General features: G+C 37.3%; 4 protein-coding genes across 6 annotated transcripts; 2 read left to right on the forward strand and 2 right to left on the reverse strand.

The window, feature by feature from the left end:
* The first annotated feature begins 427 nt into the window (after positions 1 to 427).
* On the forward strand, positions 428 to 3,861 carry LOC149084300 (uncharacterized). The gene has a single exon (XM_089234665.1). The coding sequence runs from the start codon at positions 3,440 to 3,442 to the stop codon at positions 3,854 to 3,856; it is 417 nt and encodes a 138-aa protein (XP_089090791.1). The 5' UTR covers positions 428 to 3,439; the 3' UTR covers positions 3,857 to 3,861.
* An 11,976-nt stretch (positions 3,862 to 15,837) lies between these two features.
* Positions 15,838 to 176,162, reverse strand: LOC149084301 (BOS complex subunit NOMO3). 3 transcript variants are annotated; one of them, XM_089234666.1, is made up of 7 exons: positions 175,940 to 176,162; positions 151,750 to 151,978; positions 105,205 to 105,771; positions 96,125 to 97,866; positions 64,079 to 64,334; positions 29,460 to 29,570; positions 15,838 to 22,881 (listed from the first exon to the last, which is right to left on the reverse strand). In XM_089234666.1, the coding sequence occupies exons 1-7, from the start codon at positions 176,095 to 176,097 to the stop codon at positions 22,432 to 22,434; spliced, it is 3,513 nt and encodes a 1,170-aa protein (XP_089090792.1). In that variant the 5' UTR covers positions 176,098 to 176,162; the 3' UTR covers positions 15,838 to 22,431. The 3 variants fall into 3 exon arrangements, with proteins under 3 accessions (XP_089090792.1, XP_089090793.1, XP_089090794.1); XM_089234667.1 differs by lacking the exon at positions 29,460 to 29,570; XM_089234668.1 differs by lacking the exons at positions 15,838 to 22,881; positions 29,460 to 29,570 and adding an exon at positions 62,795 to 63,020.
* Positions 176,163 to 221,863: 45,701 nt separating this feature from the next.
* Positions 221,864 to 247,423, forward strand: ATPsynG (ATP synthase, subunit G). The gene is made up of 3 exons (XM_089234669.1): positions 221,864 to 222,007; positions 228,948 to 229,108; positions 247,245 to 247,423. Exons 1-3 carry the CDS (start codon positions 221,956 to 221,958, stop codon positions 247,341 to 247,343), a joined length of 312 nt encoding a protein of 103 aa, XP_089090795.1. The 5' UTR covers positions 221,864 to 221,955; the 3' UTR covers positions 247,344 to 247,423.
* Positions 247,424 to 265,684: 18,261 nt separating this feature from the next.
* LOC149084303 (uncharacterized) lies at positions 265,685 to 266,578 on the reverse strand. The gene has a single exon (XM_089235300.1). The coding sequence runs from the start codon at positions 266,576 to 266,578 to the stop codon at positions 265,685 to 265,687; it is 894 nt and encodes a 297-aa protein (XP_089091426.1).
* Positions 266,579 to 269,665: the final 3,087 nt, after the last annotated feature.

Consider the following 269,665-nt stretch of genomic DNA (forward strand, 5'->3'; position numbering starts at 1 on the left):
ACATTGAATCGGTTTTGAAAACTGCGCCTTGTTGCCGTAGGACTGTGTTCTAATCTGTGATATTCCAGTACCAAAAAAAACACGTTGTTCAATGGAATACAGTACATTATTTCAATTTCTACACGCTAGCCTCTTTTCACTATCCAACAGTCGTACTGATCGCTTTAGACTTCGAAGCACGTTTTAAAGGCTATTTATAGGTATCATTCCGATTACAGCGTCATCTGTTAACAGTTTTTGTAACTAATTTTTCGAAATTTCTGTCCAACATTCTTACAGTTTTGCTAATAATCGTACCGTTTACCGCATAATTCTATTGATCTTTGTTGTAGAGATATTCAATTTTGAAATAAGGGCTTATTCGCTGATCACCCTGTGTTATTATAATCAATTTCTGTTAATTTCGATGTTATTTGAAGGCTATGAACTCAAAATTTATCTTTAATAAATTCATTGCGACCCACTCTCTAAGCCATATAATGATAAATCACATAAAGGCCCTTGGCCCGCTGACCAAATATGGCCCTGGGGGTCATCTGATGCGGCCTGTCCTCTTCAAACCTAATTTTGTAACATTGAACTAGCGGCACATTTACAGATCACTTAAGTGTCCCGTGGTACAATTCCAGAACATTTAAGCGGCCCGTGGCATATTTTCAGATCACTTAAATGACCCGGGACACAGTTTCAGAATACTTAAGCGATCCGTGACACATTTACAGATCCCTTGAGTGACATGTGACGTAGTTTTAGAGCACTTAAGTGGCCCCCAGTGCGGTTCTACATCGCTCAAGTGACCCACGGCACATTCTCAGATTATTTAAGTGATCCGCGGCATATAATTACGGATCACTTGAGTGATGCGTGGCACAGTTCCAGAGCACTTAAGCGGCCCGGACACGTTTCCAGATCACTTGGATCTGCGAAACATTTAGAGATCACTAAAGTGGCTCTGTAGGGCACTTATCAATGGGGGGGGGGATGTTACTTCAAGTGCCCACGAACTATCGAAAGGTTTTTCTCGTTTTTGGCGCACCGAGTAAAATGCCATTAAAAATATTTCATATTTTCATAAAGGGTGGTTGATGACGTAAGCATTATCCAAACTCCCCCTTCCCCCTTGTCATCAAAAGTCAACGATAGGTGACATAAGCGTGAATCGGAAACTCCCTTCCCCATTGATGATGACGTAGTACTTGAACACTTAAAAAATTTTAGATGGAGTTCGTACGGAGATAACCAATGCCATTCCGATACTCTCGTGTAGACTACTCGCGTAACAGTTTTCTTCTTTCAGTCTCTTCTCTGCACTTTTTCTTTTCCTACACGCCCACGCGCTTTTTGCACCCGGCGCGTCTGTAGTCATATCAGTGGGCCATGGCTCCCACAAGGGGTGGGCTGACAAGGCTCCAGCCCAGGAGGATTTAAATCCTTTTTTTGTTTTTTCACGCTATAAATTCATCATAAAGGGGGGCCCGTAAAAGAGCCCAGCCTAGGGGCCCCTGCTTCAGGATGTGGGGGCCATGCCGCTGCAGTACCCCGCCCCTAGAAAGAATGTTCTTGAAAGCGAACCGGCAACCGAATGCGACGGCCAGACCTAGTGTTTTTTTCCGTTTTTTCTGGGCCTCCTGTGGTTGCTCAGCAGGAATCGATGAAGGCTGCGCTGTCGTTGTCTCTTGCTTCCGCCGCTGTGGTGGTCGAGTGGTCATAGTGACGGACTCGCATCGCGGGGATCCGGGTTCGAGCCCCACAGTGGTGGTCGGCTGAAGTTGGTTTTCTGTGGTTCCCAACTTCGAGGAGCAAATGCGAGCCGATCTCCCCATTAAAAAGTCTCGCCACAGAGAGCAACAGTCCTACAAACAGTACAAATATTCAGTCACTACACATCACTCACTTCACTTCTGAGATATAGATGGCAGCACTGAAAAATCATACACAACACTAGATACGCACTCAGACTGTTAGGTACAATTACACTTCCGGCACAACTCACTAGGTAGTAAATTGCCTATGGCGATAGACCTGAGTTCGCCCTCAGACCCTGATAGACCTGACCGCTCGGTTTGAAAAAAAAAAATGTCTCTTGCTTCTGCAGGTTCGTCCTTTAGAAGAAAGGGAGGTTTGACCCGATCGATGGAAACGATAGGGAGCCATTCAAGTATTACGTAAGCAGATTTTCAGCTATTTTTGACTCCCCCCCCCCCCCTGTCAACAAAATTTCGTCAAAAGCTTAGAATATTTCATATCTTCTAAAAGGGGTAGTTGATGACGTAAGCAACCTTCAAATCCCCCTTCCCTCCCCCTTGTCATCAAAAGTCAGCAAATCCGAAACCCCCTCGATGCTGACGTAATACTTGAATGACCCCTAATGTCTTTACCATTTTCATGGATTTTGAAAGTCTTATCACTTCTGTCAACAACTGGAAACGGCCCATCGTATGGTGGTCGTAGTGGGGCTCGAACTTCGTCATGCCGGAGGAAAACGTGACGGCATGAACTGAGTTCTTAGTGAACGAAAACCTACGGCTTTCCTTAACATCTTGTTTGAGTTGGCGCTAAGCTTTTCATGGCATGTCGAAGTTCCTTCACGAACTCTGGAGTAGTTATGTCACACCTAGTGACATAAGTATTGGAAGACGAATTTTTGGTCCATACACACCATTTCACTCTACCTTAAAAGTACATCGCAATCCCAGTAAGACGGTTGGAAGCGTTTCGGTCCACCGCTCCGTCAAGTAAGCTTTAACGAGGACTTGAGTGTACGTACGATGCGAGTTCTCTATGAGACCATTGACTTGAGGATGGAAAGCGGTGCTGTATGTTTAATACCCAATAGCAAGGCGAGGGATCGGAAAAGGCGTGATTCAAATTGTCGTCCCTGATCGGTGATGATGGCAGCTGGGATGTCGAAACGAGATATCCAGGAGCGGTATAGTGCTTCTACCCACCTAGTGAATCTATCTATCATTGTCAAACAGTAAGTGCTATTGTTTGAAGTAGGCAGAGGTAATTGTGTAATAATCATCATCACCAGCAAAAGAATTCAGCGGTCACAGCCGTCCGGATGGAAAGGGGAACTGACAAGCAATGTATATGCTCTGTGTGTGTTTGTGATGTTTTTCTTGATTTAAATAAAGTGATAATACAACATGGTGGCAGGCCATAACAACAAAGTAGCAGCAGAGAAAAAAAATGTTCTGATACACATCAAGTAGATGAAAACCAGTACTTGCAAGGAACTTTCAATCTGAAACGTAAACATGGCTGATCCGGAGCACTTTCCTTTTGCCATTCCAGCAATACAGATGAACCAGCCAATTTTACATTTTCAACACCTGCAGACTGGTCAAGATGGATAACTCGCTTCCAGAGATTACGTATAGCTTCTGGGCTCTCCACCAAGACGGGAGAAGAGCAGGTAAACTCGCTGATTTATATTATGGGTGAACAAGCCGAGGACATTTATACTTCTTTCAAGTTGGCTGACACTGAAAGGGGAAACTATGAATTTGTTGTGAAGTTCAGTGATCATTTCATTGTTAAAAAGAATACAATTTTTGAACGAGCACAGTTCAACAAGCGTGTGCAGCAAGAAGAAGAATCAGTAAACAACTTCATTACTGCTTTATACAGCCTTGCTGAACATTGTGATTATGGAGAATTGCATGATCAACTCATACGTGATCGTATTGTTGTTGGTATTCGAGATAAACCTCTGAGTGAAAGGTTGCAACTTGATGCCGAACTTTCACTAACAAAAGCGGTAGAACAAGTTAGGCTTAGTGAATCAATCAAGCAGCAACAACATAAACTCAATGAAACGGAAACCGTTGTTCCTATACATGCAATGTCTTAGAAAATCTGATCACTTTCAATATCAAAAGTCTGGTGTGAAAAATAAACCAAAGAGCAAGAACTTTTCAGATTCCGAACATTCGGAGACATGCAAATGGTGTGGCAGACAGAAACATGAGAGAAGATTATGTCCAGCTAGAGATGCCAAATGTTTTAAATGTTCGAAATTGAGACATTCCGGAAATGTTTGTTTAGCAAAGAAACCAAACCAGCATTCAAAAATTTCGTTCTTGGGTCATATTCAAGACAACACAAACCAGGATTGGACAGTTTTTGTCAATATTATGAATAAGAAATTGATATTTCGACTAGATAGCGGAGCAGATCATACAGTAATACCTGCAACTTTGTATCACAAGATGTTTCACAAATTGAATTTGAAACCAGCTGATAGAACTCTCAACCGCGGAGTACGCCTTTTCTGATGCGTCACTGAAACCGTGAATTTCTAACGTATGTGGACAGATTTGCATCATATATCTTGGAATTTGAATGTCCTCCACTTGCTTGAAGTCTTCATAAAATACTGTCCATCGATTGTGAATGTTCTCTGGCAATTCCTCATCCCAAGACAGTTCAGCTTTCCACATTTCTTGTATTAGAATTTTGACATTGATTACAACAGGAGCCAGCCATCCAAGTGGGTCAAACACCTTGGAGATGTGTGATAGAACAGAGCGCTTGGTCCACTGTTGCATATTTACCGGTGGTGATTTTGAATTGAAAACAAATACATCATCCTTTGGCTTACATAAAATGCCCAAAGTTTTGATGTCCGTCTCTATTTCGAACGTAGTACTTGTCGCACGAAAGTCATCCGGTAGAGATACAAGAACGTTTTCTTCATCTGATGCCCACTTTTTTATGACGAATCCACCGTTTTAAAGAAGTTTAATGATTTCCCGCTGAATGTGAATAGCTTCCTCGACTGAATCTGCTCCAGTGAGCAAATCGTCTACATAAAAATCCTGCTTGACTATGGCAGAAGCTCTGGAAAACTCATCTTTTTCATCCTCGGCCAACTGTTGAAGGCACTTGGTAGCTAAGTAAGGTGCTGATGCAGTTCCGTACGTCACAGTCAGCAATTGATACTCCTTGAAGAGTATGTCTGGCGATTCTCTCCACAAGATTGTTTGGTACTTCGCGTCGTCCGGATGAATAAGTATCTGACGATACATTTTGACAATATCATTGCGACCTTGTGAGTTCGGAAGCGGAGAAGAAGTGTGGCAATATCGTCTTGCAATGTTGGTCCAACCATCAGCTTATCATTCAGTGACAACCCCCATGAGGATTTTGCTGAAACATCAAAAACCGTGTTGAACTGTGCCAACCCCCTTGAAGAAATATTTGTTTGGGGCAAATTGCATGTTATTTCGGGCAACACAAAAGCATTAATCAGTTCAGTCGATTCGTTGTCACATGAAGATATGTTGAAATGAACCAGTCCTCTTACCTTGCCAAGCTTGGTTGACGATTATCCAGAGAGATTCAAGTTGCAATTATGTCGTCGGAGACCTAGTGTTTGAACGCATGCCCCCCGGATGAAACTTGATTGGCTTCCGGAGTCGAGAAGTGCCCTGAATGTATGAGCTTCACCCATTTTGTCGAATCCTTTGACGATGGCCGTCGGCAAGATGACATAACTGGAAGTCGACGTCTTCCTTGTACGCGACAACTGTGACGAAAAGACTGAAGTCGTTTTGACAGTCGTTGCGGTATCGACATCCGCTTCATGCAGTAGTGTGTTGTGTGAACCGTTGCATTTTTTTGCAGTGTCCTGCAGAGCAACTCCGAACCATATGTGATGATCCCAAACAGTTGAAACAAAGTCGAAGCTTATCGACCGTTGCTTTTCTAGCTGAAACACTCTGGTCGAGGAATTTCGAACATCTGAAGATGGGGTGGTTTCCTTTGCAAACCACACATGTGCTAGAAACACCATGATTTATCCACACTGATTTTCGTGATTCGAATGAATTCGTCGGATGACCTGGCGTCTTCGACTTGGCTGAACCTGATGATTTGCTTGTGCTGACCGCTGCAAGAGCGCGAGCTCGATTGTCGATGAATTCCCGCCATTCACTGAAAGTGAAAAGTTTCTTATCCCCTTGCGAATGAAGAGATCACTGGCGTAAAGATTCCGGATCCAGTTTCTTGGACAGGAAGTAGATCAGGATACTGTCCCAATGTTGCACTGGTTGCTGGAGCGATTGCAGCGCTTCCAGGCACTGATTTGTGGTATCTAGAAGCCGACGTCGGCATGTTGCTGACTCATGTGCGATGTTTGGTTGCGAAAACAGCTTGTCCAGACTTGCCTGAACAATCTCAGTTTCGTTGTTGAACCGATCGTACAAAAGCGCCCATGCTTTGTCGTAATTGCTCCCTGCGAGCGGGATCGCGTGAATTACTTGAGCGGCGTTTCCCTTGACACATAGTTTCAAATATTGTAACTTTTGAATGTCACTTAAACTTTTATTTTGATCGATGGTCGTTGTGAACATATCGCGAAATGGCAACCAATCGTTAAGTTCGCCACTGAACGAAGGCAGTTCAATTTTCGGTAAGCGCACGGAACTAGCTTCTGAATTTACAGTACAATACCTGATTGTTTCGTCGATCCTGATGCCTGGGCCATGCTGAAGCGAAGATCGTCGATCCGACTCGCCAAATTCCATTTCGTGGGCTTCCAGATGTTCATCCGTTGACAAGATGACGATTTCATCATGCAAGACGTTGAGCTCTGTCCACAGTTCTTTGGCTTGATCTTGATAGATTCCCAACTGATGCCGTGGGAGATCATCGCTGCTGAGCTTCGGCCATATATGTTCAAGACAGGCAAAATATGTATCTGACCAAATTTATAGACATGGGGCAAAATTTTATTTAATACTCTATGATTATACACTACTACCACGTTGATATCAACAATATAATTATCACTTTTTGTGTTGAGGAATTCGTTAATTTATATGGAAAAATAAATTGACATTTTTTTAACATAATACAGTCGAGCCCAGCTATAATGCCATCACCCGCCCCAAAGAATGTTGACGTTATATCGGTTAATAGTTGGAATAGTGTTTCAGAGAGGCTTCATTACATTTGAAACACTCTCTTTGTCTTATTAGTGTTATATTCTATAAATATTTTAACACATTAAATTTTAAGAGAAAATTCATGAAATTTTAAAAACTGTACAATATTACTTATATATTTTTTAATATAAAACTTAAGAGAGACATATTTTACACTCATCTTTGAAATTATTTTAGTTCTACATTACATTATAATTAAGGCTTTCTGCTCTAGAAGGTATTGCATAGGGCGCCCCAATGTAGGGCAGCTACATATTGGCATTTTTCTTTTCTGTTACTACTCACCCATCCATCCATCTGGGGCAAAAAAAGAATGAATAAAACCTGAGAGAGAAGAAAAGAAATATCGAATGCCACAGCTTCTCCAAAGCTTAGATTTTAGGGGGGAAAATTGAAAAAATCTCTGGAGAATCAAAAAAATCTGTGACCTTCACTCAAATTTTGTGACTTACGGGACTTCGTGACTTTCCCATGTTGGTAGACACCCTGTACCTACTGAACATATATAGCACTGCCCATTGATTCTTTTCGAAAAATACAGTCATATTATTTACACTCAAACCTTCAATTTGTTTTCACATCGCGGTCATTTTTAATGTATATTTTATAGTTATTTTTTTTTAAATACGTACCATAAAAATATTTTTCCAGTAATGTATATCTAACATATTTCTGTGCTTCTTATCATTAGATACCCTGTGCAATTGCCCCTGACGCCTATGTACCTAGCTAGGAACACAGTTGCGAATTTCCGAGATCCTTTTACGGATGCGGCTTATATGCCAAAGTAACACGTATCCAATGTCTAACATAGGCAAGAATTTTGCCTCACGGCTCGAAACACCCATGGTATGCAGAATTTCTACAAAAATATATTTGTGGCTTTTTTTTATACAGTCGAATCGTGTTTTAACGAATACCGTTATAGCGAAAATCTCGTTTTAACGAACTTTTCTAATCCCCCCAAATGTTTACATTGGAACAATGCTAGGTAACCTGGAATTCCTTTATAACGAAATTTCGTTATAATAAAGTAATTCTTCCGGTCTCTTGGAGTTCGTTATAACAGGATTTGACTGTGTATTTATTTTTACAAATATGTTTTCAATTTTAGATATCCTTCAAGGAGGAGTGCTCCTCTCAGCGTACGTCACCTACAGGTCGAAAATACTTCCATCGCCCTGGGGGACATTGACGTCTTTATGCATGTACAAGGTATTGTCATGAGAAAATAGCCATGCTGATACTTCAGCAGACATCATGGCGTAGGTTCTGTGATGGTAAGGGATTCTCCACATTCAATGGACATGCATCTTCAGCAATTCTACATAGGAGACCGGTCGTACAAAAACACAGACACTAGAAATCATTTCATATTTCATTCTTTTTGATTAAATATCGAGGGGGGGGGCGGAGGCAGAACTAGTGTTTTTCAGCATGACAATGCTCCCATGCATGTGTCCAACATTGCAAAAACCTACTTCAAAACAAAAAATTACTCCACTGGACCGGCTACAGATGAGTAATTATCTCAGCCACATAGAGAGTGTGGAGCATAGTGGCTCATAAAGTCTAATCCAATGGGACACAGTTCTGCTCGGTAAACACCTTGAAACATGCCATAGAAACTGAATAGTATAATTTGGTTCCACAACTCCTACAAAGTTCTCTTTCTCTCAGTTCTTTTACATCCCTTGTTTGATGTCATTACAAATAATAGAAAAATTATCAACTATTAATTTAATCAACAAGTGGAGAGCAGAGCCATCTTAAGAGCACCATGGGCCCTGAGCCAAGTGACCTTTCTGATGCCCTACTAGGCAAATTTACATGTATGCTCCTCGAAAATTTCATCTTATTTTTGTGGGCCCTCTTCCCTTGAGGCTCCCGTGCTGTCTCCTGGGTTAGCCCGTGTGTTAAGACGGCACTGGTGGAGACACAATGTACTTATATTTCTTCCAGTAATTTTGTAGCTACTTTATTAATTATAAATTTTCATCAATTATGAAATTATTGTTTTCAATAATTCTGTAATTACTCCTTTCACTAAGGCGTTTTTCAGCATTTATGTAAATTCTGTAATTACGTATACCTTTCAGATGCCAAATTTTTCCTCTTGAAATATATGAAATCATAGGTCTCAGTAAGTGTTTTGGATCTGGGCAACACTCCCTATAAAAAAGAAAGTTGTGATGTCACAGAGTGGAGGTTGATCATAGGGAAGACCATTTTTCTTCCTTCATAATATCTTGCCTTTTAATCCTACTAAATCATTTTTTTTACCGATTTCTGAAGTTTATGAAATTACCTTGATATAAACAAACTATGAAATCGGCTGCTTGCACCGATTTTTTTAAAATTAAAAAAAGGTATTTGACTTACTACCTTAATCATGAAAAAAAAAAACTTTTGCAATATATCTTCTCCCTCTCTTATTCTGAATGGTTCAGAAAAATACTTTAAAAATAAATACAAAATAATTGTTTGCAAAGCCAGACAAAATATAAATCTGAATAAGATGAAATTTATAAACATCACTTTTTCTACAGCTATTATAGTTGAACTGATAACAAGAATAAAACAAGGAAGCAAAGAAAAAAAAAACAATGCACAACTTCAAATTACAAAAAATTTTCATATTTTACTCAAAAAAAAATTGATAAAATTGATAGAAAATTGCCACAGACAATTGGAGACAATTTTCAAAAAAATACTCGTAGTAAAACTTATAAAAATTCACATTTAATGTATGAAAGTTAATGTTTGGCAATATTTGTGTTGCTTGATCATCTCTTCATCATGCAATTTTCTCAATGTTGCGAATAAAGCACATTACAGGTTAACTACTAATAAATATGTGTATGCATGGGAACATATTGAGTGAAGAAAACACACAAAATTATACAAATATGTAGAATAGTTACATAGAGTTTTAATATACTTAATCAAATTGATTTGGTCTTTCACAAAAGCTACTGTTTTTGTTTGTCTTCAACATGAACTACCAATTCGTTCGAAATATCCTCACATACATCAAATAAATTATTAAGACTGTCACTATCAGATTATTTTACATTTAAAGCACATTTCAAAACACCTTTGAGATCATGTACATGAATCAAAAATAGGAATGTAAATTTACCTAGTTCTGTTAGTTTGAGATTTTTATGAAAGCATTTCATTAAGGTTTTCATATATGTATATATTTTTCATATTGATCATGCAATGCCATCAACTTTATAAAAATAAAAACAGACTAGATATAAGAGTGTATCAAAAAGTCCATGGTATTCTATTACAAGGCTGGACAAATCCCAGGCAACAGGTCGCCATGGCAACCAAAAAAAATGATATTAGCATCTAAATTCTTTTTTGTTTAGTTACTAAATTGCAGGTTGAGTGCAACACAAAATTTTGGAATTTATAGCAGTACTAGGGGGGCTCTGCTCCCCTGCCGCCTTTGACCGCCAACCCCCTCCCCCCCACTTCTCTTCACACCATATCTTGTTTATTTCGTCCCACTTCATCAGCGTGCTATGGAAAGGGACGTGTGAAAGCACCAGCTTACTGAAGAAGCGAATTTTAATAAAAATAATAATAAAGCAACAAAAAACAAATGAGATTCATCAAGTACCCCCAGAAAACTTCCCCATGGGGGTCCCCAGATTCAATTCGCTGAATTTTAGTGGGGCCCCCACACTGGATATATCTTGGAATACCGATGTGTTGCAAATTTTACAATGTTGAACAACAAAAATCAATGAGATATATCCTGGGGCACCGAATTAGAACCTGTCAACATTTCCATGGAGCCCTGACCTGGAAGCTTGTGGGAAGCCTGTGAGGGGCCACGAAAATTGTTCATTTTTATCAATTTTACAACGAATAAAATCCAGGGCCCCCACATGCAGTAGAGGGAACACAATACGCAGATTTTTAGTGGGGCCCCAGACTGGCTTTATCTCGGGCTTCCGCTGTTGCAAATTCTACAACAGAAAAGAATGAGATTCATTTAGGGCCCCCAAAATGAAATCTGTAAACATGGGGGCCCCGACTTGGAAGTTTGTTGGTCATACCCCAGTGCGAGTGCCATGAAAAATTTTCTTTTGTATTCGTTTTCACCAATGAATAAAATCCAGGGCCCTCAACCAATTACCTGGGACACCAATTCGCATACTTTTAGTGAGGCCCCAGACTGGCTTTATCTCGCTCTTCCGCTGTTACAAATTCTACACTGCTCAAAACAATTAGGGGAGCACATGGTTTTAACAAAATTATGCAAAGATGTATACCGATAAGTAACTTAAAATGAATCATCCATAATTTAAAGCCTAGCAGGAAACGGAAGAAGAGAACTTCATATGCAAATCAAAGTTCATGACGTCAAAAACCAGAAAAAGGAGATAAGGGCAGAAATCGGGATGTTGCAGAAACGTCTGTTTTACTGCCGTAACTGTGAAATTCGATTACGCAGTATTTTTTTTTCTGAGACAAGGTGACTTGAGGATGTCTCAACAACGTGATTTACCGGAATTCATGGCATGGCGTGTTATAGGCAGACTGGAATCCGGGCAAACACAACGTAGTGTCGCGGACGCTGTTGGGAGTCACCAGAAGTGTTGTTGCAAGGCTGTGGAACCGATTCCAAGAAACAGGAAATGTTAGACGTCGACCAGGGCAAGGTCGGCTACAGCAACTGATGACCGGTATGTACGGTTAACAGCCCGTCGAAACAGAACAGAGAATGTTACGCAGCTGCAAAGACGGTTGCTCTTGGCAACAGGACGAAGGGTGTCCAGCCAAACAGTACGTAATCGGCTTCATGAGGGAGGGCTCTATGCACGTAGGCCAATGGTCTGCATTCCGTTGACCCCACGCCACCGTGCGGCCCGAAGAAGATGAGCTGCTGAACATCGAGATTGGGAGCAACATGATTGGAGCCAAGTACTGTTTACAGACGAGTCCCGATTCAGTCTGGAGTGTGACACCCGATGTGTTCTGGTATGGAGGGACAGGGGCACTCGAAATAACCCCACATTCGTTCGTGAAAGGTCACAATACAGACGAGCTGGTTGGATGGTATGGGGTGAAATCAGCATAGGCGGACGTATGGACCTGCATATCATTTGGAATGGCACTTTGACGGCCCGAAGGTATGCAGACGAGATACTGCGACCTCATATCATCCCTTACGCTGGAGCCATTGGAGATTCCTTTGTTTTCCAGGATGATAATGCCCGACCGCAAAGAGCTCGTCTGGTGGAGAACATGCTTGAAGCTGAAACAATACAGCGTATGGAATGGCCAGCGTGCTCTCCTGACCTGAATCCAATCGAGCATGTCCATGCTCGGACGACGCATTGATGCGCGACCAAGGCCGCCTGTTACTGTCCGAGACTTGCAGATTGCACTTCTTGAGGAGTGGAACAGTATTCCCCAAAGTCTGATCGATAACCTCATCGCATCCATGGCAAACAGGTGTGCAGCAGTCTTAGCTGTTCGAGGAGACCACACGCCCTATTAAAACTCATGCATCATGTCTAAACAGTAATTTTTTTTATCGTTTACATGTAACCAAATTGTTGCCCTAAATCATCTTTTTATGTTTTTTCCATATTTTCAAAGAATTAAAGCTTAATTCTTTTTTCTGTATTGCGCATTGATACACGTGTACTATCCATTGTTTGCCAATACATGGCTGTCTCGCACGGTTTTCTTCACTTTTTTGCTTGCTCCCCTAATTGTTTTGAGCAGTGTACAACAGAAAAGAATGAGATTCATCTAGGGCCCCCAAAATGAAGCCAGTAAACATGGGGCCCCTGACGTGGAAGCTTGTCGGTCATCCCCCGGTGCGAGTGCCATGAAAAATTTTCATTTGTATTCGTTTCACCAACGAATAAAATCCAGGCCCACCCACGCAACTACCCGTGACCGAATTCACAAATTTTATGGGGCCCAAAAATAGAAAACTTTTTTTAGAAATAGAAACCCAGTTTATGAAAACTTTCAACTTATACGTGCAATCCCCCCCGGGTACCCAACCCTGTGTGTCGGGAGCACTGCTGTTGTATGTATATTATACATACCTCTCAGCATGGCCCCCCTCCCACAAGGGCAGGGCTGACAGGGGCCACAACGATTCTTATCACTTTTGATTTTTCACACTATAAATTAACCACAGAGGAGCCCCCTGAAAAGCTGGTTTGAGGGCTTGTCATCTAAATTCCAGCATAAGGGCTCTGATGTAGGATGTGGGAGCCTCTCGGTACATGCACATAACATCGTCCCGATGGGTCAAATGGATCCCGATATGTGCTACAGTTAAATGAATATTTGACCCAAAATCGTAACCGACTTCCGTAACACAAAAACGTAACAGATTTCCGTCACCCATTTCCATAACATAAAATCGTCACTAATTTTGGTTGCTTAGAAACAGGCACTTTTCGATTTTGTGATTTTATATTATGGAGTAGATATCTGCAAACATGAAAAAGGGTCACTATACTCAGAAAAAGTCAAAAGAAACATTATTTCGGACCTTTTTCTTCGGGTAAAATGTTTTTTAGCGCCTAAAAAATTGCTTGAGCGCCTAGACTCTTTTGTGATTTTTCCAGCCGTCCTATTATTTGATAGTATAAATTATTTTCTCATTCATTTGATAACAATTTGAAAACAGGTGATAGAGATTTTTCTCTGTGTAGATTCTCCTACATTTACCATGCATTTTCAAAGAATTGAGATCATTTATATTACTGACTTGAAATGAAAATGAAAACTTAATCAGTTTTGAATGACAAATCATTATGACAAAAGCACTCAATATTAAGTTAGTCATCAAATCATTAAATATAAAAATTTTTGTGGTGATAATATTAATAAAAAACCAGTTCTCAGTTATATTTCCATGTCTTTCAATTTCTGTTACACTGACAGCATATTCAAAGTCGAAAAATAGAACCTTTCCTTGTAGGTTACTCTCTTAGGGATTGAAGCTTTTAATTATATATAGCTGTAGAAATACTCTCCATCAAAAAATAAATAACACACTAGTAAAGAATAGTTGAGTCACCAGAAGAATCCTCAGGCAGTAGTATCTCATCTAGGTATGCAAGTGATTAATGTTGCAAAAAAATAAGGCAAATATTCCTGTTGTTGATTGCTGAAGATGCCATATGAAATCAAGTATATCATTGAAATACTGGAGTAAAAACAAAAAATCCTGTAAGAAAATATAGTAAAAAATATTACTCTCGCCCAGATTACATATTTTTATACATATACAACTTATACATCCACATATATATATATATATGTGGATGTATAAGTTGTAATATAAGTTGACGAAAGCCAAAAATAAAAAAAATTAATACAATATTCAATACTGTTGCTAAGTGTGTGACCTTTCTTTCTCTGCAACTTACCCAAATTTTATACACAATGTACTTCAGAATCAAAATGATTGTTTTGAAAAATTGATTAGTGAAACTTTGCTACAACGATACTCGATACAATGATAAATTTATCCACGATGATGTTCTTCAAGTCTTGTTTGGAAATGTTTATACTCTAGTGTTAAACTGATGCCTCTCAATATAATGATAATCCCTCTACAACTATATATTTTTTGTTCCACTGAGTATCGTTATATTGAGGTCTCACAGTATTTTAAAACAAATAATTCTTCTATGCCGCATGAGTTAATTTTTGCCCTGGATAGATTTAGGCAAAATTTATGCACAAATATACTGCATAATCCTGTAATAGCCTATTCCGCAAATTATATAAAATCCTGCAATTTCAACTACTTAAAACATAGATATAAATTCTTTTGTTTTATTCATTGTAAATAATGTCATAATTTACACTGTGGTAATGATAAAAATAAATCCGATAAAAATACTTACTTGAAAACTTTTGGCACTTATGTCCTTCCTTGATTACAGAAGCAAGCCTTTGATGATCAATTTTATTCTTCAGAAAATTAAAACAAGAGAAGCCTTTGTCTCTTGGCATCCATGAGACATGATTAATTAAAATTAAAAAGGAATATAACACAAAAATAAATTTTAAAACATCTTCTAACAAACTTAAAAAACATTAACACCAATGAATAAAAAACACGTGCGAAAATGGTTGATGGTTCACAGCTTCTTCCTTCAGCCTCCACCTGGCTATGTCACTAGTTGTGACATCCTTCCAGCAGTGTGAGACTTTACCTATAGGGGGCCGGACTTAACTGAGGGGGGGGGGAGGCAACTTCCCGGGCCGCAAAATTCAGGTGGGAACAAAGAACACATAAAATTATAAAATTTTAAAGTTGTGGGGGCGGTACAATAATGTTTGCTCCGGGTGGCAAAAATCCTAGTCACGGCCCTACATGGGGATGCTGCTCTGGGCCCCCAAATTTATTACAACCGGCCCTTTTAATGCACAACATTAGTATTGAATCTGGAAAGTATCCCACAGTTCTAAATACAAAAAAACAGATTTTAAGTGGTCAAGTGCGTAGCTATCTTAAATATCTATTCTTTCAAAATGTCAGCGGGGCCATGGAAAAAAGCTCCAGGGGGCACGTTAGGCTTGTGAGCAAATGCACCATCTGCAAACATCAGAAAGTAGTAATTTTCAGAATCTTTATTTAATAATCAATATATATATATATGTATATATATATTTCCGCAATTTCTCAATATATGTGCGAAGGGAAATTATTGGAAAGTTAGTTACAAGCAGGAATGGCAGGTTTTTGATGCATGGCATGCCACATCAAAAACTTCTGTCTATAACCTGAAATATTGTTTTTCAGTTGAAAAATTCTTGTTGAAAATACACACATTGATTGCATATTTCAACACTGTGTTGACAAAGAATAAATGCTTAATATGATTGTAAAATATATAATTTTCTGCTCTCCCCCCTACAAAATAATTTTAGACAATATGTGTAAAATTTATATTACAATACTTGTAAAATATACAAGTTAGAGAGTTACTCTAGAGCAGCGGTTCTCAACCGGCAGCTCGAGGAAAATAAAAAAATCAATAAAATTAAAAAAATAATAATTATAAATATTTTTAAATAGTAAAAATAAGTCAGTAACTTCGATGAATAATTAAAAAATTAGCCTATGGGGCTCCGTCATAGAATTTTTACTTAAAAGGGCTTCGCGAGACAAAAAAGGTTGAGAACCGCTGCTCTAGAGTAAAGCATAACATAAAAGCTGAAGGAAAAACACTATAGAATGATTTGATATTCTTCAATTCAAGATTCTTAACCTTCCAAAATTTCTTCAATTGCTTATATATGTGTATACATATAAACATCTGCTGAACTCTTTTCATAACAGATAGGTATATGTAAATATTACAAGAAAAAAAATCAAGACTTTACAAAAAATAATTTTTAAATCAGAAATTTCTCATTTATTTGCAGTAACAAATTCCAAATGAAAAATTTCACATTTGTTCACAAAAAAAAAAAACTCTCAAATAAATAAAACATAGTTCAAATCAAAAATTTTGCATTAAAACAGTGGCCATATTACTGGAAAGTGTTAAAGTACTTAGTTGAAAAAAAAAAAAATCAACATATATTGTAGTAATATCTCCACTTTTTCTCCTAATTTAAAATTATTTTTCAAATGCTTTTTATAGCATCTTTTTCCAAAATTCCAAAAAGTTACATATACAGTGAAGTACACTTATAACATAAGGATATAACAAACTGTAGATACAACATGCGGTTGTGTAATCCTTAAAATTTGGCTCATTCCCATCCATATATTTTTACCTCTGTCATAACATACTCTGTTTAATACACTGTGGATATAACAAACCAAAAGAATGGTCTTAACCAAGAAAATAATCCAGACATAACATACTGCAAAAAAACCCTAGAAAAATAGTCAGACGTTTAGTCAAAAACAGACTTTGTACAACATTTATTGTATGAGGGCGATACCTTGGTGTTTTCTCACAAAAAACCTAATTTTTTCAATGATTTTTCATTACTGGAATAGTTACTTTTCTCATCAACAGATGAGAAAAATAACTATTTCAGTACTGAATATTTCTATATAACTGTATATACTTTCTTTACCCCGTACAAAATATTACTATAAGTGCACTGAATACTTCTATAACTTCAGGGCTACCTGTCGATGATAAATGAAACTATTTTGGCGATAAAATTTTTCACATTTAATAAAATCCTGTCTTTCTGTGCAAAACTGTTTTCAAATTATTGAATTTTTACTTGTTTTTATTACTTTATGATCTTTTTATTGGTGGCGATGATAAAAGAACAATTGTTGTAAATCCACTCGCTCACTGTTGAAATGATTGGTGAAGTGTAAAACTATATAAAATTCATAAACATCAGTTGGGGTTTTTTTTTTCTGAATTTTTAAATTGTACACTGCTGTCAACTTCAAAGGAAAACTGTACGAATAACCTCAAAAAAAAAAAAAAAATTAACATTTCCAAAAATGTCTTGTGTTTCTAATAAATTTTCAGAACTTTTCGGGTATCAACCAAAAACTATATTCATACTATATTATTTATTACATTACTATGTATTTCAATTATGTACTCCATAGGCTTATTTTGTATACGACAATCTCAATAATGCATATATGCTGTTGCTAAGTAAGCCAATTTCAACGCCTCACTTATAACATGCACATTGGTTATTACACACACTTCTAAAATCATCTAGGGGCTATGTTATAATCGCACTCGACTGTATTTACATCTAATATAATGTCAGAGGGAAAAAAGTGATGCTCGTGGTTTCTCTTTCAAGTACACTCACAAGTACTGAGCAAAATTATGACTTTCCCACTTCAAAAGTGTAAATTACTTAGATTTCACTAAAAAGTTGTAAAAAAATCAAATTTTAACATTAATTCGTCAAAATTGGCAAATTTCGCATTTATCGAGGTTATTTCGTAAATACAAAATTTACGTATCTCTACAGATAGGTGTTTAAAAAGTTCTTTTACAGCAAAAATTTAATATTGATTTATGTTATTAATTATTCTGATATAATCACTGATACTTAAAACAATACCCTTATTGTGTGTAACATTAAAATATATCTAGCAATCAAAATACTCAATTGTAGGACTAAAATGTCCTTTAATTTGGCAGTGTTCTGATTGTATATGGTGCTGAAGAGGCTCCTATAACTTATTAGAAGCACAGGCACAGTAGCCCAGGTCGATAAGACACTCGCTTAAAGTACAGTAGACTCTCTGTAACTCGACACCCCAAAAGCATCGACAAACATGTCGACTTAAGCGGATGTCGAGTTAGCGGGGTTTCACTCTAAATTTTTGTCCGACCGTTTTTGCGTATGTAATTATATACATTCAAACAATTGTATTAGATAAAATGATAATTCTCATTAATTTTAATTTGGGGTTGTTTCAAAATAGAATCAAAACGTATAAAAAAATTTACCTCATGAAAAATAATCAAGTACATTTACTTGTTTTTCTTTCCGAAGAGAAAACAAAAATTCTTATACACTATTCAGTTAATACCACGATTGTTCGGCTTTTTCCTGACTGCATAGGAAGCAACGTATCACATCTAGAGGTTTTAGTGCATCATGGAGAGATGGTGCAGATACTTCTTCATCTGAACTTTTTGTGATTCTATTTCTTCAAAACAGGAAGTACTTGCTTTGGTTAATTGATTCTAGAATATCGTCATCTTCTAAAAGTCCTGAAGTTACACGATCAGAGTCAATACTTATAAATTCATCGTCGATATAATCACCGATAATGATATTTATACTTGCTCTGCACTTAATCTGGGTGGAAAATCTTCGGAGAAATAATCATTTTCCAAAGACTCAGAACAAAAATCAACATGACGGAAGCTCGAGTTCCATGCAGAATCAATCACTTCAACTGCATCTAAAACAGAAATTTTTACGTCCATTATAACATTCACAAATTTTTTGTCTCTAATTTTCTGTAAAATGTTTTCATACTTAGGATAATTCCTAATTTCCTTGATTGAGACTTTTTGCAAAATCTTTTGCTTTCTCTTGAGTAATTGATCCTGGTAGTGGGATTGAGTGATAGCGAGGGATTTGAACCACAAAAGAATTTCTTCCTCTACATCACTGAATACTGATTTCTTATGCGTTTTCTGCTTGGTTCATAAAAAGATTCAAATGCTGAAAAAAATTTCCCTCATTTTTAGCAAATGTTGAAATGGTGTTCCATGCAACTCCATATTCTTCAGCGAGTTCACTCTGAGTTTTTCCCAATTCTAGTTTTTTGAAAATTTCAACTTCGATTTTGAAGTTAAAGTATGAAATTCGCGTGGAGTCATTGCATTCACGGCCGTCGATACTCACAATGACAACCAAAATTCAGCATCTAACCAGGCTTTAGTTCTTTTACTCCTTTTCCAAGAAATCGTAAAACCGAGTTCCGCCAAAAACATTCCCAGCAACAGACAATATCAAAATTCACAATAGATACGATTTTTATCCCTATTCTTCAACATCCAATAAGATCACACCACACTTTAGGGATCATTCAAACTTTCTTTGGCTATGAAAAGAATGAAAGACCAGTCCTAAAGAAATGCCATTAAAATGATAGGCCAGCCAAGAGTCTTCAAACATTCATTCGTCACATGCATGGTCTCCCCCCTCCCCCACAGAGCAAAAAAGGGACCTATCATACAGAACAAAGGATTATCGAAATAACCAAGGACAATGTCAAAAAATTCTTAGAATGGTAATACACGTCAATTTTAAAAACCAGTCGTAGCAAAGGGACAAAAATCATAGTCGAGTTAAGCCAAACATGTGTCAAGTTAGAGAGTTTCCCCTTCATTGAAATTAGTATTGGGCCAACCAAGGGAATAATAGATGTCGAGTTATCCACGTGTCGAGTTACCAAGAGTCTACTGTACCAAAGGATGTTTAGGTGTGTCTTGAGTTCGCTACCTGGTTCATCCTCGTGAGAAACTTTCCTGACACGGGTACAATAGAAACAGTGACATGACCACAGAAAAAGATTGCTGCCACAGGGAGTCCCACCCTGAGGGGTTAGTGCACCAACCTTTCAATGATTATTTTTTTAAAAAGCTGTTCGGAATCGGCAAAAAATTTTAAGAACCTGTCTAATTAGCCCTTACATGCAGAAAATGACCGTGGTGTGACAAAAATGATCAATTATAAGAACAATAGCAAGAATGACTAAATTTCACTATGATATGGTTGTATTTACTAGCATTTATAATGCAATTTTCTTCCAATTGAAGCTGTATCTAAACATGCGAAACAATGCTTTGTGTGTATCAAATCCTGCCAGCTCTGCTTTGATTGCAAACACTCTCTTCAACTCTGGATTTATGGTTAAATCTGACTAAGCAACTTTAGGTGAGATTAAATGAATTTAATTAGTGTATTAACAGACACTGCGTGAGAATTTTTAATATGGAATAAAATTTTGGGCAGATAAGAAAATTTAAAACATCAAAATAGATGTTTTATATTCTGTAATTATACAGTAATTAAAAATACGAAACACTTTAATAAAAAAAAAACTTATGAAGATTAAACATGTCTATCAGGTTGAGAAAAAACTATGACATTTACAATAAGTTTTTGACTGTTTTAATACTGAGAGAGAGTTGGCTTCTTCTGTAAAAAACCTAACTGATTCCCTATATAACAAACATATTTTGAATAAACAGCTCTATATCACGTAGTAAATTGAGCACAGGTAATCAGCAGTTTATGTAAAATGGACCATAAAATTGTATATTATCTGTTATAGACTCTTTGTACGTCAAAAAATTTAAAATTGCAAGTTGTAATTAATATTTTGTTTTAATTATTGTAATAAATTAGTGTCTAAAAATAAAACTTAATATACAAAAAAAGTTTTCATCATATTATCAACCTATTGTGTTCAAAATATTATCCAAAAGCATTCATTCAGGTTTTTGATGCTTGTCTTTTAAAAAACAAACCCAACCTTGGTTACAAGTAATCAGATTTTTATACTTTAGTGAATTTACCAGGGATAAAAATATACCAAGAAAAACAGAATAGCACTTGAGAAGAAACGTAAATGACACAATTCATTCAGGTGAGTAATATAAAAGGAATTCTTTTTTCATTAAAAGTTACAGACCATGTTACTCAATCGAAATGCTTGGAGGTGTAATATTTTGTTGCTTGGCATCTGAACAACTGTAGCATGTTGTTAATGTACATACTAGAATAAAATAGCTAGCTGGAGGGGGGGGGGGTGTATCCTGGGATGTAACAATCACTGTTTTCAGCTCTTTTAGAATTTGTCCATTCTTTATTGTTATATGTGTGTCTGCCAAAGTATATTCTCATGTCATGTTGTTGAAGAAAGATGTCGCAATAGGTGACCACCGCTTACAAGGTGGCAAAAAATATGCATATCACTTTTAGTTTCAGCATACGTCCACTCATTCTTTTTATGGTCAATATTTGTAATACAATCACTGTTACTTGTACACTTGGTGGCATGTATGATGAATGTTATATGTGTTCCAAGACATTACAAGCTTTGTTGATGCGAATAAAGGCTTAGAAACACCATGAGTGACATTCTTTCACATTGTTATTTCACATTCAGAAACTCTCCTTATGATGTAACTTACATCATAAGGAAACTTACATCATAAGGACTGTGTTTCCTTTGACTTACAGTAAGTCAAAGGAAACATATTTAATTGGCTTCAAGGATCACAGATCGGTTTCACAAATTTCATTGGAGGAAATTCAAGCTACTAACCTAGTCATGCAGATTTCAATTTTGGAAAATTTTGTATGACATTTATATACATTGGATGAAATACAAAAAACAAAAGTATAAAGTAAAAAGTTATCTTGTCCCGTTTCTGAGCTATGGGACATTCTGAAAATGAAACCCTAAACAAATCCATTGTCATATTTGCATATGAAATGCTAAAAAAATGGGGATAAAGCAGTCTTTTATGTAAATTGCGAGTGTACTTCTGTAAGTTTTGACTGTTGAAATATTAAGTATAGTTTACAGAAAGAAAAAGATGGCCTTCACCAATAATCCTCTCTAAGCTGCGTATGACCAAAAGAGCTTTAGCAAGTACTGCTTTTGCTACACAATTGAGACTACTGTAAAGAGGTAAACATGCAAACACATTTTGGGAACCGAAGTAAACATTCCAAAAGACCCATGAACCAACCATTGTTGTATGGTTTTCAACAATTTCGAGCATTTGCTGAGCTTTAATGCACTTTTTAAAGTACCCTGCCATTCAAATTTACTTCTGTTTGTGTAACAAAAAACATACTTCAAGTGTCTTAATTAAGTTCATTTGATCATATATTAAAAACAATTTAATATAATTACATTTGGTACATCTATTTTACAAATGTATTGATGATAAAGATATAAATAACAAGGTTAATATGAATAATATGAAATTTAAAGTCTTTTTGGTTTTATCTTGCGTTTAACATTTACATTATCAGTATTGGTATAATCAGTAGAAGATGCAGTTTGATAACAGCCTGCAAAAGATGAAAAAACTTGACACAAATCTAAAGCAATTCTCAGAACAGCAATGCGGTTATAGATCAACAAAAAAACTAAAATAGATAAAGGTAAAGCTAAAATTGATGCTTGTGCTATTTCTTGATCAACAGACTTTCGATGTGGTTCAAAAACAAGTGTAACATGGTGAAATGATTTATTAGCAGTTAACATAACACCAGGCTCTTCATAATGATAGGAACTACTTGACAGTGAAGAATCCAGTCGTATTATATATTCTTTTTCATCAAGGGGTACTGATGGAAGGAAAAAAAATGCACCTCTGTTTAGGCCTATGCTATGAAGGACCATGTCTGGATTATCTGCATTATACAACATGACCTAAAAGTAAGAAGCAAAAACTGATTAAAGTGTTGGGATGCATCCATATCTGATTCACCCCAATATCAGTTTTAAAATACAACATGAATGTGACCTGTCTTTGGCAAAGAAGAGAAAGAGAAAAACTTAATTTGTCTTGGAAGGAAAAAAAAAATTAATGTCACATGTTTTTGGCGGAAGAAAAAATTCTCGGACGAAGCTGTTGGAACCAGGGTTGTCAAATTTGCTCCCTGGGTATATACCCATTCCCCCCCCCCCCCAGGACTAGGTTTTTTTGGGGGGAAATTGTTTGTTTTCGTTTGTATATTTCGAAGTACTTTTAAATGACTTTTTAGGAGCAAAAATATGATAAAAAATAATTTCTTGGAATCACAAACACACATTCATTTTTTTAATTAACGAAAAATTTCATTGCATAAATAGTTGTAGTTATTGTCGACAGATGACACTACAAAAATCTTTATAACTTTATTGTTATCTGTCGGCAAAGAATGCAACTCTATTATGACAAAAAAATTTTATTACTCAATGAAATCCTGTCTTTCTGTGCAAACATAGTTTTAAATTATACAACTAAGTATACTTTTCAAATTATTCAATTTTTAAGTTTTTTTTTGTTACTTTTTAATCACCTTATGGATTCAAAGAAATTCTAATTCAAAGAAAATTTCCATTTTGGGTAAATTTTTTGCACACATGTTGAAAAATGTACTGCCAGCTATCAATGATAATATGTAGTCAAGTACGCTAAGCAAATTTTTTGAACTGCATGTATAATTTTGGAAAAAATTTTTTTTTTGTTTGGTGAACTCAAAATTTCCACAAATGTCGTCTAGAATGGTGTCGCACCCGATCATCACATAGTGTTCAGCGATGAATCCCACTTCAGTCTTGGAGCAGATGACCATCAAACTGTCTGGATGGCCGGGGCCAGTGGTCCCAATCAGCCTTTGTTTTAAAGAGGTATACCCCTGGTGTGGGGTGCTATCTCTTACGACAGCAGGTCACCTCTAGTCGTCCTGCGTACAACTTTAACAGCTCAACGATATGTTGATGGCATCCTGCGGCCAGTTGCATTATCCTTTTTGGCACGTCATCCTGGAGCCATTTTCCAACAAGATAATGCCAGGCCCCATACAGCTCGCATATTTCTGGACTGCCTGTGCTGTTGATACTCTTGCTTGACCATCAAGGTCACCAGACCCTTAGGCAATCAAACTTGTATGGGACATGTTAGGGCACCCTAAAATATAGCAGATCTGGAGCAACAATTGATGAATGCCTACTACTAAACCAGACATGCACCTCATCCATATTCCTCTGCGGAACTTCTAATGAACTGTCACATGTTGGAATGTGTGTGTACATATAGTGAACCTTCCGTGAAGTTTGTTTCTGTAGTGCTGCCATCTGCAATGAATTTTTAAACTATGAGTTTTTTCTTAACTCATAGTGAGTGAAGTGTAATGAATGAATAATTGCACCGTTGTAGGGCTGTTGCTCTCTGCTTGCTCTCTTGCCTAGTGGTGCTGTAGTAAGATGTTCGTCTTCCACTATGAAGACTACCATCAAAGTCCATGGGTTTGAATCTGGGTATAGAACATTAGAATAGAGTTCTTTTCTTACCCAGCTTGGGGTGACCACCAATGGATGGATCCTTCATTTCCCACCGAACTCCTCTGGTTGGAAATTGCTGTATGGAAATATATGACCAAAGTTGGTGTGCGGTAAAGTAGTAGACTGTTCAGTTCGATGCACTGAACGAATGCATGCTCTGATGAATGCGTGGCAGAATGTATGGCAAGATGAGAGTAGGAATCTTTATCACTCCCTACATCAAGGTATACAAGCACGCATCGCCGCCTGGGAGGGGGGTTTACCAATTACTGATTTGAACATTCAACGTGGAACTGCTAGCCATTGATGGGTCTTACGGCTTTGAATTTATAATCATTTCATTCATTATCTGTATGAGCTTTACACATGTTTAATTTCAATAAAAACCGTCAATTTCTCCATGGTGCTTCATTGTTTATTTGCAACATAGTGTATATCGAGCAAGGCACTTCTCCTCGAGCACCAAAAATGTGAACTGAACTTGCAGTTTAGTTGAATCTCTTGCTACAAATTGTAAATAAATCTCCAGCAAAATGAACACCACATTTTGATTTAGAATATTTTTGCAATCAAACAGTAATAAAACCCACAGGATATATAACAGTTTTGAGAAATTAAAATTCAGATAACTTAGGGCATCAAACTTATGCCTAGAACTTCTCTAGCGGGGGGAGCATGCCTTCATTACGAACTGCCCCTGCATATATTATGTAGTGAAAAAACTCAGGAAAATACAGGATCCACTCTTGGGCTACCAGGCTGGTTGAAACTTATCTTCCTCATCTGATGAATTTATTGAATTTAAACTGAAGAATGTAAATAATATTCCTATTAACATTAATGAACCAAATATTTTTTGTAAATAGGGGGATACATTCTTGAGTGACTGGTACTATAATTTTAAATTTTTCAAAAAATGTCACTATTTTATCCTTTTTTCTGATCGTGATTCACATTACAGAAAAGGGAAGTAACTTTTTTTTAGTTACATAAACCTGAATATTTCTGTTCTTTTATAAGTAATTTATAGAAATTAATTGCTAAGGTTAACATTGTTAAGGTTAAGGCTAACATTGCGAACATAAACTTCATGGAAAAAAAAATTAGGTTTTTAATGTGATGTAATTATATAAGTCATTTTTTAGGAGTGACTAATTTTTTAGGTGTCATTTGTGAATTTTGAAATTGTTGAGTAAATACTCTCAGATACATTAATCTTTTCATGTATGTTTTAAGTAGGCAACATCATTAAAAACCATTGTATGCATATTCACAAAATAAATGTCAGTTTTTTTGTTAATTTTTTTTATCACGGATTAAAAAATGTTAATTACCAAAAAAAAAAAAATTTTTAATTTAAAATATAAAATAGTTACAAAGTACTTCTGATATTTTCTAAATTCATGTATTACCTAAGAAATAAATATAGGCTTAAATTGCCTTTTCATCAGAAATAAAAATTTATAAAATATCCTCACACATTATATTACATTTTAACTTGATCGCACATTTACATTGAAAGAAATCCGAGACTAAATATATTTTCTATGTATGCAAAGATGGAATACATGTACAAAAAATTTTTAAGTGAAAGTGGAATATTCATACATAACAAAAAATTAGACAGAAGAATAATGCATTTTTTTGTGCATTTAGTAGTCAAAGTGAAATTCATATAAGAGTTTGCCATTTAAAGACTTGACTAAAATCGCATTATTTAACTGATTTAAAATTACCAAAAAAAAGATATCCAGTGCTTCTCAAATATTTGTGATCTCTGAGTCCCTGAAATAGTCTAATGAAAAACCCTTTAAAGAACAAAAGAGGCACACATTTATATCACCAGCTCACCACAACATCCTGACGAAGGTTGCAACACCCCTAAAAGCTGTGATGCCCACTTCAAGGACCACTATCTTAGTCCATAAGGTTTATTATGATTAGAGCCTGGATAATATGCAAATGCATATGGCCTTTTTTAGCATCAATGCATATAAATGCATAAAATTAAAACATTTTCAGAATAAGTGCATATTTTTGAAGGTTTATTTAAGCTCACTCAATTTATTTTACAATTTTTCAAATAAATATTGTTCATAACATCAGTTTTTTGGTGTTATGGAATCAGATGGTGTGTAGTGAATTAATAAATATTTATGAAGTATTTTACGAATATTAACCATTTTATTATAAGGCTATTTCTAGAGATATCTCAAAGTGTTAAATTTTTTTAGAAATAGTGTCGAAATTTTTTTGCTACTGGTATTTTTGTTATTGAGCAACTGCAACAAACTGAAAATTAAAAAATACCAGAATAAAAAGTATGTAGAAGTTATTTTCATATGCATATATAAACTGAAGAGCCAACAAACTGGTACAGGCATGCGTATGCAAATAAAGAGGTATAGAACCAATCAGAGTACGGCGCTGCAGTCGGCAACGCCTATATAACACAACAAGTGTCTGGCATAGTTGTCAGATCGGTTACTGCTGCTACAATGGCAGGTTATCGAGATTTAAGTGAGTTTGAACGTGGTGTTATAGTCGGCGCACGAGAGATGGGACATAGCATCTCCGAGGTTGCGATGAAATTTGGATTTTCACGTGTGACCATTTGACGAGTGTACAGTGAATATCGGGAATTAATTAAATCTACGACTTCACTGCGGCCGGAAAAAGATCATGCAAGAACGGGACCAACGACAACTGACGAGAATCATTAAACATGACAGACGTGCAACCCTTCTGCAAATTGCTGCAGACTTCAATGCTGGGCCATCAAGTGTCAGCGTGCGAACCATTCAATGAAACATCATCGATATGGGCTTTCGGAGCCGAAGGCCCACTCGTGTACCCTTGATGACTGCACGACACAAAGCTTTAAGCCTTGCCTGGTCCCGACAACACAGACATTGGACTGTTGAAGACTGGAAACACGTTACCTGGTCTGACGAGTCTCGGTTCCAATTGCTTCGAGCTGATGGACGTGTACGGGTATGGAGACAACCTCATGAATCCATGGACCCTACATGTCAACAGGGGACTGTTCAAGCTGGTGGAGGCTCTGTGATGGTATGGCGCGTGTGCAGTTGGCGTGATATGGGACCCCTGATACGCCTAGATACAACTCTGACAGGTGACAGGTACGTAAGCATCCTGTCTGATCACCTGCACCCATTCATGTCCATTGTGCATTCCGACGGACTTGGACAATGTCAGCAGGACAATGCGACACCCCACACGTCCAGAATTGCTACAAAGTGGCTCCAGGAACACCCTTTTGACTTTAGACACTTCCGCTGGCCACCTAAATCCCCAGACATGAACATTATTGAACATATCTGGGATGCCTTGGAATGTGCTGTTCAGAAGAGATCTCCACCCCCTCTTACTCCTACGGATTTATGGACAGCCCTGCAGGATTCATGGTGTCAATTACCTCCAGCACTAGTCGAGTCCATGCCACGTCGTGTTGCGGCACTTCTGCGTGCTCGCGGGGCCCTACACGATATTAGGCAGGTGTACCAGTTTTTTTTGGCTCTTTAGTGTACATGTTTCGAATGAATATACAAACAAGAAGCAAGTATAATAGTTTGATATCTCTTGCCATTTTTTTCAGTTTTTAACAATATTAGTTGCAAAAGAAATTGCAATTTCATCGAATCATTACACATCTGTAAAGATTTTAATAAATTTACAGCAATTTCAAACGCATTGTCGGAATCGGGTGATGAATATGATTCTAGATAAAACATGACATCTTTCAGAATAGGCTTGGAACAGATTAGTTTGGCTTTTGAGAATTTTTTTTGGTTCAATTTTGTTACCATCAACGTATACACTATTGTAAATTTTCATATACCACAATGCACCCAGAAACAGAAGGACATTCATTATCTGTCCTCATATGGCGTGCAACCAGTTGTGATTCTTTCTTGAGAAGAATCTAATTCAACATTTTTTCTTGTTTGAAAAAATCAACTACATCATCCAAGTTGGTAATTGCATTGGAAAGTTCAAAATTCTTTTTTCTAGCAAACTTAGTTCAACAGCAAGATTAAAATTTTCTTGAGAAGACACCAACGAATAAGGCAAATACACAAAAAATAATAAAAGTCCTAATGCATTTCAACACCAATGGGTGCCGTCTTCAGAGGAAAAATTTAACCACTAGTCTCGCTGACCGAGTTTCTCACTTGGGTTGAATACCAAATCTTAACGCTCGGTTCGTGGTCAGGACGTTTGAAGTGAACAGACTATAGACACTTCCGCTGGCCGTCAAAATCCCCAGACATGAACATTATTGAACATATCTGGGATGCCTTGCAACGTGCTGTTCAAAAGAGATCTCCACCCCCCCCCTCTTACTCCTACAGATTTATGAACAGCCGTGCAGGATTCATGGTGTCAATTACCTCCAGCACTACTTCAGACATTAGTCGAGTCCATGCCACGTCGTGTTGCAGCACTTCTGCGGGCTCGCGGGGGCCCTACACGATATTAGGCAGGTGTACCAGTTTTTTTGGCTCTTCAGTGTATATATATGAAGGGACATTTTTCTTGTAAATGAATGCATATGTACTAAGAAATATGCATTTTAAAAACACATCTGCTTTTTTCTGTACATTTGATTTTTAATGCATATTTTCTCATTTTTTGTACATATTTTGGAATTTGTTATTTTTCAAGATTTCTCGTGCATATTCTGGGGTGTTTAATGCATATTTTGGCATTTTAAGTGCACATTTTAGCATTTTAAGTGCTTATTTTTGCATTTTTAAGTGCATATTTTTAGAGCATATTTTGCCACTTTTTTAGTGCATATAATCAGGGTTCTCATTATGATATATAGGCCAATGCACTATTATTTTATGATATAATTGATTTCATGACCTGGAGGTTGAGAAACATTGCCTTACAAAAGTTGAAGAATCCTGTTTTAGAAAAAAAGAAAAATGCACCTTAAGAGTCGGAAGATATTCTTGATTGACCACAACGCAGCCACTTATTTCAGCTTGACCAAAATGACGAAAAACAATTACATGGATATCCTTGATATCATCATCCATAATCTGGAATTAATGTTAAAATCAAGAAAATCAGTTATATATCATTCCCCTCATGCCAGAAGCACGAGTGTGTAACGTCACAAGTGTGTACTCTATGGTAAGTTATACTAAGTTATTTTCCCTAAAACTTTTTGTAACGTGTTTCAAGCAAAACTTAGATAGCAAAATAAGGTACCCAACCAGTTGATTAAAAAAAAGGATAATTTGCACATTCGTTTTTTTGGCAATAGGATGATATACATAAGCATATTATACAGGGTGCATAGCAGTTTCATTTTACTGGCAAACCACTGATCCTAGATATATACTTCCAATTAGAAAAAGTTTCCCAATAACATGTAGTACTTAGATATGTCATTCATGTTGCAAGGGGTTGCATAGTTGTTATAATAAAAAAACTTTTTATACAGTTCCCATGTGCCCCAAAATTCAAACCCAATTATAAAGTTGCTGCCCTGTATCTCCTGATGAAAATTTTAAAAATTCCACGTTTCTAAGAGTAATATTCCCAGAGTGATCCAAATTTGAAAAAAAGAGGAAATTTTAGAAAGAACAGAGTGTTAAATGCAGAAAGCCCGTTTGACCTGCTTGAATTTGAATATCTCTGTGAGTATTGCACTTGAAAACATGGAATTTTTTGTTGTTTGTGTGACAAGAGACAGGGCAACAGCTTTCTAATTGGGTTTTGGGACACACAGAGACTACATAAAAAGTTGATTTTTTTTTATTATAACAACTATACAACCTCTTGAAACATGAATGACATATTTCAGTACTACACATTTGGTAACTTTTTCTAATTGCAAGTATACCTCTAGGATCAACGGTTCGCCAGTAAAATGCCATACCCTGTTTGCTTTGCTATGCATCCTGTATATATCATGTACGAATAAAACCATTTTCAAAAATGATCAATGGCAGAGAAATCAAATACATCTTCATTTATGCTCTTCAAATGATAGACTTTTCACAATTGAGCAATAAAATCAAAGGCTGCATTCCAAACTCTATCGTACGACAAGCATTTCAAAATAATTCTTAATACCACGATATGGCATACTAAGACTTCCTTCAAAAATTTAAGATTTTTTTTTTAATAGGATGATATTTTCTTATGAATTACAGTTTTGTAGGCTACCAAACCTATATTTAATATGGCAGGCCAACTTAATAACTAGATAAGTGAAAACCAAAAACGTACTCAACAAAACTTGAGGTCCAGTATATACAGGATTCAAAGCATCCTAAAATATGGTGGCAGCAGCATTACATTCTATATTCATAATTGGAGGCAGAGAGGCCAGTTCCCTCACAAAGTTTATCAGAGCTCTAAGTACTTGTTACCATGTTGGGCAGTCTCTATGATTCCTCCCCCCCAAACACAAGCTTGCCAACTGCTACGGATTGGCACTAGTTTTTACACATGCCTGGCCGCACTCAACTATGGAAGGCACTCTCAATACTAAAAGATTTTTTTTCTTTTTAAATCACGTTAGAGTTTTTGCAGTATTTTTGTTTTACATTGTGTTGATTTTTACTGGCTAGCTATAAAGTAACAACAAATTTCTATTTGCATGTTCTTGAGTTTATGTCCAGTCCATAACTCACTGCATTGTAACATCATTGGGTAACATGTTTATTCTCAAATGAAATGAACTTGGTTACATATTTTCAATGAACAACAGCCTATTTTGAGGTATAGTAGAACATCAGTTTATGAGCATAATTCATTCTGTGAACATGCTTGTAATTCAAACCACTCATATTTTATTGAATCAAACTTCCCCATAAGAAATAATGTAAACTAGGATGATTTGTTCCACAATTATTCATTTACATAAAAATGATAAAAACAGTATGTAACAAAACAAAATAAAAAATGTCAGAGTAAACACACAAAAAGCAACAATTTTACAGATTTGCCTATTCTAAACAATGAGAGAGAAAAAGAGAGAGAACTGTTGTTTAGAACAGGGCGGGGTATGAAAAAATCATGTTTTTTTTCTTCAAAACAACAAATTTTTTTGATTTAAATCACATTTTATTTTTATTTTAATTAACTGACTACTTATTAATGAAAAAAATCTTGTTATCCATTGGGGATGCATATTTTCATATCACTTACCTGCTTTTTTCACTGAATTTCCCAAATTTAATTCAGCATTCATGAGCAAATGAAAAATTAACAATAAACTAACGAACTACAAGCAAAAGATATAAATACCAAAAATATGGGTTTATGCAACATGAGAGGTTGTTAAGCCCAAATTGGATAAATATAACTCTTCATGCCTTAGGGGTGTAAAGTGCTTTTATGCATAAGCCCCTTTCCCCCCATTTTAAAATGAATGGCTCTAGACCAGAGGTTCCCAACCATTTTCAGTCCGCGTACCTCCAGCTGGCTCAGTTCCTTTTTGCAAACCCCCAACCCTGAATCCTCCAGACTCTTCCCCCCCCCCCCAAATCTTTTTTCGCCCATTAAAGTTTTCTAGAAACTTCAGACAACCTTGACCGCTTCATTAAGAATGTTTCGCAAATTTGGAGGCAACGGTTTTGATGCTGGAATCTGTCTGTGAATATAACAGTGAGTCCATTTCATTTTAGGAGCGACTTCTGCCACGCATGCACAACGGCCTGAGTAGCAACCTTCCGTGGATTTTCCTCTATCTGTTGTGAGCCCGATACATTTTGACCATTGAATTCTTTTTTCAACGAAATAATGATTAATTACTTCAATTAAGTTGTTAACAGTAGTACAATCTCTTCAATGGGTGACAAAAAGATTTACTTGGAATTCTCTTTCAAGTACTTAGCAATTACAAGTAGCGCAGAATATTGTGCAACGTCTGTACTTTCATTGACTTGGATATAAAAAAAAATTTACAACCTTTGATCTCAATATCGCATCTGGCATGTCCTGTATTCTTCGAGACACCATATTATTTGACAGAGATATTAAACTCATTATAAGAACACTTTCCTCTGCAAACATGCATCTGACAGTAATTTCTTCACACAGAGTCTCGGTGTCTCCAAATTTCTTAAAAGCATTATAGGTGCTCCGACTTTGAGGGTCAAATTGTGTGGTGCCACACCCAGAATATCCAAACTGTCTGCTCTGTGTCTGTGACAGTGTCAACCGATTTGTAAGATGTGGAGTCTCCTGGAATAATTTTTAGGATTTTTTCGTTGATCTTGTTCACACTGTCATTTTTTGATGCCAGAATCGCTCTCCCACAAAGCCACTCATGGTTTCGGCGATTTTGTTCAATGTTTGGGAAGACTTTGTCTGCAAGTTCTTGAACTGAGTTTAACAACTGGCAAAATCCATTTGGGAACGTAATGAGTCCAGTGCTTGGGTTTCTACGGGAATTCTTTCATTGCCAAGTTTGATCAACTGACATGAAAATGATAGCAGCGCTGAGTTATTTTTCAGTTGAACTCGCATGTTAGTGGATAATTATAATTTTTTAACTTCGTACCAGAGTGTTGATGATTTGAGGCAAGCATTGAGTTCATCAGCTGGCGTTAAACATTTTTATTCCCAATTTTGTCGTCGTAGTTGTTGTGCTCTGTTGTTAGTGACGTCATACGTCCAGCTTATCCAGCGAATATTATTCAAACGCCTTTTAAGCATTTTTAGTTTGAAACTATACCTCTACGATGAGTGGTTGATGAGATGAAGGCCGCATTAGCACTAACAGGATACCCTGTATATAGGCTAGCAAAAATACCCAGTGCTCTTCCCAGGTTTTCTTCAATTACTGGGAGGATTGTAAAAGTTACAAACCGTTATAAATGAATAAACTGTTATAATAACAGAATTAAAAGTGTGACAAACCATTGTAAAGGCATATATACACGTCTGAAACGCATTGTTGGAAACCAAGGTAACCAAAGTAAACGTTCTGTAAGTTGAGGCCCCAAAACCATTGTTGCCTAACAATTTCTCATCCATTTTGGGCATTTGCCCAGTTTTGACGAACTTTTAAAGTAGCCTACGGTTCAATCCCGGTCCTGTTTGGTATATATGCAAAATCTGGTAATGATCGGTCTAAAACTGTAGATTTGTATAAAGAACAGACATACATACATACTTTCACATTCATATATAAGATACAATAATTTTTCACACACATCCTTGTATAAATACATTGAAGCCTCCATGAAGAAGTAAACCAATGTATGTAAACTGAATTTTCATTCAAAAAATATTTACATGTTTGCATTACTTTTTTATACATTTTATACAGGTACATCAGACTTTCATAACTGAAATATCAAGAGACAAAAATAACATCTCATAACAAAAAGAAAATAACTTTGTGGGATTCTTGAATTGAACAATGGTAATGAACACTTCAAGTGAAACAGAACAAAAGTTTTTGTTCTGTATCACTTGTTGTTTTTTTCCAAAAATAAGCCCTAGCTTGATTTTTCAAGATGCTCATAATATAAGCCCGACCCCAAAAATTGGCCTGTTAAAATCATCAGCCAGATGAGGGCATTCTGTAGGTCTGTTGCTATGCATGACAGGTTGTCTTGTATAAAGTCATATTAATATGCATGAATGAATGAACGCCAGGGGCTCTGCCACCCGACTTATCCCATCGCAGAGATATTTTCCAGCCCAGCTTCATGGCTGAGTCTGGAATGAAGTATGTGCACCTAGTGTTGTGTCTGATTTTTCAGTGCTGCCATCTATACTTCAAATTGTGAATGCAGTGTAATGATTGAATATTTGTAGCATTGTAGGCTTATTGCTCTCTGTGGCGAAACTTTTTAATGGGGAGATCAGCTCGTATTCGTGCCTCAAAGTTAGGAAACACAGAAAACTAACTTCAGCCAAACACCACTGTGGCGCCAGTGAGGTTTGAACCCAGATCCTGATATTAACATACAATAATGTTATTGACATTCGTATTTAATGATAATTCAAGTTATTCTGTAGTTTTAAGTTCCCAAAAATGGCTAATTTGGACAAGTGGGAAAACAACTCTAGAGTACTGAATCCTCAGAATAACTGCTATCTCCTCCTCTTAACCAGATTATTTTTTAATTATTACTGCTCTTTTAAAAGTATTTCAGAATTTAATTTAATGAAGCAGATATATTTTTCAACAGTGAGGAATTTAAGAAAAAGAGAAGCATGTGACTTTAGCTCCTGAAAGTTTGGGTTCGATTAAAAAAAAAATTATGGTTCTGGTTACATAGCTAAAGGTTTTATTTTTGACAGATTAGGACACTTTTGAATACCTTTTTCTGCAGGGTTTGAAAAATTTCAAAAAAAAAGTTCAGCACCATCCTGATTTCTCAGAAAAAATTTTCATTATCCAAATTAATTTATTTTACCACAATCTTCTTGCTACATACAACTGAAGGTTCAGATACAATTACTCAGAAGTAGATGTGTTTGTGTGTGAACAATTATTCCCTTATTGTATGGTCAATTTTATTGATCAATTCCATAATTTAACATGCACCAAAAATACATATTTAGACATAATATAAGATGTACACATAAAGGATGTATATACAATTTTTAAGTTACATATTTTGAGATTGTGGAAAAGGGAAATTCAATTTTCCTCCCATTTTGCCCAAAAAACCCACCCTGGCTGTAAGTGAACAATTATTTTGTTATTGTATGGCCAATTTTATCAATCAAATACATAGTTAGTTTAACATGCACCAAAAATGTATATTTAGACATAATGTATGATGTACGCATAAAGGATGTACATACGTTTAAATTACATACTTTGAAGTTGTGGAAAAAAAATTCAATTTTCCCCAAAAAACCCAGGATTTTTTCCCCAAATAAATATAGGTCTTCAGAAAAACCCACCCGGGCTGGGTTTTTTACAACCCTGCCAAGGGCAGGGGCTCCCAACCTTTTTCAGTTTGCATACCCCCAACTGCCTGGACTTCCTTTCTACGTAACCCCAATTCCAAATATTCCAGGCATTCCTGCCCCCAAATTAGTTTCACCCATTGCAGATTCAGAAAACTTTTCTAAAAAAGGTATATGTTGAATTTAAATTAAATGGTCTATTTTTTCATTATATAGTTTTTATTTTTGAAGTAACCAAACAAATACCACAAAGATTGGGAAAAAATTAATGTGATATTTGGAATTATTGAATTACAGTTTTGAAAAATTAGGCTCAAAAGAGGATTAATACAAACTCAAATCCAGAGCTGCGTTCAATTTACAATTTTATATTTATTTTTTATATAAGTATACAAAGAAAAAGCCTGTTCAACAAGCTCCGTGCTAACAAATGGCAACAAAAACATTATGGCTTTTTTAGAAAGTTCACTGTATTCGACCAAAAACTAACTAGGTTCACCATTCCAACATTGAAGGGAATCTTCAGAGTGGTATCTGATGTGAGCTCTAGCAATTTCTCCTTTTCTAGAATCGACAATGAAGCTGGTTCAAAATACTCTTCTTTGAAAGAATTAGATATCCACCAATCACCCATTTCAATAATAATTTTCAAATGAGGATTTTAATCCTTCCAAGTGACCAACTGTTAAATTTAGCTTGGCTTGTGACAAGAAATCATGAAGTGTCAAACACATCCAAAAAAAGTGCTACCTCATGCCTAAGTTTGAACAGCCACATCAGGACTTAATCTAGGACAACCACCTGACTTTCGGTGTGCAAAAGCAAAGCGTTGTGAAGGTTGTCCATGTCTTCACACAATTAAACAACCTGTAGTTGGTAGGATTCACCTTGCTAAAATTAACAACTTTGACTGTTTCGCAAATTTGGAGGACAGTTTTGATGCAGGGCTCTGTCTGTGAATATAGTAGAGTCCATTTCATTTTGGGGGCGACTTCTGCCACACGTGAAGGCCTGAGTATTAACCTTCCGTGGATTTTCCTACACCTATGGTGAGAACAAAGCATTTTGACCACTGAATTCTTTTTTCAATAAAATGATCAATTGCTTCAAATAAGCTTTTAACGGTCGTATGACCCCTTCAATAGATGACAAATAAAAATATTTCCCTCAAATTCTCTTTCAAGTACTTGACAATTACAAGAAACACAGAATATTGTGCGAAAAACGTCGGTACTTTTGTCGACTTGGATAGAAAAAAAATTCACAACCTTTGACGTGACTCATGACTGCTCTCAACATCGTCTGAGATGTCCCATATTCTTCGAGGCACTGTAATATTTGACAGAGGTCAGTATATGAGCACTTTTCTCTGTAAGCATGCATCTGACAGCATCATTGATGCACGGTGAAATTAAATTTTAACTTTTCATTTCACATGAGTAGTAGGTGCTTGGTAGAAAAGTTGATGAAAATCACAGGCATTTTTTTATATATTGTGAAACCTCACTACAACGATACTCGATAATACCATAAATCCACCTACAACGATATTTTTTTCAAGTCTTGTTTGGAAATGTCAATACTCTAATGTTGAACTGCTATGTCTCGATATAACGATTATCCCTCTGCAATGGTATTTATTTTTTGGTCCGCAGAGTATCATTATATCAAGGATTCACTGAATATGTTATATATATTACTGCCAAAGTCCGAAATTGGCCAGTTTACACAGCTCATATATATTAATTCCTATGATTTGGGATCATCTCCACCTTGGCGTATTGTTTTGTGATAATTATGATTAGCTACGGCAACTCTAACGATTAGCAGAATCTGAATATCGATTTATTTATTTATACAATATTGTTTGGCCGAGACCTACACAAGAGGATGTGGAATTATATATGGCAAAAGTGTCGATTGATGGTACGAGAAAATTCAGAAATCGTAGTGCAATCTACAATATTTGATGGTAGGTTGTTCCAGTCGATAATAGTTCTTGGGAAAAAGCTAAATTTGTGACAATCTGAAGAGGCAAAGATGGGCTGTAATTTTTTGGAATGATTGAGTCTAACAGAGAAATGTGAAGGTTGGATTAGAATATTGGATGTGTCAATATTAAAAACCCCATGGAGGAGTTTGTAAAGAAAAGTTAAACGAGAGATAAGTCGAAGAGAGGAGAGCGGTTGGATATTGAGTTGTCGCTTGAGTTCCGTTATAGAGACATGTGAAGACCAACAGTTGAAAATGAAACGAGTGGACTTATTTTGGATAGATTCTAATTTGTCCATGTTGGTTTGGGTGTGGGGGTCCCAGGCTTCACAGGCATAGGAGAGTATATGTTTGATAGCACAAGTGACGAACATGGCGAAAAACAGTTTTTGGAGACATTTATTAAAGATATAATCAACGTGAAGGTTCCAGCGGAGATCGGAACAGATTATAATGCCCAGGTATTTATATTGGGAAACCTCAGAGATCAAAGAGTAGTTTATAGAATAGGGGAATTCGTGACGGATTCTTTTACGGGTCACTTTCATAAAAACAGTGATTTATACGATATCTTTGAAGATTGATATCCAAGAATACCGATATCCCATACACTGGGATCTATGTATAGGGGCCAAAAAAATCCCGAAAATCGGATATTTGCCAGGTCAACTGGGCCGGCTGGAAACTGGCCGAAACATATATATTGATCAAAATTTCTGGGCAATCTTATTATGAAATCATGAAAAGAAAAGCTTACCAGCTAACATACATATGTGATTTTTTATAAAATTCTGAAATTATGTGGTGAGACACCACCTAAAAGTTTTTTTTTTATATTTTTTGAAAAAAATCACAAAATTAGGCTCAACTGAGCAGATGGTTGCAAAGTATCAGAAATACTTTTTTCTCACATTTGAAAGCAATAACAGTTATGTCAAATGCACCCCACCAAAGAAAAATAAAAAACTAAGTGACAGCTCGTACGGCCTACCTCAAAACCAAGATTTGCTTTATTTTAAAAGTCTTTTCGAAACATTGTGCTACATGTTTAATTTGTTTTCGAAAGCAAAATTTATTGTTTTTCCAACATCTTATTTTTTTTAAATTACACAAGAAATCTTTTCTTTCTGATTTTTGTGAAATTTGAAAGAAAAGAAATCATTCATATAGATGTTGGTTTGTCAAAAATAATATTCAAATTTAAGAATTTTTATTTTTCCCTTAAAGGAGTAAGAAAAGTTTGTGTTCCGGAGTAACAAAACATTCATCAGAACTATTTCCCTCATGCAAATGAACATGAATTATAGAACTAAAGTTACAGCCCACCAATATTATGTTGATAAATACCAGAGAATATATAGAAAAGAATATATTCTCAAAGTTTCATATTTTTGATTAGGCTTACTGAAGAAGGCAGGGTATATCATTGAGTGCATTCTAAGAACAGTCCACAACTGCTCGATGGTGGATGTGCAAAATAAGAAGGGAACCATGGTAAGGAATCCTGCTACTGTCGCTGCCTATAACGATAGTATGGGCGGTGTCGACAGAGCGAACCAGCACCTTTCATACTACCCTGCATATCATAAAAGACAAGAAATATAAGTAGCATGCAACATAGCAAAATTTAGAAGAAAATGCGATTTTCAAGTTGTACAACATCCTAAAACTACTTTAGTTGATAGGTTGCGTGATTTGAATAAAATGAAGGATTCAGGATTTTATGGATGGATGTATAGGGATCTGATGATAGGCCCTGATGAGATCTATGTGGGAAAAGATTTTACTACCTGCAATTCAGATGTAAAGTCCAGAACATTTGGAACACTGTACCGGTCCTTCACAGTCTGTGCATTTAAAGCTCGGTAATCACCAACTGGACGCCATTTGTCACTGTCCTTTTTTGGGACCAAGTGCAGAGGTGGTGCGTAGCAGCTGTTAGATGGTCGTAAATGTCCGAGGTCAAGCATCTGCGGAAATTCTTGCTTCACGATTTTTAATTGATCAGGAGCTAGACGTCTTGGTTTGGCCTGCACAGGTGGACCAACAGTCTCGATATGATGCACGACAGAGTGTTTCACAGGTTGTCCTGGTTGTGGTGGCTTGATGATGTCGGGAAACTTGTTGAGAAGGCTGTGGTAGATGGTGTCACCTTCGATGAGTTTGATTGAGTGAACTTCAGCAATGTGAAGATCACAGTCAGCATTGAGTTTTGTCGTCCTGTCCAATAAACATCGTCGTCGGAGATCCGGAACAAGATCAAAGTTGAACAGAAAGTCTGCCCCAATGATGCGTGTAGAAACATTTGCCAGTAGGAAAGTCCAAGTGAAATTACGACGGAGATTGAAATCTAATGTCACCCTCTTTTGACCATAAACACTAATGGATGAAGCATTAGCAGCAGAGAGCTTCATAGTGGCGTCACATCGTCGTTGTGATGCTGGAAGGATAGAAACATCGAATCCAGTGTCAATCAGGAATCGAATTTTGGAATTTCTGTCCATGGTAAAAAGGCGACGAGATGCCTGTGGCAAGGAGCATGTCGTGATTACTCCTCGGCACGGCGACACACACTTTTTGGCGTTGTTGCCGAATTTGTTGTGATACCAGCAGAAGTTTTCCGATCGTGGATGCGGACTACGCGTACGTGAGATACGTTGACGAGAGTTGCTACGCGAACACAGGACGTTTTTCAACTCGCGGCGTAACTGAGCCACTTCGTCCCGAAGTTGCGCGACGGAATCCGGCTGTGGCGGTTTCTCAACTGCGTCCACGTGCAGAGGGTTCACTTCGTGAATTTTGTCGGCGAGTTGAGCAGCTTTCTCGAGAACGAGTGGAGTGACAGCAGCGAGAATGGACTGTGTTGATGCCGGTAGGTGCTGGAGAAAAAGCTCCATCAGCAATTCGTCGGAGACGGCATGCGATTCCGCTCGTCGTCGCAATTCGCGGAGAATGTCGGATGGTTTCCGATCTCCCAATGACCCGCATGTTAAGAGCTTTCGAAGTTGAGTGGACGACGACTCGCTCGACCGTTCAATAAGTTCCGATTTCAGCCTTTCATACGGATCCGTGGCCGGCGGATTAACGAGAATGTCCCGGACCAGAGCCGCACTTTCCGGATGCAGATTCGCGACAACATAGTTGTACTTTGTGGCAGATTCGGGTATCGGTTTCGGAACAGCGAGTGCAAAAGTACTTTCACACATGATGAACCACAGCGCTGGATCATGGTGATTGAAAAGTGGTATCTGAACGGCACTTACTTTCGCCATGCTGAAAATCCAGGAAAAGTGATGTCAAGTTCCGGAAAGCGAAAGTTCACTCACGAGAAACGCCCGTAGATTGCCTCGTGCTGCAATGAAGAAACTGGAACTTGTTTGAAGTCCGCGGTCACCATTTTTAGTTGATAGGTTGCGTGATTTGAATAAAATGAAGGATTAGGGATAATTAATTAATTTCTTAAGATAATAATTTATTTACAATACGAAACATAAGACAAAAGAAAAATCTGTTGCTCGCTTGATGGTTCGATCGCTTCTCTCCGATTTTCCCGCGTGACAATAGGATGGCGTCGGTTTTACAAGTGCCGCCATCTGTGAGATAAAATACAAATCGAATCTCACCACACTACATAGACTGAATATTGTCAGGAAAAAATTAACTTCATATAAAGTAATCAAAATCCTGTAGAAAAATGCTGAAACAGTTAAATCTATATATATGAAATTTATTTCTGTGTGTGCGTGCGTTCTCTATATAAATCTACAATTTTTTATCTATCGACGCCAAATATTTTGCGTATATACCAAATGGGACCCGTCTTGAATTACTTTAAAAGTTTGTCAAATGCCTGAAATGGACAAAAATTACTGAGCCTCAACAATCACTTTCGGAATGTTTACATTGGTTGCCGTGGTTCTCAAACGATGCGTTTCAGACAAGCATATACCTTCAGAATGGTTTGCCGCTTTTTCACTCCTCCCAGAAATCCTGGGCAGCAACGAGTATTATAGCTAGTCCATAATAAGAAAGAAATTGAATTTCAGACAATCTAGTGACTGGATACTTGAAAAACATTGCTATGTAATCTTTAATACCCCATTACAATGTTGCTTTGCATTCATTGTGGAGCCAATAAATGCTCCTTTTCACCAATAAAATAAATGAGAGAAAATTATAGTATATATGCAGTGAAACCGCAATATAACAATACTCTGCGGAACAAGGAAAAATATCGCTGTAGAGGGTTCATCACTATATCGAGAAGCAGCAGTTTAACATTAGACATTTCCAAATGATTGAAAAAATATTGTTATCGAGGGATTTATTGTTGTATTGAGTGTCGTGTTAGCGAGGTTTCACTGAAATAAGAAAAATTAACTTTTCTAAACGTGTTCTGTGAGCAGGACAGGGAGAAAAGAAAATAGCCAATACTGTAACAAAAGAAAAGGTACTGACATTGAGTGTGTATTAGTAAAGAATAGAGAATCACTTAATGGGCATAGACAACTTTTCACTCTGATGGACCTCTCCAACCACGCCTACTTTGTTGTCCTGCATATTAGATGGGGGGATAGCACTACTTAGAGATAAGGAAGCTTCACCACTCCACAGAAGTGGAAGTAGAAAACTTCCACCACTCAATCCGTTAACAACCACCATAAGGTTCTTGACTTCATCAACAACAATAAAATTTCTAACATTTGCACATATGATTTTGAAAACTTCTTCACCAGCATACCACACAATAAACTCACTGACATATGTTTTCATCTTTCGAAAATACGAAGATTCCCTTAAATTTAATTTCACACACTGGAAAAAAACTTGTTAACTTCTGCATTATTGAAAACTTTCTTTACAACGGAATACATATCCACAAGCAGATTAAAGGAATTTCAATGGGGACCTGCCACTTGAGTGCCCTCGCCAACCTTTTTCTACACTTCTATGAACAAAAATCCAAACTGCAATACAACTTTGTTGGATTTCGTTACATTGATGATCTAATCATTTTCAACAAATGCAATTTTAACAGCATTTTTCCCAACACCTATCCTGAAGAGCTTTTTCTGAAGGAAACCACAAAAGAAGACATAATAATGTTCCTGGATATAAAAATATACAAAAACAACAATAAATGGGAAACAGGTGTTTATGACAAAAAAAAAAGACTTTGATTTTTCTGTTAACAGTTGAAGCCACTGGCATTCACACATCAACACCAAAATATTCAGAAACACTCATTTTGCAAATTTGTAGATTCGGACACATTTGTAATAATAAAAAGTAATTCAATACAGCATTCCTCAATCTTTTCAAAACTGCATCTGGCAACAGTATTCCAACTGTCTTTTTCAACGACATTTAAAGAAAAATCTTCAAAATAACAGTTTCCCCATTCTTGAGGTATGTCCAGTGTTTTTTTTTTTTGACATTTTTGGACCTTTTAATTTATTTCTGGCATTTTTCATAATCTTTGTAAAATATTCACTGTAATTATTATATTCCTGTAACTTTGAATATATTTTTCTCATGCTTCTTTGAGCTTATAATCTGAAGCTCTGTATATATTTTTTCAAATATTGTATTTTTAACATTTTTTTATTGTCTTTTTTTCGTCCAACATGTTTTTGAGAAGGCACGCATCAGGGAACAAGGGTTGGCATTTGTAATGCAATTAGGCATACCAACCCTTCAGAAATGTCTACACTTTTCGCACCATGCATGGGGGTTCTCTCTGATAACGACCCACTGCGTAGCATAGCAGCCAACTTTTGAAAATGAAAATTCAGGAGATTTTCGCGCAAACCCGTATTTTATGCTAAAACCACTTCCTAATAAATACAAAAGGGACTTTTCCAAATAAAATAGGGAGTTTCCACACATAAAAGTTAAAACATAGGGAATAAAATCCAAAATTTGAAGTTTTTGAGCAATACTCAAAAATTGAAGTTAAACAAAATAGGGATTTCACACACATGTGGAAGTTAAACCCTTGAGAATAAAACCCCTACGCAAAAAACAAGTGAAATTGGAGGCCAAAACTTTAAAATGGTGATCTAAAAAAATAAATAAATATTGTGTTCAATCAGAAACGATGCAAACAAACATTCTGCGAGAATGACCCCAAAAATCATCGGAAGATGAAGGAAAAAAAACGTCAATTTTTGAAGAACACTGACTTTTTATGACACTTGCTTGATGGTTTTTATTTTTTCATTTCACATGAGTGATGATGGCAGTCTTTCCATGACCGATGTTTGTCCGTAACACAACTTGTACAAAAAGGAGAAGTCAGCCCTTTTCTTGAATGTTTGATGAAAGGAAATTCATCGGGGAATAAGTATCTTTAAAATTGATTAAATATGTTTTTGCTTATCAGTATTCATGTTTTGTTGTATCGCACGTACGTAACTTCAACAAAAGAAATTTTGACCACATGCACGTCACTATAATCTTCAATTATTATCCAGGACTATTGGCCGCTAAGCTATTTCCCTGCACGATAAGACAAACAACTTTCTAGTTACTATCAGAGGGTTTGTAAAACTTCCTTAAAAAAGGAATTTCCCCATTTACAATGTGTGACGTCATTTCTAAAGGGGAAAAAAAACAGACAAAAGACTTCATGCCCCACAAGAAATTCCTTAGGGATGGTTTTCAGGTTTTCATTAGAGGGGATTTTTTTTTAAAATGAAGTGGGGAATTTTTAGGGGCAATTAGAGATTTTTTGTGATTTTCGTAAAAATTAGGGAGATTTAAGAACTTTTCAGGAGGTTGAGGGATGAAGCTAAAATTCGGGAGACTTGGCAGCTATGGCATAGGTTCTATTTCACTCTCATAAAATTAAATTTGTTTCTTTTTTCTTAAAATAAGTCTTTTTTGTATATATATATATATATACAGTGGAACTTCGGTTAATGAGCAGTTTGGTTAGCGAGCAATTTGCATAACGAGCAAAAATTTTGCACTTTATTTATTGTCACGTTTTCACAACTCAGCTGATGGTTTTTTGCTTTCGTGCACACACGTACTGTGGAATTGTAGGTAATATTCTCTCCTTCAGTGTGCGGTCAGCGTGCCTTCGTTGGAAAGATTGAGTGTGACTACTATAAGAAACTAGATGTTGTATTGTAATCGTGCGTATGTGAGCTTGTTTTTTTATATAAATTCTGCTTGGCCAGGAGTTGACCATAGACGAACTGATGGACCTCCATTGCATGCAACAGCAGGAGCTTATATTGAGGGCATCTTTTTCTGAGGCAGAGAGAAGTGAGAAGTCCCTCACTTTTCAAATGTGATTAGAGATGTGTAAAATATGGGAATCTGAGCAAAAAGAAGTAGAAAAGTAGCAATGAAATAGAAGCACAGTAAAGCAAGCAATAAATCTGTGCAACGACAATGAAATTCCAACGACTGAGAAATCCTAAAAAGGAGGCAAAAAGCAAGTGTCATTGAATATGTTCTTTTTAAAATCACACAAAAATAACAAGAATGCAAACAACAGCGAGTCTGTAAATCGTCCAACACGAGATAGTCCTCTTCTCGCTCATTGTTTAGAGTAAGTTAATTTGTATACATTATCATATCGCATGTTTGTTTATGGCATTATTACATTATATATGTTTTATTGTATTATATATATAATTATGACATGAATGTCGCTCTCCGCTTGTTAATACAAGATTCTCCCGGTAGAGGCAGAGATGAGTTTTTTTCCTTCCTTAAAAAATTAACATCTCAAATAATAAATATCTTCACAACATCCAGTCTTCTGTATATCTTGTATATATATAATTATTATTGCTTTATATTATTGATTAAATGCTGTTCTTATTAGTGATTTTTATGTGAATGAATAATTGTGGAACAAATTATTTGCATTTCATTATTTCCTATGGGGGAGTTTGATTCGAATAACAAGCAATTCGTATAACGAGCATGTTCATGGAATGAATTAAGCTTGTTAACCGAAGTTCCACTGTATATATATAGAGACACAACTAAATTTGAATTAACAAAAAAATTTAATGAAAATTTCTTACAGAAAATTTTTTTGTGAAAGAACTGGTCTGAGAACTAATGTAAATTCAGAATTGATGAATTAAAAATGAGAAAAATAATCAATAGAGATAAAATCCCAGCACTCACAAAAATTCAGAATAAATGAAAGAAATAATTTCAGACCTGATGAAAATTCAAAATAAACAGAATGAATGAATGAAATATTTCCATGATTGATGAAAATTCAGAATTTCACCGTCTCGGTGCCAATTTCCTTCTGCTATCATGATGTCCATCGTCGTATCGTTTCGAGTTCATCTTCAGCTGTGAGGTCTTGCCCTCAGGCGAGGACTTGTCCCGACTGGTCTTGTGCATGTCTGATAGGAGAGGTGCTACCTTGACGCCATCCTCGGTAACGCAGTGGCCTTCTTTGGCGATCGCTCTCTGGGTGTATTCGTTGGTCTTGTACTCAATGGGGGCGACCGTTTTCCTCATCACGTCCCCATTGACGTAGAGGCTGCGCTTTGTATAGACATCTGGTATCATAGATCTTCGATTGATGACTGTCACGTCGACAACTCCGCCGTGCTCTGACATAAACTGCGACACGGACTCGGGTGTCACTTTCTCGGACAGCATGTGGTGGACCAGGTTCATTTTAGCGTATCTGGTCTCCATGAACACTGGTATGGGCACGATCTGGCGCACTTTAGTACCTTCTCCGTTGACTTGGAGTTTGTTCAAGTTCCTGAGACAGTACCGGACGACCCTCCAGTCCTTCATCAGGGTCTTGACCTTCCTAAAGGATGAAACCAACCTAAGACTGATGTAGCCCTCCTTGTTCCTCCGAATTTGTTTAAGCAGGAATGTTTTTCATGATGTTGAAGTTGATGAATTAGCTCTCGACTTGGGCTATGATCCTCTCTTCAAGTTCTTCGTTGATTATGCTAAAATCGCTGTTGTTGCTGTCGTTGGACTTAGCCTTGTGTTCGCGCTTGTCACAGGAATCGGTAGATGAAGTACACACATCGTCCTTACAGTTTAGCTCATTGATCGGACTTAGAACTAGTACAGTTCCCAAGAGTGTGTCGTATGCCGTTGGACATATTAACATTTCATTTATCAAGTGACTCGACACTGCGCAAGTAATCAGCACGTACCTGTGGTTGCCGTCGCTGATCTTCATCATGCATATTTTCAGAGGGGCTATCTCGCTTTTGCCAAATGCGGACCTGATCCTTACTCTCCCCTCACCTCCACTGTCGTCGATCTCAACCAAATCCGATCTAATGACTGAGATCTGGGCCCCGGCAACCGACTACACCCCTTATTGTCTTCTGACCACATTTCAAGCTCACTGTCTGTGGTGTGTCAATGTTTGCACCTACACCAGCTGCCGGAACCGCGATACGTGCTGTTAGGACTGTGGTTTCTTCAATTGTGTCTTCCTCTTCTGTCTGGACAGAGTTCACCTGGGCCCGGATCAATGGCTCCTGCTGACCTTTTGCAGGACAAAACCTTGCCATATGGCCTTCTGACCCACATGCATAGCCGCAGTCACTTGCTCTCTCTCTGGTATTCTAACCCATCGTCGCCTTAGGTGGGAAGGACTCATCTTGAAGCCTCTCGTTTCCATTGGCTTTCCATCTCGGATTTTGATGAACCGGTCTTGGGGTTCTCGTTCTGGCACTAGGGAAGGGTGTCTTCAGCGTCCTCTTCACTTCATCGAACCTATCTAGTTTCCCCGATAGCTCACTTGGAGACACCATATCACTCCATTCGTCCAGATAGTGTTCTTTAAAATCTGCTGGGACGCGTCTTTTTCATTTGATCGGTGATGATTAAATCTCTTAGTTGCTCAAACGTCATGGCCCCCCAAAGCCACCGTCCATCCATCGAAATAATTCTTTAACTTGATTATAGTCCTGTACTTGCTCTTCCGGCTCGCGGGCAATTAACTTGTTTATCTCGTAGGGAGGAAGTCCCAAATGCTCAGCTGACCGATCTTCCCGTGCCATGACCACGCTACGAGCTTGCCGCTCAAACAGCACCAGGTACAGACTTATGTCTTCTTCCATCCTGAACTTTTGCATCATGTTCTGGAAATCCCGGCTGGGGCTTCTGCCGCGCCCAGCCTGATTATCCTCCTCTCTTCTGGCTCCTATCTCGATCCTCAGTCTTTCGAGTTCATGTTCCATCTCCTTTTCTCTACGCCGCTCCTCCATCTCTTCTCTCTCTCTCTCTCCTATTGCCTATGATTGTTTTCAGCATCTCTCTGCATGTCACTTCGTTGTACAGTTCACTTTCCTGTATGGTACTCACTAATTGCATTAAGTTGAACTCCGGTCGGACTTCTACCCCCAAGTTGGTGGCCATGGTCTCTAGATCTTCCTTGTTCCCTTTTGCCAAATATGCCATCTTTATTTATCGTCTTGATACCGCCGCACAATACTTGCTTCTTTTCCCTAGGCAGGATTGCCCCTCTCAGCACCGGTTGACTTCACAAAAAAAAACAGCGTGGGAGCTTGACGCTGCTGCTATCCTTCTATACGAACCTTTTATATCCTGTCGACTGCGGCAGTAAACTTTCCCCCGACTTCTTATCAGTCGTAGGTCCTCAGCTGTACCTCTACCACGATTTCAGGACGACATAACTGGGTTCTAGACTCCCAAAAGAAGAAAACAACACTTTATTCCATTTATTACCTAACACCTCCAACGAAACCGTCCTGTCTCTTCAGTACAAACTTTCACATTACTCTTTTTTTTCCGAATGTCTCCAATCGTTCTCTTTTCTTTCTCTCGCGACTCCTGTTTTCTCCCAGGCCTTCTTTCCACTCTTTTCTCCTGAACCTTACATCTACATTAAGACCTATACATCGGCTATGAAAAAGTAAAAATCTCCCAAAATCCTCCTCCGCTTACAATAATTGGAGGGTAATGAGTGATGCACATCATTGCTAATTTTCATATACAGTAAGTCTGATAAAATTAGTACAGCTTACAACAAGAATCTACCTCTGTATTAGTGTGATTATAGAGTGATTTGCAAGTGAATGTCAAATAGCTGATGTTGACGATACAAAAAACATTTGGTTATGCAGAGTTGAAAAAATTAAGGAACATTCCATGTACCGTCTCCAAAATTCTCAAAAATAACAGTTTTTCCTTCTCTTTTTAACAATTAAACATGATAACTCTCTTCACGGTACATGCTCCACATAAAAATTATTCCAAGGAACTTTTATTAAATAATGGACAAGGAAAATCCGAAACTTTTTAACCCTCTATTTATATTTTTAGGCTTTCCCCACTATACACATAAATCAGGACCAAGCCTCTCCATAGTGGTAATGCTTGTTTACATGGAGGAACCCCCCCCCCCCCCCACCCCCATTGATTATTGTCAATGGGGGTGATAATCTTTTGTTTAACAATAGCCTTTCAAGTTTGGGTCTGCTTGCTATGAATATATTCCTCACGAAATAATGAAAATTCTTCCATTTTTTGTAACAGACCGCTCTCATTGCTTTATCATCGCTATCACTGAATTTTATCAGTGATCGGCATCCCTCTTCTGCTTTCTTTATAGAAAATTAGCCATGAAAATATGAAAAAACTTGATAAATTATCTAATTTCTGATTTTTTTTTCAATTCAACAATTAAAATATTTTTGCTATAAGGGCCCCACCTGGAAATCTAACTTGTGGATATGCGGACAGGAAAACATTTATAATCGATGAGTATCAACAACAAGGTCGCTTAACTTCATTTTAAATTCATTCTTTGTACTCAATAAGGATAATAGAATTCTCCAAAAAAAACAAATACTTTTGAAAAATAAACAGACTTCTGTAGTTTTTCATGATTCACTGTAGTTCCGTATTTTATAGTAGAAATCCATAGAAATTACGGCCAATCTAGGGTTCATACAAAATTTCATAAATAAAAATTAAAGAGTTTTAAGGACTTTCAAGCAGTTTTTAAGGAGTCATGGCAAACTTCCCAACTTATAAGTTTTACAGCAAAAAAAAGGGCGGGGCACATATTTTTCAAATTTATATATTTTTAATTGCCCAAACAAATTTTCCCTCTTCTCAAAAATATAGAAGTAGAAGTGGTTCAGAAATTACAACTTCTGATTTGTTACCCAGCATCATAAGAATTCATAAAATAATCAACCCACATATACTTTTCTGTCATTATCAAAGTGTTCTAAAGCTTTCAAGTTTCGTTAAAATATATAACTCATAACATCATCACATAAATTATAAAAGTGATATTCATTTCCCCCCAATTATTCAAAATAAAAAAACCACAGCTGACAAAGATTTTTCTTACAAAATTATTTATATTTGCAGCAACTCTTTATTCACCTCTCGCTCAAAGTGGATCAACACATACACAAATTTTTTAAATTTTTAGTTTTTCAATTTTTCTTCTTGTTTTTCAGTTATACTTAGAAAGAAATTGTTGCAAAATGGGAGCAAATTTCAGGACATTCAACACGATGTTTGGAGATTTAGCACTCGTTATTTTGCAAAATTTACAAATTAACACTCATAATTCGGCGGACTAGCTCTTATTCATGAAATGAATTTTTTTTCCACAAAACATCAGGATTTGATGCAATTACGATTGACTATAGTAATTTCTCTGCTGCTTGCAGTTTTTTTGTTTTCTTTTTTTGAAAACGAAAACTGCGGTCGGTTGTTGAGAAACACTGGACTAGAATAAACCATCTTCAGCTGTACGATGTGATCAGGGTTTCACGATGAAAAGCCTGATGAGGGGCTGATAATTTGAATAAGAAGCTGCAGTTAACACAATCCGATTTTCGGGGACAAAATTGAGAGCGGGAACTTGCTGGGAAAATTCAATACGCATCTAAATTCAATTTCAATCCAAATTTTGTAGAGGACTGAAAATACTCTTTCAAATTTTGCATAGCATTTTTTTTTTCATAAGATAAAATACAGCTTAAAATATAAAAAATTTTAATATTAATAAATTTTTTTTAAATACCTCCTCTTAAAATTTTGGAGAAGAGTGAAATTACTCTTCAAAATTTTCTCGGATAATTCTAACTGCGACTATGGAAGATGTCAGGAAGGGATGGTGCTGAAGTACGAAGGAATAAAACACGCTCCCTGGGAAAAAATTGTTTCGTGGCACACGAAAACAAAACTTTTTTGTGTCCTTTTCCGAAAATCTGGGAATTTAATGCGTTGAGCGCTTATAGAGGAGAAATATAAGTATTTCTCTTTTTCTTCTAAGGCCGGGATTACACCATAAAAGTTTTTAAAAGAGCTTTTTTAAAATTTAAAAAATTCAACCAATAAGATCATCGGTTGCATTTGCACAAATGTAATCTATGAGCTTTATTGGTTGGATTTTTCAAGTTTTATAAAAGGGATTTTATCAAACTTTTATAGTGTAATCCCAGCCTAAGGTACATATAAGGCAGGTATAAAAGTATTTCGAGGAGTTTCCAAGTACACAAAAAAAAATATTGATGCAGAAAAATACGAATACACACTATAGGAGCAAGATGTTAATTTTGGCGCAGAGTTTCTACCACTGGTAGTTACATTTTCTGGCAGGAATGACAGAACTTAGCTAACTTCTTTATTTCAATTTCATTGTCAATTTTTCGACAGCACAACAATCTTTTTTTCCCGTTTTTCTCAGCATATCAGAAGCGGGTGTGGCTACTGTAGTCCGACCAATCAGATGCCGTTATCTCTTACATGTGCTGTTCGTCGGCAGAGCTTTTCCCACCCGCTACAGGGTGGCCTTGAAATCCCTATAGAGAAATCCCCCAACACGGCTTGTTTTCTCTTTCCTTCTTTTTTTCAGGGACTTTCTTTCAGCATCAATTACTACTCGTCATCAACCATTCATCAACCTTAGCAGGAAATATTCCAGGGTGGGGGAAAAGTAGACTTTTTTTTTAGAAACAGCTGGACAGATTTTAAGGGCCCTTAAAAAGGAAATGAAAATTAATGACTTTTTAAGGAGTTTTTAAGAACCGTAAGAACCCTGCAATACATAGTAGTTGGCAAGTTTGCACATAGAATATGTGATGATTTTATCTGACACTTTAGTCTCTCCCAGTGACCAAGAGAAAATTGAACCAGAACTTTTTAAAGTAATTTTCGAATGACAGAAAAAATCATGCTAATTTTTTTTTTTTCTTTCAGATTAGTGAAAAAGTTCAATGAGTACAGCCATGAAAATATAGTGATAGACAATAAAAAAAAATCACAGAAAGAAATTCAAAACTGATTTTTACAGTTGATAATTTTTTTTATTTAGCACATGCAAGAAACGAAACTAAACCTGTTTGGTTCACATTTGTCTTACCAAGACAGGGGGAGAACTATCTCTGCAGTCCTTAGTAACTACTAGTCTTAATGAACTACCGATTGGAGGACTGCAGCTAAGGACCGCGTCAACTACTAGTAGTTAAGAGGTACTATGAACTACCAGTCCTTAAGGTCACGTGACGTGAAACAGTAGTTAGAGGGAGAGAAAATTTTTGGTTTCGAGAGTAACAGATCGCCAACCAATCGGGATGCCGTTTGAAGCCTACAACTACTACTAATTATTTAACAATCGTTTTTCCGCAGAGGGTGGTGGCAGCGATTTCATGTTTACACCTGATTGTAAACAAACTTTTTTTCCGAGGGACTCGCCACACATTTTTGTCACCCGTGCTTTGCAATTTTTTTTACTCTAACATCGCCAGCTAGTTTAATTATTTTGTAAACGTATGAGACGTTGCATTTTTCATCTTGCGACTTTTTTTAGAATAAGATTCTGTATTTTTCTTGTCCGAGCTCATGGACCCCACTTTTGGATACTTGAAAAATCGAGTATCTGGGACCCCAGCTGCATATAAGCGGGTCGCATACTGATGAAATCAAAATTTGAAAAAAAGAAAATTCTTACACCAAAATGCAAAATTTTAAATTAAGGTTACCGGCACTAGTTGAGCCTATGGTCATAGTGTGCCTTTCCCTTTTTTTTTTTTGGGTGGGGGGCTTTTCTTGAAAGGGTTATTATGCGAAATAATTGTAGATTTTTGGGCCCCCTATTCGCCTCGGGGGCCCTACTTGAGGCCCCAGCTGAATACTATTTTAATATTGAATGCCACTTTTTTTTAAGACCAATTTCTTAAAAATGATTTTTTATTATCCATTTTTATTCCTTTTAAATTCATTGCAAATTATTTTCGGAGCAACTAAAATATTAAATTATTGATAATTTATAATTAAAAGAATTAACTGCCTTGCTGCGTATTATAGTTCTATATTTTAAACTATAGGTTTCTCCTCGGTATTAAAAAATATCAGAACACGATTTTCTATGAATGAGCACTTACCTGTTAATGGAAGTTTATACTTCAATATTTAAAATATATATACGTCAATATTAAAGATCTTTCATCAATTTATCTGTTTCATATTTAGCTTCCAACAAACAATTTCACCTGATAACTTTCATTTTGACAATATATTTCATTTGAGTTGATTAGAAGATGAATGATTGATTGAAATTGATTAATAGAAACATGAATTAAATAACAACTTGCACATATGATTTGTCATACAAAAACATTTTATTTCAAACATATGTTCATAGAGAGTTATCATAATCACAATTTATTGGTTGTACTTTTCTTAGAAATCGCATCTTTCAAGAATATAATTTTTTAAGATTCATAAATTTCCATCTGCATCTTCAAATGTTTATTTACCTGAAATTAAAAAGAGGAAGAAAAAAAACACTTTTATTATGCTTATCAATGTTTAAATGTACTGTATATTTTATTACAAATTATAACACAGTCTTTAGTTGTATAAGTAGAGATAATTCGTGCACAATAACACTTAGTCGACATTGAGTCGACTCGCCACCATTCTATCACAGTAGGATCCAAAATGTATAAACTGTGTTTTGCAAGGGAGGCCTGGCGTTCCACATAGATGCACATGTTCATGTCTAGATGTATTTACCTAGGGCTTGGCAAATCTTAAGAGCCAACATTGCAAAAAAAAAAATTCATACTGACACCTAAAATTTTCTATGCAGATCATAAAATATTTGGAGTTTATGTCTGAATCTTCCAACATGTGAAGATCATCACTAAGTGCTGAAAAAGTTGAATATAATTTTTTTTTACTTCGGATTATTTCTTCTAAAAATATGCTTGGCTGCCAAAAAATTTGGCCCACGCCTTTTTCAATTTTTCGAGCCATGTTTCTACCCTAAAATTTTGGTCAGACAGATGAAGTGCAAAAACCTATTGGCACGAAGCTTACTATATATTTTCACTCTACTCTTTCAGCTTTGCTCTAAAACACATCCTTAGCAACCTCTTGTGGATCCGGGAACCCCTATTTAAATTAACATAGAAATTTTGCAGTGTTGTATGGTCTCACTAGTTAAAAAGTATGATATTATTTGTTGTCAAGTATATTGTTTTAATATTTCCATTCACAAAATTTGCTAATCAGTGAATACGATAATAACATTTTCAAAGAATTAATATTGCTTTTCAGTTAGCAAAGTTTCTAAAGGTTTTTTTTAATGTCCTCCCTCTCATTTATATAGCGAAGACAAGTTTTTCAACAGTACATGTTTTTACTTGCACTGGTCAAATTTTGAGTGGTATAGGTAGCCATTAAGAAATCGTCTATCTTAATTTCCTCAATTCAATTATGTCAAAAACAGTTGTTCTTTCAATAGTATATGAAAAAATTATTATAAAGATAATTACTCATAGCAAGATATTTCTCGAGAGAAACCAATATGGTATGGACTAAAAACAATGCCACCTTTCCCCCTTGCTTATTTTGTTTTTGCACATATAAAATGTGTCGCTGAAATTACAATAATTTCAGAGGGAAGTATGTTTCTGTTGAGTTTTATATTGAGAAATATTCAAGTGATTGTACAGTTTAAAATTTTTATGAATTTTCTCAACTTAAAATTGAATGTGTATAAATAGGTTATTTTATTCATGGTGCAATATAAATAAGACACTGAAATACAACATTTCTTAATAAACATGTGAATTTATGTAATACAGCCTCTCCACAACGCTATTATGATTATGATCTGATACAACGTCAAAATTCTGTGGGTGGGATGGTGGTGTTAAATCGGGTTCGACTGTATTTGCTCCACTAGGGTTGTTGATACAAATGAAATCAGTGAAAATGATGATTGTTAAAATTTATGTCATTAAATCATGCATGGAAATATTTCATTTTACATGAAAATAATAATGGAAACTGTTGCTCAAAGTCAAATACAAAGAATTAAAATTACCTTTGTTTGCTCTGGGAGATTTGTTTGGTAACCTTGAAAACCTTCACATAACTTCGTAGCTACCTACAGCCAAGTTCCTGGGAAACAAAATTTTTCGGAGTTAGAAAAGTCTCACAAATGTATATACACTAATATATATATAATCTCTCAGCTGTTTACTAACAACATTGTTAAAAAATAAATGCTTGTTAAAAGTTTCACATCCATAACATCTCAAAATGTTATATTTTAAAGTTCTTAAATATTCGACATGGAAATTTGTTTTCTGTGTTTACCCATACACACAAAATCAAAAACAATTTTTGACAAAAAATTAAATTTGAACACACACAGCAAGGCCATAACCCAAATACTGAAGTAGTAATACGTTGAAGTAGTAATATATATATAATCTCTCAGCTGTTTACTAACAACATTGTTAAAAAATAAATGCTTGTTAAAAGTTTCACATCCATAACATCTCAAAATGTTATATTTTAAAGTTCTTAAATATTCGACATGGAAATTTGTTTTCTGTGTTTACCCATACACACAAAATCAAAAACAATTTTTGACAAAAAATTAAATTTGAACACACACAGCAAGGCCATAACCCAAATACTGAAGTAGTAATACGTTTCGAACACTAATCTGCTTCCTCTAGTTATAATGTATATACCTCAATAAAAAACTGTGCCTGAAATTCCAACTTTGTTTTTTAGTTCCATTGTACGAATTTCATTTTTCATATCAACAAAACAATATAATGATTCCTTATTAAATATTCCTCATCTCAGAGCGAGTTACAGAGTGCAATTTTTCAGGAAGTGGCACATGATTTTTTCTCAAAATTTAACTTCCACTAAGTATTACAACATAGCTGCCAACTTTTGAAAATGAAAATTCTGGAGATTTTCGCGCAAACCCGTATTTTATGCTAAAACCACTCCCTAATAAATACAATAGGGATTTTTCCAAATAAAATAGGGATTTTCCAAACATAAAAGTTAAAGCGTAGGGAATAAAATCCCTACTCAAAAACTGAAGTCAAATTAAAATAGGGATTTTACACACATGGAAGTTAAACCCTTGGGAATAAAATTCCTACGCAAAAAACAAGTGAAATTGGAGGCCAAAACTTCAATGATGTAAAAATAAATATTGTGTTCAATCAGAAACGCTGTGAACAAACATTCTGCGCGAATGACCCCAAAATCATCGGAAGATGAAGGAAAACACCGTCAATTTTTGAAGAACACTGACTTTTTGTGACACTTTCTTAATGTTTTTTTTTTTCACTTCACGACTGATGATGGCAGTCTTTCCATGACCGATGTTTATGTCCGTAACACAACTTGTACAAAAAGGAAAAGTCGGCCCTCTTCTGGAACGTTTGATGAAAGGAAATTCATCGGGGAATAAATATGTTTAAAATTGATTATATATGTTTTTGCTTATATAACATTATTCATGCTGTGTTATATCGCACGTACGTAACTTCAACAAAAGAAATTTTGACCATATGCGCGTCACTATAATCATCCCACAATGCACCGCAAACACGTTTGAAACGCGGGCATAACGACATGAGCGTAATAGACCCCCCAGGACTATTGGCTGCTAAGCCATTTCCCTGCACGATAAGACAAACAACTTTCTTGTTACCATCAGAGGGTTTGTAAAACTTCTTTAAAAAGGGAATTTCCCCATTTATGACGTGTGACATCATTTCGAAAGGGAAAAAAAAGAGGCTTCATGCCCCACAAGAAATTCCTTAGGGATTGTTTTCATAAGCGGGGATTTTTTTTAATGAAGTAGGAAATGTTTAGGGACAATTAGGGATTTTTGTGATTTTCGTAAAAATTCGGGAGATTTAAGAACTTTTCAGGAGGTTGAGGGATGAAGCTAAAATTCGGGAGACTTGGCAGCTATGTTACAATATTGTTCATTTGAACAGTTCAAAATATCAAATCTATATTTTAATCCTTTAGTGCACGAGTTTTACAAAAATTAATATTTAACATTAGTGCCAATTTTTACCATGCTTTATTTCAATATCACCATTACTCATCACAAAAAAATAATTAATTTTTTTGTCATTTAGGTGCTGTAATTTATTATCAATGAATTGTAGCTTATTAGTTACTTTGTGCATTGGAGGGAGGTTGATCTAAAACACAAATTTTCAATTTCCTTATTTATAGGCGATTATTCATAGCATAGTCATCCAAGCACAATTTTTATTGTGCCAACAATATTCAAATTATTTATTTACACATATGCTCAATTTATTTAGACATAATTTTTCATTGAAAAAAAATAATACGGCAAAAAACATAGAATGTAAAATTTCAATCTGATATTATCGTAATTGCAGAATTATGTTTCATTTGCCATGTAAATATTTTCAATACAATCCAAAGTATACATGGGCTATTTGATATTTTTCAGCATTACCAAGTGGGATCCACTGCCCTATTGATTGCGTGACATTGCCCATTTATATTTTTAAATAACGCATTTACCGAGCAAAAAAATATTAAGAATATTTCTAAACACTCTTCTTATATAGTTCGATAGCAATAAAATAATTCTTACCTCAGTAATGAACATGCTAGCACTTCGTCGTGGCTTCGATCGCCGATGTCAACATCTGGTTTTGCAGGATATAACGATGAATTACTTCAACTTTGATGACATCGAAGATATAATCTAAGTTATGTCTGTCATTATTATCGTAAAAAATTGTTTAATTCGAAAAAAAAACCAGCATATTTCATCACTAAATATCACAGCGAGAACTCGCGGCCAGAGACGAAATTTCCTCTTTTCCAAGATAGTCGCCGTGAACTACTTTTCTTGCTGCTTTAGGACTGGTGCTAGGCAGTCCTTAGCAGCGGTCCTAAGTAACTACTAAAAAAAGTCCTTAGCTTAGAGATAGTACCGAAAAGTCGAACTACTGGCCATCTAAGGACAAATCGGGGCTTAACTACTTTTTTTCGGCTAAGGACCGCAGAGATAGTTCACCCCCAGGATTGCTATGATGATTCCCAGAGGCAGGAAAACTTAGAACTTTCCTGGGATGATGTTTTTTCTTGAGCCATGATAAATCATACCCTGACGCAATTTCTGAGCACAGTTTTATCTCCAAGTAATGATGACTTAGATGAAGGTGAAACTTTTGAGCCGGGGCAATTTCACTTGAAGATGAAACTTCAGTCAAGGCGACTTGCAATTACAATCTCAAACAAACCCTTAATTTCTTTGTGGAATTTCCCCTAGAGGTCTTTTTTTATGGTGAGTAAACTTCCATGGAGGCACAAAATCATTTTCTATTCATGAATTCCTAACAGACATGCATAGAACAAAACACCCAGAGAACAAAAATGTGGCTGATGCCATTTTGCTCCATTCAGACTACATGCCTTCACACTTTGCATGTCCCTTTTCTGTTGACGCTGCTGTGTCATTGCCTATCATTGAACAATGCATAATGCCATGTTTCCCCAAAAATAAGACCTAGCTAAAATCATAAATCTGACGCGTTTAATATGTCGTTACAACACATTGTGGATGTATTGAACTATATAAAATGATAATGGTTTTATTATTATCAAATAAAAATAAAATATCATTGAAATTTATATTTAAAATAAATTATAATATAAACAAAAATTAAATTTTCATTAACATCCAAGCAGACCTTCTTGGACGAAAGGTGAATGCCTAACTAAACAGATAAATTTGAGACACTGACTTTTATCAAAGAAAATGAAGAAAATTACTACTAACAGCGTTTCTGATGATAGATTAAAAAAAAGCAGCATATAACTGGTATTACACCATAAAAGTTTTAGAAAAGTTCTTTTGTAAAACTTGAAAAAAAAAGCTTAATTTGAAGTTAATTAAATACAGCACCTTAGTGGCACTGGATCTTATAGGGCTCAAGCCACATGAGCCCCCCACCTCCCGAAACAACGTGACAAGGTTGCAGAGTCCCTTAATAATGCATGAATATTCAATACAATCCCAACCCGCACATGCCCTCGTGGGCCGTATCGAAGCCTCCTAGAAGTAGTATCTTGGTATACATGGACGTCTAAGCAACTCTAGACCCCATTCCTGTTTTCTTTGTTATCAGAGCTCCTATGGTATCTATGATGAAACATTGTTTCAGGCACAAGTCCCTGAGCTTGACCCACACACTATACAAAGGGGGGGATGGCAACACGCTGTCAATGTTTAGAAACAGACAGTTTCCGAGCTCCAAAAAAATACATATAAATTAAGTGTTTTATCAGTAGATTAAGCGAAAACAACAACACTGGAAGCTGCAGGACTGTGGGAACGGTAATTATGTTCAAATAATATAATAATATGATAACTAAAAAGTAATGAAAATAAATGAATAAAGTACAGTGACATAACTAGACAACAAAGAAATAAGGAATCAGAGTCGCAATCTATGAAAACAGGATAACAAACCAAGAACATTTGCAAAAGTTAGAATCAAGCCACAGTACAAATGATCACAGAGAACTTTCTCGAGATGCAGGACCAATGACCTCTGGAGGACATTAGTGAAACAAAAAAATTTATGAACTACCCCAATGAACCAAACTCAAAATTGACGTTTCTTACATTGAATATCCAAAGTATAAGAGCAAATTTTGACAGTCTGGTGGTATTTCTTAGAACTTTAAATGAATTAATAGATATCATATGCCTGAGTGAAATATGGATTGAAAGTGAAGAATTATTTAATTACTATATTGACAATCTTGAAGGAATAATAGATTACTATTGCTATATAAACAGTAGAACATACAATAGAGCCGGGGGAGTAATAATATATATACACTCATGTCCGTAAATTAAGGATAATGCCAGCTCCGGCAAATAAAGGTTCAGAAACAAAACAAACGTTACTTATTCATAAAGCCTATTTATTAAACAAAAAATAAAGAACAAAAACGATGGTGTATGTATGATACCATTCATAAAAACTACGATTTTTGCTCCCTGGAGCAATTGTAAAAAATATCTCCTTTTTTACATGTTGTTCCAGAATGATGTCCCGATAAATTTGGACTTTCATGGTTCCGGTTTGAACATGCAGATCTGTTCTGGAACCCAATATAATTCCACCCCAAACGAGCAATGCTGCACCACCGTAACGGTGTCGTTCAATGATGTTGTCTTGGTGGTAACGGGTACCTGGCGTTCTCCATATGAAAGTCCGACGTGAATCAGACTGCAAGCTAAACCTGGACTCGTCGGAAAACATCACACAAGCCCACTGTGACGATGTCCACATTGCATGTTCTCTACTCCAGGCTAATCGCTTCCGACAGTCAGTTGCTGTGAGCGGAACACATCTGACAGGCCTGCGAGCATATAGACCAATAACTCCCAAACGTCTGTACATGGTTTGCCTTGAAACTGTGGTACCTGTGGCTGCAGATAGCCGACGAGACAGGTCGCATGCTGTGCTCCGTCTGCTTCTTTTGGCAGTTACTGCCAAATACCGGTCTTCATTCGGCGTTGTAACTCGGGGGCGACCTGTACTGTAACTTCTACTGACATTTCCATTATCTTGGAATCATTAAAAGCCTAGAGATGACACTTTGGGCAATTCCAAGTTCCTCGGATACTTCCATCTGAGTAGGCCCACATTCCGGGCAGCCGATAATTCTACCAGGTAAAAAATTATCCACATGCGTCCTCTGTGTCATAACTATTCACTTAAGGGACTGAGCGCCTTACAGAACTCTTGTGAACAATTTTACTTCTTTGCCACCATTCCTTATATACCCCCCTCTTACACTCTTGTCATTGTGACGTACTATCGGCATCATCTGGTGGCTTCCTGAAATTTGCATATCATTCTTGCGGATGTGTGTGATAATTCTACAGGTGAAATTTCTACTTTAGATTTTGATTTCCGTGTGATTCTGAATTATCCTTAATTTATGGACATGAGTGTAAATAAAAATACCAAATCAATACAAAAGAAAAATGTTAAATTTTTAACTGCTGAAGAATTATGTATATACCTCCCTGATTATGACATTGATTTATTACTCTTATACCGTTCACACTCTTTTTCCATCTCACAATTTAATGATGAATTAAAACAAAATTTACAGAAATTGGAGCAAAATACTTTAATAGTGGGTGATATTAATATAAATTTACATGGAGATGATAACGAAACTTCTCAATATCTTAACATAATGGCAATAAATGGACTGGCCCCCCTTCACAAAAATATAACAAGAGAAACAAATAATAATAAAACATGCTTAGACCATGTATTCTATAGATCAAAAATAAATTCAATAGAAAAATTCACAGTGTATAAAACTCAGATAACAGATCGCTGTCCAGTATTAGGATACATAAACTTTATACAAAAGAAAATAGAAGAAAATGAAAAAAACAAACATATAAAAATAATAAATTATGATAAATTTGAAAAATTCATTGAAAATATAAATTTTGTTAGTGTCGTAGAAGAAATATGTATGCAAAATAAATACAAACGATTCGTGGATATCATACAATCAAACTCTAATCTATGGACGAAACAAGTCAAGATGAAACCCAAAAAAAGTAAAAAAAAACTGGATCACAAAAGAAATAATAAATAAAATAAATCATAAAGAAAAAAAAATACAAAAAGTACCCAAATATTATGTCATACGAGCAAGAGTACAAAGAATACAATAAGGAACTGAAAAAGTATATTAGAAAAATAAAACAGGAATATATCAGAGATACTTTTACGAAATGCGAGAATAACAAAAAAATGCAATGGAAATGTATAAATCAGAATATACTTAATAAAAGTGCAAAGCAAAATATACTCCCTATCTGTGATAACCATAACGTTTTAGCGAAGAAATTTAACAAAGACTTCGTTACAAGAAACTTGGAAGAAATAGAATTAAACACAGTCTGTAATTATGAAGATGACCAAACAATGACTAATTCTAACAATTCTATGTACTTCTTTGAAATTAACGATTATGACATTGATAAGATTATGTCAGAATTGAAGACTAACAAAGCAAGTGGATATGACCAAATAACCCCTAAGATGATGAAAATAATTGCAGATTATCACGTGGATGTAATAAAAAACCTAATTAACTCATCTATAACGGAAGGAGTATTTTATAGTGATTTAAAGTATGGCATAGTACACCCCATTTATAAATCAGGAGAGACAAATAACTTACTAAACTATAGACCCATATCAATTCTTCCAATATTTTCAAAAGTAATAGAAAAGTGCATAAAAAAACAGCTCGTAGATTTTCTTAATTATCAGCATTATTTAGCTCCTAACCAATATGGGTTTCAGAAAAGTAAGAATACAGAAATGGCCATCTTAGAGCTGTGCAATTATTTAAATACTGGGTTCAACTGCAATAAATTTTCTATAACGATATTTCTGGATTTAAAAAGAGCCTTTGACTATGTAGATTTAGAGATACTCACAGGAAAATTGTCATTGGCTGGTATGCGTGGAAACATATTGAGCTGGTTTAAATTGAGTACATTCATAGAAGTAAAAAAAAGTGTCCCCCAGGGATCTGTGCTTGGCCCGATATTGTTTCTCATTTACATAAATGATATATTCAAACTCAACATAAATGGTAAATTAATCTCATTCGCAGACGATACAGTACTGTATGTTGAAGACACTGAAATTACAAATTTAATAAAAAAAGTTGAAGAGGACCTATTCAAAATCAGTAACAGGCTCAAGAAAAATAAACTAAAGCTAAACATACAGAAAACTAAATACATATGCTTAAAAACAAGAAACATAAATAGTTTGGAAAATTTAAGTATAAAAATTTATGATCATTGTCCGTGTCAACATATATTACAATGTAACTGTCAAGAAATTGAAAGAGTACATGAATACAAATACCTAGGAATAATACAAGATGATTTGAAATGGAAATCACAGTGTGAAAAATTAATAAAAAAATTAAGAATATATGCACCAATTCTTTATAGACTAAGAGACACAATAGACAATAACTTTCTAAAAGATTTATTTTATGCTTGGATATATTCAATAGTGACATATGGAATCACTGCTTGGGGTGAGATACGAATGGTGCGTATGATGCTACGCATCACAGTCCTCTTTTTGGTAACCAACGCATTACAGTCCTCTTTTTGGTAACCAACGAAAATCAAAAAGACAGCACACTCTGGCTACGCAGCAGATGCGGACAGATGTCAAACAGATATACAAAAACTAGATAATATATATAACAAGATAAGATCCCAAATAACAAGCACCACAATAAACACCAACAAAACAGAATGCCATAAGCTAACTATAAGACAAAACTATGTTTATAGACTAATAAAATTTTCATTCTTAAACAATAATTGGTTAGAAATGAAACAAAATAGAATGTCATCTAGATTAAATAACATATATAAAGTGCCAAAAACAAATAAAACGTTATTTCAAAAGAGTTATAGATACACCGCTCCAAAAAAATTGAATCTATACCATACAATCAATCATACAAATAATTACATAAGATCTAATAACAAAATATTAATGTTTTCTATGAATACCAGTCTAGAATCTATATTACAACAATAATACAACCACATGATACAATCCATCTGTATGTAAAATTTCTTTATCATAGTTCATAGAAACTATGGACAATCCGTAGCAGCTGGCATCTCTTACAGTGTAATCTAGCCATAAGTAAACAACCGGTACAGTTCAATGCTGAGGACGAATATTTTCGGTGCGACAAACACATGCATACCCACTTCGTGTGGTCCAATAATCCAAACTTAACTTCTTGTTTATTTCAAACGATGACACCCAAAAAAAATGTTTTATGAAATTCTGCATTTGCACCTTTTTGTAGATTTTTGTGTACCATCATTTAAAAATGTTTTTAAAAAGATAGAGTTATTCTATCAAAAAATAAGCCTTAGCGTGATTTTTCAGGACACTCCTAATATAAACCTTATCCAAAAAATAAGCCCTAATGTATTTTTTGAAGCAAAAATTAATATAAGGCCGGGTCTTATTTTCGGGAAAACACTAATATCTGAGCTAAAATCTTAGACATATGATCTTGGTATTAAAATTTTGTGAAAGTAATAAGCATTGTATATGGTATTTTGATAGTGACATGACATGAAGATGTGTTTACCAAAGTATTTTATTTATTTTTAGTAATTATTTAGAAAACCACAGGAAATTAAATCTCATATAACCTCATTGTGATGAAATCATGAAATAAATAACTAAAGAAAATGAAAATTGTGAAAGAATTTTACCTTAACCAATATTTCATCAGGTGTAGCTTGCATAATATGCTGATTTACATCACTCTCATTTTTCAGGTGCACACTGTATTGACACTTGGGAAGTAATCCACGGATTCTAAAGACTCCTCCCTGTTCGCTAACAGATTCTTCTTGCTGCTGATGACATTTTTCACCAATACCTATAGCTTCTATGATAATTCCAACTTCTGATTCTCCAGTAATAGAACTGATAGTGCCAAAAACACTATAAGCAACACGCTTACCCCTAAAAGAAAAATTAGATCATGTATTACAGAAGAAACTACAAAAAAACTACAAAGTACACTACAAACATACTGAATATATATATATAGTAGACCCTCGATAGTCTGGTCATGTGCTAATCCAGCCTGTCCAGTAATCCGAATTTCCACGTGGGTTTTTCTTTGAGTACAGAAGAGGGAAAACTTACTGCATCAGAGATATCCCAGATGTGCTATAGCATGTCAAATACCCAGAATTTTCCTGAGAGAAAAAGGCTTTTGTTTGTATGAATAAAACACATAACAAAAACAACACAATACATAAACTACACACAAACTGAATACAAAGGTATGATCTCCCAAGGGACCTATATCCATCCAGGGCAGATTCTTACTTACATCCGGAAATTTTTGCTGCTACTCTTCCAGTTATCACTGGAGTATGCAAGAAGTGAGGAGGAAGCCTTAAGGCAAGATTAAAATGCTTTTAATGTGAAAATTGAGAAAACCCTTATTAATTTTTTATTGAATATTTTAATTTCTAAAATTTCAAATCTATAGCAATAGTGTATCATTGTCCTTACAGATCATTCGTTTTCAATGAAGAACGACTAAAATATTACACAGTAACTGAACTACTATTATAGTACTATTGTCATGACCCCGACAAGGCTGCAGCTCTGCAGTTTCTCATCATTTCTTGTTTTCTCACATTATATATTCACTATAAAGGGCGGTCCCCCTAGAAAATTCTGGTCCGGGAACGAACCAAAGATTCCATCCATTAGGAGAAGAGGTCTTTGACCTTTTTTTCTAGCCATGAGCACTACCTGTACACATCATCAAAAGAAGAGCACAGTTATGGCAAGTTTGACATACAAATGTATGAAAAATCGGAATTGATTTTAATCCTAAAACACAAAAATGTATACATTAAATTTCAAATCCACACAATGCCGATTTGGAGGATAGATGCATAGCCGCAACTGGGTGGAGGGGGGTAGAGCAGGCGGGTCTAGTCGTGACCTACATGAGTGGCAAGGCCAACTCATTCCCCATCAACATACCTCTGATGTCACCAACCTTGGGGCTAACAGGATCGGAAAGACCCCTAGTCAAAGCTGTATTAAGAAGAAACAGGTTCTTCTGCCATAATGTTAAGGAAACTTCATTACTCCGTACATTTTCCTTCTAGTTCTACGACTCAAAGCATGTTGACAAACATTTTTTTTCAAGAATTTCCAGTTTAAACATCAAATTAATAGTTGTTATATATGTTGTGAAATATTTGCGACCAACTTGTTCAGTAGTAAATTGTAGGGGAAACTACAAAAACGCCCCAAAGTAAAGGTGTTCGGTTTTCCGAAAGGAGAGCAACTAAAAGTCAAGTGGTTGAATGCTATAAAGAGGAAAGACTTTACTCCAAAAAAAAACTGCAAGGTGAGTTATGTGTATATTTTCTTCTTCATGTGAACAAAATTATTACACACGTTTTTTTTTCTTTTAAATTGTTTATGTATTTTATATTCTATCTCTATATTCTGATGTCCTAGTCGTTAGGGAGGATCTTTCTGGGACTGGTATATAGTAAATTCATAGTGTAAAAAAATTTACATAGGCCTATATAACACTGGCAATAGTAAAATATAATTATAATTTTGTATGCATTTACTTAATGTTATGATTATATTAGTTGACATAGGCATAAGCAGAATTTTCTGGGGGGGGGGGGGTGGTTCTAATTTTTTTTTTCTCAGAGGGGTTTTTCCCTACAACATAACACTATAATCTCTGCCCCCTTTGCGTATGCCAATGTTAGTTGATAATTATTGTTGTTTTAATAATTTACAATATATTTTCATTTTAAAAGTAGGTATGTGAGAAACATTTCAAAGAGGACGATATAATCAGTGAAGTGACAGAATATGATCCTAAATCAGGAAAGGAAATCACAGTAAAGCTTCAAGTGTCATGACCAAGAGCAGGAGCAATTCCCACAGTTTTTCCAGATTGTCCAAGCTATATGTCTTCCTACACACACAGTAGAGAAGCAAGAGTTTCAAAATTTCAATAAAGCTATAGAAGACTGCAGAAAAAAAAGAAAGGTTTGGGAAAGAACAATTTTTGAACACTTTAGATTAGGGGTCTTCAACGTTTTATGCTTGAGGGCCACATAAAGTATTTGTTGCATTCTGCGGGCCACTCATTAACGGTGTAGGGGGGTGTGCCCCCCGCCTCTCTGATACGGTGATCAAAGACGATCACAAACTAAATATATTTCAAAATATTTTAAAAAATTGTAACATTCAATTCAATTAATTTTAACAAATATTAATTTTGAATGATTTAAAAAACATTTCAAATTATAGTGTCAAAAAATGCCTTTTTTGCTATATTCATACATTTGTGTTACTTGAAAATGCTTTTGGTAGTTGGTAAATTTAAATTTTTCTCAGAGATTTCTTGTGCCTCCAATCAATCTCAGCGTATCTCCCCCCCCCCTTCAAAGGTTGATTCTACTTACGCTCAGATACGACAAATTGAAATGTGACGCGTACTACATATTGTATGATTCCATTATGTAGCATTTTCGTTTTAAAAAATTAAATTGAATTGGGGTAAGACCAATTATTTTTAGGTATTTTTTATATTTTATGAAACAGAATGAAAATGGATAATTTTTGTTTATACATGTATATGTTGAATTAATTACGTACCAAATAAAAAATGTCTTTGGTTACTTACATAATGAATGCGAGTGGATGTAATACCTAAATTAATGAGAAACTTGACATTGTTTTTGCTTGACTAAAGCTTCAATGTTAGGTAAAATTTGTGTTCTTGCTATTCGTAAAGTATCCTCTAAATGCCGATCAGTGAGACCTGTTCTAGATTTTATATTCTTCATTCGACTAAACAACTGTTCACATATGTAAGTGCTGCCAAATATAGAAGACATGAACAATGCATGTTTGTGTATTCCTGGATACTTTTCTTCGGACACATACTTAGAATAAAATCAATTAATGAAGGAATTTCAAAAAACTTGCATTTAACTGCAGAGTCACATTGCAAATCTGCAAATTCTAATTGTAGCTCTAGTGGAACACTTTCGATATCGGCTGAGAATGGTGAGGAAAACATTTTCATAGAAATTTTGTTCTCGCGGAAGTCAGAAAATCTGCTTCTGAATTCCATTCTCAGATTTGAAATGCACTGTACATAATCGTCCGGTTTCCAAATTGTAGATCTATTTACCAACTCCAACAATTTAGGAAAATGCAGACGTGCCAACTTTTGAAATCCAGAAATCCGGAGATTCTCCTGAGGGGGACCCCCGCCCCCCTCGGCACTCACAGACTCGATCAAAAAAAAAAAATTTATCAATTAAGAAAAAGTTACATCCCCCCCCCCCAAGGCAGGTTCTGCATTGCCCCTGAGCAGAATATAATTTCATGTCAGTCTTTCCGTGCAGAATAGAGAAATCCCATCTACATACCGTTCATAAAACAAAAGTGTTTCCTTTCGTGGATGCTATCAGTGATTCTATCTTGGGTATATGAACTCTTATAAGCTTTATATTTTAGCTTTATTATAGCTAAAAGTTTTATATTTTCTTTCTGAACATGTTTAATCGGAAGAAACAATTTAAAAAAACTCAAATTACAACGCTGTCGACGAAAAAACGTGTTTACCGCACGGCTGTTAATGGAATAGAATAACGATTATACAGGAATTTCGGCAACCAAGGTCACGGCCCTGATAAATGATTGCCGAAAACGAAGTCGCGTCTTTGCCAGTTGCTTAAATGCGGTCACAGAGACTTTTTTTAAGGCTCCTGGGTGTTTTCCCTAACGATGACGGTAATCATTGACGCCACGGCAGCGTGAAAGCTCGCGTAAAATCTAATTTTCTGAAAAAATTCGGAGAAATATTAACAAATCCGGAGAGCAGGAGGAAGGATGAAAAATCCAGAGTCTCCCGCCTAAATCGGGAGAGTTGGCAGGTCTGAAAATGTATGCAGTTTTTGTTTTGCAATTGACATTCCCAAAGGACTAATTTAGTTTCGAACACTTTCACATTGTCATAAAAATTATGGACAAGTAGATCTTTTCCCAATAAGTGGTAGTTTAGATCATTCAGATGACCAGTGATATCGACAAGAAATGCAAAATCTCTCCCCCACTTTTTATCTTGAAACTCCCCAATAAGTTTTCCTTTGCATTTCATGAATTCATCAACTTCCCCCTTCAAGGAAAACAGGCACTGAAGCATCATTCCCCGGCTCAACCAGCGTACTTCTGCATAATAAATAACGTCGCCATGCTCAGCTTCCAAATCCTCCAAGAATTTTTGAAACTGTCTATGGTTAAGTCCTTTGGATCGAATGAAGTTAAATGCTTTCACTACAACAGACATTACATGCTCAAAGTTGGAGAAAAACTTTTTGCACAAGTTTTCCTGGTGTATGATGCTGTAAGGCATATTGACGACTCCAAGAGAATCAGAAGTAGGATTACATTAAAGCGTATTTAATAATTTACAACGTGAGGATCGTTTTCGCGACCCGAGATAACATCGTGTCTCCGTCTCTGGCGTGCGTAGACAACTCATTAAAAAATAACATGCCATCGTGGAGTTGTACACTTCGTACAAGAAGGAAAAATTTATACTGAGTATGGAAGTACACTATGGTATGGCGATGCCATCTGGTGAGTGAAATATGAACTGAGGGCGCCGGCACACCACAGGTACTCCCCCCCCAATGTGTACTGGAGGTACAGAGAAATTAGGTTGATTACAATGTTTAGACTCAATCACAATATTTAAAATTAAATCTAACAGTTCGTCCTGAACGAGTCGTGACACCAGATTTTTTTTCATCGCAGTCCTTTTTGTTCTTCACAGTCATGTTCGGAAGATTTGATGCCGTTAGAGTTGATGGTTGGTTTTGCTCGGAGTTGGTTTCTGCAATGTCCAAGAAACATGGTTTAACTCTGTCCAGACTGACAGTTGATCTCTTGCCATTTACATCCAGAGTGATTAGTTTGTCAGTCCGAGACACAACTGGATACGGGCCATCATAAGGTGGAGTTAGTGGAGGTTTAACGCAGTCAACTCTGAGGAAGACATGCGTGCAGGTTGACAGTGCTGGATGTTTGAAACATGTAGTAGAACCTGTAGAGTGAGTTGAAGTTGGTACTGGCTGCAACTTGGCCATAGTGTGGCGCAGTTGTTCAACAAAGCTGCTGGGATCTTCAGCTTGGCACGGTGTCGACGAGCACAACAGTTGACCTGGTAGCCTAAGGGTGGTGCCATACACTAGTTCAGCACAAGTACTGCGAAGATCGGTTTTGTAGGCAGAGCGGAGACCTAGTAACACGATTGGTAGTGTTTCAGTCCAACGCTTGTTGGAGTGGCACATTAAAGACTGTTTTAGTGAACGGTGAAACCGTTCCACTAAGCCGTTGGATGCTGGATGGTATGGAGTTGTTCTAATGCGCCGGGCACCAAGGAGAGCTGTAAGTGCCCTGAAGAGGTTGGACTCGAACTGTCTGCCCTGGTCTGTGGTAATATTAGACGGGATGCCGAATCTTGAGACCCATCCTGAGACAAATGTTCGAGCAACTGTGTCAGCAGATATATCTTGAATAGGGTATGCTTCTGGCCATCTGGTATATCTGTCGACACACGTTAAGAGATATCTGTAACCGTCTGATGGTGGAAGTGGACCTACTAGGTCTATGTGCACATGATCGAATCTTGCTGAGGGCAGGTTAAACATCTGCGGTGAACTGCGAGTTTGTTTGTTCACTTTACATTTTTGGCATTGGGCACATGGCCTTGTCCATTCTGCAACATCTTTCAGCATAGAAGGCCAGATGAAACGCTCCTGGATTAGTCGTTTTGAAGCACGGATACCAGGATGAGACAGGTTGTGAAGGAATGTGAAGACTTGACGGCGCAGTTTATGTGGCACATACGGGCGAACACTTCCGGTGCTAGTGTCGCAGATAACATGAGTAGAAGGTGACAGTTCGAGTGATTTCCAGTGTAGCTGAGAGTCTGTCTTCTTCATCAGGTTTCGCAGCTCTTCATCTTCTGCCTGAGCTGTAGCAAGTTCTGTGTGGTTCGGGCATTGGAGATTAATTTCATTGATGCGGGACAGTGTGTCAGCGACTACATTGCTAGAGCCAGAAATGTGTCGGATGTCAGTACTGAACTGGCCAATGTAGTCCAGATGCCGAAGTTGGCGAGGAGAGCAGGAATTGGAATTCTTCTGAAAGGCGTATACCAGGGGACGGTGGTCTGTGAAGATTATGAAGTTGGTGCCTTCCAGGTAGTGGCGAAAATGTTGAACCGCTGAATATATACCCAGGAGCTCTCTGTCATAGGTAGAGTAGTTACATTCGGCAAGCTTCAGTTTGCGAGAAAAGAAGGCCAAGGGCTGTAAACCAGAATTTGTGTGTGACTGAAGAACAGCGCCTATAGCAACGTTAGATGCGTCGACTGTAACTGATAGCTTATGATCGGGAGAGTGATATGTTAGTGCAGCAGCATTGGCCAAATCTGATTTAGACTTCTCGAATGCTGCGACAGCAGAGTCTGTCCAAGGAATAGGTCGTTTGTCGTTCTTCTTGGAATCTTTGAGGAATTCATGTAGTGGTGCTTGAGTGTGTGCAGCTTGTGAGAGAAAACGTCTGTAGAAGTTGAGCATTGCCAGGAAACGTCGGAGTTCGTTGATTGTCTTTGGTTTTGGGAACTCTCTAATAACCTGAACCTTCTCTGGAAGGGGTTTCACTCCGGTCGAAGTAATAAGGCATCCTAGGAACTTCACTTCACTTCTTCCGAGTACACATTTTGATGGGTTGAGTTGAAGACCATGGTGTTTCAATCGAGAGAAGACTTGGTGTAGATGTTGAACGTGTTCTTCTTCACTGGTTGATGCTATCAGGAGATCGTCAAAGTATGGGACGCAGAAGTCGAGTCCAAAAAGGATTTGGTGCATGAATCGTTGGAAGCTTTGGCCAGCATTGCGGAGGCCAAACGGCATGCAAGTGTATTCAAACAGCCCAAAAGGAGTAGTGACTGCTGTTTTTGGGACGTCTTCTGGATTCACTGGGATTTGATGATACGCGCGGGTGAGATCCAGAGTAGAGAAGATCGTCTTGCCATGAAATGCTTGCGTGCAGTCTTGCAGATGTGGCACTGGGTAACGGTCAGGCACAGTAATAGAATTCAAGCGACGGTAGTCTCCACATGGACGCCATTCGCCGTTAGCTTTGCGAACCATATGCAGAGGACTTGCCCAAGGCGATTTTGATGGTCGAATTATTCCAGCTGACATCAGAAATTCAAATTCTTTTCGAGCTATCTTCAACAACTCAGGCGACAGGCACCTAGGTTTGCAAAAGACAGGTTGTCCTTTAGTTTCAATGTGGTGATATATTGTCGAAAGTTCTGCTTTGTTGGATAGTTGAGATGGATTGGTTATATCCGGATACTTCGCGAGAACTTCATGGAACCGAGAATCACCCAAAAGAAGACTGATGGTGGTTGACGACAATTGAGAGCTAGGTGGTTTGCCAGAGGAAGAAAGGTTAGTGTTACCATCAATGAGACGAGAGTTCTTGGCATCAACTAATAGGTTGAAGTGTTGCAGGAAGTCGATCCCGACGATAGGTTGTTGTACGTCTGCCACGATGAATGTCCATGTAAAGGGACGGCGTAGTTTCAGGTCGAGGGTAAGTCTTTTAGTGCCAAAAGTTGGAATTTTCGTGCCGTTCGCGGCAAATAGAAGCAAGTCCGCTGGCGTTTTGGCTTGAGGTACGAAGTTCTTCGGGAGCACAGAAATATCAGCACCCGTGTCTATAAGAAATTTTGGTTTTGAAGTCTGGTCGGCCAAAACAATTCTGTCGATATAGCGATCACTATTGTGGCCGTTTAGCGATCGCTGTTTCAGTTTTCCGGCTGAGCGCGGTACTCACATGGAAGGTTACATTTCCTGGCTCTTGAACCGAAGTTCGTATGGTAAAAACACATACCGTTCTCCGGCTCTTTGTACTGTCGATTTCTTGAGCTGCTCCTTCGGCGGAAGTGGGGGCTACGGTCGTAGCTGCGAGATGCATGGACGACAGCCGTTAGCTCGCTCACTTGCTTGGTTAGTTGTGCCACTTGCCTCGCCAGTTCCGATTGTTGTGGTGGCACCTGTATAGCAGTGACCTGCGCCGGAAGGACCAGGTCACAAATTTTGTCGGCGATGCCTCCCAACGCGGCGAGGACGCTTTGGGTAGTGCTCGGCAGTCTGGCGAGCCACAGTGATTTGAGTAGAGGTTCTCCCACACTACCTCCTGATAACGCACGCATACGTGTGAGAAGTTGTGATGGGCGTTCGTCACCGAGTTCCAGTCCTTGTAGCAGGGTGCGGATTCGCGAGGTTTCGCTTTGCGAGTGCAAGTCGATAAGTCGTTTTTTCAGAGCCTCGTACTTGTTCTCTGTTGGCGGGTTAAGGATGAGATCGCTGGCCGATGCGAGAACGTCCGACTCCACAACCGAAACAACGTGATGGAATTTAGTAGTGTCCGTGGTAATGTTTGCGAGTGCGAATATCGCCTCCACTTGGCTGAACCACAGAGTTGGATTCGCTTTCCAAAACGGAGGGGGTTTTACTGCTACGCGGGCGATTTGCGCCGCTGGTGCGGGAGAATTTTGGTCGTCAGTCTGAGGCATGGTCGAGAGGGAATATATATTATATGACGAAAATAATGCTGAATAAATACGGACGGCTTCGTTTCAAACGTTTAACTTGAGTGTTATGACATGAAGAGGAAAATTAAAGCTTACGGTTTTACGGATGCACCCGGATTGATATGAAGACAACGCTGTGGCACCGTAGCGGTCTGTCGGTATGATGTCGAAACTTGTCGCGTGTAGGAACACGGAAAAGGTCACCAGTTGTAAGGCATATTGACGACTCCAAGAGAATCAGAAGTAGGATTACATTAAAGCGTATTTAATAATTTACAACGTGAGGATCGTTTTCGCGACCCGAGATAACATCGTGTCTCCGTCTCTGGCGTGCGTAGACAACTCATTAAAAAATAACATGCCATCGTGGAGTTGTACACTTCGTACAAGAAGGAAAAATTTGTACTGAGTATGGAAGTACACTATGGTATGGCGACGCCATCTGGCGAGTGAAATATGAACTGAGGGCGCCGGCACACCACAATGCAATGGAAAGCCATCATATTCGTATTCCCACATTTTTCGGCATCTGATTTTATCAATGTGATTACCCCTGTCTTCTGACCGGTCATAGAGGGAGCACCATCTGTAGTTATGGCAGATATGTTGCCTAAGTCCAACTCACATTTGGCCAATGTTTCTGCCAAACTTGAATATAAGTCGAAACTTTGTGTGATATCCTTAAGTGCAATGATACTAGCTAACTCCTCAACAATTTTGAAGTTTTTGTCAATACCACGAATGAAAATTGATGCTTGTGCGTAATCTGTTGAATCCGTCGATTCATCCATAGCTACTGAGTAAAACAAAAATTCCTCACATTTGGATTTGAGGGTCTTGAATACATCTGCTGACAGATCCTCTATGCGTCTTGCACACTGTCACACCAGACAAACTGATGTTCGAAACAGCTTGAGCCTGTGATGGGCAAAGCACATCAACTGCAGACTGAAAACATTCTTTAATGAATTCTCCATCAATGAAGAGCTTCCCACATTTCGCAATTTTTTTCTGATATTATATAACTAACACAAACACAATTTTCATTTCTTCCAAAGAATAATGATTGCTGACAGTTCAGCTTCGATTTCAGTGCTTGGTATCGTAATGTCTCTTAATATTCTTTCATTGTGGCTACGCTCTCATTGCAAATTAGACAAACTGCTTTAGCCTTGTGTTCGATGAAAAAATAAAGGGATGACCACTTTTCTTGAAAAAAATCTCACTTTTTCTTCAACTTACCTTTTTTTGCTGTCACGATTCGTCATCATTAAAGACTAAAAGGCTTCTGATCAAAGGCTTCAAAGACCAAAAATAGAAGTAAACTAACTGTACCAATATTGTACAAATCACCTTCTTCCAACCAATCAAGATGCATACATCCATCTGGTCCTTTCGCAACCATGCACCCAAGAAATACAATACCATGGAAATTCCGTTCCTTATTTCTTTTTTCTTCCACTCAAGGAGGATGGGATGTACTCGAAGCTATTTATGGTGAAAAGTGTACGGTGGCCTTAACACCGTACACTTTTACTACTTTAACACTAGCTAAATACTGTACACTGATCAGCCTGTCCTTGTTATAAGTCGATATGAAGCTGGGTGACTTTTTTTTGTCGAAATCTTCGTTTTACCCTATTTTTGAATGATATTTCGTCAATCGATCAAAATGTTTCGGCGTGTTACCAAAATATCTACGGAACACGTGCTAATAGAGCTGAAAAAAGAAATTCTCCAACAAAAAACAGAAGGAAGAGACATGATCCTAGTATCCCTGGACATTCAGGGGGCATTCGTCGCCCTAAAACATCACTACATTGTGGAAAAACTCCATGAAATGCCACTTCCAACAAAGTTATTCAAAACAACTTGCAGCATTCTTAAAGACCAGAAAGTCGCAATTGACATGCCAAGCGGATTGATAACACACAAGATGACAAGAGGCTGTCCACAGGGATCGTGCTCAGGTCCCACTATGTGGAATGCTGTATTGGATGGCCTCTTGAAATTAGAATGGCCAGATAACACCAAAATCCAAGCCTTTGCTGATGACATCGCAGTAACAGCATTAGGGATGACAATACGCTCGACAAAAGAACTGGCCATCGAAGTCCTAGAAAAGATCAGTACCTGGCTGACGAATCATGGACTGATTCTGGCAGCTGACAAGTCTAAATTTATGTGGTTTTCACCTAAAAAGGGTTCGTTCTCCATCAAATTGAGTAACAATATAAAAATCAAAAAGGCAAATATCCTCAAATACTTAGGAATACATCTGGATCCAAAGCTTTCCTTTAAAGAACATACAATACAACAAATAGATAAGGCAAACAAACTACTACCGAAGCTTCTATCCAGCGCGGGCACGAAATGGGATATAAACAGCAAAATGCGCAGAACACTATATATCACAGTTATACAAAGAATAATAGCATATGCAGCACCAATATGGGGAACGAAGCTCACAAAGGAAATACAAGCGAAACTAGACTCAGGGCAGCGTGGATTTCTGTTGTATATAACAAAAGCATACTGCACAACTCCCACCAATGCTCTACAAACAATAACTGGACTCCTACCACTGAGCTTATGGATACAATATGAAGCCAAAACAGGACTCCTGACAAGATTGAGGAATGCCATAGACAATCTCCAACCAACGCAGATCCAAATAAATCAGAAAGGACTCTCCAATCACCCAGCAAATGACATCAAGAGCAACCAGATCTCTCTAAAACCGAATAACACACCAGCAGAAATAGAGATGTATACAGACGGCTCAAAAATGGATACAGGAACTGCGGCAGCATACATACTTACAAGAGGGAAAACCATATGCCACAAATGGTCAAAGAAATTAAATAATGAAGCATCAGTTTTCCAGGCAGAACTATATGCATTAGAAGAAGCAGTTAAAGAAGCAACAATGCATACAGGAACCAAAGTTAAAATACATACTGACTCAAGATCATCATTACAATCAATAGCAGATCCACTCTCAAGCCACAAATCAGCCAGGACAATCAGAGAAAAACTCGTCAAAACACCAAGAATGTGCCTGTCTTGGGTTAGGGCCCATGAGGGGAACTGGGGGAATGAGGAGGCAGATAAATTAGCTAAAACAACAACAAGTAACCAAGATATAGAACATCACCTCCCATTCCCTACATCCTGGGTCCTAGATAAATTCAGAAAGGAAATGATCATCAAATGGCAGAACCGCTGGGATACAGAAATTAAAACAGGAAGAAAAATTCACCAAGTACTTCCAAAAGTCAAACAAAAAGACCGAAATTGGACAAAGGGTATGATAATCTTCTTCTCATGGGCCCTTCCCATCATACCTAGAACGGTTCAAAATAATCAGCAGCGACAACTGTAAATGCGGCCACAAAGGTACTCCAACACACTACGCTACCAAATGCCACATGACAAAGAACTTCCATTTCGGTACGCCATCAGAAAATAACTTCGATACATGGAGGCAGAAACTTCTGGAACACCCAGGCAGAATGCTGAAGATTGACAAACTAATAAAAGAGCTGGAGGACAACCAGGAAAAATTCATCACAAGATCAAGACGCCAGAGACCAGTCGCCCGAATCCAGTCAACATCAGAGGAGGACTCAACCGACCCCGAGTGATTTGGGAAAAAAAAATGAAATGTTTAAAACCAAACATGTTGTCACTCACTCAATGTCATACATGTCATGCACCTGAGTGTGATATAGATCCTACACAGGTATATATGCTGTGAAAATTATATTGTGTAAATGAACATGGATGTTCATATCAAATGTAAATATTTTATATGGAAATAAAACTCCAGGGGATTTCTGGAGTCGGGTTGGGGGGTGTGGGTGGCCTTGGGTTTTGTTCGGGTCTGTGGGTCTCTCCAGGCACTGCCCGGGGAGGGGGCTGCAAGTTGCTCCGAGCAATAGCGGTAGGGGACCAGGCCTGACCGCTTGGAGCCTCAATCATAGGGATTGAGGGCTGGGCCCGGCGCATTTGGCCCTCCCCAGCGTGGTCCAACCTCTCGGGGTAAATCGCTTATATCCCTCTTGGGACAGAGCGTGGACCATGTCTGGACTGACAGTTGTTACCAAAATAGTGACGGCGGGCCACAGGTTGAAGACCCCAGATGATTTGAAATCAAAATCAAGTGTTATTGATAGTAAAGAGTGGAGCACAATAGTTAAAGAAAATAGTGTTATGTTTTCACCTGCTCCTGCGATTAGCTCATCAGTTATAATTGACAATGAGTTAAATGTTTCTGCATATATTAGAAATGTGCCAGTACCGAAAATTGCAGATATAAATTTACCAGAGAAAATTAGTAGCTGCCAAACATTGAGTGAAATTTTGATAGCCTTAATTGTTGTGTGTAACATTTCAAAGTCTGATACTGGCAATGATAATATCATTCTTATGAAAAATTTATTGGAATATTTTCTTTGAGAAAATATTCCAATAAATTTTTCATAAGAATGATATTATCATTGCCAGTATCAGACTTTTTTTATTTCTCAAAGAAAATATTAAAGATAAGTTCTTAATTTTTTTTTTAATGATCAGATACTTTTGAAATCGTTTAAAAAACCAATTTATTCCCCAGAAATATACTAATTATTCAGTACCTTGATTCACACCCTGTCACCTCATACATATAAATTCATTAGACAATCAAACAAGTAAATTTTTCCCAATTCATCCACTATTCAAAGGTTATGCTCAAACTCCAGCTTGAGTCCTCATTGTGAACAAAATGGTTGACTTTCTTAACTATCTAAAACAAAAAGTACCACATTTAAAACCACCTGATCTAAACGTAATCCTAATGACAGACAAAATTCATTTAAAATCATATTTGGACTATAAAGGAGGAAGAGTATTGTTGGCATGTCTCATGATTCATCAAAACTAGCATCCAGTGCTCAAGTGTTTATGATAGCCAGTGTTACTTCTTCCTATAAAGATGTTGTTCATGTGCAATTCCCTGTGAAAATAATTACTTTTGATAAATATTACATAATTTCATTAAAAAGCTAATTCTTAACTTAGAAAATATTGGATTTCTTGTGTTTTGTGTTATAACAGACAATAATGCCATTAACAGAAAATCTATGTCTCAGTTTGTAAATCCACCAAATTTTCAATGCATTTACCTACACCCTGTTGATCATGGAAGACCATTATTTTTTTTAATTGTTCCTGTTCGTCTTCTAAAAAGTATAAGAAATAATTGGAAAAAACCAAAAGAACCATCAAAAATGTATGTATTTTCCATCCTTTGATGGCATGACAGATATGCTCAAAATTTTCACACTGCATCGTTTAATTCTCTCATAAAATTGTAGGAGTGTGAAATGAACGGCTATAATTTAACATTAAAAGCTCTTTTCCCATCATGTCTTGAATGCCAAAATGTAAATTTAATACTGAAAATTTTCCATGAAAGTATCATTAATGCCCTTTTAGAAATTGGTGAAAAGAAAGAAATTCCACACTTAAAAGACACTGCGAACTATATAAACATTTAAAATGGTGGAAAATAATGAATGTCAAATTTAAATACATTGGAATTTGATTACATGATCAGCTCAAAACCCCATTAACTTATTCAGCTGATGATGAAAAGTTGATATTTTTGCATAACTTTTTGAATTGGTTGGAGGAATGGGAAAAGATGAAATTCACTACAGCATAGCTGCCAAGTCTCCCGAATTTTAGCTTCATCGCTCGACCTCCCGAAAAGTTCTTAAATCTCCCGAATTTTTACGAAAATCACAAAAATCCCTAATTGTCCCTAAACATTTCCTACTTCATTAAAAAAAATCCCCGCTTATGAAAACAATCCCTAAGGAATTTCTTGTGGGGCATGAAGCCTCTTTTTTTTCCCTTTCGAAATGATGTCACACGTCATAAATGGGGAAATTCCCTTTTTAAAGAAGTTTTACAAACCCTCTGATGGTAACAAGAAAGTTGTTTGTCTTATCGTGCAGGGAAATGGCTTAGCAGCCAATAGTCCTGGATAATAATTGAAGATTATAGTGACGCGCATATGGTCAAAATTTCTTTTGTTGAAGTTACGTACGTGCGGTATAACAAAGCATGAATACTGATCAGCAAAAACATATTTAATCAATTTTAAAGATACTTATTCCGATGAATTTCCTTTCATCAAACGTTCCAGAAGAGGGCCGACTTTATGTTACGGACATAAACATCGGTCATGGAAAGACTGACATCATCACTCATGTGAAATGAAAAAAAAACCATCAAGCAAGTGTCACAAAAAGTCAGTGTTCTTCAAAAATTGACGGTGTTTTTCTTCATCTTCCGATGATTTTGGGGTCATTCGCGCAGAATGTTTGTTCACAGCGTTTCTGATTGAACACAATATTTATTTTTACATCATTGAAGTTTTGGCCTCAAATTTCACTTGTTTATTGCGTAGGAATTTTATTCTCAAGGGTTTAACTTCCATGTGAGTAAAATCCCTATTTTAATTTGACTTCAGTTTTTGAGTAGGGATTTTATTCCCTACGCTTTAACTTTTATGTTTGGAAAATCCCTATTTTATTTGTAAAAATCCCTATTGTATTTATTAGGGAGTGGTTTTAGCATAAAATACGGGTTTGCGCGAAAATCTCCCGAATTTTCATTTTCAAAAGTTGGCAGCTATGCTACAGGCATGTTAACAAAAGAAACACACACTGCACTAAAAGTAACCACATATGCTATAATTGAAATAACATCATATTGTAAAAATGAGGTCAATATGGATTACATCCTTCCAGGAAAATTTCAGACTGACAATCTCAAGCTCAGATGTAGCTTATATCGACAAATGGCAGGAAGTCATTATCATATAACTATTCGTCAACTGTTCAAATCTGAAAACAAGCTGAGAATTCAAGAAAATATGAAACTAGGCATCATTTCAAAAAAATATACAATCCCTGTGAATGACATAATTTCAAATGATAATTTTGGAGACATAAATTTAATTGATGAAAGATCTGAAATAACCAATTTTGAAGTAAGTGAAAATGAAATTGAACAAGCAGCTGAATATTTGCCTGTTTTGGCGTACATAGCTGGATACAGTGTTCAATTTTGAAAAATAGTAAATGCAATTGCTGTAAAACTATATTAACAGTTGATAAAGAATTTGATTTTGAAGAAATTCATAGTTTAATTATGAAATTTGATCGTGGGAAACTTCTTTTTCCATCACCTGCAGTATTGAATGTGGTGTTATATAGTTATCTGATTATTAATAAATTACTTAGCACAGGAATGGGATTGCTGTTGACTCTTTTTGGAGCAGTAAATTTAGTGTTTCGAAGCAGCAATCTGTGAATTTGGAGCAGTGCACAGAATCATTATTACCTTTGTCAAGAATGAAAATTTTTTGAACCGAGATAATCAGATTATTAAATTTTGAACATTTTAACCAGTTATAGGGTTCTGGCATCAAAAATCAGTTTCATATGTTTGATAAAACTTGCATCCACTTGTAGGGACGTAAAAATTAGTCATAATCCAAGCTGGGCATAAAAATAAAAAGTTTACAGATCAAACAAATAAGCGTACATAAAAAAAACCATTACATTTTGTTGACTCAAGACTCTGTTTTCCTGCAATTTCTCTCTGCAGTGTTCAGCATAGTTTTTCACGATAACTGAATTTCTAACTCCCTTTCTTCTGCTTTTAGTCTTTGATTCTCATCTGGTCGTGGAACTATCTTATCAAACGTTTTTTGGTGCTGAAGTCTCCCTTGGTACTTTTGATATAAGCTGTAAACAGCTTTCAGAAGATTGGCATTGACATCAATATCTTTAGCATTTTGAGAATGCTATACATAAGATTTTATTTGCCTAATGCCATTGATACTTTCAATCGAAAGATTTGATCTATGTTGCAGGAAATGTTTGTTTACACTAAAGCCCCTCTCGGAGTCTGCATTTCCATGTGGGCAAGAGATAAGGCTTTGACAAGCACAAGCAAAATTTTGTACTTTGCACTTCCATCGAAGTTTTTCAGATCAAATATAGATCCCCAATACTTAATCTAACCTTTGATAACTCACATGCATATCTTCACACTGCAGAGAAATCCATTCATCCAAGAGAACAGGGATATCTGAAGGACAAACAACTTACAGTAGCTTTGAAAAAATGTACTTAATACATGATAATGAAGAGTTTCCCAATCAGAAAATGGGATGCAAACACTTCATTTTTTCCAGCATGGGGTTCTCAAAAGGTAAAACTTTGCTTGATGATCTAGCACCTAATAGAAATTTTTTCTTGAGAACATCCCCCAGCTCATCAAGATTGGATTCTATTTCAGCACCAACCAAATTTTTCCTCCAGTTCTCACTGCTTTCTATAGCTACATTCTGAAGCTCAACAATTCTAACATTCTGAATATGTTCAGATTTCAGGAAACGTGCCATAACTTTTCTAACAAGAGCTCCTAGCTCGTCGTACAAAATGTGTATGAGGGGCTCCTCTTTTTGAAATAATGTCAAAGCCATTGAAAAGTTCCGATGCTTCTTTCAGAAACAAAGCTTTCACAAAAACACTTTTATCTGAAAGGACTTCCTGGATTTGATGCTGTCGAGATGAGTCTGATCTGGACTCCTTACTTCTAAATCAATGCTGAATTCTGATCCATTAATTCTGGAATTTTCCTTCATTAATTCTAGAATTTTCCTTCATTAATTCTGGAATTATAACTTTCATTTGTTTTGGAACTGGAATTATAACTTTCATTTGTTTTGGAACTGGAATTATAACTTTCATTTGTTTTGGAACTGAAATTATATCTCTTGTTATTTTGGACCTGTTGATATATCCTTATTACTAATGATGTGTGTGAGTGTAAGTAATTATAACCAGAATATTCAATTGAAGACAGACACATATTTAATTGAGATTTAAACACTTAAAGTGAGAGACAACATCAGTTGCTGTTCAAACTTGAGCAGCCATGTTTTCTGTACTGTTGCCAAAATTCTGAAACTAAATGCTTGACTAATAATGAGTTGCCAGATACTAAAAACAGAAATAAATCTGAGAACACGTTTGGCTTTTGCCCAATCTTCTTTTGAAGGATTCTCTAGCTTGCGTGATAAAACTCCTACACTATATGCTAGGTCGGGTCTGGTGCCTACCATAAGATACATGATACAAACTGATCAGCGAATAAGCCCTTATTTCAAAATTAAATATCTCTACAACAAAGATCAATAGAATTATGCGGTAAACGGTATGTTTATTAGCGAAACTGTAAGAATGTTTACAGCGCTCTGTGCTGAAAACTCTTTCTCTGAAAGAAGTCTAAAACAAAAAAAAAAAAATAAAGTCAAGCAGTCTTTGCAATCAGAACATAATTTTTTAAAAATATTCACCGTTTGTAACAATGAGGTGGCGTAAACAAACAATGAAATTTGACATCACGTCTTGCAATGTCTCAACGGAAATGGAATCACATGCAACACCAATCAACGATTCAAGCTCATTCAGAGAAGCGGGATTGTTTCGATACACAGTGTCTTTGAATGCGCCCCACAGAAAGAAGTCACAAGGAGTCATATCGGGAGAATATGGAGGCCAATCTATTCCTGTGTCAGTAAATTTTGGATAATCTAACGCAATTACTCTATTCCCAAAGTATTCATGAAGAAAGCGAAAAACTTTATCTGTTCGATGTGGTCGAGCCCCATCTTGCATGAACCAGTTGATACCTGGTCGATCCTCCAACGCTAGATGTGTGCTGACAAATTGTTCCAAAATTGTAACGTAACGTTCAGTAGTAATCGTTTCTCGCACGAAGAAGGGGCAGATAATGCCTCTGGCGCATACCGCAGCCCATGCAGTAACTTTAGGCAAATGCAGTGGTTTCTCTTCACACAAATGAGGATTTTCGGAACCCCAAAATCTCCAGTTTTGTTTATTTACGAATCCATTCAAGTGAAAATGTGCTTCATCTGTGAACCAGATGCAGCCCACATCAAATCCTTCGTTGTCGATCATTGTGAGAATCTGATTCGCAAAGTCAACCCTTTTTCGAACAGCTTTCATGGGTATGGCCTGATGACTTTGGATTTTGTATGGAAACATCCGTAGGCTATTTCTCAATATTTTTTGCGTGCTCGTGTACTTCAAACCAGTCTCTGATGCAATTCTTCGGATGCTTTTCCTAGGATTTTGCTGAACAATTCCAGAAACTTTGGCTACATTTTCAGGAGTGACTACAGTTTGCCTAGGCCCAACATTTCCCTATCATCCACGCTGCCAGTCCGATCGAATTTGGCGAAGAGCATGCGAATGGTTTTCGCATCGGGTCCAACTGGAACATTGAATCGGTTTTGAAAACTGTGGCTTGTTGCCGTAGGACTGTGTTCTAATCTGTGATATTCCAGTACCAAATCAACACGTTGTTCAATAGAATACATTATTTAAATTTCTACAAGCTAGCCTCTTTTCACTATCCAACAGTCATACTCATCCCTTTAGACTTCGAAGCACGTTTTAAAGGCTATTTATAGGTATCATTCTGATTACAGTGCCATCTGTTAACAGTTTTTGTAACTAAATTTTCGAAATTTCTGTTCAACATTCTTACAGTACGCTAATAAACGTACCGTTTACCGCATAATTCTATTGATCTTTGTTGTAGAGATATTCAATTTTTAAATAAGGGCTTATTCGCTGATCACCCTGTAGCTCCGACTACTTCTCTGTAAGGAAATGATTCATCTGCTTGTGATTCAATACCATTTTCCTCTGACGGCACTTTCAAAATAGGTGTATGAACTGGTCTACAATTTTCCATACCAAATTTCTTCAACACTTTCTTTGCATATGCTTGTTGGCTAATTTTGATGCTTCCATTGGTAAACGTTTCAATTTCCAATCCTAAGAAGTATGTTGCTGGTTTACTGGCAACTTTCAATTTCATTTTCAACTGTTTAATGAAATCTTCAGCTTCTTGCTGATCAGTTGCTGTGACTAGGCCATCATCAACATATAAAGCTACAAGTAATTTTCTGTTGTTATGATCTCTGATGTATAAACAAGGATCAGCTTCACTTGCTTTGAATCCTAGTTTCAACAAAAAATCTCCAAAACACTTGTTCCAGCAGTGAGGAGCTTGCTCAAGACCATAAAGACTGTGCTTGAGTCTACACACATTACTTGTCCCATCATTATAACCTTCAGGTTGTTGCATATAGATAGTTTCTTCTAGATCACCACATATAAATGCTGTAGAGACATCAAATTGGGTCAAATGCAGTCTCTCACTTGCTGCAATACTGATTATCGAACATATTGTTCCTAACTTGGTTACTGGACTGAACGTTTGATTGTAATCAATACCATGATGTTGACTGAATCCTTTAATTACAAGTCTCGCTTTATACTTGTCAATACTACCATCTGGATTCTTCTTGATACGATACACTTACTTACAAGGTATAGCTTTCGATCCTTTAGGTAATGGCTGTAGAATCCATGTACAATTTTCTCTTAAGGAATTCATTTCAGATGAATTTCCATGGCTTTCTTCCAAAATGTACTGTCTGTACAACTGACTGCATCTTGATAAGTTTCTGGTTCATTTGCATCAGCCATGAAGACATCTGCCAACATAATGTAGTCTTCAAATCTTTCAGGCTTTTCCAACTCATTTCTGTTCCTGAGCTGTCTGATGTTTGTTTCAGCCTCTTCATCTTCATCTTCTGAGCTACAGCTATCTTTCTCTGATTCATCATCATGGGTATACTTTCTCTCATTTGAAAGTTCATTTTGATCATTTCTTTCAATTGGAAGTGTCACTGTATTTTCAATCTGTAAGGGCTTCTCTTGAAATACCACATCATGACAGCAAATTACTGTCTGCCTTTCTTTGATATAGATGCGATACCTTTCATCTCCATCATATCCAATAAGATAACCCTTTGCTGCTTTCTTATCCATCTTCTTCCTTCTTTGAGTTGGGATATGAGCATAACAGACTGACCCAATGATATGCATATGCCTTAGTCGAGGCTTCTTTTCACCCATAGCTCAAATGGACTTACATTGTGAACCGAAGATTTATAGGAAAGCCGGGAAGCTCATTTCTTTGTTGGAGTACTTGAGAGTTCTTGCCATCTCAACAAGAGTTCTGTTCTCTCGCTCGCTACTTCCATTCTGTTCAGGAGTATACGGTGCAGTCAATCTGTGAATAATTCCATTCTTCTTGAGAATACTTTGGACTGCATGATTGTCGAACTCTCCACCATTGTCACTCAATACTTGTTCAACTTTATGCCTCAAGTGTTTAGCATGAGCTAAAAAGTCTTCTAGTGCACTTGCAGCTTCTGATTTCTGCTTTAAGAAGAAAACATAGTGGAACTTGGTATACTGGTCCTTGAAAACAGCAAAGTATCGATACTTTCTACATGATACATCAAATGGTCCACATATATCTGTAGAGATAAGTTCTCCTGGTTTTGTGGCTTTCTCTCTAGTGCCGAACTTCAAATGATGAGCCTTGCCATAGATACAGGCTTCACATAACTGTTTATCAATGTTGACGTTGATATTGAGTTCTTTTTACATTAATGACTTCACATGCTGTTTATCTTGATGTCCCCATCTTTCATGGTAAAGCTGAAGAAGAGAATCATACTTGCTCACCATATTTACTTCGACTGGGGTTTCTGGTAGCAGCACTTTAATTTCAGTTCTGAAAAGACCACCACTGGTAAATCGTGATCCACTAAGGACTGCTTTGCCATTAATTTTCAGATAGCATTTTCCAGATGTGGATTCAAATACACTGTTCTGGTTTCTGTCTTATGTTGCTAATGCTGAAAACAGATTCTTGCTAATATCAGGAACGTACTAGACATCTTGTAAATTTTTAAATTGTTTTCTACCATTTACTATGGCCATTATTTTTATTGTACCTTTCCCTACGGCTGGTAGTACTTTTTCATTTGCCACAGTTATACCATGTAGATATTCGAATTTTTCAAAGTCTACGAAGAAATTACTACTCTTGGTAACATGTTTAGATGCACCATTATCTATAAACGAATCATCACAATTCACTTCTGCAGCAAAAACATCATCTATAGCCAAGAGAGCCATACTGACAGCAGCAGCAGTACCACCACCCTTACTCTGATATCTTGTGGAACGACTTGAACTGGGTTTTGGTGGTTTACCATCAGCAATCCATTTACGACAGTTCTTAACCCAATGTCCTTTCAGATGACAGTAATTACACATACTATATTTCTTACTTGAAGATGAGCTTTCTTCTCTTTTCTGATGATTCTAGGTATTCTGTTTGAAACTTGCAACTAGTGCTTCATGACCTAATTCACTTTCATTGATGTCTGTCCTTAATTCCCGCTCATGAGAACATAGCTGTGTCGTTAAATCATCAACACAGTTATTTTTTCTTCACTTAGTAGCAACCAACTTGATTTAAAGGCACGATAGCTTTGAGGAAGAGCATAGAGTATCTTGCATATCAGCAGCATATGTGGAAGCTTGGTTTCTTGTTTACTTTCTAAACCTTTGTTAAGCTTATTTCACAGATTCTTCAATTTGGATAAGTTTGCTGCCATATCCTCAGTTGATGACCACTTAAACTGGAAGAACTCTAAACAAATGTTGTACAGTTGATTTTCAGATGTGGCTTCAAATAGCTTGTGTAGCTTTAGCCATACATCCCTAGCACAGTCAAATCTCATTACTTTCCGTAATGTGTCCTCTGTCATTGAATTTGTTAGAACCGTCATAGCACAGTTATTTGCTTTATTATACTCCTTCAAGTCAATCTTGTATTGACTTACAATAGTTTCTGATGATTCATCCAATGGCTTCTCTGGCAGTTGCATTTCCCAATTCACTATAAGTTTCTATGGTGAGGCCTTAGATAATGCAAATTTTATCCTATATTTCCATAGTGTCCAGTCTCCTTTGCCACTCAATGGCTTGACTTGAATCTTGCCAGCTTCCATCCTTAGGAATTTCACTTGTAGGCTTCTTGACTGGAGTTAGGCTTAGGAACTCTTTGTTTACTCACACACACAGCAGAGTCAGCATGATAAGACCCCATAACCTCTTGTCATTTTGGACCTGTTGATATATCCTCATTACTAATGATGTGTGTGAGTGTAAGTAATTATAACCAGAATATTCAATTGAAGATAGACACACATTTAATTGAGATTTAAACACTTAAAGTGAGAGACAACATCCGTTGCAGTTCAAACTTGAGCAGCCATGTTTTCTGTACTGTTGCCAAAACTCGGAAACTAAATGCTTGACTAATAATGAGTTGCTAGATACTAAAAACAGAAATAAATAAATTGTTTTTGTCCATTAACATAATATTCCAACAATATCTTTCACTAAAACTAGAATTTTTCTTTCGTTAAAACTAGAATTTTTCTTTCTGGAATTCTTTCTTTCATCAATGCTGCATTATTTCTTTCATTAATTCTGGAATTATCACTATTATGATTTTGGAATTATCACTATTATGATTTTGGAATTATCACTTTTATGATTTTGGAATTATCACTTTCATCAATGTTGAAATTCTCTTTTATGGAATTCTTTTTTTATTAATTCTGGAATTATCTTTTATTAATTCTGGAATTATCTTTTATTAATTTTGGAATTATCACTTTCATTTATTTTGGCCTCTTTTTTTTGTTTGTTTATCAAATTTACTGATTTATTTTATTATCCTCGAGTGGCCGCGGAGCTCCAGGGAAGTGCACACGGAGCCCTATTGGTTCCACAGAGCACCGGCTGAGAACCGCTGCTCTATAGTTTGGTGTATATCTGAATATACTTGGCAAATATATAGTCAGAAAAAGAAAACATTATACCAATTTATTTTAACATATACGTAAGTACAATACTTTTCATCCAAAAACAGTGGATTCCGTGTTGGCCAGGGTTTAGCTGGATAAAAAAATTCCTTTCGCAAAAAAGCGAAAATGGATGGAAAAGCTTTAGCAAAATGCTGCAATGCTAATGTAATGATTGGACGTCTACTCATTGTGTACCTCCTGTATGAATTTTTGTGAAAGTGGTTGCTACTTTTTTCGCATTCTATGATTTTCTTTTGCATTTTGCGAAAAATGCGACCGTAGCTTAAACCCTGGTGTTGGCGCATTTTTTTGAGATTTTGCTGGTTTAGAAATTTCTAAAATTGCATCAAATTCATGTAATTGGAAGTAAAATTCTGGTTAACTATTAATCAACTTCGCTAAACAAGATTTTATCGATTGAAATATAACAGGGTAAAATAAAGGCAAACTGTATGTTTCACCCTCAAACTATTTTAACTAATTAAAATGCCCATTAAACTTAATTGAATTCCTGTGTTAATGCAAGGTTTAAATTGAAAATATGCAATCACAAATTTACATTCAGATTTGAAGATATATTCAATATGATTTTATGGAAGTGAGCCATTGAGGTTAATATTCCATCAAAAACACAACCTTAAAAAAAATCCAACAGCTAAAGAGAGAATTTTTCCCTCTCCTGCGACGCGATGCCCTATGAGTGGTGACATCATTTTCAATTGAGGGGGCCTTATTACTTTCGAAGGTCACGGTCTAGTGCCCTGGGCTCTAGACTAGAGGGGGCGATGAATTCATCCTTTATTATACTTATTTATCTTTTATATTACACGGGATGCCAAAATATGTGTTTGTCCCATTTGAGAAAGTATCTAGTTGTGGCACTAGATAGATGGTGCTACCTATGGAGCAAAAAACACTCCAAATGCTGGGCAAACACATGCTCAAGCACACTTAAGTTTCACCAACACAAATCTGACATAGCTTCCATATTCAGGTGTGAAAATATGTGGCAGTTAAATGCAAACAGATCAGAGTGGTGGGCCAGCAGAGAGGGAAAATAAAATCATTCTACCAGTAAATAGCTTTGCAACGATTTAAATGAATAGGGAATCAGAAGATAAGTGTCTAAGAGAGTGTGTACAGAGAGAGAGAGAATTTCATTTGCTTTAATTTTAATTAGGAGATATTATTGAAAGACCTAAGATTTTTTTTTAACGAAATGGAAAATCAATCAGAATTTATAGTTCAATTTATTGGTAAATATATAAATGTGTGCCTCTAACTTTAAATTACAGTGGATCCTGCTTATAATGTTTTTCAAAAAAACCATCATAAAAAAACATACGCAGGAAAACACTTTAAATGGGAAATCTTAATCAGAATTACTTGAAGTTGGGACCACGAAAATAAGTCATACCAAGTGGAAAAACATTCTAAATTTGAAAGTTATAAGATATACAGGATCGACTGTATACTTGGTTTAGATTTGTTATATGTGCTACATTTCATATGTTAAATTCTCAGTGTTAATGGGCTTCTTTGCAAGCCTATCCTACTAGTAGACAGTGAAAGTAAATGAACCTTTGGATAGAACATGTTTTTAAAAATGAATTATTTATTTCGATTCACTGAGATACCTCCTTCTCCTACCCATAAGTGGAGACAGACTTGGAAGTCTGGGGGGGGAGGCACGATGATGATGTGATGTCATTTCATATATACATTTCATCAGTCGACTTCACTTTGCCCCTCCCCCATATCTCCGCCCATGCTCTTGCCTAGAACATGGCCTGCCGCTCTGTGTTAATGAAGAGATATAAGCAGGTGATCAAAGACCTGGGACATGCTGGGAAAAATTCATAGATATACCAGTGAATTATGCGGGCATATTTTTTTCAAGATAATTTTTTTTGGGAGGGACCCAGTTTCACTCAAAAAACACCCAGATTTTTCGAATAACCTGGGTAAATTAGAGTACAGCGGCATCTCTAGACACCACTGCAACAAAGTGCACAGAAATGTTAACACCAGAAGAGCTGGACTATGTTATACCTAAAAGGGTCGCTGGCAGTCATTTTGATTCCTGCTTCTTTTTAGTGAAATATATTTAATCACACTAAATTTTTACAATAAAAAATAACAATCATCCCATATGGTTAATTTGCCGCTGTGGTGGTCGAGTGGTTATAGTGAGGGACTCGCGATGCGAGGATCCGGGTTCGAACCCCACAGTGGTGGTCGGCTGAAGTTGGTTTTCTGTGGTTCCCAACTTCAAGGCGCAAATGCGAGCAGATCTCCCCGTTAAAAAGTCTCGCCACAGAGAGCAACAGTCCTACAACGATACATCATTGAATCATAACACTTCACTCATAGTTAGAAAAACTAGTGGCAGATGGCAGCACTACACATAACAAGCATTACAGAGAAACAACAAAACTTCACGTCAGGTTTCACTACACGTACACGCACATTCCCGCATGCACCGATTCATTGGGGGGTTAAGCGGGGGGGTGGGTGGGTGGGCGGGGTGCATGTGTGGTGTAGTAGTAGGTAGGGCCTCCAAAAATGGCTCGGGGATCCATGATGTTCTTAAGTCACCCACCTCGTTGGGCAATTTGCCTGTTGTGCCGTTGTATTTGTATTAATTTTGAAGAAACTTGCGTTTTCTTAAGCATACAGGGTGTCCATAAAATGACATTCCAACTATTAATATGAAAAATTAGAGGGTAACTGTGGACAAGATTTATACCATGAGAAAAAAAAAAGATAGATAAACATTGCATTTACATCACACATTACATTGCTCCATTTTGATGATGTACATATTTTTATATGTATATCATTTATTCACTTTATTTAGTTGTTTGCACATGCTATGGATAACATATACTATTATGCCACAGTAAATTTGCACTATCGAGGAAAAACTGGGGCACTATTAAAATTTCATACTACAAATTAGCTTATAAAGAATATAAAATTTAGAAAAACACATCTTTGTCTTTCTTTCTCATCAGTATTATCTGATTCAGACCAGTCACTTCCGGAATCACTTTCTCTTTTGGGTAAATGTAGCAGAAAATCATGATTTTCCTTGTCAGAGTTTGCATCCTAAGTGCCTCAGATTTATTGTCCGAAATATCATTCTGAACTGATAAAATTAGACTATTATGTTCCATACATCTTTTTTCCTAAGAGCCATTTTTATACACTGTGAATGAACCTGTTTTCTAGGAAGCTTTCAAAGCAGATGGTGGCATGATCATGTCATGCATGTACGAAATGTCAAACCAAAACAAAAACTGAGCTTGCCAAGCAAATGATCAGAAAAAAAGTTTCCTCAACTTTGATGACAGAGGCTATACCTCAATAAGATATAGGGTTTTGATTGTGGATACCTACTCCAGGGGTGCAAGCGATCCTCATCCATTTTGGAGCAGCAAACTATCTGCAATATAAGGAGTAATTTTTCTGTGAAATGCCGAAAGTTTTGCCAAAAGCATTGGATGGACAGAGTTTTGACTCTTCAAACATACTTTTGTTAACACTGAACTCTCCTTCACTGTCTGCGTTACCATGTGCTAAAGATAAAAAAAAGCCTTCACCAAAACTGGCAAAATTTTGAACTTTGGGCTGCTTTCAAGGTTACAAAGTTTGAATATATGTCTACCCAATATGTATCTATTCTCTGAACCAATTTCACTTCTTGTAATTCCTTGCATTGTAGCGCAACCCATTCATCACCCATAACTGATAGTTCTGTTGGTGATACAATGTTAAGCACATCCCAGCAATACATGAAGGAGTAATGTACAATCCCAGCAATGCACGAGAGGGAGTGCAAAAAACAAGAGAGGGTGCAAACATTTCATTCTCTCCAACATGTTCTGGAAAGGTAGGACATTTATATAATAGGTATTTCACAGAAGTTATGTAAAATGAGCATGCTCCTAGTACAAATTCCTTCCTCTGACCATTGTTAAGAGCATGCCCGGAGATATGGTTGGGGGGGGGGGGGGGCGTTGCCCCCCGATGTCAAAGGTGGAGTCGACTGACTGATCTAATGTATATATGAATTGACGACATCATCGTGCCCCCCCCCCCAGACTTCCAAGTCTATCTCCGCCTATGTTTAGGAGGGGTGCCAAATGGAGTTAAAAGGGTGAAAAAAGCTTTGTCGACCAAAAAAACGTGGTCAGTAGCACCAAAAATAGGTTCTGCATGGGTGGAGATGTTTTCCTCGAGCCGGCCGTTTGCCAAATCCGGATTTTCGCGATGTGAAATTGTGACGATCGGCAACCGCCGACAATAACCACGCGACCGCATAGTGGCTAGAGGACAAAGCAATGGATATTTTAGCTGACGCGTTTACAGATCCTGTTTTTCCCCAACGATCTCCGAAGAATTTCGGTAATTTAAACGAGTAAACCAATGTCCCTTTTCGATTCTTCGCAAAGGCGCGGGGGCAATCTTGCGGGAAATAAAACGAATTCACGGCATAGATACGCTGTCTTTGAACGCAGGTTGGTAGCGGCGAAATTACCGTTATTTTCAGTACATAAGCCGCAGGAGAAAAAACGCTTTCCGAAATCGGAAAATTCGGCATATTCATTCAGGGACTTTGATAGACCGCGGATTGTACCAATAACGGTACAGGACGTTATTGGACTACTTTAAAGTAATATAACTACTTTCCAAGGTCACGAAATAGTGCGATTGTGGTAGATGGTGGAAAGTGAAAAAATTGAAGTTTTCTTCTTCCGTATCGTTTTCCTTGTCTCGGAAAGAACGCGTCCCGTGAACAAAATTTTCACGCTTCTTTTTTCCTAAATTCCGTGTATTTGACGCACACTACAGTGCATTAGCTGTACCTCCACGAACCACAAACAAGAATTGGCGTAAATGCGCAGGGATTCGGCACCTTGGCGAGAGAGTAATTCGACACCATGTAGCAAGAGAACGGTTTCGGTGCAGTTTGGCGCAACTTTTGCACCCCTAATACTGTTCCTGCCAATACTCTTTAGATTGCCCAGTAACGATGCAACCAATAGCATTATTTTATTAATTTCTTATTGGTATGTTACTGGTGAATATATGTTGTGTTGTGAGTGCCGTCAGGGACTGATAGGAAATAAACCTAAAAACAAAAGTAAACATCAATGCCCACCACAAGGAGAAAATATATACAATTTACATATAGTAGTCAAAATGTAAATGACTGCTTTTGGCCATTTTAGGTATAAACATGGATATCTTGGAATAAAACCTTTAATGTCTTCCAATTTTTGTACACAGAGATAATGAAAAGTTACCAAAAATGGAGCATGTATATCAAATATTGCCGAGATTATAATAGATATGACTGCTCCAGCAGTTCTAATGTTAACTGAGAGAAAGATATCTCAAATATTCTTTAAATAGGCTTTGCAAATACACTCTTAGTTTCTCAAAAATTAAATACAAAATGTGATAGGTGACCCAGAGACTCCCCTATAACCTTTGAAAAATGTCCAACCCATGAAGAAATTCACAAAAACCACACATCACCCCCTCATAGTTTGAATTTTGGTCTATAAAATGTTTAAAATTTGGTCAAAGTGGACACACTGATCTTGCTCTCAGCTGTATTATTTGAAAGAAAATAGAATATTGGATTATTCCATTCAAGAGGAGAATATGCTCTCGACTAGCATCTTTAATTTATACTCAAACATGTTTTTCAGCTATTATTTCAAAAATTAGATCCTTAAGCTGAAAATATTTATTGCTGTAGCTCTTCAAGGAGAATGTTCTCAGGATAGAAAGACTGAGAAAATTTAAATTTGCAGTTCACAATGTTAAACTTTTAAAGCAAGAAAATAAAAAACCAACATGAATGAACTGAACAACTTGCAAATTAATGTGAGTGATATAGAATTGGAATGTATGTCCATTGAATAATATATTTGTTCTGTATCTCCTTAGAAATAAGGGGATTATAAAAATATATTCCTTCCAAATCAATTCTGATTTCATTGTCTGCTCTGAAGTTATTTCTGAAAGTTTAAATCATTTGAAGATGATTTTACAACATTTAAAGGTTTCAAAAAATTTTCATTATGAAAACTTGAACAAGCCAACTAAAACCTCTCAGAAGTGAGAATATTCTCTAATTAAAAGTTGTCATTATAAAGTTGTCCCCAAAAATGTTAGTTTTTATAATTCAGGCAAATAAAAAATGAATTATACACAAAGTTTCTCTTGTGGACACAGGTAGGACAAAATATTCGGCCGTAAAAGACTGGGGGAGGGGGGGGGGGAGAACACATCTGAAGGGTGTCTGGTATTTCATAATATTATTTAATAAAGTATTTATTGTATTTCATAATATAAATGCAAATTTTTAAATTTCTTCCATTATTTGAAAGAAAAAAAAATATTCTCAATCATTCTCCAAATTTTATATCTCTTTTCACATCTCTAGGTGTGATATAATCCAACTGTGCATAGAAACACTCTAAACAGCTTTCTGCAGAGCCTCTGGTGCAAAAGGGGTTCCTGATTCCTACTCTAAATTTTTTTATTCCTACAAGTTAACCTGTAGAGAATGTTTCTTTATTTTCTCCTTCTTTCAGTGAAATGCAGTTTTTCTTTCCCTAGCAAAAATTCACCAAATATAGAGTTCTGAAACCAAGAATATATTTTTTTCAAATATATTCTTGGTTTCAGAACAGGTTTTCGAGACAGTATGCTAAATGGAGATGGGGGACATGTACAGAACCGCAACTAGGGGGGAGCTCGGGTCTTGTGCCCTGGGTGCTAGACCCGAGGGTGTGCGAATTTCATTCTGAAACCTCTCCTTCAACATTAGAAGGGGGCGTCAAAATCCATGCTTGCCCCGGTTGACCAAGCATCTAGTTGTGGCCCTGGACTTATATGTGGATATTCGTCATTACAGTAGGTAGTGATTTTCGGCTGAGGAACAAGTATTTGTGTTCTCATTCGTTCCTCATTCTAAAACAAGCGTCATGGTATTTCCCCCCTTTTAAACAAGAGGTTTTAAAATTAAACTAAATATCAGTATAATTAAATATTCATGCATAATATAGGGATCATTTATATATGTATGTAGGTATAACTGTGGCATCGGAGTCAGGGGTGCTATGATTTCATGAGCAACCATAGTAATTTGCAGCACTATGCCAAGCATATCCAAAAGTAATTTATAAATAGAATTTTCACACCAAAATGAAAGATGAGCACTTACAGGTCTAAAGCACTTCTGATGCCCAGCCCTCTCCACCTTGAAATCTGACTTTACACCATATATTTACTTGTTTTTATTGTTATTACCTATGTAGTTTGTACTTTTATTCTTGCTGTATTATAGTTGTTGGTATCAGTTTTAACAGAGTTTTTGCAAGAAATGAAATAATTTAGGAGTTATAATTAGGAGTGATAAACATGGAAATTTACAAACAACGTAACTTACGAAAAAATGAATAAAGATGAGTGTATATTTACATAGTTATTTAAATTGGTTTTACTTTACTGTGTCGCATATGTATCATATATTTTGAATGTGTTAACTATATTCACATTAACTATAACATCATTAGTCTTCTACAGTTAATATTTTGATAATACCTATAAAAATACTGAGTTTCATATTTTTCTAGGTATAGCCCCTCCCAATATTTTCAATAAATTCACGCATTTGTATATTGTACATGATATCATTTCTAATTTGATAATGCACTAGTCAGTTTTAAATCCTCTCTGCAAATTTTTTCTTATGCGCGACCCCCACAAGCAGAGACAAGCATAGAAAAAAAAGGAAAAGAAGATTTCGAGTGAAAAAACTCAACTTACTAGATCTTATCTACTTACACAAAAAATTATCAAGGTTAAATTCTTCTCAAAATGGCACAAATACTTGACAAGCAAAAAAATGGTGTTTGTATAAATCTTTCATAGAACTTACAACCTAATATTACATCAGTAACACTGGATGGGTTAATGAAATCTTTTTTAAATTTACTGCATAAAGCATGCAAAAAAAGCAGATTTTTTGATTTTGTGATTTATCCAAGTATGTACTTTTTTGGTAAAAGTTTAAGATATACAGTGCTACATGTTCAATGTGTTGCATTGCATTTTCCCAGTATGAAATTAAAATAATACCTGATCATTACTTTGGTAGCCATGCCTTCTATTACATCTATAATTTTAGTTGGCGGCTGAAACTGAAACTCTTTTAATACAGGTCTAATGAAATACTGTCCCGGACTAAGGCCACTGAATGTCACTTCACCATTCATCTTGGTCAAACTATTTTTTCTGTAATCTTTCCCTCCACTGAGCGATAGAAGCACTCCAGATAATGGTAATCCTTCAACAGAAGTAATTTCTATCATGATTTCTGCCAGTTTAAAAGCAGTGAAGTTAGTAGAAGATTCTTGCAACGTAAAATGATAACCCTCTTTTGAAGCAGTTACTACATAGGTACTCTTACTGCTGAGAGGACCAACTCGATAAATACCTTCATTGTTGGTAGAAACTTCTGCAATGTTTTTTTTGCTTTTTTTTTCAATAACTTGTATTTTGACATTTTCTAATGCAGGTGCAACAGAGCCAGTGATAAATAATCCCTTCCTCCCTATTATTTCAAAAGTACCATTGATACAATCATTCAGCATTTTCACATTTTCAACAGGAGGATAAAATAATAATTTTTTTGACGAAACAGTAATTTTCAAATCAGAGTCAGGATCAACAAATACTGAAAAAATATATTTGAAAAATTCTCCTTTTCTTCCTTCAGGTTTTTCAAGAATAATCTTTTCAAAAGTATTACTATCATGAATCACTACTTCTATATCCGATACATTTACTTCTGTTAGAATAGCACCAGTGAAAAGATGTTTTACAGCATTTATGTGCATTTCTTCAGGATTATTTGTATCAAACTTGAATGTTTCTGAACTATATAAATGACAACCTACAGGCATAAAATGGTAAATTCCTTCTTCTGGTAGACACAACACATTTCGGCCATTTTGCATTGTTAGTGAATGTATTTGCTCAGATGGATATTTAACTTTAAACGAGGAGGCATGTGAAATTATGAGTATTGCTTGAAATCCATTTTGCTTCAAATTCAAATCTAATACATCTCTGTCTATGATTTCAAACTTTCTACTTTTAGATTCAAAGCACCAAGACTCTTTCTCTATATTCAGGAGGTATTCTCCTGGCAAAAATCCAGTAACTTGAAACTTTCCTTTACTTGTAGTTTCAGTTTCAACCTGATTGCTATTGTCATTACTTTGTAAAGGCTTTATCTTCAATACCAAAGACATACAGTCTCCAATGCATAATACTTGTCCTTGTACCTTAGCTAGAAACTGCCTAAAAATAATATCTAAAATTGGATTACTATCCACATTCACAACTCTCTGTGGAGGTATAAATTTCAATCCATTAGTTCTTTCCTCTTCTGACAAAAATGGTTTTATAGTATATTTATCAGGATACAGAGCAAAGCAAAAGCTTCCATTGTCCCTAGCATGCACCTTATCAAAAACTTTGCCATCAAAACTTTTTAACGATATAACCATTTGTTCATTCTTGTGTCCAATGGGATGTTTCAACATATTCATCAGACCACATACAAATAATTTAGAAGGGAAAATATCTGGCAAGTATGGTGTATTTGGAGTGATTTTTCGAATGACAGAATCAAACAAAAAATTTGCAGCTTTAACGCTGATTTCATAAGTTCCTGTCCTCATACTCTCCAAATGATATATTCCTTTGGCATCAGTAACTGTTTGTAACTTCCCATTTACAAATATTTCTGCTTTGCTAATAGCTGTTCGATCCTTACCAGCTAATACATATCCACTAACACCAAAACCTTGAACCTGAAAGTAAACAATATTGATAAATATGCGCTAAAGATCAATTATTAAAAAAATTAAATTACTAAAAAAACCAATTATTTAGACAATTTATTTTAAAAAATAATAATCTTAATTCACGAACATTATATTAACAATATAAATCTGATCGAAAACTCTGATCGATAATAAAGTAATAATAATTAATAATGATAAATAATAATGATAAATCTGATTGAAGAAATAAAATTTTCTACATCACTATTTATATTTTTTTGTAGCCATGCTTTTGTTCAACTTTGACACTCATAATTTTTAGCCTGAAGATATAAAAAATATTTTGTTGCTCCTTGAGAAATGAATATCCATGCTTGAAGACAGTCGATAGTCATGTTTTGGTTGGTTCCGTTTGTGGTCAAGTTTGCAGGGAAAAGATGGTAGAGAGTGTATCCTGACACTGCAGAACATAGTTCCTGTATTGTTGTTGAGAATCACAGGGCTGCAACTAGAGTTAGGGGGGGGGGGGACAGGTGGGTTTGGTGCCCCTCATGCTGCACCCGGGGGGGAGCACCAAATTCACCCTTTAACTGCTCCTTCTACCAGGGTATGCCGATTTAAATCATCTTGATTAAGAACATGATTTAAATCTCTTGATATTTTTTTAAAAAATAAATTCAATGAAACAAACAAGGCTTTTGTGGCCAACGTGATGTTAAGTTTTTGTCTTTTTGCATTTCGTTCGTATGGGTGATAAACATTTTCAAGAAATAAATGAGCAAGATTTTCTCTATTGGCTGAAGTTGTTCCGAAGAGTTAGTGCATGGGTGCTAATCTCATGATCTTTAAGACTGGGAAATCAAGCACTGTTGATCTTCATCTTCTCCTCCTTTCTGTTGAAGCAGTTCTTGTGTGTTCTTTTGAATCTTGATTGCTTCATTAAGAATACGTGGGAAATATCTTATGTCCCAAACACCCAAGTGTTATTCAACAAAAAAAATAAGACTGGGCAGATACGGGGGGGGGGGGGGCATTGTCCCACCAGCATCAAAGGTGAAGTCAACTGAACTAATGTATATATATGCATATATGAATTAACATTATTATTATCGTGCTCCCCCAGTCTATCCCTGCCTATGAACATAAGATATTTTGCATGCATTTTTAGAGAAACAATTGAGCTACAACAGCACAAGAACTGTTTCAACAAAAAGGAAGAGAGGATGAAGATCAACAGTGCTTAGTTGCCCATCTTAAAAATTTAAAAATGATGAAATTGAAATCCAAGCATTATCCAGAGCCCTTAGGAACAACTTCGGCCAATGGGGAAAATCTGGCTCAATGGACCAATCTTGACGAAGCAGTGCAACTCAAAGTGACAACAAAGCAGGAGTCATTCATTTATTCACACTCATTCATGGATTCGCTCTGTAACCCCCTACGAGAATGGATGTGTTATGGGTGGTGCTGCCTAATGAGCTGTGTTTATGTTTCGGTGATCGATCAACAAGAGTTGAAACATAGCTTTCTCTCTCCTAGCGGATCAAGCGCATAAATAAGATTTGCTCGTTAGTACGTGTGTGTGCATTCGGAGGAGTGTGTGTATAGCGTGGGAAAGTCTCAAAACTAGGCCATTGTAGACCTGCATAAGTGGATAGGAGCTTGCTCTTCTTTGGATTTACTAAAAGATGCAGAGAAGAGTCAAGAGGGGTAAGTATATACTTCTGTAGTCGTTCTTTTGCTTTTTCCGTGTCGATTGTGTATACTGCGAATTTTCAACATAGTTGGTAAGAGTAAACCAGCGTATTGTTTTTCGCATAATGCTATTGCCATTAGAGATAAGATAGATATATGCCTAGTGTTATAGACAGATAAGATAGATATATACCTAGTGTTATAGACAAGATCAGAGATGCCATTGATGATAGTAATGTTCCTTTCATGGATACAATTGATTATGTTCTTAACGAACTGTCTCTTATTATGGATATATTTGAATCTCAAGAAAAGTTCCATACTTAGTTATCTAAGCCTAACAATCACAGTGCCACTGTTTATATATTTAGATCAATTATAAAGTTGGCTCAAAAATACAAAGATGAAACAGATGGTAATGCTGACAAGTTTACAAGCACTGAAATGTTATGTAATCTTAAATCTTTGTTCAATTTTGATTACAAAAAATGTGATATGTTCCTGAATAAGGAAAAAGAGGATAATTATGCAATTGAAACCAGACGTAGTGTAAGAAAAAGCAAAGATCAAAGGTTTATCTGAGATAATTAGTGAGAATGCCTCTATTGAAAAAGATATTCCACATTAGGTGGACATAGAGTTCTCACAATACTAACCCCACACATAATAGTTCAAAAAATATGTGGTAGATGGCAGCACTATAACAAGCATTACACAGAAATAAGCTTCACGATAGGTTTACAACACAGACATGACCATCCCAACATGCACCAATTTGTTAGAAATTCCACAGAGGAATATGAACGAGGTACATGCGTGGTTTAGTAGTATATGCACCAAAGTCTGCCCATTTGATTGCATCCGCAACCTCCCGTAAAACCTCAAAGATCGAACTTAGGTATTGTGGCTCCAGATTTCTGTAAAACCCACTCCAGGCTGAAACGGTTGATCCGCTTCAGCAAAATGACAGGCTCTGAGGTGTATGTATATATATCTTTTGTTTTGAAGGCTACTTTTATAGGCTTTGGCAACTCTTTGTCACTCAAGACCCTAAGTGCCTCACCATTCATAACTCGCCTATTAACTGTTGAAAAAAATTTAATTTTAAATGATTTCATGTGACTCAGTTATAAATGACTGTTTCGAGAGCTCAATTGTTTTACATTCAGTCGGCAACTTTGGGTTGCTGTTTGTTTATCTTCTTGAACAATGTTAGTTTTTTAAACATATTTTCACGTATTAAAACAAAGTAATTAAGGCTGTCTTTGATTCTAGCTAAATCCTCTGATATCTAACAGGTTATGGGTTACACAGACACGAAACCACTGTTCAGTTGGTAGTACAAATCTTTAGCGAAAACTGCTGAGATCAAGCATCGGCTTAGTTAGGCCTAATAGTGATATTGAAAAAAAATGTTGTCGTAAACATAGAAGACACCTTCTCACAGCGATGAATGGTAACAGAGCCGCACCACAGAGTATGGCCGATACTGCCTAGTACACTCCCATGTAATTTTGAAAATCACTGGGAATGAGTGAATTACGCTGAGTGTAAATTTACTCTACAGTATCACTTGGAAGACAGGGACTTGTACGAACTATGCACAACACATGTCAATGTAGACCTAATAGCTGATCAAAAAGCAATATTTGCCATTGTAAACAGAATTTCAAGTAATGTAATAAAGGGGATTCAAACTTGTGACACCACTAAAGGTATGTGCGATAGACTTTTTGAAATATATGAAGATATAACAATCCGAATAGATTCATATTTTTAAACCACGAAATGTTGTTGATGGAATTCGAAAATTGCCAGGACACGACTGATTACATCAAAAAGATGAGATCAATCGGGATTAAAATGCAAACAATTTTATCAAGTTACACAGACCAAGCAGTTGCAGCTAACATATTGACAAATTTACCAGCGTACTTCTGACCGTTGACCATGGCATTAGAAAATAGCATACAGAAATTAACGACAGATCTCCTTTGTAAAAAATTGTTGGTTGAATTTTCCAAGATAGAAAGCCATCAGTCACGTGCCTACCCTGCAAAAACGCCTAGGATGGAAGCTATGAAATTTCAAGGAAAGTGCAACATGTGTGGAAAGTTTGGACATAGAGATTTTGCAACTCAAAGCAATCAATTAAACCTAGTCAGTCCGCCTAACCAGAACATTGGGATTGAAAGAAGAATTCCAATCCAAGAGTGAAAGAAGCATGGGTGTTAACAACTCAGTCCGAAAAACACAGCAAAGATCCAAGGATCATTGATTCTGGAGCTAATAGGCATATGACCTGCCATAAAAGTCTTGTGGATTTTGTTGAAATGCAGCCATTCCGGATCAAAACTGGCGAGATGATGGTTTTTAGCGAATGTCAACGCAAGGTCACACTAAATATTGAAAGAAATAGCCAGATAGTGGAAGTCACTCTCACCAATGTTCTATATGTGCCAAACTTCCTATTAACTTGATTTCAGTAAAGTACCTTGCCGAGAAACGAGGGTGTATGAACAGTTCTTGATGCTAAAAATTTTATATTGGTTGATAAATTAACCAATAAAACTATGGCTACAGCTACTTCAACTACTACTTCAACAGGTGATAGCTTATACTACTTTTGATATTGCACATACTCGTGCTCTGATGCATGAAACAGGTCAATCTATCAACATTTGGTAACAAAAACTAGCTCATTTGAGTGAAGGTGAAATTCGAAGGTTAAAGTCAACGACTACAGGAGTCAATTTCATTAAAAGTAATGTTGAAAATTGCGCCCCCTGTATAAAAAGAGGAATGTCTCATCAACGATTCCCAAAGAATAAGGCGACAAGAGCAAAAGAAGTTTTAGAGCTTTTGCATACACACTTGCGTGGCCCGATGGAAGTTATGAAATACTTTACTCCATAGGTGGATTTCATGTATTTCATGACTGTGTAAATTATGACAAAGCAAGAATGAGTTTTGTTTTATTCCTGAAGTCGAAAGATAGTGTTTTCACCAAATTTGTAGACTTCAAGGCCTATATCGAAAGGCAAACTGGAAAAAATAAATAAAAAGAATTAGCAGTGATAGAGGTGGAGAATATGTCAATGCGCAGATGGCTGGATACTTGAGCCAAGAATGTATTTATCATGAGAAGACTATTGCATACACACCTAAAAATGAGCAAAATGGTGTTCAGAAAGATGCAATCGACCCTCATAGAAAGAGCCATGCTTTGTCATGCCAAGCTTGCAAGGTATTTATGAGCAGAGGCAACATCCACGTTGAACTACTGCAAGAACCACAGTTCTACAATGGCATTAAATGAAAAGACTCCATTTGGGCATGGACAGGAGAAAAACCTGACTTAAGCCACTTGAAAATATTTGGATGTCGTGCTTTCAGTCACATTCCTAAAAATAAACGTAAGAAGTGGAAAAAGCAAATGAAAAGATATTTGTCAGATATTCCATGGACAGCAAAAGGTACAGGCTATTGGATCCTGCAACACATAGAGGGAGCACTCACAGAGCCACAGATACTGTGTTCCAAGAAATAAATGGATGTGACGATGGGAATCTCACCTGAAGCTGGCCTGCAGTTCTATGATGAAGATTTGCTTTTTTTCTAATGTTACTCCAAAGAGAAACAGCTCTTCCTGTTAAAATGACCACTTTAGCTGCATCAGAAATCGATACAAAAAGAGAAATGACTGATGATTCAAAGGACACAGACAGAGTCAAATGGAAAGGGGCTATCAAAAAAGAACTAAATTCTCATTATAGAATTAAAACATGGGAAATAGTTCCTCTACCTCAAGGAGTAAAGCCTATCAAAACAAAATTGGTGTTCAAGATCAGGAAAACCCCAGATGAATCAATGGAATGCTTCAAAGCTAGACTGGTAGCGAAGGGTTGCTCCCAAAAGGTTGGTATAGATTACAAGGAGACGTTATCACCAGTCGTCTGATATGAAACCTTAAGAATTCTTATCGCCCTTGCAACATTGAACAATTGGTAAATTGACCATGTAGATGCTGTTGTTGCACTTTTGCAAGGTCATTTGGAAGAAGACCTCTACATGGAAATTCCTAAAGGCCATGAGGAAGCCTCCAAAGAAAGGGGATTATCATTACCATATGGAGATGCAGTTTGTCACCTCCTCAAGGGCATATATGGATCGAAACAGTCTGGTTACAACAAGCTAGACACTAACTTAGACACTGGTTTGACATGTGGTGCCAACTTTGACTGCTGTGTCTACTATAAAATTGATTCTCAAGGCACATTGCTTGTCACAGTATACGTAGACGATCTTATCTTCTCCTGTTCTCTTTACAACTAATGAATTGGATCAAAAAGATCTTCACGAAATTCGAAATGAAAGATCTTGGAAAATTGAAGCCTATTGCTTAGGAATTGAGATCAAAAAGGATGTAGCAGCTGGAATGACAACTCTTAATCAATCAGAATACATTGAAAATGTCTTGCAACAATTTGCCATGCATGATGCAAAGCCAATGTCAGGACCAATTGATTCGAATCAGAAGCTCTGTAAACCAAACATTGGTGATGTCACAATATCTTCCTTATATCAATCAGTTATCAGCAGCCTGCTCTATGCTACAAAGGGAACATGCCCAGATATCGCATACGCCACGGGCGTAGCGAGGGGGAACTTGGGGGTCTGGGCAAGATGGCCAAATCTATTGTTCTATCACTTTGGTCCCCCCCCAAACGAAATTTTTTTTGTCATCGTGAAATCAGGGTGTTAAAATAAATCAAATTTTAAATTATTTCATGTGTGACAGTCATGAACGGCTGTCTTGGGAACTCTACACGTCATTTTACATTTGGATGGAAACTTCGCGCTGCTCTTTGTTTATCTTCTCGGACAATATCAGTTTCTTAAATATATATTCATGTATCAAAATATAATTAAAGCTATATCTACTTCACCAAACACCAACTCTGGCCATATCGCTATATTGCAATTTACTGCCATTAACGAGATGGGTTGGAAATAAAGGTGCTGTCTATCAGTGGTCGCCTCAAGCTCATTAGGGAAAATAACTTTTCTATATCCTCCCTCAGGTTTGAACCTGGGACCCAGACAGCATCCTCCAAAGTGGTAAATGAGCATCTTACCAAGACGCTACTATGGCAGTTAATGAGACCGTCTCTGACTCTAGCTAACTCCTCTGATATCTAACATTAACACGGAAGGTGGTTTTCACCCATTCCACGGTTTCAGCATCATAACAGTAAATCATCAGTGTTCCACCAGTTAAGGTTGAATCCTGAATCTTAGGTGGATGATCTCTGCAGAGATCAGATCATTCTTCTCAAGGATCTCCTGCTGAATGAAATCCATATTCAGCAAGTCCTTATTTAGCTTTTGCGAGGGAAATGCTTCCCTCACAATTGATATGTTAGTGCTTTGGACTGTTTGGGCAAATGTCCTAGGACCAGACACCGTCTTTGGCTTTTTTGCTGCAGTCACTGCTTTTGCAGGAGGTGAGTCATCTGTTCTAGGTTATTTTGGTCCACCACCAGTCTTCACGCTTCATCAGCAGCTATCTGATGTCACAAAAAGTAAAAAAAATCTGAACCCCCCCCCCCCCACCATGTGCTGATGGGATATTTGAATGACACCTAGGTAAATAAATTTAAGACTCACTTGAAAACTTTCTTGAAATGTGAAACTTTCTTCCTTCACTTCAAACTGTACTTTTGAAGGTGAAACATCAAATTCAATAAGTTCACCCTCATAAAAGGGTACTAGGATATAACGACCAGGTTCCAAGCAAGGAAAATGAAAGCTCCCATCACTTGTTGATGTTGAGAAACACAAAAAATTCCCATCATGCTTGTGTAAAAATCTTTTAATTTCTTCGTTATTGCAACCAAGAGGCACTGTTTCCAATTTCCTTTCTGAAAACAACAGAAAATGAACTCCCTGTATTGGTTCTCCTTCACTAAAAACATAACCTTGGACATCATATCCCGCAACAATAATATTAGCTTTTGTTTTGACATTGTCATCTGTAACTGATATTTTGGCATCGTTTTGATGAAATAACCACCTGTCATGGCTGCCAAATATTATATAGTCTCCAGGCAGTACCGATGAGAAAGTGTACATTCCATCACTTTTGCTTTCAGAAACTTGAACAATTTCTCCTAAGGAATTCTTTAGGAATACTTTTACTCCAGAAGGTCCAATGGGGCTGTTTTTACTTACAACCTGAAAAGATTAATTTCACTAATTTAGTAAAGACATTTTTATTTTCAAAAAAATTTTAATTAATAGTATGAAACCTTTAAACATAATAAAAGTAATTTTAAAATGATCTAAATTTTCAGAAACAAATTCAAAGAAAATAAAAACTAAAATTTATTGACAAAGTTATTTTTATGGGCACCTTTATTCTGAGAAGTTAAAGAAATGTCATTTCATTAAATGGACATGCAATCCAATTCTGAATCACTCACATTTCTTTACAAGTTGTAGAATTCAGCCATGTTTGCTTTATTTTCTCATTTTGAAAGTTTAAGACAATGAAACCTCACTACAACAATGCTTGATACGATAAATCTCTAAAAAATGTACATATATTTTTATTTTTAAAAATTTTGAAAATAATTTTTTTATAGCACTATTCCAATATCCTATCCTTGACTTGTGCCAAAGCAAAATGACAGAAATGACTAAGAATTTTGTAGACTATTTTGGGACAAAACAGCATACTATCAACCACAGATAATTACTTTGTCTCTCTCCTAACAAAATTCTTTTTTTTAGGAGTCTTTCAAAGTCTAGTTGCAGGAGTTGCAACTGGTGTTTCGCGGGACTTTAGGGGTTACGTGGAACTAAATGTGATTGAACCCCAGATAACTTCAAAATTTTTCTTGTTACTGTTTTGCCTGAAGCAATTTTTTATTTTCGTTTTTGTTGAGAATGTGTACTCTAAAAAAATTTAGACAACATATTGGGAAAATCAAACAGTAGGAGACAATATTCATTGTTGGCTCCCTTCTTATAATAAAACAGAGAAAAGGAAAAACTTCATTTTCTAACTTGCCTGAGGTTATTTTTCCCATTCTATAGATTCTTTACCACAAATGGAACAGTGTTTATACTATGTTCAAGTAACCACGTCAAAACGTTGTATAAGGCCAAAAATCATACAACTGAAACATCTCTGAAAATATCCCCTCCATTAACCTCGAAGATAATATCACAAAAATTAAATGGTTTTAATTGCATTATATAATGATCATTCTTCAAAAATATTGCCCACAATCATGGCTCCCACATCCTGGAACAGGGCCCCTAGGATGGGACCTTTGGCGGGCCCCAGACCAGACTTTTTACGGGCCCCTTTATAGGGAATTTAAGGCATGAAAAAATAAAAAATGACGACAATCGTCCCGGGCCCTGTCAGCCTCCCCTTTGTGGGGGCCATGCTTACAATATTAATTTTTTTTGAAAATCATGTTATAAATAACTTTAATTCGCATTACATCAAGGCTGCTTAACTCTTGAGAATTCTTATATTAGATTTGAATCATTATTCTCCTGAAGATTTGAAAGAAAAAAATATAATTTTTCACGTTTTCAAATAAGTTCTTTCTTTCCATATTTAAGCAAAGCAGATAATGAGTCCAGCTCTTTGAAAGTTTTCTAAAAGAAAAGAACCAAAATACTTCATCAGTATTTCTCAATCCATACGTCGCAGCTCTCAGGGGCATCGCCAACCTTTGTGAAGGGCGTTTTGGTAAGCTGTCAACATTGTTGATTGCCTGTTTAGTGCTTTGAAGGGGTGTTTTTTAAACTATTCTGGGTAGGGCCACAACTAGAGAGAAACCTGGGAGTTCCAACTAGGGGGTCTGGTGACCCGAGCGCCAGACCAGAGGGGCGCAAAGTCCATAATTTAACCTCTCTTCCAAGATTAAAAGGGGAGCACCAAGATGTGTGCTTGCTTCGGCAGGCTAAGCATCTAGTTGCAGCCCTAATACTGTACCTCTGTCAACAATCAGTCAATTAGTCTATCATTAAAGTTTAGGACTTTTGAGGTAACAATAGGCAATGAAAAACTATCTATTATAGCCACACATTTTTGTAATCCACAATAATTACATTGATTCAATGTATAGAAATTTATAATTTTCCAAACATTTGGAGTTTGAGTTGAAGTGAAAGCGTTGACTAATTTTGCTGATCATAAATGTCCTGTTGTTTCTTCCTTTTTGCTTCCAATTATTCTTTTGTTTATTGTTAAAAGAAGAGCATAAGGGAAATTTTCCATGGGTGACAGCCATTGTATGTGGGTGAGTTTCAAAAATTTCAAGATTTCCTCACATTGAGTAACACATCACTCTCAATGTACAATCATTGCAGGTCATATAACATCACACGCCAAGCAAACATTAAGCATGGTCCAGGAGAAAAACCTACATGGGCAATTGCTAAAAACTAACTTTATGTCATATTTTATGTTTTTGCTCAAGTTCAAATTTTTTGCTCCTCCAAGACCATGATTTCCATTTGTGCTCTTTCATCAGAGGAGAAGGTGTAGTTTTTGCTGTTTTCTTATTTGCGTGAAGCCTCAGCTTGTCTTATTACTCTGCAGAAGCTTAAGAATAAATAGTTTTTGTTAACATGCACTATAGCTGGTACTGGTTTGCAGGGGTGCAAGCGCCCCTCATCCATTTTGGAGCAGAAATTTTGAAAACGGAGCAGAACTGAAAACTAACTGTATCTGCAATATAAGGAGTAATTTTTCTGTGAAATGCCAAAAGTTTCACCAAAAATGGTTGGAACGAATAAATTCTAAATAAATTTCCTTCACAAATTAAAGTCAATTTAATTTTTTTCGGAGTTATCTTATCTGTCACTACTAAAACATGAATTATTGAAATGACGAATAAAAATTATTAGACTCTTTTCAAGTTAAGCACCATGCATACTGAAAACCTAGGCAGCAAGAATTTCTGCTGCTAGAACACCAAAATCTTATTCATCCTGCTATGGCGCAAAAAAAAAGTGCATGTGGAATATAATAAGGGTTTCCGTGAAAAAAGTTAGCTTCTCACAGAATTCAAAGAAATGATTAAATTTAAAAGCGAAATGCAAAAAATGAGAAAAATATAAATACCTTATTTGCTTAAACAATTTCTCAACATAATAGCATGTTAATAAATTAAAAATGTTTTTTTCTGCGGTTTTTCTCAGCCTCAAGCCTCTTACAATATTTTCTATATGAATCACGAGTCGCTTTTAGAAGTTCAACATCTTAACGACAAGTTTTTTCGAATTTTTCATGCCCTTGAACATAAGATTTTGTGTGTCTTATTCTTTTAAAGCATTGGAAGGTCAGATTTTTCGCTGTTCAAACATACTTTTGTTAACACTGAACTCTCTTTCATTGTCTGCATTACCATGTGCTAAAGATAAAAAAAGCCTTCATCAAAACTGGCAAAATTTTGAACTTTGTGCTGCTTTCAAGGTTACAAAGTTTGAATATGTCTGCCCAATATCTATCTATTCTCTGAACTGATTTCACTTCTTGTAATTCTTTGCATTGTGGTGCAACCCATTCATCACTCATAATTGATAGTTCTGTTGGTGATACAATGTTAAGCAACATCCTAGCAATAGGTGAAGGAGTAATGTACAATCCCAGCAATGCACGAGAGGGAGTGCAAAAAACAAGAGAGGGTGCAAATATTTCATTCTCTCCAACAACATGTTTTGGAAAGGTAGGACATTTATATATAATTGGTATCTCATAGAAGTTATGTAAGTGTATATATAAAATGAGCATGCTCCTAGTATAAACTCCTTCCTTCGACTATTGTTAAGAGCATGCCCCTCCCCCACCAATGCAGGGGCGGACCGTGCGGCCATATTAGGCGCCGCTCTAGGAGAGGTGCCAAATGGGGTTGAAAGGGTGAAAAAAGCTTTGTCGACCAAAAAAACATGGTCAGTAGCACCAAAAATAGGTTCTGCACGGGTAAAGATTTTTTTTCCTCGAGCCGGGCCCTGTTGGCCAAATCCGGATTTTCGCGATGTGAAATTGTCACGATCGGCAACCGCCGACGATAACCATACGACCGCATAGTGGCCAGACGAGAAAACTATGGATATTTTAGCTGGAGTTTTTACAGATCCCGTTTTTTCCCAACGATCTCCGAAAAATTTCGGTAATTTAAACGAGTAAACCAATGTCCTTTTTCGATTCTTCGCAAAGGCGCGGGTGCAATCTTGCGGGAAATAAAACTAATTCACGGCATAGATACGCTGTCTTTGAACGCAGGTTGGTAGCGGCGAAATTACCGTTATTTTCAGTATATAACCCGCAGGAGAAAAAACGCTCTTCGAAATCGGAAAATTCGGCATATTCATTCAAGGACTTTGATAACCCGCAGGTTATACCAATAACGGGACCGTTATTGGACTACTTCAGTCACGAGATGAGCTATTGTGGTAGATGGTGGGAAGTGAAAAAAAATTGAAGTTTCCCTTCCATATATTTTTCCTTGTCTCGGAAAGAACGCGTCCCGTGAACAAAATTTTCATGCTTCTTTTCCTAAATTCCGGGTATTTGCCGCACTACGTGCATTAGCGGTACCTCCGCGAACCACAAACAAGAATTGGCACAATGCGCAGGGATTCGGCGCACCATGTAGCAAGAGAACCATTTTGGCGCAGCTCTTGCACCCCTGGGTTTAGCAAGATGGACAGGCGGCATCTCTCTTCCTTTGACCACTCGTTCTACTCAACGTGGCTGACCAAGTACAGTGAGTAGCAATTTTTTTCTCTTGTTCTGTATTTTGTTATTAATATATATATTTATTTATTGTTAAAAACCATTTCATTCAGGGTCATAACTAAGATTTTTGCGAGGAAGGGCAAAACATGATTGGGCCACATTCTCCACTTCAAACTGACGATTTTATAATGGTGTTGTTCCGGATAATTTTCCACAAGACTTCGATGTTGCAAAACAAGAAGCGGTTCGACACACAAACACAGATTTATTTACAGAACAGCAATTTACACGTATTTACAACGTAATCAAAGAGCTAACAACTTTCTCACAAAGTTTAATCACAACTGACTTCAGCAATAGAGTCTGTCTATTCGAGTCTCTTTTAGCCTGTCTAGCCTCTCTGAGTCTTCCTCAGTCTGCCATCTTGTGAGCGCCACGGTATTTATAACCCGGATGGAAACTTCGAGAAAAAGAACATTCCACACAATTCTATTTCACAGTTCCTAGTTGGCGGCGCTACCCCATGGAGGGGCGGGATTTTCTAGATTTTTCTCTACACGCCCTGCCAGTCTCCGCCAATCGGACCTTCTCGCTCATAACCGAAACCGGTATCATCGATATTGCTGAATCGATATTTCTATCGAACAAATCGCGTCATCTATCGTCGAAAGTTCGTAACAGTATTTTCGTAATTCCTTATATTTGCTGTCCCTCAAATTTGGGCATGGGGCAGTTGCCCCTCTCTAGTTCTGAACCTGATTTCATCAACAACAAAAAAATTGTTTTACTATTTTTTAATTTGTTTGACTGCTTCTATCTTGCATTTCATGAATTTTAATGTGGATAATTAAACGAGAAATGAGTGATACTGTGTATCAGTTGTCATGATTAAGAAACTGTGGGTATTTGATGGAATAAGGTAGCCCAGGTTGACAAGATACTCACGAAATGTGCTACAAGATGCTCTCAGATGTCGTGTGTTCAATACCCTCTTTTGTCCTTGCCAGTGCTTTTTCTGATGCAAGGACAGGGTAAATACAAAATTTCCTAAATAAAAATTAAGGAATTTTTAAGGAGTTTTCAAGCAGTATTTAAGGAGTCATGGCAAACTTCATAACTTACAAGTATTACAGCAGAAAAAAAAAAGGAGCTAGGCACATATGCAAATTTATATATTTTTTTAATTTGCCAAACAAATTTTCCATCTTCTCAAAAATATCGACGTAGAAGTGGTTCAGAAATGAAAACTTCTGATTTGTTACCCAGCATCATAAGAATTCATACAATAATCAATCCACGCAAAAAATAATCCATACTTTTTTGTTGTCCCTAAAGTTTTCTAAAACCTTCAAGTTTTGGTCAAAAATATAACTCATAACAGCATTAAATAAATTATAAAAATTCTAAGTGATATTCATTCCCCCTCCATTACTCAAAATAAAAACCACAGCTGACAAAGATTTTTCTTACAAAATTATTTATATTTACAGCAACTCTTTAGGGTCATTCCACGTGACCAACGTAACATTCACAGCCGAAATGAGCTGTTTTTTGCTTGTAAATAATGGAATTTTATAAAAAGGTAGTTTTAAAAGTTATAAAACTTGTGCACCACCGCAGGGAATGGTATAAAAATTGTTGAATGCATAATTTTTACTCAATCTATTAATTTTTTTTCATAAATAGTGGCTGTGACCAATGTAACAGCTTTTATACCCCCTTAAAAAAATACTTCATTTCTTTTAGCAATTCCTCTGAATCTACATGGTTTCAAGTCCCCAATTTCTTCACATTATAGCTTTCAAGTGTTGAGTTTAATTTAATATACCTGCCAAAGCATCAAATTAAATAACTTTTTTTTTTTTAAATTATTTGTGCTCAAGTGCGTGTGACCAACGTAACTTGCGAAATTGTGATATAAAAAACACATGTAAGCGGAGTAAATGGAAGCCAAATTCTTTTTATTTGCAAAGTATTGCTTATAAATTGATGTTTTCTGTGAATGGAATTAGGTCTCCAGTGTTTGTGTACATGTTTACACGCATGTTGGCAACTTTACATACCGAATGGGCAGATTTAATTCCATTTAGTGGATTCGTACCCCTAAACAGTTTTTCCATTTCTGCCATCTTATCATCAATGACATCTGTGGATATATATATGCATTTGATGTTCAGGCTACTTTGGTCCACTTCTTTGAAGAATTCACTTGCATCAGCTATGTGAGTTTTACCTTGCAAGACCTTTTTCCAAACATGGCGCTTCAGGACTGTCCCAATGCCATCATGAGGACCTTTTCCATGGTAAGATACACAAAAGTTCCACTCTGAAATTAAATTCGAACACGACATTGCAGCCATTGAGCAACGGTTCTTGAAATGTACAGCAGCACCATCGCTCCAAATTGTAGCCTTTCTTACTGAAACATTGGTGTTTTTTTGAAAATCCGCTATCAAATATTCATTAAAAATCTTAACTTCATAGGATGTATGTTTTTTTGTGTCAGATATAATTGCATATGACTTTTTTTCTAAATCATCATCTAGTTGTTTTCTGTAATATATTACAGCAGTATATATGGTTACAGTTGGGTCCTTGTCACTTTTCCAGTGAGCTGCCATCACTTCATTTTGGTGTTTTATTTGATAGTTTTGAGCAAAATCTTTTTGGAGTAGGATCTCATTTGGCAGCAAATTATCTTTCTGCTTCCTCAGCTCCACTGCTTGACGAGTTATGTTGTAGACATGTTCTGCAATTTTCATAGTCTGTTTTGCTAACTCTGAAGTAAACAAACTAGGGGTGAATTTTTTTTCTTCTAACTTACGTCCATTCCACTGCTGCACACACACACCTTCAAGTTTAACTTCCACAGAGTTAGAAATTGCCTCAAAAAACTGTGGTGAACATGTTACACATTCTGCTTTCATGCAATCAGCAGACTTCGTATCACATACGATCATAGCCAAAAGATCATTCACAGATTTAATAGTGGAATTTCCCCATGCACATGAATGTATTAGAAAAGATATGTTTTCACAATAAGGGCAACAACAAACTTCTTGATCCTTAGAACTGATGGTATTTACTTCCACTGGTCTGAATTGACAAAATTTAGAAACACCTATTGAAGCATCAGGATTTTCAGCTTTGAATAATTCATACACCTCCTTCAAATTGAACATTAGAAGACGTCTTGCCAACATCCTTTTATCCTTAGTTAAGGGGTCTCTAACTGATTTTACATCTTTTTTTCCCGGAAGCTGACGAGAAATATCATCTCTACGATAAAATTCTTCAACCTTACTTTTAATTTCAGCTGATATTCCTTTCTTACCATTTTCTATTATATTCTTACCAGAAATTGGAATCCCTAAATCAGTAGCCATTTTTTTAACAAGTGCAACTTTTTTTCTTGGACTATGGGGTAGTGTACTTTTGGTTTTTTGGAGAGCTTTTCCAAAGCTCTGAGGACTTCCGAAAGGATTTTCTTTGGGTATCTGTAAAGATAACTCTAACTTTCTTTTTTGACGCATTTTTTGCATTCTCAATTTCGATGCATGGCGTTCTTTCTCTATCCATTTTGCATTGTTTTGTCTCTTTAGTCGCATTAACTTCATATCAACTCTAGTCCTTTCTCTTTCTTCATCTTTTTGCTCTGTGGTTTGGTTAGCACGACTTTTCCTTTTTCTTATTTTAGCACTCGTTGGCACCATTTTTTTCCTTAAAAAAAGCAAAAAAATAATTTTCTCAGCGGTGCATCATATTATAACTTAAAACATAACTTAAAATTAAAAGATAAAATTTTAAATAAATGAAAAATAATGTGAACATAGAAATTCATAAACGTAAAACTTTATTCAGTTACGTTGGTCACACAAATATTGTTCGTTAGTCACAGCTTTAGAAATCGGAATAATTTTACTAAAATGTTTTTTAAATATTTTTTCAGTAGACCAGAGCTTAGAAAAAGAGAAAATGAAAGTGAAAATTTCTATTCATAAAATTGATCGACTCAGAAACAAAAAACATAATTTTTGTGACCAACGTAACATGTAAAACAACAAAGAGAAATAAAATAAGATAAAATACATACCTTTAGTATTCTTCAAAGCCAGTAATGAATTATAGTTTATTTTTGTCTACTGCTGAAAATAAGACAATATTCAAGATAATTTTTTTTTTTAATATTCACAAAAATGACTGATTCTACAGCATCAAATTCAAGATGGAAATCCCATAAACTACAACAATGTGCATTTCAAGTATGAACTGTTGCCAGATTCAAAGTATTTCTAATCTGTTACCAGATTTTGATACTAGAATATGTGTGAAATAAAATGGTATGCCACATTCAAGGATTTCTTAAACTTTTTTTTTGTCATTTTTTACTTCATTGCCGTGGAATGACCCTTTATTCAACTCTTGCTCAAAGTGGATCAACACATACACAAATTCTTTAAAATTAAGTTTTTCAATTTTCCTTCTAGTTTTTCAGTTATACTCAGAAAGAAATTGTTGCAAAATGGGAGCAAATTTCAGACATTCAACACGATGTTTGGCGATTTAGCACTCGTTATTTGGCGACACTGGTGATTTAACACTCGTTATTTGGCGAAATTTACAAATTAACTCACATAATTCGGCGGACTAGCTCTTATTCATGAAATGAATTTTTTTCCCCACGAAACATCGGAATTTGACGCAATGACGATCGACCATAGTAATTTCTGCTGCTTGCACACAGTGCGACTTTTTTCCTTTTTTTGAAAACGGAAACCGCGGTCGGTTGTTGAGAAACACTGGACTAGAGTAAACCCAAGGTTTCTAGAATATATAAGGATGGAGTAAACCATCTTCAGCTGCACGATCAAGGACATGATCCCGGTTTCACGATGAAAAGCCCGATAATTTGAATAAGAAAGAAGGTGCGGTTACCACAATCCGATTTTTGGGGACAAAATCGAGAGCGAGAACTTGCCGGGAAAATCCAATATGCATCTAAATTTTAATCCTCCAAATTTTGTAGAATGAAAATACTTTCAAATATTGCATAAATTTTTTTTCATAAAATAAAAGAGCTTAAAATATAAAAAAAAATTTGATATTAATAAAATTATTTTAAATACCTCCCCTTAAAATTTTGGAGAAGAGTGAAATTACTTTTCAAAAGTATTTTCTCGGATAATTCTAAGCGCGACTATGGAAGATGTGAGGAAGGGGTGGTGCTGAAGTACGAAGGAATAAAACACGCTCCCTGGGAAAGAATCGTTTCGTGGCACGCGAAAACAAAACTTTTTTTTTGTGCCCTTTTCCGAAAGTCTGGGAATTTAATGCGCTGAGCGCGTCATTGTACATAGCATTTAGAGGAGAAATATAAGTATTTCTCTTTCTCCTCTAAGGCCGGGATTACACTAAAGAAGTTTTTTTTTAATTTAAAAAATTCAACCAAGAATATCAGTTGCATTCGCACAAATGTAATCTACATGTATGAGGTTTATTGGTTGGATTTTTCAAGTTTTATGAAAGGGATTTTATCAAACTTTTATAGTGCAATCCCGGCCTAAGGTACTATACATACAAAGCAGGTATAAAAGTATTTGGAGGAGTTTCCAAGTACACAAAAAAAAAAAAAAAAATGAAAACGCACTATTTGACGCAGAAAAATACGAAAACACACTATAGGAACAAGATGTTAATTTTAGCGCAGAGTTCCCACCACTGGTAACATCATTTTCTAGCAGGAATGACAGAACTTAGCTAACTTTATTTCAATGTCATTCTAAAATTTTTCGACAATACAATCTTCGTTGATAAGGTTTTCGAGGCCATCATTTGATGAAAATTGTTTTTTCGGGTTCGAAGATCGTTCAAGTTAGTTCTCAACGTTTCCCCAGCACTAGTGGTTGGCATCATCAGGAGAATAGATAAACTGGAACAAAGTCAGGTTTTCCAGACCAGACTCAAAATTTTACGGTGGTGACTGGTCCTTAAAGCGAGCCATTAGCCAACAAACAGGCTGGGGCCCCTTGGGGACCCCCGGTGAATGGACAAGTGAGTTAGTTGTGTATGTATATCGTGTGAGTGAATGTACGTGGGGGGGGGGGGGGATTTTGGCAGTATGCTCTTATTTTTTTTTTTTTAAGATCTCTTATATGAATATAAGAGTGGTCACTGATCGGTGGCGAAATTCAAATTTCATAATTTTTGCAAGGTAACTTGGACAATGCGACCGACAGGTAAGATGGCGGCACAACCTTACGTGTTAGTTGTCAAAAGCGAAAAAGAGCTGTGAAGAAGGTCTTGCGAGATAGATAAACTGGAACAAACAGGTTTTACTAGACCAGACCAGCATAAGAGTTACTCCCCCATGCCCAGCTCAGAAAGGCTGATAGTGGGGTTAAAAACGGGCCCAAGACGAGCCTATGAAGGAGGGAAAAATATGTTTGTCAGTAAAATGTATTGTTGCCTGAAAACCTGAAGAATGAAGTCTGAAAACCTTTCATTGACAAAATTTGCAACCTCTTTTTTGATTTCTTTTTGTAATCTGTTTAAGATAATTTTATCCAAATTACCCCTGTAAGTTTGCCATCGCTTCCTGACTCTATTTTTATGTTGAATTTTTTCAAGAATTTCTTTTGGAAGTCCAAAATTATTTTTGGAGTTCCGCTTAACTGTTGTTACCTCTTTTATTGTGTTGTTAATAACAGCAGTGACATGATCAACTGCTTGGTCAATATCCAAAGCACTTGGGTCATTAAGTTCGATGACTGGTAATTCCTCTAATTTATTTGTGAATTGAGCCCAGTCAATTTGATTCCAGATCAGCTTTTTCTTTGGAATCAAAAAATCAATTGTAAGAAAGAGTGGATCATGTGGTGATGAAAGCAGGGGTTTGACATGCATATGAATATTGTGCATAAAGCTCTTAGCAATTCCAAAATCAATGACATCCGGAGTCCCAATGTTTTTTCGGGGGGGGGGGGGTGATGTGTAGGCTCCGGCGATGATATTACCTCCAAAAAATTATCCAAGCAGAATTTTCTCAAAATTCTACCCTGTCTATTTGTTGTTCTGGAGTGAAAAAGAGAGGATTTACAGTTCCAATCTCCAATGGCCAAAACAGGTATAGTTGTATTAAAAATCTCTTTTAAGAGATCCATATCTAAGGTGTTATTCGGGGGCATGTAGATTGCACAAAATCTCATAGCCACTCTATTAACATATATAGTGGCAGCTATTGCTTCAATATTGGAAGAGTCAGAGAGTACATGTTGCTGAAAAGGGATATTGTTCCTCACAAACAAAGCGACTCCTCCCCCCCCCCTATTGTGAAGTCTATCCCTTCTTACGCATTGGTATTCGTTAATTTCATATTTATTACTAGGTAATAACCATGTTTCATTTATCAGTGCAATATCAATTTGATCAAAAAGAGTTTGTTTGAAAATTTCTTTTGTATTTCCTCTTAAGCTATTTGCATTCCAGGCCATTAACATTAATGGCCTGGGAGGGGCATTAATTAATTGAGCTATTTTTAGGCTGTTCAAGAATTTGAATCAAAGTTGTGATTATCAGTTGAACTTTCCCAGAGTCAATTTTGGCTGACTCAAGTATGTTACCGAGTTTGTTAATAAGTGAATTGTACACATTACTTGAGGTTTCAATGTTTTGCGACTTGTCATTTGATGCCTGAGCACCAGTGTTATCAGATTTTTGTTTATTTTCATTCTGCACATCCACACTCTCTTCAGAGGTGTGCATACACTCTTCCTCTGCCACTTCAACACCGCTCATGTCAAGTTCCTCAGTGTGAGTGATGATGTCGTGCATTACATCACGATGTAAGAGTTTTTGTAATTCTGTCTTCCATTCGTCAGTAGATCTGTGTAATTTCCAAATTCCCAGAGGGTGAGGACCCTCATGTATGATGTTATGCATTTCCTCTTGTTTGCGAAGTAATTCCAGTCTTTCCTTCTCTAAATTCGCTTGCGAGGGAGGGGGAATACTTGGTTTTATTATGGTCTGACCTTGTTTGGACCTTACAAAAAGTGAATTAACTCCTATGTTGTAATTATCTTCATCTTGCCCAACTAATGTAGGGAAATCATCAAATATGGGTGGTTTAATACCAGCTGGCTTTAGTGGTAAAAAAGTTCGTGTATTTTTACTTACAAATCCAGGTCTAGAGCTGCAACCTGAAAATCTAGCTGTATGGCTGCCTCCACAGAAAGAACATTTCAAGTATTTCTTATCACCTTTAACAACACAGCTTCTGGTCTCGTGATTACCTGAACAGAACGAACATACAGGTAGATTTTTGCAAAAATAGGAGCTGTGTCCCATCAACATACAGTTCCTACATTGCAGGGGCACCTGGTTACCCCTGTAACGTTCAATGCTAATCGGGATATCGCCTATGTTTCCCACATTTGCAAATTGTTTATTTTCAATTGTCACCTCAACTAGAAATAACGGTAGAATTCTACCAGAAGAATAGTTCTTCATGTTTGTTACCTTCACTATTGAGAACCCCTGTTTAGAGAGGTCATCAGATATTTCCTGAGGTTTTATATTCGCTGGAAGACCTCTAATCACAAATTTGATGGTTCGATTTCCTTTAGTTTGGTATGTGTGATATCTGAATTTTTTTTCATCGAATATTTTAGTTACTGTTCTGTGATCTTTCTCAGAGTAAACCTGAAAGGTCATATTGTCACCTGTTAGTTTCTGTTGAGGGGGAAATTCACATTTAGCTTTAATTTCACTAAAGTCCTGCAGCCAGTTGTTACCCCAGTCAGAGAGTATTATTGGAGGTATATTACCCTTTTTCCTGTTTTTAGTTACTGTAATGAACCCTTCGTTATCATTATCACAACCATCAGAGTCTGTATTTGGTGTGGAACCCCTAGCCTGAGGGTTGTGTAAAAGTTGTGGATTGTTCTTTGTGTTATGTTCAACTATTTTCTTTTTTTTACTAGTAACCACCGAGAATCCGTCATTACTATCTGCTATCTCATCACATCTGTCATTACCATCAAATGACTTACTAGTTTTACTATTGTCCATTGATACAGCTGAGTTTGGATGTATGGGTGTACTATGCATGTCATTACTGCAATCTGATTGCACCGCTAGCACTTGACAAAGTTCATTCGACTCAGAGGCATCTGAATTATTCTCCAACAACAGCTTAGTAGGGGACAATGCCGAATTAACACCAGATATCTTGTTATTAGTTGCCATAGCAACTAAGTCATTCATCGTGAAATTCAAGGTACTGTTCTGAATATTTAATATGGGGAGCGTGTATTCACTAGAGTCAGTTGGTCCCATGAGTACGCTCGTGTTATCTGGTGAAGGTGACTCAGACGAAACAGTAGAGGAACTACTGTCCGTAGAACCAGAGGAGCATGTATCGCAAGTGCCACTACTAGAACAAGACGATGTAACAGAGTCATAATCTTGTTTTTTGTGAGTAGCCCTATTCCTGTTCTTACCTGACAGCTTTGAGGGGCTATTCGTAGGGTGTTGGGCATCTACCTTACCAGGACTATTTCCCGGACTGATATCATTTTTGTTTACTTCATCAACAGTGTCCTTATTTTTCCTGTTTTTCTTTTTAACCCTATTTTTCTTACGTCGAGTCCCCGATTCACATGAAGGGGGGTTTCACTAACTTTAGGAATCACCGACTTAAATCTAAGCTTGCTACCATGAATGCAGGTACTCGCATTGACCTCTTCAAAGAATATCTGAGATGTTTTCAACACTTTTTCATGCAAAAGTACTTCCTCATCAGGAGAGGATTCCAACATAACAACATATACAGAAAATACATCCTCCAGTTTCCTTGCAATATCGCAGTCATCATTATTACTCAGGGAGTTACCCTGTTCATAGCTAATTTTTAACCAGTTAAACACAAGTTTCTCAAATTTCTCTTTTTGATCTGGGGAATCATGATATTCCTCAGCTAAAGAGCACAATTTCCTAACAACATGAATATTATCCTCGTTTGCAAACGGACAAATTAAACCCATTGAGCACTTACAAAATGAATAGAACTCACCTGAAAAGATCCAACGGGATAACCTGTAGGGAAAAAAATAACAAGGGAGAAGGGGCAGACATAGTCACTGGGGGAAACACTGGGGACACAAAAAACAGCTTCACTGTAGCACTGACACTTGATGCACACTATTTCCCGCTGAAAAAGCACCGCCATCAGAAGAAAGCAACACCAACAGCATGCTGAAACATCATCGTGATGTGATTCGAAGCAGGACACCCAGAACACCGTAGAATCTGACGATCCGTTGAATCTCCGTAGATCCTCGTTAAACGTTATAATACTGACGTCGAAGAGCTCCGAAAAATGTGACAGTTCGTCTCGAAATCCAAGCGGCGAGTGTGTTGTTTCAATGTTCTTTAAACATTACCATTACCATGAACTTTTATGTGAAGCGCCGGGGCTTATCCCCACATCTTCTCCATCTTGGGTTGCATTTGCATTTGACAAATAAGCATGGCTTTATGTTCATTTTAGGATAGTAAATGAACATAGTTTTTAGACAGGTGTTTTGTTGATCGAAAAGAAAAAAAATCATTGCTTATTCCTGAGTTCAATTAAGGACAAAGTCCTTGTTTGTAATGGTAAAGAATCCTGATTATATATTATGTATAGTATATATGCGGTTATATATGGGGTTAATATGCATGGGATATTTTCTGGGATCATTTTTATGTTCTGAAATCCCTTGGGTAACTTTCGTCGATTTTCCAATATTTATTGACGAGTATATCTTCTTTTCACTATCCTGATTATGATACAATAGATTGATATCTGTGGCTATACGAGTAAATGATTATAATAAGTATTGATCTGAGTTTGTTTTTTTTTTTTTTAATATTTTTCTTTTTAAACATAATATATGCGCAGATTTCTTGGTTAATATAAATTTCTTTGCACTCTTTATAGAGCTAGTATGGGTATTTTTCATGTTGTTCCCTATGCCACCATCTGGTGAGGAATATAAGAGGTGAGTATTGAGAAGTTCTTGGGATTCTGATTATAGATAAATATAAGATTTTATGAATAGTTTTTGACGATATTTGTATTTGTTCATTACTTATATCATTTTTATTTCGGTTTTTATCTGTTTCTTATGATGTCCTGTTTAATTTTATGTAAGATTTTTCATTGGTATCTGATATTTTGATTGTTTAGTTCGCTTTGGGTTTGATTATGCTAAATCTTTGGCGCCATCTATTGATCGTTGTTTGACTGATGAACTTTGGGGAATTTTAATCTCGTTTATTTAATCTCGTTGAATTAAATTAATCTAGTTATTAATTGGCCTGAGGGTGTCGAGGATATGTTGATCATTCTTATCAGTCATATGGAGAGTTCCCTGAAGCGGTCTCGTTGGTTTAGCGTGGAATTTCGCACGGGAAGTTGATTGTTTATTTTAATTATGAGTTCTTTTAGATTAGGATGTTCTTATGTACATAATGATTTAAAACAAGGTGTTAGTTGTTCTTGAGGATACATTTATGGTAGCGTTACATCTGTTGGCCACGTTTTTGTATGTTGGTAAGCCGTATTTATTGGAGATAGTCTTCCTGAGGCCAGAGAATGAGTGGATTAATGGGCCTGATATCCCTATGGCGCCATCTGCTAGTGATTTTTGTAAGTAAGTTTTCGATTATTTTATCTGTGATATATTGAAATATTTTTGATGACAGATTTAACATTTCATTTTTTATGTTAGAGGAGTATTATCATTGTGATTTTTGATTAATTTTATTTGCATAATAATTAAGGCACCCATGTTGAAATATTTGCGGGAATGATTTTTGTTGTGAGTATATTATCATATTTTATTTGATGCCCTTTTAATTTGTGATGTATAATTAACCGTTAAGTTCAGAACTTTAAGACTTCATGTCTTTCTTGAGTGTCGAGCTTTTTTTTTTTTTTTTTTTAAAGCTTCCTAATTTACTTCCCCTTATTTTAAGGTGTGCTTGAGGATTAGCGGTTTCATGTTTATTAATTTTTTGTTATATTTACTTAGGTCATTGGCGCCATCTCGTGTACATGGACAAGTTCAATATTTATGCTGGTGGATATTTTATTCTTGGATGAAGTGATTATTTATTATCTTATCGAGTGATTTTCCTTCATTTATCATCTGTATTACAATTATAGTGAGGTAAGTTATGTTTATTTATTCATTTTTGTACTTGTTATGGTTGAATAGTATTTAGGTTTATTATTTGTTTAGTGTTATACTTTTAGGTATTCAGAGTAATATTCAGAAATTGTTACGTTTAGAATTCATTTTTATATGTTACTGTAGCTACGTTTCTTGGTCTTAGGTGTCTGAGTTTGTCGTTTTCTCTGTAGTTTGAGAGGTCTCTTAGTTCGTCGTCGTCTTCTTCAATTTTATCATGAAAGTTTTTGGTTAGTTTTTTATGTATGTATATATTGATTCGGTTTTTAATTCACGATGTAAATCTGTAAGTCGGAAGAATTTAGGTGCTCCTGAAAATTTTCTTAGCATTTTATTTTGTGTTCTTTGTAAGTCATAAATGTTTCCTTTAGATGCGTAGGCCCATGCTGGTGCGGCATATGTTAGTATGGGTCGTATTATTTGTTTATACATTAATATTTTATTTTTTAAGCTTAGGTTTGATTTTGGGTAGCACAATCTAAGCAAGCTTTCAGTGGCTATTTGGGCTTTCATTTGTGCATATTTAATGTGTTTTTTAAAAGATAGTTTTGTGTCTAGTATTACCCCTAGGTACTTAGTTTCTGTTGAGGGTTTTATTTCTTGGTTGTTAATGTATATGGAAAAGTTTGTGTTTATTTTTATGTTTGTTAGCCACATCATGAGACATTTATCTACATTGAGTTTAGCTCTGTTGTAGTTGTTCCAAGCTTCTACTCTCTCTATTAATTCCTGTAGGTTATCTATGGCTTTGCTGTCTTTTCTATCGCTAGAGATTATTATGACATCGTCTGCGAAGAGTCCTAGTATGCCTTTTGGTACTGTGGGAAAATCATCCATAAATATGTTGTATATGAGTGGGCCCAAGTTTGAGCCTTGGTTTATGCCTGCTGTTATTTTGCGTTTTCTGGATATTGCGTCGTTGATTTTAACTTGGAATGTTCGGTTGTGAAGATATGAGTGCAGGAATTTAATTAATGTGGCTGGGTATCCCCTTCTAATCATTTTATGTATTAGACCTGCATGCCAGATACAGTCGAATGCTTTTGCGTAGTCTAGCATGGCTGCTACAGAGTAGTCTTTATAATGTTTCATTTCCTGTATGAATTTAGTGATTCTTACTAATTGATGTATTGCACCGTGTTCTTCCTTGAAGCCAAATTGTTCGGGTCTATTCAGATTGTTATCTTTATTGAATTTTATTATTCTTGCTGAGATGATTCTTTCAAACAATTTGGATATGTGTGGAAGTAAGGCTATTGGCCTATAAGACGAGCAGAATTCTATGGGTTTTCCTGGTTTTGGTATTACTTTTATTATAGCATTTTTCCAAAATTTTGGGAAATATGAAAGAGTTAAGAGTAGGTTGAATAGGTTTAAGAGTGAAATAAGTACGTTGGGTGTTAAGAGTTTGATTGCTTTAGATGTCAGACCGTCGAATCCTGGAGCTTTTCTTGGTTTTAATTTTTTGATTATATTTTCAATTTCCTGTATTGTTGTTTGTGGTAATATATCTGGGTCATAATTCACTGGTGCTCTTAGAAAGCTTCTTACCTCTCTGTTTATTTTGTTGACATGTTCATTTAACGTTGTTGAATTTGGTGAGAATTGTTTTTTTAGTTCTTTTGAGCTTTTTCGTGGTCTTCGTATACTAGTCCATGGTTTTTGCTGTGTATTACTGGGAAGTTTGTTTTTTTTTGAGTTCATGGCTTTGTAAGCATTGTATAGTGTGCCATCATAAGCTTCTACATTTCCTATCCAGTTTGCAAATCTCTCATTTTGGAATTCTTTTATTTCAATTTTTGTTTCTTGGTGTTTTCTGTTGTAAATAACTTTATATCTTGGGTGTTTTGGTATAGCTTTCTATATCTGTTTTTTTCCCTTATTTTTTCTTTTAGCCATTGAGGCAGTTGAAGAGTATTTGTGTTTTTTATTTCTTCAGTTGTTGCTGTTTCTAGCGCCTGTTGTATATCTTCTGTGATTTTTTTTGTTATGGCTTCTGCCTCGGTTTCATCGTTTATTGAGGTTTCAATTATTGGTACTTCTTGTAGGATTTCTTGATATTTTTGCCAGTTAACTTTTTTTATTTTGGTTGTTTTTATTGGTGTGTACCAGTCCATTATTACTTCTGAAGGTAGGTGATCAGAGTTAAGAGCGGTGAGGACTTTAGGTTCTATATTTATATGCATGTTTTTTGTAAGTGTTACGTCAAGTACGTCTGGTTGATACATTGTGTTGTTAGGGTAATATATTGGGCAGTCTGTGCCGATTATTTGTATGTTATTGTGATCACAGTAATTTTTTAGTTGTCTGCATTTAGTATTGTCTAGCCGTGATCCAAAAATTTGTAGCTTTGAGTTTAAGTCTGCCATCATTATACTTGGGTGTCTGCAATTGAAGATTTCATTAAAGAGATTGAAATCATGTTCCTTATTTGGTGGTCTATACATTATTGAGAATCTTACTAGAAGGTTTCTATTGATTTTAGCGTCTATTGCTAGTGCTTCAACGGAGCTGTTGCTGAGGTTGACTTGGTTGTAATTTATGCTGTTCTTGATGTATATGGCTACCCCTCCTTTTCTCCCTGTTAATCTATCTTTTCTGATACATGTAAAATTTGCTATTTTTATTTGTCTTCCTGGTTTTAGAAATGTTTCACTAAGTAATAGTATATCTGGTTTTCTTTCAATTATTAATTCTCTAAATTCTACATGATCGTCTTTTAATCCATTACAATTCCAGTGTATTACTGTTAAGGGTTTTTCTGTATTGGCCATTGTGTTTCTGTTTTTATATCGTGTGTGTGTTTTGCTTATTTTCTTTTGTTGTGTATATTTACTGCTTGTTTGTTTTAGAGAGTATATTAATTATTTGTACTAGTGCGTTTTTAAGTGATTCTATTTTTTCATCTGTGGTTTTATCTGTAGCAGTTTGCATAAGACGTTTGGCCGCTGTGGTGGTCGAGTGGTTATAGTGACAGACTCGCGATGCGAGGATCCGGGTTCGAACCCTACAGTGGTGGTCGGCTGAAGTTGGTTTTCTGTGGTTCCCAACTTCAAGGCGCAAATGCGAGCCGATCTCCCCATTAAAAAAGTCTCGCCACAGAGAGCAACAGTCCTACAACGATAAATCATTCAATCATAACACTTCACTCATAGTTAGAAAACTAGTGGCAGATGGCAGCACTACACATAACAAGCATTACAGAGAAACCACAAAAACTTCACGTCAGGTTTCACTACAAGTACACGCACATTCCCGCATGTACCGATTCGTTGGGGGGGGGGGGTGGTAGTAGTAGGTAGGGCTTCCAAAAAAAAAAAAAGGCTTGGGGGATCCATGATGTTCTTAAGTCAGCCACCTCGTTGGGCAATTTGCCTGTTGTGGCGTTGTATTTGTATTTGTATTTGCCTGCTATTTCTATTATCTCTTCGTTGGAGTTTTTTGTTATGTCTTGTTGTATGCGATTGGAGTTATATGTATTGTTTGTAAGTGTGTTTGCTACTTCGCTGTATGTTTTGCTTGGGCTGGGTGTCTTATCCCGAGAGGTTCCTGGGCCTAGGTTATAAGGGTAATTATTTGTTTGTGTTGTTGGGTTTGCGTGAGTTCTAGAGTTTGTTCTTGCTGTATGTGCATACGGAATTTTGTATTTGTTCCTGTTTGGGAAACTCTGCATGTTGTAAGTTTTCGTTTTGTTTCTTGGATTTGCTGGGCATCCTGCCCAGCTGCTTATGTGTGATCCTTGACAGTTGCAGCAAGTGGCTGGTCCGTCTTCTTTTGTTTTTTTACACATATATGTGAGGCGGTCTTTCGAGCATTTCATGCAGCGGGGATTGTTGTGGCATGATTTTTGACTGTGAAAAAATCTTTGGCATCTATAGCACATGATAGCTTGCCCTGGTCTGCGATAAGTCTCTATATGGACCTCAATGTTTAGTAGCGTGCTGATTTGAAAGTGATTCTTCGTTTTTTGGTATCTCGACCATAAACATTGGTAAAGGCTGTTTTGTTCTGAAGCTGGTCATTTTAGATATGTTAATTACCTCTATGCCCTGTTGTTCAAGTTTTTCTTTTATTTTTTCTGTGGGGCATGATGCGTGTAGGTTTTTAATTACTATTTTCATAGTTTCTCTAGGTGTGATTGAGTATGTATGATATTCAATTTTTGATTTTTTAAGTAACGTGTGACCGCTACCCAATCATCCATTTCATTTAAGTATAGTTTGAACTCCTTGTTAATGTTTTTGCCTGAGTAGGTACTTTTGCAAATTTCAGTTAGTTTATCCGATAGTGCAGGCCAGTCTTCTAATTTAGTTAGTGTTAGTGGGGGTATTTGCCTGAATTTGTTGATTTTTTTTGCTTTTCTTCTAGTTATGTAAGTTCTAAAAGTACCTGTGGATGCATCGAAGTTATCTTCTTCTTTCTCAAGTTCAGATTCTGATGTGGCCGATATGTTGTGTTCCGGTATGGGCGTTTTGTTTTTTTTCCCCTTTATACCTTCTTGCTCATTTGGATTATCGGTCTCTTCATTACCTTCTATGCTCATTGGAGTTTGAATAATGTTACCTTTTTTTTTGGGGTGGTATTTATTGTTAGCTGGTGTGGTGTAACCCTCTTCCTCAGCGCTTGAGTTTGACGAATCTTCTGGGGCGGTTCTTTTTCGTGGTTTCCTAGCTCTTCTAATCACTAGTTGCCTTAATGCCTTTTGTTTTCCTTTGATGTTTGAGTGTTTACATTTACACTTGAGCAATTCGATCCCTAAGTTGACTAGTTCTTCCTGCTTAATACAATCTACATTTATTGATGGGGTAAGACAATACCTCTCATGTAAATCTAGGAGCTTGTGGAAAAATACACTAGTTTGACATTCAGGGTTATAATTAGGTACTCCTTCATGGTGAAGGATATACGCTGCGGTAATTGCTTCTTGGAGCGATTCCCAGAATAGTTGCCTGCCCCCTTGGCTGTCTTCATTTATGAAGGTTGCCATTTGACGGGCGTGGGTCCAGCTAAGGGTAACTAATTTGGTTACTTCCGGCCCTAAGATACATTTTATTTCGTTAGCCATGCCTATTTGCCCCAAAAAAAGAGAAGCATGCAAGGGAATAATAACTTACCGCCGGCAGCTCCGGAGTTCCTGGCAAATTAGCACGGTGTCGAAAAAGGCTTAGCACATCCACGTTGTACAAAAGGCTTAGTGGTCCACTTTTTTCATCATCCGGGAGAGCTAACTTTCCACGTCTGTTCGCTACGGTGGTCAGCGACTGAGTGGTGTGTAAGACTAAGACTAAAGGCCCGTTTACACGAGGCAAGTGCTTTAGTGGGCAACTTAATTTTTAGTTGCCAAGTACGATACAATGTATGATATCAGATTCACTGCACCACTCTTCGATATTTGCTGCCGCGTCCTGTATTCTTTAAACAGGGAGTCTCAGGTTGTATTTACGTGCATAAGTGGCTTGACTTACACTACTGTTTTGCGATTGGTCAGTTGATTCTATGGCTGGCAGCGTATTGAAAACAGTTGTTACGCTGGAAGAACTTGATTGGCCGAGAGATCTGATTGGCTATTGTCGTCATTCTGTTGCTGGATCTTGAAGGGGAAGGTTCTTGTTGTTCCGAGAGCTGCTCAATTTCAACAACAAAACAAAGAAAGAAGAGGGAAAAGGCCCCAGATTCCGTAGGGGACGGACGAATAAATTTTTGCTCCCACATGATAGACTAAATTATCACCTACGGCCCGTACTCAGTTGGAGATAAGCCATTACTTAACTAAAAGTAACTTAAAATATCTAAACGCTGTCTTAAAATAATATTTCAAAATGTCTAAACCAAAAATTCGATGCTTTTTCCATGATGTCATGATGGACTCGCAAAACTGGAGATGGTCTGATGTAATACAGCTAAGGATGCACAAGCCGAAATCCCAGTTCGAGTCAAAGCCGTCAGGGAACTACTCAAGTTTTCCGAAAGACAATTCTCAGCTTTGAATGAAAAAGAATGCTAATCTCCACAAACTATGCAGAGGTGATGCGATTTTTCGTGGCATCTTCGAAACTAGCAAGAGGAAGATCATCGGATTTTGTCCCATTGACGAGGACTTGGTTCACTGCGAAACCTTCAGTGTTCTGTTGGACGTGGACTTGCCTTCGTACAATCCCAAATTAGCCAAGCCAATACTCTAGCCATGCAAGACTTTCTGAAATTACAGGCAAGGCAATCCGGGACAGATGTACAAAGAAAACGGGAAAAGAACAAGCCAAAAACAGGAGACGAAGCCGAATCTCACAACAGCATTGCACCTGCGAAAGCAACGCACCCGAGCAGCCAATCAAAAAATGGTTGCACTCAAGAGGCATCGCTTACTCCAGAAGTCCGGGCCGGCACTAGCCATGTGGCACCGAGACCTGCAGAGGACGGAGACGAACGTCAGAGGTAGCAAAGCGAGTACGGGGAAACCCAGGAAAGCTAAGCTCCCGCCATGCCGATGCTTCCACCCAACCGCTCACAGCTTGCGTGCCCAGACGATACCTCAGCCCGGGCCACGGAAGGAAACGGTCACGCCGAACTTTTCCCCGTAGAAATTCGCTTAGAAGGCAGCTGGTTTAAATTTGCGCCATCTATCGAACAGAAGTTTGAAGTGAAATTTCTAAAAGACAGTTACAGAATCTTACTCCAAAATTCCCGCGATCACGATTCCGTCCTCAAACTGTGCCGCGAAGAAAAAATAGAGGTCCCAAATTTCTCTAAAAAGAAAAAAAGCACAGCCAACTTCGTGCTAAAAGGCCTCGATGCAAGCACAAGTGCAGCGGATATCAGTGAAAAGCTCGAAAAATTATTATCTAAGGTTCTAAATATTTTCCAATTAACATCAAAATGACGAGATCTTAGGAAAAAACGTCTTGCGATTTGAAAAATTACAATCCCGAGAGACGAAAAAATCACTAATTTTGCTGAACTGTCCCGTTTAAGACATGTGATCATCAGCATAGCCCCCTTTAGAAAAATTCCTAACATCCCTGAGCCCAAAAGGTGTATCCGATGCCAGCGATGGTCCCACACCGAAAATGATTGTGCTTTTCCCCCAGGTGCATTAAATGTGTAAATTCGCATCCCGGGCAACCGTGCGGGGAAAATCACCCAGCGTCCTACTGGAAATGTGAAGCGTACAGGGCAGCCGAGAAGCAACTACGAGCCGAAATCAACCGACCGGCAAAAAAGCGCGGAAAACAGGCGCCCAAGGAGACGATCCCATCGTTAACCGTGACAAAATCAACCAAAGATTACGGGAACACCACCTTCCTGCCTAGAGGTGTTTGGGCAGCCCCCAGTGCACCAGCGATGGAAGCGATAAGTCCGTAAGCCCTAGTCCGCCGAAAAACCACGCCGACACCACAAGAAAGTCCAGCCCTACGGACTTCAGCGCTCCGTAGAAACCGTTGGAAGTCCATAGAGCTGGAATTCAAATTTTTTGACGCGACTGCTCCTGGATTCCAGCTCTATGGACTTGAGTGAAAACTTGAGTGACAGCTACCAGCAGCCCGGTCACCGAAAAGGCTGTAGAATCTGAAGCCGACATCCGCGGACGACTCAGCGGAAACTTCCGACTCCGGATCGGCTGTCAGCCATAACTCTACGTACGAAATGTACGAGTTCGCGAAGTCCTGCTTCGAAGATATTATGAAGTTGAACTCTGGTAAAGAGAGGAGAGCCATCATTGACAAATTTCAAGTCGAGGTAGGAAATATTTTAGTCAAAGATTGATGCTAGGAGCTCTCATCGAACAATATTTTATTCTAGGAAATTTTTATTTATTCGGATTTTTCTCAACTTTTCTTCATTTCCTTTCACTCGAAAAAATAAAAACCTTCTCCAAAAAAAACTTGTTCGAAAAATCTTAAAAAAAAAGTTTTTCATATTTTTCCCTTCAATTTTCTGAATTTTGAAAAATAACACTAATTCCATCTCTGAATTTTCCCTTCTTGAAACTAACCATATCGATTTCAGGTCCAGCCAACCAGGGAGCCGAATCGCATCAGCCAATCCCGTGCGAGCAGAAGCGAAGCCAAACCTTGTCGCATCCGAGCTTTCTTCACAGCGAAGCATAATCGTAATAGTATTAACACAAGGTTGTGCCGGCATTTCACCTGCAAAAAATGAGTTTAAATTTAAACGGGACCAGTGACCATTACTTTAAACCGATATTGACAACCCTTTCCTCCCACATACATCGTCTTTGCCTTCATACGTGGCCCCCGCGGCCACAGTTTGTAAGCCAGCAGATGACCCGGGAAAATAAATTTCATTCTGATCTGGTGCTCAATTTCGAGACCAGTGCCGATGCTATTGGGCAGGACCACTACCCGAAGCCTACCGCTAGCGGCGTCGCAAGTACCACTCCCGTCGGGCCAGAGGAAAGTGCCGAAATGCATATGTTCGATTTCACGACGCCAGATGAAGCGTCGACATCGTCGAACTCTGATGAATCGGCAGCTAGCCTTAACTCGACATATGAAATGTTCGAATTTGCGAAAGCCTGTATGCAAGATATCGTCCAACAGAGCTCGAAAAAAGATAAACCAGCAATATTTCAGAAATTCTTGCAAGAAGCTGGAGATATCCTTGTGAAATAGATAACGAGGAAAACAGGAGCAGCTTTCAGCTCCAAAAAACAACCAAATTCGAAATTTGGTAAAATCTATCTTTTTCTCCGTTTCTTTTCCCCATCTTTCCAAAAATATTTTTTCAAAGAATCATAAAAAATATGAGTCATTTCGGATAGAGCTATCAGAAATGGCTCGAAAAAATCAAATAAAAATTTTCTCCCTCTATCCCTCCTGAACTTTATTAAAATTACTAATACTATTCCCCTATTTTTTACCCTTCTAATTTTTGAATTAATAAATTGCATTTTTTATGTATTTCTTGCTTTTCAGCCAATCACTTTTTAGGTACTCTACCGACAAATGAAGTGAGAGCAGATGATGATGCCGTCATGACGCAGCTCACTTTTCCTGCCGAAATTATTAAGTAATAATACAAACTTTTCAGAAGGACATGTTGAGTTTGTAATCCCTGTAGTAATTAATTTTTAAAAATAATTATGGGATCCCCGATTACGTCCAAACCCGAACTCTGACTGACAGACATGCATTTTCACTTTTACACATACATTCACTCTCTTGTCTTTTTCTTCATATGGGTCCCTTCCGTTCTGAGGGTGGCAGATATCTGCAAACAGATAGGCCCCGCCAGGGGCGTAGCCAGAAATTTCGTTCGAGGGGGGAACCAAAGTGACAGAACAATGGATTTGGCCATCTTTTTCCCTTTTTTCGGTCATTTTCTCACATTTCGGGGGGGGGGGGACCAGACCCCCAAGTCCCCTCCCCTGGCTACGCCCTTGGGCCCCGCCATAAATCTTTTTTCACCTTGGCTCAATTTCAAAGTTTCTTCTCTTGTATTAAAGCTGTTTTTGCACTTGTATATTTCAATATCCTCTTTGTAGATTCGTGGAAAGAAGTAGTCAACATTAGCTATTACCTGTGTTTTGCTGAACTGTACACTGTGGTTGTCGTTAAGCTCTGCCACCACCGACTTTTCTGTTTGGCTCATTCTGCAGCATCGTTCGTGCTCTTTTATTCTCGTGGCCACAGATCTTTTTGTGGTTCCAATATATACCTGACCACAGGTGCACAGTATTCGGTAGATCCCCAGTGTTCACAGAGAGTCACGGTGGTCTTTTGCTGATCGCAGCATTTCACATATTTTTTCCAATTGGTTTGAAAATGGTCTTTATATGATGTTTTTTCATGACCTTGCTGATTCTTGCCGTCACTCCCGGGAATAAAAGGCAGCACAGCTTTTCCAATTGATTGTGACTCCTCATGTTCCGCTGGCGATTCCCTGATGGGGCATAAGGCTTTTCCGATGTCGTCTTTTGTGTACCCATTAGAGCGGAAAAAACTGATTTTAAGTGCTTAATCTCTTTACTTAGATTCCTTCACAGTCTTCTTGCCCTCTCGATCAAGGTTTTCAATACGCCTCGTTTTCGGTGAGGATGATGATTAGAGAGCTTATGAACATATCTGTTGGTGTGAGTAGACTTGCAATAGATACTGTGGCCTAAACGTTGACCTTGACGGCTGACCAGAACGTCCAAGAACGGGAGCTGTCCTTCTTTCTCTATTTCCATAGTGAACTTGTGGTTTTCATGAATTCCGTTGAGATAGTCCAAGAATCTGTGAAGATTTTCTTCACCATGCCAAATAACGACCTGAAACCTTGATTGGTGGAACCGGGGTGCCAACTGCAATCGCATGCAGTGCATACCCCCTGGGTCATGTCCCTGCCAATCCGAGACAGTAGTGCACACAGTGCCATATGGGTGGTAATTATTTGTGTGAAGCTCCTTAGAACTTCTGTGGCCTCTATTAAGAGGAGGTTATACTCAAATTATTGAGTAAAAGGCAGAATCACATTATAGAATGTGATACAGTCATGTATTGACAGTAATGCTAAAATAATATTAAATAGCATAAAATAGACTAAGATGATATATTTTTATATTCATTTATACATTACATCCATTAGAGTGACCAATCATAAATCCGAAGAGAAAGCCAAAGTCCGAGAGAGATATTATTTTTTTTTCTTTTTAAAGGAATCTTATCAGGGCCAATAGTGCTTATCTACACTAATACATGGATCACTATACAAATTTCATTAGAGAGTACCAAATATTTAAACACAACCTTTAGTGTTTTCAACTCAAAACATGAATAGAAATCATACTATATACAAAATTCAATGCAAAGCATGAATCTTACAGAACCAAAAGAAACTTATTAATAAGCACAAATGGGAATCATGGCCAGAATGGCTGTTCACACATTATATGAATAAATTGTATGAAATCACACAAAAACTATTTTACAAAAACCAGAAAGTACTACTAGGTACCTTAAATAATACATACAAAGAATATACACATTACATCAAAAAAGGGAAATACAAACAGTGGCAGATATTAAAAATAAACTTACCAATATATATGTTACGGTAAAAGCCCGAAGTCGAGTTGGTAAAACCCGAAATACGCCTGAAAAACGTATGCATTTCGGGCTTTTACCAAGCAGTTCAGTAAAAGCTGACATTTTGTAACTTTCATAAAAATTAGTAAAAATGTGAATTTTCTAATTTTCATAAATTTTAAAGCTTGTTATTTATTAATCACAACAATCCTGATGCTAATTAAGATACTAATTAAATAACTAATTAGTCTCTCAAATTCGTAAAAATTAGTAAAAATGAAATTTCTATGATTTTCATGAATTTTAAAGCTTGTTATTTATTAATCACAACGATCCTGATGCTGATTAACATCATAATTAATTAACTAATTAGTCACTCAAATTCGTAAAAATTAGTAAAAATGAAATTTCTATGATTTTCATAAATTTTAAAGCTTGTTAAAATTTATGAATTCAATCCCGATGCTGATTGAAATCATAATTAAGTAATTAGTGATTCAAATTCGTAAAAATTAGTAAAATTGTGAATTTTTATAAATTTTAACTTGTTTTTGAATAACGTCCATCTTTAATATTTGCCAGGAGACGAGCAGAGGGGAGAAGAAAACCAAATGGGAGCCCCAAGGGTAATCTGTCGATTCAGTACAGTTCTGTGGAGTGTATTCTTCAGATTACGATGGTATCCCCACTCTGCACCCAATAATCGTCTGAAATGATCCAGCGTATTGGTCGTTTTTTTAAGTAAGTAATGTGCGCATGCTAAAAAAATTAGCTTGTTTGCGAACCATATTCCTAAAATTTTGAGACCTATTTGGTAAACTCATTTCGTTCCCCGTAATGGGACTCTTTTTCCTCTTGTTTTAAAGAGAAATTATGATTTGGATTGCTCCACTTGCAGATCATTTTGTTGTAACCATTCGGAGATCCTCTGCCAACGCGGCTGTAAATTCAGTGGGTTCCTTAGCAGAAACCAAGAGAAGGTAGTCATCGGCAAAGGCTTGTGCTGTGACCCTCGGGGCCCATTGGAGTCGAAGTAATGACTTGAAGACAGTATTCCAAAAAGCGGTTCCACTACATGAGCCCTGGGGGCAACCTTAAACATACATTTTGGATGCTGGTGCTGTACTTGCGTTAAGAATTATGGTGTGTACCGGGAAAATGTCCTACAAAATTTTTCTTAGCTGAAGAGGAATAGAGATATTTCGAAAGTTATTAGCTATGACCTCATGACGCACATAATTGAAAGCTCTCTTAATGTCGAGGGAGATAACGGCTCTGAGTAAATGTTCCTTCCCCCTATTCTCAGTCAGTTGAGCGACCCATACGAAAACCAAATTGAAGAGGATGAAGGAGGACGTCCCGCTAAACATAGTAGGAGAATCTTTGTATAAGAAGTTTTCTGAGCACCTTTCCCAAATTGGAAGTCAGCGTAATGGGACGAAGTACTTAAATCATAGGCTGCCGAATTGTGACCGAAATCTTAAAAGTGTGTTCTATCTTTAAGAACTGAGTTTTTAATCTTTAAAGAACTGAGAGTAAATTTTTTTGCCTAGAAATCTTTGTGAACCTCTTAAAGTTTCTCCCATCTTTTCTGAATAACCCGGTATTATTCTTAAGACCTCATGTTCCTCAAATAGTGGCTATGCAAGAGGGCTGTCCAGATGGTCGTTTTGGATCGGTATTGATGTACACACCGCTGGAAAAAGGCTTGCTGGATGTTGCTCTGCTATATCTTTTGGTGTGGAGCTGGACTGCACTGGAAGTTGCATCTGAGTTCACCTGGGCCGAAATACTGCCTTATAGGGCATACATATGCCGCAGTAACTTGCGTGCAGAGCCTATTCCAGGAGCGGGATTTGGTTTGCATTACTGCTCGCTTGAAAAGTGCTCGAGCCCTTCAAAATGAGGCCATAGTGCCACGGATATACTGTCCAGTCCTCTTCATACGGTTTAGTTTTCTCTCGATGGCCTGTACTTGCCTTTTTTGTGATTTTGAGCTCTTCCGTCCTCCATTTGATACCCTTAGGGTGTGAGTGGGTTGTTTTTACAATCTGAAATAGTCTTGCAGTTAATTTTTATTACTTCCATCAGTCTTGTGGCATGCTGCTGTAGCTGAGTTTGATCGGTAATCTGTATCAGCTCCTCCTGAAATATCTCTGAAGTACCGCATGCATACTCCCTTGAAAACAACTTAATCTTCTTTGTGTGGTGTGAAACTTCTATGGTATGGTTGGTAGAGAGTAAAGCAAATCCTTTTAAATATTGAGACAGATCCTTTTAAATACTGAGACAGATCCTTTTAAATATTGAGACAGATATTTGTGCGTGCTCACTTATACTTTTTTAAACCGAGCACGACTCAGGTATATCGCCATGGGCAATTGGGCAATTTACTACCTAATGAGTTGTGCCGGAAGCCGATCGTTGCCAAATTTTTCACATATACCAAACAGGAGCGGGATTGAACCGTAGGCTACTTTAAAAGTTCGTCAGAGTTGGACAAATACCCGAAATGGGCAAAAAATCGTAGGGCAACAATGGTTCCTGTGCCCCAACAGTCACTTTTAGAATGTTTTTGCTCGCTTGTGCTGTCCACTCGTTCATTTTTTCTTTCATGTGTTCTTCGGAGGCTTTAGCCAAGGAGCGTTCAACACATGGCCTACTGGCCACATGTGACCTTCGAAGCTTTTTGCTGTGGCCCGCTGACGAAAAATCTTACATAATTACAGAATTTATGGAAAAGCTTGGAAAAAACCCCTTAATGAAGGAGCGAGAATTTTCAAGAGTATTCATCAAGGGAATTCCACCTGTGATCAGTTTTTATTTTTTATATTGTTCGTTATGGAAAAATTTTACTCGTGTGAATGTGAAGTTGAGAACGAAAGAAGTATTGTGCTTGCTTGGTATTATTTCACATCCGTAGACAAGCGTGAGTGGTTTGCCAAATAAAAGCTGTGACATCTTTGCAAACTCTTTTACTGAATGCTAAAAAGTTATGATAAAATGATGACAAATATGTGAGATAATTTTTCTTATTTATAGTCGTTATTATCATAACTTACGAGTTTAAAATACAGTAATTTCAATCATTGATTTCAATGAAGACTAAATATTGAAGTTGGCTTCATTGAAAAATCCGGAACATTTTTACGAAAAAGTCGGCATAGCAAAAGTTACGTGAAAATATGGGAATGTCCCGGGAAATACAGGACGGTCCCAAGTAGGTCGCCCTACTCATACCTCCCAGTTCCGCTGCAAAAATGTCCCAAACAGAATTCAAGTCCATCAATTTAAGACTGGCACATTCTAGGAGGGAAAGAGGAGATTCAAAAAACATCACCTAGCTGAGCGTTTATTTTCCTACTTGCAAAGGCTTTCATAATATCCGAAGATGATGTCTCTCTCCGCTATTACTGCGAGGGTTGTGACCAGTGGACAGGGGCGTCGGAAATGTTTCGAACCTGTGGGTGCTCGTCTTGAGCTTTATATCTTGGAAATTACGATTTCTATCAATTCTGGGGGTGCTCAGACCCGTGCTACAAATTACCATGGGTGCTCGAGCAGCCACAGCGCCACCGGCGGTGGATGATAAATCCAGGAAAGAAAAATAAAGTTCACTTGACAGGTGAGCGTACTAGACCACAAAGCCAAAGAATCCTCTTTGCTTAGAGCTTGTGTGTGCTGAATGGGGCCGTACATGAACAGCCAGATCTAACTCAGGTTAAAGCTAACAATTTCTGACACTGCCACCAGACAGAAATTCATCCAAAAATGATGTCTCTCTGCAACGAAAGTTTTGACAGTAGTATGGAAGTATGGCTGTCCATGTACGGTCGCGTTAAGTGCGCACGAGCTGCACGGAAAGATTGAGATAGTCATTGCCTTTGTAGTCTACTGGTCCAGGGCGTTCACCCGGAAACTGAAAAGACGTGGGTTCGATTTCCTGCAAGGGCAGATGAATTTGCTTTCTTTCCTAAATACATATATCTTTGTATCAGCCAGCTGTGAAAAAATCCTTCGTATGAATAGCGAAAAAAGTAACATGATCCTCGGATAAAACTAAACTATCTCACGACGATCCCGGGCGGTGGATAAGCTCGAGCTGCCGCAGGGAGGGGGACAATGCTAATAATATAATGACTCATATGAGGCCTTTCAAAATATCTAGAAGAAAGCAAAGAGCTTCAAAACTTCCCGTGGAGTAAATGACACTGTCCGATTCCTTTTTTTGTAAAAAAGGAGTAGAAAGGTATTCATACAGGATAGTTCAGACAAGTGGTTTTGATATTGAATCTGGCAGGAATTTTTTGATCACACAGGATTTCAGTTCCAAAAACTGCAGAAAATAAAATGGAACAACTCCTACCCACTGTGCTTGGAACCCAAGCTGCTTAAGCAATAACAATGATTTAGAGAATAATTCTTTGAACCAACTTCGATTGGAAATTCATTTAAGATAATTAATAGGAATAAGATTTTTGGCTATATTTCGAAAAAACATTACCTGGCAAAATTACTATAAATTAAATTCAATGAATTTGCCAAGACGATCATAATCAATCATTTTTAGACTTTGTAAATTACAGTTATTATGATTAATATCACAACTGTATAATAACATATTTTTCCAAAATTGCCGATTGGTTTTGGTTGTTGCCGAGGTGAAAAAAACCTGACATGAGCTGTAATTACAGTTTACTGCCAATTACCATTAAAATATCCGGGACATGTGCACTCGATGGCATGCAGGAAATTAGAAAAATTCATGAACTTGAATGAATAATTAGTTAATTAATTATGATTTTAATCAGCATCGGGATCGTAATGATTAATAAATGACGAAGTTTCAAATTTATGAAAATTAGAAAATTCGCAATTTTACCAATTTTCACAAATTTGAATGACTAATTAGCTAATTATGATTTTAATTAACAAATATCATATGATTAATAAATGACAAGCTTTCAAATTTTTGAAAATTTTCGCATTTTTACTAATTTTTGCTAACTTTAATGATTAATTAATTAATTAATTATTATCTTAATTAGCATCAGGATCGTTGTGATTAATAAATAACAAGCTTCAAAATTTATGAAAATTGGATAATTTGCATTTCTACTAATTTTTACGAATTTTAGTCAATAATTAGTTAATTAATTAAGATCATAATTAACATCAGGATCATTGTGATTAATGAATAACAAGCTTTAAAAATGTATGAAAATTAGAAAACTCACATTTTTAATAATTTTAATGAATTTGAGTGACTAATTAGTTAATTCATTATGATGTTAATTAGCATCAGGATCGTTGTGATTAATAAATAACAAGCTTTAAAATTTATGAAAATTATAAAATTCAAATTTTTTCACATTTTTACGAATTTGAGTGACTAATTATTTAATTAATTATGATGTTAATTAGCATCAGGATCGCTGTGATTAATAATTGTGTTTTTTGAAATGGTAGTGAACATACGCGTCGCATCACTGCCAGTCTCTAAAATCACGTTTTTCAAAACCTAGACAATGCAATGCTCATTCCATGAAATAAAGGGATTAGTATAACAATTAAAATAATGTCAAAGGCACTATGTTCATTTTTGTCATATTTTGAGATAACACTATTAATTTGCTGTATTTTTGTTACACTATACACATAGGTAGAGAACATCAAGCCCTATTTCAATAAATAACAGAGATATTCACTTTAAAAGGCTCTTGTAAAATTTCCCTTTCGGCACATGGTGCCAATTATCTCCAATATACAGAAATAGTTCAAAATGCAAATGTAAAATATAAAATGCTCACCTGTCGTGTTTGTTACTCATCTTAAAAAGAAGTAAGACAGGACAATATAAAGATCGCAGAGAAAACATGATTTAACTGTCGTCTCTGTATTAAGACCATGATGTGAGTCAACTTCATGTGGTTTTGCATTAGATTTTTGAACACATTGGCACAAGGACCAATTTGGTCAAATTTTTAATTCATTCAAATGAAAATGATATTTACACTAAATATGCTAACATAAAAAAAATGCAGATTATGACCTGAAACAAATTTAAACCTTATTGTCGCCAGAGACAGGATCAACATCGAATCTGAAAAGATGAAGAACCGCTGCGATGTGAAGGCCACGTCTCATGACTTCAAGGAAGGAGACCTCGTCTGGCTCTGGAACCCGAAGGCTCTGGAAAGGACTACTAACTAACTAACCGTGTGATGGCTCAGTCCATATCCTACGGGACTTCTAACCGAAAAGCCATCACTGGGAAACATATTTTTAGTATGGTTAATATGCAAAATGAAAAATACATATGCTCATCCTATACACATTCCAGAAACAGTTATACATACAAGCACAATAAAATAGCAAATAAAATAGTACATACGTACACATTCCACAATTTCTAAACATTTCAGAGACAGAAACACAAACAAAATGTGTACATTAAATAAGCCGAAAAGGACTGTGCCCGAAACTTCAGACATCATGGGAAGGATCCTAGAGAGTCGTGAAGAGACTGAACGACGTCGTTGATCGGATCCAGAAAACGCCGTCCTCGAAGTACAAGGTGGTCCACTTCAACAGACTGGCCTCTTACCACAGTGAATACAACCCGCCGAACTGAATTGAGAACTGAATTGTCAGGACAAACAATTCTAAGAGAGGGGCAATGTTACGAACTATAGGCGGTAGATGGCGCAATTTTTTATTGCAATCTTCCGTTGGCAACGAGAATTGATACCGGTTTCGATTCATCAGAAAAAGATGCGATTGGCTGAGAACTAGCGGAGGGTTGGAAGAACCTTCTAGACAGAAGGTCCCGCTCCCCAGACAGTCCGTATGGTGAAAACTGTAAAATAGAATTTTGTAGAACATTTTTTTCTCGAAGTTTCCACCAGGGTTATAAATAGAGATGCAATCACAGGAGAGAGATTTTTAGAGACTGGATGAAAAGACAGTTGTGATGTAACTTTGCGAGAAAGTTGTTTGCTCTCTGATTAGATTGTAAACTGCTGTTCTGTAAATAAATACGGTGTTTGCCCGTCGAACTGCTTCTTGTTTTCAATCTCAAAGTCTTGTGAAAAATTATCAGGAACAATATACATTATAAAAAATAAAATTAGAAAAAATGTGTAAAGTAGATTTTTCACAGGACCAGGAAGACCTCAGTGCTCCCACCATTAAATCTGCCTCTGTTTACGAGTCGAATGCACTGACTGAGTTTTTATTAGCCTGATAACCAATTTTTGTATAATTTGAAAACAATTGTGTTTAACTAAACGTCGAATTGCAGGATTCTGTGATCTTTTCACAAATAGTTCTCCTTTCTATCGCGAGCGCGCGATATTCTATATACAAATCTACAATTTTAGGTCTATCATCACCAAATTTTGCTTATATAACAAATGGGACCCTACTTGCACGATAGGCTACTTTAAGTTTGTCAGAGCAGGGCAAATGCCCGAAATGGCAAAAACTATCGGGCAACAATGGTTTCTGGGCCTCAACAATCACTTTCGGAATGTTTATTTTGTTTATCGTGGTTCCCTAGCAATGCGTTTCTGACATGCATATGCCTTTACAATGGTTTGTCACTTCTTTAATATGTTGCCAGTGTATGTATAATAATTTATGCCTTTATATAATGAGACATTTTGAATAGACATAAGAATCATCATCAGCATCACTTTGAGAGTCAGGCAAAGGATTATCCCTATAGCAATCAAAGTTAAAATTGTGGATTTTACTGCAGAAATGAGGAAATTTGGTGGGGTTTTCTTGCACATCAATAATTTTAAAAATTTTATTGAATTCTCGATTTTTGAAATATTAAGTTCACTTAGAGAGATACGAAGCTGAAAATTTTTTTATAATGTCCGTGATAAAAGAAGGAAAACATCTTCGATAGACCCGTTTGTCACATTGGTAGCATTTATATATAGTGTTTTTTGGCACACCGTCCTTGCGTCTCAGACACAATATAATGGCCATCAGATGACCTGACATCTTTTTTCAGTTGCCAATGTGGACCTGGATGAATAATTAACCCCTCCTTCTTTCGTAGAAGGTTCATTGTCACTCTTCGGAATTCAAAATGCAAAATAAGATCTGCTTCTCGCAATTCTGAATGAATTATCCCAACGTGCTATAATGGTTATATGGCAAATCTTTTCAAATGAAATCCAGAGCTGAAGTTTTTGATCAGATTCTATGAAGAATTTTTTTATCCCATGCATTGCTTCTTTTTTTTCGCATTGCTTAAAACTGCCTTTTCTTGAAACCTTCACATGAGTGTTTGATATCGTGCTCTTTAATTTTTTTATTTTGGATGTGTGGACGGAGAATATCAGGAAACTCTTTCACTACATCCCGATATGGTGATGATAATTGGTCAATACTGCTCAAGTGAAAAGATGGAGCTGCAATATTCCTGGCATTGGAACAAGTAACGGATAGCAGGGTCGTTCCGTCGATGAGGCGATGATGTTTGCTATCGACTAACAGGTTGAAATACGATAGAAAATCGACACCAATAATTGGTCGGGTTACGTCGGCTATGATGAATGGCCAAGAAAATGTCCTTCGCAGGTTCAAATTCAATGTTAGAAGATTGGTACCATAAGTTGAGATAAGGGAACCATTGGCGGCTGTAAGGGTCAACTTCTCGGGTTTCTTGTGGGTATTGACAATTCACGGACAACTGACACATCAGCGCCCGTGTCAATCAAAAAAGTCCAGTTGGTAAAAGGATCGTCCAGTATGACTCTGTCGACGAATTGGCAGCCGTGGCCTTGGCCGGTGAACGACTGCCTTGCTAGTTTTCTGCTGAGGGTTTAAAGGAGCAGGGCTGTTGACATTTCTTAGCCTGAACTCCGAAATTGGTGTGGTAGAAGCAGAAGCCATTTTTCAGCTGGTTTATATTGGGTTCGGCTGCGGGATCGCCAGCGAGAATACCGTTCGCGATGACGGAATCGAGGCCTAGGCTGTCGCTGTGAAGTATGAATGTTTTGGGTTTGTGTGAAAGTTTTTCCCTGTAGTCGAGGAGCGAGAAAGAGGTTCGAGTTTGAGGTTGGAGAGAGAACAAGGAAAGACCAGATGAGGAAGTGAACGATCAGGGTGGAGATGGATCCGAAAAAGATGGATAATTGGTGATTCACTTTTTTCTGACCTATATTTTTTTAAAAACGTGTTACAGGAATTTCTAATACCTCATACTCGATGCTGCAAAATATATATTTAGCATTCCACATACATCAGTTGGAACTGTTGTCACTAGATCATTTTCATTTTCAACAATAACATCATCATCCGTGATGTTCCCATCAAGTAATTGGCATATATATGCGAGTTCTAAATATCCTACTAATTATGTATTTATCCAAATGTTTCTAAATATCCTACAGCTTCTTCTAATTTGAGATACCTTCCGGACATGGTTACATACAGCTGAACATAAAAATACTATCTACGATTACAGATCACGGTTTGATTAGTCTGCAGTTCACAAAAATTTCCAAGAATGCAAGAATAAAAAGTACTAAACCAATATATAAGTAAAATAATTCACACTCCAGAAAGCACATTCTTGCTTCATATTACCCAGAATTCGCCCCCATACACATGTCAAATGATGACACCACCCTGGGGTTCGTACGGAAAATTGAAGAAGCGTACTGCACATTAGATATCCCCTAGAATCCAGCTCTCTTGAAAGGCCAGACAGTAATATAACAAATCACTTGTTTTGTGACATTTCCATGGGACACATCCGTCCTTATATTCCAGAATCACACAGAAGACAAGCTTTTGAATCACTCCATCGCTTTCTCATCCAGGCATCAAAGCTACTACCAAGTTGGTTTCTCAATGTTTCATCCGGCAAACATCAAAAAAGATTGTCAAACGTGGACTAGAGCATGCATTGCATGCCAGCGTTTGAAATTTCACCTACACGCTCGTTCCGCTGTCACCGAGTTCAAAGTACCAAATAATCGATTTCAACACATCAATCTCAACATAGTTTGTCCACTGCCATTTTGCCAAGGCTCACTGTACCTCCTAACGATGATAGACAGATATTCCAGATGGATCGAAGCCTCACCCATGCCAGATCAAACTGCAGAAACAGTCACCAAAACCTTAATTGCAACCTGATTTGCCAGATTTGACATACCGCAGAGGATTACCACTGACCAAGGACGACAGTTTGAGAGTAATCTTTTCCAGACCTCAAGCAGATACCTTGGATTCCAACATCACAAGACGGACGCATATCATCCTCAGGCAAATGGACTGATTGAGAAACAACACAGATCGCTGAAAGCTGCCCTAGCATGCCAAATTCAATCGCATGCAGCTTGGGTTGATGCTCTTCCATTAGCGCTACTAGGCCTGAGATCTGCAGTGAAAGAGGATTTACAACGCCATTGTTATGTGATGTCCTATATTTCTATGTGTCCGTACCAAATTAAACATGATTATTTATTTAAAACCTGATCGTTATCTTTAATAATGGAGCTTAATAATGATCCTACAGATACGCGCCCACACATCGGTCCCTAGAAACGAATTCACAATTTAAAAATTTCAAAGGGAGTTTTTTTTAGTAAGCTTCACAAAATCAACATTTTTATAAAAATGATGAAATTACCAAATATTATGAAAAAAAATTCAGTCCTGTAAACTATGGGTCATATGGTCATGCAACGTTTAGCTTGTATTTCCCGGTTCTTTAACATTTTACCCCAGTAGCCATTGAATGGATGACAACAATGAAAGAAACAAGATTTTGATTAAACTGTAAGCATTTATTCAATTATATATTAACTATTAATATAACACTTTATTTAATTATCACAATTAAACCTTTCTCTCAATATTATTAATAACAATAAAACAGAACGGTCTCACCGCCATGTCCAGATTTTCACGTATTAGTTCACATCGTCCGATAGACACTCCCAGGTGTCTACCTCACAGCAGAAGACTCCCCGACACCAGCTTCAGACGGGTTTGGTGTCTCCAAACACGCTGAGGTTACAGCTCAGCCACTGCGTAGGGAACTGGAGGTTAACGTCCACGGGTAGCCGGTCTGGCCACGAACCAATCCACAGGCGACGGGATCACGACGACGTTGGGTTTTCACATGAAGACCAGCGATGAGACGGGTGAGGTGTCAAGGTCACACCTCTACAGTTTCAACACATTATTTCAGAGAGACGATCTAGCTCACACCTCAACACGGCGTGACGCCTTAGTGATTAAGACAAGACGTTAGTCGGAGGAAGATAGAAGTGGAATATAAGTCGTAGTGAAGCACATCTCTAGCTGGTTTTTATATAGCAGCATTCCCATAATGCTCCATGATAGAACCAATGACAAGATCGAAGGTGCGGTATTGAGCTTGCATCTAATTTACATAATTACATGAGAGAAAAGGAAATATTGTAAAAGTTATAATACTGAATCTGGGAACCAAACATAACAAATTGGAGATCTGGCCAAAATCCACAACTTTTAGGCCTATTGCACATTGTATAAACACTCATGACATTATAGACCGTGAGATGGTCCTAGGACCCACCGATGGCGTGGAGGTAAAATATATTGCACATTTATATAACACTTTGCTGAACATTTACATTATATTGCACAATTAATTAACATAAAATTTGACGACGACGACTCGACACGGTTCCCACCGACGAGCCACGGGAACCCCCCAGAGGGAAAGAGAAGGTAACTAGATGAGCTATTGGGATCTCCAACACGGATGTAAAGCGGAATTCATATGGGATGTTGGCAGCCCGACCTCTGGCCCCGTTCTCCCCTGACAGCTAGGAGACCCAAAACTAAAAACTAACCCAGACTAAACGAACTAACTGGCCCGAACCGGATTGCCAGCAGAAGCCTCAGGTGGTTACCAGTAGCCAACAACCCCTGGGGCCTAAACAAGATTAAATGAACACAAGGATTGTAAGAGATCCCAGGTCGTCATGTTACAGTCACACTATGTGTAACTTTTATCTACTGCAAGTGAGGATCCTTGTTCAGCAGAGCGAATGATGACTTTTGGGACACCCTATACATTGAAGAAATTTGCAAAATTTGTTAAGGGCTATGCGGAATAGTCTAGTAATCATCAAGGGTTCCATGTGAACTTTCACGTTGGAAAACCCTGGTCTAGTGTGTCAGCTCTTATTCTGTGTGCAAAGCAAATTATGAAAATATGTAAATTGTTTCAAGGATGACACTCCTTCGAGACAACTTTCAAAAGCACAGGGCAAAATTTGTATAAATTACAAGATCCAATATAATCAAATGGTTTTACTGCTTTGCTTATTCTTTTTTAGAGATTTATTTTTGACAATTCAAGCATTTCATTTCCAGCTCTTTGTAGAGCTTCGTATACATTTTTTATATCTTTGAATGTCCTGAAAATACAGAAGACAATTGAATGCTATTAGGTAGCATCAAAACCACAGAACTTAGAATAGGCCAATGCATCCAACTGCTTTGTGATGCAAACTGTTGTTTCACCTATACACAAAATGTGCACCATAATTTTGATTTTGAATGATGAATATTAGTTACTGTACAGTGAATACTTCAAGACCATGAAGCAGTAAATACAAAATAATTTTTTCTCTCCAGTCAAAATTTTTAAATGGCTACTCAAAGCATTGACACAAAAATGAGTTTTTGAACCCTCAAACTAAGCAAAAGAAAAATTAATAAATCAAGCGGTCTGTGGAGAATTGGTAAAAGCCCACACAGGGTCAAAGTTGTCAACAATACAGTTAAGTTAGTTGGTTTTCGAACGTGCTGATGAATGGCCGTGCTTGTTGTTGATGGAAGAATGTTTTTATATTAATTTACTTTGTAGTTCTGCCATACACATTTAAATTAAATATATTTTTATACTGCGGTCCACATGCACCCCAAAAATTACCAGAAAAAAAATGATGATTTCAGCTTTGGAAAAATCATTAATTGTAATTTACTACATCTGTATTTTTTTTTTTTTTTTGGCAATATATCAATGATTCTTCCTTCATTTAAAAACAGTTAATGAATATTGATGACTGGATTTGATAAAGAAATAGGACAAGTAGGACAAAGCCTAGGAAGTACCATATATACTACACTGGTGAAATAAATTAAGAGAATTTGCATATTTTATCAAATTTCATGAACTGAACCACTGCTTCTAGACAAAAATGCAAATCTTATACATCAAATACGTAAGCGTACACGTGTGTGTGTAGGCGGAGCCAGTAGAGAAACTGGCTTTATAAGCGCGTGTAAGTTAAGGCGCATTTCATTCGCTGGCACACCTCTGTGAATTTCTTGGTGTTATTTTGCAGCAATCGATTAATTTCAAACTGTAACAGTAAAAATGAATAACCACCAACGTTTAGATGATGGAATAAGGTGGCGATTTGTAGGGAGGCTAGAAGCAGGCCAATCTCAAGTCCAGATTTGTAGAGAGTTTAATTTAATGCCCAGAGTCGTGTGTCACTTATGGAAACAGTTCCAGGATACCGGATCCATCGAGAGAAAGCCTGGACAAGGTCGTCCAAGAGCCGCAACGGCCAGAGAAGATCGCCATTTGTCGATTATAGAGAAGCGTAACAGGAGTGCTACAGCTTCTCAGCTCTCTCGTGACTTGTATGCAGCCACAGGAACCCGTGTATCAAGGGTGACTGTTTCCAAAAAACTTTATGAGAGAGGGTTGTTTACAAGAAGACCTGCTGTTTGCGTCCCGCTCACTTCTACGGACAAGAGAATCCATTTATCATGGTGCAGAGAGCATAGAGATTGGAGTATGGATCAATGGGTGACTGTTCTCTTCAATGATGAGTCCCGGTTCAGCCTAAGCACTGATTCTCACCGTACGTTCATATGGAGGGAACCAGGGACCTGCTACCTACCCTCCAATGTCCGCGAAATCTACCATTATGGCGGAGAAGGTTTAATGGTCTGGGCAGGCATCCTGTTGGATGCCGCACACCTCTCCATGTTTTTGAAAGAGGCACTGTGACTGGTGTGAGGTATAGGGATGAGGTCTTGGAACACTATGTGAGCCTTTTCAGGGGTGCAGTTGGCCCGGAGTTCATTTTAATGAACGATAACGTGAGGCCACATAGAGCTCTTCTGCTCGACGCCTTTCTAGAGAGTGAGGATATTCGCCGGATGGATTGGCCAGCCAGATCTCCAGACCTTAACCCTATAGAGCATGTCTGGGACGCTCTGGGGAGGGAAATTGCAACTCGCAACCCCCCTCCAGGAACCATCCAGGGAATGAAAACAGCATTGCTGAACGAGTGGGACCAATTGCCACAGGAAATGATAAACTGCCTTATTTCAAGTATGAAATCACGCTGCGAGACCTGTATATCTGTAAGAGGGGGCCATACCACCTATTAACCCATTTTTTTGTTTATTCTGCAACCGCTGTTTCATACCTTCCGACTCCAACGAGTGTTACGCACGATCATGCGTGTGTATTACAATTATTGAATGGTTATTTGTTTTATATTGTATCAATGTATGTACATATCAAATTTCATTAAAATCGGTAAAGTAGTTCTAGAGATAATCGACCAACTCTGCAAATTCTCTTAATTTCTTACACCAGTGTAGTATATAAGCCAACCCTTTCACTTCCAAGACCACCAAAACTGCAATGAATCGAAAACCTGTGTATAAGCTGACACACAAAAGAAATTGAATTTTCTGGATGCTACTGAATGTTATGCCAAAACTGATATTTAGAAAGAGAAGTGATTTGTGTCCTCCAGGAATCGAACCCAGGTCCCCTTGCATACTGGGCAAGTGCGCTAACCAATACACCAGAGACACACTTTTTAATTCCTTATAACATTGCAACGTATTGCGATCAGATCCCGGTCGAGCCCCCAAAATTGCAACGTCCCTTATGGGAGTTGCTTGCCCGGTTCGAAATATCCAGTAATAAAGTGGCAAACGACAAGTGGAAAATGATTGCAATTAAACTTTCGCATGAAATATTATTTATTCAAATTAATTATAAAGTTAGTCAATTTTAACAATAGATTAGTATAACGTGGAGCCCTCTATTTGACGTTAACAGTAAAGATACTGGCTCACCAATTGACGATCATCAACAGTCAACTTTTATATTGATCGGACATCCGATGTTGTTAGCCTTTCCCCGCAAGTATCAGAGAGGTTTTCTCGGTTGAGAGCCGGAACACCTTGATCAGCTCCAGGGGGCCTCTCGGTTGAGGGCCGGACCACCTTGATCAGTTTCAGGGGGCCTCTCGGTTGAGGGCCGGACCACCTTGATCAGCTCCAGGGGGGCCTCTCGGTTGAGGGCCGGACTACCTTGATCAGCTCCAGGGGGCCTCTCGGTTGAGGGCCGGACCACCTTGATCAGCAATGAAGAACTTTGACCGTGAAGATTAATTAATATTTTCGATTCCGGACCTGCCGGAAAACGGATTCAAACAATGTAAATTATTGCATTTTAACTAATCAGTTTAAGGCCAATGGATACGGTAGCAAGACGGTGAACCGTCCTACTAGAGGGCTTCAGTTGAATAGAACAAACAAAAGATGAACGCAGAATCAGAGTGAGAGTTGTTACAACGTACGGCCGGTATTTAAAGGAAAAACTTCCGACCGCACGTGTCTGATCAAGCCAATCTGCTTCAAGGTCACCTCATTTGCATGTGATCGCAGGCGGACATCATGATTGGCCTTGATCGTCGCCATACAATCACCGCTGCCGATGAATAGTAACAAATAAATAATGTAAACAACAGATTTACGTAACGGCGACTACGGACTTTTACGCCGGGAGATCATCGGCATGTTACAACATGCATTAGTAGCGTGAAGCACTGAGTGGAGTCATAGCAGCCTCCCTTAACTCTAGCAATTTTCGCCCCAGTTGGCGTTTTGTATGAAGAGATGGTATTTTTTCGGCCTGAATGCCGGTCGGTATGCAAGGAGATCTGGGTTCAATTCCTGGAGGAGAAAAATCACTTTTCTTTCCGAATATCAGTTTTGGCATAACATCCAGAAAATTCAATTGCACAGTATATGTTTGTTTGTAGCTGTAGTATTTCATATTATTCTTTTTCTCTGTATCGCCACTAGATGGCACCGCTTACACAATTATTATCTATGTTATTTTTCCCGTCTTTTGAGGCAGATGTTATTTTGTATTGGCTCGATTCAGTCGTACCTTAGCTTCATCTCATTAATAAACGTTTTTTGTTATAATTGAAACCTTTGCCTTCTCCATATATAACGGCGTGTTCGTCGTTCGTATACAGTATATTTCAGGCCAGAAAAATACCATCTCTTCATGGCACACATTGGTGTATTTTAGAGAAGAAATATTTGTAATATTTTTTAAATTCATGGCATATTAAAAAATAAAGATATGATATATTTTCATGAATAAAAGTTGCAATGGAAAATGATTCAAAATTTCTAATCCATTTCTTCTTCTGATTCCTCCAAATTGAGGAACAAATTTTTCAACAAAAACTTGGCTTGTACACGAGTATTATACAGTGGGTTATTTTACCAAAAAACAAAGGCATATGGTACTATAAAAAATAGGGAATGTGGAAGCCCTGGTTAACCATTTCCTGTTTGTTTTTTTTTTCCTTCCCCAAATTCATTCCCTAGTGCTTGATGCCAGATTCTATGCAGTTCATGCTTGCATCTTTTTTTTTTTTATTTTGTGCATTTTCATTTTTTCTGTTTACGTCTCTTTATTTCCCCTTCAGAGGTAGGCTCAGAAATTTGCTGAACTTCATGGGTCGAGTTATGATGAGCTAATTAAAAAAAACCTATTCATCGGTGTGCATCATTTGGGTACTGGATATTTGTCAGATTAATTTCACCACTTGGATTAAATTTGCCCATGTCTCTTCAGAATAGACCAGTGACATCATTTTTCCATGCCAGGGATGAGACAGAAAAAAAAATCATGGAGGTTAAGTGGGGGGAAAATATGTATTTTTTATCTTTTCAGTGCCATTTTTTGTGTTTCCCCAAAAATTACTGAACTGTTTTAATGTATGGTCAGTGCCGTCTTAACGCATGGGCCCACCAGGGCCTCAAGAGAGGAGGGGCCTCACAAAAATTAGATCCGGCTCAAATTTTCTAGGATTTACCAGATAGGGCTTCCGAAAAATCACTTAGCCTGGGGGCCCATGATACTCTTAAGACGGCCCTGTGTATGGTAACCATTTTTTTCTAATTTGGCAAGAAAGAGGGTAAGTTTTCAGTTTAAACAGAAATTATTATTTTTTCAGTAGAGTGGTGCTATGTGTTGTAAACAAAGATGAGTCATTGAGAAGAGGGCATGAAAGTGCATCATTTCAGAATCTAGTAACTATTCCTACACACACTGTTGGCACATAGAACAGTTTCTAGCATTTAGACGATGTTACCCGATACTACTCTTAAATTCCTGAGGAGCTAAAGGCCTATATGAGGAATTTAGTAGCAGCAACAATCCGTACATGTGGGAAAAAGTCATTATGATCCGAGTCTTTTAGCAAAAAAGTTTGCTCTTCAATCAATATCAGGAAATTTACATGAGCATTTATCAGCACTGGTTTTTCAAATTACATCCACATCTCTGTCAATTTTTTCCCCTTCCCCCCTATTTCTTGTTGGCTACTGATGTCAATGTAAGCAAAAACCTTGGCTAATCTATCTGGGATAAAAGTTTTCAGTTATTTTACAAAACGATGAAGCAGTTATACAAAAAAATAAAACCATAATAAAGGGCTTGGTGAATTGGGAAAAAAGTTTGGGCTCCAGCCAAATTTCTTTGGAACCAAGCAGCTTCCCCCCCCCCCCATTCTAAAATAGGTAATATTTAATATTTTCTTCAGTATAATTACTTCATGGTTTTGTAAAATAAAGTTTAGGGCTTTTCTGGGACTTTTTTTCATGTGACTCTTTCTTCTTCATGATAGCAGACATGCATAAATAAATTTTAAAAAAACCCAAATTCTAGGTGAAAATTCTTAGTAACCACATATAAAAAAATTTTTGGAGCCAATTCCATCTGTCAAACATAAAGCCCTGAATTAGGGTTTATATTGTAGAGTGAAAATGAACAATGTTAATATTAAATGTTGATATATACAAGAAATTACCTTACCTTACCATATACAGTAAATCCCAGAAATTGAAAATTGATGTCTTTATTTTGACTACAGAGATCAGTTAGTCCATCTACGTGCAGAGAGACCGAATTTGGATGAAATTTCCATCCAACTGGAGGCTCCACTTTCAACGTAAAATGTCCTTTATCATAAAGTGGAATCAAATAATATCCATTATTCGGTGCACAATCTGTTTGATATTTCAAACTCCCTTGTTTAGTATAACTGAAAAAAAATTAAATTTTAATTAATGACAATACGTAAAGATGCAACTTTCTTTGCAAATTTCAAACAAAAAAGTCAAATGGTTTTATTTTATTGGCATAAGTTGGTCAAGGGGAAAAAATTGATGTTTGCACACAATTGGGTCATTCCCAAAAATATTTTTTGAGATTTTATAATTTTTTTTTACAGAATTTTGAAGCATTCTGATAGTAATTTTAATTTTTTTTTTATAGTTCTTCATTTAATTCTCCGTTATATGGTATTTCTAAATTTGTTTCTGACGGTATAATTTTTTTTAAATTATTGTTTGTAGCAAAATCTCGAAATCTGGCTCCCAGCTTGAAAAAAGTGTTAAACAAAGATACTTTGAAGAAAATCTGGCTTTTTTTTTTCAAAAAACTTGGAATCATGTTTGATATTTTGTTACAAAAATTATTGATAGCACATTTTATTGAGAACCCCCTTCAAAATTTACAAACTGTTGCCAAATGAGAAATGCGAGGTACAGTGTGAAACATCCAGATTCTTCTGGAACGTTGGCTTTCTGCATGTCTGGTGGTATCACATTTTTGGAACTACGAAATAGAATTACGCGGATTTTTTTTTTCTGGAAGTTTCTACCCTACCTATAAAAAGTGATGTGATCGCATGAGGGTCAGTCAGTTGTTAGACTTTGTCCTCAATGCGAGATTCTTATTTGTAGTTTGCTCTTATGAATAACTGTAAATAGGTAAATTGCTGTTTTTCTGTGAATAAATCTGTGATGTCCAGCAAATGAAATAAAAAAATAATTTTTTCATCCTTGGATCATTTCAACGACTTGCGAGACATTATCCAGAAAAATTTGGTGTCAGGAGTGAGGTAATTCAAGGAAATGGTGAAAATAATAATGATGAACATGAACGAGATGCAAGAACAGCTGAACTAGTTGATGACCATTATGGGTCAGATGAAATTAAGCACTATAGAATAGATGTACAAATCTGCCATCGCCATTAATGACAAGATAGAGGCCACGAGCCATCAAAGATGGTACCTACGCTATTGCTGGAGTAAAGGAAAATGTCGGCACAGTGAAGAATGGCATCGCCAGTGCTATTGCTGGAGTAAAGGGGGACATCGCTGCCATTGAAAGTAGAGTGGACAGTATGGTCGAGATGAACACTATCACGGAACAAGTGATTGTGATTGATGAGAAGCTCCCAAAGAGTATACAAGAGCTGGAAAAGAAAATGCAGGAGCCTATGTTCTCCCTGGATGTACACCAGGTCCTACCAACCATAGCTGACGTCATCCGACTGAACATAAAGCCCTCCACATACAACGGAAGGACATCGCGGTCTATCTTTAGGACCCAGTTCAAGAAGACTGCTTCTGCAAATGGATGGGACTGTGTACTCAATGCTTTCCACCTAGCTGTCACACTCCAAGGAAAAGCTGCTGAAGACCGATCCAGCTTTCAAGCTCTGACAAATGATCTCCAGCTGAGGTTCGAAGAATATTACCTCACAGATTTTCACCAGCTGCAACTGAATACCAGGTAGCAGAAGGCTGGAGAAACATTGCAAGAACTGGACATCGAGAGGTTCTCAGAGTTGGCATACCTCGATTGCCCGCAGGGCATCAGGGAGAGATTGACTCTACAGAGTCGATTCTGTCAAGGACCCGGTCCAGCAGGCATTGCATCTGGGGGAATACAAGGACATTTAGAGTGTCCTTATCTATGCCATGAAGTTTGAAGCAGCCCATCAGGCTTCAAAAAAGAGCAACGAGTGGTCTACGGTGTTGTTGCGGATGACACTAAGTCCGACATCAGAGTGTTGAAAGAACTCCTTAAAAGTTATAAAAATGACCGGTAAAATCAGAAAGACAGGCCCTTGGTATGATGGAGGTGCAATGAGGTGGGCCACCTATGAAGATCATGCCCCTTGAAAATTTCAAAGAGAGGAGATACCTCCCCAAGCTCCAAGTCGTTAAATTGTAAAGAGGCCACCTCACGGGACGAAGGACACTGGTAGGAGATGCCCCATCAAGTGTCTATCATATCTCACAGCTGAATGGTGGAGACCATGAAATGTACATGGAAGGTGAAATTGACAGATTTCCTTTCCGAATGGCCATTGACACCGGAGCCACACACACACACAATGTGCGCATCATTCAGACCAATTCGGCTCAAAAATTCCAAAATGACTCCTGTCATCTGACGCTACAGATGGTTATTGGGCACAAGATGGCCGTGCATGGGCAGATAGAAGTCCCTATGAATCTTGCTACGACCCCCAACTGTCACAGTCTTTGTAGCTGACATTCCCAAGACCCATGCATCATCGGATCTGACTTTCTGCGATATAAAGGATCTCCCTGGACTTGAAAACTAACCAGTTGCACATGCCAAAAGAGCATGTTACGCTATTCAGATGTAGCCACAAAGAGATCCTTCCCCGAAAGATATTGGCTGCCCTGGACTTCACAATTCTGCCAAGAATGGTGAGCATCATCCACAGCAGAGCCGGGGCGGGGCGGCCAAGGACTTTCAGCTTGGATTGATGGATTTTTCTAGCAAAAACAAGAATGGCCTGCTGTTTGCCACCGCTCTGGTAGATTCATCAAAGGACGTAGTCCCTGTTAGATTAGTCAATATCCATGACAAGCTGAAGGAGGTTTGAAAGAATGAAGAGATCACTACATTCCCGCCACGTGAGTGGTTCGTGATTCATTGGTAAATCAATCAGAAAATTCTGGAAGTTTATTTGAGAGCCTGATAGGTGACACCCAGCTGGATCTTGACCAGAGAAGACGTGCTCAGTTGACAATCAAAAAATTACGAGATGTTTTCTCTATATCATCAGCTGATGTGCATCGGCAAAACCAGCTTGAAGCAACATCACATCAACACCGGGGCCCACTCACCAATTAAAAACACCCTAGTTTGTTTGCCAGGCAGGAAGTTTTTTTGCATGCAAGTCAGCAACGTCATCAAGCCAAAAATAAGTCCATAGCCATCAGTGATTCACTTATGGCCATGGACTTTAATTTACCTGGATCCCGGGACCCAGCTTATTTGAAAAATCTGGGTTTTTTTGAGTGAAAGTGTGTGGGTCCCTCTCAAAAAAAATTTATCTTGAAAAAAATTATACCCCCCCCCCCCCATAATTCACTGGTATCTCTATGAATTTTCTTCCAGTATACCCCAGGTTTTTGATCACCTGCTTATATTTCTTTGTTGAGATTGATTGGTGGGTCATGTTCTTGGTAAGAGAAGAAGGTATCTGTAAATCAAGTACATTTCTAAAAACATGTTGTATCCAAAGGCTCATTTACTTTCATTGTCTACTAGCAGGGTTGGCAGGTTTTTGACACATGGCAGTTTTTGACGGTTTAAACTGTAACGTCAAAAATCTTTGTCAAAAACCTCAAATATTGCTTTTCGATATAAAAATTCCCATTGGAAATGCACACGTTAATTGCATGTAATGTTTAAAGTGACTGTTATACAAAGAATAAATATTTAAAATATGATTCTAAAATAATTTTCTACTCTTGACAGAATTATTTTGGACAATATATATGCTTTTTTTCTTATAAAATTTGAATAAAGCATAACAATGCAGGAAAAACTATGGAACGATTCGACATTCTTTGATTCAAGATGATTCTTTACCTTCCAAAATTTCTTCAACTGCTTATATATGTTTGCATTGATATAAACCGTCTGCTGTAGGCTACTCTTTTTACAACAGATAAGTGTTTAAAAAAGTTTATTACATCATGTATGTAATGTTGATTTCTGTTATTATTAAATTATCTAGATAACCACTGATACTTAAAACTATACTCTTATTGCGCATAACATTGAAATGGGTGTGGGTCACAATCCCGACAGACGAAATCCCGACAGGGTCGAAATCCCGACAGGTCAAAACCCCGACAAGTCGAAATCCCGACAGGGTCAAAATCCCGACACGGTCGAATTTAAAAATTCAATTTCAAGCTGCACTTCGCGATTTCTGTCGGGATTTGAATTTCTCGCGGTGAGGGGCGTGCGGGCGCCGATGAGAATGATAAATTGCGATCAAATAAATTTTTTAAATTTTAATTTCGCCGTATAAGCCGCACTTCGCGATTTCTGTCGGGATTTGAATTTCTGGCGGCAAAGGGCGTTGGGGTGACGATGAGAATGATAAATTGCGATCAAATAAATTTTTCAAATTTTAATTTCGCCGTATAAGCCGCACTTCGCGATTTCTGTCGGGATTTGAATTTCTTGCGGCAAGGGGCCTTGGGGTGACGATGAGAATGATAAATTGCGATCAAATAAATTTTTCAAATTTTAATTTCGCCGTATAAGCCGCACTTCGCGATTTCTGTCGGGATTTGAATTTCTTGCGGCAAGGGGCCTTGGGGTGACGATGAGAATGATAAATTGCGATCAAATAAATTTTTCAAATTTTAATTTCGCCGTATAAGCCGCACTTCGCGATTTCTGTCGGGATTTGAATTTCTCGCGGTGAGGGGCGTGCGGGCGCCGATGAGAATGATAAATTGCGATCAAATAAATTTTTCAAATTTTAATTTCGCCGTATAAGCCGCACTTCGCGATTTCTCTCGGGATTTGAATTTCTTGCGGCAAGGGGCCTTGGGGTGACGATGAGAATGATAAATTGCGATCAAATAAATTTTTTAAATTTTAATTTCGCCGTATAAGCCGCACTTCGCGATTTCTGTCGGGATTTGAATTTCTTGCGGCAAGGGGCCTTGGGGTGACGATGAGAATGATAAATTGCGATCAAATAAATTTTTCAAATTTTAATTTCGCCGTATAAGCCGCACTTCGCGATTTCTGTCGGGATTTGAATTTCTCGCGGTGAGGGGCGTGGGGGCGCCGATGAGAATGATAAATTGCGATCAAATAAATTTTCAAATTTCAATTTCGCCGTATAAGCCGCACTTCGCGATTTCTGTCGGGATTTGAATTTCTGGCGGCAAAGGGCGTTGGGGTGACGATGAGAATGATAAATTGCGATCAAATAAATTTTTCAAATTTTAATTTCGCCGTATAAGCCGCACTTCGCGATTTCTGTCGGGATTTGAATTTCTCGCGGTGAGGGGCGTGGGGGCGCCGATGAGAATGATAAATTGCGATCAAATAAATTTTCAAATTTCAATTTCGCCGTATAAGCCGCACTTCGCGATTTCTGTCGGGATTTGAATTTCTCGCGGTGAGGGGCGTGGGGGCACCGATGAGAATGATAAATTGCGATCAAATAAATTTTCAAATTTTAATTTCGCCGTATAAGCCGCACTTCGCGATTTCTGTCGGGATTTGAATTTCTTGCGGCAAGGGGCCTTGGGGTGACGATGAGAATGATAAATTGCGATCAAATAAATTTTTTAAATTTTAATTTCGCCGTATAAGCCGCACTTCGCGATTTCTGTCGGGATTTGAATTTCTTGCGGCAAGGGGCCTTGGGGTGACGGTGAGAATGATAAATTGCGATCAAATAAATTTTTTAAATTTTAATTTCGCCGTATAAGCCGCACTTCGCGATTTCTGTCGGGATTTGAATTTCTTGCGGCAAGGGGCCTTGGGGTGACGATGAGAATGATAAATTGCGATCAAATAAATTTTTCAAATTTTAATTTCGCCGTATAAGCCGCACTTCGCGATTTCTGTCGGGATTTGAATTTCTCGCGGTGAGGGGCGTGCGGGCGCCGATGAGAATGATAAATTGCGATCAAATAAATTTTTCAAATTTTAATTTCGCCGTATAAGCCGCACTTCGCGATTTCTGTCGGGATTTGAATTTCTCGCGGTGAGGGGCGTGGGGGCGCCGATGAGAATGATAAATTGCGATCAAATAAATTTTCAAATTTCAATTTCGCCGTATAAGCCGCACTTCGCGATTTCTGTCGGGATTTGAATTTCTGGCGGCAAAGGGCGTTGGGGTGACGATGAGAATGATAAATTGCGATCAAATAAATTTTTCAAATTTTAATTTCGCCGTATAAGCCGCACTTCGCGATTTCTGTCGGGATTTGAATTTCTCTCGGCGAGGGGCGTTGGGGAGACGATGTGAATGGTGAATTGCGATCAAATAAAATTTTCAAATTTTAATTTTGTCGTATAAGCCGCACTTCGCGATTTCTGTCGGGATTTGACTTTCTCGCGATGAAGGGCGTTGGGGCGACGATGAGAACGATGAATTGCGATCAAATAAAATTTTCAAATTTTAATTTTGTCGTATAAGCCGCACTTCGTGATTTCTGTCGGGATTTGAATTTCTCTCGACGAGGGGCGTTGGGGAGACGATGTGAATGGTGAATTGCGTTCAAATAAAATTTCCAAATTTTAATTTCGCCGTATAAGCTGCACTTCGCGATTTCTGTCGGGATTTCCGTTTGTCGCTGCAAGTGGTTTGTGGCGCATACCATGATCAATGGAGATCAATAATTTGGAAATTCATTTACTTTTCCAACTTGGCGAAAAGCAAACGATTCAGGGTTGCCTTTTTCTGGCATTTATAGATTTTTCTATCCTCCACAAATACTGCTATTCCTTATTATTTTCTTTGAGAATTTTTCGGAATTCTTTCTCGCTCAAGTTTGAAATAGATTTAAAATGTCAAATGATATTGCACAAAGTTAGACCGTATCATGAAGATCTTAATTTAAAATTTTCAAGGTTTTCGAAAGCAATGTAATAGTAGAGAAATATTTTTATTCATATGTATAAAATTACATGTCTTGACAGCTTAATTCACTGATTCATCGCCGAGCCGCAACCACTGAAGGTCAGGCCCGTATCTAGAAATTCCATTCGGAGGGGGGGGGGGACAAGGTGGTCAAATCATATATTTTGGCCATGTTTTACCTTATTTCAATCATTTTCTCTCATTTCGAAGGGACTGGATCCCCAATGCCCCCCTTCTGACTACGAAGCTATAAACATAAAATTATGTCAGTAGTTTTATTTTATACTGTTGAGACTCCCAAAAAAATTTCTTAAAATTCTATCTCTAAGTTGGTCTTAAGGCTTTGAAGAGAGTATGCAAATTGTGTGGTAGTGTAGTTGCCTACAGGGTGTCCTTTAAGAGTTAGTACGGCCATTGTCTTCTCAACCATCCGTGGTAGAGATGATTTCAGTTTGAAAAAATGCTCAAAAGGCGTTCAAAAATTACCCTGTACCAGTTTTGAGAGTGAAAACACAGTGTGTAACAAAATAAAAAAATATAAATTTTTAAAACTTCTAATTATAAAGTGACTGCCCCGTTATCTCCTGAGACCATCAAAAAAAATCTAAGTTTACAAGTACAATGTTCGCTGAGATATTTGAATTCAAAATTCGAAGGAAAGATGGAAAGGACAGCATAAATTTTGGGAAGGAGCGTTGTCGATTAGTTTTTGCTGTCTTTTCATAACTTTTCTCCAGTTTTCGAATTCAAATATCTTAGCGAATATTGCACTGAGAAACATGCAATTTTTCTGTTGGCATCAGGAGAGACAATGCAACAACTTTCTAATTGGAAGTTAAAGGACGGGAAATCATAGAAAAATTTAGATTTTTTTGTTTCGAGCCACACACACTGTATTTTCCGAGGATGATATCACTTTCCGCTATCCATACGAAGGTTTCAACGGTTGGCTGATGCGAGATGAAGTTAGGAAGGAAAAATTCAGCTGTGCTCTTGCTAGGAATCGAACCCACGTTCTCGAGCTTTCTGGGTGAGCCCACTAGACAAAGAATATCAATTTTTCCTTGGAACTTGTATGCGATGAACGGTAGGACCTAACTCAGGCCTCTGGAATCACGAAGTGCGGCTTATACGGCGAAATTGAAATTTGAAAATTTATTTGATCGCAATTTATCATTCTCATCGGCGCCCACACGCCCCTCACCGCGAGAAATTCAAATCCCGACAGAAATCGCGAAGTGCGGCTTATACGGCGAAATTGAAATTTGAAAATTTATTTGATCGCAATTTATCATTCTCATCGGCGCCCCCACGCCCCTCACCGCGAGAAATTCAAATCCCGACAGAAATCGCGAAGTGCGGCTTATACGGCGAAATTAAAATTTGAAAATTTATTTGATCGCAATTTATCATTCTCATCGGCGCCCCCACGCCCCTTGCCGCAAGAAATTCAAATCCCGACAGAAATCGCGAAGTGCGGCTTATACGGCGAAATTGAATTTTTAAATTCGACAGTGTCTGGATTTTGACCTGTCGGGATTTCGACCCTGTCGGGATTCTGACCGTGTCGGGATTTTGACTTGTCGGGATTTCGACCCTGTCGGGATTTCGTCTGTCGGGATTGTGACTTGTCGGGATTTCGTCTGTCGGGATTGTGAACGGAACCCCATTGAAATATATCTAGCGATCAAAATACTAAATTGTAGGACGGACTAAAATGTCATTTAATTTGGCAATGCTAGCTTGTATATGTCAAACTTGGTTTATTCTTACTTTTGCACTATGATATGGCACATTTACATGTATTTATAATGCAATGGTTTTCCAATTGAAGCTGTATTCAAACAAGCAAAACAAATGCTTTGGGTATCAAGTCTTGTCGGCTTTGCTTTGGTTGAAAACACTCTTTAAAGCTCTGTGAATTTATACGCCCTGATCTAAGAAATTTTTAGGTGAAAATAAATGAGTTTAATTAGTGCATTAGCAGATGCTGCATGAGAATTTTTATATGGAATAATATTTTGGGCAGATCAGAAAATTTAAAATATCAAAATATATATTTTTTCTCGGTAATTATAATTCTGAATATAAAAACCTTTAATCTAAATAAAAGTAAGTGTTTTGTTATTTAACATATCTATCAAGTTAACAAAAACTATTTGACATCATTGACAGTAAGATTTTGATAGTTTTAATATAGGGTTAGTTTCTGGGGTCAAAAACCTAACCCTGATGCCCTATCATACATATTTTGAACAAGCAACTCTATTCCAATTAGCAAATTGAACACAGGTAATGAGTAGCTTAAATAAATAAACCATAAAATTATATTTTATATTTAAAATTACAAATTATTCATATTTTGTTTTAATTATTGTAATAAATTAATGTTTAAAAATAAAACATTGTAATATGCCAAAAAGTAAGTTTTTCATCATATTGGACACCTATTGTGTTTAAAACATTATCAAAAGGCATTCATTTACGTTTTTAACGGTTTTTTACAGTTTAAACCAGTTTTTGACGTCAAAAACCCAACCCTGTCTACTAGTAGGAAAAACTTGCAAAAAGAAGCTCATTGGCACTGAGAATTTAATGTATGGAATTCTGCATATGTAACAAATCTAAAACAAATATACAGTTGATCCCGCTTATAACGTTTCTCCCATTTAGAATGTATGAACTTATTTTCATGGTCCTAACAATAAGTAATTCTCATTGAGATTTCCCGTTTAAAGTGTTTTTCCATTTATAACGTTTTTCATGACAGTTTTTGAAAAACGTTATAAGCAGGATTCGCTTTAATTAACAGTTGAAGGCACACATTTATATAATTACTATTAATTAATGTATAAATTCCCTTCTGATTGATTTTACATTTCGTTAAAAATATCTTAGCATTTTCAATATCTTCTGATCAAATTTAAAGCAAATTAGATCCTCTCTCAGACACTTATCTTCTGATTCCCTATTCATACTTTGGGTTTCCTGGCAAAATGATTTTATTTTCCTTCCCTGGTTCACCATTCTGATCTGTCGCCTTTAACTGTCACATATTTTAACACCTGAATGTGGAAGCTATGTCAGATTTGTGTTGGAGAAACTTAGAAGTGTGCTTATATGTGTTGTGTGCCCAGCATTGGGCATGTTTTGTGTTCAGTAGGTGGTGCCATCTATCTAGCACCACAACTAGATTCTTTCACAAATGGGGCAAGTACACATTTTGGCACACCCATGTAATGTAGAAGCAGCAGTTTTAAAGGGTGAATTTGGTACCCCCCTATAGTCCAGAGCGCAGGATACTAGGCTTGCCTGCCCCCCCCCCCAGTTGCGGCCCTGCATCTATTCTCCAAACTGGTAATGCGTGCATTTGAAGTTCAATGTATGCATATTTGTATCGTAAGTATGTGTGATACCCGTGGCAACCAGAAGTTTTTTTTCAAAGGAATAGCCAACTCAAAATTTGAAATCTTTAGAAAATCACATTTTTAGCCAATTGCCATTGCGCAATCGCAAGTTCCAAACATGGATTTTCACCAAAAGCAAAATTTGGGGGAGATTATAAGGGGCCTCTTCCTTCCCCCCCCCCCTGATCAAAAATTACAAATATTTTTTTAGAGAATTAAAATATTGGAATAAAATAATTTATTTTATACTATCTGTGAAGAATTTGATTCTGGTGTCCCTCCAAAAGCCGATTTTGCTTACACACCCGTGATTTTCGCGATTCGAAACGGTGTTCACTGCATAGCAGCTAGATGACAAAACTGGATATTCAAGGTTGAGTTTTTACAGATTCAGTTTTTTTCCACGATATCGGGAAGGTTTTACAATTTGAACGGGCGTTCCAATCCTTTAGGATTTAAAAAAAAAAAACGCGCATCCGCAATATTGTAGGAACAAGACGAATTTACGCCGTAGAGACGCGGTCTTTGAATGCCGGCCGATAGCCGCGAAAGTACCGTAATTTCCCGTATACAACCAGAAGGGAGAAAATCTGCAGGGTAATAAAATTCCGAAATTTGAAACTTCTGTACACGGTCCCTCATTCAGGGAAGCAACTAGATATCCCTCATCTTAAGCCGGATTTTCCTAGGAATAAGTTTTTTGCACAGCGTGAACCGAGTTAGACGATTTCGCGCCGGCAGAAACGTGTTACATAATTACGCTACGCGTTTGTGTTTTCCTAGCGTGGCGCATCAGATCAGGGCGGCTATATTATAGTACATGGCCTTGGCATCAGCTACTCTGTCGTCTGCATGCTCCGGTTTGAAGGGAAGCGAAAGAAAACACGAGAGAGAGAAAGTGAAGAGAACATCGGCTAAACGCGTGGCGCACAACGCATTTGACTCCTCCAGAAGCAGTGGGCCAATCACGCCCGACGTAAAGCGCTGTCGTGAGGTGTATTGCGCGCTCTGTAGGAAAACGGTCATGCTGCTTTTCTTATCGGTGAGTGGACGGCGTGTCGCGCTAGGCGAATTACGTTGCGCGCAGTACAGGAAAGCTGCTCCTAGGAAAACCCGGCTTTATTCTTCAACAACCCGCGTCTATATCAATACAGTACAGTGTGCAAAGTAGTAAACCCAGTTTTTCAAGGTCGCGCGATCATGATACAGGGTAAAAAGAAGAAAAAAAGTTGGGGAGGTTTTTCTCTCTACCTTTTTCTTCTTAGAACTAGGAAAGAACGCGTCCCAGAGGACGCGTGAACAAAATTTTTACGCGTCCTTTTCCGAAATTCCGGGCATCTCTGGTTGAAGTTAGCATTTCCATCTACCAGTACTGAAGCTGGTTCATCAATCGGTGCCGAAGCAAGTACTACATTTGCTTTTGAAGTTCTACCATCATACTCACAGATGAGAACTAAAGTACCAAATGTTGCTCTTGCTTGTGGTACAATTGTTGTCTGATCGATCAGCTGCAATTATTGCGAATGATGTGCTGGAAGATGTTAGGTTATTGACGAAAGAGAAGCCAAATATGACAATAGACTGGATAAAAATAAGGCGTGAAAGAGCATCACAGAGAGTTGATAAAAGTGGCAAGATAAAATTCCTAGAATAAAATGTGCGAGGAATATATTTTGATGATCGAAAAGACAAAACATTAGCTAATGTCAAAGGTGGTGATTCTTTCCATAGAAGAACCATATCTGAAGAACACGTAACTATAGTGCAGGAACCCGGATCAATTTATCTCGGTCACATAACTCCAAGAAGCAGTAAAGCAAGGGATATAACGTCATCCAGAGGTGCCATTGGCGCGCAATAACGCGTCAAATACCCGGAATTTCGGAAAAGGACGCATAAAAATTTTGTTCACGTGTCCTCCGGGACGCGTTCTTTCCTAGTTCTAAGAAAAAAAAAAAAAGAGAAAAACTCCCAACTTTTTTCCCCTTTTCTTTTTACCGTGTATCATGATCGTGCGACCTTGACTAACTGGTTTTACTGTTTTGTACACTGTACTGCAGCGGTTCTCAACCTTTTCTGACTCGCGAAGCCCTTTTTAGTGTATAATTTCTATGGCGGAGCCCTGTTTAACTCGGAGCCTTTTTTAGTATATTATTTATATGGCAGTACCCTTTTAGGCCTGGGAAGTGCACACGGATCACCGGTTGAGAACCACTGTTGTGCTATATTGATATGCATGCTGTTTGTTGAAGAATAAGATGAGGGATATCTGGTTGATTCTCCCTGAATGAGGGGCCGTATACAGAAGTTTCAAATTTCGGATTTTTTATTACCCTGCGGATTTTCTCCTTCCGGTTACATACCGGAAATTACGATACTTTCGCGGCTATCGGCCGGCATTCAAAGACCGCGTCTATTCGGCGTGAATTCGTCTTGTTCCTACAATATTGCGAATGCGCTTTTTTTTTTTAAATCGCAAAGGATTGGAACGGCCCTTCAAACTGTAAAACTTTCTCGATATCGTGGGAAAAAAAACCGAATCTGTAACAGCTCGACCTTGAATATCCACAGTTTCGTCACCTAGCTGTTATGCGGTAGTCACCGTTTCGCATCGCTAAAATCATGGGTATGCAGAATCGGCTTTTGGAGGGGCACGGGAATCTAACTTTTCATAGATAGTATAAAAGAAATTATTTTATTCCAATATTTTAATTCTCTACAAAAATATTTTTAATTTTTGATCTCCGGATAGGGAAGGGGGAAGGAGAGGAACAAATTTTGCTTTTGGTGAAAATCCGTGTTTGGAACTTGCAATTGTGCAATGGTAATCGGCTGAATGTTCCTTTGAAAAAAACTTCTGGTTGCCATGGCGATCACACAGACCTACAACACAAATGTGCATACATTAAACTTCAAATGCAAGCATTACCAGTTTGGTGGATAGATGCAGGATTGCAACTGGGAGGGGGGAGGGACAGGCGGGTCTAGTGTCCTGGGCTCTGGACTAGAGGGGGCACCAAATTCACCCTTTATTACTGCTTCATCTACATTACATGGGTGTGCCAAAATGTGTACTTGCCCTGTTTGAGGAAGAATCTAGTTGCGGTGCTAGATAGATGGCACCACCTACGGAACACAAAACACGCTAAATGCTGGGCACACACACATAAGCACACTGTTAAGTTTCTCCGAGACAAATCTGACATAGCTCCCATATTCTGAGTTCCCGTGTCTGAGAGAGAAAAAAAAAATTGATTTTGTTTTAAATTTAATCAGAAGATAGGATTGAAAGTGATAAGATTTTTTTTAACGAAATGTAAAATCAATCAGAAGGGATTATTCTTCATACTTATTGTTAGGACCACGAAAATAAGTTGTACTAAGTGGAAGACCATTATAAATGTGAATGGGAGAAACATTATAAGCGGGATCAAGTGTATATTTGTTTTAGATTTATTACATGTGCGGAATTCCATACATTAAAATAAGTTTTTCCTACTAGTAGACAATGAAAGTAAATGAACCTTTTGATAGAACATGTTTTTAGAAATGCATTTTATACTTGATTCACAGATACCTTCTTACCCGGAACATGACCCACCACTCAGTCTCAACGAAGAAATGTAAGCAGACCTGGGACACGCTGGAAGAAAATTCATAGAGATACCAGTGAATTATGGGGGGAGGGGGCATAATCTTTTTCAAGATAAAATATTTTTGAGAGGGACTCACTTTCACTCAAAAAGGACCCAGATTTTTCAAATAACCAGGGTCCCGGGACCCAGGTAAATTAAGAGTCCAGTGGCATCTCTGCAACTTCAACGGTAAACTGTGTTTTGGTTTAAATAGGTCACTTTCCTCAGAATCGTTGGATATAGATAAGCTCTCAGTGGTTGATGAACTAGTTTCCGCCATTTCTTCTTGAGATGACTTCAAATGGGATACCATTTTATTTTCCTTTGTTCATTGTTTTTCAATTTCTTCGTTGTTAGGACATCTACTCGACCAATGGCCATCTTGCGTGTACTTCTTTGATCTTGCAAGAAATCTCGCTCTAAATTTGGGACCTTTCTCAACTTGTCACACTTGCAGCCTTCAAAATCACATTTGCATGCTGCAATGTTGAACAATTTTCGTGCTTCGCACTGAAAAAATTTCAAGTTCAACTTGAAAGTTTGAGAATCTTTCCTTGCTTTCATATTTTTCTGAAGATTCTTCTATTTACAGTAAAAGTCTTTGAAAATTTTGCATATCCATTGGTGAGAAACCATAGGAATTGAAGCAGTTTTCCAAATAATTTCTATCTTTGGCATGATAATTTCAAGAATGTCTGCAATAGCTGGATCTTTTCATTATTGTTGTGCCTTCGTATTGCGTTGAATCAGCAAATAACAAAGCTTAACATCGCCATAGGTGGGCGAGACCTGAGAATCAAACTCTTTAGGATTTCCTAAAATGTCACAATAACAGATAATTATTTTAGGGAAAAGTTTATCAATTTGGGATCAAATAAAAGAAGTCAGTGGAAATTTATAAACCATTTTGTAAACAACAAAAAAATTAGGAAATTACCCAATTGTGATGATCAAAATAAACTAGCTAACGATTTTAATGATAACTTTATAAATCGAGTAAGGGACACTGAAGTAAACAATCAAACAAATGACTTTGTAAACAACGAAAGTTCTCAACTCAATTCAATTGTTCTTCACGAAATTGACTTGCCACAAACTGAAAGCTTGGTTAACTCAATTAATATTAATAAGCCAGCAGGAAGTGATGGTCTGACACCAAGAATGATTAAAATCATCTATCGTCACCACCCATCACTAATAACCCATCTGATTAATAAATCTCTAGATACTGGAATATTTTATAATGAACTAAAAAAGTCGATTGTTACGCCCATATACAAGAAAGGTAATAAAGATGACATGAACAATTACAGACCAATTTCGATTTTACCTATTATGTCAAAATTATTAGAGAAATGGGTAAAACGACAACTTAATAGTTATTTACACGCCATTGCCTACTACTCACATCATCAATTTGGTTTCAGGGAAAAAAGGAATACTGAAATGGCTATGATTAGATTAATGGATTATATACAAAATAAAATTAATAATAACAAAAAAGTAGCAGCTGTATTTATAGATATCAGTAAAGCGTTTGATACAGTAAACTGGGATATCTTATTGGAAAAACTAAAAAATATTGGAGTAAGAGGGCTCCCACTCGATTGGTTCAGATCTTTTATAACAAATAGGAAACAGACAGTTAAAGTAGGCAATGCGATAAGTCAGGTAAAGGCAATAGATACAGGCGTACCTCAGGGATCGGTTCTTGGCCCAATGCTTTTTTCTATTTACATTAATGAAATTCATAATATCAATATTTCCGGTCAACTTGTTTCATTCGCAGATGATACAGTTCTAGTTTCCTCCGCTGAAACAACTGAAGAACTGATAAAAAATTTGGAAAAAGACATTCATGCAATAAATAAAAGAATTCGAAACCTTCGACTTAGGCTAAATGCTAGCAAAACTAAATGGGTTCTTTTTAATTTAACTAACTTAAGCACACAGACAGATTTAATGAAATTTCATGAATGTAACGACTTTCTTTCAAATACTATGTAACTGTTCATACATTGAAAGAGTACAGCATTATAAATATCTTGGAATCATTATTTCATCTAACCTAAAATGGAAAGATCATACTGATCAAGTTGTTAATAAATTACGAGCAATCACAGCAATGACGTATAAATTAAAGGCTATCATCTCACACCAAAGTTTGAAAGAAGTATTTTTTGCATGGGTGTTCCCACATATTTTATATGGACTACAAGTTTGGGGGGGAACATATAAAAATTCAATCCATACTATTGATAATCTTTATGACTGTTTGCGACGTGACATTATACAAACTAACAGTTCTGCACAAAATAAAGTATCATTGATCCAATTTAATATACGGCAACTTTATCTGTATAAAGTTTTAGTATACATCTATAAGAATCCTGATTGGTATCCCAGAGTGAATATACAAAGAACTATGAGATCACAATATTTATATCAAATACCATTACCTAAAAAAACAATTTTCAAAAAATCAATATGTTTTCTTGCTCCAAGAATATGTAGAGAATTTGATGATATTATTAGACAACAGCAATCATTTTATATGTTTAAAAAGACTATAAAGGATCGTATACTGGAAATAGCAGATATGGAGCAGTTCGTTTCGTTCGATAGTTAATGCAATTGCAAATGATATAAGGAGTAAAATTTGTTTATATTTTTGTTGTGTAAGAAAATATATCTGTATTTCGACATATCAGACTATAGTTTAACTTTTAAGGTAATATAGTTGGTGTGACTTGCCTGCAGCAATTGTAGTAAAATATATCTATGTATGTTGCCAGAAATTCTTTATGTAATGTATCAATACGACCCATGGAAGGTTTCTTATATCCCTTTGGGTCGAAAAGTGTTTGTTTAATTTTTTTTTTTTTTTGTCTGTTTTGTCAATTGTGCTGTTTGTTCAATTAAAAAAAAAAAAAAAACAGCTTCTGGTCGTCATTTTCACTGCTATACACCCTCTCAGTTGAGGGGTAAGATTGCAAATACTGAAAACAAGGGAAAAACATCGAGGGCACTGAACGAATCATGTGTTCAGGTGTTCATGTGTGGCAGGGCCGCCTTAGATCATCATGGGACCCTGGGCCAAATGTTTTTTCCGAGGCCCTACGTGGTAAATTCTAGAAAATTTCAAAAGGATCTCATTTTTGTGAGACCCCTCTTCTCTTGAGGTGCCCAGGCGTTAAGACGGCACTGGTTCACGGGAATAGGAAAGCCTCCTTAGCAGTGTCATGTTACAGAATTCCACAAGTGCTTAAAACTTTAGGGGCAATGAGGAACCTCAAGAACTTTGAATTTGGGGGGGGGGGGGGAGAATTAGGAATGGTATTTCTTCACATAAAGTATAAAGGCATATTTTAAATTCTATTGCAATGGAAATTTCGTAATTTTTTTTTTCCGTTCCACCCTACTGTATACCATACAAATTTTGCCTCTCTTTACTCATTCTAGTCTAATTTTTTGACCATTGATTCCAGAAATTTGCACTCTTGGCCACAGCTTACTTACCCACCCTCCCTTGCACATATGCAACTCTCTCTCCAAATTTCCCTTTTGGTCGCTCACATGCTTTCATACCTTTTTGGTAAATCTTTTAATGGGTCATTCCTCACTTTCTAAGCCATAGTTTTGGTCACTCTCATACTTGCACACTCTCTGTCACTCTTTTAATCAAACACTGGACTAGTTCCTCACTCTCTTGATCAAACACTGGCCTAGTTCCTCACTTTCTAGGTCACTCTTTTGATCAAACACTTTCTAGTTCCTCACTTTCTAGGTCACTCTTTTGGTCATTCATTCTCTTGTTCACTGTTTGGTCTCTCACTAACGTTGCTTATCAAAATCAGTTCCATATTTACACTCTCCAGATAATTCTCTTGGTTACTCTATCACCTGGCTCCTCGCTCTCTATTTTATTCATATATTGTATTTGTACATTTTTTGATCACTTACATGCTTGCAAACTGTCTAGGTAACTATTTTGCATGGCCCATACATCAAGGTTTAAGCTACGGTCATATTTTCTGCAAAATGCTAAAGAAAATCGTAGAATGCAAAAGAAGTAGTAGCAGTTTTTGCAAAAATGCGTACAGGAGGTACGAAACGAGTAGACATCCAACCATCAATCATTAGCATTGTAGTATTTTGCTAAAGCTTTTACCCCCATTTTTGCGAAAGGAATTTTTTATCCAGCTTAAATCCTACCCAACATCCTGCAGTAGGACCCTGGACTAGGATCTTTAGTGGGCCCCCAGACCAGACTTTTTACGGGCTCCTCTATAGTGAATTTATAATGTGTAAAAGCAAAAAAATTTAAGACTCATCCGGATGCCCAGGCAGGAGTCCTGTCAGCCCTACCTTTGGGGGAAGCATGCTTTCATGGTCACATACTGACTTAGTCCCTTGTTTTCTAGGATACTCTTTTGGTTTCTCCCATGCTTTCACATTGTACACTCATCAGCAGTTGGGTATTTACAGGAGGCTTAGCTAGCACCTCCTAGCGATAGATCTATCTCTAGTAGGTGATGGCTTAGAGGGCCCAGGGCTGCAAGTTCGAAGGGGTGGCACATTCTAGGAATGAGTGGCTGAGATGAGAGGAGGGTGGCAAAATTTTATAACCACGGATCCGCCTCTGCCCAGATAGCGAAAGACTAAGTCAGTGAGGGACCTAGAGAGTTTGCAAGCATGTGAATAAGCAAAAGAGTGTGCAAGCACGTGAGTGAGCAATAGTGTGACCTAAAGCATGCGCAAGCATGTGAATGCCCAAAAAAACAGTGACCTAGAGAAGGTGTGAGCATGAGTGACCTAGAGAGTGTGGGAACATGAGTGAGACTTAGAGAGTGTGTGAGTAACCAAAAGAGTACTCAAGCATGTGAGTGACCAAAAGAGTGTAATCAAGCATGTGAGTGCACAAAAGAAGGACTTAGAGACACTGATATATTTATGGGGGGGGGGATAATGATTTATAGCACAGGTTGGCGAATTCAAGGAATGAGTAGTCAATAAAGTAAATTTAAAGTAGAATGAGAAAATGGTGGCAAAATTTGGTTAGCCAACAGGCAGAAAAACCGTAAATACACCCCTGCTCACAAGTAGTCTGGGTCACTCACTGACCTGGTCCCTCTTTTAGTCTTTCACATGCTTTCATACTCTCTAGGTCTTTCTTTCAGTCGCTCATCTGGTCTCTGTTCTCTAGGTAGAGACAGATTTGTGGTTTTGTCACTTTTCGCACATTTTATCTCATTTTCTTGATCACTCGTTCCATAAATTTACTGCCCTTTGAACTTGCGCTGGGCCTATTTACCTTCTCCCCTCTAGTAAATACTCCTCTGCGGTGATTATGCATAATCACCAACTGTCGCGGTTCCTTTGGTAAATTTCATTATATTTCATTTTTTACCAGTTTTTATGCATAACATCCAAGGGTCATGGGAAAATTTGATAAATGCTAAAAAAAATTTAACTTTTACTGATGATAAGGCTAATACAAAGGTGTAGCAGACAAATATGATAAATACTTGAAATTTATCTTTTTTACCGGTGATTACACATGATAAATACTTGAAATTTATCTTTTTTACCGGTGATTACACATGATAAATACTTGAAATTTATCTTTTTTACCGGTGATTACACATGATACCTTATATCAGGGTAGGATGGTAAAATTTATGAAATGGCAGTTTGTTATATTGATGTCCGAGTGCAGAATTCATCCAATAGGAGTTAACTATAGGAGTTATTTTGGGGATGTTCAAAAAAATTCATTAAGTCAGATCCATTATATCCGGTTAAAACTCAGGCTCACAAGTACAGTCATCTAAATCATTGTTTCTCAACCCGAGTCTCTCTTTGGGTAATATATTTTCTCTTAGAACTGTCCTACCCGTCACCCCCCCCCCCATCATCCAAGAGTCGGCGACAGCAATTCTGGCACTTTTCTTGCACACTAACGCGGGTCTTAATCCATTTAGGAGTGTTTATGTGAAGAAAAGGGGAGGGGCATATCCTGAGCCATCCTTGTCATGTTTTAACGAAGACATTAAGGGAGAAGGAAAAACCGTAAAATGCATTCAGAGCTGTTTAGAAGCAGATATACCTCATGTTTTTACGTTCAGAACCGTTTTGGGAAGGATTTTTTCACATATAGGCCTACTTTTACGTGTAGATCCATCGGTCAGTTAAGTGTTCTGGAACTGTGTTGCGCTTGCACGTCACTTAAAAGATCTGTGAAATGTGTACCCGTGGGGGGGTATATGTTTTTTAACAATTTTTGGTTGTCCGGAGGCGCCATAGGGGACTGATGTCTCTTCCTTAATACAAAAACGTCCCTGATCTCACCAATATGTGTTAAGAGGTAGGGGCAGAGATGACGAAATTTGGCTGAAAAGGGAGGGAGAGGGTCAAAAACTGCAATTTTGATGTTTGTGAAAATATAGTAAACTAGCTATAATACCCAGCGCTGCCCGGGTTTTCTTAAATGAGGCTTTTTGGATTACATGATATCTCCCTCTTTCTTTGAGGGATATGAAAACCGTGTGATGACTTCCTGCGCAACTCATGAAAGAAAGAAATCTAGATTTAAAGAAATGTAGAAATGAATATTTTTTTCCCCTTTTTCAAAGGGTGACAGGTATTTTGGTTCCCCCTACCCCTTGAATTTCCAGTTATTCATCTGCCTGTTTCTGATTCAAAAAATGCTTAATTAAAGCTGTGGAATTTCTTCAATGTACTTTGCGGGCCCATGATTAATTTTAAAACATCCTAAACTATATGAATTTATGCAGTTGAATACTAAAAGACAATACGGAGACATTAATTTTCATGCTTGAGAAGTAAATAAAAAGTTGAAATCAATGTTATTGCATGGATATCCAACTCAAAAGCAGGTCCGGCTAATTATTTTATATATAATTTTCTGGGCTTCCCATATTTGTAAGAGAACTCAATATTTCAAAAATCGAGAATTCAATTCAATTTTTTAAATTATCAATAATTTGAAAAACCCCACTAAATTTCTGCATTTCTACAGCAAAATCAGCAATTTCAACACTGATTACTATGAGGATCATCTTTTGCCTGACTTCAAAGTGATTCTGATGTTTGTTCAAAAAAGCCTCATTACTGGGAGGATCAAAAAGCGACAAACCATTATAAAGGCATAAACTATTATACATACACTAGCAGCATATTAAAAAAGAGACAAACCATTGTAAAGGCATATGCATGTCTGAAACGCATTGCTAGAAAACCACGGTAACTGAAGTAAACATTCTGAAAGTGTTGAGGCCCAGGAACCACTGTTGCCCAACAGTTTTTTGTCCATTTTGGGCACTTGCCCCAATCTGACGAATTTTAAGAATAGCCTATTGTTCAAGTTGGGTCCTGTTTGGCATATATGCAAAATTTGATGACGATAGATCTAAAATTGTAGATTTGTATAGAGAACATTATATATATATATATATATATATACACACACAGACAGAAAATTAATTTTATATACTCGTAGATATTATTTTAATTCGCAAATTTTATTTCCTGAGTATATTTTAATCATATCTGTTGGTTTTTTAATCATGAGGAACAGATGCAGTATAATCCAGATCAAAAAGGGTGCCATAAATCGCCAAGGCCGGCATAATAGCGCTGGGTGGCCGTAACTTCTCTCATGCTTCTAGAATCATCCATTTTAGGTGGCACTAATAGCGAGGGCAATTCATTCAAATGGCTAATGGTGTCTTCTCCCTTTGTGTAATATTTGAAATAGTGTCATTTCGTTTTCCAATGCATCATTGTATCGTCACTAGAACATTACCTGGATTATAATATAGCATGCTGTCAGGTTGTATTTTTCCGATATACAGTAAAACCTTGATAAGTTGTCACATTATGTCATCAAAAAATTATGTTGTCAGTTTAATATGCAATACTGTGAAAATCATAAATTTAAAGTAATATAACATTTTTTAAAATATGAATTAAATTTACAATATTAATAAAATTTATGGATTGCAAAAGAAAAAATATACATTTTTACGTTTCTTTGAGCTCTTATTACTTAACTTAATATGGTAAAATAAACTGGTACATTTTGATTTATACTAATTTTTAATTCAGATTAATCCCACTTTTCACTTGAGGGGGCCTTGGGTAGGGAAAAGCATACATTAGAACAGCGGTTCTCTCAACCTTTTTTGACTCGCGGAACCCTTTCAAGTTAAAAATTCTATGGCAGAGACCCATAGGCCAACTTTTTAATTATTCATCAAAGTCATTGATTAATTTTTGCTATTTAAAAATATTTATAATTATTTTTTTAAATTTTACTGGTTTTTTTTTTATTTTCCTGAAGCGACCGCAGAGCCCCAGGAGAGTGCACAAGAAGCCCCGAGGGCTCCGCTGAGAACTGGTTAAGAAACGCTGCATTAGAAGACCTCACGTTTGGAAAAAAATGTCTGGTTTTTCAGTAAAGATATTTTGTTTGAATTTGAAGCCCTAAATTAGTGGGACTGATGCAGAAATCAAGTCTAGCTCGAACAGTCCCTTAACACATCAAAAACTTAAGTTGGCAAATGGACTTCCCCAACTAACTTTCGTTCTTTGAACTGTTTCGTTTTTGGTACATAAGGCTTTTATGGTGACTTAAGCATATGGCAATGCTCTTAACCAGCTTTTTTTTTAAAGAAAACCATAAAATTAATCTGTTCCACTCTCTCAAACTTTTCATAGTGACTGATTAACCGAAATTTGCGACGAGTAAACAAGGGTTTAATAACATTGTCGTCTACGAAAGCTAGACGGGACTGAAGAAAAACAATGATTTAACCAGTGATGACTTACTAGGGTGACGACTTAACAAAGTTTTACTGTATTTATTTTTTGTCGCTTTTTTTTTGTCAGGACTTCTGTTTTTAGTTTCGTAAATACCATTTTATTTTAGTTCGTAATTTAAATGAGTCTGGATCCTCATGCAGACTTATGCCCTGATTGGTTTATTATTCCAAAGAGAGTGTGTTTTATTTTCTCACACTGAGAGTATTTATTTATACTATTATATATAATATTTTTGTTGGTTTTCACTATTGTTATGTTTTCTATGATGGAGATTTTTTTTTTTTTTTTTGGCGACTATAACATCTGTGTAGTCCTGGTAACTTTCATCTGGGCCATCGGACATGTTTGGAGCCAAAAAAAAATAGCCAAATATCTGGATTATACAGTATCTGTTCCGATGAATGTAGTCTGTAATCATGTAAAAAACCCACTGCTTTTATGAAAATTTCTTTTGTTGATTTGTAAAATACATTAATAGTTGCTGGGGGGGGGGGTCAATGACTCCACGACAACAATTCCACACAGAATTTTCACGCCAAAGGGTCAATAAATTAATGTTTAAAAATAATGTTTTCTCATCATGTTATATACCTATGGTATTCGAAACCTTATCCAAAAGCATTCAACCCATTGTCTGTAAGAAATAAAAAGTTGTTAATTTTAAGTTGCTAAATACATGTAGAAAATACATGCTATTTCAGAAAAATGAAAAACAAACACCAGAGAATACTGGTTTTTGTAAAACTTTCTTGAAAAAAGTCCATGCAAGAGATAAGTTGGTTTCATTATTTTAAGGGGTAAAACAGCATGAATAATAATGTTTATTTTTTACAGGATATTTGTTTTTGTAACTGAGTGTACCAGGGTTTAAGCTATGGTCGCATTTTCTGCAAAATGTGAAAGAAAATGTTAGAATGCGAAAGTAGTAGCCACTTTCGCAAAAATTTATACAGCAGGTGCGAAACGAGTAGGCATCCAGTCATCAATCATTAGCATTGTAGCATTTTGCTAAAGCTTTTCCCCTCATTTTTGTTTTTTTGCTAACGGAATTTTTTAATCTTGCTTAAACCCTGGAGTGTACAAAATTCATGACTATCATAAAAACAAAAAAACAAAAAATATTACAAAATAAAAGTTAAAATATTAATGAAATATTAAACTTCGAGTCATTGAAGAATGAAACATAATTGGCTACAATTTGAGATCAATTTTGCAATTTTGTTTATTCTTCGAATTTTTTACTCCAAAAATGTGGAATATATATTTTTTGGACATGTGCTGACATCACTAGCATTATGCCTGCCCTCCCCCCACACCCCAATTTCCGCACTGATAAACATTATTTACATCAAGAAATTTCATGGGAAATGCACTCACAGTTTCACCTCAACTCTGGAGTAATTGATGGTGAAATTGGACTTCAAGAAACCTCCACATCCCAGAACCTCTTCCTCTGATGAAGTCCTCACAAAACAGTTCATAGATATAATAGCAATCATCGTGAATATGAGAACGCGTTCTATCATCAGATGCATTTTCGCCACTTTCTTAAATATAAAGTGATTCCTCAAAAGATGGCCATGTAGGAATACAATAATATACAATAATAATTATACAGGGCTTTTGGCTACAATGACCATCTCCTGATCATTATAAACAAATTAACAGACAAAGGGAGAAAGGAGATGCTAAGATCATGACAAAAGCAAAAGCAACATCTAGGAAATTAGAATCCACTCTATAATACAAAATCACAAACTCGAAAAGGGCCTGTTTCTAAGCAACCGAAATTAGTGACGATTTTATGTTACGGAAATGGGTCACGTTTTTGAGTGACGTAAATCGGTTAGGATTTTGGGTCGAGTTTTCATTTAACTCCAGAACAAATCGGGAACCGCTTCACCTGTAATCATGGCCCCCACATGGGGGGGGGGGGGCTGACAGGGCTCCAGCCCTGGGGCCCAGGAGTCAGGGGGCCCGTGGAAAGATCTTTTTGACTTTTTTTCTTTCAGATATGTCCCATAGGAATATAGACAGGACTCTTTAATATCAGTCATATCAATTTGTACTCGTATGGACGGATATCTTGCACTACATACCTTAGATCTCATTGAAATTCTTTTTAACTATACACATGTACAAGTAAACGAAAAAAAAAAAAAAAAACTACGGAAACGACGAAAAGAACATCGTATAAGGCCCCCCCCCCCCCCGGCGCTCATGGCAGTCGTTCTCCTAGGAAGGAAGAAAAGACATTGTGATGGTCATGGCTACTGAGACATCAAGGACGCCAGCATTTTGTGTGTCCTCAGGGCTATAGTCACTAGAATAATCCTTATCTAGTCGTCGAGCGTGTGTAGGGACCTACAGGGCTACGGCGCGACCCCTGCTGTTTCAGTTCGTAGAAGGCTATAACGTCTGGATAGAATGGAAATTGGCGTAAACAGACGTCGTATTCCACAGTGAAATTGCCTTTGGGTGCCGATAAAACAAATAAATCCCCCCCCCCAACATCCTGGAACAGGGGCCCCGTAGGCTGCGCTCTTCAGCGAACCCCCTCTATAAAGTGAACTAATAGTGGGAAAAAATGACAAGAATGGTCCAGGCCCCTGGCCTGAAGCTCCGCCAGCCCCACTCTCGTGGGCGGGTTATGATAGTGAGACAGCGTTTTCCTCCTTAGTGCGACTCTCTGGTGCCAACTGTTATTACTGATACTCATCGAGATTTCTCGTTTAAAGCGTTTTCCCGCAAAAAATTGTATACTGAATCACGTGATTTCGCTCACATCCCCTCTAATAATCCCCTCCCTCTCCCAGTCCGAACAAATCAAGGGGTTTTTCCCCTGCTTCTGAAAAAAAAGGCTACATCAGCCTTTTTTATTCGCTGTACTGTCTTGAGGACACATCTCCCGTCAAAACTTCTATTCACAGACGACATTTGTTGGATCTATTGGACAGAAAAATATTTACGGTTCGCGTCTGCAAAAATACAGTTGTTCGAAATCTTTTAGTGAAATAGTTGAACGAGTTTGCGTACATAAAGGATTAATTTTTTTCCCACGTGGATGAATCCTACGGTTCTAGCCCAAAAGAACGGTAAGCAAAACTAAAAATTTGAATTTTTGTTAAAATTTTTATTTTGAGCACACATTAAGAGTTAACTATAATAAATCTATGTCCGGAGAGTTTGGCCCTGCCTCGAGGCCAGTTGCGATATTTGTTGAATTGTGTTTCATAAAGTTTAAAAACGATTATTTTTAATAGGGCATATCTACAAATGGCAGAGTAACCTCGTTCATACGTCACTCAGTTATACAACTTTCATGTTTATACGACGTTTAACTTCGGTAGCAATTGGTAACAATACATTTTAAATAACAATACAACAAATACATTTTAATGTTAAAATATTTCATTTATTTATTTAACGTAAAACCTCAATTATTCGGCGTTTTCACTTCCACTAGAACTCTGAAAAACGTAATTTATATCCATCAAATGCGCAAAAAAAAATTTTTTATGCAGTGAAAAAGCGTTGCTGCAACAGTTCTAGCATATTGTCACCGCAAAAGACATAAATTTTAGGGTGATTGCTGACGTATACGAAAATTGCCAGTGGGATGGCTGATGACCATTTAGAATGGACACTTAGGTGATTTGTTTATTGCCTCTTTCTGAGAATACGCAGATGTGGAGAGTCCCGAAGAAATGGATTTCAATTGTTTTGACGGCCATATGACCTTTCAGAATTTTTTCTCTCCCTATGTTTTCAACGTTATCCCGAGAGGGTGAGAAAGTCTACTGTAAGCATTTGGGGGGTACAGGTCTGCCGAAAATAGGTACACATGCACAGCAAGTTCTTTCGATCATTTCCTGTAGAACTTTCTTTCGATGTGGTGCTTTGCTTGCTGACAGGGCCGTCTTAAGACCATCATGGGCCTCCGGGCCAATTGATTTTTCTGAGGCCCAACCTAGAGAATTCTCGAAAATTTCAATTACTTCCCATTTTTGTGAAGCCCCCGGGCCGTGCTCGGGTGGGTCCATGCGTTCAGACGGCACTGTTTGCTGTGTCAAATTCGTCGTTCGTAAAGTCGGAAAAACAAAAAACGCTCTCTCTGAAAAAACTAGAAATTTCGGAAGAATTCAACAAGAATTTTAAATTGATAACGAAACCCCAGTAGCACAACGATATAGTACAATATCTGGACCATATCGTTATATATCGAAATGTCAGAGGAATATCAGATGTCATAACTATGATATAGAACGATCTTGTGCTATATGGTGCAAATTATTTATGATGTTAATTGATGAAGTCTTTAATTTTTCAGTCGAATATGTATTTGATTCCATGTGAATAATCTCTACTTAAAAGGACGACAACTTGGGACAATAAATTATTTTAATATAGTTTGAAAAACATAGATCTATATCATGAACCTGACAAAGATCTATATCAGATTCTCGATATAGACCTGATATAGATCTTTCAAAGAAGACATAGTTCTATATCCTCAACATGACATACATCTATATCGTGAACCTGACAAAGATATATATCAGATACACAATATGCTGATATATCAACATATTGTGTCCATTTAAATAAAAATATTGCCTTCAAATAAAAATTTGGAGAAAATTTAAAGTCGAGCGTACAATTTTTTGTTTGAATGGAAATTAAAAACGTTTGAATGAATAATTTTTCATAAGAAATTTTGATTTTAATAGGATTAATTATGTTGATATATAAAAATCATTTCATCAGTTATAATTGAATCCTTATGTTTTACATCGTAGATGTTGGTATTTTAGTAGGGAGCAACAACTTATCCACTGTAACTTTAATTGCCACTTTATAATTGCACATATTTTTTTAAGTTAGAAAAATTTGCTCTTGTTTTTTGTTGTATATGTGTGTTTTTCTTAAAACTATTTATTATTTATTTTTCCACTTTGATGTGTTTTCATTTTTCACCATACTTTGAGAGTTTTAACTTTTTTGTGTTGCATATTTTTGTTATGTTTTATTAGCATAAATTAATAATTTTAAATAAATAGATAATATACTACACAATACATTAATTTGTTTCTTGTGTTATATATAATATCCTTATTTATAATATAATTTTTTCAATTATCTGCCTCAAAATGATAAATATATCTCACTATTTCTCTATTTTGTAATTTTTGTGTGCATACATAAGAAAATGAATAAATTTAATTGAAAACACAAATAAAACAAACCATTACTTGTAAACTAATGTGATAATAACATCCTGTAGTCAGTTCTGTTGTGGTTGGTTGGTAAGCTGCGGAGTTACAGATGGGAAGGGTTCAGAGTACATGGGTTCAAACCCACCCACCTACAGAAAAATACACTTTTTTTTCCTTCTGAAAGGGCGCCATCTATCGTCCAAAATTTGAAGTATTTGAATATATCATATTCACGATATAGATCTATTTATCTCTGACTATGCCTTTTTTAGCCAGAACGATATCGTGACCTGATATAGATCTATATTGGAAACTGAAATTTTACGATATAGATCTATATCTTTGTGCTACTTGGGAAGTTCATCTTGCAAACAGGCCCATCATTTGGAAAATACACTAAAAATGGTATATATATACAAATATATATATGCATACATTGAGTACATGTGTTTCCCCCCCTGGAAAAAGTTGAAATAACGTCCCTGCTTGCAAACCAGTTGAATACGTTCGTTTCAACTTTTTGAAACGATTATAAAGTAGAGAAACAACCAAAGAGCAAGCTCCTGATTGAAAATCATCTACTGCCAAAAAAAAAGTCCAAGATGGAGAAATTTTTGCAAGTCGAGAAGATTTTGTTGCAATTTTGTACCCAATGTCGTGTCCCAAAGGTAATATTCTGTGCTAAATTTTATTTCATTAAATGATTTGAAATGTGATTTAATTTCCTCTCAAGTATGAAATATTTTTTTAGAACAGAATTGGAATGCAATTAAACACATAAAATTTTATAACATTTTATATGTATGAGGGGGGGGGGATAATTTTTTAAAAAGGCTATTATATTCACTTCGACTTATACATAAAACGTTTCATGAAACGTTTTGACTCGCCTCTTGAACGTCGTATAAACGACTGTAACAGAATTGTAAAGTTGCTCAGTTGAATAGATGAAGTGAACATAAATATTTGGATTATTTCAGTTCAATTTTTCAGGCCGGTGCTTCAACCAAGGCAAAGAAGGCAAAGAACCAAGGCTTGAAAATAGTTTTCAAAATTATTACTTTAACTCTTTAATTCACTAAATTTATTTATTCTTTATTCACGCCTGTAGTGAATCGCCTGGCATAACGGAATCGCTTCGTTTTATCAAAAAAACCATTGCATGGAATAACTTCACGTTAGAGCAGGGCGTCTCAAACTTTTTCCACCTGAGGCGCCCTTTCCCCCTATTCAATGCTTATCCGCGAGCTCCACCGGCTCTCCAGAGCTGTTTAACAAAGAATATTTTCGAAAACCTCACACCATGACAAAGGTTGGAGGCGCACAGTTTGAGAACCCGTGCGTTATAGGAATAATCTTTGATGTTCTAAATTGAAGTTAAACGTTTGGATAGAAATTTTGTTTTTGGTAAAACACGTTTCAAACTGGTTCGTCATGTGTAGAGATTCTACAGTAGTTTCATTTGGTGTAGTATGAGTATACTTGCTTGCTTGGTGAACAACGAAACTATAGAGATGTGGTGGATATCTTATCTGAGAGAAACTAGAAACTCTCTAGAGCTGTTAAACAACTCTCCAGGGGGTCTATGACGCTCATGTCGTTATGCCCGCGTTTCAAACGTGTTTGGGGTTTGCGGTGTATTGATTTACGTCACCATCGCTAAAGGTTGATTTTTCTCACATCGTTACTAGCGATTTTCGTTATCGACATCGCTGCGTAAAACGTTAACTAACGAGAACCGGACACCACTCGTTATGTTCGCGTTACGGAAATAAACATGGCCGCTCGCGCGTACATTTTTCGATGAAGGTGAGAGCAACGGAGACAAATTAGTTAGAATTGGAAATTATTCATTCATTATTAATTTATCAAGTTGTTCATTATAATGAATAATAATTCTCTGAATTACGTTACTTAATTTAGTAACATGATTTAGAGGCAGCATTATCGTTTAAAATGTTATCTGTACACATAACTGATTGGAAAAAATTATTCATAGTGGTAAATCGCTATAAATTATTATACTCGATACAAAGATAAATCACTCTACAAAACGGTTTTTTTTTAAAATCTTGCATGGAAATGCCTTAATTCTAATCTTAAACTCATCTCAATATAAGAATATCATTTAACTGGTAAATCTCTCTATCGCGATGTTTTCAAGACATTTTGAAATTCGCTCAATATTTTTTTTACACCTCGTTCAAAATCGACGTCAATATATATTTAAACGTCTCCAAATTTTCCCCTTCTTAATTCATTCAATAACATTGATATTTTGTGATATCAATTAAGTATTGCTACTTTCTGTGCAGTACACAGAAGTGTAATGTAGTAAACACCATTACACACACACACTATACTCTGCGCACACTCTAAGTACACTATAAAAAAATCAAAGTAAATTTTATTAATCAACAAATAAATTTTTTCTAATCCTTGAGTGTATTTTCTGATCGGAGTATAAAAAAGATGTCAACAACAGCGTAAATTTGGTAGCACTTCATTTTCATGTGTGAAACAAGGAAACCAATTTTCTAATTAATAATGTAAATAAAAGGTTACTTGTTCTTGATTTTGACTTAATATCAAGACGGTAGATTAAATGTGTTAAAAACATGGTAATATATGATGATGATATTGTTGATAGTCGTTTTGCAAATTCATAACATCATTTAACTTCAATAGAAAATCATTATTTAAACCTAATAATTTAGAAAAATTTTCCCGCGCCAGTATCATGTGCGTGCATAGCCTACCTTTTTCTCAAATATTTGATGAAAATAAAAAGAATCCGGGTGAATTAAAAAAAATGTAGCGTAGAAAATTAGGGGCAACCAACGCGCACGAGTAAATAAAATAATAATAACGCACGTGCTGCAGCACTCGTTGATAGTGATGATGATTATCAGCAGCGGAGAAAATTATCCGATTGGTCCAACCCTTTCACAAGCACCTCCACACTTGTCCGACTCTTTTCTAGTGTCGGGTTTGATTGGATAGTTAGTATCACGTGATCAATGACGTCTGATTAAGGATTTCCTCTCTAGTTTTGGCTGTTCTTCGTAGTTATGACGATTTTATTTATATTTTTGACATTATCAGCCAATCAGAATCAGGCTACTGTGACGTTATAGAAACATCACCGTATGTGTAAAGTGTACCTCCTGCTGTTACGTTTGGCAACTTATCGCCAAACACCAGCGTCTATTAACGATTTCGCTTTTATTTTGTCATTACGTCTCGTTTCCTCACACGATAATAAATTACAATGATATAATTTAACTATAATACTATAACGATCATAATAATAATGATATATATTATATATATTATATAATAATAATTATATTGACATGCAATAAATACAGTGGCTTGCCGAAACACAATTTGTATGTTTGGTTTTCTAATGAATCTATCAGCATTATGAATCAATAAATGATAGCAGGGCCCAGCTTCGCTGGGCGCTCGCTTCGCGAGCCGTTACTATTGTCAACTTGATGCAACTGAACCACATTTTGATTAAATCAGAAAAAAAAAACCATTTTTTAGTGATTCAATAAACGATAACTTATTATACGGGGGTGGCCCCCCCATTCCCCTGTATCGCCAAGTTCGCTGTTTGGAAGACCCCTCCCCCTCCCCCATTCCAGTGCATCTGACAATTTGTGGTGAATTATAATATAATAAATCATGTTTATCCCGTGCAACGGTTAAAAGAAAAAAATTAAATGTGATAAGAAATTAAACTTTTCAAACGAAGATGCTAGAAAAAAAAAAATTGGATTTATACGAAGGGACTCGAACTCATAACCTTCGTTTTAAGCGTCCCGTGAACTTCCCACTGCATCAATTCTGGTTGCTGAACTAAGTTAAATTTAGAATATCCATTATTAAATGTCGCTAGGAAATATGGTGGTGCCAAATGGATCATAAGTTACGGTAGCCTCGCGGTCTACTGTGACGTTTCTATGACGTTACAGTTGCTTGAAAAAAAAAATAGCGCCAAAGCCACATGCAGAAGGTTACAAGGAAGAAAATCCTGATTTTACGTCTATGATCACGCACGTCCAATCAAATTCGACACTAGAACAGAGTCGGACAAGGATTGACGCGCTTTCACTCTTTCGGAGCTAACGCAACTCTCGGACCAGGGAGTTTCTCATAAAATAGATAACGACATACAGCGGGTTGCTGAGAAAATTCAAGTTTTTGACGATGGTCGCTGAGATTTGCGTTATGAGGCTCGTTGAGAATTTGCGTTAAGGGCGTGACGTCACTAACGACCTCGTTGTATAACGACGTGAGCGTAATAGACCCCCAGAGCTGTTTAACAAAGAATATTTTCGAAAACCTCACACCATGACAAAGGTTGGAGGCGCACAGTTTGAGAACCCGTGCGCTATTGGAATAATCTTTGATGTTCTAAATTGAAGTTAAACGTTTGGATAGAAGAATTTTGTTTTGTGTAAAACACGTTTCAACTGGTTCGTCATGAGTAGAGATTCTACATTTGGTGTAGTATGAGTATACTTGCTTGCTTGGTGAACAACGAAACTATAGAGATGCGGTGGATATCTTATCTGAGAGAAACTAAGGATAAATTTGATACTGTGCATATATCTACATATATATGAAATTGATTTTCTGTCTGTGTGTATGTTCGCTATACAAATCCACAATTTTAGATCGATCGTCGCTAAAATTTGGATATACATACCAAACGGCCCGGATCGAACGATAGGCTACTTTAAAAGTTCGTCAGAGAAGGGCAGATACCCGAAATGGACGAAAAATCGTCGGGCAGCAATGGTTTCTGGGCCTCAACAATCACTTTTGGAATGTTTACTTTGATTACCGTGGTTCCCTAGTAATGCGTTTTACACGTGCCTCTACAATGGCTTGTCACTTCTTTAATCCTGCCAGTATTATATATTTATTCCTTTGTAATGGTTTGTCACTTTTCCAATCCTCCCAATAAATGAAGAAAATACGGGCAGCGCCGGGTATTGTAGCTAGTATTATACAAATACAACGCCACAACAGGCAAATTGCCCAACGAGGTGGCTGACTTAAGGACATCATGGATCCACGAATCATTTTTTGGAGGCCCTACCTACTACTGCTACACCAATTTTGCGCACTCTTCTGGTCCTGGGCAAGATACCTGCTTGCCCCCTCCCCCCAGTTGCGGCCCTGCCCAAAGCCTCCTAGATACTACTTCTAGGAGATAGTACTTCTAGGATACTTTGCCCTGCCGACCATGGATCACGATCACCATTGGCGTATGCAAAGGGGGCTTAGGGTTCTAATCCCCGTCCCAGAGCCGAGATTATAGGGAAAATTATTATAAAATTATTGCAGGAAAAAAGAACCCCCCCCCCCCTGTGAAAATGGCAATACGCCTATTGCAATCACAAGTTTCTATGGGAAAACCATATCGCCTAACCGATTCGTTATTTTAAACGTTCGTTCTCATAGGGGAGCTCTATTGTATTGCGTAAAATTATATACAAATCACATAATCATATCTCGAAATGTAATAATATTTATTACGCACACACAATTATATTTTATTATTTAGTTTAAATATACAGTGATACCTCGTGGTCTAGGTCAATTCGTCGCACTCAACCTGTCGCGCGACAAACAAAATTTCTATCCAAACGTTTAACTTTAATTTAGAACATCAAAGATTATTCCTATAACGCACGGGTTCTCAAACTGTGCACACCCAACCTTTGTCAGGGTGTGAGGTTTTCGAAAATATTCTTTGTTAAACAGTTCTGGAAAGCCGGTGGAGCTCGTGGATAAGCATTAAAAAGGGGAAAAGGGCGCCTCAGGTGGAAAAAGTTGGAGACGCCCTGCTCTAACGTGAAGCTATTCCATGCAATTATTTTTTTGATAAAACGAAGCGATTCCGTTATTCCAGGCGATTCACTACAGGCGTCCAAAAAGAATAAAGGAATTTAGTGAATTAAAGAGTTAATAAAAGTGACAATACTGAAAACTATTTTCATTGGCCTTTTGGTTGAAGTACCGGCCTGAAGAATTGTGTGTGTGAACTGAAATAATCCAAATATTTATGTTCACTTCATCTGAACATGCCGCTGTGGTGGTCGAGTGGTTATAGTGACGGACTCGCGATGCGAGGATCCGGGTTCGAACCCCACAGTGGTGGTCGGCTGAAGTTGGTTTTCTGTGGTTCCCAACTTCAAGGCGCAAATGCGAGCCGATCTCCCCGTTAAAAAGTCTCGCCACAGAGAGCAACAGTCCTACAACAATAAATCATTCAATCATAACACTTCACTCATAGTTAGAAAAACTAGTGGCAGATGGCAGCACTACACATAACAAGCATCACAGAGAAACAACAAAACTTCACGTCAGGTTTCACTACACGTACACGCACATTTCCCGCATGTAACGATTCGTTGGGGGGTTCCGGGGGGGTGTGGGCGGGGCACATGTGTGGTGTAGTAGTAGTAGGTAGGGCCTCCAAAAAATGGCTCGGGGATCCATAATGTTCTTAAGTCAGCCACCTCGTTGGGCAATTTGCCTGTTGTGGCGTTGTATTTGTATTTGTATTTGTATCTATTCAACTGAGCAACTTGACAATTCTGTTACAGTCGCTTATACGACGTTCAAGAGGTCGAGTCAAAACGTTTTATAAAACACGTTTTTTGTGTAAAGTCGAAGTGAATAACTGAGCCTTTTAAAAAAGTTATGCCCCCCCCCCTATATATAAAATGTTATAAAATTTTATGTGTTTAATTGCATTCCAATTCTGTTCTAAAAAATCATTTCATACTTGAGAGGAAATTAAATCACATTTCAAATCATTTAAAGAAATAAAATTTAGCACAACATATTACCTTTGGGGCGCGACATCGGGTACAAAATGGCAACAAAATCTTCTCGACTTGAGAAAATTTTCCCATCTTGGAATTTTTTTTTTGCCACTAGATGATTTTCAATCATGAGGTTTGTTTCTCTTCTTTATAATCGTTTCAAAATGTTGAAACGAAGATATTCAACTGGTTTGCAAGATGAACTTTAGTTATGAATTTAAAATTCTTGTTGAATTCTTCCAAAATTTCCAGTCTTTTTAGAGAGCGTTTTTTGTTTTTCCTACATTACGAACGGCGGATTTGACACAGTCAGCAAGCAGTGCCTTCTGAACGCATGGCCCCACCCGAGCACGGCCCGTAGGCCTCAAGAGAAGAGGTTCCTCACAAAAATGGGAACTAATTGAAATTTTCGAGAATTCTCCAGGTTGGGCCTCAGAAAAATCAATTGGCCCGGGGTCCATGATGCTCTTAAGACGGCCCCGTCAGCAAGCAAAGCACCACGTCGAAAGAAAGTTCTACAGGAAATGATCGAAAGAACTTGCTGTGCTTGCTGTGCATGTGTACCGTATCTGTCTATTTTCGGCAGACCTGTACCCCCCAAATGCTTACAGTAGACTTTCTCACCCTCTCGGGATAACGTTGAAAACATAGGGAAAGAAAACATTCTGAAAGGTCATATGGCCGTCAAAACAATTGAAACACATTTCTTCGGGACTCTCCACATCTTCGTAATCTCAGAAAGAGGCAATAAACAAATCACCTAAGTGTCCACTGTAAATGGTCATCAGTAGAGCCCGGATTATATGCACTAAAAAAGTGGCAAAATATGCTCTAAAAATATGCAAATAGGAACTTAAAAATGCAAAAATATGCACTTAAAAATGCAAAAAATTTACACTTGAAAATGCAAAAAAATATGCACACACACATTTAAAAATGCAAAATTTGCAATTAAAGTACAAAATGTGCCCTTAAAATACCAAAATGTGCATCAAACACCTCAGAATATGCATTAGAAATCTTGAAAAGTCAAAAATTCCGAAATATGTATTAGAAAAATCAGAAAATCATGCAAAAAATAAGCTGATGTGTTTGTAAAATGCATCTTTTCTATTTCTTAGTGCATATATGTATTTACTTACAAAAAATATCCCCTCATATCGCTACATATATCGCATATGCAAATATCTTCTTCATACTTTTACTCAAGCATTTTTTTAATTTTCAGTTTGTTGTAGCTGCTCAATAACGAAAATAGCATTAACCAAAGAATTTCGACACTATTTCTAAAAAAATTTAACACTTTTACATATTTCTAGAAATAGTCTTTACAATATAACGGTTAATATTATTCGTAAAATACTTCATAAATTTCACCTGCGGGGTGAAAAAAAAACCAAAAAAATTATTTTAAAAAATTGAGTGAGCTTAAACAAACCTTCAAAAATATGCACTTATACTGAAAAATTTTGATTTTATGCATTTATATGCATTAATGCTAAAAAAGGCCAAAATATGCAAATGCATATGCACATATGCATTTGCATATAATCTGAGCTCTAGTCATCAGTCATCTCACTGGCAATTTTTTGTATACGTCAGCAATCACCCTAAAATTTATGTCTTTTGCGGTAACAATATGCAAGAACTCAGGGACGCCGGAACATATTTGCTCGTGTTGCTAGAGCAATACCAATCATTTGAATGGTATTGCTCAGCAATACAAATCATACCAATCACTATTTGAACATATTGTACTGAAAGAGCTTTTTTTTTTAATTAAAATTTTTGGAAAAACACCCTTTCCTTGTGAGTTGCATAGCTGTAAATAGCTACTTTTGTTTGCTAGTCATTTCACGTCCAATACACCCTGTATATCCATTAAGCATGAGAATAAAATGAGCATCATAGAATCTGAATACCACAACGGCAGTCACAGCAATAGACTTGAGATAGTACGCTTCATCGCGGATTTCAGTTGAATCTAAACCCTTTGAGTGGCACTGACAAGATATCTCGCCTTCTTATTTTTGCATTGACAAGCCCAAATATTTTGTAAAGTTAATCCCTCTCTCAGTGGAACACTTTTCCCTATACCAATGGTTCACAAACTTTTGTCGACCACTGCTCCCTTGCCTAATTCACGATTCGCCAGGGGCTCTTCAAGATAGATTAATAGATATTTTCCCATATAAACTTTTCCAGTAACTTCTTCAAAGCATAAATAGGTGCACAAATGGATATCTCAAGCTCGCCGTGACACCTCACATAAAGGTTGGCGATGCCCCTAGAAACAGCGACGCACACTTTGAAAAAGCTGCTCTATACCATAGACGGAGATAGACTTGGAGGTCTGGGGGGGGGGACGCTAATAATGATGCCAATTCCTATATAAATATATACATTAGATTAGTCGTCGACTCCACCTTTAACGCTGGGGGGGGGGGGGCATGCCCCCTGTATCTCCGCCCATGCATTATACCAGTGATTCCCAACGTGGGTGTTAACGCCCCCTTGACGGCGATAGAATGTTCCGGGGGGGCGGTAGAAGCTACGGGTGTAACATAGGATCCCAGGGGTTAGATTGCGTTGGGAGCGATGGGAGAAAAAATTTCTGAAGAAGGGGGCGAATGGCCAAAAATAAAAAATAAAAAAGGTTGGGGAAACTATGCACTATACCCATTACTTTTTCATTAATTTATACACATTTACTGCTGAAAATCATAAGGAAGCTTATTGCTATTATGCCGTGTAAAGAGATAAAAACATCAATCAATAGTCTCATCGATGTAGTTAAAAAAAACAAAAAAAAGTCACTGAGAAAATAAAACAAAAAATAATAATAAATGCAATAATGACAGCTTTGTTATCTGAAGTTTATACCACAAAAAACAAATCATACTGCAGAATCGTTTATTCCAGCGCTATTACCAAAAATTAAAATTCAAAGCTCACCATAAGTGAAAATAAACAAATACACACAGACACAGAAACATGTATTAAAAAAACCATCCTAATAAAATGAAATGCTGTATACATATTGAGATTCAGAGACGAAGGAGAAATGGTTCGACGTTTGTTTTTCTACACTGCTGGCCAGCGTAAATGCAACACCCTGAAGGAAGCATGCAAATAATATGAAATTTACAACATGCATTAGCGGAAGTGAGTGAGATATGCAAATGATTAGAATTTCAGCACAGACGCACATCACGCGCGCCTGTGGCGCCACTTCAAAGCGCTATTTAAGGCTTGGAGATTTCGACGATTTGAAGTACTGCAATTGTGTTTTTCTTGTGGTTTTTTTCAAAAAAACGATCAATTATGCCTCGTAGAAAACAGCGATCATCTTTTGATCAAGTATCCGAGTTCGACAGAGGAAGGATAGTGGCCTACCGAGATTGTGGATTATCTTTCAGGGAAATCGGTAGTCGTGTTGGACGAAACCAAACAACTGTAATGCGGATATGTGATCGTTGGATGCAGGAGGGTACGACGGACCGACGTGTTCGATCGCATCCACCTCAGTGCACCACTTCACGTGATGACAGGCGTATTGTGCGTATGGCAGTGACGGATCGCTCAGCCACATCACGAACCATAGCACAGCACATTCAGTCTGTACCGTATCATCCAGTGTCTGCGCGTACCATTCGACGCCGTTTACAGCAGAGTGGTCTGTCCGCAAGACGTCCATTGCTTCGTCTACCCTTGACGCAGAACCACAGACGTCTCTGCCGCCAATGGTGCGATGAAAGAAGGATGTGGACGGCACAATGGAATGAAATCGTCTTTACTGACGAGTCACGCTTCTGTCTGCAACACCACGATGGTCGGACTCGAGTCTGGAGACACCGTGGAGAGAGATGCTGAACAGCTGCGTTATGTACCGCCACACTGGTCCTGCACAGGGTATTATGGTATGGGGCGGTATTGGTTATCACTCTCGCACTCCTCTAGTACGCATTGCCGGTACTTTAAAAAGCCAGCGCTACATCTCCGAGGTGTTGGAGCCAGTTGTCCTTCCTTACCTTCAGGGCTTGCCCACAGCCATATTTCAACAGGATAATGCGCAACCACACGTGACACGCATTGTCCAAAGGTTCTTCGTCAATCGCCAGATTGAATTGCTTCCCTGGCCAGCTCGCTCTCCGGATCTTTCGGCGATAGAAAACATGTGGTCCATGGTTGCTCAACGATTGACCCAGATTACATCCCCAGCTGCCACACCAGATCAACTTTGGCAACGCGTGGAAGCTGTTTGGTCTGCTGTAAACCAAGAACACATCCAAAGTCTCTTTGAATCAATGCCGAGGCGTGTGGCAGCGGTGATCTACAACAATGGCGGCTACTCTGGCTACTGATTTTGGCAGGAACCACACTTCACAGAAGTCTATAAATTTAATCATTTGATGCTTGGTCAACATGTTATCTGCAAAATAAATATTGTTGCGATATCTCTTGTCTTTCTTGGTGTTGCAATTTGGGTGGCCAGCAGTGTATTTTTCATGACTTCTGACAGTGTGAGGGAGAATTTGTGAAGAAAAAAATACATAAATGACTGCAAATAAAAAGAAAAGATACGCAACATTTTAATTATCACCATGAACAAAGGCGTAAGCAAAATTTTCTCGAGGGGGGGGGGGGTTAAGTTTTTTTCCCTTCTGGGGGGGGGGTTTACGTTTTTTCCTGCAAAATAACACTACAATTTTGGCTCAAGGGGGGTTAGAACCCCATCCCCCCCCCGCCCCTCTTGCGAACGCCAATGACCATGAAGTTATCGTCGAAAACACCAGGAAACCCCCTCCGCTACTACTTCCAGAACGCATGTGAATAATCTCTCATTTCAGTATTCTATATTGCCGCTGTGGTGGTCGAGTGGTCATAGTGACGGACTCGCATCCCGGGTTCGAGCCCCACCGTCACCACAGTGGTGGTCGGCTGAAGTTGGTTTTCTGTGGTTCCCAACTGCGAGGCGCAAATGCGAGCCGATCTCCCCGTTAAAAAGTCTCGCCACAGAGAGTAACAGTCCTACAAACAGTACAAATATTCAGTCACTACACATCACTCACTTTACTTCTGAGATATAGATGGCAGCACTGAAAAATCATACACAACACTAGATACACACTCAGACTGTTAGGTACACGCACTTACACTTCCGGCACAACTCACTAGGTAGTAAATTGCCTATGACAATAGACCTGAGTTATGCTCGGTTTGAAAAAAAAAAGTATTCTATATTTACAGAAGACAAATCATCAACAATGATTCTTGTGCATAAAAGAAAAAATGATTCGATAAACGAGATCAAACACTGATTGCATGCACCATGAAAATTGAGACAAAAATGTCTCGTCCATCTCTTTTCTGGACATAAACGCGTACACAAATTATACATCATGTTGTACAAGGGAAAAGTGAAGGAAATTTTTTAAGTAATTGAAAAAAAGTATTTTAATTAAATCACTATATTTATTTTAATTTGCGTGTTTTTTTCATTACTTTTCCGTACTACCAACGGTAAAAGCCACCACTCCCCCCTCACCCACGGAGAACCTATGAATTCATAGAACCAGAATCAGAATTTTAAAAGGTGATGCCTGCCCTATTTCGGTTGAAAATGAAAACAAGCAGCTAGTTTCTTGCGAGATCTAAAGGTGGTCCACGCTCTTTTTTCCAATGAATTCATGTTTGAGAAGTCTGCACACTTTTCCAGACGTCTGGCTTGCTCAGTATCCCCCAGGGTTGACAAAACAGAATTTTGCTTAAAAAAGGACACCATTAACCAAATGTCCTTGTCATTTTCTTCCCACATTTCTTGTATTCATATACCCGTGTGATTTGTGTTGTATTGTTCAAAATCAAAGCCAGCACCGATGCCCGCGGGGAAATATGGGAATTGCGAACGGATATAGCTTCTTTTTCTCCTCGGAACCAAATATTTCTATAGGGAGAGGAAAAAATCGTTTTGCAGACCCATTCAACACATGCGTTCAATTAACAATATTTTAGCTGTCGGTCTTTTTTACTACTCAGCGAAAAGAGAGCAGCTGATAGCATACAATTGGTGGGCAGCCTGGCTGTTCCTTGAATAGATAGGCAGTATACCTACCATATGAAGGGGGAAAAATCGTTTCTGTTGTACTGCTGGGCTTCCTATGTTGTGTAAGTTTTTTCCCGTTCATCTCTGTCGGATGACCAGCTGCATGTACAGAATCGATCCATTCCTTGCCGTTCGTGTAAGATTGAACTATTTATCAGATAGTAATAATCACAAATTTGCTCTACTATTGTGGAATCATGTCCCTCACAAGGGGTGGGCTGGCAAGGCTCCAGCCCTGGGGTCCGGGACGATTTTCATTATTTTTTTGTTTTTTCACGCTATAAATCCATCATAAAGGGGCCCGTGAAAGTCTGGTCGGGGGCCCCTCAAAAGATTCCAGCCTAGGGGCCCTACTCCAGGATGTGGGGGCCACGTGTGGAATAGTTAAACGATCCTATGTGAGCAAAAAAATGCTTAAGATTTGTTTTTTTTTCAAAGTTCAAAGGATTTCATAGTGACATATTGATGAACTAGATTCTACCCCACGTAAGTTTGCTTTTATTTAAATTACATTTTTTTTTTTTTTTTTTTTGCTTTCTTTTGTGTAATTAAGTGTAGAAAACCCATCCACTGTCGTTTAAACTGGGAATGTTGCCAATAATTTTCAAGTTCAACTATTAAATTCGGTAAATTTGTTATGCAGATGTCGACGGCCAATTTCCAAGTTTGGCATTTGACTCCACAAGGGATGGGCTGACATGGGAACGGGCCTGGAATAATTACCATAATTTTTTGGGGGTTTTTCAAGCTATAAATTAACTACAGAAGAGCCCGTGAAAAGTTTTGCTGGGGGGGGGGGGGGAGCAGATGCGGCAAAAGTAAATACTGGACTCCTTAAATTAGAAAAAAAGTGTAATGTTTGGGTTTTACGCGGCCCAGGTTGTGCGCCGGACCTTAAATCCACCTCCTACTTGGGCCCGCCAGAAATCCCAGCCTACGGGGTGTGAGGGCATAGCCCAGCCAACAAAATATTAAACAACAGGATATTCACTGACTAGCCAAGCACCTCTTCACCTTAGTCTCACCCCCTCCCCCTGTTCCCCAATTCTTGCTTTGCCCTCAGTGGAGAAAACGGTTGAGGCTGTCAAATAGAAATGAGAAAAAGTGATTTCCGCAGTGAAAGTGAGAGCCCCTCTTAGGAGTGTGCGACAGGAGCGGTCGCACTGGGCACCGTGCATTGTTGACCCCTGCACTCACGGTAAACTATTGGAGGCTTTCATGAATTCTGAAATTACTTCTTGCATTAATTCTGAAGTTTCAACAATTCTGAAATCCCCCCCCCCTCTGTAATTTCTGAATTTTTATTGATGTTGGAATTATTTCTTTAAATTATTTTTGATTCATCAAGTACAAAATTTTTATCGGTTTCAGGTTTTTTTTTTCTTTAATTAGTTTAAAATTACCTTCAGTGCTGAATTTTCGCCAGGTTTTGTGTTAATTTATTGAATTGTGTATTTAGCATTTTTTGTATGGATATTTCGCAGCATTCTTGTATATTTTGAAATAATGGATGCCGATTCTCTCCCCCCCCCCCACCAAATATATAAAATCGGGCAAATATTTTTCGTGTCTGAAACTGTTGAGACGCACCGGGCCCCTTAATTAAGGGCAGGAGTGTCGTCAAGGAGAATGGGCCCACCCAGGCACAGCTCAGGGTCTAAAAGAAGAATAGTCTCACAAAAATTAGATCTGGTTGAAACTTTCGACAATTTGCTTAATACGGCCTCAGAAAAATCACTTGGCCTGGGGGCCCATCAAAGATCCTAGTGCAGGCAGCGTTAGAGGATGTGTGGGACATCTTATACACTTATATATATGTCAGGAGTTCTCTGGAACTTTTCCCACCCGCAGCACCTCTTTCTCTAATCAACGCTTATCCGCGGCTCCCCACAGAGCAGTTTATCAAAGAGTCTCTTCAAAAACCTTTGCAGGGTGCCGCGGCACAAAGTTCGAGAACCCCTGCTTTATGTATTTGTATCACTTTCTGCTTTCAATGCCAGCTTCCCCAATATTCTAAAACACTATACTCAAATGTTCCCGACTTTACTCTGTGGTGATGGTTGTCAATTTAAATTATCGGAGAACTTGAAACGCGAATCCAACTATATCATCAACAATCCAATCCAAAAAACTAAAATACATACGATAGAATTATTCGATTTCAAAAAAGGGAATTGGCAATAGCATGGTTTTAAAAAGCATAACTGATGATCAAAACCACATCATTGATTGATGATTAAACCCATTTTCCACCACTTTATCGGTTTATAATAGAATTTCACAGTTTAATGTGAATATTATGAGGGGAGCACAGGCAGTGCCGTCTTAACTCATGGGCCTACCCGGGTGCGGCCTGGTAGCCTCAGGAGAAAGAGCCTCACAAAAATGAGATATGGTTAAAATTTTCGAAAATTTGTTAGGTAAGGCCACAGAAAAATTACTTGGTCCGGGTGCCTACGATGCTCTAAAGACGGCTCTGGGCACAAGGCATCTGTCCTAGAGACATTTTAAATTAACAGAAATTGAAAAATCTAGCACACATGAAGGTATTTTTTTCTTTCAATATTTTAATTTATTGAAAAAAATAATTTTAATTTTTGGTTGTCTTGGGCAGGGCTGTCCCGTCTTTAGAGCGTCATGGGTCCCCGGGCCAAGTAATTTTTCTGAGATTCCACCTGGCAAATTCTCGAAAATTTTAACTGGGTCTCATTTTTGTGAGGCCAGCATTCTTTTGAGGTGCCCGGGTGGGCCCATGCGTTAAGGCGGTACTGGTCTTGGGGCAGACATGGTACCCCTTCTGGGTAGGTTTGTTACATTTTACTGTGGTAAAAATCTTACCCCTACTGCAAAAGTAGGTTGAAGAACGGGTCATCGCTGAAATCAAATAGATTCGAAACAAAAAAAAACGGGACGCTCTACTTCAAAAAAGGACGTGTGGTCAGCCGAAAATATGTGTAAAATATCGTGGCCTGTACAAAGAGATAACTGACATACTTTGAGCAACACCAATCATTTTTGCGTCCCTGCAAGAACTGTTGCAGCAACGCTTTTTCACTGCATACAAAAATTTTGTGCGCATTTGATGTGTGGATATAAATTACGTTTTTCTTTTTTTCAAAAGTTTCCGAGTTTTAGTCGAAGTGAAAACGCCGAATAATTGAGGTTTTATGGTAAATAAATGAATGAAATATTTTAACATTAAAGTTTATTTGTTGTATTGTTGTTTAAAATGTATTGTTACCAATTGCTACCAAAGTTAAACGTCGTATAAACATGAAAATCGTATAACTGAGTGACGTATGAACGAGGTTACTCTGTCATTTGAAGATATGCCCTATTAAAAATAATCTTTTTTAAACTTTATGAAACACAATTCAACAAATATCGCAACTGGCCTCGATGCAGGGCCAAACTCTTCTGACATTATTATAGTTAACTCTTAATGTGTGCTCAAAATAAAAATTTTAACAAAAATTCAAATTTTTAGTTTTGCTTACCGTTCTTTTGGGCTAGAACCGTAGGATTCATCCACGTGGGAAAAAAATTAATCCTTTATGTACGCAAACTCATTCAACTATTTCACTAAAAGATTTCGAACAACTGTATTTTTGCAGACGCGAACAGTAAATATTTTTCTGTCCAATAGATCCAACAAATGTCGTCTGTGAATAGAAGTTTTGACGGGAGATGTGTCCTCAAGACAGTACAGCGAATAAAAAAGGCTGATGTAGCCTTTTTTTTCAGAAGCAGGGGAAAAACCCCTTGATTTGTTCGGACTGGGAGAGGGAGGGGATTATTAGAGGGGATGTGAGCGAAATCACGTGATTCAGTATACACTTTTTTGCGGGAAAACGCTTTAAACGAGAAATCTCGATGAGTATCAGTAATAAGAGTTGGCACCAGAGAGTCGCACTAAGGAGGAAAACGCTGTCTCACTATCATAACCCGCCCACGAGAGTGGGGCTGGCGGAGCTTCAGGCCAGGGGCCTGGACCATTCTTGTCATTTTTTCCCACTATTAGTTCACTTTATAGAGGGGGTTCGCTGAAGAGCGTAGCCTACGGGGCCCCTGTTCCAGGATGTTGGGGGGGGGGGATTCATTTGTTTTATCGGCACCCAAAGGCAATTTCACTGTGGAATACGACGTCTGTTTACGCCAATTTCCATTCTATCCAGACATTATAGCCTTCTACGAACTGAAACAGCAGGGGTCGCGTGGTAGCCCTGAGGACACACAAAATGCTGGTGCCCTTGACGTCAGTACCCATGACCATCACAATGTCTTTCCTTCCTTCCTAGGAGAACAACTGCCTCCCGGGGGGGGGCCTTGTACCCTTGTACAATGTTCTTTTTTTCGTCTACTTGTACATGTGTATAGTTTAAAAAATTTCAATGAGATCTAAGGTATGTAGTTCAAGATCTCCGTCCGTATGACTACAAATTGATATGATTGATATTAAAGAGTCCTGTCCATTTTCCTATGGGACATATCTGAAAAAAAAAATCAAAAAGACCTTTCCACGGATCCCCCCTGAGTCCCGGGCCCTGTCACCCCCCCCCCCCATGTGGGGGCCATGCGCGATTTAATAAAGTTCGAATCTGGAACTTTGAATATTTACAGTGAATATCGATGGTAGTCTTCGTTGTACTTTCTTTAGCTAGTCTGTCTACAAGTTCATTGCGAGGGTTGCCTACATGGGCTTTTACCCAATGTAATCTTATTCTGATCTTTTCTTGCAGTTGTCTAATATTTTTGATAATATTATCTGTCTTCTTTAATGATTTCAATTTTTCTAAGACTGACATCGAGTCACTGTAGATGTCAATTTCAGATAATCCTAGCTCAATTGCAAGCAATTCTGCCATAAAAACTGAAGTATTATCTGACAATTTTATTTTATCTTGATATAAAATGTTCTCTCCTTCAAATATAATATAGGCCAGGCCAGTCCCAAAGTCTGTTTTTGATCCATCTGTGTATGCTGAGTATCTGTTAGTGTCTATTTCCTCTCTGCCGTAGTTGAGGATTATCATCTTCCATGGTTCGTCAAAATCCTGATCTTCTTCTTGAACCTCGTTGGCTTGTATTTGTCTCGTTCCTATTTGAATGGGCATTCTAAGTTTAAACAAAGTGAACATCTTGTGTATGCTTCTTGCTTTGTAGAAAAGGGGCACGCAGCCGGAAAGAACCTGTAGAGCATGACCTGAGACACTGTCATAACATTTAGTGACGATCAACAATGCTGTTTCTGTTCAAGTTTTGATTCCAAGTATTGCAGTTCCTTGAACCATACTTCTGCTCCATAGAGCACCATCTTTTCCACGCAAGTAATGTATATCTCTTTCACCACTATTGGTGATAAGCCCCACGTGGCCTTAACAATTCTTCTTAGCTTTTGAATATAACCATTCACTTTATCTAATTTCATATCTAGATGGTCTGTGAAGTTCATATTATGTGACAGCAAGACACCCAAGTAATTTATCTTATTGACATGGGGATACTATTTCCCACTAGCCTTATGGGAGGATAACGTCTCACTTCTGGCCTTGTTTGAATATTGCGTATTTACATTTATCAAAGCTAAGAGTTAATCCATGGGTCTGGCACCAAGTGTGTACTCTATCTAATATTGGAGTGGATAGTTGTTCGAAGATGCTGTAATTCGTCGACCTAAGTAAAATTATGACATCATCGGCAAATGCCTGAATTTGTTCGTGCTCATCTAACTGCATTTCCAATAGGTCGTTGATCAATATAAGCCAAAGTATAGGGCCTAAAGATGAGCCCTGCGGCACACCTATATTATAGTATTTAACTTCTCTCGAAGCTCCTGCAAATATACTTCTTTCATTTAAGAAATCCATTACCATGTTAGCTAGTGGTATTGGCACTTCGTATTTGTTCATTAGACTTCTTATTCCAGACAATCTAACAGAGTTAAACGCACTCTTCACATCCAGAGTGATGAGGCATGTGTAAAAGCCTCTTCGTATATTATTCTCTATGTTCTGGATCAAAGCATGCAAGGCGTTATTAGCACCCCGGCCTTTTCGAAAACCATACTGTCGGGGACTCAATTTTCCGCACCTCTCCAAGTAATTTGTTAATCTTCTCGTCAACAATTTATCTAAAATCTTCCCCCAGACGGGAAGGAGGCTTATTGGACGGTATGACTCTGGTCTCCGTAGGTCCTTGCCATCTTTGGGTATATAAACAATCCTGGCCACTTTCCATGGTTTTGGAAAGATACTGTTTTTGACACAGTAGTTTAAGAGTTCTAAGAATCTTTTTCTGTCTGCAATATACATTTCTTTTATCAACTCCAGAGTTATTCCATCTGCCCCAGGAGCTTTACCAATCTTCATTTGTTCGATGGTACTCTCTAGTTCTACCCCTGTTATTTCGGCCTCTCTATCTACCGTCGTAGCTTCGAATGGTGTCATGTCGTCAACATCATAGGTTGTATTTCTGAAGTGATGGCTGTCCAACTCTGCCAATGTCTCTTCATATGTGTTTGTAATTGTTCCATCTAGTCTTCTTACGCCACTTGCCACAGTAGGCCTATTTATCTTGTTTGTTAAGATTCGATATGGGGTGCCAAAGGCATCTTTGACCGATATTTTTTCCAAATAATCCCTAAGTGATCCTCGCTTCGTGTCAATAATCATTCTTTTATATCGTGTTTTTTCTTGTTTATAGAGCAGCTTCAATCTTGTTCTTTCATCACTATTCCTTTCCCTCTGAAATCTCCTCCTAAGGGCTCTTATTTGTTTCCTTTTGATCTTCAGGTCGATTGTCCTCCATTTGGCGTCTTTCCTTCTCTTATAAAATTTACTTTTTCTTTTCATCGCAGCCTCATAAAGGCCATCCTGTGCTTCTGTTATGTATGAGTCATTATTCGACACCTTTATTTGTACTTCTTGCAGTTTATGTGCAAGAGTACTGATTTCCATTCTTATATTCAAAATGTCAATGTCAGCCATTCTTAAGGTTTTCTTGAAGTACGGCGTTGGGACACTAGTACACTAGTAGCCACTTCAAACAGTATAAGTGTATGGTCATTAAGCGTTTCATGATCCGAAACCTGCCAATGGAGAATGTCAGTAGCAGGCATGTTCTTTATAAGTGTCAGATCGATCCAGCTAATCCCATTTGTGGAAGAATATGTTGGGTTACTTGCAGGGTCATTTACGACTATCAAATCAAATAGATTGATATGATCCAACAAGGTTCTACCCCTGCTATCCGTTGGTCGTGAACTCCATGCTCTTGATTTTGCATTAAAATCTCCACAAATGACATATTTCTGTCTTTGATCCCTCTCATACAAGTGTTGGAGTTCTCTCAAGTAATCTTCATTATTGATGGAAGGCTCGCAATAGATCGACAAGAAAACATATTCCATATCTTCACTTTTTACATTAATTACCACTATATTTTTAGTGCAATAATTAATCTGTATTAGGAGTTTGTTATCATTGACAATAATAGCAGTCTTTGGGTCCTCATCAAATAAGGATCATTCATACTAATTAATTGAAGGCCAAGCGTGGAAATATCGCAGAGAGTTGTTTCGTTGCTCCAATGGCGTGATTAAGGTTCAAATGAGCTGCTTTTACAGGCATTTTCGTCTCTTATTATATAATTAACTTTCTCTCTTTGTTTATCGTGCTCTTTTTGAAAGATTCGACAATTTGTGTCTGTTGTCTGGTGATCAACGTCAAAAGTTTGTTTTGAATTTCGAATTACGTATGACGCAATTATTGCACCTATTCTGACTTTTACAATCTTGTATCACGTTGTCTCGAGAGCCACACTTTCGGCAGGTTTTATTGTTTTGGTAGTACTTGCCAATATGGCCAAAGGCCCAACAATTATAACACTGGATTACTCTAATGTGTTCCCTAAAGTTGATCGAAGTGCAGCCAACAAAGATTCGTCTTCTTCGAATTATTTGGTCGAAGTTCTTTGGGTCAATATTAATAATAATATTACTAGTCGTCTTGTTTCCCTTGGGAGGATATCTATAAGCAATGCCTATCTTTGCCTCTTCCAATCTGTTTTTTAAGATGATATCATCTATCAGGTCGCCATCTGGAATGGTACTCTCTACTTGTTACAAGATCACTTGTGGGTTCCTTTTCAGAAGCTTAGATATTGTATATCTGTTTGCAAGTTCGTCGACTTTCCTGAATTCCTCCTGAATGTCCAAGTCATCCTCCTCCTTCGTCTCTATTATCAATTTTCCCTGTCTAGTTGTCCAATTTCTGTGGATGGGTATCGGTTTCTTCGAGAGGCTCAACTTTGTTTGTATCTCCTGTCTTGTCTCTTCTGGTTGTGTTGATTCAATTGGTTTTATTGTCAATATGTGTCTAGGCTTTACCCTAGACCTACTCCTACTTTTACTGGGTTGCTTTTTGTCCCTTTTCTCGACTTCGCCAACCCCGTGTATCCCTTCTTTAAGTACGTCTCGATATGTCTTGTTTGATCGTGACTCTAACAAATTCCCTCAGTTCCTTAAATTCTCTCTTTAATTCCTCAATTTCTTTTTTATCTCTCCTTATATCTTCTTTTTGCATTAGTTCATTCTTTAACCTGCTAATTTCACACTGAGCATGTTTCGAAATAGTTAGAATTGAGTCAAGTTTAGAAAACAACTCAACTTTTTCTTCTTTACTCCCTGCTGTTGTTCTCTTAATATCGTCAATAATTACTTTAACTACTGTAAAGGAGTTTTCTATGTCAATCTTCGTTCTGTCTATGGTCTCTTCCCTAATTTCCTCAGGGTCTGTCTGTGACGCTGTCTCAGGCATTGCCTCTCCAAATAGCCGTTTCAATCACTCTAAATTCAATATAGTAGGAGTTTTTTTCCCCCTTTCTTCCCGTATTTTATATGGTCAAAGCAATGTATGTTCCGCACCTTTTTGTCACGATCTAGTCAGCAGTATTTTTCAAATTTATTGGCCTATTTCTTGGGACCAAACAAAATATGGCAAGCGCCTTCGTGTTGATTGCAAATAATCAGTTCAATAACAAATGGCCTACCTTTTTCCTTCTTTACTGTTTAAGTTGCTGTCTACGTAAATAGCCAGCAACTACTTCTTTTTTGCAGTGGTAATCCACCACCTACAACCACAGCGAAAAATAGTTCCGCCACCCAGACAAGAAAAATGACGAATTCTCAAAATTTTACACTCACATACTCAATTTTTGTTGACAGGCACTCGGTTCAATCCTTTAGACGCAAGGAAATCGCAGAATCAGCACAAACAGCCAACAAAATTTAAAGAAAATGAATTTTTTTTTACGAGCTACGAAAAAACGTGGCTGAAAACATAATAATCCGCGGATTCGTATAAATTAAGGTACATATAGGTTTAGCCCTTAACCACAAAATTAAACGAGCAAAATCAATGAGGCCTTTTGGATCACGTGATATTTTCCTTCCAATATGGCGACTTCCTGTGCGATTTATGAAAGAAACAAATCTAAATTAAAGGAACATAGAAATGAATTGTTTTTTCTTCTTTTTGATGGGAGCTAGAAATTTCGATATAATTTTCTTTGCAATAAATTCGATACAAAATTTCTTATGCTCTTATTTCTTCCCTTCTCTTACTCTGTTCAGAAAATATTTTAAAAATAAATACAAAATAATTATTTGCAAAGCTAGACAAATTAATATAAATCAGCATATATATATATAAGATGAATTATAAACATCCCTTTTTCTACAGGGATGAACTGATTTTATGGTGAACTTATTATAGGGATGAACTGATAACTTCAAACTAAAAAGAGGAAGCAAAGAAAACAACACAACTTCAAATTACGAATATTCCGATATTTATTCAAAAAAATTGATAAACTTTATAGAAAATTGCCACAAACAACATATTAGAAATAATTTTCGCACAGATAGTAGTGAAACATAAAAATTCCCATTTAATGTATGGAAGTTAGTGTATGGCGATATTTAATTGTGTTTCTTGATTCATCATACAATTTTCTCAACTTTGCAACTGAAACACATTTGAGATTCTTCAATGCCCCCTCCGCAAAATATAAGGATAATATAAATAAATTTTACAATTTTTCTGGTTGATTCAGTTATTTCAGACACAGTTCAAAATATGTGACAATCTCGTAGAACCCCTCCCCCCCCCTTAAAATCAAGGAATGGTTTGAGATTAATTTCATCCATTACAAGCTTCACTTTTTGTCTGATTCATTCAAGTAATAAACTTCTACATACAGTAGTGATTGGTCATCAGATTGCTCTGCACTAGGATTGACGATATTATCAGAAATTATCGTTCGAATAATTTGTGCATGAGGAAGTATCTATAAATATCTATGCATGGGAACATATTGAGTGAAGAAGTGAACACACACAAAATTATAAAATATGTAGAACAGTTACGTAGAGTTCAAGTATATTTAATCAAATGGATTTGCTCTTTTACAAAAACTGTTGTTTTTGTTTGTCTGCAACATAAACTAGCGATTCATTCAAAATATCCTCACATACATTGAATAAGTGATTACGACCATCACTATTGGATTCTTTTACATTCAAAGCGCATTTCAAATTGCCTTCGAGATCATGTATATGAATGTAAACTTGCCTAGTTTTGTTAGTTTGAAATTTTCATGAAAGCATTTCATTAAGGTTATTATATGTATACTAGCTATAATACCCGGCGCTGCCCGGGTTTTCTTCAATGAGGCTTTTTTAAATCACGTGATATCTCCCTCTTTTTCTTGAGGGACATACAAACTGTGTCCAAGTTAACCAATATGGCGACCTGCGCGATTCATGAAATAAACAGACATAGATTTACACAGAAACGTAGAAATGAATATATATTTTTCTTTTTTTAAGGGGCGCAAGGTATTTCGAACCCCCCCCCCTGAACTTCAAGTTACCCATCTGTCTGTTCCAGCTTCCAAAAATCCTTAGTTAAAGCTATCGAATTTTATCGATGCACTTTTCACGGGCTCATAACTAATTTTAAAATATCCTAACCCACATGAATTTATGCAAATAAATATCAAAAGAGACAATATGGAGACATTAATTTTCATACTTGAGAAGATATAAATGAAATCAATGATATTGCTCGAATATCCAACTCAAAAGTATAGGTTTGGCTAATTACTTCGTATTTAATCTCCTGGGCTTCGTATATCTCTAAGCGAACTGAATATTTCAAAAATCGAGAATTCAATACAATTTTTGAAATTATTGATGTGTGACGGAAAACCCACCAAATTTCCGCATCTCTACAGTAAAATCGACAATTTTACACTGATTTCTATGAGGATCACCCTTTTCCTGACTCTCAAAGCGATGCTGATGATGATTATGACGTCAATTCAAAAAGCCTCATTACTGAGAGTATATTGAAAATGTGGCAAACCATTATAAAGGCATAAACTATTATACATATACTAACAGGATTAAAGAAGTGACAAACCGTTGTAAAGGCATATACACGTCTGAAACGCATTGCTAGGGAACCACGGTAACCAAAGTAAACGTTCGGAAAGTGATTGTTGAGGCCCAAAAACCATTGTTGCTGGACAGTTTTTCGCCCATTTGGGGCATTTGCCCTGGGCTGGCGAAATTTTAAAGTAGCCTATCGTTCAAGTCGGGTCCCATTTGGTATATATGCAAAATTTGGCGACGATCGATCTAAAATTGTAGATTTATATAGAGAACATACACACACACAGACACACAGAAAATCAATTTTATATATATAGATAGATAGATATATTTTTCATATTAATCATGAAATGCCATCAACTTTATTTAGATAAAACAGACTATATATAAGAGTGTACCAAACAGTCTATGATATTCTATTACAGGGCTGAACAAATCCCAGGCGCCAGGTCACCATGGTGACTAAAAAATTGGTATTGGCACCTAACATATTTTTGTGTACTTACTAAATTGCAGGTTGAGTGCAGCATAAAATTTTGGAATTTATAGCAGTACTAGGAGGGCAAAGCCCCCCTGACGCCTACGGCGTCCATTCCCCCCCCCCCCCCAACTCCTTCAATGGAGCTAACCACTCGTCACATTTTCTTTAATTATAAAGCAAAATATTCCTCAGGCACTGCAAATGCCTGCGAAATAGTTATTCATTGCAGTTTCCCATTCTGATTTCGAAAAGCAATGCTCTGCCATCATAAATACAACAGAATACTCGATGCACCGCAATACATACGTGATACGCCACGATAGGCGATACAGCACAATAAGTAATGCACCACTATATGCAATGCACCACCATATCAGCAATACAGCAAATTAAGTAGTGATTCATTATATACGGTGTATCACAACACACAAAGCACCACTATCGGCAATAAAGCACAATACTCAATCCACCACAATACAGCACAATACTCAATCCACCACAATACAGCACAAAACGCAATGTACCACCATCGGCAATGCAGCAATAAGCAATGCACCACTATATGCAATGCACTAACATCAGCAATACTGCAAAATAAGTAGTGTACCATGATAAGGAATGCACCACAATACGCGATGCATCGCAATAGGCAAAGTACCATAATATGTACCACAATACTCCGTAAGCACTGCATTACAATAAGCAATACAGCACAATAAGCAATACAGCACAATATGCAATGCACCACAGTACGCAATGTATCGCATTGAACAAACCACAATAATACGCAATGCACCACAATACGCAATAAGCACTGCATTGCAATAAGCAATACAGCATGCGATGCACTACAATATAGAATGCACCACTATTTGCAGAACGCCGCAATAAGCAATACACCCCAATATGCAATAAGCACTCATTAAAATAAGCAATACAGCACGCGATGCATTACAATCAGTAATGCATCACCATTTGCAGTGCACCACAATAAGCAATACAGTATATGCAATATGCAATCCACCACAATACGCAAACGCGATGTATCGCATCAAGCAAAGCAGAATAATACGCAATAAGAACTGCATTACAATAAGCAATACAGCACGGCGTGCACTACAGTACGTAATGCATAACAGTACAAATCAACAACCAGCAAAAGCAGCAATGCACTGCAATCAGCGAAACATCGCAATAAGCAATTTACCACAATACGCAATACACACTGCATCGGATTGCATTATAATAAGCAATACATCATGTGATGCGATAAAATCAGCATTGTATTGGCAGTGCACCATAATAAGTAATACAGCACAATAGCAATACTCACTGCATTACAATAAGCAATACAGCACAATAGCAATACCCACTGCATTACAATAAGCAATGCAGCACAATAGCAATACCCACTGCATTACAATAAGCAATACAGCTCAATACGCAATAAAGCACTATACATCGCAATAAGCACCACAATATGCCATAACCACTGAAATACAATAAGCACGCTATAATCAGCAATGCACTATATAATCAGCGATGCACAACTATTTGCAGTATACCACAATAAGCAATACAGCCCAATACGCAATGCGCCACAGTAAGCAATACAGCTCAATACGCAATAAGCACTGCATTGCAATGAGAAATACAGTATGCGATACACTATAATGCATAACAATTAGCAACGCACGACAATCAGCAATACAACACAATAAGCAATACAGCACGCGATGCACCACAATACATATAACTATATGCAATACAGTACAATACGCGATGCATCACAAAAGCAAAGCCCCATAATACGCAATTCACCAAAAATAGCAATTTACCACTATTAACAGTGCCCCACAATACGCAATGAACCAAAATACACCATAAGCACTGCATTAGAATAAGCAATATGGCACGTGATTCACTAAAATACGTAATACATAACAATGCGCAATTGGCCAATATTTACAGTGCAGCACAATACCTCATGCACCGCAATACCGCATATTATGCGATGCATCGCACTAAACAAAGCACTATAATACGCAATGACCCACAATAATCCATAAGCACTGCATTACAATAAGCAGTACAGCACTCAGTGCACTACAACACTTAAAGCATCACAATCATTAATGTATTAATGTGTGTAATCAGTGATATTGTACACCACAAATAATCAATGCAGCATAGTATGCGATGCACCTCAATACGAATTAAATGCGGCATTACAATGAGCAATACAGCACGCGATGCACTACAATATGCAATGCACCGCAATCAGTAACGCACCATTATTTTTGCAGTGCCGCAATAAGCAATGAGAAGCAAGTATTCCTTCTCGACTCAAAATGAAACCTGTCAATTTCCCCATAAAGAGATCTGTCCAATGCCCCGCCCTGGGTACCCGGACCCCGTGTGTTGGGAGTACTGGTGATGTATACATACCTCTGGGTACATGCACAAAACTTGATCCCTACAGATCAAGCGGTTCCCGATGTCCTCAGGGGTTAAATGAAAACTCGACCTAAAATCGTAACCGACTTCCGTAACACAAAAACGTCACCCATTTCCGTAACATAAAATCGTCACTAATTTCAGTTGCTTAGAAACAGGCCCTTTTCGAGTTTGTGATTTTATATTATAGAGTAGATATCTGCAACATCAAAGAGGGTCACTGTGCTCTGAAAAGTTAAAAAAAAAAATTATTTTGGGCCTTTTTCTTCAGGTAAAATTTTATTAGCAACTAAAAAATTGTTGGGTGCCTAGATTTTTTTGAAATTTGTCCAGCCCTGTCCTATTATTTGATAGTAAAAATTATTTTCTTATTTATTTGATAACAGTTTGCAAACAGGAGGTAGAAATTTTTCTCTGTATAGATCATCTACATTTACCATACATTTAAAAATAACTAAGATAATTTATATTACTGACTTGAAAATGAAAACTTACCCAGTTTTGAATCACAAATCCTGACAAAACATGCAATATTAAGTTAGCTTTCAAATTATCGTCAAAATTTTTGTGTGTTGATAATATGAATGAAAAAAAAAAGTTCTTCTTGGTCATGTCTTTCAATTTTTTTTACACTGACAGCACATCCAAAGACGGAAAATAGAACTTTTCCTTGTAGGCTACTCTCGTTAGGGGTTGAAGCTTTTAACTATAGCTGTAGAAATGCACTCGCCATCAATTATTTGTTAATAACTAGCACACTAGTAAAGAATAGTTCAGTCGCCACAAGAATCCGCAGCCAGTTGTATACTGGAGTGAGAACAAAATCCTGTAAGAAAATATAGTAAAAAATATAAAATATGTAATCCTATTTATGAGTAATATCTCATTACATATTTTTCAGTTATCTGCATAACTAAACACTAATTCATTCATATGAAATAAGTTCTTCCCTTTATTAGATTAAAAGTAGTTACTCTAACCTTAGTCCTTGGGTATAAAAATAATTGTTTAGTATAAGTTGATAAATAAGTTGATGAAAACCAAAAATTAAAAAAAATTAATGCAATATTCAATACTGTTGCTAAGTGAATATCTTTCTAGCCAACTTACCCGAACTTTATATATACAATGTACTTTAGAATCGAAGTAGTTTTTAAAAATTAATTAGTGAAATCTCGTTGCAACGATACTGGATACAGCGATGTTTTTCCAGCCTTGTTTGGAAATGTTTATACTCTAGTGCTAAACTGACGCCTCTCAATATAATGGTAATCCCTCTACAACAATATCCCCAGTAGCACAACGATACCGTCATGCGTCGGATCGACGTCAATGCGACGCCGGTTGGTCGAATGAATACCGAGCGTCGAAATAGGTCGGAAATTTCTAGGTGTCCGATGTAAAAATGTATTCACTCGGTAAACGCCAAAATACCTTCATTTTTTCTCTAAAATAGTTTTACTCTCATTTTTACAGCATTTCGTTTCGAAGGAGAATATCTTACACGATAATTAGTTTCTTTTGAAATAATCCAAAATTTTCGCCCATCATAACGTCGCACTTGCCGTTCTTGGTCGTTGACCGACAACGACCAAGAACGTTTCCCCCCCCCTCCCCTCTTCCCTGTCAGTGATCGTCAACAGACGGCCATTTTGGAAGACACGGCGTTAGTTACAAGCTGCGAAGGCCGGCGATTTTAAAATAGTTGACGCGGAAGACAGCGTTTAGAGAAAAGGTAAGCATTATTTTACTATTGTTATCAAACTAGAGGATAAATTTTCCAAGATATTGTCCGGAACAGCTTTGGTATAAGGGACAGGTTGGCGATTTTTGGCGACTTTTTTTCCGGCGCCAAATATGTCAGACGGCCCGAGAAAAAGCCGCCAGACACTACGTGCGCCAGAAAAAAAAAGTCGCCAGCATAGAAAACAGTAAAAACAAATGGCATAAACAAAAATAAGCTGTGGAGTGTTTAAAAAATAAAACTGAATGAAAAAAATGAATCAGGGTTTAAATGAAACCCGGACCGTTGTGAATAAACAACGGTCCTGTTGTATAAATAAAAATATTCTATGTATTATAAATTAAAACCCGGACTCTCTTTCCGAGAATCCGGGTTCTTATAAATAATCAACGGTATAAAATAAATAAATAAAATAAAAAGGATGCAGGGGCATCCTGCATGTAGAAAAGAATAAATATTGGAAAATATTAAAGGTACAACCTGAGGGAAAAGATATCCAAAATAATTCCAATTAATCCGACACACACACTACATCATATATACGGAAGGAAGAGAAAATATGAAGAACTATCCCAACCAAAGCTGCATTAAGAGTTCTTTATCTTTCAAGCGGCTTTGATCCCAACGGTTTTTCAAAACGCCGCGGCTATTAAGTGACGTCATTTGGAAGAAAAAAAGAGAGAGGATAGAATGAGAAAAAGAGAAAACCAGTTTGAAAATGGCAGTAAAACCCGTTTTAAAGACGCGCTAGGACGCTAAGAACACGGAAAAACAACAGTCAGCGCCACCGACTGGCAGAATTCTACGAACATTCTGGAACAACGACAACCCAGCAGAACAACAACAAACCAGAGCGCGCCAACGATACAAACTTATCGCCGGTAAAAAGTCGCCAATTTGGCGTGTCCCTTATACCAAAGCTGTTCCTATTGTTCATGTTTGCTATTTTTTTAACCGTCGTTTTTTTCGTTATTCAAATTCATAAATCCAAATCCCTTCAGCTGGATCCTTACCAAAAATTCCGGCCGAGGGACTCAGCTTCCGGATGGGGGGGGGGGGGGGGGGGAAGACATGCCTACTTGGTGATGATGAAAAAAATTTATTAGCCTATAAACTAAATGGTCATGGGCGAGTTCGTAACGTGCATTCTTGGGGCCCCCGTTAAAAAGATTGTAAATTGAGTATACATATTTTTTGTGAGACCCCATTTGCCCCAGCCTGTTTACAGACCCGATTATGCACCTTTTTGCATCCTAAGCCTCACCCATGGCCTATCAGGGCAGGGGTTTTTTTATGTGATTCTCTGAAGTAAATTTTTGTATGACTATATATTTTATATAAATTATATTTTTATTTAAAAATTGAACAATTCTTGAATTTTGTCATGACAGAGAATTCAATCATTGTGCCCCTTTTCCCCAAGTGCAAGGGGACATGCTTAAAATTGTTTAAAGTATGTACATAATAGATAAAATATGAACGTGGATATTTATTATTTGAAATCTGTACACTATATACCTATTTGAAATTTTACATGCTATGAGTTAAACTTGACTGAAATGGATTCAAATCAGTGATTTTTTTTTTTAATCAGTTGATTTAAATCACTACAACCCCGGTCATTTTTTCACACACTCACCTGATTTCTTGCTCTCTCCTGGTCACTCCCATACTCACACACCATCTAAATCATTTTTTATGTTACTCCTATGCTTACACACTATTACTGTCACTCATGGGCTTGCACGCTCTTTTTGCTGTGGAGTCACTTAGTTCCATGATCACTTGGTGGAAGTGTGGATTTATGGTTTAGCCCCCCTTCTCCTAGTTGACTACTTGACCAGTCATTCCTTAAATTTTCAGCCCCTTTGAAATTTTCGCCCTGAGCTGTAGCCTGCTTAGCCTCTTTGTGAATACGCCACTGGGGGTACCCTACCAAAGATTCCTGTCTGGGGGGCCATCTTCAGGATGTGAAGAGGGGGTATGCCTACTTGGTGATGGTGAAAATATTTATTAGCCCATTAACTATATATAGATCATAGAGCCTCTGATATACTAAGCTGGACCCATAGTCTCTAAGGGCAGGATTTTTTATGTGATTCTGTGAGTATATTTTTAATGTAAGTGAACAGGATTACATTCTTTGTCAGCTCCCCTTCCCACTCTACAGGCAAGGGGCTATGATTCAAATTGTTCAAAGTATGTACATGAAATATTAATAAGCAAATGTATAATTTGAAATTTTTATACCACATGTATCTATTTGAAATTTTTCTTGGAGTTGAACATGACACAGTGAAACTTCGATACAATGAAAATAATTGCCTATATAATGATACTACTCTGCTGTCGTCTCTCACTATTCCACCAATAAATCGTGTGCAGCGGTAAGTATTTTTCTCTTTCTCTGAATACCATTAAATTGGAATTTTATCTTTCATGATATTTCATTTTAAATAAAAGTTTTAATTCCAAATAAATTGACATAATTAGAAATGTGATTAACCTTTCCATATAATCAGTTATAAACTAGTCAGACATTGTGCCTTGGATTACGCTAATCATAATCATCAATAATCATGTGATAAGTGATTGTTATATGTGATTAGAATCAGAAAAAAAAAGAATGACAGGTGCTCTAATCTGTTGGAAACTGTTGTTCAACTACCACGGGTGCAAATGTGGTTAAAATGGTAAACTTGTATAATACAACCTGGAAAAATTTAGAGTGAAAATTAATTATCAAATAATATTTTTAGTGTAGACAATTCCTACAATAATGATGGTAATTTTGTATGATTCATAATATAACTTGGATGTACAGTATATATGAAGTTCATGCATTGAAAGATTAACCTTTGATTGTGCAGCTGATTGCTTTACAGGGTTGTCACGAAGGAAATATTGCTGAGTTGGAATATCCCTCATATCATATATATGCATGGGCGGAGATACGGAAGGGGGGGGGGCCAGTGTCAAAGGTGGAGTCGACTGATCTAATGTATATATGTATATATTAGCTGACATCATCATCGTGCCCCCCCCCCCACCCAGACTTCCAAGTCAATCTCCGCCTATGTATATATGTATGTATGTATGGCCTTGCTACGTTGTAATAATCTATGTCTTTACATTTATTTCATAAAACCTTGACATAAAAAGTCCAAGCATAGATCTCCATACAAACTAACATAAAATATAAATAATTTGAATTCTGCACAAAATTTTTTCAAAGTGGTGCATTTGTTTGTAGTTTATGGGTACAATTGCAGACTATTTATATAATTTGCAATAAAATAAGTATTAAGACACCAACGACAAGACCACCAAGAATAAGGCATGAAATATACAAAAATTTGTACTTTTAGTGTATTTGCCTTATTCATTGGTGTCGTCTTAATATTCTTGGGCAAAGTCGATCAACTCTTCCGAATACAATAAGTACAACATTTTAATAGTTATGAAAACCCATTTTGTTAGGTCACAAATAAAGAAGATTGAATTTTATGTGGAACTTCTATAAACTTCCCTGCTATAGTATAAATAAGGTACCTACTTAAATTTCAGGATATAATTGAAAGAATATTCATAAGTACAGTATTAATGGGTATTTTTTTAAAGTCACAGTTTTTCCTGCGTGCTTACGTTTTTGAAAATGTGATTTTGGAGACGAGCAAAAATTAGTGGAGCTTCTGCATTAATTTTCATTTCAAAAAACTATGTTTTGAAAAATTAATTATCAAATAATATTTTTAGTATAGACAATTCCTACAAACTAAAAACTAGTTTATCAAATTAACAAAACATTGCGTTAAATTTTGACCTCTACACGAGATCAAGATTTAAACTAAGATCTGAGTATATTCTTGTATGTGCACACACACACACACACACACACACACACATAGTTTGTAATTTTTGTACTACATTTTGTCTTATTTTCATTCTATAAAACTGAATTCGTTTGGCTAAGAATCATCCAGTGAATTTCGGTCACTGTTTAGAAAGTCCAAATCAATCCAAAAATCAGATTTTTTTAACATGAAGCTCAAGGTGAACACCCACTGATGCAAAACATTTCCAACAACTAGTGCAAATGTATCAGTAGCTATAATTTTTTTTGGTACTCATGTGATTGGTCTATGAGATTATTTTGATGGTAGAGAATGTGCATTTTTCACACCATAGGCATAAAGTTATCAAAGATATTGGTTTGACGTCAACTCAACATTTCAATATAAACCTATTTAAAATTAACAAGATATCGTGAAATATTGTTGGGTGGGTGGGCTTGAGCCAGTGAAAAGTTGCACCTGCGAATAATACTCATAAAATATATTTCTCTAACGTAGACTACTATCAAAATATTCTCAATATTCAATAAATTAAAAGAAATGTATTTTCAATGTTTTATAAGTTTTGTCTGAAACAAAAGATTGCTGAAATTTTTTTGCTGGCATGATGCACCCTATTCCATCTGCAATAAAATCTGCAGCGATATTAAAAAAAATTATCAATATTTGAAAATATCTCTTTAAGAACTTGTATATGCAGCAACATTAAAAATCATCTCTAATAATTCTATTTGTGCTTGCTTTATCTTTGCTCTCTTCATTTAATCCCCAGAAAACTGGAACCAGTTTTATTTGAACAGGTCATATAAAATTCATTTAAAGTTATTGATGATGTGTTCAAATGGCCTGAATTTCTAGGATCCTGTACGTATATAGTGTGAGGTAAGTACACCAGTAATAGGCTTCCTTTTTCAAGTTTGAAAAAATATATATCAAAAGTTATGAGAAAACTGTTGCCTTTTTTACCATATACCAAGCCATATTCTCTCAGTTGCCGTTTGGTGTGCAAGCTGGTTTCGAAAAAAAAAACCAGGTGGGAAAAGGATGCCAATAATCAGTGAAAGCAACACATTTCATTTTGCACTAAAGAGTAATAATTTCATACCATTATATTCTAAATACAAAATTGATCGCGCTTTAAAGACGTTAAACAAATTGCACATGAAATTAAAAGGGTGGCCTATTCTAGGATCAATCATTTTCACATTATTCAAATTGTATGACGTGACATTGCAGTTAGGCCTACCAATCTTGCTGGAGTCGTACCCTCCTCTATAAACAATCTTAAATACATTTTTGCCTTCAAACATACTATATCTTTTAAGAGGATTCTTTTCTATCCACAAATACAGATATTAAGACAAAAAAAGAAAGGCTAAATTCCTGCAGAAGCAACTTCTGAAATGCTTAAATAAAAAATGAAGCTTAGAAAACAGAACAAGCAAGAATTGGGAAAGAAAAGAATAAATGAAAAAAAAACTCAAAATAAAACTTAGTTTCGTGTGTTTGTGTCACTTTGAAAAGAAATGCTGTCTCAAAAATAAATATAACTGTATGCGTGTTTCAAGAAATTAAAAGAAAATTATTGCTCAAGGTTTGAGATTGACAGGACATGATAGGCGTTTTGTCCATGTATAAAATTATGTGTTTACATAGTATGTCCAGATATTATTGCTTTATTTCTACAGTTCAAATTGGAAGAGCAGCACCTTGTTTATTCTTTGGATAAAAATAATCATCTGTGAAGGAACACAAGAAAGTCAAATTTTCATTTTAAATTGTAGCAGAGACCTATTCTAGTTATTATAATATTTTTCAGTGATGTTTCTTTTTTACAGTTTTTTCAAGTTTATTACATGTATTTCATTGTTTTCATTCAATATCTGGGTGGCCCCTTACTAGTACATCAGAAATCTATTACAAATAATAAATCTTACAAGAAATATTCAAACCTATCCCTGCCCAAAATTAAACCTAGCAAAAGCAGACATTGTAAACTATCAACTTACTCGGATTTAACGTTAAATTAAATAAACAGCAAAATGGCTGAGTTTTAAATTTTTATTTAAAACTCAGCCATTCTGCTATTTATTTAGTTTAACAATTTTGCGACTAAATCAAAAAAAAAAATATTTTTTTCTTCTTTATTTGAATTCAAGTGTCCCGCAGGAGGAAGAAAGGGCATACTTCTCGAAATAGAACTGTGTCGACGTATATTTTATATTGTGATAACGTAAACGTCAAACTTCGTCGAAAAATGTATGACATTTTTACGTAGAAAAATACGACGTACGATTTCGAATGGTATCGAAATCTCTACGTCGTTCTATATCGATGTGCTACTGGGGATATGTACATTTAGATGGATGGTTCACAGATTATCGTTATATCAAGGTGTCACCGTATTTTAAAACAAATAATTATTTCTATGCAGCATGAATGTAGTTTTGCCCGGATAGATTTAGGCAAAATTTAGACGCAAATATATTGTATATAATCCCATTCCGCAAATTACATAAAATCCCACAATATTTCCACTACTTAAAACAGATATAAATTATTTTGTTTTATTCATTGTAAATAATGTTGTAATTTTCACTGGTAGGGATAAAAATAAATCCAATAAAAAAATACTTACTCGAAAACTTTCGGCACTGATGCCCTTCCTTGATTACAGAAGAAAGCCTTTGATGATCGATCTTATTCTTCAGTAAATTAAAATAAGCGAAGCCTCTCTGTCTCTTGGCATCCACGAGGGATGATTAATTAAAATTAAAAAAGGAATATAACACAAAAATAAATTTTAAAAGTCGCCTAACAAACTTAAAAACACTTAACACCAACGAACAAAAAACACGTGCGAAAATGGTTGATGGTTCACAGCTTCTTCCTTCAGCCTCCACCTGGCTATGTCACTAGTTGTGACATCCTTCCAGCAGTGTGAGACTTTACCTATAGGGGGCCGGGCGTAACTGAGGGGGGGGGGAGGCAACTGCCCGGGCCGCAAAATTTAGGTGGGAACAAAGAACACATAAAATTATAAAATTTTAAAGTTGTGGGGGCGGCACAATAATGTTTGCTCCGGATGGCAAAAATCCTAGTCACGGCCCTACATGGGGATGCTGCTCTGGGCCCCCAAATTTATTACAACCGGCCCTTTTAATGCACAACATTAGTATTGAATCTGGAAAGTATCCCACAGTTCTAAATACAGCAAAACAGATTTTAAGTGGTCAAGTGCTTAGCTATCTTAAATATCTATTCTTTCAAAATGTCAGCGGGGCCATGGAAAAAAGCTCCAGGGGGCACGTTAGGCTTGTGAGCAAATGCACCATCTGCAAACATCAGAAAGTAGTAATTTTCAGAATCTTTATTTAATAATCAATATATCATAGCTGCCAACTTTTCAAAATGAAAATTCGGGAGATTTTCGCGCAAACCGTATTTTACGCTTAAACCACTCCCTAATAAATACAATAGGGATTTTTCCAAATAAAATAGGGATTTTCCAAACAAAAGTTCAAGCGTAGGGAATAAAATCCCTACTCAAAAACTGAAGTCAAATTAAATAGGGATTTTACACACATGGAAGTTAAACCCTTGGAAATAAAATTCCTACGCAAAAAACAAGTGAAATTGGAGGCCAAAACTTCAATGATGTAAAAATATATATTGTGTTCAATCAGAAACGTGAACTAACATTCTGCGCGAATGCCCCCAAAATCATCGGAAGATGAAGGAAAACACCGTCAATTTTTTAAGAACACTGACTTTTTGTGACACTTGCTTGATGTTTTTTTTTCATTTCACATGAGTGATGATGGTAGTCTTTCCATGACCGATGTTTATGTCCGTAACACAACTTGTACAAAAAGGAAAAGTCGGCCCTCTTCTGGAACGTTTGATGAAAGGAAATTCATCGGGGAATAAATATGTTTAAAATTTATTAAATATATTTTTGCTTATCAAACAAACAACTTTCTTGTTACCATCAGAGGGTTTGTAAAACTTCCTTAAAAAGGGAATTTCCCCATTTACGACGTGTGACGTCATTTCGAAAGGGAAAAAAAAGGGCTTCATGCCCCACAAGAAATTCCTTAGGGACTGTTTTCATAAGCGGGGATTTTTTTTAATGAAGTAGGTAATTTTTAGGGACAATTTTAGGGATTTTTGTGATTTTCGTAAAAATTCGGGAGATTAAAGAACTTTTCGGGAGGTCGAGCGATGAAGGTAAAATTCGGGAGATTCCCGAAAAATTCGGGAGACTTGGCAGCTATGATATATATATATATGTATATATATATTTCCGCAATTTCTCAATATATGTGCGAAGGGAAATTATTGGAAAGTTAGTTACAAGCAGGAATGGCAGGTTTTTTGATGCATGGCATGCCGCATCAAAAACTTCTGTCCATAACCTGAAATATTGTTTTTCAGTTGAAAAATTCTTGTTGAAAATACACACATTGATTGCATATTTCAACACTGTGTTGACAAAGAATAAATGCTTAATATGATTGTAAAATATATAATTTTCTGCTCTCCCCCCTACAAAATAATTTTAGACAATATGTGTAAAATTTATATTACAATACTTGTAAAATATACAAGTTAGAGAGTTACTCTAGAGCAGCGGTTCTCAACCGGCAGCTCGAGGAAAATAAAAAAATCAATAAAATTAAAAAAATAATAATTATAAATATTTTTAAATAGTAAAAATAAGTCAGTAACTTCGATGAATAATTAAAAAATTAGCCTATGGGGCTCCGTCATAGAATTTTTACTTAAAAGGGCTTCGCGAGACAAAAAAGGTTGAGAACCGCTGCTCTAGAGTAAAGCATAACATAAAAGCTGAAGGAAAAACACTATAGAATGATTTGATATTCTTCAATTCAAGATTCTTAACCTTCCAAAATTTCTTCAATTGCTTATATATGTGTATACATATAAACATCTGCTGAACTCTTTTCATAACAGATAGGTATATGTAAATATTACAAGAAAAAAAATCAAGACTTTACAAAAAATAATTTTTAAATCAGAAATTTCTCATTTATTTGCAGTAACAAATTCCAAATGAAAAATTTCACATTTGTTCACAAAAAAAAAAAACTCTCAAATAAATAAAACATAGTTCAAATCAAAAATTTTGCATTAAAACAGTGGCCATATTACTGGAAAGTGTTAAAGTACTTAGTTGAAAAAAAAAAAAATCAACATATATTGTAGTAATATCTCCACTTTTTCTCCTAATTTAAAATTATTTTTCAAATGCTTTTTATAGCATCTTTTTCCAAAATTCCAAAAAGTTACATATACAGTGAAGTACACTTATAACATAAGGATATAACAAACTGTAGATACAACATGCGGTTGTGTAATCCTTAAATTTTCAGCCCCTTTGAAATTTTCGCCCTGAGCTGTAGCCTGCTTAGCCTCTATGTGAATACGCCACTGGGGGGTACCCTACCAAAGATTCCTGTCTAGGGGGCCATCTTCAGGATGTAAAGAGGGGGTATGCCTACTTGGTGATGGTGAACTGTACAGACAAATGTATGCCATTTTTACGTCGAACGGTTTCGAATTCGCTACGTCGAACTGCGTCGATAAATGTATGCCATTTTTACGTCGAACGGTATCGATAAAGGACGTCGAACGGTGTCGGGTCAGATATAGTTCGACGTCGGATTCGCTACGTCGATAAATGTATGCCATTTTTACGTCGAACTGTACAGACAAATGTATGCCATTTTTACGTAAAAATGCGCGAAATTTCACTGAAGGGGAAAGAGCCTAACATTGGTAGGGGTAATAATAACGTGCTTTGATGATAGAAGGTAATCGATGTTCCACTGCACTTTCACATATATATAATTGTAATATTTCAATTCATTTTCACGGACGTTGAGGGGGTAGACATGTCAGGGCAGCACGTTTTTACTTGTAATTAATGTAAATTCACAATTAATAAACTCTCTAGTTAATGTTAATTTAAATAAAATAATTGGTGATAATGATACTGGGGAAGCTCATGTATAATGTGACAAACAAATGTAAGAAAAAAATATTTCCCATTTCTGGAAGAAAATCTGTTCATGGTCGAGAAAAAAATGTCCCAGATTTTCAATCTGGAACAGGATAATTTTTCTAAAAAAAGGATAAATTTTCCAAAAGTTTTGCTTGGAAAGACATAAAAAATTGAAATTCTTTTGTTCACAAATTTTAAAAAATACTATGGTACTCATTGAAATTTTTTAATTTCAAAACATTGTAATTTCATTCATGTGGAGTATAGTTATAGTTTGTCAGTCAAGCCCTGAATCACAAAGATATGTAGACCTCATAAATTTTGTAGAAGCTATTTTTGTACCTGGAAAACCAGGTCCAATAATAATGTTTCTTTCACTTTTCCAGGGCATGTCGACCCTATTTCAAATTCTGTGGTGTCCTAACTCCTAATTATTTCGTCTGATCAAAGAGGAAAACAACTGATTTAGATTATAAAAGAATTGTTCACATTTGTGAAGTGAGTTAAGATTTATTTAAAATTCACATTTATTTTTATGAAACTATTCTAACAAAATATGTTAACTACTATAAATTGCTATGGCGGTAATACTTAGTCAACCAAGCTACATTTCTCTGAAAAAAAATCTGTTCAAAAAAATTCTTGCTTACATAAAAATACTATCGAGGAATGGCATTAGTCTCATACTGTTCTGCAGAGTAGACTGGTTAAAATTATGACGTAAAATTTTGGTGATTTGAACAACGGAATTCAGTTGAATAGTTTAAGTAAAAATAACCTAGTGGCATATATGTAAAATTTTGTCGTCAAAGCATGAAAGTCCATGGGAAAAAAACGTAAGAAATGACATTTTAATGTTCACTCTGCTCATGTTACTCCACAGAATTTATTTTCCTAAAATACTTTTTGTTGCGTGTTTCGATAGTATACACATATGCATTTCAGTTTTGCCTGAAATGTGATTAGAAAGCAAAATAACCTATCAAACTTTCTGATAACAAAAAAAGGGTGAATTTTGGACATACGTGGTTCTGGCTTCAGGAGACGATATGGGAATGTGATAGTCAGAAACTTCTCAATTAAAAGAAATATAGAAGATTTGCTAAATATATATAGAGAATAATATAAGAAAAACTAATTAGTTAAATTTGAAAAATAAGATGAGGAAATAAAAGTTCTCAATAAATATCAAGATTTTCTTGGTAAACAATCAGTTGATTTTTAGTTCACAAAATAATTAATTCAAATCAAAATAATAGTTTGAAAAAAAATCATGATTTTTTTCATACCCTACTGTTGTAATCATAAGTTTTCATTTTTATTTATTTTTTACTTTCCTTAATGAAAAATAGATTTCTCATGTACAATTTTTTTTTCTTTGCAGGTGTCAAAAATGAGTAGCTGCCTGTAACAACCCGAAACTCATAGGAGTTTCTGCTGAAAAACTACATGCCAATGGTCATGTTTGTGAGAGACATTTCCAGGATTGGTGTTTCATGAACATCAAATTAAATAATAGCTTAGTATGTTAGTACAGAATGGACTGATATTTCACAGTGGAGCATTGGCTGTAATCAGAGCATGGCTTGATATTTTCATTGGAGAATGGACTGATATTTATCAGTCAATAGTGGGCTGTAATTACCATAGAATGGCCCGATATTTTTACTATAGAATGGTTTGGTATACTTTTCTGGTAACGAGGGCTGATGTTTGTCAGCACAGAATGGACTGATATTTTTCAGTTGAGCATGGACTGAGAATTTTCAGTTAATAGTGGGCTGGAAGTATCATAGAATGGCCAGATATTTTCATTACTGAATGGTTTGGTATACTGTTCTGGTAAAAAGGGGAGATAATTTTTGTCTTCATCTGAATTAATCGATGAATAGGGCTAAGATTTTCATGCTGGAAAAAACTAAAAATGAATGAAACTAAACATTTTCCTAGAGAGAATCACGAAATATGATCTAAAAGAATTATTGTATTTCCGTTAGCATAATTTTCAACTTATATTGAAATAAAAGTTTTGTTTGAAAATTGTTTTTGTACTTGAAGCATTTTGTCTGAATGAATTTGGATGGTGATACAATTTACATGCATTAAAAACAACGTAAATTTTCTTTGCTTTTTTAAAAAATTAGCTCATTACACAATCGCGAAATATTAAAGTTGATCGGGGGGCGGGGGGGGGGGGGTATGAAGATAATAAACAGAGTATCGATTGCAAATTGACTGATCTGTATTTTTTAACATAAATGTCTCCTAGGAAAAAATTTGCTGCTTCTCAGAAATTTCTCGATTTCGTAGCAATAGCCTACAATAATAAAAATGTCAAGGATGAAATCGGACTAATGAAAGTAAAGGGGCGTGGAAGCCACGCCGATCAGTCTGAAAGTTTCTCCTTCCGCACTTCAGATAGCGCTGCTATCAATTCCGCGGCCATTCTTGAGTGGATACTTGAGTGGATCTTTCAAGCGGCTTTGGTTGGTTCTAATCTAGTGTATGTCATGGAGGAAAGAATAATAATTATTCTTTCCTCCATGAGTGTATGTCCCTCAGGAGTGATGCTGATGATGATTTTTTGACGTCTATTCAAAAAGCCTCATCGCTAAACTGACCATATTTCCTAGAGAGAAATAGGGGAAATTGGGATTCTAAATACGGGAAAATACGGGACACCGCCAATTGTCGCCAAAAGTTCAACAAGTTGCCAAATATTGCTGAAATTACGGAAAAATCGCAATAGCGGGAAGCTAAGTGTTACTGCAAATTGCAGTGGATTAAAATGAATTCGACAAAATAAAACATTCAACAAGACAAATGTTGGAAATTAAAGTTCTTATTTGTAGCTGTAATTATCATAATATAGTTTATGAGTTGAAAAATAATTTCACTATTTGACTTCAATGAAGAATTAAAATCCAAGTAGGCATGATGTAAAAAACGGAAAAAACCGGGACACTTTTGCCAAAAAGTCGGGATGGCCAGAAAAAGAAAGAAAACCAGGACTGTCCCGGGACGTATGGTCATCATACAAAAATACTTCATCGGCGGAAATAAAGGGACCGTCGCTCAATCACTCTTTGAAAAGAGCCGCTCTTCTAGACGGTTCATGAGCGGATCACCCATCTCTAGCTTTGATCCCTGCCCTTGACTTAGGACTGCTGAATTGTTTTTCACTTGTATCAGTCACTCATCATGGCTAAAGTTCTGTCAGCTTTTGCAACGAAGTTACCGGTCATGATAAAAGGTACTTAAATATATTTTCATTTTTTTCGCCAAGAGTAGTCAAGTGGCCTTTGGGGGCTACTCAACCGTGAATTTAGGTTTGATGGGCCCATCGTACAAGAAACTTTCGATTTCATGAACCTCCAATTTAGGAACACGCTCCTTTACGAATTGGTTCTCTGTCTGGAATCGCATGCCAAAGATGTAATGTTAAAATCTGCTCTATTTTACGAACTTCCTTTCCCTTCCGCTATTATTATGTTTTTTTTCGGTTATTGCAGTTCCCTCCGTGTTCGTTGTACTCAAAAAATAAACTTCAATTCGGATGTTGTGTGTCGTAAGAGAAAATGCAGGAAGAGTTGGAGGAGGTAATTCACCAACCAAATACAATCTTATCGAAAAATGTAACTTTATATTGATTTTCTCTTCTGATTAACGTAAGAAATAATAAAAAAAAAAAAAAAAAAAAATATATATATTTTTTTTTTTATTTTCACTTTTTATTATTATTATTATTAAATACTTTCTCACTGAATTGAATTTTATGAGGTGCAGCTTCAAAGGTGAAAAAAAAAGAAACTGCGGAACAGCTTTTTGGTATAAGAGACAGGTTAGCGATTTTCGGTGCCAAACATGGCTAACGACCCGATCCAAGGCGGTTAGACACTTTACGGGCGCCGAAAAAAAAAATCCCCAGCATGGAAAACTAATAAAAACCCATTCAAATAATGAAGAATATCACAAAGATAACTAAGCTTGGGATTATAAATAAATATGCTCTGGATTATAAATAATTTACAAATAAGCCTACATTCCTCTAAATGGTTTTGAAATCCCATTTGACTTCCCTAACTATTACCAAAGAAGCATTGAAAACTTCAATATTTTTAGCTGCGCATGTCTGCCGGAACATAAATTGTGGCAAATAAAATTTGGAATCTGCTTGCCTATTTTATTCCGGCAGTGTGCTCTTGACGTGTCGCCAAGTGCTCTCTATGGTATTCGTGTGACACCCTGTTTCAGAGTTCTTGAATTCAACACTGGTTGACTGTCAAATGGGTGTATCCTTTTTCATCTAAACGCTTTTATGCCTTCCAGCAATCGGAATGAATCGTTGTTCCCTTTTCTGTCCATATCTCGATAATCAGCTATCAAAAACTATCTCCCTGTCTGTCTCTATCCCACCAAAAACCCACTGACCCTCCACCCTGCGACCGTGATTTTATTTCCTCTTCCAAAATTTAGCCTCATCGACCGCAACGGTCTTACTTACCCCGTCTATTTTCTCAGAATGACGCTCAAAGTGATCAAGAATTATCTCATTGATAAATTGACGCCAGCACCGCTAAGGTGCTGAAGGAAAAAGAATATTCCTGAGCTATCCTGGCAGTGTTTTGACCTTGCAGTATCTCGTAGCAGAGCAGGGAAATCTCAGGAGTATTCAATTTACTTCACCCAAACCTGATCGATTTTTTGGCTATGCACTTACTAGCCATGCAGACCCAGATGAAACCATCAGAAATATTTTTTGGAAATGATGCCCTGATATTTTTGAACGACGCTGTAAACGGAAGGCATGGTCAAAAAAAGAAAGATACAACCTTACCTGATGACAAAATATAGCCTAATTCAAATGCACGGAGCGTGAATGACAGAATGGCAGTTGGAAGTTTCAAAAGACGCGATAGGAACAACGGAAAACAACCTCCAGTGCCATCTGGCTGTATTTTTTTTAGCAGAAAGAATATTCTACAACAATGACAACCCAGCAGAGGCAACAGCACAGTGTGCCGGCGCGGGCGACTTATCGTCAGAAAAAAAATTGCCAAGTTGGCGTGTCCTTTATACCAAAGCTGTTCCAGGCAAAAAAAGCTTTTTCGTTCAAAAAAGTGGGGGGGGGGGCACCGAAAATAGGTCCTGCCCTGATACAGAGATGTCACTGGACTCTATTGAAAAATCTGGGTCCTTTTTGAGTGAAAGTGGGTCCTTCTCAAAAATAATTTATCTTGAAAAAGATTGTCCTGCTCCCCCCCCCCCCCCATAATTCACTGGTATCTCTATGAATTTTCTTGCAGCATGTCCCAGGTCTTTACTTCAGGGTTGAAAGGTTCATTTACTTTCATTGTCTACTAGTAGGAAAAACTTATTTTAATGTATGGAATTCCGCACATGTAATAAATCTAAAACAAATATACAGTTGATCCTGCTTATGTTTCTCCCATTTATAATGGTCTTTTATTGTGACATTTTAGGAAATCCTAAAGAGTTTGATTCTCAGGTCTCGCCCACCTATGGCGATGTTAAGCTTTGTTATTTGCTGATTCAACGCAATACGAAGGCACAACAATAATGAAAAGATCCAGCTATTGCAGACATTCTTGAAATTATCATGCCAAAGATAGAAATTATTTGGAAAACTGCTTCAATTCCTACGGTTTCTCACCAATGGATATGCAAAATTTTCAAAGACTTTTACTGTAAATAGAAGAATCTTCAGAAAAATATGAAAGCAAGGAAAGATTCTCAAACTTTCAAGTTGAACTTGAAATTTTTTCAGTGCGAAGCACGAAAATTGTTCAACATTGCAGCATGCAAATGTGATTTTGAAGGCTGCAAGTGTGACAAGTTGAGAAAGGTCCCAAATTTAGAGCGAGATTTCTTGCAAGATCAAAGAAGTACACGCAAGATGGCCATTGGTCGAGTAGATGTCCTAACAACGAAGAAATTGAAAAACAATGAACAAAGGAAAATAAAATGGTATCCCATTTGAAGTCATCTCAAGAAGAAATGGCGGAAACTAGTTCATCAACCACTGAGAACTTATCTATATCCAACGATTCTGAGGAAAGTGACCTATTTAAACCAAAACACAGTTTACCGTTGAAGTTGCAGAGATGCCACTGGACTCTTAATTTACCTGGGTCCCGGGACCCTGGTTATTTGAAAAATCTGGGTCCTTTTTGAGTGAAAGTGAGTCCCTCTCAAAAATATTTTATCTTGAAAAAGATTATGCCCCCTCCCCCCATAATTCACTGGTATCTCTATGAATTTTCTTCCAGCGTGTCCCAGGTCTGCTTACATTTCTTCGTTGAGACTGAGTGGTGGGTCATGTTCCGGGTAAGAGAAGAAGGTATCTGTGAATCAAGTATAAAATGCATTTCTAAAAACATGTTCTATCAAAAGGTTCATTTACTTTCATTGTCTACTAGTAGGAAAAACTTATTTTAATGTATGGAATTCCGCACATGTAATAAATCTAAAACAAATATACACTTGATCCCGCTTATAATGTTTCTCCCATTCACATTTATAATGGTCTTCCACTTAGTACAACTTATTTTCGTGGTCCTAACAATAAGTATGAAGAATAATCCCTTCTGATTGATTTTACATTTCGTTAAAAAAAATCATATCGCTTTCAATATCTCTGTTCTCTCTCAGACACAGGAACTCAGAATATGGGAGCTATGTCAGATTTGTCTTCGAGAAACTTAACAGTGTGCTTATGTGTGTGTGCCCAGCATTTAGAGTGTTTTGTGTTCAGTAGGTGGTGCCATCAATTTAGCGCCTCAACTAGATAGTTCCTCAAACAGGGCAAGTATACATTTTGGCACACCCATGTAATGTAGAAGAAGCAGTTATAAAGGGTGAATTTGGTGCCCCCTATAGTCCAGAGCCCAGGACACTAGGCCCGCCTGTCCCTCCCCCCTCCCAGTTGCAGTCCTGCATCTATCCTCCAAACTGGTAATGCTTGCATCTGAAGTTTAATGTATGCATATTTGTGTTGTTGGTCTGTGTGATCGCCATGGCATTCACATTTATAATGGTCTTCCACTTAGTACAACTTATTTTCGTGGTCCTAACAATAAGTATGAAGAATAATCCCTTCTGATTGATTTTACATTTCGTTAAAAAAAATCATATCGCTTTCAATATCTCTGTTCTCTCTCAGACACAGGAACTCAGAATATGGGAGCTATGTCAGATTTGTCTTCGAGAAACTTAACAGTGTGCTTATGTGTGTGTGCCCAGCATTTAGAGTGTTTTGTGTTCAGTAGGTGGTGCCATCAATTTAGCGCCTCAACTAGATAGTTCCTCAAACAGGGCAAGTATACATTTTGGCACACCCATGTAATGTAGAAGAAGCAGTTATAAAGGGTGAATTTGGTGCCCCCTATAGTCCAGAGCCCAGGACACTAGGCCCGCCTGTCCCTCCCCCCTCCCAGTTGCAGTCCTGCATCTATCCTCCAAACTGGTAATGCTTGCATCTGAAGTTTAATGTATGCATATTTGTGTTGTTGGTCTGTGTGATCGCCATGGCAACCAGAAGTTTTTTTTCAAAGGAACAGCCAACTCAAAATTTGAAATCTTTAGAAAATCACATTTTCAGCCGATTACCATTGCACAATTGCAAGTTCCAAACACGGATTTTCACCAAAAGCAAAATTTGTTCCTCTCCTTCCCCCTTCCCTATCCGGAGATCAAAAATTAAAAATATTTTTGTAGAGAATTAAAATATTGGAATAAAATAATTTCTTTTATACTATCTGTGAAAAATTAGATTCTTGTGCCCCCCCCCCCCCAAAAGCCAATTCTGTTTACACACCCGTGATTTTAGCGATGAGAAACGGTGACTACCACATAGCAGCTAGGTGACAAAACTGTGGATATTCAAGGTCCAGCTGTTAGATGTGGTTTTTTTTCCATGATATCGGGAAAGTTTTACAGTTTGAACGGCTGTTCCAATCCTTTATGATTTTTTTAAAAAATGTGCATTCGCAATATTGTAGTAACAAGACAAATTTACGTCGAATAGACGCAGCCTTTGAATGCCGGCCGATAGCCGTGAAAGTATCGTAATTTCCAGTATGTAACCATAAGGAGAAAATCCGCAGGGTAATAAAAAATCTGAAATTTGAAACTTCTGTACACTGCCCCTCATTCAGGGAGAATCAACCAGATATCCCTCATCTTATTCTTCAACAACCCACGTGTATATCAATACAGTACAGCAATGGTTCTCAACCGATGCTCTGTGGAGCCCTTGGGGCTCCGTGTGCACTTCCCAGGGGCTCTGCGGCCCTATTCAAGGATAATAAAATAAATCAATAAATTTGATAAACAAACAAAAAAAGAGGCCTAAAAGGGTACCACCATATAAATAATATACTAAAAAAAGCTCAAGTTAAACCGGGCTCCGCCATAGAAATTATACACTGAATAGGGCTCCGTGAGTCAGAAAATGTCGAGAACCGCTGTAGTGCAGTGTACAAAGTAGTAAAACCAGTTTGTCAAGGTCGCACAATCATGATGATGCATGGTAAAAAGAAAAGGGAAAAAAGTTGGGAGATTTTTCTCTTTTTTTTTTCCCTTAGAACTAGGAGAGAACGCATCCCGAAAGACACTTGAATAAAATTTTTATGCGTCCTTTTCCGAAATTCCGGCTATTTGACGCATTAGAGCACATCAATGGCATCTCTGCTGATAGATGTTTTCTTGAGCCATCCCGTTAATGCTTCTTTGCTTTCACCCACGTGCAGATTGTGGGTAGTATGGAACAAACTTTACCTTAGGAAAAATTTGGAAAAAAACCATTTCCACATGTACTGCTTCAAGATCATTGATAAAGCCTGGGATAGGATCACCAAAAGAACCTTCATTTCTGCTTGTAGAGAACTGTGGGCCAATTGTATTGTAGTATTGAACATAATTTTGAGGGGTTAACTTGTAAACGAGAGCTAGCAGTTGTCAAAGAAATTTTGTTCTTGGAGAAGACCGTGTGACTGAAACTGAATAAACAACGTTCAATAACTAGTGAAGGGATATAAACAGAAATTGAACACAGACCAACTGATGGATCTCTAACAGCTCTTGCTGTTGCACGCAATGTTGGCTGAAGAGGCACTATTGTATGTAACTTATACTGAATGAATGAACGCCAGGGTCTCTACCACCGGACTTATCTCGTTGCCGAGATCTCTCCAGCCCAGCTTCGTGGCAGAGTCTGGGACAAAGTGAGTGCACCTAACAGTCTGAGTGTGTAGCTAGTGTTGTGTTTGATATTTCAGTGCTGCATATATACTTCAAATTGTGAGTGAAGTGTAATGATTGAATATTTGTAACGTTGTAGGCCTGTTGCTCTCTTTGGCGAGACTTTTTAACGGGGAGATCGGCTCGCATTTGCGCCTTGAAGTTGGGAACCACAGAAAACCAACTTCAGCCGACCACCACTGTGGGGTTCGAACCCGGATCCTCACATCGCGAGTCCGTCGCTATAACCACTCGACCACCGCAGCGGCTATGTAACTTATACTGTATACTTTATGATGTTATTGTATTATTTACTTTATTGTTATTGAGGGTTTACAGAATTGATTAAATGCCTTGTTTTAGATGGTTTTATGACTAGTAATTTTTTTTAATGTAAATAAATATAGGCCTATGTAGAACAGATTTAAATCAAAATTACACTGTACTATGGCAACATGAAAAACACTTGGATGTAAAATGCTTTAGTATGGATAATCTTGAAAACATAAGATTTGTTTTCAAATCAGTTTCATAGGAACTTTCATGTCTACTGCATTGTTATCTTGCATGCAATCACTAAGGGGTCATTTAATTATCACGTCAGCATTGAGAGGGGGAGGAGTTTCGGATTTGATGACGGGGGGGGGGGGGTTTGAAGGTTGCTTATGTCATCAACCACCCTTTTTGAAGATATGAAATATTCTAAACTGCCGACAAAATTTTGCTCATACGGGGGGGGGGGGGGGGTCAAAAATGGCTAAAAATCTGCTTACGTAATACTTGAATGGTCCCTAAGAGGGTTTATATGGATATTTCATATTTATTCTACCTAAAATGTAAAATTTTAGTAAATGATCTATTTTTTTAAAATTTGACTCGCTAGTTTCAAAAAGTCATGTTAGTGATTAAAAATAAATATTCCCTGTTTTTAGGAACTGGAGAAGCTGCGAAACCAAAACTTGTCACATTTATGAAATATGCTAAGGTAGAGCTAGTACCTCCAAAAGCTTCAGAATTACCAGAAGTGATGGCTGGATTCCGCCACTTAATTAGGTCTGCCAAAAGTGGTAAATGGCGAGAACTTTCTGTTCGAGTGAGCATTTTTTCTTTTCCATTGTGTTTCAATCAATCTTCTCATATTTGCATGGGATTTAATGTTTACTTTTACACTGAAACTCCCCTAGGTGGCCACCCTCTTTCGTGGCCAGTTTTCCTCAGAACAGACAATAGTCTGTGTAGGCATAATACAAAAACGACTCCTATTCCGCTGACATCTCTTATGTAGTCAGCGGCCACTTCCTTGTGGATAAGTGTAAAAAAAACAAGTTTTTGTGCATTTTTTTTTTCTTAGTGCATTCAGAGCTGGTATTTTTTTTTTTTTTTTTGTGTATAATCTTATAATCTTTATACATCAGCATAAATACCTTTTTGGATCAATCAGATTTCCTGTTTATGTATGATACTATCAGGTTGGAAACAGTTGTAAATAGGATGGCAAAGGCTAATGCTATATGGTTGTTACTACTACACCAGACACGCTCTTCGTCCATATTCCTCTGCGGAACTCCTAACAAATTGGTATACATTGGAATGTGTGTGTATGTATAGTGAACCTTCCGTGAAGTTTGTTTCTGTGTAATGCTTGTTATGTGTAGTGTTGCCATCTGCAATGATTTTTTTTAAACTGAGTTTCTCAACTCATAGTGAGTGAAGTGTAATGAATGAATAATTGTACCATTGTAAGCCTGTCATGGCTGCTGCTAGCTGGCGAGACAGTTTAAAAATTTGTTCCCGGGGTGACAGGGTAAACTAGACAAATATAGTCTATTGCCTTTACTGGATAGGTAAAAGATGTGGAAGTTTTGGCTTTGAGGGCAATTTCTTCAGAGATTCAGTAGAATAACAGTGAGGGAATATAAAAGAAATGTGATGAAAGATCATGTATAGTACTTGCTATAAAGAGAACAGATCACATATTGAGGAATTGATCAGGTGATTTGGTATTTCAAGTTCTGCATAGGATACAGGGAGACCTCGATATACATAATGATACTGAACCAAGAAAAATATCTTTGTAGAGGAATTATCTTTAACTCTTTAACGCCCAGATAGAAAACCTGGGAGGGTCGTGAAAATACCAAGTTTTTTGTGTTCGAAGTGGACTCGTCCAAATTTCGGCCACTTTCCCTCTCCCCACCCTTTCTCCATGAGTTTCTATTCATGCCACCCTTTGCATTGACGTTCACCCCTTCATTTCAATGGATTTTTGGGAGATAATTTGTCTATACTGAAAACATTTCTTTCCTCGCAGTATTATTTCTTTGTAAAATGCATTGAGTACCCTTAGTCCATTCTCAAGGAACATTCTAGTACATCAGCTTTTAAAATCCCATTGATAGGGCGTTGCAGTTGTCTTTTCCGTTCCCGTCTCTGACAAGAGCTTTCATCTTCTTCCCCGTTGGTGACAAAAGCCCACCAAAACATACCCATACCCCCTAGCTGGGCCGACTTGAGGCGGTTATGGGCATTAACCTACTCGGCCGACTTCGGGCGATCTGGGCATTATAGAGTTAAATCTGCAGTCAAAATTATTGCGTGTCATCAAATTTATGCCACTGTTGGCAACTTTTCTAAATTGACGTTTTCAGTATCACCAAAAAATGTGTTTTTGACTATTTATTCTCTGCAAAATATTTTAATTGATTAGCTGATAAAAGAAATTCAGCTGGATGTGCATTGTTCCTGTAAAGGGGTGTATCAAAATACACTTTGGTGTATTGCACAAAAAGTAGCAATACCGAATTGTACACTTTCAGTAATTAGGGTGATGCCCAACACGATATTATTAGATGTCCTCTGAAGAACTGAAACATATGACATGAGTTAAAAAATATACTGAAGGCATAGGTTCCAATGCTTCTGATTTTTCAGCCTTATTAAAATCTTCCAGTCAGAAATCTAATTCTTCAGATTTTTCATATGTTCATAGAAAAATCCCTAAAAGTAATCAAATTGAGCTATGTTTAAATGGAAAATCCCTAAAAAAACGACCTATGTGGAAGGTTATTAAAAATGCTTCCAGTCCTTGCAATTTCAGGTTGACCACGTTATCTCAGGAAAAATATGGGGAATCGATTTCAAGTGAGAAAAATCGGTAATTGTCACCAAATAGAATGGTTAAAGTAAGCAAATTTATTGTCTACTAGGTGTCGCCACTAAGCAGTTATATGTACATGTGAAAAATCCCACTTTCCTTTATAATGCCCGTTCCGCGCTTGTCGTTATATAAGGAACTATCGTAAGGAACATGCTCCTTAAGTGGCCCTCTCTCCTTTGCATTGATCATGTGACGGGTTGCAGAGGGAAAAAACAGTCTTTCGGTTCATTCGTTCTTTTCTACTGTTCAGTTCACTATTCAACCAATCAACGTAAAGCAAAAAGTTTACAACTACTACTAAATATTAAAAATCAATATTTCTTCAACATTTGTGGCAACGATTGCTTTATTTACTTTAATTTCACGTAATGTTTTTTTTTTGACAACATAAGTTATCAAATTCAGTGAATTCCACTTGTTTTTCAAGAAACACTCATGAGAAAACTTTGTAAGCAGGAAAATGTTTTGGACAGAAAATTTTGACGAGTAGACCAAAATAAGGCATTATTAATGGGAACGTTATTCGTTTTGTGATTTCAGCTGCATTTAATCAAAACATTAAATTATATAACTCTGGTTCAGATAAATAAAAATCAACACTTCATTCCACTGAGCTATTTAAATGTTCTTGTTTTCTATGCAACTGATTCTAGATTTATTGTAGTATAAAAATGTAACATTCATAAACATTTTTTCTAATTATAATCACAAAGAAAACAAAAACTCATTTACTGCTTACTATCATGGATAAATTTATTAGATAAATGTGTGAACAATATTTCATATATATATATATGATTGGGGCTGTGTATGAATATACATATAGGTGCTGATTAATAGAGTTGTTGCTCAAAAAATGAACAATTTCTGGATTTACACTGGTAGGCCATAACTTGTGTCATTGCATTCAACATTTTTACCTGAAATGAAAAGGGTGAATTGTATGATAGTTTTGAGTATCGAACTTTTGTTCATGTCAAAAAATTCCAAAGATAAAAATGAAAAAGATTCAACTTACCTGCGAAATCTATGGTTTAATCCATAAGTACATTTCATGAGCACCGATTTTTGTCTTCAACAGGCATGTAATGTATTAATTTTGCGACTCTCATTTCAGTAAATGGTCAAGAACCTAATAAGCATTTTGAATAGTAGATAACAAAGTACCAAAATATATAAATAATAGTACCAAACATATTTCAATGTATCAGCAGTGTGATGGAATAAAATAACATGTTAGTTGTCATCTAAGACAATTTGCCAACAAACTGCTAGTACTACTAAACCACATATACAAGTGATAAATATAGGTCCCATAGAGGGGTTAGCGCACCAACCTCTCGATGAGTATAAAAAACAAGCCTGCTGTTTGGAATTGGCAATAAATTGTAGGTCCCGGTCTAATTAGCCCTTGTGTGCAGAAAATGACCGTGGTGCGACAAAAATTATCATGATCAATGATATAGTTCTGAGGAATTTCTAATTGACATGCCTTGGAAAGTGTTATGTGTATACATACGTTTTTGTGACCTTAGCAAATTTATTATACAAATACAAATACAACGCCACAACAGGCAAAATGCCCAACGAGGTGGCTGATAAAAAGATGCCCATAAAAATATGGTTGTCATATGTTTCAAAAATACAGCAACCCAATTAAAAATGCAATTAACACAAATTACAAACAATATATACACATGATAAAATATTATACAATGCCCATAAAGAATACTTATGGTTGTCTTATTCTAAGAATGGATAGCTTCTCGATTTACCCCAACATGTTTATCGTATTTCTTTTTAAACGTGTCATATATAAGGTATGCATGTTTCATGTTTGACTTGCTACCATCTATTTTTGATACTGAAAGTGATAGGTGCTTGAATTTTTGTGCTCCGGGTACTATATTAAGAGTCAATCTGAAATGTATATATATCTGTGAACAGATATATATACATTTCAGCCACCTCGTTAGGCATTTTGTCTGTTGTAGTCTGTTTTATGTATATATATATTTGTTAAACAGGAGAAAAAATACGTGAACTTTCCGGGTGAAAAACAGGGCTCAAGTAGGTTGATGCCTTCCACTGCTAACGACTGCCCTTGCGCTTTGTTGATTGTCATGGCAAAAGCTAAACGAATCGGGAACTGTAATCGCTTGAAAGCGAATGGCATTTCTTCAGTGATAATTGGGATATGTGGAATGAAGACGTCCTCTCCTTTGGCAGAAAAAGAATCGTTGCTTCAATGATGTAATTGTGCAATTTCTTCATGCAAAGTCTGGTGCCCTTGCAGTCTCTGTGTCTCCAAATTTCTTAAAAGCATGATAGGTGCTCTGACTTTGAGGGTCAAGTTGTGTATTTGCACACCTGAAATTCAGAAATTCTGCAGGATTCAGAACTGTCTGCACTGAGTCTGTGGCAGTGTCAACCGATTTGTAAGATGTGGAGTCTCACGGAATAATTTTTAGGATTTTTTCGTCGATCTTGTTCACATTGTCATTTTTCGATGCCAGAATCGCTCTCTCGCAAAGCCACTCATGGTTTCAGTGATATTGTTGAATGTTTGGAAAGACTTTTACTGCAAGTTCTTGAACTGAATTTAACAACTGGCAAAATCCATTTGGGAACGTAATCAGTCCAGTGCTTGGGTCTCATTGCCAAGTTTGATCAACTGACGTGAAAATGATAGCAGTGCTGAGTCATTTTGCAGTTGAACTCGCATGTTAGTGGATAATGATAATTTTTTAACTTAATGCCAGAGTGTTGATAATTTGAGGCAAGCATTGAGTTCATCAGCTGGCGTTGAACATTTTTATTCCCAGTTTTGTCGTCGTAGTTGTTCTCTGTTGTTAGTGACGTCATATGTCCAGCTTGTGCAGCAAATATTATTCAAACGCCTTTTAAGCATTTTTTAAATTGAAACTATACCTCTACGATGGGCGGTTGATGAGATAAAGGTTGCATTAGCACTTGCAGGACACCTTGTATATAGGCTAGCAGAAATACCCGGCGCTCTTCCCGGGTTTCCTTCAATTACTGGGAGGATTGGAAAAGTTACAAACCGTTATAAAAAAATTAACTGTTATAATAACAGAATTAAAGGTGTGACAAACCATTGTAAAGGCATATATACACGTCTATTCATTGTTGGAAACCACAGTAACCAAAGTAAAACATTCCAAAAGTTATTGTTGAATCCTCAAAACCATTGTTGCAGACAGTTTTTTGCCATTTTGGGCATTTGCCCAGCTCTGAAGAAATTTTAAAGTAGCCTACAGTTCAATCCCGGTCCTCTTTGGTATATATGTAAAATCTGGCGACGATCTGCCTAAAACTGTAGATTTGTATAAAGAACACACATACATACTTTCACATTTATATATCTTATTTGGGGGGGGGGGATCATCTGAAGGACCCCAAACTTTAAATCTTTCTCCACCAGTGATTTGAACAAGTTTATAAAACAAAATTGTACAGGCCAATTTTAGATACATTGTTTAATGCAAATGACATATTATATTGTACTCATAGGTGCTGGAACCTTGGGGTTGAGGCCGTTTGAGCCCCCCTTCCCCCAAATAATTTTTGAAAAAACAATGCACTACACCTTCCGTCTCCTGCATACGTGCTCGAGTCACGAATATACGGGACAACCAGCAAGTTTCAGTCCCCTCAATGTTTTCATGTCTGCACCTCTGATTGTACTGTACAGTATATCAAAAGATTTAATACATCTATATACATAAAATTGATTTTCTGTCTGTGTGTGTGTGTTCTCTATACAAATCTACAATTTTAGATCAATCGTCGCCAAATTTTGCATACATACTAGCTACTTTAAAATTTCGTCAGAGCAGGGCAAATGCCCCAAACAGGCAAAAAACTGCTGGGCAACAATGGTTTTTGGGCCTCAACAATCACTTTCCGAACGTTTACTTTAGTTACTGTGGTTCCCTAGCAATGCGTTTCAGACGTGTATATGCCTTTACAACGGTTTGTCACTTCTTTAACGCTGCCAGTATATGTATAATAGTTTATGCCTTTATAATGGTTTGCCACATTTTCAATACTCTCAGTAATGAGGGTTTTTGAATAGATGTCATAATCATCATCAGCATTGCTTTGAGGGTCAGGAAAAGAGTGATCCTCATAGAAATCAGTGTTAAAATTGCCGATTTTACTGTAGAAGTGCTGAAATTTGGTGGGGTTTTCTGTCACATCAATAATTTAAAAAATTGTATTGAATTCTCGATTGTTTGAATATTGAAGTTCATTTAGAGATACGAAGCCTAGAAAATTAAACGTAAAGTAATTATCCGGACCTACTTTTGAGTTGGATATTCATGCAATAACATTGATTTCTACTTTTTATTTATATCTTCTCAAGCGTGAAAATTAATGTCTTCGAATTCTCTTTTAATATTCATCTGCATAAATTCATATAGTTTAGGTGGTTTTAAAATTAATTATGGGCCCATAAAGTACATCAAAGGAATTCCATAGCTTTAAAGCATTTTTGGAAGCTGAAACAGATGGATAACTTTAAGTTCAAAAGGTGGGGGGGGGGGGGGAAATCGAAATACTTAGTGTCCTTAAAAAAGAAAAAAATATATATTCATTTCTCAGGGCTCCCACTCGTCCTACTTTTTGGTAAAATGTCCTTTTTTTTGTCCTACTTTCTCGGTTTTGTCCTACTTTTCTACCAAATCCTATCGACAAAATTTGTGTAATTGATTTCAATTGAGCAGGAAATTATTGATATATTGCCAAATATTAAAAATGTTGGAGAATGCAATTAATGATTCTGCCAAAGCAGAAATTGTATAATTTTTAAGGTGATTTGGAAAGGGGGGGGGGGGTGTGTATGTGGACCATTTGATTGATAAATTTTTCATTTTCTTAGTTTGAGGGTTCAAGTATAGTAGTCATTAAAAACTTTTGTCTGTATGGAAAAATAATTTTGTATTTATTACTTCATGGTCTTGGACAGCAACTTTCATCATTCAAAATTATGGTGCAAATAGGTGAAATAACAGTTTGCATTTGAAAGCAGTTGGATACCTAGGCCTATTCTAGGTTTGGTGATTCTGATGTTACCCAATAGCATTCAGTTGTCTTCTGTATTTTTAAAGGCATGAAGAGGCATAAACGATATTTGCAATGTGCTCAGCAAAGAGTTAGAAATAGAATTGCTTCATTTGTCAAAAATGATTACACTGGCATTGAACAGTAAAATGTGAACAAAACAGAAAAATTAAAAAAATGATGAGCAACGCAGTAAAACTATCTGGTTCACCTTGCCTTATTTACGTCGGATCTTGTAATTTACACATTTTGCATTGTGCTTTTGAAAGTGGTCTCAAAGGTGCGTCATTCTTAAAAACCTTACGTCTCGAAATTTGCTGTGCCTTGTCGAAGAAAGTTCACAAGCTCTTCACTTTATAAGACTCCAAAAAAGAATGTAATATATATGAGGAGAGACAGCAAAGAATTATCTGTGGTTGCTAAAGTGTTCGTTATGTGTGAAAATGTGTGTTTAATGTTCGTTTTTTTTTTATATCGCTCCACGATTCTCAAAAGTGTAATTTTTTTTTATTGTTATTGAAACATTGGTTTAAACACTGGTGTAAGAAATTAAGAGAATTTGCAGACTTGGTCGATTATCTCTAGAACTACTGTACTGATTTTAATGAAATTTGATATGTACGTACATTGATACAATACAAAACAAATAACTATTCAATAATTGTAGTACACTCGCATGATCATGCGTAACACTCGTTGGAGTCTGAAGGTATGAAACAGCGGTTGCAGAATAAACAAAAAAATGGGTTAATAGGGGGTATGGTCCCCTCTTACAGATATGCAGGTCTCGCAGCGTGATTTCATACTTGAAATAAAGGCCCGTTTACACGAGGCAAGTGCTTTAGTTGGTAACTTAATTTTTAGTTGCCAAGTACGATACAATGTATGCAGACGATAAGGGCCGTTTACACGGCTTTAGTTGGCAAGTGCAGAAGTGATTTAGTTGGTAAGTCAGATAAGAACGGTTCTATTTTTTCCGGTTAAGTAGACCTATGCGCATGCGCCAGTAGGCGTGACCTGCCGCGCTGGAGGGGTCTTTTGGCTCTCTCACGGAGGGGTTTATTTTGATCTCAAGCGTGAATCTGTTCATACTCCGTCGTCTCCTGAAGTTTCGCTAGAATTCCGCGGAAATATTGGATGGTGAGGTGGCCAGAGGACACAACCTTCAAGTTTGTTGAAAAATATCTTCGCCATGAATGTTTGTTGAGCTATAGAAATGAAAATTACCTTAACAAACAAGCTAAAAATTATTCGATGTTGGAAAAAGCTATGGAATATTCTGTCGACATGATGTCAGGAGTGGAAAAAAATTGAAGATTCAAAAATATATATCGGGTGGGGAGGATTTATATATTAAAAACTGGAGGGGGGTTTCGAATATTTCTCTCGTCCAGAACTAATTTGCTGCCATCTGTTGTAAAAATACATGATCAAATATTTAACATAAAGATGTCATCTCTATAGATTAAATTAAAAAATAATAATGAATTCGAAAATTTGGAAATAATTTTTGTTTAATGAATTTTTATTATTTAATTTTTAACCCTTAGAATTTCCTACGAATGCCAAGAATCTTCTCCCGTATTTTCGGCTTCCATAATTCATAATTTATCTCCTCTTTAACTTCGATTAAAATATCATATAATCGATATTTAGAACTTGGAGGAGAAATAGAGAAATCTTATATTTCTTCTCGATGACTTACATAAGTTTATAATATGTTGTGTATTCTTTTTACGCCTGTGGCGTCATCTCTCGCCCCCCTTACGTGGGTGGCAGAGGCGAAAAAAGGGGACAAGCGAATTGTTTCCCTTGCGTGACCTACTTCTTGCTCAGTGTGTTGCTCTCGCGCAAGTGAGAAAAAAGTTTCCCCTTTTTTATTGAATAAATTTATTTAAGTGAATAAATTTATATTCTTTAAAAAAAATATCATATAATGTGGCTCTGATCACAGTATTCTTAAGTTCTACCTGATCATATTCATCCATCGTTACGAAAGCTATGAGCTTTAAAAAAAGCACCTCTCTGAATGCCAGATAAATAAAAAATTATTACTATTATACTCCCGCGCGTTGTGCGTCTGTCTCTCTCCGTGGATTTGAGTAGACTGAAGCGCGCATGCGCTAACTGCGCTCACCTCCGTAAAAATTATCCAATGAGCGCCTACTTGCCATTCATCGTGTGGACACTTTCAAGAAGAATCGGTAAGTTAAAATTAAGTTGCCCACTAAAGCGCTTGCCTTGTGTAAACGGGCCTTAAGGCAGTTTATCACTTCCTGTGGCAATTGGTCCCACTCGTTCAGCAACGCTGTTTTCATTCCCTGGATGGTTCCCGGAGGGGGGTTGCGAGTTGCAATTGCCCTCCCCAGAGCGTCCCAGATATCCTCTTTAGGGTTAAGGTCTGGAGATCTGGCTGGCCAATCCATCCGGCGAATATCCTCACTCTCTAGAAAATCGTCGAGCGCTTATAAAGCCTGTTTTTCTACTGGCTCCGCCTACACACACGTGTACGCTTGCGTATTTGACGTGCAAGATTTGCATTTTTGTCTAGAAGCAGTGGTTTTACATTCAGTTCTTTTCATGAAATTCGATAAAATATGAAAATTCTCTTAATTTATTTCACCAGTGTATATAGTGTGATATGGCGTATTTAGCAAAAAGAAAGAAGCAATCGTTCTAGGTCAAGCATTGGGAGTAGCAGTGTCAACCGACATGACAGGCGTTCAGATAAAATCTGCAATAGTCAACCACGACGATTATGATGAGGACTTTATGAAAGAATTCCTGCTAACTGTCATCGATGAGAGAATTTCGGACGCTAAGATCAAAGGGAACAAGCACGCTTCAAGCGGAAAAGAAAATCGAAATCCGAAAGTTGGAAATGCAATTCGAACTTGAAAAACTCAAACTTCAAACGGAAGTCGCTTATAACAGTACCAGCTCTGTGTCATTGTCACCAGAACTTAGATTTGTTTTCGACGTTCAAAAGGATGACATATCCCATAGCTGCCAAGTCTCCCGAATTTTAGCTTCATCGCTCGATCTCCCGAAAAGTTCTTAAATCTCCCGAATTTTTACGAAAATCACAAAAATCCCTAATTGTCCCTGAAAATTCCCTACTTCATTAAAAAAAACCCCGCTTATGAAAACAATCCCTAAGGAATTTCTTGTGGTGCATGAAGCCTCTTTGTTTTCCCTTTCGAAATAACGTCACGCGTCGTAAATGGGGAAATTCCCTTTTTAAGGAAGTTTTACAAACCCTCTGATGGTAACAAGAAAGTTGTTTGTCTTATCGTGCAGGGAAATGGCTTAGCAGCCAATAGTCCTGGGGGGTCTATTACGCTCATGTCGTTATGCCCGCGTTTCAAACGTGTTTGCGGTGCATTGTGGGATAGATTTACGTCACCATCGCTAAAGGTTGATTTTTCTCACATCGTTACTAGCGATTTTCGTTATCATCATCGCTACGTGAAACGTTAACTAACGAGAACCGGAGACCACTCCTTATGTTCGCGTTACGGAAATAAATATGGCCGCTCGCGCGTACATTTTTCCATGGTGAGAGCAACGGAGACAAATTAGTTAAAACTAGAAATTCTTCATTCATTATTAATTTATCAAGTCGTTCATTATAATGAATAATAATTCTATGAATTACGTTCCTTAATTTAGTAACATGATTTAGAGACAGCATTATCGTTTAAAATGTTATCTGTACACATACTGATTGGAAAAAATTATTCATAGTGGTAAATCGTTATAAATTATTATACTCGGTACAAACATAAATCACTCTACAAAACGGTTTTTTTTTTAATCTTGCATTTAAATGCCTTTATTCTAATCTTAAACTCATCTCAATATAAGAATATTATTTAACTGGCAAATCTCTCTATCGCGATGTTTTCAAGACATTTTGAAATTCGCTCAATATTTTTTTTACACCTCGTTCAAAATCGACGTCAATATATATTTAAACGTCTCCAGATTTTCCCCTTCTTAATTCGTTTAATAACATTCATATTTTGTGATATCAATTAAGTATTGCTACTTTCTGTGCAGTACACAGAAGCGTAATGCAGTAAACACTATTACACACACTATACTCTGCGCACACTCTAAGTACACTATAAAAAATCAAAGTAAATTTTATTAATCAACAAATAAATTTTTTCTAATCCTTGAGTGCATTTTCTGATCGGAGTATAAAAAAGATGTCAACAACAGTGTAAATTTAGTGGCACTTCATTCTCATGTGTGACACAAGGAAACCAATTGTCTAATTGATGATGTAAATAAAAGGTTACTTGTTCTTGATTTCGACTTAATATCAAAGATATCGGTAGATAAATGTGTTAAAAACATGGTAATATATGATGATGATATTTTTGATAGTCGTTTTGCAAATTCATATCATTGAACTTCAATAGAAAATCATTTTTTAAACGTAATAATTTAGAAAATTTCCCCGCGCCAATATCGTGCGTGTATAACCTACCTTTTTCTCAAATATTTGATGAAAGTAAAAAGAATCCGGATGAATTAAAAAAAAATGTAGCTTAGAAAATTAGGGACAACCAACGCACACGAGTAAATAAAATAATAATAACGCACGTGCTGCAGCACTCGTTGATAGTGATGATGATTATCAGCAGCGGAGAAAATTATCCGATTGGTCCATCTCTTTCGGAGCTAACGCAACTCTCGGACCAGGGAGTTTTTCGTAAAATAGATAACGACATACCGCGGGTTGCTGAGAAAAAATCAAGTTTTTGACGATGGTCGCTGAGATTTGCGTTATGAGGCTCGCTGAGATTTGCGTTATGAGGCTCGCTGAGATTTGCGTTATGAGGCTCGCTGAGATTTGCGTTATGAGGCTCGCTGAGAATTTGCGTTAAGGGCGTGACGTCACTAACGACCTCGTTGTATAACGACGTGAGCGTAATAGACCCCCTGGATAATAATTGAAGATTATAGTGACGCGCATATGGTCAAAATTTCTTTTGTTGAAGTTACGTACGTGCGATATAACAGCATGAATAATAGTTGACGACAACATATTTACGACAACCACAGTGTACAGTTCAGCAAAACACAGGTAATAGCTAATGTTGACCACTTCTTCCCACGAATCTACAGAGAGGCTATTGAAATATACAAGCACAAAAACAGCTATAATAGAAGAGAAGAAACTTTGAAATTGAGCAGATCCTGGACACCAGCTCTCAGAAGAACAAGAACCTTCCCCTTCAAGATCCAGCAACAGAATGACGACAACAGCCAATCAGATAACTCCACATCTCTCGGCCAATCAGGTTCTACCAGCATAACAACTGTTTACAATAGAAGAGTTGATCCACTTTGCCCAAGAATATTTAGAAGACACCAACGAATAAGGCAAATACACAAAAAATAATGAAAGTCCTAATGCATTTCAACACCAATGGGTGCCGTCTTCAGAGGAAAAATTTAACCACTAGTTTCGCTGACCGAGTTTCCCATTTGGGTTCAATACCAAATCTTCACGCTCGGTTGCTCAGCGGAAGAAGTACGTCTGTTCACTTCAAACGTCGTGGTCAGAATGACTCATTCTGCGAAACTAGTGGTTAAATTTTTCCTCTGAAGACGGCACCCATTGGTGTTGAAATGCATTAGGACTTTCATTATTTTTTGTGTATTTGCCTTATTCGTTGGTGTCTTCTAAATAAAAATGTTTACAATACGCTGCCAGCCATAGAATCAACTGACCAATCGCAAAACAATAGTGTAGTTCAAGCCACTTATGTGCATAAATACAACCTGAGACTCCGGAAAACTTGACTTTAATCCAGTTTATCAATTCTCCTGATGATGCCAACCACTAATGTTGGGGAAACGTTGAGAACTAACTCAAACGGACGACGGTCTTCGAACCCGAAAAAACAGTTTTTATCAGCATGAATAATGATAAGCAAAAACATATTTAATCAATTTTAAAGATACTTATTCCGATGAATTTCCTTTCATCAAACGTTCCAGAAGAGGGCCGACTTTTCCTTTTTGTACAAGTTGTGTTACGGACATAAACATCGATCATGGAAAGACTGCCATCATCAGTCGTGGAGTGAAAAAAAAACCATCAAGCAAGTGTCACAAAAAGTCAGTGTTCTTCAAAAATTGACGGTGTTTTCCTTCTTTTTCCGATGATTTTGGGGTCATTCGCGCAGAATGTTTGTTCACAGCGTTTCTGATTGAACACAATATTTATTTTTACATCATTGAAGTTTTGGCATCCGATTTCACTTGTTTTTTGCGTAGGAATTTTATTCCCAAGGGTTCAACTTCCATGTGTGTAAAATCCCAATATAATTTGACTTCAGTTTTTGAGTAGGGATTTTATTCCCTAAGCTTTATCTTTTATGTTTGGAAAATCCCTATTTTATTTGGAAAAATCCCTATTGTATTTATTAGGGAGTGGTTTTAGCATAAAATACGGGTTTGCGCGAAAATCTCCCGAATTTTCATTTTCAAAAGTTGGCAGCTATGCATATCCTTGTTTCTATCTCTCGCTGAACGGCAACTCAATTTGACGGAGGTCCCTGAAGAATTTTGGGTATCCCACCTCATCACAGTCCTGCCGAGTAGTGTTAACATCGCACACGAACCTGAAGATAAAGCATCTGATTATCAACAGGGGTCCTCCTGAAACGTTTCCAATTATCTGCTGAAAAATTCCGTCAACTGTTTGCTACTCACAAGAAATCGAAAGACAGTAGTTGGCGTGATTACTATTTCGAGCTCGGGTTATTCTTCGAGAACTGGTTAACTGAATCGAACATCACGACGTTCCGTGGGTTAAAGGACTTGATCATCACCGACCAGATGAAAAAGAAAGTCCCTCCTGAATGCAAAGAGCATCTAATGAATGAGTGGACAGAAGTAATCTCACCCACTGTTCTTGCCGATAAACTGGGGCTGTACTATCTCTTCATGCTTATCGGGAATCCGATCCGTATCTCCGCCGATTATGACAATATAAGCATGAAAGGGAAATTTCCGTACTAGCGGCATTCTCCCTTCGGAAACAAGCATCGTATTTCTCCGAATATTCGGATGACGATAAGGATAGGGGAGACCCACTTCTTAAGCATCGGATGATCGTATTTTCCACTCGCCATCGCGAGTGGAAAATACGAAAAATGAAAAATTTATTTCTTGGACTTGGAAATTTATTACGATGACTTAAGTGGTGTTTTTTCTTGAAAGAAAACTGCAATTTCGTCGGCTTTTTACAATTGATTGGACGGATTCAATTAGAAATCCAAGTGTAGTATACAGTGAAACCTCGCTACAACGATACTCGATATAACGATAATTCCCTCTGCAACTATATTTTTTCGAGATTTTTTTTTCACGGTATATTTCTCGATGATATAATTATATTATCCTAAAATTATATGCATATATATATAAAATAAATGAAGCAAAGTAATAATCACCCACGTCCATCAAAATAGGCAATGGAGGGCAATACATTATTATCCCAATGTGATTTTGGTAGTTCCTTATGAAGTACGGCTTAAAAAGAACTTCAATAAATTAATTAGAATGCTGAAATATCTTTCTGAATAATGTTTACACGCTGAAAAATATATTTTAATTATAGAAATAACTGTTCATATACTCTTATTTTCCATCCTCCCCATTAAAACAGAAAAAAAAATATCTAGCCGATAGCCCGCTAAAACCTTCCATTTTTGACGTTAAAGAATGTGGAAAGAAAACAACACAAATGTTCTGCACGTGTATTAAAAAGGAATTGCGTTGCCACCGTCGCTGAACAAAAAATTCAGTAAATGTATAGTAGTAGTTGTATACCCCAAGCTTAATTTTGATTGGTCAGTGGTCGATCGGCCAAAGGGAAAAATCGCTTTTCCCTGTGTAGGAAGCGATTTCTTCGATTTTCCCTCTTTCACGTCACGTGACGTTAAGGAGTGAGCCTACGAATAATTCCTTGGTATCGTTTTTCGGATTATTCTTAACGTCATGCTTATGAACCGATGCTTATAATTCGGATCGGATGAGAATAAGCATGAGCAGGTAGTACAGCCCCTGGATGCCTATAACAATATCAGAAGTGTTTTCAACCGAAACAATTTTTCGAATAAACCGGAACAAGTTCGTCAAACTGTGCAACCTTAAAAATCCATACCTTTTCATGACGGATCGTCTATCGTTTGCTATGGATGTCGTATGCCAGGGTTCATCAAAGCAAAATGTCCAAATTGCTCTCCATCGACTGCGACAGCTGCGAAATCTCCAAACAACGCTATTTTGTACAGTTGTCGATCCACAGAGGTTCGGGTATCGCTGCCACTGATGAAAATTGAAGTATGTGAAGGTCGAGGACTGATATGCCACAGGTGCTACGCGATCGATTGCGGAAGAACTATTATACAAGCTTTTCCTGAGAAAAAACATTCCTATGAACCACCACTATTATTTCTCTGGCTGATGGTACTCAGTCTATGAAATGGAAATATCTGTACGCGTTAGAAATCGATCTGTCAATACTACCTTTTTGGTGTTACCAGAAGCAAAGGGTAACCGATCATTGCTGGGATTGGACTTCTTGACGGTAGCAGGCATCGCTGTGGATGTGAAGAGGAAATGTTGGTTTTTCAGTGACACTCCCCATCATCAATTTTCATTCCCACAGGTTCCAGCGGCTGAATGTGCAGTATCAGAATCACTGGACCTCATGCATCCATACCGATTGCGTGCTGATGAGGGACGAGATTTGACTCCTGAACAAAAGCGTGAACTTAACGCCCTGCTAAGCGAACGTCAGGATGTCTTCAAACCAGGGGGAGAGCCTACTCCATTCGTTCAACATCATATCAACACTGGAAATAGTCCGCCAACAGCTGTCCCTCCTTACCGAATGTCCCCAGGAAGTCTGGATATCATCAGGTTGGTGTGTTCCCACCGGATCGAGATAAAACAGCATTCGTGTGCCCGTTTGGGACGTACCGTTTTTACGCATGCCTTTTGGATTTCGAAACGCCCCGGCGACATTCCAACGACTCATTGATAATTTTCGTCGAGGGCTGCAGGGTGTTGACATCCTCGCGTATTTGGACGATATCATTGTTTTATCATCAACATTCGATAATCATCTCAGTGATTTGAAATCTGTGTTTGAGCGGTCTTTGAGCGGCTTAAATCCTTTAAGCTCGCGGCTAATCGAGCCAAATGCAATTTTGTGTGTTCTAGAATAAAGTATTTGGGTCACTGGATAACTTCAAAAGGAATCGAGATTGATCACGACAAAATATCAGCTGTTCTTGCCAGCTCCAAAGAATGTTAAACAAGTACAGTCGTTTCTACAGTCTTGCTCTTGGTATCGTCGTTTTATTCCAAATTTTGCGGACATGTCAAGACCTTTGAGTAACCTCACAAAGAAGAAAGCTACTTGGAAATCGACAACTGAAGAACAATCCTTCGAGACCCTCAAAAACTGACTTTTCCAGCACTGAAACAAGCTGATGAAACTAAGCCGTTCGTTATCCGCGCAGATGCCAGCTCCTATGCACTAGGTGCTGTCTTACTGCAAGGAGAAGCCCAGGAAGAACATCCTATCAAATACGCAAGTAGATTGTTGAATGCTGCAAAAAAGAACTACTCTACTACTGAGAGGGAAGCATTGGCAGTTGTGTGGGCATTGGATAAGTTCAGAGGATACGTAGAAGGCGCTGAGATCCATATTGCTTCGGATCACCAGCCCCTAAAGTGGCTAATGAGCCTGAAGTCGCCATCTGGTAGACTTGCTAGGTGGGCTTTGCTCATACAGGCTCATAATCTGAAAATAGATTACATTCCACGTAGGGTAAATGTACTTGCTGACATGTTGCCCCGGTTACCAAATGCACCTGAAGACCCTTGTGAGATCCATACAATTACAGTGGATTTTCCTGCTTTTTGATTGTTTATATGCACCGTATTGTTTACGTTTGCAGACTCTTCCTGGTTTCATACCGAGACGGTTTCATGAAACCAGAGGGGGAGTCTGTGACGGTCAAGGCCGACCGTATTCGTGAATATAGGTTGCGCGCCCGAGATTCGCTCTCGTGGCAGTCGTGTACGAGGGTAGTCGAACGAGGAAGTTGTTGTGATGTCGTCCACGCGGTGTATGTTTTGTTGTAAGCCGGATTTTCCCCCCACGATGTAAATTTATAGTGCCTTCTTGAAAATGAATATAGTAGTTTCAACCCTATATACGAGGCTACAAAATTAAAAATCCTTCCAGAAATTCACCTTTTGTGGAAGTGTCACATTTAAAATATGGATTTCAGATAGGATTTTTAATTTTCTATTATAGTAAGCTTTAATGGAATACATTATTTGGTAGTGTTCGTAAATTTTGTGTAGCTGATATTTTTTTTTCATGTTTTTCTAGTAATTTTAATTTTTTTGCATTTCTCAGTTATGGCTTTTTCTTATATTTTAGACTCCCATAGCTTGTTTTGCAAAAAATGTCTCGGGAACGGATGGTAAAATAATGCCTATCTTTGATTTACCATCATCAAAAATATTTTTTCTTTTAGGACAATGTGGGGTGTTCTCCCTTGAGAAAGACCTCATCGTTTTATTTATTCTTTGTTTGCTCTTTTTTGTTTGTCTGTGTTCTAATTTTTTACTGTGTGTGTGTGTGTGTGTGTGTGTGTGTTTTTTTTTTTTTTTTTTTTTTTTTTTTTTTTTTTTTTTTTTTTTTTTTTGGTGAATCCATTTTCTGAGGTACTTTGTAAAATGTTTTCATTCTGAAGCATTGTTCTGTCTGAAATCTTAAGAGCATGAATATCCCAGTCAGTCTTAGGATTGAGCAAATTTTCTGAAATGTATTTTGAAACTTATTATTATATATATTTTTTTATGGTATTATATTCAGTGATTAAATTTTTATCGCATTTTATTTCTTGCGAAATCATATTTTGTATATTTTTAGGAAGCGTGGTTGAATACACTTGTGACAGCCGAAATTATGTTTTGGTTTTTCGCTGGTGAATGCATTGGGAAAGGAAGCTTACTAGGCTATCAAGTATAATGAATTGATGATGATATTATATTTAGCGATTCTACACTATTTAGAGTTTCAAATAGTATTAATAAAATTTGAAGGTTTTCTTTGGTCTGTGTTTTGTTTCTCATGTGCAATTTGTTTTTGACTTTCAAAGTTCAATTTCAGATCATAATTCATATGATACTGCTACTTTGTCAAAGTTATAGTATAAAGTTTCTCAAATAGCTGACTTGGAAAGCTAGAAATATATTACTCAAAACTTCTTTTTATAATTGTAGAACATTAGCGTACGCAAAGAGGGGGTTCTAACCGCCCCTCAAGCCGAGATTATGGTGTTATTTTGCAGGAAAAAACGTAAACCCCTCCTTGAGAAAATTCTGTGTATGCCTATGTTGTAGAATGACATGAATTTTGACTCTGGGAATTTTTCGTTTTATTCACTTCTGCACTTGAATGTTTGTCAAACTAAGACATTCGTAGGTCTTTAGATATGATGTTGAAAATATACAGGGAAATGGGTCATTCCCAAAAGTGCATGTTCCAATTTTTGAAATGGAAAATTCAATTCAAAGTTAAATTTTCCAAATATAATTGATCTCAAATTATATTCAATGACTTGAAGTATAACATTTCATAAATAATTTATAATATTTTATTGTGTGAGATTTTTGTTTGAAAGTCGTGGATTTCGTCTACTTTGTTATGAAAACAAATATTGCTGTAAAAAAGAACATTCTATACACTGCTGGCCACCCAAATTGCAACACCAAGAAAGACAAGAGATATCGCAGCAATATTTATTTTGTAGATAACATGTTGACCAAGCATCAAATGATTAAATTTATAGACTTCTGTGAAGTGTGGTTCCTGCCAAAATCAGTAGCCAGAGTAGCCGCCATTGTTGGAGATCACCGCTGCCACACGCCTCGGCATTAATTCTAAGAGACTTTGGATGTGTTCTTGGGGTACAGCAGACCAAGCAGCTTCCACGCGTTGCCAAAGTTGATCTGGTGTGGCAGCTGGGGATGTAATCTGGGTCAATCGTTGAGCAACCATGGACCACATGTTTTCTATCGGCGAAAGATTCGGAGAGCGAGCTGGCCAGGGAAGCAGTTCAATCTGGCGATTGACGAAGAACCTTTGGACAATGCGTGCCACGTGTGGTCGCGCATTATCCTGTTGAAATATGGCTGTGGGCAAGCCCTGAAGGTAAGGAAGGACAACTGGCTCCAACATCTCGGAGATGTAGCGCTGGCTTTTTCAAGTACCGGCAATGCGTACTAGAGGAGTGCGAGAGTGATATCCAATACCGCCCGATACCATAATACCCGGTGCAGGACCAGTGTGGCGGTGCATAACGCAGCTGTTCAGCATTCTCTCTCCACGGTGTCTCCAGACTCGAATCCGACCATCGTGGTGTTGCAGACAGAAGCGTGACTCGTCAGTAAAGACAATTTCATTCCATTGTGCCGTCCACATCCTTCTTTCATCGCACCATTGGCGGCGGAGACATCTGTGGTTCTGCGTCAAGGGTAGACGAAGCAATGGACGTCTTGCGGACAGACCTCTGTGCTGTAAACGGCGTCGAATGGTACGTGCAGACACTGGATGATGCGGTACAGACTGAATGTGCTGTGCTATGGTTCGTGATGTGGCTGGGCGATCCGTCACTGCCATACGCACAATACGCCTGTCATCACGTGAAGTGGTGCACTGAGGTGGATGCGATCGAACACGTCGTACCCTCCTGCATCCAACGATCACATATCCGCATTACAGTTGTTTGGTTTCGTCCAACACGACTACCGATTTCCCTGAAAGATAATCCACAATCTCGGTAGGCCACTATCCTTCCTCTGCCGAACTCGGATACTTGATCAAAAGATGATCGGTTTTTTGAAAAAAACCACAAGAAAAACACAATTGCCGTACTTCAAATCGTCGAAATCTCCAAGCCTTAAATAGCGCTTTGAAGTGGCGCCACAGGCGCGCGTGATGTGCGTCTGCGCTGAAATTCTAATCATTTGCATATCTCACTTCCGCTAATGCATGTTGTAAATTTCATATTATTTGCATGCTTTCTTCAGGGTGTTGCATTTACGGTGGCCAGCAGTGCATTTCAGTTCAATTTTGCAGGCCGGTGCTTCGGCCAAGGTCAATGAAAATAGTTTTGAGTATTATCACTTTCATTAACTCTTTAATTCACTAAATTCATTTATTCTTTTTGGACGCGTGTAGTGAATCGCCTGGCATAACGGAATCGCTTCGTTTTATCAAAAGAGGTTTTAAAAAGGGAATTTTGCGCACCCCCTCTGGTCCGGGGCAAGAGACCCACTCGCCCCCTCCCAAACCATAGATCACGATCATCGTATGCAAAGGGTTCCCCCCCCCAGAGCCGAGATTATAGGGTTATTTTGCAAGGAAAAAAACATAACCCTCGTGAAAATTCTGTGTACGCCTATGGCAATCATAAGTTTCTATGGGGAGAACCATATCACCCATAGACTAAAGATATAAATAGACCGCGCACGATATTCATAAAACTTGTCGAACGTGAAGAAAAGATGAGCGGTATTGTCGGGGGAAGAACAGGTTCTGCGCCATTACATTTGGCTCGTTTTCGCAGAACATAGTGATTTCGTGTTAATGCTAGGATGTTGCTGTAACGAAATTTGACTCGATCGAGTTGATGAAAACTTTCCTTCATTTGTTCAATGAATTTCATTCATTCTTTTGTAAAATGTTTAGGGAATGAGGGATTCGAGAAAAAAAAAATCAATTCTATATAATATAAACAAATATTGAAAAACTAATTTTTTTTATTTTCCAAAAGGGATAATTTCTAATAACTTTTGAGTTTTTAAATCTTATTATATAACCTATCTCTTATATATACAGCCTATTTCATTTATATTTTCAAATATTCTCTTCTCATTCACTTTGCCCCTTTTAATTTCGAAAATTTATTTTAACTAGGGGTTATTAAAACATAAAAATTATATTCCAAGAACATTAAAATTACTCTAATCATACATTTATCTTGAGTATATAATTATAATGCATCATATTATGTAATGTAACACATTCACACTCGTACCATATTCAGTCATGAAATATTTAAATAATAAGTAAAAGTTTCATTTCCAACATTCTTGAAAAACCTTTTATAACCTTATCACACAAAAATGTAATATTATATTATAATAATATTTCAGGAATAAAATGAATTTTTCAAGAAAATTGCAATACCTCATCGTCAGTACTTTTCTAAATTATAAGAAATGAAATTTCGTGTAGCGTATATATGTAATAATTTAGAGTACGTAAATGTATGTTACATGTGGCATATGTGTAACCTCTTCGCTCCAGAAGTATACATATGTGAATCTTCATTTTTTTTAGGCATTAAGTAGTTTTTAGAATGATTCTTTCATCAAGTTAACATCTGAGGTACACATAGTGACGTCAGATCTTAACTCAGACGGTCCTAATAAAGATATTGACTGAATATTAATTAATTGATTTTTCTTGTTTGAGGGCAATTTCACACATACAACGCAAACACAAATTAATCAATAAAAAAATTTCTTTTCTGTAATAGTTTTATCTCAGGCGTGAAGAGAGGTAAAAATACTTTTTTTAGAGGTAGTTATACATTTTTATGCAAAACTGTCATTGTCTAGAGGGTGAGTTTTCATTACATTCTATTTAAATAAAATATTTGCCATAAATTCCTCATTCTGAAAAGCATATTTTCTTCAAGTTGAGCGAAACTCGAATAAACTCACTAGCTCGCCAAATCTTGCGGAGACGTATATTTCAGTTAAAAGTTAATAAAACTCATTACTTCAATCATTTATTACCAAAACTTCTATTAAAACATTTAATAATGGCTCATGACATTTGAATTTTACCAAAACGTGGAACTTTAATTGAATTAAATCCAAAATGGAATCGTTAAAAACCGACTACGTCAGAAATCCACTGAATCGTCAATTTAATATTCCAATTTTTAATTTATAAGAAGGGGAATGAGCAAAAAAAGTATTCCCTTGTGAAAGGATACTGGTCTCCCTTTCCTAAACCATTCAGAACATCCGAAAGCTGCGCAAGTGTTGGCCATTCTAATCAAAAATAAGACACCGCGTGTAGATCGTCATACGAATAGCCATAAGGAAAGCATTGAAAGCGAGATTCCCAGACCAGCCTTTTGACCGGAGGCACGTGACTCCGGATCTTTGCTTCACATTGTAACCCCTCGCGCGCTCTCTGTTATTCTTACTCTGTGATATCACCTAACCAATTTGTCTTCTTAACTGTCCCATAGGGGAGCTCTATTGTATCGCGGAAAGTTATATACGAATCACAACTCTTTATTTTATTTACAATAACCCCCAGAAGGCATGAAATGCACTTACTGGAAGAAATAATAATAATAGTCAGTACGGGAAGCACTTCGTATACGGAGCCAGGTCGAAATCCCCAATAGTGGAAGCAAATCTTGCGTAGGAGGCACATACAAGTTCTGATGGAAGACTGTTCCATATTCTTGCCACACGGCATCTATATCCGTGGAAAAGCAATCCCTTCTAGCCATTGGTATTCTTATTTGGAAGCGATGCCTACGTAGGTTAACTCGCCTGTCTATGATCTCAAAGAAATGCTCTCTCGATGGTAGATAAACAATTTGGTGGACTAGTTTGTAGCACATCTTCAGATCTGCAGCGATTCTACGCCATTCCAGTGAGTGTAAACCCAGAAGTTGAAGTGTCTGGCAATAAGATAGACCGCTCATGCCAGGTATTCGTTTAGTAAACGACCTCTGTGGCTTTTCGAGGAGCTGTATGTCCTTGATTTTGTAAGGGCTCCATACTTGCGAACAGAACTCCAGGGTCGGGCGAACGTACACACAGAAAGCATATGACAACGTATGCGCATCACACTTACGGTATTCCGTACGTAACATATATGAAATTCTATTAGCTTTGCAGACTATGCCATGATAATGATCAGTGAAATCCAGAATGTGGCTCATTGCAATACCTAAATCCACGCATGTATCCAATTGCTGTAACGTTTCATTACCTAGTTGGTAATATTCAGGATTGGTGCGTCTACCTAAATGCATTGATCCACTTTTTGATGATGAAATAGGTAGCTTATACTGACAACTCCACTGGAAAAGTTGTTGGCATGCAATTCTTAAGCCCCTAGTGTTTTACACTGGAGAGAATAACTTCACGTCATCAGCGAATTGCAATAGAGATGGGTGTTGCGGAGGTTCGCCGGACGCGGCCGGAGATGTAAACGAACTAGTTTCGTAGCACGACATATTATATATTACTAGGCATTATAAACAGGACATTGCGAAAATGATAATAACCTTTTCAATTATCGAATTACAATTTAATTTTATTCATTCATTGAAAATACTTCGACACCGTGAATTACACTAAACTCGATACAATTTACATTCAACATGGACACTCTCACTCCACCAAATTAAACACAAAATAGTTATATATATATATATATATATAGTTTGAATCACTCACCGTCATCTCGGGGCAAGGTTTCTTGCGTCCCCTACATTGAGGGATCTCGACCCGGGGTTAGGAGGGGAGAGAGAGAGTAAATTAACGACTCTTCAGGCGCGACATGTTGGTCGTCCAACCTCCAACAATACCTCTCTGGCAAAAGCCTCGTGTGTTCCCAAACCAAGTTGGTGAAGACCACTGCTATTGGTCAAAGGCAATCGCCTGATTTCTGTTAGGGGTTTCATTGGCCCAGAGGCGCAATGTCTGTCTGTAGAGTTGTGATTGTGTTATGTAATACGTACTTATTCGGTGCTCAAGTGCGTGTTAGAAATACCTGGTGAGGGAAAGGAGAGCACACGTGTTGCATCCCATGTATGTATGACTGACGTGTGGTTTGTGGTTTCTCTATGAGAGGGGGAGAGAGTGTAAGGTGCACTCGTGACATATTACCTACGGGAAGGGGGGGAATATGAGACCATTACATATGGCACGAGAGAAAAGGTGAGAGTGAATCGCATACATGACAACCATAATGTAACACTATAAACATAATGTGTACAACAACAGAGTTCAACAACAAAAAAATATATATATATATGGTGTATGTGCGTGTATATGTATGCATGTTACAACTGAGCATTTGAATATATGTCAGGAAGAAAAACAAAATATATGGCAATAGTATCACAAGTTGTGTAAAAAAAAATTTTTGTGCCAGCAGTCAAGTATACTATATGGATCAATGAATGCTGTTTGGTTAGCATGTGTGTAATACACAATCAACAGTGTTATAACAAATAAAATATACAAAGGAAAATTTAAGACAAACTTGTGCTTCGTAGTTGCCAATGAAGATATAATCAATTAGAAATGTCCATCTATGTACATATCCTCTGCTCCAAAGAAATAAAAACACTTCTCTCTTTTTTTTTACAAAAGAATGAATCACAATTCAACTTCACAACTATATATCAACAACCTCAAAAAAAAAAAAAAAAAAAAATCAATACCACGATAACAACTTCAGCTTCTGGCGCCAAGAATCTAAACTTCCAGCCTAAAAGAAATAAGCTTCACAATATGACATCAACACTAGAACTACTTTTACATGAAAACCCAAAAAAAAAACATGTCACCTTCAACCAGGAGCAGTATGCACAAACACATATCATCAATGATATAACTTCAATGTTGAGAAAGAACGAGGATTCACTGGAAAGAAAAACTAGGAAAAAAAAATTTAGAACGTGCACACACATACAGCAATATTCGAGACAAACGCACACCAATACTTAATTATATATAAACATAGGGAATGTGTAGGAGATGAGTGAGTGAGTGACCCAAAAGGTGAGTGAGAGTGCCTGTACCAACTTAATGATATATCAAAAAGGCTTTAATCATTTCACAAATTGAAAAATAAAATTCAAAAAAGATCACACACATAAAAAGAATATATATTGACATCACAAGTCGCCTCGATGCACGACATACAAGCGAAGAACTTGAAGTAGATACAGTCACTAGACTGGGTCAGTTCTTGTCAGTGGACACATAAGTAATGAGTGACACAGTGGTTATGCAAATTTAACACAAGAATAATAAGATGTAGCAAGCTTCCCTAAGTGATTGAGTGGAAAAAAAAAATTATGTGGGACATCCAATTTTATGCAAAAATGACCTCAAATTACAATTAGTAGCGGTACGAGATACTTGAGGAGATGAAAAAGAGGAAGAAATTGGAAATACCTGAGTCATATCAGTCCACTTATCATCATCTGGAAGACGGGAATCATTTGTCGATGAATTTTTACAGTCAGTGGTAGACACATGAGACACGATACAGTTTTGTGGTCTATGTTTTCCCAAGCAAGACACACATGAAGAAACAAATGCTTTTGTTAACTTGATGAGTTAATTAAAGATAGTTAATCTTAACGAGATGAGTTAATTGATGGTAGTTAGGGAAAATCGAAATAGTTTATGGATATTATATAATAGTAGTAGTTTTTCAGGGGAAAACGAGCAGAAAAAGAAAAGTAAGAGGTTACAGTGAAGGTAAAAGAAACCTACGATAGTATAAGAATGTAGGTCAGGAGGCAAAATTTTGGGTAATAGTGAATCGCATGTGATGGGAAAGTTTAATCCTAGGAGACACACTGTTGAATTTATGGGAAAAGCTATATTTTGGAATGCAGTTGTATGTAGTCGGAGATAATGAAGGAAATGTAATAAAACGGTACCCTAGTTGAGAACGTTAGGTGGGTAAAATAATATTCGTGTCAAGCTGAAGACCGTGGCACTGGAAATCTTATGAAAAATAAGATAAGGCTAATCTTTGTCGCTGGTCAAATGCATTGATTTACGAAGGAATGTGCGTCTAGACGGTTTCTATGGACGTGGAGCGGATCTAAAGTAAATGGTAGGGTCAAAGGTTATGGGAATGTGAGATTTTCCCAGAGAAGGAGATGGGCCAATGAAATTATGTTTAATACTAAAAAGTGGTTCAGACGGGAAAAGAGAATTTCAAGATGAGCGAATGGAAAGTCTTGAAATAGCGCAAAAAGGTGGAGTTGAAATTATCAATCAAAATATAAAGAGATTTTAACAGAGAGAGAAAAAGGCATTCCGCAGAGTGAGAGAGAGTTTTTGAGTTAGATCAGAGGGATAGGGAGTCGGAATCTTAGGACAGAAGAATGAAGTCGAAGAAATTGTGGTCTAGGAGCTTTGATGGGGTAAGTGGTGCTCAATATGTATTGTCATGTTTTTAGAATGAGGATGTCCTCCACATCTCTGTAAAAGTTAATTGTTAATGTGCATGTACCTGTGTAATCTGTAATGAATCATCATAATAATGTAAATAAATTCAATGTAAATTTAAATGGGAGTATACGTAATTATTTTCAAGTCTCTCAATAAAGTCTAATTAGTTTAGAATATGTTTAAACCTGGGTTAATACTGGAATTGTGGGTTGCTCTTCACTATAGAAGGAGACCCCAATTCCAGTAGGAAGTTACACAACGCGATGGGAACAGGATAAGATTACTGGCTTAAATGTATTAATGGGAACTGGCTACCAAGCATACGGGGAAAGCCAACACTTTCGTCAGCTTTACGATGCCAGGAAACCAATACTTCTGTCGAAGACGAAGGAGTGTTCGTGAATGTCCATGGGCAGGTGATGAAACACCATGCGACAACGATAAAGCATCTGGAACAAATGACTTGGGAAGAACAGTTTTCACTTTACTCGGTTTCGCTTTAGATGAAACACACAAGACATCATTGTGGTGAAAGAATGTAATGTTCTGGTAACGTCTTGGCAAGTGTTTGTTGTTTGTAATACAGTCCTTGATGTGTTGACAAAACTCATCTTCACCTTGAGCTCGTTGCAGGTCTTCAAGCGAGTGATTCGGTACGAGATGTACTGAAGTTGCATTCGAAACAGGAAATTTCTCTGGTAACGCCACACTGGCAGACGTGTTGTGTTCTTCAGGAACATGTAGAAGATGAGCCACATGCGAAACTTGGTTCAAGTAACAGGTACCATTGAAGACCATAGAAGATTGCAGAGGTTCCGCCACTGAGACAGGAATGAAAAGTTCTGTGTGGCGAGGACTAACAATGTCTCTCTTGGTGCAAGCAACAGAGGTTTTGACAGATGACACTGGATGAGGAATGGTCAATGACAGTCCATCTTTACTGAATTTGAATGCAGCAGCTTGTGCACTCAGGAAGTCCACACCAAGGATAGCCTCATAGTACGGACAAGCACTGTGTGGAATGACAAAAAATGTGTGGGAGAAATGACGATCTTTCATGTCGAAACGAAGAGAGATTTTGTGTCGAATCACGATTGGTTCACCGGTGACACCAGTCATTCGCACTGCTGGAGTGACAGCTTGATATTTACGAGTCAGTTTGGACTTTTGACACCACTCGTCTGTAACTAGTGACATAGCAGCACCTGTGTCTACGAGACATGGCAGGGTCAGTTCATGGATTTGAACATTGACAATCGGAAGTTCAGGAGTTGAGGAAGGACTCTCAGCAGCGACCATGTTGAAGCTGACACGCTTTGGACGAGTAGCCGGGGAGTTGTCTCGTTGACGACCAGACTGAGAATTTTCTTGCTGACGACTAGACTGAGAATTTGACTCCGACTCTCTGGTATTTCCAGGAGAAAAAGAACGAAATGAGGAATTTCGACGCCAATTAGAATTGTTATTTCGAGAGTTGAAAGAATTTTTAGATGATCGTGGAAAATTACTCTGAGAACGAAAAGAATATGAATGATTTTGTTTTCGACATACCTTGTATGAGTGACCAGGAATTCCACAATTAAAACAGACAAGGCGACGTGAGGTCTGAGGAGAACGAGCGTGCCTCATTTGTGGTTCAGGAGATTTTTGTGTTACCTGCAGTTTTTGCAATTGTTCAAGAAGAAATTCTGTTCAGAAGTGTGGGAACAAGTGAATCTGAAAGCGAAGGTGCCTGTGATGGCATAATGTTTTCCTTAGAGGAAGAAGAAACCCATGCAGGTTTCGAACTAGCCTGCTCAATACGGTAGGCTAAGTCAACTGCCTCTCGAAAGGTTGCTGGATTGTGAGCAGCGATAAGTGGTTCCATGTGAGATAGTATGCCAGCCTTAAATCTGGCCAAAAGAAGTGTCACGATAATTTGTTATGGCCACCGGTTCATTCGGTGTGACCTGAATAGCACGTCGAGCTAGTGACTCAAGACGATCAGCAAAATCTTTGACTTTCTCAGAATCTGATTGTGTTGTTGTTGTCAATTGAGACAACACTATCTCAGGTCTGTCAGGCGAAGAAAATCTGTCTATTATATGAGCACGAAATTGTTCATAGGTCATAGGGTCTATCAAGTGAGAGCTTGACTGAATGAGAGCAAGTACAGCTCCAGAACATTTCTGCAATGCAATCTCTTTCTTAGTATGAGTATCCCAATTCGCCAAGGCTGATGCACGATCAATTCTTGAAAAAAAATCAGTCACTGTCAATCCTGAATTTGTTCCATCAAATACGGGTATGGAATTGTAAGTGCCTACTATGATTGGAAACATGTTGAACTGCTGGACATTCTGAGCTTGGGCTTCCTCGTGAGCCATGATGTAGTGAGAAGGAAAAAAAAAAAATTTTTGCCAACTCTCAATAAACACGTAAGGGGCAAATATGTGTAAAAATATAAAAAAAAGAAAAATTGTGTAAGGTATCTCGCCTGGAGAAGTGTACAGGCGGCAGCCTTTACCGTTTTAAGAACGATAGAGGGGAGGAGAAAGAAGAGGATCACACGTCAAATATTTAGTGGTTGAGACCACTACAAGAATAAAATATAGTCCTCTCAAATCCAAAATGTACCTCAATGTTTGTGAATTGTGCAAGTCTGTGTGAAATTATCCCTATGTGTATATAAAAAAAAATCTGACTGGGAAACTAATCGGCTAAACAGTGATCACGAAACAACACAACCAAAACGAAACATGAATAAAATTTTCCACCGGAGACATGACACGAGTTGCGAGGGAGGAGACAACGAGGAAGAAAAAAAAATCGGGGAAAAAAAAAACGAGTTTTCCCTCACACACAGACTCATCCGAAAAGGAAATAGAAATGGCGCTCAGGTTTAGGTCTTGACAATTGAACTCAATCACGATACTGAAATCACAGCGTCGACAATAATCGGAATTCAACATGAGAAACACAATTTATACGTTCAAAATATGACTCAAATCACGCACTCAATAAAAGGAAATATTTTAACAAACGGTAGAAACACAATCATATTAGGTTTTTTTTTTTTTTTTATATTATGTCAACTATGGAAAAATACGCTAGCACAAATACGTTACAACGATTGAAAAATAATAATTACGACAGTTCAGTATAGTTACGCCAAGTTGATCCTGACAATATTAAAGAGTGTCTCACTAGCAAAATATACCACAGATTCGCCGGTCGACGGCACCACTATATGTTGAAGGGTTCCGCCGGTCGCGGCCGGAGATGTAAACGAACTAGTTTCGTAGCACGACATATTATATATTACTAGGCATTATAAACAGGACATTGCGAAAATGATAATAATAACCTTTTCAATTAGCGAATTACAATTTAATTTTATTCATTCATTGAAAATACTTCGACACCGTGAATTACACTAAACTCGATACAATTTACATTCAACATGGACACTCTCACTCCACCAAATTAAACACAAAATAATTATATATATATATATATATAGTTTGAATCACTCACCGTCATCTCGGGGCAAGGTTTCTTGCGTCCCCTACATTGAGGGATCTCGACCCGGGGTTAGGAGGGGAGAGAGAGAGTAAATTAACGACTCTTCAGGCGCGACATGTTGGTCGTCCAACCTCCAACAATACCTCTCTGGCAAAAGCCTCGTGTGTTCCCAAACCAAGTTGGTGAAGACCACTGCTATTGGTCAAAGGCAATCGCCTGATTTCTGTTAGGGGTTTCATTGGCCCAGAGGCGCAATGTCTGTCTGTAGAGTTGTGATTGTGTTATGTAATACGTACTTATTCGGTGCTCAAGTGCGTGTTAGAAATACCTGGTGAGGGAAAGGAGAGCACACGTGTTGCATCCCATGTATGTATGTATGAATGATGTGTGGTTTGTGGTTTCTCTATGAGAAGGCGAGAGGGGGAGAGAGTGTAAGGTGCACTCGTGACATGGGTGACACAGCCTGAGTAATATCGTAAGTGTACAAAGTAAATAAGATCGGGCCTAACACCGATCCCTGGACAACTCCGCTTGGCACCTGACATTCTCTAGACATCACGCTGGCTACGCGTACCTGATGAACTCTGTCTGACAGCAGTTCTTGAATTATCCTCACAACTTTATCCGGAACCCCCATGCAAGCTAGCTTCCTCAGTAGTAGCAATCTGTCTACTTTATCAAAGCCTTTTGGAAATCGACGTAAATTACATCAATCTCTTGTCCGGAGTCTATAGCACTCTCCCATATATCATGACAAATCAACTGCTGCACTGGTAAGGAGCGGCCAGGAATGAAGCCAAACTGAACTGAGGGGATTAAGCCCATATCGTCGGCAAATGGAAGTAACTGATTGACGATGCATCTCTCGAAAATTTTGCAGGATATATCGGTTAACGATATCGGGCGATAATTATTCGGATCTGTCCTGGAGCCTTTATTCTTATAAATTGGACTAATAACTGCAGATTTCCAAGAGCATGGGATAGACCCGTAGTCATAGAAGGATGTGAAGATGGAGCTAAGCAGAGAAGATATCGGGTCTGAAAGACGTTTGTAGAAACAACTGGGTATTCCGTCAGGACCCGGAGATGATCGACCAGGAAGAGAAGCAATAATGGCTTTTATCGTCTGAGTGCTGAACATGTCACGAAAGAAGGGATGATCATTCAAAAACCCTTGATAACGATAGTCGTAACCGGAACTGAAATTATATGAACCAGAAAATATGTCCGCAAAAACGTTTGCTTTCTCATAATCTTCCGTTATCGTGGTGCCATTCACAGTTAGCGTTGGTATGTCCCGGGATACACGAAGTCTACTGCGGACATCTCGGTGGAAAAAGTTCCGATCACGATTTTTACAGAGGTTGAGGAGATGTAAACTCTCTTTCTCTTGGACGTAATTTGCATAGTTCCTAGCCATGACCTTGTATTGTTCTTTAGTGGTTTGACTAGGTATTGATCTATATTGACGCCAAGCATGCAATTTCCTATTGTTTAGCATTCGTAAAACCTTATCTTTTTTTCTAAATCTCATTTGACGGGGAACATGTTCACGAGACCGCAGAAATAGAGCTGGCAAAGCATCCGCAGCTGAGATAGTTCCAGCCAGTACTTGGTTCTGCAGCTCTTTTACAATAGCTGATAATCGTGGATAATCTGCATTGTGATAGTTTAGTGTTGATCGGCAATCTAATCCTGTTGTAATATGCAATGAGAAGTGTATCGGCAAGTGCGGTGGATTATCGCTGTTGCAGAAGGGTGGAAGTGCATATACGTCGTAGACCACCGAAGGATCGGTAGCAAACAGAAGATCTAAGAAGTTTTCCCCTTTCGTGGGAAAATCGACCAACTGAACAAGGCCTAGTTCTGCTGATATTGATATGAACTGTGACTCCAATTCAGACGAGAATCTACCGTTTATCCAATCGATTCCCCGCATGTTGAAGTCCCCGATCAAAATCACCGGAAAGCGCGCAGAGCAGTAATGCCTTAGTTCTCTCCAAAACTCGCACCAATGATCTAAATTACATGCTTTATTTGGTGGAACGTACGCCGTAATAAGCCTGCACTTCCTATTTCCGCCTTTTATATCCACCGATATTATCTCAACATCTTGATTTCCATTATGCACGTTCACCAGCTTAGGTTTCAGGCTGCTTCGAATAATAATGCATACACCTCCTCCCGCAGTAGTTTCTCTGTCGTATCGGAAAATATCGTATCCTGGTAGACATATCAAGGAAGACGAGATTGACTGATGTAACCAAGTCTCTGCTATACACAGAATGTCGACCTCGTATGACTGAATGCAGCAACGCAAATCGTCAATTTTATTCACAATACTTCTGGGGTTCATGAATATACCTGTAACTCTTGATTTAGAATCGGATGCGTGTTCATTTGTTGAAGTAATTGACGATGACTCTTGTCCGTTCAGTCATTGTTGATTAGAGGTGTCCCTCTGACCGGGCAATGCTTCCGTTATAGTACAATCTCCAGCCGGATCCTCCAGAAGATATCTGGGAATACCAAAAAACTCTCTGATGTGTATACCAGATGGCCAGTGGAATGGATCACTCAATGAATCCCAATTACTATCGACAGTGGTTAGTACAAAAGATGCATAGTTGTTTGAGTTCCTTGTATTCAGCTTAACGCAGTCGTACTCGAGTTGCGTGTCTTGCAGTATGCGACGTACGTCCGAGATAGATGTCTCTGGAGCAAATCTGTTCACCAGCAACCGACGTCTGCGAACCGTCGGCACTACACGCACCTGCGACGTCGTAGACATTCCCACTCTGAATTCATTATGCCGATCAGTCCCAGTTGCGACGTTGGATCGCTGTAAACGGTCAGGTGATACTTGATTAATATCATCCACTTTCAAGCGAGGGTGGACTGCTCGAAACGTGTTGTTATTTGACAAATTTTCCTTTCCCCTCAAAGTATCAGTCAATATTTGGGCATACGAAGCGGTAGCAACAGGCTCTGGCAATGATTCACAATTGTTTGCTCCAGATGAGTTCACGTTTGAGCGCATAGCATTTGACAAAGAACGTTCATTTCCTACGACATGGACTTCATCATACAGGTTCATCATTTCATTCCTCAGCACGAGAAACCGGTCTCTCTCGGCTACCTCTGCCCTTTTCCCATCACAGACTCTTGTAAACAGGAGGGTCATTTCATCCAAATGCTTGTAGAACTCACCATTGAAGACCTTGCTTCCAATAGGCGACGAAGGGCGCTCGTCTGTCATCTCGATCTTAAGCCTAACTATTCCAGTATTTGTATATTAAACACTACTTTACGCTGCAATTGCAAGCTAGGCTTAAATAAAAACAGAACAATTTGCTCCCAGTATCATATGTTCGTGCAATAAAAAAGACCGTATTAGTTCGAAGTATATCATAATTTACTTCCAAACTCAAAAAAAAAACGAACGTGAAACCACAAAAACAACAGCAAAAAGTATATAAATTAATTAAAATTATAGCGCTCAAGAACAAAATGTCAACACATGAGTTGACTTGACTCCTAACTATATCGAAATGTAATAATATCATTACACATACACAATTATATTTTATTACTATCATGAGGTTATGACGATATTTTACATATTGAGTGTTAAATGATACCTCATGTATCAAACGCGGCCGGAAATGTTAACGAACTAGTTTCATTAGCACGACATATTATATATTACTAGGAAATTATGAACAGGGCATTGCGAAAATAATAATACCTCTTGAATTAGAGAATTACAATTTAATTTTTTTTATTCATTGAAAATACTTCGACACGGTGCATTACACTAAACTCGATACAATTTATATTCAACATGGTCACTCTCACTCCACCAATTATACACACAAAAAAAGGTCGCACAATAATTATATATATAGTTTGAATCACTCACCGTCATCTCAGGGCAAGGTTTCTTTCTTGCGTCCCCTACATTTGAGGGATCTCGACCCGGGGTTACGAGGAGAGAGAGTAAATTAATGAACCTTCAAGCGCGACATGTTGGCCGTCCAACTCCCGCAACTCTCTCTGGCGAAAAGCTTCGTGTGTTCCCAAACCAAGTTGATGAAGACTTCCCCTATTGGACGAAGGTAATCGCCTGATTTCTGTAAAAGGGTTTTCATTGACCCAAAGGCACAATGCCTGTCTGAAGAGTTGTGGTTGTGTTATGCAATAAGTACTTATTCGGTGCTCAAGTGCGTCTTAGAGATCCCCGGTGAGGGGAAAGGAGAGCACACGTGTTGCATCCCATGTATGTATCGATGTGTGGCTTGTAGTTTCTCGATGGGAAGGAAAGAGAGGGTGATTTGAGTGTAAGGTGCACTCGTGACATTACTGAGTTTAAATATAGTGAAACCTCGATGTAACAATATTCTACGGACCAAGAAAAAATATGTGGTAGAGGGATTTAAGAAGCAACATTTTCCTTACGTGTGATCAAATTTATGCTATTGTTGCCATTTTTTCTATATTGGCATTGTTAATATCATCGGAAAATGCGCTTTTATGTATTTATTCGTTACAAAAAATTGTAATTGATTAGTTTATTTATAAAATTCACTTAGATGTGTATTGTCCCTGTAAAGAAGTTTACCGCATAGCACTTTTGTGTCGTACACAGAGTGTAACTTTAACTTTCGGTAATCATTTAGTGCAAAATATTGATGTTATCAGACGCCTTCAGAAGAACGAGAACAAGTGACGAAGTTAAAATTAAATTCAAAACGATTTTGAACAAAATATAAAAAATATTGTTGTAGCGATTTCAAAATTCTCCTAAAAATATCGTTATAGAGGGGTTTATCATACTAGCAGAGGATGTCGTTGTACGGAGAGTTTAACATTAAGCCAGGCAATTCAAAACAAGATTTGAAAAAACATCATTGTAGATTCTCGGCCACCTCGTTGGGCGTTTTGCCTGTTGTGGCGTTGTTTTTTTATTTATTATCGATTATCGTTGTAGCGATGTTTTGCTGCATACACAAATGCCGTATCGTATGCAGGATTTTCTCATGGGGGGGGGGGCATTCAACATTTTTTTCTTCCCGAAAGGGTTTTTTTTTTTACTGAAAAAATACACCATAATCTTTTCTCACGGAGGTACACAAAATTTTTGAGTGGGGAAGGGGGGGGGGCGGCATTAGCATGTGGGGGCCATGCATTTAGTCGCCAGTGGAAAAGGTGTCAGCGATAACTTGTGTTCCCATGATTTGTGTGATGACTTGGCTATGATTGTTATTCAAAGTGTTTCTAATGAGTTATTGCATAAAAGGATGGGCCATTTGAGTATAGGAGGAATGATGAAATTGGAGTATATGGTGGAGAAATTCTCATTTAATGGGAAATTGTTAGATTGTACGTTCTCCATTAAAGGGAAAATGCATAAACAACCATTTCCTGAGGGTAAAGCTAAGCGGGCAAAAGCATTGCTAGAAATAATTTTCTAGGGTATTTTACATCAGAAATCAATCCCTTATACACCTGAACAGATGGGCGTTGCAGAGCGTACCAACAGAACCCTAGTTGAACGAGCCCGATCAATGTTGGTGGATGCCCACCTCGATCCTATTTATTGGGCTAAAGCAGTTCAAACAGCAAATCACTGTAAAAACATCTCTCCTACTATAGCAGTATCAGACAAGGCTCCATATGAGAAGTTTTATGGTGAGAAACCAAATTTGGAGTCTTGAGGGTGTTTGGATGTCGAGCATTTGCTCATATCCCAAAACAGAAACGTTCGAAATGGGAAGAAAAGGCAGAAGAACTAATGTTTCTTGTCTATTGAAATTAAAGAAAGGGATATAGGTTGATTGAACATTGAAGGACCGGACACACCCCGCTTCCCATCTCAAGGAGATATCGAAGCGTTCCTGAAAGATGGGTGCATCCGGAATTTTATTAAATGTGTATATATATCTATATAAATTTGTATAACAGAATATTAAGTCCAATAACAGGAGTATAAATCAACGGAATAATTATGATAAATCATGATCTAAGAATCTAAATTGATATTATAGCGTCCCTGGCACGTCCGGACTCGATAATCAAAGTTCCGTTGGTGGCGGTCCGTCCGCGTTCATTGGATGTCACAAGTTATAGTCGCGTATGCCGTACAACGACGAATCGATGTCACATGGAGTCCTGGTCCAAGTCAGCCAATGTTCGGACACCCTGGTGTTTTAGCTCATTCTAGGCTCACATTCCTGTTCCATAAGTATCCTACATCTTAATTCTCCTGGGCAATTAGGAGATTTTCATCATTCTCGAAACTACATCGGCTGGATTATGGGGTGGCATTGATTTACCACGTTTACAGATAAGTGTTTATAGTTTCCTCCAATAAAGTTCGCCGTTCAACGACATATTAGTTTCGTGAATTTCCAGTCCCCCTACGTGGCCGCAAGTTGTAGATTCTCCCTGGTATCAGCTTTACTGGTCTGGAAGGTTGAAATTCATCCTGCTTCTTCCGTAGTCCACCCTTCTTGTCGTGCAGCAAATATAGATTACGGTCCAAAAATTGAATCAAATTTTAAATGCGCGAGAAGTTCATTGGACTTTTTAGTATTCTTCTCTTGAATGCCGTTTTTTTTTGTGATGATGATGATGATGAAGATGACACATGACTTTGTGACATCTGACCAAAATGAAACGTTGATGTGTGTGGACATTGGCAGACGTAATGCCATAGCGAGCCCGTAGCACCACACTTACAAGCATTGTGAGATGATCGTCCAAAGCGCTGCAAGTATGTCGGAAATGAACCATGCTCAGTTAAAAGGATCGTTTTTATTTGCGGCCATACACACTTGCGCAAAGCCACTCGACGTTGCATCTTGTAGGCGTCTTTCGTTGAGTTCTTGTTCCATTCAATTTGCCAAAGATGAAGCATTCTGTCTTTCAAGATATTGCGGGCATGACTCCTCGGCCAAGGTAGAACAACCAAGTCTTTCAATGTTGTCGCTTCCTTAGCAAGTTGATCCGCTTTTTCATTTCCAGCAATACCTACATGCGCTTTGACCCGGACTAATCTTATGTTGTCGTGAGCGCGTAGAAGACGAATATTTCGTACGTCAGGGTTAGGTGAACGAGGATCTTGTATAGCTAGGAGGCCAGATGCACTATCTGTCAAGATTATCACTGGACAAAGCATCTCTTCCGCACGTTTAACAGCATTAAGTATCGCAAAAATCTCGGCTTGGAATACGCTATTCTCTTTAGCTAACCTTCGACTCCATTGCTCCTCTATTGAACCATCTTCCGCTAGTACCACATACGCGCAGCCAGTAGCCGTTTCTGTTTTAGAGCCATCAGTGAATATTTTCTTAGAGCCTAAGGAATCTATATTATCAATACCAAATGCCATTATTTGATCTCTTATTAATCTCACCAAGTCGGTGAGATTTCTGTTGGGTGAAACAGCCATTGCTTATGTCGCTGCTCAAATTGGTTTAACAAAATTCGCTGCTCGTCCAATATTATGTCCTTTTCAAGATTTAGCAATCTGGTCTTAAGAGCCTCGTACTCCATGTAAATACTCAAAGCTGGGTTGCCTGTAGCCACATACAGAACTTCGTTCGCGGTTGTAACGTATGCTCCTGTAACATATAGAAGAAAGGGACGCTGTGCGATATCCAGAGCTCTCTTTTGCTTTTGAGGTGGGTGCTGATACCAAGTGGCGCATCCGTATGAAAGTTATAAAGTGATAGGGGAGACACGGCAGTTCCATGATAATTCATTATTCAGTGGAAGAATGGTTAGGGAAAACAGTTCTTTTATAGATAGTTAGGATAACAGAACTGATCCCGTAGATAGATGGGACATAATCAAAATAACGTAGTAGTTAGCGAGAACATTTTCGAAGACACTGAAAATGACCGTATTGAAAGTGATGACGCTGAACATAACAGTAGCACTTCAACAGATAGTGTAAATAGTGCTACACCTGTATTTATTCGCCCACATAGAGAAATAAGACTTTTAAATCGTTACCAAGAATATAATACTGATGGTATGCCAGATTTGAATCGTGCTTGCATAGGCAAAGCATTAGCACTGGTAACAGATTGTTTCCCAAGTGAGCCAAAAACCATTTATGAGGCTCTAACTGCCACTGATGCAATTTCAGATATTAAATGAAACATTCAATATCTGAAACTATTGCAGGTCACATTATATACTTATAAATACTTGGAAAATTGTTGATTGGCCTAACGATAAAAATATCGTTGATTGCAAATGGATCTTCAAAATCAAGTACAATGCTACTGGTGAGATAGAAAGATATAAAACTCGTCTAGTAGCTACGGCTTCTCTCTTCTCTCAAGTTGAAGGGATAAACTATAACGAAACATTTTCACCAGTTGTACGTTATGTGACATTAAGAGTTTTGATAACACAATACATATATATGATTGCGAAATCGATCAAATGGATGCTGTTATGGGTTTTGTGCAAGGAACCTTAAGTGAGGAAATATGCATGAAAATTCCAGAGGGTTTAAGTGAATATTATCAGGAAAATATGAAAGGAAAATTACTTAAACTTAACAAAGCTTTAGATGGTTTAAAGCAGAGTGGTAGGCTTTGGTATCAATTGCTAGAAAAAGGTTTAGTTGAGATGGGATTTTTAGGCAAAGTTCTTTTGATAGTTGTGCATACATTAACCGACTGGCGATTCGAGGTGTTTTGCACAAAACCACTTCAAAAATGCTTGGTCTCCAGGATTAAAATAGCTTTGAAAACGTTCTGGCTATTTTTCCTTCTCGGTAAAATGGAAAGTGACATTTTGAGAAATCTCTGGATGCAGAGATTACCTTTGCACTCCCAACAAATATTACAAGCTTCTAGTGAACCGTTAATTGGGTTAGCGAAAATAGCCGACAAAATCTGTGAGGTTTCTCATGTGTCATCTAATACTTCAGCTGTGTCTCACACTTCAGAGTTTGATGATTTGAAAAACGAAATTTCTTCGCTACGGCAATCATTTGAAAGGCTTTCGCGATCTCCTAGACCATCTCGCGGTTATCGCAAACGATCTCAATCTCGTAGCCGAAATAAATTCGGCGATGCTTTGAAAAACGGAAGGCTTTGCTGGTACCATGAGCAGTTTGGAGAAAAAGCTCATAAATGTATTCCTCCATGTCAGTTTCAGGAAAACTAGTGGGCTCGTCTGTTTCGGCGACAGCTGACGAAAGCCTTCTCCATAGTCGCCTATTTGTCATCGACGTTAATACGGGTTTCCGATTTCTAATTGACACTGGCGCATCAATCAGTTGTTTTCCGAAACGCCTGACTAACTTGACAAAACCTCACAAACTCTCACTGTATGCTGCAAATGGATCCGAAATCCAAACGTTTGGCAACAAAAATCTAGTTCTGAATCTTGGACTAAGGAGGGACTTTCCTTTCGTTTTCACTGTGGCAGATGTTTCACATCCCATTATTGGAGCCGACTTTTTGGAAAGATTTGGTTTGCTTATAGATGTTAAAAATTCTCGTTTGATCGATAACGAAACATCGCTATCAGTGAATGGTTTAGAATCCCAAAACGGCTCTTTTGGTTTAACGCCGATCTCTGGTGATTCTCCATACCACCGCATATTAGCCAAATTTCCTCAGCTTACCAGCTCAGTTTTAAATGCAGTTCCAAAGAAACACTCTGTCATGCACTTCATCGAAACTACGGGACCACCGGTTTTCGCAAAAGCTAGAAGATTGTCTTCTGAAAAACTTGCAGCTGTTAAAAAACAATTCAATGAACTGTTGCAACAAGGTATAATTCGACCCTCAAAAAGCCCTTGGTCGAGTCCCATCCATCTTGTACCCAAAAAAAGCAACGAATGGAGAATTTGTGGGGACTTCCGCGGACTCAATGCAATAACCATCCCAGATAGATACCCGCTTCCAAATATACAGGATTTTTCCATCAACTTGAGTGGTAAAAAGATTTTTTCAAAAATCGATTTAATAAAAGCATATCACCAAATACCAATCAATCCTAAAGACATTCCCAAAACCGCCATAATTACGCCCATTGGGCTATACGAATATGTTTATATGTGCTTCGGCCTGAAAAATGCAGCTCAAACGTTTCAGCGTTTTATTGACGAAGCATTTCGTGACTTAGATTGTTGTTACGCATATCTCGATGATTTGTTAATCGCTTCCGTTGACGAAAAATCTCATGAAGCTGACTTAAAACATGCTTTTCAAAGACTAAATGACTATGGTATCGTGATCAATTCATCTAAATGATTCGGTCAACGTCAAATTAATTTTCTGGGTTTTCTTGTTTCTCCCGATGGGATTGCACCTTTACCAGATCGAGTACAAATATTGCTCGATTATCCATTGCCATCAACAGTGACTGAATTGAAGCGTTTTTTGGCAATTGTAAATTTCTATCACAGATTCCTTAAAGATGCCGCCAGGGTGCAAGCTCCTTTGCATGAATTAGCAAAAAGCAAGATAAAAAAAGATAAAACTGAAATAGTTTGGTCTGGGGAGGGGAG

The sequence above is a fragment of the Pholcus phalangioides genome, unplaced genomic scaffold, assembly GCF_987345545.1.
Source record: "Pholcus phalangioides strain wild (caught in Gottingen) unplaced genomic scaffold, Ppha-v1.0 ptg000008l_1, whole genome shotgun sequence".
Lineage (NCBI taxonomy): Eukaryota > Metazoa > Arthropoda > Arachnida > Araneae > Pholcidae > Pholcus > Pholcus phalangioides.

What these genes read in the sequence shown, in the direction of transcription:
- ATPsynG (XM_089234669.1), top strand. Translation starts at nt 221,956, where the DNA reads ATGGCTAAAGTTCTGTCAGCTTTTGCAACGAAGTTACCGGTCATGATA. An exon ending in GTTACCGGTCATGATAAAAG is followed by an intron (nt 222,008 to 228,947) that starts GTACTTAAATAT and finishes CCCTGTTTTTAG; the next exon opens with GAACTGGAGAAGCTGCGAAA. An exon ending in GGCGAGAACTTTCTGTTCGA is followed by an intron (nt 229,109 to 247,244) that starts GTGAGCATTTTT and finishes GTATATTTTTAG; the next exon opens with GAAGCGTGGTTGAATACACT.
- LOC149084303 (XM_089235300.1), bottom strand. Translation starts at nt 266,578, where the DNA reads ATGGCTGTTTCACCCAACAGAAATCTCACCGACTTGGTGAGATTAATA.
- LOC149084300 (XM_089234665.1), top strand. Translation starts at nt 3,440, where the DNA reads ATGGGTGAACAAGCCGAGGACATTTATACTTCTTTCAAGTTGGCTGAC.
- LOC149084301 (XM_089234666.1), bottom strand. Translation starts at nt 176,097, where the DNA reads ATGCATCTGATGATAGAACGCGTTCTCATATTCACGATGATTGCTATT. An exon ending in CATTTCAAGAAAGTTTTCAA is followed by an intron (nt 97,867 to 105,204) that starts GTGAGTCTTAAA and finishes GTTTACTTTCAG; the next exon opens with GTTCAAGGTTTTGGTGTTAG. An exon ending in CTGATGAAATATTGGTTAAG is followed by an intron (nt 29,571 to 64,078) that starts GTAAAATTCTTT and finishes CATTAATTCCAG; the next exon opens with ATTATGGATGATGATATCAA.